Source organism: Loxodonta africana, chromosome 1 (genome assembly GCF_030014295.1).
Source record: "Loxodonta africana isolate mLoxAfr1 chromosome 1, mLoxAfr1.hap2, whole genome shotgun sequence".
In the NCBI taxonomy this organism is placed as follows: Eukaryota; Metazoa; Chordata; class Mammalia; order Proboscidea; family Elephantidae; genus Loxodonta; species Loxodonta africana.
The window spans coordinates 1,576,028-1,864,385 of NC_087342.1; the positions used below are offsets into that span (position 1 = coordinate 1,576,028).

The 288,358-nt window shown below is 42.0% G+C and overlaps 4 protein-coding genes and 1 long non-coding RNA gene across 30 annotated transcripts; 2 read left to right on the top strand and 3 right to left on the bottom strand.

Moving 5' to 3' along the window:
- Window positions 1-27,410: 27,410 nt before the first annotated feature.
- Window positions 27,411-47,016, bottom strand: LOC100666835 (cell surface glycoprotein CD200 receptor 1-like). Of its 2 annotated transcripts, XM_064279517.1 has the most exons (6): window positions 46,450-47,016; window positions 45,373-45,683; window positions 33,773-33,962; window positions 32,588-32,652; window positions 27,679-27,996; window positions 27,411-27,554 (listed from the first exon to the last, which is right to left on the bottom strand). In XM_064279517.1, the coding sequence occupies exons 2-6, from the start codon at window positions 45,437-45,439 to the stop codon at window positions 27,523-27,525; spliced, it is 672 nt and encodes a 223-aa protein (XP_064135587.1). In that variant the 5' UTR covers window positions 45,440-45,683; window positions 46,450-47,016; the 3' UTR covers window positions 27,411-27,522. The 2 variants fall into 2 exon arrangements, with proteins under 2 accessions (XP_064135587.1, XP_023407583.2); XM_023551815.2 differs by lacking the exon at window positions 33,773-33,962 and having other exon boundaries at window positions 32,588-32,662; window positions 46,450-47,004.
- On the top strand, window positions 39,242-62,361 carry LOC135230406 (uncharacterized). Of its 6 annotated transcripts, none has more exons than XR_010321100.1 (4): window positions 39,242-47,014; window positions 48,767-48,914; window positions 49,592-55,814; window positions 61,451-62,361. It is a non-coding gene; the product is annotated as an uncharacterized LOC135230406 (long non-coding RNA). The 6 variants fall into 6 exon arrangements; XR_010321108.1 differs by having other exon boundaries at window positions 39,248-47,014; window positions 48,767-49,758; window positions 51,819-55,814; XR_010321096.1 differs by having other exon boundaries at window positions 39,307-47,014; window positions 48,767-49,758; window positions 55,676-55,814.
- Window positions 60,514-123,913, bottom strand: LOC100666547 (cell surface glycoprotein CD200 receptor 1). Of its 8 annotated transcripts, XM_064279303.1 has the most exons (13): window positions 123,802-123,905; window positions 122,507-122,813; window positions 119,824-119,941; window positions 99,797-99,880; window positions 96,302-96,379; window positions 90,516-90,584; window positions 89,829-89,879; window positions 88,309-88,626; window positions 87,935-88,183; window positions 81,019-81,124; window positions 80,269-80,314; window positions 79,339-79,404; window positions 60,514-64,652 (listed from the first exon to the last, which is right to left on the bottom strand). In XM_064279303.1, exons 5-13 carry the CDS (start codon window positions 96,327-96,329, stop codon window positions 64,434-64,436), a joined length of 1,152 nt encoding a protein of 383 aa, XP_064135373.1. In that variant the 5' UTR covers window positions 96,330-96,379; window positions 99,797-99,880; window positions 119,824-119,941; window positions 122,507-122,813; window positions 123,802-123,905; the 3' UTR covers window positions 60,514-64,433. The 8 variants fall into 8 exon arrangements, with proteins under 8 accessions (XP_064135373.1, XP_064135319.1, XP_023407575.1 ...); XM_064279249.1 differs by lacking the exon at window positions 119,824-119,941; XM_023551812.2 differs by lacking the exons at window positions 99,797-99,880; window positions 119,824-119,941 and adding an exon at window positions 73,469-73,514 and having other exon boundaries at window positions 64,537-64,652; window positions 123,802-123,896.
- A 27,893-nt stretch (window positions 123,914-151,806) lies between these two features.
- GTPBP8 (GTP binding protein 8 (putative)) lies at window positions 151,807-182,751 on the top strand. Of its 10 annotated transcripts, none has more exons than XM_023551806.2 (6): window positions 151,810-152,478; window positions 162,869-162,967; window positions 165,760-165,890; window positions 166,270-166,297; window positions 166,912-167,011; window positions 181,468-182,017. In XM_023551806.2, the coding sequence occupies exons 1-5, from the start codon at window positions 152,227-152,229 to the stop codon at window positions 166,987-166,989; spliced, it is 588 nt and encodes a 195-aa protein (XP_023407574.1). In that variant the 5' UTR covers window positions 151,810-152,226; the 3' UTR covers window positions 166,990-167,011; window positions 181,468-182,017. The 10 variants fall into 10 exon arrangements, with proteins under 10 accessions (XP_064136132.1, XP_064136251.1, XP_064136076.1 ...); XM_023551805.2 differs by lacking the exon at window positions 181,468-182,017 and adding an exon at window positions 177,774-177,886 and having other exon boundaries at window positions 151,818-152,478; XM_064279811.1 differs by lacking the exons at window positions 166,270-166,297; window positions 181,468-182,017 and adding exons at window positions 177,774-177,887; window positions 182,527-182,751 and having other exon boundaries at window positions 151,828-152,478.
- NEPRO (nucleolus and neural progenitor protein) lies at window positions 182,497-211,598 on the bottom strand. 4 transcript variants are annotated; one of them, XM_064279753.1, is made up of 9 exons: window positions 211,338-211,507; window positions 207,491-207,645; window positions 206,758-206,837; window positions 206,215-206,346; window positions 205,689-205,766; window positions 203,982-204,343; window positions 203,598-203,659; window positions 200,204-200,463; window positions 182,497-187,058 (listed from the first exon to the last, which is right to left on the bottom strand). In XM_064279753.1, the coding sequence occupies exons 1-9, from the start codon at window positions 211,438-211,440 to the stop codon at window positions 186,587-186,589; spliced, it is 1,704 nt and encodes a 567-aa protein (XP_064135823.1). In that variant the 5' UTR covers window positions 211,441-211,507; the 3' UTR covers window positions 182,497-186,586. The 4 variants fall into 4 exon arrangements, with proteins under 4 accessions (XP_064135823.1, XP_010591254.1, XP_064135857.1 ...); XM_010592952.3 differs by lacking the exon at window positions 211,338-211,507 and adding an exon at window positions 210,422-210,975; XM_064279787.1 differs by lacking the exon at window positions 200,204-200,463 and having other exon boundaries at window positions 186,946-187,058; window positions 211,338-211,598.
- Between the last annotated feature and the right edge of the window lie 76,760 nt (window positions 211,599-288,358).

The window sequence follows — 288,358 nt, forward strand, 5'->3', positions numbered from 1 at the left end:
TGTGTCTTTGTTGTTCTTCATTCTCTTTTACTCCAGGTGGGTTGAGACCAATTGATGCATCTTAGATGGCTGCTTGCTAGCTTTTAAGACCCCAGATGCCACTCACCAAAGTGGGATGAAGAATATTTTCTTAATACACTTTGTTATGCCAATTGACCTAGATGTCTAGTGAAGTTTAGGTCAATTGGCATAACAGACCCCTGCCCCTGCTACTTTGTCCTTCAAAGTTTTTGGTTGTGTTCAGGAAACTTCTTAGCTTTTGGTTTAGTCCAGTTATGCTGACTTCCCCTGTACTGTGTGTTGTCCTTGCCTTCACTTAAAATAATTCTTGTCTATTGTCTAGTTAGTGAATACCCCTCTCCCTCCCTCCCCACCTTCATAACCATCAAAAAATGTTTTCTTCTGTGTTTAAACCTTTTCTTGATTTCTTATAATAATGGTCTCATACAACATTTGTCCTTTTACAACTGAATAATTTCACTCAGCATAATGCCTTCCAGAATCATCCATGTTATGAAATGTTTCACGTTATTCATAGTTACTCTTTATCATTGCATAGTATTCCATTGTATGAATATACCATAATTTTCTTATCCATTCATCCATTGATGGGCACCTTGGTTTTTTCTGTCTTTTTGCTATTGTGAGCAGTGCTGCAATGACCATGAGTGTGTATAAATCTATTTGTGTGAGGACTCTTATTTCTCTACAATATATTCCAAGGAGTGGGATTGCTAAATGACATGGTAGCTCTATTTCTAGCTTATTAAGGAAGCACCAAATCGATTTCCAAAGTGGTTGTACCACCAGCAGTGTATAAGTGTTCCAGTCTCTCCACAACCTCTCCAACGTTTATTATGTTGTGGTTTTTGCATTAATGCTAGCAACGGTGGGGTGAGATGGTATCTCATTGTAGTTTTCATCTGTTTTTTTCCAACGACAGTGAGCATTTCCTCGTGTATCTCTTAGCTGCCCAAATGTCTTTTTTGGTGAAGTGCCTGTTCATATCCTTTGCCCATTTTTTAATTGAGTTATTTGACTTTTTGTTGTTGAGGTTTTGCAGTTTCTTGTAGATTTTAGGGATTAGACTCTGATCGGATTTGCTGTAGCCAAAATTTTTTTCCCAGTCTATGACTGTCTTTTTACTCTTTTGGTGAAGTTTTTGGATGAGCATAGGTGTTTGATTTTCAGGAGCTCCCAGTTATCTAGTTTCTCTTCTGGTGTTTGTATATTGTTAGTAATGTTTTGTATACTGTTTATGCCATGTTTTAGGGTTCCTAGTATTGTCCCCATTTTTTCTTCCAAGGTCTTTATCATTTCCGACTTTATAGTTAGGCCTTTGATCTATTTTGAGTTAGTTTTTGTAAATGGTGTGAGGTATGGGTCTTGTTTCATTTTTTTGCAGATGGATATCCCATTATGTCAGCACCATTTGTTAAAGAGACTGTCTTTTCCCCAAAATGGACTTGGGACCTTTGTTAATTATCAGCTGCTAATATGTGGATAAATTTATGTCTGGATTCTCATTTCTGTTCCATTGGACTATGTATCTGTTGTTGTACCAGTACCAGGCTATTTTGACTACTGTGGCGGTATATAGGTTCTAAAATCAATTAGTGTGAGGTCTCCCACCTTCTTCTTCTTCAGTAATGGGTTGCTTATCCAGGGCCTCTTTCCCTTCCATATGAAGTTGGTGATTTGCTTCTCCATCTCATTAAAAAATGCCATTGGAATTTGGATAGGAATTGCATTGTATCTAAAGATAGCTTTAGGTAGAATAGACATTTTTATAATGTTAAGTCTTCCTATCCATGAGCAAGGTATGTTTCTCCATTTATGTAGGTCTCTTCTGGTTTCCTGCAGTAGTGTCTTGTAGCTTACTTTGCATAGATAGGTCTTTTGCTTCTCTAGTTAGATTTATTCCTAAGTATTTTACCTTCTTGGGGGCTACCGTAAATGGTATTGATTTGGTGATTTCCTCCTCAACGTTCTCTTTGTTAGTGTAGAGAAATCCATCTGATTTTTGTATGTTTATCCTGTATCCAGATATTTTGGTGAACTCTTCTATTATTTCCAGTAGTTTTCTTGTGGATTCTTTAGGGTTTCCTGTGTATAAGAGCATATCATTTGCGAACAGAGGTACTGTTATTTCTTCCTTACCAACTTCGATGCTCTTTCTTTCTTTTTCTAGCCTAATTGGTCTGGCTAGGACCTCCAGCATAATGCTGAATAAAAGTGGTGATAAAGGGCTTCCTTGTCTGGTTCCAGTTCTCAAGGAAAATGCTTTTAGACTCTCTCCATTTAGGATGATGTTAGCTGTTGATTTTGTATAAATGTCCTTTATTATGTTGACAAATTTCCCTTCTATTCCTATTTTGCTGAGAGTTTTTTATTATGAATGGGTGTTAGACTTTGTCAAATGCCTTTTTTGCATCGATTGGTAAGATTGTGTGGTTCTTGCCTTTTGTTTTATTTATGTGATGGATTACATTAATTGTTTTTCTAATGTTAAACTATCCTTGCACACCTGGTATGAATCCCACTTGGTCATAGTGAATTATTTTTTTGATATGTTGTTGAATTCTATGGGCTGGAGTTTTGTTGAGGAGTTTTTGTGTCTAAGCTCATGACAGATATTGGTCTGTAATTTTCTTTTTTTTTGTGGTGTCTTTATCTGGTTTTGGTATCAGGGTTATGCCAGCTTCATAGAATGAGTTGGGGAGTATTTCATCGTTTTCTATGCTCCGAAATACCTTCAGTAGTAGTGGTGTTAACTCGTCTCTGAAAGTTTGGTAGAATTCTCCAGTGAAGCCATCAGGGCCAGGGCTTTTTTTGGGGGGGGCAGTTTTTGAATTACCTTTTCCATATCTTCTTTTGTTATAGGTTTATTTAGTTGTTCTACCCCTATTTGTGTTAGTTTAGGTAGGTAGTGTGTTTCTAGAAACTCATCCATTTCTTCTAGGTTTTCAAATTTGTTAGAGTACAGTTTTTCATAGTAATCTGTTATGATTCTTTTAATTTCAGTTGTGTCTGTCTTGATATCACCCATCTTATTTCTTCTTTGGGTTATTTGCTTCCTCTTCCATTTTTCTTTTTTCAGCTTGACCAATGGTTTATCAATTTTGTTGATTTTTCCAAAGAACCAGCTTTTGGTCTTCTTAACTCTTTCAATTGTTTTTCTGTTTTCTATTTCATTTATTGCTGCTCTAATTTTTATTATTTGCTTTTTCTAGTGCCCAAGGGCTTCTTTCGCTGTTCTCTTTCTATTTGTTTGAGTTGTAGGGATAATTCTTTGATTTTGGCCCTTTCTTCTTTTTGGATGTGTGCATTTATTGCTATAAATTGACCTCCGAGCACTGCTTTTGCTGTGTCCCAAAGGTTCTGGTAGGAAGTGTTTTCATTCGCATTGGTTTCTATGAATGTCTTTATTTCATCCTTAATTTCTTTTATAACCCAGTAGTTTTCGAGTGAGGTGTTGCCCAGTTTCCATGTGTTTGATTTTTTCTCCTTGCTTTTTCTGTTGTTGATTTCTACTTTTACGGCTTTATGTTCAGAAAAAATGTTTTGTAATATTTTGATGTTTTGGATTTTGTTAAGTTTGCTTTATGGCCTAACATGTGGTCTATTCTGGAGAATGTTCCATGAAAGAACATTGGGAAAAAAAGTGTACTTGGCTGCTGTTGGATGGAGTGTTCTGTATATATCTATGAGGTCAAATTGGTTGATTGTGGCATTTAGATCTTCCACGTCTTTATTGAGCTTCTTTCTGGGTGTTCTGTTCTTCACTGAAAGTGGTGTGTTGAAGTCTCCTACTATTATGTTGGAGCTCTCTGTCTCATTTTTCAATGCTGTTAGAGTTTGTGTTATGTATTTGGAGGCCTGTCATTGGGTGTGTGGATATTCATTATGGCTACATCCTCCAGGTGTATTGGCCCTTTTATCATTATATTGTGTCTTTCCTTATCCTTTGTGGTGGATTTTATTTTAAAGTCTATTTCTGTCAGAGGTTAATATTGGCAGTCCTGCTCTTTTTTGATTGTTTTTTGCTTGATTTTTTTCATCCTTTGAATTTTAGTTTGTTTTTGTGTTTAAGTCTAAGTTGTGTCTCTGGTAGTCAGCATATAGATGGATCATGCTTTTTTATCCATTCTGCCACTCTCTATCTCTTCATTGGTGCATTTAGTCCATTTACATTCAACGTAATTATTGATAGGTATGAGTTAAAAAAAAATTTTTTTATGAGTTAGTTTGATGTCTTTTGTGTGTGTGTGTTGTTGACGGTTTCTTTTTTCCACTTAATTTTCTGTGCTGAGTCATATTCCTCTATCTATTGTCTTTTCCTCTTTTTCATTGTTGTTGTTTTTGTATTTGCTCAGACTTTCTGTTTTTCTTGTTTTTTACTTTGATGTGTAGTACTGTTAGTTTCCTTTATGGTTACCTTAATGTTTACCCCTATCTTTCTAAGTTTAAACTAAACTTTTATTTCTTTATATTGTCTTGACTTCCTCTCCATAGGAAAGATCTCTGAATGCATTTTTAGTTCCTCTTTATTGATTTGATGTTGCCATCTTTTACATCATGACTTCTCTGTTTCCCTGTTTTGAGTGTTTTAGCTTTTATTTATTTTTGTGATTTCCCCATCTGGGTTGATATTGGGTTGCTCTGTCCTGTATTCTAGTCTTGGATTGTTACCTGATGTTATTGATTTTCTAACCAGAGGACTACCTTTAGTATTACTTGTAATTTTAGCTTGTTTTTTTGAAACTTCCTTAAACTTCTGTTTATTTGGAAATTTCCTAATTTTGCCTTTATATTTGAGAGAGAGTTTTGCTGGATATATAATTCTTGGCTAGCAAATTTTTTCTTTCAAGGCTTAATATATGTCATCCCATTGCCTTCTTGCCTACATGGTTTCTGCTGAATAGTCTGAGCTTAGTCTTATTGACTCTCCTTTGCAGGTGTCTTTTCCTTTATCCCTACCCTATCTTAAAAGTCTGTGTTTATCTTTGGTTTTCACAAGTTTGATTATAATAAGTCTTCATGACTTTCTTTTGGGACCTACCTTGTGTGGGGTTCGGTAAGCATCCTGGGTAGATATCATCTCATCTTTCATGATATCAGGGAAGTTTTCTCCCAACAAATCTTCAACAACTCTCTCTGTATTTTCTGTTATCCCCTTCTGTTCTGGTACTCCAATCACTCATAGGTTATTCCTCTTGATAGAGTCCCACATCATTCTTAGGGTTTCTTCATTTTTTTTTAATTCTTTTATGTGGTTTTTCCTTAAATTTGTTGGTCTCAAGTACTTTATCTTCGATTTCACTAATTTTGACTTCCATTGCCTCAGTTCTGCTCCTATGACTTTCTATTGGGTTTTATAATTCTGAATTTTATTGTTAACTTCTGGATTTCTGTTTGCTATTTCTCTATGGCTTCTTAAAAAAAAAAACTTGCAGCCTATTAAATTTGTTATTATGCTTTTCTCTAATCTTCTTAATTTCCTTTAATGTTTTTTTTTTCTGTGTGTTGCTTGGCTTGTTCTGCTTTTTTCCATATATTAATCTTTTGTATTCTACCTCTGGTAATTCCAGGAAGTTCTCTTCATCTGGAAGATTTCTCGATTCTTTGTTCTGGGAACTTGCTGAAGCCATCATAGTCTGCCTCTTTATGTGACTCAATATTGACTGTTGTCTCGAGCCATCAATATGTTATTGTATTTATTTATTTTATGTTTGCTTACTGTGTCTAGGTTCTTGATTTGTTGTGTTTTGATATGCCCACATAGGCTGCTTGAGTGAGCTAGTTTGATTCTTTGCACCGTTGAAGTTCTAACATCCTGTCACCATGTGGTTATAGCTGTTACTCAGTATATGAGTCCAGGAGTGTGCTTAATTTTCTTGTATGGATTCAGCTCAGGTGTCCAGGTAGTCAGCCACCAGGTGTGTGGTGCAGACTCTCACCTACAGTCTTAGATGAGCAGGGGTGATTGGTGTAGGTACAGATATCTGGCTGCAGTAGGGTGTCACATGCTGAGCAAGGCAGGTGGCTGACAAGTGCCCTTAAGTGTCTGTGAGGAAAGCATGTCCCTGTTCCCTAGAGCAACCAGGTTGGTGGATTTTGCAGCCAGACTATGGGCACCCAATGCTTTTGGCTGTAAATACTGGGAGGTACCACTTATCCTTGGACCCCTGTCATGGGTGGCTAGGTGTCATGGGTCCTTGAGTCCCTGATGTGGGTATGAAAGTACCCTGCTTAATAGGCAGAGCAGTGTCAAAAGTCATGAACCTGTCTCTCCACCATACAGCTGAAACAGTTGAAATTAGACTTAGGTATATACCCTGTTTTACTATGCTAATGAGGGCCTCCACTGTTGAAATGGGCCCCCATGGGCCTATGCAGCAGTGAAAGGCATTTAAAGTCCTCGGACCCCTTATCCCTGTGCCTAGGCAGAGGAGCTGTTTCTGTCCTGAGTCACCAGCTTAGGGGGTCTGGCAGATTATTTTTTCCCTGTTTTTAATTTCTTCCTTCTCCAAGGCTAGGAGAATGGCTCAGGGTGAGAGACAGGTCCTACATCTGCCCCAGGCAAAGCGGTTATCACTTGAAGCCGGCTCAGGACCTGGTGCAGAGTGGGGAAGGGTCAGGAAAATGGGAGAGGGCTGCTTTTTGATCCATGGGGTAGATTAGACGCATGTACTTATCTTCTGCCAAGAGTACTGCTTTTCACTGATTCTGGAAGCATGAGTGGGCTTTCCACTGCTCAGTCTGTCCCGATATGTAAAACATGTCCTAAATGCCACTGCTTGCCTCACTGCACTCGAGCAAGCGGATCCAGCTCCATATCAGCAATGAGCTCAAGCATAACAGCGATTGTAAGGACGATGCAGGATGGGACAGTGTTTTGTTCTGTTGTGCCTAGGGTTGCTATAAGTCAGAACTGACTTGACAGCACCTAACAACAACAACATACATAAGAACCAAATATTTGAAATGACTCACATGTACTCTACAGCAAGCCTTTTACCCTACAATATATATTACAGATAGTTTCATATCAGTATGCAGGTATTCACCTCATTCTTTTTAAATGTTACATAGTATTCCATAGTATGAATGTGCTATATTTTGTTTAACCATTCACCTATTGATTTACATGTGAGTCATTTCAAATATTTTATTCTTATGTACATTGTTGTTTCAGCCACTGTGTCAATCCACTTCATTGAGGGTCTTCCTCTTTTCTTCTGACCCTGTACTTTGTCAAACATGATGTCCTTCTCCAGGGACTGATCCCTCCTGACATGTCCAAAGTATGTAAGAAGCAGTCTCGCCATCCTTGCTTCTAAGGAGCATTCTGGTTGTTCTTATGTATACTACTGCAAATATATTGAATATATTTGTCCATGCCTCTTTGTACATAAGTGCAGATACAAAAAAGTAAAGGTATCTGTACCTGTTTATACCCTCACCTACTTTCCCACGTTCCCACCAACACTCGATATCAAATATTTCAATTTTTGTGTTTACTGAGAGGAAAATAGTATCTAACCGCTGTTTTAATTTGTATTTTTTTGATTAAGTAGTGATACTGAGCAACTTCTCATAAGTGTATTGGTTATTTGTATTTTCTCTTTAATCAGCTACCTGCTGATATACATAAGTAAACCCTTGCTGGGCTCTATGCAGTTTTTTCAATCAAGTTGTATCTTCCTACATAGATGTCATAATTGTTTAATTACTCTAGCTTTTAAATATGCTTTAGTATCTTGTAGGAGATCTCTTCCCATTTGTATAGACCTTTTTACTTGCAAATTGTTTACACAAGGAAATATCTAATCTTGCATCACACCTGTGACCAAATGACAGATCTTACTCACCATTTCTTAGAGGTGAGGAAATGAAACCACACAATTGTACAAAGTCAGATAAACCTAGATCTTTGGGGTGTTTTTCTTGTAGACTAAAGTTCTGTAATTCTACCCAGGTGCCACAGAAGCCTAGGAGCTTAAAGGGGAGGTAACTTAGGAAAGAGGCCACCAGAGTCATGAGCCACAAAGCCTGACTGAAAAATTTCTGACTATTCCTGGGTCCCCAAGCTTGGCCATCTCACAGCCTGTATGTGTTCCACTTGTAGTCATCAAGCAAATTCTTCAACCTTTTTGGTTATGTTTTCTGTTTCAACTTGCTACAAATAATAGGTCAGACACAGGTCCCAAATAGTGCAAGATCTAAAACATATGTCTGTGCAAGGAGGCCACAGAGGTAGAACTACAAAGCCTAAAGTCAATTTCATTTTTTAGCAGAGTTTTTAAATGTCTGTTGAACACATTTATTTGAAAAGTAAGTTTTGTTCACCCAAAATGCCATGCTGTCAACAAGCATATCAAAGAAGTTGTTCAAGTCCCTGCCTTCAGGAGCATATAATCTTGTTGGACGGCAAATGCTTCTCTTTCCTTAATGCCCCTTCTGTATGTGCAGAGAACACCAGTGTGAACTGGTTCAGAAAAGGTAATGGAAGTAAAGTCAAGTTGAAGGAGACTACAATTCCCCAGTACAATTCAGTCAGTTCCAAGCCGAATAGGAATCCTTACCAATTACCTTGGAGCCCTTCAATACAGGCTGTAGAATAGCTTGATTGACCTGCCAGCTTTATGCAGTGGGCCTGGTCTAACTTAGAAGACATTCCTTGGACCCCTGTGAGACTGTAGAGTTCTACCATGCTTTCCTGGTTCTGCAGCAGAACCTTAGATATGAAGCATTTTCTCAGGTCAGCTGATCTTCCTCCCATGGTGAGGAAGTTTTCTTCTGCTCAGATAGTCCTCCCCTGAACTTCGTGTCTTTCTTCACTAACTTTTCAGACACTTTCATGCTCCTTCTGGAAATTTCTGGTTCTAGAACAATTGCACTTTTTATTCCCCTCCCTTTCCCCATCCCAACTTTCTAGAAGAAGGCCTAAGAGTAAGAAGGTAATAGTATTATGGGAAAACCCTGAGTTAGGATCCTGGCTCTACCACATAATAATTGGAGCTTCAACTTTCTTGATTAAAATAATAATACCTACCTGCCTCATCAGATTGATTAAGATATATAAAGCAGGTGTCTCTGTAAGTGTTGGTCCCTGTTCGCTTTTCCTAAACAAACTCTAAATTCTCCTCTAGACTGTGGACCATCCAACTCTGACATGTGGTCACCTTTATTACTTTTCTAAAAGTCTCTTTGGCTCTAGCACCTGAATTCTCCTTGGACCAGTTCTCTCTGTCCTGTGTGCATTGCCTTCAGTTGACCCACCCAGCTTTACTTCCAGATGAACCTCAGCTTTTCACACAGCTCCCCACCCCACCATTGTTGTAAACTCTATATCATAGTATCATTTCTGAGGTGGACTTCACTGTGAACCTTCTATAGGTCAAGTTGTATGTTGGCAAACTAGTTCTCTAGTGAGGGAGGTAGAATGGGGCACTCTGATTTATAATGTGGTCCGAGAACTCCCACCATGGCCTCTTTCAAGCTCCCAGTGGTTCAACAACCAGCTCTCAAATTTCCTGAATACTTAACATTCAAGCTTGAAAACTGGTAAGAGCTGGCTCCAGCACATGGCTGGTAAAGGTCCAGCTACACGCTCCTTCTATTGGTTCCAGGGGGCCTCTTTGAACTCCGTAACCATCAAAGCTTCACAGGCCTGCTTCCAGCCTGGGGGACACCTCTAGTTTATAGTCCCTTTTTAGTGCTGAAATGACTGACATACCCTCATTAAATTTCCAGCCTTCCCAGGATTAGATTATAACTCAACTTGCCTCCTCAAGATGGTAACCCAGCCCCTTTGCGCCTGAGACTTTGGTTATTGGGAAGTGTTTCTTTCTTATCTTAAAAGCTTACATCAGCATCTACTGTGTGTACATACTCATTATGGTCAGTGCAATGGAAGTTTCTAGGGAAGAAGTATCAGATATGTCAAAAGGCTGCTGTCAAAAGAAACTACCTGAGAGGACTGAATCACTCTGGCCGATTGAATCGGGCTGCAAATGACAAGGAGAAGCTGAGTCGTGATATGGAAAGATACAAGTCGAAGGGGAGAGTTTTTATAATAAAAGCCACTATAGGTATGCAAACCAGGAATTTAGGATCTTCAAACACAATTGTTAGCTGCAGCCAAGTCAGCTCCCAACTCACGGTGACCTCATGTACAACAGGATTAGATGACTGTGATCCATAGGGTTGTGATCCATAGGGTCTTCACTGGCTGGTTTTCAGAAGTAAATTGCTAGGCCTTTGTTTCTAGTCCATCTTAGTCTGGAAACTCAGCTGGAACCTGTTCAGCATCATAGCAACTCGCGCTTGAGGTTTGTGGCCAGGAATCAAACCTGGGTCTTCCACATGGAAGGCAAGAATTCTACCATGGAACCACCGCTGCCCTTCCTTAAATGCCAGGGATATATAAATGAAATCCTTTTCAAACTCTAAGTTCTTCTCTTCAGTAGCTTTACATTTAAATGTTTATTAACTTACTAAAAATAATGTCAAAACTTTCATGAATTTCAAGAAACAAAAGGGATCAAGAAGTGAAAAATAAAATTAACTTTATAACCATACTGGTTATATCTGGAACACTCAGAAAATGGAATCTAATTTACACACAATCTAAGGTGCTTGGAACTAAAACCAGCTATGAAAGTTTGAGACAGTTATAAATATCAGATTTTTGTACCGTTTTCCCAAATAATTAAAAATACATATTCATGACAGGTCTTGGATTTAATGTTTGATCTTTGCCTTCATATACCTTTAATTAATTCTTAAGTTACAAATTCTCATAAATTCTGGTATTTTTAGATTGCTAGGCAGATCTGTAGGGAGGGAAGAGAAACTGCTATATGAGGAATAAGCAAAAATGCAGAATTGTAGCTTCCTGTAGGTCACTTCTGGCCAGCTCCATCCCACCTGCCTCATTGGGATCTGCCCTCAGTCAGGGCCAGCTCTACACCCAGCCCCCACGTCCCCCCATATCCTCACCAAATTCTCTATCTCTCCCCCTACCTTTGGCAAAATTAAAAGAAAGTGCACTTCACCTCAAGAAATTACATTGGATTATTTCATATTTTTAATTCTTAATTTTTAATTAAAAAAAATTAAATGGAAACCTAGATGCATTTTCAGTACAAAAATCGAAGCACTACAGATCAAGCTTAAGCCTTTCTTCCCCACCACCTACAATCTCACCCCTCTGTCAGTGCTTGCACCCTTCCAGGCATTTTTCTCTGTACATGTTGTTGTTAGCAGCTGACAAGTAAGGCCCCAACTCATGGTAGCCCCATGGGTTACAGAGTAGAATTGCTCCATAGGGTTTTCTTGGCAGAGATCTTTATGGAAGCAGATGGCCAGGCCTTTCTTCCATGGAGCTGCTGGGTAGGATTGAACCCCTAACCTTTCTGTTAGCAGCCTTTTGCAAACCACTTGGTCCACCCAGGCTCCTTCTATATACATAAAACATATGTATGTATACATATGTACTATATGAATATACATGTGTATATATGTGTGCACGTGTATGTCATATGCATATATGTGTGAATATGTGTACATATATGTGTGTGGACATAACATATATAGGAAAAGGCGTAAGCCCAGTCTATACTCTAGTGTGCAAGGAAAAGCATTAATATTCAGAGAACACATTCTACTAGCATGAAAAAAATTACTTCCAGTCCACCAGACCCTTCCCTCCTCCCTTTCTCAGTTGCACAGAAATTTGGTTTTTTTATGGAAGCATCTAGTCCTCCAAGTCATCTGACCAATAGGCGTTTGTGTAGAAAGTCCTTGTTCTCATCTGCCCAACCCTTTGAAACTGGGGGCTGCCTTTGCCACATCGAACTTGGAAGAATAAGAATCAGTCTTCTGCCAGTAGTGCCTGTTAAAGCAAGAGAATTCTTGTAATACTATCCAAATTTCTTTCTGCCAAACTCCCTCTAGGGCCTTTTACCTCCTGGGCTCTTCCTGGAAGAGATACCAGTACAAGTTGCCATATGATCAGCTCCAACTCACAGAAATGTCGTGTGTATCAGGGTAGAGCCGTGCTCCATAGGGTTTTCAATGGCTGGTTTTCAGGTAGATTGCTGGGCCTTTCTTCCAAAGTGCTTCTGGGTGGACTTGAACCTCCAACTTTTCGGTTAGCAGCCATGTGCATTAACTCTTTGCACCATCCAGGGACTCCTGTATAAAGCCGTGTGCCTTAATAATCCTCAAAGTACTATAAAAAGAAGTACTACAGTGGGGGATGCCTAGCTCAGAGACAGGCATCTGGAAAGGCTTCACAGAATTGGTAGCATTGAAGAGAGGGCAACCTTTTGATCAGGAGAGGTGAGAGTAAGGGCCTTTGTTGTATGAGAAACTGCACGGGCCAAACACGCCAAGGAAGAGCTGGATAGAAATTTCTAGAAAGGGCAGAGAATGGGTATGTGGGTAGGAATAAAAGCAGTAGGCAAAATGGGAGGCCCGTTTGAAAAGGTTGGGTAAAACTGTCTTCATATTTAGTCCATAAACAAGAAATATGGTGGAAAATCCAACATTTCCTAGTCTACGTGAAAAGGAGTCATTAACGACAGTAAAGGTACCACTGATTATGAGACGTTCATGGCAGCCTGAAGGTGGATCAGAGTGCAGGTGTGGGTGCTAGTGTGTTGCCTGAGTATCTATCTCTCTGTTGGTTTCAGCCTGCGCAGAGTCCTTACCCAAGAACAGCTGTGATTTGCAAGTCCTAAGCTGGTTTTACCATCCTGCAGAGGTAAGAGTTGGCTAGTGTGTGTGCTATGACTTCACCGTCCTCTGGGGAGGCTGCCAAGAAAAGCATGTTTTGGATAGAAATCTGAAAAAAGAAAAAATTTAAAAACCTGAGCCAAGTTTGGCATTGGGATAAGGTTTCACATCCAGCTCCTCCCCAGGCCCCGCTGTTTAATCGCCCTCCAGGGCACAGGGGACGGATCAGCAAACACCCTCCCCTGATAGGCAGCTGGACACTAATGGGATTTGGGTTTTAGTTGTAAAGGAATGGTGGAAAATGTTACTTACCAACAGCCGACCAGCTTCACCCCCGCTGAAATGGCTGCCTTCCTCTGCACATTTTATTTTGCTTTGGGGAGAATGATAAAAGACAGATGCTTCTTGCTGGAATGCTAGTTGTTTAATCATCCCTTCTATTCCCAAGACAGTTACTGTAGCTTCTTGGAGCTGACATCTTGGACAGTTCCTTGATTTTCAAACGTTTTGTAAATGGTGTTGTAATCTTCCACTACCCAGAATATGGGAAAGTTCACGGGAGAGTTTCTTTAAAGGTATTTTGTCACAGATGGAGTCCTCTGGCCAAAAGCTTTAAAATCAGGAGCCTATGAATTATAAATAACCTGTAAGCTTTCGTAGTCAGAGGCAAAAGGCATAATCTGGTTTAGCTCCTTATCACCCACACAGCCTCACTCAGATCTCCCGAAGTGTTTGTGTTCATTCCAAGGGCCACCAGCAACATACCAGATTAGTCTTTGCAGTAGTCTGGCCTGCCCACACAGAGGAGACCCACTTCCTCTCCAGGTTCTGCGACCCCACGGGACCCTGGGAAGCCGCATGGTAGACACAACACCCTTCAGAAGCATAGTAAACTCTCGTCTTAGCCACAAACCACTCTCCTCAATAGGTCTCTTGCTCTCCACTTTCACAAAGACAACATAAAAGAGAAACTAAAGAGTTGTTATACACCCGGGCATTTTCACCCTTTTAAGGAGCAAGAATAGCTGATTAGTCTCTTAATGATAGGCCACCTTGTTTCCCCAGAAATATCCCAATGTTACTAACAGGCAAATCAACAGTGTTTCAGAAAGCGATTCATTTTCTCTTTCCCTGAGAGTATAATATCTGCTTCGGCTTCATGGTTCTTCTTGTATTCATGTATCTTGTTTAAATTTACTTTTCTGAATCTGGGGCCTGTGATTTATTATTTTTTTCTCTCTCATCTCTCGTGAAATTTGCAAATATTCTTGATTCACCCATGATGTTCCTCTACCAATGCAGAGACCCTCATTTCTTTCCTCTTGAGTGATTGTTGTGCCTCTGGAGAGTTCTTCCTGAAGATGTTTGCGTCTTAGAGTGTGGAAGACCCAACAGGGAATGGAAACTGTGGGCCTGGGGTTTGCAGGGCTCAGCATCGCTGTGTCTTATGGAGGAAAGAAGTTTTGGGGAAGGGTTCGCGGCCAGATTTTTCCTGTATACCAACGTGCGCGTGAAAGGCATTTAGAAAGCAGGCAGGACAACTAACAAGACTGTGTTCTATAGCACTTTTCACAGGGAAATTTATAAACATTATCCTCAAAGCTCTCTCTTTAACTGAATTAAGAAATTGTTTTTATATTATAAGGGGAAACCAGGGTAAGAAAAAGTGGCTCAACTCAGCCAGCTTCACCCAGTCAGAGCCAGAATCCCGCATCTATGAAATAGGTAACGCCGTCAGTCAGCCACACTGCTTCTCTAGACTGAGCTCCCCAGGCCTCTCTTCTGATCCTCCTCTGTGTAGAAACCAATGTTCTTGGCTCCTTTTGCATCTTAAAATCAGCGATGGGTGAATCAGTCAGAAAACTTGGACATTCTGTTCAGAAAACATTATAAATTCATCAAGATTTGCTGGATCTGCAAAACTATCCTGGCAATCTTAGCAGGATAGCAGTCAGTTTCTCTTCTGCCTGTCTTCTGTCCCCAAATGACTTCATGAAACGCAGGGTTGGTGTGAAGAGATGATACAGGCAGTTTCCCCACTTCCCTGAAAGAAGCTCACCTGCCACACCACCTGTCTTCTCTTCCTAGCATGCCTTTCTTCCCTGTCCTGGTCCCACCTGTGGTGTCCTTATGCATCTTTTAAGACTCAGTTTGACTGTTATCTCCTTCGTCAAGGCTTCCACAAGCATTCCTTACTTCTGCCTTCTTACTAAAGCCCCAGTTTTTCCACTCCTTTTCCACAAGGCTATGTGCCTCAGGCCAGCTGACCTTAGCCCCTGCTCCATAGAATCCCAGTCAATGTAAGCATCATCTCAGTCCCTTTGCCAGAGATTGGTTGCAGAGCTTTCATGTGCCATTGGCCAATTAGACAACAGGGGAAGCCTGCAGTGGCTGTTGGTCCTCACTAGTAAACCTCACTAGTAAGATGGGGTCCTAGGAGGAGATGGTCAGTCGTCTGCCTCTGGACATGATGGGTCTGGGTGTGATCTGCCATCCTCTTACTTTCAACCTGATAGTAATGGGAGAGTAGACAGATAGAATAGAATCCAAGTCCTCTAAGGCTTTGCAGAGCCATTGAGACAACCAAACTTGAAGTTGACCCTACTTCTGGACTTTTTTTTTTTTATGTCTGATAAAAAACATACTTATTAAGTCAGAGTTCAACTCTGTTTCTTGCAACTGAAAGCCTCCTAATCATCCGATCCTTTCTGAAACTACAAATCACAAGTCACACCTTCTCTCTGAATCAGGTATTCCTTCCTTTGATTGCTTTTCTTGTTAGCTGCAGTTGAATCAATGCCCAATTCATGGTAACCCCAGACTTTTGTGATCCCTAGGGTTAGCTTTTAAAAAATGATTGTTTGAATCTCACTTCAGAACCCTTTTTCCAATCTAGAAAGAAGGGGCAGAGGAGAAAATCTGTTTGTTTAGGAAAATACATCAAAATTTAGACAGAAAAAGTAATGTCCAGCTTGTAGAATGGTCTGGGGATACCGAAGTGAAGGAAGCTAGAATGCTCAGCATAGAAAAACTCAAAAAGTGCTTCCATAGACAGCTGATGGCCCTTGGGAAGTCAGGGAAAGGAGGAAATACAATAAGCCCTAGTGGCAAGGAGAGAGTTGGCTATCATAAATTCTTCATGATTGGCTAGCGAAACAATTCTAGAATTAAGGATGCCTCTCTGTGAACCTTCAGTTAAAGTCCATTATATTTAACAATCTTCACGTGATTAATGGTGCTTTCGCAGGGACGGATTATCCTATAGACTTACTTACTGTGCTTACCTTGATCACCTGATCATCTGTAGTGAACAATTTCACATGGTTTTCATTTTGATGTGGTGAAAAAATGTGAAATTTTTCACTACAGTGATTTAGTAAGCAAAGTAAGCACCATGCTTACTTTGCCTATTGGATAATCTGCCATTGTGCTTTAGGAATGAAGCAAGAAGGAGCTCTGCCCTTGTTGTTATTGTTGTTAGGTTCTATCTAGTGGGTTCTGACTTGTAGTGACCCTATGCACAACAGAACAAAACACTGCCTGGTCCTGTGCAGTCCTCACAATCATTGTTATGCTTGAGTCCATTGTTGAAGCCACCTTGTCAGTCCATCTTGTTGAGGGTCTTCCTCTTTTTCTCTGGCCCTCTACTTTACCAAACATGATGTCCTTCTCCAGGGACTGGTCCTTCCTGATAACATGTCCGAAGTATGTGAGACAAAGTCTCACCATCTTCACTTCTAAGCAATATTCTGGCTGTACTTCTTCCAAGACACATTTGTTCATTCTTTTGGCAGTCCATGGTATATTTAATATTCTTTGCCAGCGCCACAACTCAAAGGTGTCAATTCTTTGGTCTTCCTTATTCATTGTCTAGCTTTCCTGTGCGTATGAGGTGATTGAAAATACCAGGCTTGGGTCAAAGTGACATCTTTGCTTTTGAACACTTTAAAGAGGTCTTTTGCAGCAGATTTGCCCAATGCAATGTATCCTTTGATTTCTTGACTGCTGTTTCCATGGGTGTTGATTGTGGATCCAAGTAAAACGAAGACCTTGACAAATTCAATCTTTTCTCCATTTATCATGATGTTGCTTATTGGTCCAGTTGTGAGGGTTTTTGCTTTCTTTATGTTGAGGTGTGATCCATACTGAAGGCTGTGTTTGATTTTCATCAGTAGGTGCTTCAAGTCCTCTTCACTTTCAGCAAGCAAGGTTATGTTTTCTGCATAATGCAGGGTGTTAATGAGTCTTCCTTCAATCCTGATGCCATGTTCTCCTTCATATTGTCCACCTTCTCGGATTATTTGCTCAGCATACAGATTGAATAAGTACAGTGAAAGGAAAACGCTTCCATCTTGTTTGGTAAACAAAATATTTCTACTAAAGTTAAGTGAAAGGGATGGTACAATTCATGTTTAGAGACTGAAAAGATTTTTTCTCCTTAATTTTATTGAAACCATATTCATTCCTTTCCTAACTTTAAACCAAGAAGTATCTCCTTGTTCTGTTCAAATGACTGCCTCTTGATCTACGTACAGGTTCCTCATGAAGGTTGTATCTGTTATCCCACTTTTTCATCTTGTGATCCTTTAGAAGACTCTCATAATTTCCCCTTGGTCTCCAACTCTCACCCCAGATGAAATAAACTGTAAAGCCCACTTTCTGAGTACCACCTACAGTAAGAAAAGTAGGTTCCTGTGCCAGCTGGTTTCTTATTAACACAGGAAAGTCACTTAACTCTGAGAAACTCAGTTTCCTCTTTTGTAAAATGAGGAAGTTGGCCTAATTTATCTGTAGCTTCCTTCCAGCTCTAGAATACCATGTCAGACTCTAAAAAATCATGGGGGAGGAAACCTGGGGGAAGGCCCAGGAAGTGGAGAAAGCCAGCTAATTTTATTTGTAGCTCTAACAATCTGCTAGCATTAACACTAACAAGCAGCGATTTGCTTTTAGCTGTTGGGTGATCTCAAGTCTCCAGTTTAAGAAATAAGTGAGCATTAATCTTGGCTTTACCACTAATTAAGAAATCCTTCATTTCCCCTTCCCCTGAAGTGATACTGTTAACATCCCCTTCCATCTTGTCTGGTAAACAAAATATTTCTACTAAAGTTAAGTGAAAGGGGTATTACAGTTCATGTTTGGAGACTGAAAAGATTTTTTCTCCTTAATTTTATTGAAACTGTATTCACTTCTTTCTATAATTATTCCAAAAACACCACCCATGAAGACCCTAAGACTTGGTAAATGGAAGGACAGATGTATGGAAAACTTAAAGGAAAAAAAAAAATGCAAGATAACTTTTCCTGAGGTTAACAGATTTTAGCTTGCTGCAAAAACATTGAAAGAATTAAGTTGAAGCACCATCTAGTGGCTCTCAATTGTGTTTTGCTAAAAATTTCCCCCAATTTTCTTCAATATAGGTACACAATTTATTGTACTTGTACATGTGTGCCTATGCGTGTTCAGAAAAAAATACATTTTTTTCACCTCTGTGCCAACATAGGAGATGGGGTCGCTGTTGCTTTTGATACTTCCAACCCAATATCACCCAAAAAACCTTGACAGTGAAAATATTGCCCTTTGGCAATTAGGATTAAGGGCAGAGAAGAAGAGGCATGAATTCACATAAATCTCTTCCAGGAATGATGGGGTCCTTGCTGTGGTAAAAAAGACTAACACAATTAAATCCCATAGATTTCAGTTCCTCTGCTTCTCCTTCTCACATCCTCTCCAAGTGCCTGCAAGAGCATCTTTATCTTCTTAATCCTATAATGCAGACATGTCCTCACATATCTAGGGGTTGGCTGACTATTGGATGATCTTTGCACACCCCTAAATTCCTAAGCCCTTTCCTACCACAATCCCAGAGCATCCCTTGAGTTTACATGACCAGAAATTCTTCTGAAACTTTCATGAAGATGGCTCTCATTCTTATGACCCCTATATTCTGAAGTTAAGTTCATTATCTCCAGGGAAAGAAAGAAAATAAGCCATGAAAATGTACATGAAGAGAACATAGCCTTCTGTTGCAAACCTTGAGATTAACAGACCAGGTATTTTATCAGTAAGGATTAAGTTTAGCTGCATATAGAATAAAACTCAAAATAACAGTGACTTGAACAAAATAGTTTATTCTGTCTTTCTCACACAACAGAAATCTGTAGGTCAGTGGTGTAGGGTTGGTATGGCAATTCCATGGTCATCAGTGCCCAGGATTCTTCCATCTTTCTTTTCCACCATCTTAGTGAGTGCTTCAATCCACAAGGTCACCCAGGGCCCAAGTGGCTGCTGGAGTTCCAATCGTCTCACCCATATTGCAGTCCAGAAAGAGGCAGTAAGGAGGAAAAGCAAAAGAAGGCTCCTCCCTTCTCTTTAAGGAATTATTCTGAAAATCTTACACAAGATTTATGCTTACATTTTATTTGCCAAAAGTTACACAGGTGGTTATACTCAGCTGCAAGGTGGGTGTTAAAAACAAAACAGAGGTTCTGTAAAGGAAGAGTTTTATTCTGATTCAAAGATATGCAAATTGGGAAGTCCCAAAATAAAAGTTCAAAATGGCTTTCCAAAGAGGGAGCATAAGCACACATCCTTTATATTCCATTTTGCCAATCTCTGTACAGAGCTGGGCAAGAGTACAGGGGTACATATGATTGGTCGGTACTCAACATGCTCTGTTAGACTCATGTACCAAGAATTCCTATTGTCTGGGGTACTCAATCTCAGCCTGTTTCTTGCATTCCAGAGCTGGTTCCTGCAACAGTCTGCGTTGGCCACTTCAGAATGCTTCAGAACAAGTTATCTTGGTCAAGGGTATAATCATGGGTTACATACTCCAAAACGCAGAAGCAGGGACCTAGGACAAAATGGAGTCTATCTATTCAGACCTGTGTCAGACATTTTAGTTATGTCAAGCACCTCAGTTTTAGAGTGCTCTTTCACAAGGGGAAACTGAGAAATGTCTTTTAGCTAAGTATATCCCCACACTAAATAAAGCTGGAGGTTTGTTATTAAGTAAAATATCAGTTACCTAATGCCACAATAATGCTATGTAAAAAACAACCACAAAACCTCAGTGGCAACAATTGCTCATATATCTGGGACCAACTGACATCTGGTAGGTAGCTCTGCTGATCTTGTCTGAGCTTCCTTGTATGTCTAGGGCATGGATGGTCTATTGGATTATCTAGGCTGACCTCAACAGAGAGGTAGAGGTTGGGATGGGGTGAATCAGCTCTTCTCCATGTTTTCATCCTCCAGCAGGCTAGCCCAGGTATGTTTTCAGGAAGTAGTGAGTAGAAAAACCTGTAAGACCTCTTGAGATCTAGGCTCAAGACTGGCACAGTGCCACTTCTGCCTGGTATTGGCCTAAGCAAATTACATGGGGTAGAAAAATATATACTCTCCTTATGGGAATAACTCCAAAGGTGACTGAGAAATTACACGAGTGGAGGGAAAGATGAAGATTTTGAGTCATTCACATAATCGTCTGCCACAAGGAGAAAGGGCAGGATGAGCACTGGACCAGGTAACTAGCAATCTCTGCTGCAGTATTTTTGAATGTTATAGAATTATGTTAGTAGATTTCTTTCTATTCTATGTCTGGTCTTAAGCATGAGAAAATTCTAATTTAAAAAAAGAAAGAAAAGAGTTGTTATAAATTGTACAAGACATTATTTACTAATTTATTCATTGACTCTTGTCCAATTACTGGTAAAGTAAATATTAATAGTAGAGTTAGTCCTATTCTTTACTGTGGACAGAGACTGGCTAGATGCACACCGGACCTGTTTCTCTTTCTTCCAAGGCACCAAGGCTAATTTTTCCAGCCTCCTTAGGAGTTGGTATGGCCACGTGACTGAGTACTAACCAATGGAATGTGAGCAGAAATGATTGCTACTCCTAGGCCTGGTCCATAAAAACTTCCCATATAAAATCTTCCATTATCTCCTTTTCCAGTGAACCAGCTGAATAGGGAAGACTCTGAAAAAGGCAGGACCACAGAATTAAATGTTATTATAAAGCAGAACCCTTCCTGTGCCCTGCCCTACCTAACCCCATCAACCTACTTTGGAACACGAAGTGAGCAACAATTAAACTTTTGTGGTTTGACGACTCTGAGATTTTTTAGAGTTGTTTGTTTCAACAATTAGACTGTGCTGACATATAGTGCCTTCCAGACATGCCTTCCTTTTCCCCCTTGGAGTTTTGCTAAAAATGAAAGAATAGTCCTGATCATCTGCCACTTTACACAAGAAATTTCTACCTTTAAATAAAAGGACTCTTTTTACTACAGGATTACTGCATGTATCAGTGAAGATAGGGTAGTAGTTTATGGTGGCCCTAGAAGATGGTTGGAGTTTCTCCAAACACTCCCACTTCTTACTATCATTAAACAGTTGTCATGCCACCTTCTGTACCCTGGAATGCACACAAAAAAGTGACTTGAGACAGAGGTGCTTTTAAAGCGAGGTGACATTGAGAGCTGCCTCCAATGACTCTAACAGTTCCTTGTTGTTGTTAGGTGCCATCGAGTCAGTTCCAGCTCATAGCAACACTATATACGACAGAAGGAAACACTGCCCAGTCCTACAACATCCTCACAATTGTTGTAATGCTTGAGCCCACTGTTACAGCCACTGTGTCAATCCATCTCATTGAGGGTCTTCCTATTTTCCCTGACCCTCTACTTTACTAAGCATGATGTCCTTCTCCGGGGACTGATCCCTCCTGATAACAGGTCCAAATCATGGGAGATGTGGTCTCCCCATTCTTGCTTCTGAGGAGCATTCTGGCTGTACTTCTTCCAAGAGTTCCTTAGTCAATTTATAAATTTCTACAGGAATATAAGAACTGTTAAAAATAACTCCTTCAATAATCAGTCTAAAAACGTGACACAACTGTCCTGCTAATTTTTAGCAAGCAAGAAAGGAATGAGAGATGAGCTACTGGCTGACTTGGACAGTGTTTGAAGTGGCTCCTGACAAGTGGGGAGGAGAAGGGACCAAGAGGCTAGGATGAAAACACCATCCAAAGAACCAGAGGGGTGTAGAAAAACTGTACAGCAGTGTTCGTTGCCTTTTGCAGAGCCATATTTCTCTTTCAGCAGCGTTGTTTCACTTTTGCAAATAAGAACTCGATATGGCAAAGGGGAGAGCAGAGGAGCTGCCGTAGGCATTTATGTCGGTAGGCACCAAGCTCTGCATGTGTGTATGTGTATAGTGTATGCTAAGAGTTTGAATCAGCTCTTGTCGACTATTACATCAATTCTCAAAAACATGAAGGTATCAGAGACACAGAAGCTGTGAGGCTAGTCCTTGAACCTGAAGGTTTTTTGAATTTTCGTGCTCTAGGATAAAACAAAATATGTAATTAGTCAGGAGTGAACACAAGCCCTCAGAACATGAAAATTGAAAGTAAACACTTGAGAAGTTCCCACTGCACTTCATTTTCCCAACTGAATTCTCAACAGATGGGTTAGGCTCAGTGTCTCCTAGGGTAAAACTACAATGAAGCAGTTCTTGCCCCTAGCGCTACAGGGCACCTCTGCCTGGGCTCTCTGTTTTTAGCAAGACTTTTATGGTAGAGTACAGGCAATGTGCCAAAAACACTTCAAGATTTTCCCAGGACATTGTAAACTCAAAGGCCTTACAATGATGTTTTCTTCTAAAAGAATTCTATACTTCCCAGTACAGGAAAAGTTTACTCTGTACCTGCAACCCCTTGTCCTCTTGAAGTAAAGGAATCCCGCGATGACCAGAAGGACCAAGAGGAGAGAGAATTTCACAGAGAGAATGATCAGTAAGAACCTCTCTAGAGATGCTGTGACTCTGGCATCTTTAAACACAGACAGGGATAATAAATGATTTGAAAGATTAACAAGTTATGCCATCAACAATTTAAAAGAGCATTTTAAAATATTCATAAAAGTTCACAGGCTGTAATCATCAAAATACTTCCTAAATTACAATTCTGTTTTTGCTAATGCATCACTCTTTCACAACAGTGTTGAGGAACCACGTTTGTGTTCCGCACATGATACTGCAAACAGTTAAGGCACATGCTGGCAACTAAAAGATTGGTGGTTCAAGTCCAGCTGGGGCATCTCAGAAGAAAGGCCTGGCAATCTATTTGTAAAAAAAAAAAATCAGCCACATCTGGGGTCTTAAACACTACCAAGCAGCCATTTAAGATGCATCAATTGGTCTCAACCCACCTGGATCAAAGGAGAATGAAGAACACCAAGGACACAAGGCGATTACGAGCCCAAGAGACAGAAAGGGCCACATAAACCAGAGATTACGTCAGCCTGAGACCAGAAGAACTAGACGGTGCCTGGCTACAACTGATGACTGCCCTGACAGAGAACACAACAGAGAACCCCTGATGGAGCAGGAGAGCAGTGGGATGCAGACCCCAAATTCTCATAAAAAGACCACACTTAAGGGTCTGACTGAGACTAGAAGGACCCCGGTGGTCATGGCCCCCAGACCTTCTGTTGGCCCAGGACAGGAACCATTCCCGAAGCCAACTCTTCAGACATGGATTAGACTGGACAATGGGATGGAGAGGGATGCTAGTGAGGAGTGAGCTTCTTGGATCAGGTGGACGCTTGAGACTATTTTGGCATCTCCTATCTGGAGGGGAGATGAGAGGGTAGAATGGGTTAGAAGGTGGCAAAATGGACACGAAAAGAGAGAGTGGAGGGAGGGAGAGGGCTGTCTCATTAGGGGGGAGAGCAACTGGGAGTATGTAGCAAGGTGTATATAAGTTTTTGTGTGAGAGACTGACTTGATTTGTAAACTTTCACTTAAAGCACAATAAAAATTAAAAAAAAAAAAAATCAGCCATCAAAACTCCTATGGAGCACAGTTCTACTCTGACTCACAGGGGATCACCATGCGTTGGAGTCAACTCAGCGGCAACTGGTTACGTTTTTAATAAATATGTTCTGAATAAATGAATACAGGATGAGCATTGCTCATTACTTCTCAATTTTATAAGAGAAAAGGAAATGTACTTTATAATTTCCCACATAAATATTGGTTGAAGAGAACTATTTGTAATATTTTGGGCACTATCTGATAATATTTTCCACACAGTGAAGTGATTTTGTCACTGAATTGCTGTAACCCCTTTATCAAGGCATTTTCTTCACTTGTACTTTCATCTATTCATCTGTGAAATGACTATGGGAATTATTTAAAAATATAATGGGACTAATTAGAACCATAATTCCAAATTCTTCTGTGAAAATGGGAGCTGAAAGACCACGTGAACTCTGAAATCACACCTGATTTTTGGCACCCAAGAGGTCATGTCATCACATCAAACAACTTGCTCAGTGACTGATCTAGAATAATGTCAGGTAATCTCTGAGACATTCTGAGGGAGCCTCAAAAAGCTCACAATTCAGTCAGAGATGTCATACTCATGCAAATGAAACAATAATTTACAACAGAGCAAACAGCGCTAAGTAAGCATTACAGATTATAAATTGTTTGTCATGGGTTGAATTGTTGTTATTGTTATTAGGTGCTGTCAAGTCAGTTGCAACTCATAGTGACCCTGTGTACCACAGAACGAAACACTGCCCAGCCCTGTGCCGTCCTCACAATCGTTGTTCTGCTTGAGCTCATTGTTGCAGCCACTTCATCAATCCATCTCATTGAGGGCCTTCCTTGTTGTCGCTGACTCTCTACTTTCCCATGCATGGTGTCCTTCTGCAGGGACTGGTCCCTCCTGATAACATGTGCAAAGTACGTGAGACAAGGTCTCACCAATCTCGCTTATAAGGAACTTTCTGGCTATATTTCTTCCAAGACAAATTTGTTGATTCTTTTAGCAGTCCATGGTATATTCAATATTCTTCACCAACACCTCAATTCAAAGGCATCAATTCTTCTGTCTTCTTAATTACTGCCCAGCTTTCACATGCATTTGAGACATTTGAAAACACCATGATTTGAGTCAGGCGCACCTTAGTCCTCAAAGTGACATCTTCGCTTTTTAATATTTTAAGGAGGTCTTTTGCAGCAGATTTGCCCAGTGCAATGCCTCCTTTAATTTCTTGACAAATTTGATCTTTTCTCCATTTATCATGATGTTGCTTATTGATTCAGTTGTGAGGATTTTTGCTTTCTTTATGTTGAGGTGTAATCCATATTGAAGGCTGTAGTCTTTGATTTTCATCAGTAAGTGCTTCAAGTTCTTTTCACTTTCCGCAACAAGATTGTGTCATCTATGTATCTCAGGTTGTTAACACGTCTTCTTCCAATCCTGACGCCATGTTCTTCTTCATATAGTCCAGCTTCTCAGATCATTTGCTCAGCATGCAGATTGAATAGATATGGTGAAAAGATAGAACCTGACACACACCTTTCCTGTCTTTAAACCAAATCCTCTTGTTCTGTTCAAACAACTGCCTCTTGATCTATGTACAGGTTCCTTACGAGTGCAATTAAGTGTTCTGGAATTCCCATTCTTCACAACGTTATCCATAATTTGTTATGATGATCCACACAGTCGAAAGCCTTTGCATAGTCAATAAAACACAGGTAAACAACTTTCTGGTATTCTGTGCTTTCAGCCATGATCCATTTGACATCAGCGATGATATCCCTTGTTCCACCTCCTCTTCTGAATCCAGCTTGAGTTTCTGGCAGTTCTCTGTCGATGTACTGCTGCAGCTGCTTTTGAATGATCTTCAGCAAAAAATCACTTGTGTGTGATACTAATGGCATTGTTTGATAATTTCCACATTTGGTCGGATCATCTTTCTTTGGAATAGGCATAAATTTAGATCGCTTCCAGTTGATTGGCCAGGTAGCTGTCTTCTAAATTTATTGGCATAGACAAGTGAGCACTTCAGTGCTGCATTCATTTGTTGAAACATCTCAATTGATATTCCACCAATTCCTGGAGCCTTGTTTTTCACCAATGTCTTCAGTGCAGCTTAGACTTGTTCCTTCAGTACCATCAGTTCTTGATCATATGCTACATCCTAAAATGATTGAACATCAACCAATTTGACCAAAATGAATGTCAGAAGAGACTCTGAAACTTGCTCTTGAACATCAAGCAGCTATAGTGAATGCAAGAAACGATGATGTAATTCAACAGAAGTTTTCAAAGAGTGGCTCAAGAAGACAAAGTACAGTATTATAATGAAATGTACAAAGACCTGCAGTTGGAAAACCAAAAGGGAAGAACGCACTTGACATTACTGAAGCTGAAAGAACTGAAGAAAAAATTCAAGCCTCGAGTTACAATAGTGAAGGACTCTACAGGCAAAGTATGAACAACACAGGAAGCATCAAAAGAAGATAGAAGGAATACATGGAGTAACTGTACCAAAAAAGAGTTGGTCAATGTTCAGTTGGTTTGAATTAGGGATACTGAATTAGGGAGGCCAGAGAAGAATTGACACACTCGAATTGTGGTTTTGGCAAAGAATACTGAATACACCATGGACCGCCAGAAGAACAAACAAATCTGCCTTGGAAGAAGAACAACCAGAATGCTCCTTAAAAGCGAGGATGGTGAGACTTTGTCTCACGTACTTTGGATGTGTCAACAGGAGGGCTGGAAAATAGTGAGCCAAGAAATTGGGAGAGCAATAGGTTGAGGTTTTCAAAGGGATTTAGCTTTCAGCAGGGCAAAGAGAAGCCACTGAGAGTTTTTAGGTACAAGAGTGACATTTTGTTTGTTTGTTTTAGAGGGTTTGCTCAGTAAAAGAGGGATAAATTGGAAGCAGGTAAGTTAAAAGCCAGAAGACCTGTTAGATGGACTTTGTTGTGACTGTGTAACAGCGAGAGTTAATTATAGGCTCACCTAAAGCCATAAAGAGAGGAGAAAGAGAATGGCCCATATTCTAGAAAGATTTTAAAGGTAAAACCAACAAAACATAGTGACTGGTTTTGAATATGAGGGTAGGGAAGAGGGATGATGTGGGATACCAGTAGGTTTCTGACTTGAGTTACTTATCAAAATATAGAATACAGGTGTGGAGATTATGAAGGAGACCACTAAAAAAACAAAACCTGTTGCTGTTGAGCCAATTCTAACTCATAGCGATGCTATAAGACAGAGTAGAACCACTCCATAGGGTTTTCAAGGCTGTAATCTTTACAGAAGCAGACTGCCACATCTTTCTCCAGTGGAGCGGCTGATGGATTCCAACCACCAACCTTTTGGTTAGCAGCCGAGTGCCGCTATTAAAAGTAAAAGTATTTGCTCAAAATTACACTTTATCCTTCTGTTAAAGTCATGAGTATTAGTTCGAAATTACACAGCAAAAACCAATTTATTACTGGTATAGACATGAACATAAAAATAGAATAAACTGCACTCCAAAATATGGCTTTTTACAACATATTTCTGTAATATTCTTCTAGATATTTCTCTTTATTTGGGGAGGGAAAGGGGATAAAATGGGGAGCGAGGAAAACATCCTTGAGCGAAAACTAGTTAAAGTTCTGTGCACACTCTTTTTTCCTTCTCAACACAATTTCTCTAAAAGAATGGAAAACTCTAACACAGAACAAGAGGAATTACTTACATGAATGTAGGTCTAGGGACAGATTCCTGTTTCTAGTCAAGTGGGAGACAGAGCAGGTTACAGTAGACACATTGCCCTCCTCCCAGCGGCACGTGCTCTGGACAGACACTGTACCATTTCTCTGATTTTTTTCCTCAGTGACGCAGTCCCCCTCTGGGGTCCAGGAGATCTGTGCAGCTGGCTTCCCCGCAACTGCCTTGCACACCACAGTTCCATTCTCAGTTAAACGCATGGTAGTCTCGGGGGAGCACTGCAGAGATATAAGGGAAAAACAAGAGCTTCAGGCTTAACATAAGCAATATGGAATTTAGAGAGACATTTGACTCAGTCCCAAATCTGGTTATCTGAAATACACCACACATCATGTTCCGTACCTAACACTTGGAGGTGGTAGCCATGACGGAAATTCCCATTTGATGTTGCCATTTTGCACATGTAATACCCATCATGAGTGATGGCCACTGGATCAATGTGAAGGGAAAAATTCTGGTTAGCTCTGGAGGCCCAGGTTATTCTCTTGTCAGTACAGTTGGTTTCCATGGTCGCATTTTTATCTTCCCTGTAAGCTTTGGTGCAGGAAGTGTTGTCTCTGAAGATAATTTTCCATGTTATTCCAATCAGAGTTTCCAGTGGGACGGGACGGCAGGTGAGCATGGCCTTTGTACCCACCAGTACAGACCGCCACGTGTTCACTGCACATACACAGAAAAAGAGAGTGATTTTTTAAGAAAGCTTGACAAAGAACTGCCTGTGTTAAATTTATCCATAATACCTGAAGTTATACTAGAATGTAATCTCGAAGGCAGTCTAATTCCAGAAATAGTAGACTGAGATGATAAACATTCAAAAAAACATATATTAAATAAAACGCAGAGATCAATTTTCTCCTGTGTTATATGTTATTAGAAAAATAATATGTGTTCTATACGTGGGACAAAATTTTTTTTAATTCTTTCAAAATTAATTCAAGAGTTTTGATATCAATAGAACAGAAAAAATGAGAAAACAGAATTATAAATGAAGTAATGGCAGTAGTATAGGACAGGGTAGAACTGCCCCATAGGGTTTCCAAGGCTGTAATCTTTATGGAAACAGATTGCCACATCTTTCTCCCATAGAGTGGCTGGTGGGTTCCAACCACTGACCTTTTGGTTAGCAGCAGAGCATTTAGCCACTGTGCCACCAGGACACCTTAGGAAAAGACAGCGTTTTAACTCATTCTCCTCAGGAAATAAAATGGACTAATTAATGATGTGTTTATCTCCTCCTAAATTTTGATGAGAAGAAAAAATTAGAAACATCAGAACTAGATGTCTGTCCCTAAGGATGACACTTCAGACAAAGTGGCAAGTATATGGTACCTCATTAAAAATAAGTAGGATGAGTGCTAAGGTTGACCAAGCTAGAATCTTTTTTTTTTAAGTATATTTTCTATTTGGAGAATCACAAAGTAAGTGAAGTCAATTGGTATTAAAATAATTTGTGATTTCATCAGTTAAGCCATCTCATAAAAATGAAAAATGATGACATCTAGTAGTAAGAGATGCCTAGAAATACTTACTTCTAGGATAGAGTGTAAACACAAAACAAAGAAAAGCAAGAACTGTTTTCCTTAAGAAGTTTCCTGTAAAAGGGATTTTGTTGCATATGCGGGGTGTTATCAAACATGGCCTTTGGGTGAGTCTCTTTTTCTTCCTATTCAGGCACACATAAACTCTAAGACAGTTCAGCTGTGAACTTTGCTCACAGATTTTGTTTCCATATGTCCAATCTAGTTATTAGAATTAAATATAGAAGTTGATCTATTTTGTATACCTTTTAAGGTAAAAAATCAAGCCCTGCAACCTTCAAGCATCTACCAGCATAGAATCTCATACTTTCTGTCATGGATTGAATTGTGTCCCCCCCAAAATATCTTTCAACTTGGCTGGGTCATGATTCCCAGTATTGTTTGATTGTCTACCATTTTATCATCTAATATGAGTTGTAATTCCTATCACTATAATGTGATGAGATGAATTAGTGGTAGTTAAATTGTTGAGATCTACAAGATTAGTGTCTTAAGCCAATCTCTTTTGAGATATAAAAGAGAAGCAATCGGAGAGACATGAAGACCTATTACCACCAAGAAAGTAGTGCCAGTAGCAGAGCGCATCCTTTGGACCCAGGGTTCCTGCACGGAGAAGCTCCTAGTCCAAAGGAAGATTGAGGAGAAGGATCTTCTTCCAGAGCCGACAGAGAGTGAAACTCTTCCCCTGAAGCTGATGCCTCCTAGACTGTAGAGAATAAACTTCTCTTTGTTAAAGCCATCCACTTGTGGTACTTCTGTTATAGCAACACTAGATAACCAAGGCACTTCCCCATAAACCAACATAATGTAGACCTGGACTGATATGGGTTTACTAAGAAGTGATTAGTTCAACCAAGTACAACTCGCCTGCTAACAGAGGTTTCAGCGATTTCATCCCTTTAACTTGAGAAGAACCAGCTATGTATGGCAAGACAAAATTTTTATGTGGATGAAGCTTGTTTTTGTTAAACTCTGCATTTCATATCTTTCCTGTTTTGGTGTCACCTGACTCTTCCGTGGCACCAAAGACTATGATTTTTCACTGCCACGCAAGGTCACGTAACTAAATAAAGGAAGAGGTAGGATTTTAACTCAGATCTGAGGGGCAGGTAAATCCATGCTGTTTCTACCACTTCAAGTGCATCCCCTTGCAGAGAGAACCTCCAACCTGACAAAGGCTTTAAAAACATATTAAATGACATAGGAAGCATAAAAAAAAGACGGAAAGAATACAGAGTCAATATACCAAAAAAAAAAAAATTGGTTGATGTTCAACCATTTCAGGAGGTAGCATATGATCAGGAACCAATGGTAGTGAAGGAAGAAGCCCAAGCCACACTGAAGACATTGGCGAAGAACAAGACTCCAGGAATTGATGGAATACCAATTGAGGTGTTTCAACAAATGGATGCAGGGCTGGAAGTGCCCACTTGTCTATGCAAGAAATTTAGAAGACAGCTACTGACCAATTCATTATGTGTTAACACAAACAACATATTTTAATGATGAATAGCTATGTTTTCCAAAAACTTATAGTGAGATAAATGGCATTGGTGCAAATTTTTACAAATATCTTTACTGTCTTGCTTACTGTAAGACAGCTGGATTCCCATATCTGCTTCTGCATTCAAACCATTGTAATATGTTGTTTTTATTGAAGTATCTGAAGAAAATTCACCCTCATACAGACATGTAGCTGGAAAGAGGAATATTTTAATAACCTTTTAAGATAATTGTGGGTATTCTTCTTTGATACTACACCAAAACTAGACAATTGATAATATCTTAAAAGGTAGTTTCAAAGTGGAATCTGAATCAGAATATTTCATACTATTTTAAATTAAAATCTATTCTATCTTGCATTTTGAATGAATTGTTTACTCGGGTAATTTTGTATCATCAGTCATTACTCATTTAAAAAATATTGGACCATTGAGTTACCTAAATCTTTTCAATGTTGGCACATTTTATTATATATCAATACAATCACCAATGTCATCAAAAATTATTTAAGTATCTAGGAAGCATTCTAGCTCATGGTGGTGAATACAAGTTTACTGATATTCTAATTTTTTACTTGAAAGCTCGAGTTTTATCACTGGCAATAAAAGCTGTCCATTGTTTTCTTTGAAGTGCCGAATTCACTACATTCATTTTCAAGAAAAATCTGCCATATATTTAAGTCGAAATAGCCATAATTTGTCTCCCAAACATTCTTTTGAGTGAAAATGGTGTTCTATTAAAAAAAAAAAAAAGTAGCTCATTCAGCTTACAAGTCAATCATACAATTGGCTTTTCTCAAGACAATCATCATAAATTCGTAGGCAGAACTGCTTTATACGTATTTCTCATTTTATTACATAAAATACTTTTAAAATATGTATTCGAGGGTTGATATTTAATCAAATTGATAATTTTTACTCACTCATAGGGTATTCTTAAGTGAAACTGGTATTCTGTGTGTGTATGTGTATGACAGTGAAGAATACCATGGCTATTAGTATAGGTTGGTGTCTCTGCCCTTGTTCACGCTGAGACACCATTGCACCGTGAATGAAAATCTCAGCACAATAAAAAAGGAAAATAATGTTATTGTATTGTATTACAAAAATTGTTTTGACCTTGTGGACCCCCTGAAAGAGTCCAGGCATCCGAAGACCACACTGAGAGCCACTGCAATAGTGATTCTCCTGGTCCTTCCCCAAAGGACTTACAACCATATACTTGGGTAATCATGCACTGAGGAGAGGGTAATATCAACTCTTGAGTGTTGTCTGAGTACCAATCTGAGTTGATCCTGATACACAAGGATGCAAAGCATCATGGGACCCCATTAGAGTAGGAGCATATGGGGGGTCTGGTAACAGAAGAAGCCCTGGGCTGGTCCATGTCACAGTGGGCCCTTTAAGCCTGCAGGTTTGACCAGTGGTTGATTTCCCCAGTTAGCAAAGGCTTAAATGGAATGGGCACGTACAGCTGGTAGGGTTTCTGGGTGTTGTAACTTGCTTGGGAAGCCCTTCTACCCTAAGATTATAAAAATATTCCCCAATGTTTTGTCTAATACTTTCATAGTTTTGTTTTTTATATTTTTCTACTTAATCCATCTGGAATTTATTTTTAGTTATGCTATGATAGGATATTCTTTCTTTCTCCCTCCTTCCCATTCTCTCTCTCTTTGCATCATATGTATTTTTTTAGGTATTTATTGTGGATAGTTAATTATTCCAATATCATTCATTCAATTTCAATTTTTGCTGAATTTTTCAAATGTCATATTTTATATAAACTGAAGTCCAATATGTAAATGAATCAGTTTAACTTCATTGATCTATTTGCCTATTTATTGTCATTTACAATATTGTTATTTATATATTTGAGTTTATATCTGGTAGAACAAGTTCCCTTTCACTGTTTATATGTCTGGATTCCTCCACCAAACTGAGCAAGAGCAAGATCATAGTCTTGCTTATCTTTGTATATCCCACAAAGCCTAGGACAGGGCCTGATAAAGAAAGCCCTATAAATTTTTGAATAAAATTGAACGGCTTTAGAGAGGTGGGTCACTCAGGATCCCTCACGCCAAGTACTTAGATCACCATATTCTTCAGCTGGACACAAGGCTGGGCTTCAGACAAGGCCATCAGCTAATATTTCTAAGGAAGTTCAGCACCCCACCCCCTCAGTGCCGACCTTTAGAGAAGAAAGCATATCACCTTCCTGGGGAGGTATCGAATTGCTCTGCGTCTTCTGCGTTCCATCCACGAATGAATTGTTGAAGCTGGAAAATACTCAAAGAAGAGTAAATGGAATCAATTTTATGTACTCGAATGGAGTGGGAGCAACTGTTTCTCAACAAAGACATAATAGAACATCAGTTAACCAAAACTAAAATTCCACAAACATCCTTGCAAGACAGAAACTAGAAGTTATGGCATCATTAGGGGAAAAAAATCCTGTTAACATTCTAAAAATTACATTTATAAGTTATTAATCAATGATTTCCCATTTATGAGACACACCCTTTTGTCAACTATTTTGTACTGGATAACCCTGCCTCCACCCCATCCACAGACACAATGGGTTGGTTGAGCATGGACACGTCACAAGACCAGGATCTATGCTGATTCTTTCTCCAGATGCCACTCCCTGATTAAAGCTGTTTGGTCCAGTGGTGGGCACATCATCAAGCTGGACCAAGGAAAGCCCCTTCCTAAGAACTGTGGAACCTGAACTGGGAAGAAGAGCAAATCCCTCTTCCTTCTCCATTTCTCCTACCTTGTGAGAGAAAAAGGGAAAGTTAAGCAGAAGCAGAGAGAGGAGAAGAGATTAGAGTCCTCTCCTACTTTAAATTTCTAATTCCACCGTTCCTGAGACACATAGGCATTCTTTGAATTGAGTTCTATAGAGTTTCTTGTGATTAAAATCTTCTCATTCTACTTTGCTACTTTATACTTGGTTTCTAAAAACTGCTCTTTTGTAACTAAAAACAAACGAACAAGCAAGAATGCTTCTTATGATTTAAAGACTTAATAAAGTTCTTTACTGGGTTTATAAGACCACCAATAGATAAGCATTTATGAGCTGTTTATAAAAATAGACTTCATGCTGCCTGTGATGGTTAAGGTTGTGTGTCAACCATGATTCTCAGTGGTTTGGCAGTTATGATGTTGTTTGTCAGCTATGTAATGATGTAATCACCTCGATGAGGAGATCCAACATAATACAATCACCTTCTCGATAAGACCTGCTATGAGCAGCCAATCAGTTGAAAGGGAGTTTCCTTGGGGGTATGGCCTGCATTTAATATGTGTGGACTTTTTGGCAAAGTTCACTGGCTTTTGCTCGTTCTGGATCCCGTATCTGACCTCTGGTTCTTGAGACTTGAGCTAGCAGCTTACCTGCTGATCTTGAGATTTGTCAGCCTCCTCAGCCTGTGAGCCAGTGGCCTGACATCTGACCTGCCGATCTTGGGGTTTGTCAGCCTCCTCAGCCTGTGAGCCAGTGGCCTGACATCTGACCTGCCGATCTTGGGGTTTGTCAGCCTCCACAGCCTGTGAGCTGGTGGCTGACATTGGGGTTTGTCAGCATCTACTTAGATCGACAATCAAAGCACACGGAAGCAGCAAGAAATCGAATGACATATTACATTAGAAAATGTGCTGAAAAAGACCTTTTTAAACTGTTAAAATGTAAAGCTGTCAGGAGAAGCCCCAAACCTGACCCACAGACTTGGGACTTTCTAGCCTCTTCAACCGCATGAGCCATTTCCTTGATATAAATATTTTTCTCTGTCTCTCTCTATATATACATATAAGTGTGTGTGTGTGTGTGTACACATACACTAAGTCATCTCGTGCTGCTATAACAGAAATAGCACAAGTGGATGGCTTTAACAAAGAGAAATTTATTCCCTCGCAGTCTAGTAGGCTACAAGTCCAAATTCAGGGCATCAGCTCCAGGGGAAGGCTTTCTCTCTCTGTCAGCTCTGGAGGGATGTCTTTGTCGTCAATCATCCCCTGGACTAGGAGCTTCTCAGGCACAGGGATCCCTCATCCAAAGGAAATGCCCTGCTCCTGGTGCTGCTTTCTTGTTGGTATGATGTCCTCCTGTCTCTCTGCTCACTTCTCTCTTTTATATCTTAAAAGAGATTAGTTTAAAACACAATCTAATCTTGCAGATTGAGTTTACATAACTGTTGCTAACCTCATCTCATCAGCATCATAGAGAGAGGACTTACAACACATAGGGAAATGACATCAGATGACAAAATGGTGAACAATCACACAATACTGAGAATCATGGCCTAGCCAAGTTGACAGATATTTTGGGGGGACACAATGCAATCCATGATACACCCTTCACTGGTTTTGCTTCTCTAGAGAACCCAGCCTAAGACACTCCCCATGCTAATTTTACGTCCAATTCTACCACTTTAAAATATATATAAGAAAATTCAAAAGGTCTTGGAAATGAGCAGCAAACAAGACTTCTGAGATAATTTGACTTTTCTAGGCAACGAGAATTTATTGTCTTGGGCCGCAGGGAAGGAAAAGAATGAAATTCTAACTAGTTTAGCTCAAGGCTGGGCTCAAGAATCCAGAGACAGATATGGAATCAGATTTAAGAAATAAAAAGCAAAAAAACAAACCCACTGCTGTCGAGTCAATTCCTACTCATAGTGACCCTGGTGGTATAGTGGTTAAGTGCTATGGCTGCTAACCAAAAGGTCAGCAGTTTGAATCCACCAGGTGCTCCTTGGAAATTCTGTGGGGTAGTTCTACTTCTCGATCCTGTAGAGATGCTATAAGATTTAGGAATAAGAGGTATAAATAAGGTGGGGTAGGGACACTGGACAAGATAAAACAGAGGTCAGCAAACTTCTTCCATAAAGGACCAGGTAATAAATATTTAAGGCTTTGTGGTTTATATAGTCCCCTTTATGATTACTCGTATCTGTCATTGTAGTACAAAAGCTGCCATAGACAATAAAACAAGAAGTGCTCAAGGCTCTCTTCCAATAAAACTTTATAAAATCATATGATGGTCAGATTTTGCCCATGGGCCATATTTGGCTGATCTTGACTTAAAATATAATGTTTGTTCTAAGTTCTTGTATTTACCCTAATTAAAAATAAAAGCAATAAACTTCCCTTGAGCATTCTGTTTTCTTTTTCTCATTTGTCCTCTTAAAAATAAAATAAATTTCTAATGACAACTTCAGTTTCTCCCTCAAATTAAATGTTCTAGTCTTACCATAAATATCAACTCTTTTCTTTTTTTCTGCCTTTTCTTCTCTCTCCCTCCCTTCTCTTCTTCCTTCTTTTCTTTCCCTACCTTAAGTGATGTGTGGCAAGTGTCGAGGGCATGTAATGGGATTCTAATGAGTAAGAAAACTACAATTCTACTTAGATCGACAATCAATGCCCATGGAAGCAGCAAGAAATCAAATGACATATTGCATTAGAAAATCTGCTGACAAAGATCTTTTTAAACTGTTAAAAAATAAAACTGTCACTTTGATGAACAAGATGAACCTGAACCAAGCCATGATATTTTCAATCACCTCATAGGCATGAAAAAACTGGACAATGAAGAAAAGGACAATTGAAGAAAAATTGATGCATTTGAATTGTAGTGTTGGTGAAGAATATGGAATATGCCATGAACTGCCAGAAAAACAAACAACTCAGTCTTGGATTATGTACAACCAGAATGCTCCTTAGAAGCAAGGACTTCATCTCACTTGCTTTTGAACAACGTCATCAAGAAAGACCAACTGCTAGAAAAAGACATCGTGTTTGGTAAAGTACAGAGTCAGCAAAAATGAGGGAAACCCTCCATGAGATGAACTGACACGGTAGCTGCAACAATGGGCTCAAACATACCAGTGATGGTGAGAATGGCACAGGGCCAGGCAACATTTCATTCTGTTACACACAGGGTCACCATGAGTCTGAGCAAACTTGACAGCAACTAAGAGCAACAACATGAAAAATTCTACAGCTAACATCATACTTAAATTTGAAATATTCCCCCTCTAAGATCAGGAAAGGACCCCTGATGGGGTAGTGGTTAAGCACTTGGCTGCTAACCAAAAGGCCAGCAGTTCAAACCCACCAGCTGCTCTGCAGGAGAAAGATGTGGCAATCTGTTTCTGTAAAGATTTACAACCTTGGAAATCCTATGGAGCGGTTCTACTCTGTCCTATAGGGTCGCTATAAGTAGGAACAACTTGACGGCAATAGGTTTGAAGATCAGGAACAAAACAAGAATGTCTGCTCTTAGTACTTCTATTTGACACTTTACTAAAAGTCCTAGCATTTAAAAAAAAAAAAAGGAAAAAAAGGTATAAAGATTAGAAACAGAGACATAAAACTATCTCTATTGAAGATGACATCATACCTATAGAGAAAATTCTCAGGAATCTACAAAACAACTACCAAAATAAACTGAATTTAGAAAAATCATAGGATAAAATACTAATAGTATGAAAACAATTATATATTTATATACTAGCAACAAACAATGAAGCAAAATTTTCTAAATCAATTTCATTTACAATAGTGCAAAAAGTTCTTATGAATAAATTCAGAAAAAGATATACCAGACCCGTATGCTGAAAAAAGCAAAACATTGCTGAGGCAAATAAAGTAAACCTAAGTATATGGAGATAAATACCATGTTCATGGGTGGAAAGACAACATAGTTATGATGTCAATTCTCCTCAAATCTGTCTACAGAGTCAACGAAATCTCAATCAAAAGTCAGTAGTTATTTCTATGGAAAGCAACAAGCTGATTCTAAGATTTATACGGAAATGCAAAAAAGCTAGAATAGCTACAGCAATTTAAAAAAAAGAAAAAGAATCCACCTAACTTCAAGTTAAATCTAAGCTACAGTAATAAAAATAATCAGGTATTGACTAAGGGATAGACTCACAAATCAATGGAATAGAGAGAGTCCATAAATAGGCTACACATATAAGGTCAATTGATTTTCAACAAAGGCCCTAAGTCAAATCAATGAGGAGAGGAAAGTCTTTAAAATTAGTGATAAAATGACTGTATACACACATGCAAAAAAGAACTTCAACCCTTACCTCACACCATATGCAAAAATTACCTTAAAATAGATTATTGGCCTAAAGGTAAAGGCTAAAACTATAATACCTCTGGAACAAAACCTCTGACTTCGGCATATACAAAGATTTCTTAGGTAGGATATGCCTTAGTTTAACAAACTAAAACTAAGAGTGCTGCTATAACAGAAATACCACAAGTGGGTGGTTTTAAAGAACAGAAATTTATTTTCTCACAGTTTTAGGAGACTAGAAGTCTGAATTCAGGGAATCAGCTCTACGGGAAGGTTTTCTCTTTGTCCACTCTGTGGGGAAATCCTTGTCTCAGCTTCCGTCGCCCTGGCACTCCTTGAGTCCTTAGTAGTCTCCACGTGGCACCTATCTTTCCCCAGTTTTGCCCACTTCTCTCTGTGTCTAATCTGCTCTTTTTATATGTCAGTATTTGTTAGGCTTAAGACACACCCTACACTGATATGATCTCATTAACATAACAAAGCCAACCCTATTCCCAAATGGGATTACATACACAGGTATAAGGGTAAGAGTCCAACATGTATCTTGGAGGGACGCAATTCAGTTCACATCAGGACACAAGGAGAACGAGCCATAAAAGAAAAAAATGATAAACTGGGTTTTCTCAAAATTAAAAACTTTTGCTCTTTGAAAACTATCGTTAAGAAAATCAAAAGGCAAAATGAAAAAGAAAATATTCACAATGTACGTATTTGACAAAAGACAGAACGTGTAAAGAATTCCTGTAATTCGATAATATTTTTTAAAAATCACTAAAAAAAAAAAAACTGGGCTGATTATTTGAACAGATACATCACACACAGAGGAAGATATACGAAGAGCCAATTAGCATGTGAAAAGATGTTCGTCGTTGGTAATCATCAAGGAAATCCAGATTTAACATACCATACGTAAGAACAGCTAAAATTAAAAACACAGAATCCAAAGTATTGGCAAGGATGTGGAGCAGCTGGAACTCTTACACACTGCTAGTTGGGAATGTAAAATATGACAACCATACTGGAAAATTTCTGGCAGTCTTTGCAAAAGTCAAACGTATACCTACCATACAACTGGCCATTCCGCTCCTAGGTATTTATCTATCAAGACACGTGTGTGAATGTTCACGATGGCCCGGAATTGGAAACAATGGCCGAAAAGGACTTAAATGCCCATCAGCAGATAAAGTACAAAGTATCCATTCAGTGGACTACTACTTAGCAATAAAAAAGAACACACAACATTGGTGAATCTCAAAACCATTTTGTTGATTGAAACAAGACAGACACAAAAGGGTTTATACATGATTCCATTTAAATAAAATGCAAATGAATCTCTGGTAACAAAATGCAGATCAGTAATTGCCTGCAGACCAGGATAAAGGCAGGGAGGGACGGCAAAAACACATGGGTAATATTTTTTGGAATGAGGGAAATGCTTCGTATATTGTTTATGATAGTGATTCATGGGTATATACCAACCAAAAAACCAAACCCGTTGCCGTCCAGCCAATTCCAACTCATGGCGAACTTATAGGACAGAGTGGAACTGCCCCACAGAGTTTCCAAGGAGTGCCTGGTGGAGTTGAACTGCTGACCTTTTGGTTGCAGGCATAGCACTTAACCACTATGCCACCAGGGTTTCCTCACTGGTGGATACAACTGTCAAAACTCATAACATTGTTCATTTTAAATGGGTATAGTTAATTGTACATAAATTAGCTCTGAAAGAGTTGAAAATGGTAATTAAAAATAGTATGAGAAACACCAGATTTTAACACACATAACATTAGAAAATGCAGCCACACAAATAAATACAAAACAAAATACAAACCAAAAAACCCATGAACTAAAAATAATGTTCTAGAACAAAACTGTTTCGTCTAAAGCAAAATCGAGTAAGAATAAGATTGTATTGTGATCTTACTGCTATTGAAACCTCTTACTCACTTTGAGCACCAGAATTTTCCTTCCCCAAATCCTCACTGTCATATGCCTGAGCAAGCATCCGCCACCCACACAACAGACCGGGCCCAGGCATGACTGTGCAAAGCCATACTTCATGAAGACTTCCTCCAGTGACAAAAAAGGGCTCTCAGAGACAGCCCGTCGTTTTCCTGAGATGCTGAACTCTTGTTATCTATGGTAAAATCTATGCTCTGCTGTACTCTGCTGATGAGAAAACTTACAGATAGGCATTTCTGATATTTCGCCATCCCCAGATAAGAACTTTAGCTTAGTAACTGTTCTGTAGTAAATATAGTTGCTAAGATTTAGTTATTATTTGTAATGTATCAGTATAGGAAACAAAAAAGTTACATTTTCCTGCCTTGTTATTCATTTGCAGGTCATTTCAAGAATATAAACAAAGTAGTAAGGACTCTGAACAACAACAACAAAAAAAGAAATTTAATAAAGCTCTTAATTTGGAAAAAAGATTATAGGCTAAAAAAATAAAAATATAGCTATGCTTTATTATGATGACCATATTGCTCAAACAGAAACCTTGGTGGCGTAGTGGTTAAGTGCTACGGCTGCTAACCAAAAGGTCGGCAGCTGGAATCCGCCAGGTGCTCCTTGGAAACTTTATGGGGCAGTCCTACTCTGTACGGCAGTGGGTTTATATTGCTCAAAAGGCAATAGTGTGAAATGGTTTTATTTTGAAATTTATTTTGACATTTCTCTACAGGATGTGGGGCCTCTGTGCTGGCACTGAGCTGACTGAAAGCCTTTCTTGTTGCTTATTATGACCTTTGCAACTTGTCATTTTTATTATTACTTAACATTTTGTTATTAAAAAAAAGAAACCATTGCCGTCGAGTCAATTCTGACTCATAGCAACTCTATAGGGCAGAGTAGAACTGCCCCATAGAGTTTTCAAGGAGTGCCTGGTGGTTAACCAAGGAGTACCTTTCGGTTAACAGCTGTAGTTCTTAACCGCTATGCCATCAGGGTTTTCATTTTATTATCACTTAACATTTAATGAATTCACTATTTAAAAAATAGAACACAATAAATATACATTTATTTTTATTTAATAACTTATTTAAACTGTGAAAATATCCTGAAATTTGCTAAAGATAACCAAGGAACAGATTTATTTTACTCCTCATCTAGTGTGTCAAGCTTTCCAACTTCAAAACTCTGCAACTTACTGTAAATAACTTAAGCAATGGTTTGAAAGTATGAGGGATACGAATTTTAGTATTTACTATGCTTCTTTTTTCCTGATGTTTTTGGAGAATTAAACATGTTGATGTGCTCTATTTTCCCCTCTGCAAAACACGAACTATCATTCTTGGTTACTTAACAAATACAGCATAATTCATGGAAGGTATCAGAGCACAGTACAAACCGAGGTATTAAAACGGTTAGAATCGAAGTAGATTTTTCCTAAAGATTCAAGATTTCAGTTAAAACTAATGCAACTTTGTGACTGAGACCTTAATTACCCAAAGGAAATTCAAATTATGTTGCCAGAACAACCTTTATTTAGGAACACTCAGCATATGATTTTTTTCTAATCTCCAATACATAAAGTCAGGGAGGTACAGAAATCTTTTTTTACGAATCTCCCGGCTCTAGAAAGCTTAAAATACCAACCTCGACATAGCAGTTAGTGATTGTTTGTACCACATTTTGAAAAATTGCATATTGCAAATGTAGGTTAGACATATATTTCCCAATAGTTTTTACAGTTATGAGTGATTCCAAATTAGAAATTGTGGCATTCGCAATTCACAATTGTCTCATTTTCTTCTTGTTGTTAGGTACCGTGGGGTCGACTCGGACTCATAGAGATCTTATGTATAACCGAACAAAATATTGCCTGGTCCTGAGCCATTCTCACAATTGTTGTTATGTTTGAGCCTGTTGTTGTAGCCACTGTGTCAGTCTGTCTCACTGACCCTCTTTTTCGCTGACCCTGAAACCCTGGTGGCGCAGTGGTTAAGAGTTCAGCTACTAACCGAAAGATCAGCAGTTTGAATCCACCAGGTGCTCTTGGAAACCATATGGGGCAGTTCTACTCTGTCCTATACGGTCACTATGAGTCTCAATCAACTTGACTGCAATGGGTTTGGTTTTTGTTGTTGTTGTTGTTGTTATTTTACCAAGCATGATATCCTTCTTTTCATTCCCTACCAGTTGCCACTGAGTCAATTCTAACTCAGCAACCCAGGACGGAATAGAACTTCCGCATAGGGTTTGCGAGGCTGTGCTCTTTACAGAAGCAGACTGCCACATCTTTCTCCCACGGGGCAGCTGGTGGGGTCAATCTAAGATGAACGGTCAACCAGCCAATCATAGTTCTGCCTGAAAATCTCATCTAAAGCAGTGATTCTCAAAGTGTGAAGTGGGAATTAGTGGAAATCGATGACACCTAACCAGAAAGCCCATGAACTTGGTAACTTTTAAGGGAGGGAGCCTAGATTATAACTTTATTTCTGATATATAACTGAAAAGCAGTATCACCTGTAGGTATCATTGAAAGCATAATCAGTTTGCCCCAAATTCTACTATTTCTAAATAGCAAAAAGGAATGGTTAGAATTAGGGATCTGTGGGACCTTTTCCTCTACTAAGGCTATCTGCCAACTAATGCATTAATTTTATGATAAACTTTGAAAGTAGAGGAAATGTTTTATTTTCTGCCGGTTTTTTAAGCTAATAACCAGTCTTTCATCAGTAGTTTTCGTTCAGAGGATTCCTGGGTGACCACCTCTCTGGTATATTAAAGCAAACAGCTGGTGGAGGGAGGAAAGAAGCTATATTGACATTATTTTCTTCAATTAAGATATCTAGGCACTTAATAAATATTATCTCTTTATCCTGAAGCTTTCAATCTAATGGGGATGTTAGGGATTGAATTGTGTCCCCTAAAAATACATCCTGAAATCCTAGCCCCTATCCCCGTGGACATAGTCCTGCCTGGAAATAAAGTTTTCCTTGTTATGGTAATGACTAGGGTGTGTCCTAAACCTAATCACTTCAGAGTTAGAAAAAGGGCAAATTAGACACAGAAGAAACCACACATGGGGGGTGGGTGATGGATGATAGATGCCAGGTGAAGGTCACCAAGAAACCAAGAAATGCCGGGGCTACAGAAGCTGAGACAAGGATCTTTCCCCCAGAGCTGAAACGGAGAGATTTCCCCTAGAGCCAATGACCCAAAATCAGACTTCTAGCTTCCTAAACTCTGAGAAAGTGAATTTCTGTTCTTCACCTACTTGTGGTGTTTCTGTTACAGAAGCACCAGGAAACTAAGACAGGGATGATAGATATCCACCAAAGAATGAAACAATTGCACATTTACGTGAAACGACAATAGCAATATATGAAAAGTATGGAAAATGTACTTTGAGGGATTAATCGTCGTATGGAGACCTGTAGTAGGCAGCCTCTAGGACGGTCCGCAGTGATCCCCTCCTCCTACTTTTCACGCCCTTATAAAATCCCCTGCCCCATACTCCCACACTTGCTAATTTACTTCTGACTCACAGAATGCAAGCAAAATGATGGGAAGTCACTCTGAGATTAAGTTATAAAAAGACTGTGGCTTCTGTCCTGCTGTGCTCTCAGTCAGTCACGTGTGAATCACTGTCCAATAATAAAGGTTTGTTGTTATAAGTCTGCAGTTCGAATCCACCAGGCGCTCCTTGGAAACTCTATGGGTCAGTTCTACTCTGTCCTATTGGGTCGCTGTGAGTCTCAATTAACTTGACTGCAACGGGTTTGGTTTTTGGTTTTAATGGATGAGAAGCAGATAATGGAAAAAAGGAGAAGATTTCCAAATAAAAAGCATTGTGATGTGCAGGAACATGTGGCTGCTGGAAGATAGAGAGTAGGAGGACCTGAAGAAAGACCAGGGTTATTAAAAAAAAAAAGAAGAAGAAGAAGTCTCAGCTTTTACTATTCTACTGGTCTCACATAATGATTTCAGGATTTTTTTTTTTCTGGAGACAGACGTACTTTCCTATGGAAGGAGAACAAAAAAGAAAAGTAAATGTTTGCCATTTTAGCAATATGGAATGCAATGTGGTTTTAAAATTAAATCATATTTGTTTTTTCCTACACCAGAATTTTTCCAAAACTAGCAGGGGAGAAAACTATTTGGTAAAAGTTTTAAATTTTAGGATAATGTTTATTTATATTAATGAACTACAAGTAGACACTTTAACTTGGGTGAATCTCAAACGTAATATTGAGAAAATGAAAGGAGTCATATAAGAATATTCACAGTATGATTCCACTTATGCACAGTGCCCCAAAAAAGGCAAAATGAATTTGTTTGTTCAAGGCTGCATACATAGATTGTAAGACAGAAATGATTATTTTCCCCAAGAAAATGATTATCCCCAAAAGTCATGGTACATTTAGAGAAGTTCAGAAGTATATTTGGGAGGAACTGACAATAGCCTGGAAACCCTGGTGGCCTAGTGGTTACGAGCTACGGCTGTTAATGAAAAGGTCGGCAGTTCAAATCCACCAGGTGCTGCTTGGAACCTCTACGGGGCAGTTCTACTCTGCCCTATACAGTGGCTATGAGTCGGAATCAGCTTCTTGGCAACAGGTTTTTTGGGTTTTGGCAATAGTCTGCTTCCTAACTTACTCAGGCATTCCCTGTGTTTTAAATGTACGTATATCATAAACTCTGCAATAAGCAACATATACTTTACAATAAAGAAATAGTAAGCTCAAAGAAACAAAAGTACAAATTGACACGTTATTTTAATATAGTGTTTTATTTTCAACTTAATAATTTGGAATATTTATCCTGGCCTTGGAAACCCTATGGGGCAGTTCTACTCTGTCCTATAGGGTCACTATGAGTCGGCATCGACTCCGTGGGAGTGGGTTTGTTTTTTAACCGTCAATATACTTTCCCCAAGGGCAGGCACCTTGTCTCACTCGTCCGACCATCCCATGCCTGCACGGCTCAGTGATGATGAGTAGACACTCAGAGTTTGTTAACTGAACTTCCTCTAAATGTCTGCTGTGCCTGTAATCACTCCTGCCATTTTTGCTTCTCTTGGACAGAGTACCAGAGTCTTTTTAAAAGCAAACCTCCACTTTGCTTTTGCCTCACAGGCACATGACTGTAACTGTAAGCGTATGAAACAATCACCTAATCATAGAAACAGGTTCCTAGTTTACACTATTTACAATGTTGACCTAAGTGGGTTACGGTTATTATTTAAAATAAAAGCAAGGGAGAAGATAAAGAAAATCCAGATGGCTTATTACTAAAAAAAAAAAAAAAAATTTTTTTTTTATTACTAAAAACCAAAAACCAAACCCCTTGTAGTCAACTTGATTCTGACTCATAGTGACCCTATGCCAAAAAAACCAAACCCAGTGCCATCGAGTTGATTCTGACTCATAGCGACCCTGTAGGACAGAGTAGAACTGCCCCATAGAGTTTCCAAGGAGCGCCTGGCAGATTTGAACTGCCAGCCCTTTGGTCAGCAGCCATAGCACTTAACCGCTACACCACCAGGGTTTCCTATAGGACAGAGTAAAACTGTCCCATAGAGCTTCCAAAGAGTCCCTGGTGGATTCCACCTGCTGACCTTATTACCGGTATTTATTAACTATCCTGCCTGGGCAAAAAAATGGGGGAGGGATGAGGAAGTGAACAGTGAAGTAAATTATAGAGGTGTAAAAAAAAAAAAAAAAAATAAAAATTTTTTTTTTTTTTTATATACTGTACAGGATACAAAGTGAAATAAATAAGGAAATGGTGACAAAGAAGAAGATAAAGGTAATAAAGGAAAATAAATGTCAGGGTAACTCCCGTATCTCAGAGTACAATAACCTCATACTGCTCTGTAACAAAGCTGGGGTATAGCTAAGACCAGGGTTCTCAGCAGACTTTCTCTGCCACGCTCCCAAAGAGAAGTTGAACTTACCAGCCACGAAGAAGACAGTCAAAATCAGTAGCCACCCCAGGTCAGAAGTTCCCCGAGTGCAGGGCATTTCTGTTTTCTCTCTTCCTGCCCTTCACTCAGCACTTGCCCTCCACACAGGTGGAGAAGGAGCTGTGGACATGGTGAGGCTGTCTCTGGTGACTCCTGCTTGTCTGTGCTGGGTCCTCGTGGGCCGTCAGCAGCGGCCACTCCTTCCTCCTGGCCCCTTCCTTTCACTCTCTGTGCTGTAGCCTGGTTACTAAGCTGGCTCTTCTCTGGAACTTGACAGAGCAATAGATTTCCTGTACAAAGCCCTGAAGCAAAGACCAAGGAAGTGGATTGACTGTTACATTTCGGCTCAATTTTTCCCTTCACTTCTGCCTTGCACAGATAAACTTTACAGTTAAGGCATTGAACTTGCCCAAGATAAACGGATTTGTCTAAATTTGGATTAAAAAGCAAAACAGAATATTTACCTAATTTTGGCCTATGCCTTTAAATTCCCCAATTACGACAAATTTTAGAAGCTTTCTTCACCTTGACAAGTTGTATAGCCTTAGTAATAAAGTTTAGCACAAAATGTTTTCTTCAAATTCTATGTGAAGTCACTGTCTACAGTGGGAGTCAGCACACACCTCTGCTCAGTTGTTATATTGTCCCTGATCCTGACACTCCCTCCCGGGGAGAAAAAAAAATCGCAATTTAGTGGATTCTGACTCGTGTGTGAGAACGGAGCTGTGCTCCACAGGGTTTTCAACGTGACCTTTCAGAAGTAGGTCATCAGGCCTTTCTTGCAAGGGTGCATTCAAATGGTGAAGGAAAGGTTAGAAGCGGAGCACTTAAACCATTGCACCACCCATGGACTTGGACTCTCTGACTTCCCTCTTCCGAAAACACTTGTGATTACATGTTGTTGTTAGGTGCCCTCGAGTCAGTTCCAACTCATAGTGACCCCATGTACAACAGAACGAAACACTGCCCAGTCCTGCACCATTCTCACAATCATTGCTATACTTGAGCCCATTGTTCCAGCCACTGTGTTGATCCATCTCCTTGAGGGCCTTCCTCCTTTTTGCTGACCTTCTACTTTACCAAACATGATATCCTTCTCCAGGTACTGATCCCTCTTGATACCATGTCCAAAGTAGGTGAGACAAAGTCTCACCATCTGTGATGGTGAAGGTTGCGTGTCAACTTGGCTGGGCCATGATTCTCAGTGGTTTGGCAGTTATGAGGTATTTTGGCAGTCATATGATGTTGTGATCACTTCTATGATGAGATTTAATATAATGTGATCACCTCCATGATGAAATCTGCTGTGAGTCACCAGTGACTTGAAAGGGAGTTTCCTTGGGCATGTGGCCAGCATCAAATATAAGTGGACATTCTGGCAAGGCTTGTGAGATTTTGCTCTCTCTGGATCCTGCAGCTGGCTCTTGTTCATCTGATCTCTGGTACTTGGGATGTGAGCTAGCAGCTTAGATGCAGTTCTGCCTGAATATTGGGACTCACTGATCTTCACAGCCTGTGAGCAACAGCCCTGTCTCTGACCTTCCAGAGGCCAGCCAGCCCCTGTGGCTACATGAATCAGGAGAAGTCTCTATCCTGACCCATGGATTTGGGACATTCCAGCTTCTACAACTGTGTGAGCCATTTTCTTGACATAAACTTTTATATATATATATATATATATATATATATATATATATATATACACATACGTATACATTTTACCAGCTTTGTTTCTCTAGAGAGCCCAGTCTAAGACATTTGGTACTGAAAGTGGTTTTAGAGAAACAAAATTGTAAGGATGAATTTTCTAAATTGGTTCTCAAGTCTGGTTAGTCTTAAAGAAGATGTTGAAGACTCTGCTTCCAGTAGTACAGAGGGCGCTGCTAATCCACGGTATGAGGTGGCAATACAAATACGCAAAATATCACCACTAATAGATCAGGTATTTGTGAAAGGTGAGGTTCTGGGTGACTGCATGTGTGATACCACTCTACAATTTTGTCATAATAAGATGTATAAGAAGGCTGGTCAGTTAGTCCTGCTTCACTAGACGAAGCGGTGAAAGGAAGAGGTGAGCTCAGGACTTCAGAGTCAAAGCTCAAGTGCTAGATAAATGACCTCAAAGTTTCCACCTGTGCCTTGAAAGAAAGCTTTATTTCGTGTAGCAACAGAGCTGATATTGCCAAAACCAAACCCAGAGTCTTATTGTTAAGAGTGGCTGAATTACAATGCAAACTGAATTCCCAACCTCGAGTGGTGTCTGAAGTTAAAGTGAGGGAATCGATTGGGGCTGTAAGAGTTTGTTTTACATATTTTGGAGCCCTGTTGTTGGGTGCATAGATGTTTTCTATGGTTTTACCTTTATGATGGATTGTCTCTTTAATCATTGTATAGTGCTTTTCTTTGTCTGTTATGGTGATTTTGTTTAAAAGTCTATCTGGGATTAATATTGCCACTCCTGTTCTTTTTTGGTAGCTGTTTACTTGACATATTTTTTTCCATCCTTTGATTTTTAATAAATTTACGTCTTTGTTTCTAAGGTGTGTCTCTGGTAGACAGTGTATTGATGGGTCTTGTTTTTTATATCCATTCTGCCATACTCTGTCTCTTTATTGGTGCACTTAGGCCATTTATGTTCACTGTAGTTATTGATAGGTGTGAATTTATTGCTGTCATTTTGTAGTGCTTTTTTTGTGATGCTGACATTTTCTTTGTTCCTCTTACTCTTATTTTTTTCATTTATTGATTGTAGATTTGTTTGTTTTGTCCTGCTTTTTTATTTTGTTTTGTTATGTCTGAGCAGGCAGGCTGTGCATTCTTTGCTCATCTGTGGGCATGAAATTTTTCACCTCCTTGTCCAATGGGCAGTGCCAGTCGTTCAGCTATGGTGCAGCATGGCAGGTCCAATTGAAGTGGAGAGACTGGGATGGATTGTTTATGGCATGTAGTAAGGCCGATAGGGTGGGTTGGGAGTCAGTGCAGGGTAGGTTCCAGTATGCCATGCCTATACTGCTGGGGGTGTATGTTCTGTGCATGGTGCAGATAGGTAGGAAGGAGGGGGGAGATTGTGATGTGTGGAGCTAAGATGGGTATGGTGCCATGTTGGCTCTGCCTCTTTTCTCTCTTTTTAATTACCTTTTTCTTTCTTCATATATGATATCATTCCACAGTTCATCTGGTCTTCGGTCATTAATGTTCAGTGCATCAAGTCTATTCCTGAGATGGTCTCTAAATTCAGGTGGGATATACTCAGGGTTGTACTTTGGCTGTTATGGACTTGTTCAGCTTGAAGCTGCATATGAGCAATTGATGGTCTCTTCCACAGTTGGCCCCTGGCCGTGTTCTGACTGGCGATATTGAGCTTTTCCTCCGTCTCTTTCCACAGATGTAGTCATCTCATTCCTGTGTATTCCATCCGGTGAGGTCCACGTGTATAATCACCATTCGTGTTGCAGTGAAGAAGTCATTGGTCTCGCAAAATTCTATCATGTGATCTCCAGTGTCATTTCTACCATCAAGACCACACTTTTGAGGTGCTGATCCTTCCTCTTTGCTTCCACTTTTTGCATTCCAATTGCCAGAAATTATTAATGTGTCTTAATTGCATGTTTTTTCCATTTCATACTGAAGAAGTTAGTAAAAATCTTCATCTTTGGCCTTAGCGGTTGGTGCCTAAATTTGTATAATAGTCTTATTAACTGGTCTTCCTTGTAGGCATTTGGATATTAACCTATCACTGACAACATTGTACTTCGGGATAGACCTCAAAATGTTCTTTTTGACATTAAATGTGATGCCATTCTTCACTATGCCATTCTCAGCATAGTAGACCATATGATTGTCTGGTTCAAAATGGCCAATACCAGTCCATTTCAGGTCATTAATGCATTCCATTTCATTTTTGATGACTTCCAATTTCCCTAGATTCATATTTCATACATTCCATGTTCCGAGTATTAATGGGAGTTTGCAGCTGTTTCTTCTCATTTTGAGTTATGCCACATCAGCAAATGGAGGTCCCAAAAGTTTTACTCCATCCACGTCATTGAAGCCAACTTTACTTTGAGGAGGCAACCCTTCCCCAGTTGTATTTTGAGTACCTTCCAACTTGAAGGGCTTATCATCCTGCAGTATATCAGACAATATTCCACTGCTATTCATAAATTTTTTTTTTTTTATTCATAAGGTTTTCACTGGCCTATTTTTTCAGAGGCAGATTGCCACATCCTTCTACCTAATGTGTCTTAGTCTGGAAGCTCCACTGAAACCTGTCCACCATTGGTGACCCTGCTGGTATTTGAAATACTGGTGGCAAAGCTTCCAGTATCACACAACATGCAAGCTACCACAGTACATCAAACTGACAGACACGTCGTTGTGAGTACTTGGGCCCACTCAAGTAGATCCTTAGTTGGTGGACATCTTGGGGAGGGGGGCACTGTTTTGTCTGCCACAGCAAGTATTCAGTACCTGTTGCCATTCACCTTCACCTCTGAAGACCTAGGCTGATCATTTTAACCAAATTATAAATAAACACTTTCCTTTTAATGTTCACAAATATGAAACTCAGATTAACAAGAAAAAGTAATACTTTAGAGTTGGTAGTTAATACACATTCACATCATATTTAGGAGAAAAAAATTCCTCAGTGTTCTAAGAATTTCTAATCCCCAGCCAAATCTCTTCAGGAAGTGGAAGAAAACATTGCAGAGAGGAAAAAGATCAAAAAGCATGCATTTTTATTCTTTTAAATTAGTAGCTGTAACTTTCCTGTTGCCAAACAATAATCTTTCCTTCCAGTAAATCTGACTAAAATGGTAATCCTTTTGAGAGCACAGAAAACTTAAGGTGATAAGCTGTGTGCCGATGAGTTGACTATAACAAAAATTTACTTCTAGTATTATATCTGATGTTGAAAAAATAAACTATATCAGTGAGGAAATTATCTTTAAAATATAACAACCTGGTTTCCGCCATGTAGAGATTATGATACACAGTGGTTAGACCATGGGTTTTAGCAACAGATAAACCTAGATTGGAGACTGCTGTGTAATTGCTAGTGCAATGATGCTGAGCAAGTTCCTCAACCAAGTCTGCAACCTGTTTTACCCACTTAAGATAACATGCAAATGTTGTCTCATGCCACCAAAAAATCTTGATGAAGTTTTCTTTTAATGCCTGCTCAATGGTACAGTCAAAACTGAAGCAAAGAAGAGTTAACTGGCCAAAGTGACTTGGTGAGACAGTTACAAGTAAAACCCAGGTTTCTTGTTTGCTAGCTCATGTATCATTCCAACTTAACTCCTCTGATTTGAAATTTCAGGCAACAACATTCAGACACACACCCCCATGCACTCACCTGAGGTCAGTCTCCCAATCCTCTGACCACAATTCAACAATCAGCAGCATAAGACTCAAAAACCACAGAATTTAATGGGGACTAAAACCATAAAATCCTTAGAATAAAACATAGAGGTAATGCATCAGGACCCAGTTTTTTACAACGGATTCTTAGATATGACACCAAACGTACAAGCACAAGAAGACTAAATGGATAAATGTGACCTCAAAAAAATTAAAAATTTTATTCATCAAGGGACTTTATCAACAAAGTGAAGAGACAACCTACAGACTGGGAGAAAATTTGGGGAATTATAAGAAGAGCTGGTGGCACAGTGATTAAAAGCTATGCCTGCTAACCAAAAGGTCGGCAGTTCAAATCTACCAGCTGATCCTTGGAAACTCTATGGAGCAGTTCTACTCTGTCTTATAGGGTCACTATGAGTTGGAATCAGCTTGATGACAATAGGTTTTTGTTTGATAAGGATTTAATATCCAAAATATAAAAAGAACTCCTGCAACTTAAAAAAATACAACCTATTCAAAAAATGGGCAAAGGTCATAAATAGATAGTTCAAAAAAGAGAATATACAAATGGCCAACAAGTACATGAAAAGGTGCTCACATCATTAGTCATTTGGGAGATGCAAATCAAAATCACAATGAGATACCACCCCACCTGCACTAGAATAGCTATAATATAAAAAACAGAACATAACAATTGTTAGCAAGAATGTGGAGAAATTGCAATCCTTGTCCATTGCTGGTGGGAAAGCAAAATGGTACAGCCACTGTGGGAAACCATTTTGCCTGTTCCTCAAAAAGTTAATTTAAACATATGATCCAGCAATTCCAATCCTAGATGTGTACCCAAAAGATTTGAAAGCAGGAACACAGACACATGTACACTGTGATAGTCAAATGGTTTGGCAGTTATGATGTAGTTTGGCAGTTATGTAATGATGTAATCATCTCCATGATGAGATCAGATATAATTTTCTCCATGGTGAGATCTGCTATGAGCAGCCAACCAGTTGAAAGAGAGTTTCCTTGAGGGGTATTGCCTGCATCCAATATATATGGGCTTTCTGGCACAGCTCACTGGCTTTTGCTCTGCTGTGGATCCTGCTTTCACCTCATCATCATCTGAACTCTGGTTCTTGAGACTTGAGCCAGCAGCCTGCCATCTTACGTGCCTATCTTGGATTCATCAGCCTCCACAACCTGTGAGCTAGCGGCCTGTGCCTGACCTACTGATCTTGGGTTCATCAGCCCCTGCACCTACGTGAGTCAGAAGAAGCCTCCAGCCTGATGCCTGGCCCACAGACTTGAGACTTTCTAAACTCTACAACCACATGAGCCATTTCCTTGTTTTAAATCTTTCTCTCTCTCTCTCTCTTTTTACATATATATATACACACACACATATATACATACGCTTCACTAGTTTTGCTTCTCTAGAGAACCCAGCCTAAGACATACACCAGTGTTCACTGCAGCGTTATTTACAATAGACAAAAACTGGAAACAACCTAAATGCCCATCAACCAATGAACAAATAAATTGTGATGCATACATATAATGGAATATTACTCAGCCCTAAAGAGAAATGAAGTCCTGATACATGCTATAACATGGATGAACCTTGAAAACATTACACTGGGTGAAACAAGTCAGTCACAAAAGGACAAACACTGTATGATTCCACTTACACGAAACAGACAAATGTATAGAGACCAAAGGTTATTAGTGGTTACCAGGTATGGGAGGAAGGGGGAGAAGGGAGCTCATTGCTTAGGGGATACTAAGTTTCTGTTAATGCTGGTGGAATAATTTGGAAAAGGATAATGACAATGGCCACACAACACTATGAATGTAACTAATGTCACTCAGTCGTACACATAAAAATCCTTGAATTCATGAATGTTTTCTTTTTAAGCCATAAAAGTCAATGGATTAGGAGGCAGAGCCAAGATGGTGGAATAGACAGACTGGTACCAGTGAAGTTTCCTCACGGAAAAGTAGCCAGCCACACAGCCTACTCACACCTCCAGAACCAGATAAAAACAGTGTTCCCAGCAAAAGCTAAGACCTTGTGTATATTTTACTGTGCCTCCACCTCTCAAGCCGGCTCCAGTGGCTGACTTCCCTGGGCCTGAGATAGACCCTGCTGAGCTCCTAGAGCCATCCTCCCAGCCTTGGGGAACGAATACATTTGCAATTGGGGGTAAAAATAATTTGCCATCTTGGCTAACTGGGGGAGCTCAGGACAGAAGGGGCTCCTGTCCAGGCATAAATGGTCCATGGACTTTGAGCACCTTTTCCCTTTGCTTGGACCTGTGTGGGCCTATTTCAGGAGAATAGGCCCTTGTTGGCAGACTCCAACCATTTCAGCTGTGTGGTGGAGAGGTGGGTGTTTAATGTTTGACATTGCTTTGCCTGTTAAACAGGGTCCTTACCTACCCACATCAGGGGCCTAAGGACTGGTAGCTCCACTCAGGTCACTCAGCCACTCCCAACAGAGGTCCAAGGATAACTGGTACCTCCCAGTCCTTATAGCCAAAAACATTGGGTGCCCATGGTCCATCTGCAGAACCCACCCTCCTGTATGCTCTAAGGAATAAGGACATGCATCCCAAGAGACATGTGGGGGATGGTTCTCAGCCCCCTGCCTTGTTTAGAGTGTGACCCCCTGCTGCATCCAGATACCAGTACCTACACCAATCACTGCTGCCCCTCTAAGACTGTAGAACAGAGCCTGTACCACACACTTGATGATCAGCTACCTGGACACCTGAGCTGAATTCGTACAAGAAAAGTGAATGGACTCCTATACTGACATACCTGATAACAGAGTTAGCCATTTGGGGACAGGAACGTCAGCACTCCAAATGCAAAAATAATCAAGACAGCTCTCTCTAGCAAACCATTTGGACATATCAAAACAAAACAAAGCAAGAAGCTATGACACAGTAAGCAAGCATAAAATAAACTAATACAGTAACTATAGATGGCTTGGAGACAACAGTCAATATCAAGTCACATAAAGAAACAGACCACGATCGCCTCAACAAGCTCTCAGAACAAAGAATCAAGGGATCTTCTAGATGAAAATGCCTTCCTGGAATTACCAGAGGAAGAATGCAAAAGATTAATAAACAGAACCTTTCAAGACATCAGGAAGGAAACGACACAATATGCAGAACAAGCCAAGGAACACACAGATAAAACAATTGAAGAAATTAGAAAGATTATTCAGGAACATAATGAAAAATTTAATAAGCCGGAAAAATCCATAGAAAGACAGCAATCAGAAATTCAGAAGATTAGCAATAAAATTACAGAAGTAGACACCTCAATAGTAGGTCAGAGGAGCAGAATTGAGCAATTAAAAAATGGGCAAAAGATATGAACAGACACTTCACTAAAGAGGACATTCAGGTAGCTAACAGATACATGAGGAAATGCTCATGATCATTAGCCATTAGGGAAATGCAAATCAAAACTACAATGAGATTTCATCTCACTCCAACAAGGCTGGCATTAATCCAAAAAACACAAAACAGTAAATGTTGGAGAGGCTGTGGAGAGGTTGAAACACTTATACACTGCTAGTGGGAATGTTAAATGGTACAACCACTTTGGAAATTGATTTGGCGCTTCCTTAAAAAGCTAGAAATAGAGCTACCATACAATCCAGCAATCCCACTCCTTGGAATATATCCTAGAGAAATAAGAGCCTTTACACGAACAGATACAAGCACATCCATGTTTATTGCAGCACTGTTTACAATAGCAAAAACATGGAAGCAACCAAGGTGCTCATCAGCGGATGAATGGATAAATAAATTATGGTATATTCACACAATGGAATACTATGCATCAATAAAGAACAGTGAGGAATCTGTGAAACATTTCATAACATGGAGAAATCTGGAAGGCATCATGCTGAGTGAAATTAGTTGCAAAAGGACAAATATTGTATAAGACCACTCTTATAAGAACTCCAGAAATAGTTTAAACAGAGAAGAAAATATTCTTTGATGTTTACGAGAGGGTGGAAGAGGGGTATTCACTAATTAGGTAGTAGATAAGAACTACTTAAGGTGAAGGGAAAGACAGCACACAATACAGGGGAGGTCAGCACAACTGTGCTAAACCAAAAGCAAAGAAGTTTCTGGAATAAACTGAATGATTCAAAGGCCAGTGTAGCAGGGATGGAGGTTTGGGGACCATGGTCTCAGGGGACATCTAAGTCAATTGGAATAATAAAATCTATTAAGAAAACGTTCTGCATCACACTTTGGAGAGTGGCGACTGGGGTCTTAAACACTAGCAAGCAGCCATTTAAGATGCATCAATTGGTCTCAGCCTACCTGAATCAAAGGAGAATGAAGAACACCAAGGACAAAGGTAATTACGAGCCCAAGAGACAGAAAGGGCCACATAAACTACATCAGCCTGAGACCAGAAGAACTAGATGGTGCCCGACTACAACCGATGACTGCCCTGACAGAGAACACAACAGAGAACCCCTGAGGGAGCAGGAGAGCAGTGGGATGCAGACACCAAATTCTCGTAAGAAGACCAGACTTAATGGTCTGACTGAGACTAGAAGGACCCCGGTGGTCATGGCCCCCAGACCTTCTGTTGGCTCAGGACAGGAACCATTCCCGAAGCCAACTCTTCAGACAGGGATTGGACTGGACAATGGGTTGGAAAGGGATACTGGTGAGGAGTGAGCTTCTTGGATCAGGTGGACACTTGGGACTATGTTGGCATCTCCTGTCTGGAGGGGAGATGAGAGGGTGGAGGGGGTTAGAAGCTGGCGAGATGGACACAAAAAGAGAGAGTGGGCTGTCTCATTAGGGGGAGAACAACTGGGAGTACGTAGCAAGGTATATATAAGTTTTTGTGTGAGAGACTGACTTGATTTGTAAACTTTCTCTTAAAGCACAATAAAAATTTTTAAAAAAAGGCATCTGAGAAAAAAATTGATAAATAAAAGAGGAAGACACTCTCTTGCTGGCGTTGGAGAAGCAAATCACCATGAGGTATACAGCTGCAAGGAAATTAATTCTCCTAACAACCAGGTGAGCTTGGAAGACGATCCTGGGTCTCAAATGAGATGATGACTCCAATTAACCTGTTGATTATAGTCTGGTGAGGCCCTGAGCAGAGGACCCAGGTAAACAGTGCCCAGACTCCTGACCACAGAACTGTGACTTAAGAAACGCATGCTGCTTTAAGGCATGCCAAGTTGTAATGCAGCAATTGAAAACTAACACACTAGCTGTGTGTGACTGCAGTTGAGCTATGAGACCTTCCTATGTGTCTGAAAAATGTGGATGTATTAGAATCTTTTATTCTTACATCATATGACTGTGACAAGGATTAAACGAGTTATCAATTGAAGTGCTTAGAATAATTCCTACTATATAGCCAATATTTTATACTCTTTGCCATTGAGTCTAACCTGACTCTTGGCAATCCCACATTTCAGAGTAAAAATGCACTCCATAGGATTTTCAATGGCTGTTATCTTATGGAAGTAGATCACCAGATATTCCGTGGCACCAATGGATGGATTTGAACTGCCAACCTTTCTGTTAGTAGCTGAGCGTAAACTGTTCGTGCCACCCAGTGACCTTCAAGATTATATAAGTGTTAGCTATTATTAAAAAAAAAAATAAAACTTTTTTTTTTTATTATAGAATCTTTATTTTGCAGTTGAGGAAATGAAGGCTCAAAAAAGTTAAGTATATATACCCAAAGTCAGTCACTCAATAAATGTTAGTCCCCTTCCTTTTTAGCTAGATTAGGCCAAGCTCCGCATCACCACTCCTCTATTCTTCTAAATTTATTTTGGTCTTTGTACCCCACTCATTAATTATGTGGCTTTAGACATGTATTTTCTCTCAGTTCTTCCTTTGTGAAATGAGGGGGTTAAGCTACATTCTTTCCACGTATTCCATGATCCTAGAAATCTCAGAAGTAGACTGCAGTGCAGTGAATTGCTGTGATGTGGCCTTTCTAGCCATAGTTTCTTAATTCCTACAAAATGATTGGCTGGGACTATTCAAATAAGGTGTGTAAAAACTCTTGCAGGGAGTAGACAGTGACTATGCAAATAAGGTGACTGTAGCCTACCAAGGGGATTGGTCAGTTTTGCCATCCTGCTAGGCTTAAAAGAGCCAATCCCACAGAGGATGGGGGTACTGCACTACCATCAAGAAGAAGCGTCTGGAACAAATGGGCAGCTCCTGCCCAGAGGCAGGATAAGAAGGGACAGGAACTGGTTGAATGGACCCAGGGAACCTGGAGTAGAAAGGGAGAGTGTGTTGTCACATTGTGGGGATCGCAACTAATGTCACAAAACAATATGTGCGTAAATTTTTGTATCAGAAATTAACTTGAGCTGTAAACTTTCACCTAAAGCACAATGAAAAAATAAAAACAAAAACAAACAAACAAAAAAGTCAATGGATTAAGAGGAAGATAGATTTGTCTAGTAAATGCTCCTCTCTGAAAATCTGAAGGCCCCAAATTCTCCTTAGCTGTCCTCCTTGGATACAGGGACCCAGAAAATAGAATAGAGGCATGAGAAAGGATCTGAATAAAGCCAGAAACCCAAACCATTTACCCTGCCTGTCTTCCAACTCCCCTTCAGCAATACCAATTAAGAAACAATGCATAGGAGAGATAAATAGACCAACGACATTAAATGTTGGTTAATATCTGGTAGCCCAAACAAAAAAGTTTCGTACCTATAACTCACAGCGGCTTTAAGCCATAATTAAGTAGCCCCCAAATTGTCCTGACAGTTTATTCAAAACTTGATTAATCTGCCAGTAAATGCTTGTTGAACTAAACTTCCAGTCAGATGTATTTCTTTATTTTCAGTGCCAGATTCAGACTTAGCCACAACCTGAAACCAGTTAAGGAGATGTTGCAGTCTTACTTTTAAATCCCCTTCCCATTACCAAGAAGTTATGCACGGATCTTGAGTACTTACTGCTCAGACTCTAGCCTTTTATTCTTTACCTCTTATAGCCTGGGCTCCTTGTTCCCCAGTACTAGTGCCTTCTCCTTCACCTCCAGGATTTAGGGCTTGGCTGTCTAAATCTCTAGTACCTGCCTGCCCCTCCTACTTTAGTGAATTCTTTGGAAATGTGTCCTTGCAAAAATAGCTACTTGCCTTACCATCTTTGCTTTGGATGACTTCTATGGCTTAGACATCTGCCCTGACTTTTTCTTCTTACAGACACACACACGCACACACACACACACACAAGCTAAACTTAGTCCCAGTTCCCTCAATCTACCCTGTTCTACTACTACCCAAGTACTAACGTGACAACTTCTCGGAGATGAAAGAACAATGTTCAATAGTGTGAAGAATTTCAAGGGACTCAAATGCTCCCAACCCTGTACAAAGTCCTTATTCATCTCCTACACTCTTGCAAAATGCCTCTGCTCCCTGTATTAGAGAACTGCAATTACCTCCCCAGCCTTAGCATCCACCTGCACTGTGGAGGCAAAATTAATGATCCACTATTGATCCACGGCAGTCCACACTTCATCTGACTTCCTACCTGTCCCCAAGACAAAATGGTTAGAGACTTGAATCTAATTGGTATTCCAGCAGAGGCACAAATCCAATATATGATTGCCTAAAACAGCTTCTTTCCTGGTTATATTCTCTACCTCTATTTCCCACTTGGCCTGTCGGCAATCTTCCCTGACCCAAGCTCTGATAACTTATCTGAAATCCTGGATCTTCCTCCCTGTACAATCATTAAGTGAACCGACCAGTAACTTAGAAGAGACTCACAAATATACATTTTTATTTTTCCATCCTGCCATTACATTGATTTTCTTGAAAATTACTCCCAGTATACAGTTGATACTGTCACTTACATAATAATTCTACTTAAAAAGTTAGAAAAAATATATCACATGAGAATTATTATTTTCAATATAATTTACAGAATATATATACAAAAAGGAAAATTTAGAAATAGATGTTTGAAAATAAAATATACATGCTCTGTCAGATAAACAAGCCAAATCAGAGCATAGAAATTAGTATCCATAGCTTATATTTTGATACATATAAATTCTAGACCTCGCTAGTCATATTAACAACACTTGTTAAGTCCTTAGCTCAATAGCCAGGCCCTCGTCTAAGCACTCCATGAATATTGCCTTATTTTCTGGTCTCAACGCCCCTCTGAGGCAAATGTCATTAAAAAAAATCATTATTATCCCCAAATTACAGCTGAGATAACTGAGGCCAAAGAGGTTAAATAACTTGTCCAAAGTAAAATAACTGGTAAGTGGTAGAGACAGGATTCCAGCGCAAGAAATCGCACTTCAAAGTCTCTCTCTTACCTGTGTAGCCAAAGAGCCTCTTCTTAACTACCCACGCTTTTACCCATCGTCTTCTCTCCAACACTCTCCTAACTTCTCCTGAACCTAGTCATCTGTTCAGTCATTCTTTCTTTCAGTAGGACACTCTTACAACTTATGGCACGTGTGTTTTGTATGATTCGTTAATTAATTAACTAATTTAACAAAAAGACCCTCTAACCCATCTCTAAGCATCTATTTGTATTAAGGTCATTCTCTGTAAATGCCTAGAGATAACATGGTGAAACCAATGTTAATGTTTTCATAAACTTATTTAGCAAATTCAACGAGGGAGGCACTTGATATTTTTCATCATTAAGTAAGATCCTGTACCTAAAAATTACACATTTAATATACATCTTTTGGAAAGTAGTTAAGCATAACAAATGGCTACCAGATGGATATCCCAAAGAAATATTATTTACAAGAACAATATTCTAAGATGCCAGAATTGTTTAATAAAAAGTCAGTGTAAAGAGATAGATGATGGATGGATGGATGCATGAATTGAAGGAAGGAAGGAAGGAAAAGGGAAGGGAAGGTAAAGGGAATGAAAGGACAAGAAAGAGAGAAAGAGATTCCATGCCTCTTCCAAGGAAATTTGAGGTGGATTGTAATAATCAGGTACCTCCGAAAGCAAACTCTGAGGTGGAACTGACTGTGTAGAATGGTTATTAAGGATTACCCAGATCACCCATTTCAGAAGGAAAAGGACAGAAGCAGGTGGTGGCAAAGGGAAAACTAAACTGCGAGATAGGACCACACCAGCTTCAGTCAGGCCATTTGCAACTCTTCCTTAGCCTTCACTTCATGCTTGCATGGAGCCTAAAGGTCTGACAAAGACGAAAACTTAGGGTCTTCTCAGGTATATTCCGAGAATGAGTCCACCTCTGGCCATGCACATGGCCTTCTAGATTTCTCAGTATATGTGGGAGCTTTTCAAAACCCTCATTACCCTGTTTCTCCTTCTTCAGCCTCTTCCTTTCTAGGCTTTTCATCTGTCTTCTACTTGCCACATCTCTTACCCCACGCCCCAGCAGCTGCAGCTAGTACATATGCCATTAAATGTTTTCAACAAATGCTACCTGGGAGCCTGTCCAGGCCTGAGCAAGTTCCAAGTGTGTGACACAAAAGTAGGCCCTGAGCGCATCTCTCAGGATGCCGTCAAACAGGTCAGAAAACACAACCAGAATTCTTCAAGAATAAGGTCTCTATTTCTCACTCTGGCACCAGCAAGCCACACCAGGAATGCATGTCTCTGTCCCCATGGCTGCTGCCAAGTTGGTGAGTGAGAAATGATGCACATTTAAGTTAAAATGCCACAATGATCTCTTACAAAAATTTCGCAGCCTCTTTCTTCATTAAGCATTCCTCTAGCTGTTGTAAGTTTCTGATGAAAAAAAAAAATTTTTTTTTTTTTTTTGAAATTCAAAAAAAGCTGATTCTCACGTTTTTGCCTAATCATTGCTTTGGGGAGGGATACAGCTTTGGAGTTACCTGCTATACCGCTTTTGATTATATTACTCAATATGTGCACTTTTAAATTGACCTTTGACGCTTTATATGCCACAGTCTCTAACCACTCTGCACTTTCTGAACCTTTGAACTTGTTCTCCTCAGAAGCTAGGCTCTTTAATTTGCATTGAAAGTAACCTATTCTCAAACCCCATTCTCCTTCAAAGCTATTTTTGGGTATTTTACAGCTTTTCACCAACCACAACTTCACCTGTTTACACCCGGACATCTCTAAAGCTCTGAGTGCTCCATCACCCTCCATAGCTCCATCACCCTCCATAGCTCCATTATCCTCCGTAGAGGATGCAACAAAACTCCCCACTGTTCTGTGCAGAACTTCTTCCCCTTCTGCTCTGCCTGCCTTTCTAAGGTACATATTTAACACTAAAAAGGTTGTCACATGAATTTCCTGTTTAGGTTGATTGTTATCTCAAAAACTAAAACAGATATTTATCTAATAGCATTAATTGTACAAACGCAAATAGAGCATATTTACACAAACCAGCTATTAGGTTTTCACGGTGTGGTCAATTGTGGTTGACATAAGCATCATGACCGAGAAGAAGCAATTTTCTTCTTATTTCCTATCTTAACCACAGCAAGATGGCTGGTTATTTTGAATGCAATGGCTTCTATATGTGCTCTAAGGTTTTACCAATATATCATTTAATCAGTGGTCTCCACAAAGTTTTGATAATAAATACAATTTGTTTTTCTTTGCTCCTGAGGGTCTATGTGTGTGTCTTTTTTTCTCTCAGTATGGAAACCAGCCCTGCTAATAACTCCATGACTATGTTTTCAGGTAACAGATCCCACCGCACATAAGACGACTGCCATCGCAAAGAAAGATAAGTATGTTCTGGACTAAATTGAGCTATGATGGGCCTTATTTCATCTTACCTGCAGATTTGTATCAAAGAAGACGGAAGAGAATTTAACAACAAATACAAACTCTTCTTCTTTCATCTCTACCTCTTTTTCCCCACACTTCTCTAGTTGTAAAACAAATAAACTAAGTGCTAGAGTGTGAAGTCCCAAGAGCCAAGAGATAAACCAAAATAAGAAACCGTGATTACTAATGAACAATAAATCCATTTAAATAAAAAAAGACTAACTACAAAAGAGAGCTATGCTTAAAAAACAGACTGCAAATGTTTCAAACCTTCAAAATGTAAAAATAATATATACTAACAAATGGGAAGATGAGGAATGTGTGGCTTGAAAAAGGGTAAAGTTGTTAAGATTTCTTGATCTTTCATGGTAAGGGATCAATGGAAGTATTTTACAGTTAAAATATAGCTTTAAAACCATACTGTTACATCATTCTCTTAATGATTTTCACAATCTTTTTTCTTAAACTTAGAGAATTCGTTTAGAAATTACTGTCTCCTCTGGTAAATACATTTTTCATTCAATTGTTACTTCAATTTCTCTTATCTTAAAATCAAGTAAAAAAGTAATATTTCTTATTTAAAATAAAATGTTTACATGAAAGTATTTTTTGTAAAAGAATTTCTAACTTCTTTCCTCTTAGATAAATTCGTAGGAAAGTATTCACTTAAACAGAAGGCGCCCTGGTGGTACAATGGTTAAGCACTCAGCTGCTAACCAAAATGTCAGAAGTTCAAGCCCACCAGCAGCTCAGTAGGAGAAAAGACCTGGCTATAAAAAAAAAAAAAAAAATTTTTTTATCTGCTCTGGCAAGGATTACAGTCTAGCAAATCTTATGAGACGGTTCTACTCTATCTTATAGGGTCACTATGAGTCAGAATCAACTCAACAGCACACAACAACAACAATACTTTAACAGAGGTTGTTTCTGGGTGATGAAATTTAAAATTTTTTTTTTTTTTACTTTTGACTTTGTGTTTTTCTTTATTAAATTCCTTATAATAAGCATGGTTAATTTTCACCAAAAATAAAATGTCATTATAAATTTTAAAAAACTAAAGAGAAAGATATATCCCTAAGGGGCCACTGATAAACATCCCCACAAGAAATGTTAATATGGATTTATGATATATTCTGCCAAATTGGCTCAGAAAAGCATCTTGAAAACCAGCAGGAGACTTGAAAAACCACAGAAGAATATACAGTAAACATAGAGATCTGAGAGAACAAGAACACTAAAGGGGATGAGTGGAATAACTCAAATGTTTATTTATGCTACATCAAACACGACCCAGAATTAAAGCAGGTTAATCCAAGTTTCATGGTATTTATTCAGGAAGCAGGTTGCTAAGGTTGGAGGGTGTGTAAGTTAATAATCAGCAAAAGCCAAAAGTCCTGCTTGTGCAAATTTTTTTTAAAAAAAACAACCAGAAATCACTTTATTTACATCACTAGATGTCATGGGTTGAATTATGTCCCCCTGAAAATGTGCGTATCAACTTGGTTAGGCCATGCATGATTCCCAGTATTGTGTGGTTGCCCTCTATTTTGGGATTGTAATGTTATGTTGAGAGGACGAGGGTGGGATTGTAACACCATCTTTACTCAGGTCACCTCCCTGGTCCAAGGTAAAGGGAGTTTCGCTGGGGTGTGGCCTGCAAGCGGAGAGTTGTGGACCTCATACCACCGAGAAAGCAGCACCAGGAGCAGAGTGTGTCCTTTGGACACAGGGTCCCTGCGCCTGAGAAGCTCCTTGACCAGAGGAAGATTGAGGACAAGGACCTTCCTCCAGAGCCGACAGAGAGAAAAAGCCTTCCTCTGGAGCTGATGCCCTGAATTCGGACTTGTAACCTACTAGACTATCCGAAAATAAATTTCTCTTTGTTAAAGCCATCCAATTGTGGTATTTCTGTTATAGCAGTGCTAGATGACTAAGACACAAGACAAAAACAGAAAGCGACAGCAAGCTCTGCAGGCAAGGGACAAAACCAACTTAACCACCAGACACTACACCAACTTTTTTAAAACTCTAAAAACTGAGACCTACAAGCAGGAACTTACCAGCCAATTCAGATAAACCAAATAATACAATTTATGAATTTTCGTTCATCTTTTTTTTACATTCGACAATATTTTATAATTTTATAAAAATTTAAAGCATTGTTTCCCAGACTTGAAACTAATTCAAGTGTAAGTGATCCTAACATATACCTCTTATCAGTTAAAACAATAAGTCTCTGACTTTTTAGTCTCAGAACCCCTTACACTCTTAAAAAGGATCCCTAAGAAATTGCCTTAGAAAAATCTAAAAAGCACAAAAATACACAAGTGTATACTCCATTAGCCATCAGAGCAATAATATCAATACGGATATTAATAATACCAATCTGGAAAACACCATCGTGTACTCTTAAGAGAATGTAAATGCAAAAATTAAAAAAAAAAAACCTTAGTATCATTAGAAAAATAATTTGCATTTACCAATTATAGTTAGCAAAGTAATTGCTAATAAAAGCTATTTTTAAAGGAAACTTTTAGGGAACTTTTTTTCTAAGGGAAACCTGTATCTTCTGATTTTATGTTGTTTTCCCCCAACAGAGGCCTCTGCTGTACTCTTGGCAGATCTCAAAAATATATGCATATAAGACACAAAAGTTTTCACACAAACGGTTACCTGCCAAGTTTTCATTCTATCCTTTTAAATAAGAAGAAGAAGAAAAAAAAAAAGTTTAGGTAAAATCTATCAGAATTGGTTGATGCTAAAACAAGTTAACTAAACAGAATATACTTCCAAAATGATCAATAGTTGTTATTCATGACGTGATATGCTAAGCCACACAGAGGTAACCTGAAGATAAACGAGAGCAAAGGCATCAAATAGATGGCAGTTTCTGCTATTCCAAATTTTTGAAGAAATCCGAGGTCAATGTGAATCCAAGCAGATCGGGATGAGGGTCTATCAATCCACTCTTTCGCTCGTGCTCACAAACAGGAATGTCAGCAAGAAGGATCTGCAGAACACTGAGCAGGGACTGACGTCTTCTTATCCCCACTATGGCTTGTGTTCCAATGAGATTTATTCTTCGTTTGAGTTGACATAAATCTGTTTCCCCCTAATCCAGACAAATCAAAGTCAACACCATTTAAGATAAAGACCAGGATATCAAAGCAGAAATTAAGCTACTTATCACCCGCTTCCATTCCTCTGTAGGGATGCGGGTGTGTTTACATTCATACACACACGCACACACAACACAAGACTTACTCATAAAATCTGTTTACATAGCTTTTAGGAGAAACTGGCAACTCAAAGGAGCTTAGCCCCACCTGGGTGGAACAACTAAAACTTTTGTGATTTAACAAGTTTTACATCATAATTTTGGTAGATTGCACACCACGTGTGGTCCAAATGCATGGAGCCTTGTGAGAAGAGATGACACCACAAAACTCTACACATAGTGCGTGTTTATGCTACTTAGGCACCGACTTCAATGCAAAGGCGCAAAATATAGAAATCTCATAGTGCTTAACTCTATTATAATTGGACGTGAATTATCCAATGCTTTCCCCTCAAATTACCATTTTGACATGAGTAGTAGGTTTTCAACTTTTAATTTACAATCCCTACAAATAAATTAAGTCAACTAGAAAATAACTTATAAACCATCAATCTTATTTATCTAGTGCTGCTATAACAGAAATACACAAGTGGATAGCTTTAACAAAGAAATTTATTCTCACAGTCTAGGAGGCTAGAAGTTTGATTCCAGGGTGCCAGTTCCAGGGAAGGCTTCCCCTCTCTCTCTCTCTCATTCTGGCTCTGGAGGAAGGTCCTTGTCATCAATCTTAGCTCAGGGACTCCATGTCCAAACGACACGCTGTGCTCCTGGCACCACTTTCTTGATGGTAATAGGTTCCCATGTCCCTCTGCTCACTTCTCTCTTTTATATCTCAAAGAAGATTGACTTAAAACACAACCTAATCTTGTAAATGGAGTCCTGACTCATTAGCATAACTGCCTCTAATCCTGCCTCATTAACATCATAGAGGTAGGATTTACAACACAGATGAAAATCATATCATATGACAAAATGGTGGACAGCCACACAACATTGGGAATCATGGCCTAGCCAAGTTAACACTCATTTTGGGGGGATACAATTCAATCCATGCCACCATCCCCTGAGTAATATTCTTAAAAGTATAACCAACATTTCAGATTATGTGATGCAAATTTCCAGTTCAGTTTGAAATAATTTTGAAACAAATTATCCAACAATGGAATGAACTGTTTTACAAAGTAGCATGCTCAAAAATAAAAACAAAAAGATCATCAAAGAACTATATGTTAGTGATGTAAGAGTTATGAAAAAAATAAAGCATGTTAAGACGGATTTGGGGGCAGGGATGATTTGTTGTTGTTGTTGTTGTTAGGTGCCATCGAGTTGGTTCCGACTCATAGCGACCCTATGCACAACAGAACGAAACACTGCCTGTCCTGCACCATCCTTACAATCGTTGTTATGCTTAAGCTCATTGTTGTAGCCACTGTGTCAATCCACCTCGTTGAGGGTCTTCCTCTTTTCCACTGACCCTGTACTCTGCCAAGCATGATGTTCTTCTCCAGGGACTGATCCCTCCTGACAACACGTCCAAAGTATGTAAGATGCAGTCTCGCCATCCTTGCTTCTAAGGAGCATTCTGGTTGTATTTCTTCTAAGACAAAGTTGTTCATTCTTTTGCAGTCCAATGTATATTCAATATTCTTCAGCAACACCACAATTGAAAGGCGTCAACTTTTCTTCAGTCTTCCTTATTCCTTGTCCAGCTTTCACATGCATATGATGCGATTGAACATACCACGGCTTGGGTCAGGCGCACCTTAGTCTTCAGGGTGACATCTTTGCTCTTCAACACTTTGAAGAGGTCCTTTGCAGCAGATTTGCCCAATGCAATGCGTCTTTTGGTTTCTTGCCTGCTGCTTCCATGGCTGTTGATTGTGGATCCAAGTAAAATGAAATCCTTGACAACTTTAATCTTTTCTCCGTTTATCATGATATTGCTCATTGGTCCAGTTGTGAGGATTTTTGTTTTCTTTATCTTGAGGTGCAACCCATACTAAAGGCTGTGGTCTTTGATCTTCATTAGTAAGTCTTCTTCACTTTCAGCAAGCAAGGATGTGTCTTCTGCATAACGTAGGTTGTTAATGAGTCTTCCTCCAATCTTGATGCCCTATTCTTCATATAGTCCAGCTTCTCGTATTATTTGTTCAGCATACAGATTAAATAGGTATGGTGAAAGAATACAACCCTGACGCGCACCTTTCCTGACTTTAAACCAATCAGTATCCCCTTGTTCTGTCTGAACAACTGCCTCTTGATCTATGTAAAGGTTCCTCATGAACACAATTAAGAGTTCCGGAATTCCCATTCTTCACAGCGTTATCCATAGTTTGTTATGATCCACACAGTCAAATGCCTATGCATAGTCAATAAAACACAGGTAAACATCCTTCTGGTATTCTCTGCTTTCAGCCAGGATCCATCTAACGTCAGCAATGATATCCCTGGTTCCACATCCTCTTCTGAAACCGGCCTGAATTTCTGGCAGTTCCCTGTCAATATACTGCTGCAGCCATTTTTGAATGATCTTCAGCAGAATTTTGCTTGTGTGTGATATTAATGATATTGTTCCATAATTTCCACATTCAGTTGGATCACCTTTCTTGGGAATAGGCATAAATATGGATCTCTTCCAGTCAGTTGGCCAGGAAGCTGTCTTCCATATTTCTTGGCATAGACGAGTGAGCACCTCCAGCGCTGCATCTGTTTCTTGAAACATCTCAATTGATAGTCCATCAATTCCTGGAGCCTTGTTTTTTGCCAATGCCTTCAGAGCAGCTTGGACTTCTCCCTTCAGTACCATCGGTTCCTGATCATATGCCACCTCTTAAAATGGTTGAATATCGACTAATTCTTTTTGGTATAATGATTCTGTGTATTCCTTCCATATTCTTTTGATGCTTCCTGCATTATTTAATATTTTCCCCCATGGAATCCTTCACTATTGCAACTCGAGGCTTGAATTTTTTCTTCAGTTCTTTCAGCTTGGGAAACACCGAGCATGTTCTTCCCTTTTGGTTTTGCATCTCCAGCTCTTTGCACATGTCATTATAATACTTTATTTTGTCTTCTCGAGAGGCCCTTTGAAATCTTCTCTTCAGTTCTTTTACATCATGAATTCTTCCTTTTGCTTTAGCTGCTCAAAGCTCAAGAGCAAGTTTCAGAGTCTCCTCTGACATACAGCTTGGTCTTTTCTGTCTTTCCTGTCTTTTCAGTGACCTCTTGCTTTCTTCATGGATGAAGTCCTTGACGTCATTCCACAACTCGTCTGGTCTTTGGTCACCAGTGTTCAATGTGTCAAATCTATTCTTGAGATGGTCTCTAAATTCAGGTGGGATATACTCAAGGTCATATTTTGGCTCTCATGGACTTGCTCTCATTTTCTTCAGTTTCAGCTTGAACTTGCATATGAGCAATTGATGGTCTGCTCCACAGTTGCCCCCTGGCCTTGTTCTGACTGACGATATTGAGCTTTTCCATCGTCTCTTTCCACAGATGTAGTTGATTTGATTTCTGTGTGTTCCATCTGGCGAGGTCCATGTGTGTAGTTGCCGTTTATGTTGGTGAAATAAGGTATTTGCAATGAAAAAGTCATTGCTCTTGCAAAATTCTATCATTCCATCTCCAGCATTGTTTCTATCACCAAGGCCATATTTTCCAACTACTGATCCTTCTTCTTTGTTTCCAACTTTCACATTCCAATTGCCAGTATTATCAAGGCATCTTGATTGCATGTTTGATCGATTTCAGACTGCAGCAGCTGATAAAATTCTTCTATTTCTTCATCTTTGGCACTAGTGGTTGGTGTGTAAATTTGAATAATAGTCATATTAACTGGTCTTCCTTGTAGGCATATGGATATTACCCTATCACCAACAGCATTGTGTTTCAGGGTAGATCCTGAAATGTTCTTTTTGACGATGAATGCAACACCATTCCTCTTCTAGTTGTCATTCCCAGCATAGTAGACTATATGATTGTCTGATTCAAAATGGCCAACACCAGTCCATTTCAGCTCACTAATGCCTAGGATATTGATGTTTATGCATTCCATTTCGTTTTTGACGATGATTTAGGAACAGGAATTCAAAACAATTTCAATACGGTGATCAGGTTAGACCTCTTTGAGGAGGTGATATTTGAGCAAAGGTTTGAATGAGTTGATGAAGTTAGCCCTGTGGATATCTGGGAAAGAGATGGTCATTCAAATACCCAAGGAAGGTGTGGGACTGGTGGGTCAAGCGAGAGAAAAAAGCCAGAGTAGTCAGAGCAGAGTGGCCAATGGGAGGAGTAGTAAAGCTGAAGTGAGGTCAGAGGAGTAACGGGGGAGTAAAAGGAGATCATAGGGGACCCTGGAGACCATTGTGAATTCTTGGGCTTTTACTCAGACTGAAATGAGAGCCACGGAGTGTTTGAAGAAGAGGAGTGGTGTGGTCTACCTGTGTTTTAACAGGTAATGTGGGCTACTGTATTAAGAATAGATTGAAGTGGGGGAAGCAAAACCAGTTATGAGGCTAATGCTATAAAACTTTCAAGGCCTGGTGGTGGCTTGGATTAAGGTGGTGGTAGCAAAGGGCCTAAGAAGTGGTAAAACCCATTGCCATGAGTCAATTTCAATGCACAGTGACCCTATAGGGTAAAGTAGAACTGCCCCATAGGGTTTCCAAGTCTGTAATCTTTACAGTCAGAGCCTTGGTGGTACAGTGGTTAAGTGTTCTGGGCTGCTAACCAAAAGGTTGGCCATTGGAATCCACCAGCCTCTCTGTAGGAGAAAGATATGACAGCCTGCTTCCATAAAGATTTATAGCCTTGGAATCCCCATGGGGTAGTTCCACTCTGTCCATAGGGTCACTAAGAGTTAGAATAGATTTGATGGCACCTAACAATTTTTTTTTTTTTTTTTAACAATAACAGCAACAACAACCTTTACAGATGCAGACTGCCACATCTTTCTCCCGCAGAGGAACTGATGGGGTCAAACTGCCGACCTTTCAGTAAACAGCCGAGCACTTAACCACTGCATCACCGGGATCCTTAAAAAGTGGTGGGAGCCTGGATATATTGTGAAGGTAAAGACAACATGAGTTGCTGAAAGATTGCATACAGAATGTGAGACCAAAGATTATCCTAGGGGTTTAGTCTGAGAAACTGAAAGAACAGAGTTGCCATCAACACAGAGGAGAAGATTGGGAGTGAAGCAGGTCTGGAAAGGCAAGGAAGTCCAGTCTGGAGCATGTTAAATTTGAGGTGTCTGTTAGATGCTCAAGTGAATATGCTAAGTAGGAAGAGAGATTCAGGCTGGAGATATGTGGAACAAGACACCTGCTTCTTGGCAATTAAGTGTGACCGTTGGTCATCATGAGACACAGACATCTCAGTTTTATCAGAAATGTAATTTTATCATTTAAAGTTTGTGGGATATTTACCTTGGAAAACTTTTGTCTCTTAGAAAGCTAACATTTTTTTCAAGTTCCATTTTACTGCTTATTTTTACCATTTCACAAAAGAAATCTAAAGAACAAATTACTTCTTCAAGCCAAATAATACCTGATTACTTTTTCAAATGTTTTCCTGTGTTTTATTGACTATGCAAAGGCATTTGACTGTGTGGATCATAACAAATTACATATAATATTTCAAAGAATGAGAATTTCAGAACACTTAATTATGCTCATGAAGAACCTGTACATAAACCAAGGGGTAGTTGTTTTGACAGAACAAGGGGATACTGCATGGTTTAAAGACAGGAAATGTGTGCATCAGGGTTGTATCCTTTCACCATACTTATTCAATCTCTTTGCTGAGCAAATAATCTGAGAAGGCAGACTATATGAAGAAGAACTCGGCATCAGGATTGGAGGAAGACTCATTAACAGCTTGTGATATGCAGGTGATACAACCTTACTTGCTGAAAGTGAAGCTGACTTGAAGCACTTACTGATAAAGATCAAAGACCTAAGCCTTCAGTACGGGTTATGCCTCAATATAAAGAAAACAAAAAGCCTCACAACTGGACCAATAAGCAACATTATGATAAACAGAGAAAAGAATGAGGTTGTCAAGGATTTAGTTTTACTTGGATTCACAATCAATACCCATAGAAGCAGCAATCAAGAAATCAAAAGATGCATTGCATTGGGCAAATCTGCAGCAAAGTTTCTCTTTAAAGTATTAAAAAGCAAAGATGGCACCTTGAAGAAAAGTTGCCGCTGACCCAAGCCATGGTGTTTTCAATCACCTCATATGCATGTGAAAGCTGGACGATGAATAAGGAAGACAGAAGAAGAACTGACGGCTTTGAATTGCGGTGTTGGAGAAGAATATTGAATAAACCTTGGACTGCCAGAAGAACGAACAAATCTGTCTTAGAACTACAACCAGAATGCTCCTTAGTAGCAAGGATGGCGAGACTGCATCTCACCTACTTTGGACATGTTGTCAGGAGGGATCAGTGCTTGGAGAAGGACATCATGCTCGGTAAAGTAGAGGGTCATCGAAAAAGAGGAAGACCCTCAATGAGATGGATTGACACAGTGGCTGCAACAACGGGTTCAAGTAAACAACGATTTTGAGGATGCACAGGACCGGGCAGTGTTTTGTTCTGTTGTACATAGGGTCCCTATGAGTTGGGACCGACGCTATGGCACCTAACAACAACAGTCCTTTATTCTAATACAATATCTTTTGGTAATTTACCACATCCATCAGTGTACTCTAATGCTTTAACGTAACTTTCTACTTGAGATCCAAATGATGGGATTTTGTTATCAAAGGTACTGTGCTATGCATGAAAAAAAAAAAATTTTTATGCATAGCCCTGATAATTTCAATAACTGAACTTCTCTATACAATCTCCAAAAGAGATTCAAATTACATTAACACAGCAACGTAGCTTCTCTTTTCTATATGAGGGAGATTTGGCTATTCCGATTTTAGAGATGAGGCAATTGAGATTATGAAAGAGCAGAGCAGAGATTCAAACTCAAAGGTCCCAAAGTCAGTCAAGAGGAGTACTGCACCCTTGCCTTTTCTATATCACACTGTCTCCAGAGTTTTTAAAAAAAAAAAAAACCTCCCCTAAAGTGGATTAGGAACCCCAGTGGCACAGTGGTTAAGATTCAGGCTGCTAACCAGAAGGTCGGTAGTTCGAATCCACAGTCACTCTTTGGAAACCGTATGGGACAGTTCTACTCTGTCTTAGAGGCTTGCTATGTGTCGGAATCGACTTGACGGGAACAGATTGTTTGGTTTTTAAGTGGATTAAAAAGCACATATCCACTTATAAGAAGATGTACATTTGTGTGTGAATTTGTTCTTGAACTCTTTTTTTTTCTTACAAATGTACACAGATGTACTCTACCTAAGAATTATCACAAGTTTCTACTTTCACAGAACATGACCTCATTATTCCTTAAAGCCTCACTTCTCAGTGTGATCTGCAGAGAGCAGTAGCACCATATCCTAGAAGCTCGGTAGAAATGCAGACTTTGAAGCTCCTACCCAAGGACTGTTATAAAATTCTTAGCCAAGGAAAATGGAAAGAGAATAATAAAATCGAGCATTTTAAAAGGTAAGAAAAATGAGTGGAAACACTGTAATGTATTTTCTCATCATGGTTTACTCTGTACTCTACCGTCATACCCTTCACCTTCCCCTCACCTCCCCCATAGAATCATCAGCTGCAAAAGTGAGAATAATATGTGAATAGTATCTCTAAACCTGAAGCCATCTTCCAAAGAGAGTTCCTTCCATTTTTTTCTGCCTCTCCATCTGTCTTTTTCTTCCACCATACCATGAGCCTAGCTGTGATCTTCTACTCTCCTGCTTTCCTCCATAAATAGTGGTGAGAAGCGTCCTGCTTTCTTGGTCCATTGTATTTCTGGCTCGTGAGTGAATTCAGAAAACGTATTTCCTGTTTGAAGAGTTGAGGTGATAATGGCTGAACTTCCTGGTTTGTCAGTTCTATACATTTACTTATCTCCAGAGAAGCATGTACATTCGACCCACAATTCAGATTCAATCGTAATTTTTTGGGCTTTGTCCCAGATACTGTCAGCAGAATTCTTATGGCCCTGTTACCCAGTTACCCAGTGTGGCCAGCCTAGCACTCATTATACTCACTTTTATAAATGAGGAACCGGAGAGTCAGAGAAGTGAAGTAACTTACCATAAGTCGGTTATGGTACAGCAGTAGAAGCAGGATAGAAGCCAAAGAACCAGGATAGAAGCCAAGATCTTTATGAGGGTAGTTTTCCTTCCTTTGCATTGTATTTTGTATGTGTGTATAGGTACATTTGTCCAGTAATTCATTGTGTGGTTTATGAAAGAAATTAAATGTGATTACTGCCTCTAGTATGCCATTTAACACGGAATATACAGAGACAGCAAACATTTAAAAATAAAACACTTAAAAAGACCACAACACTGCCTCCAGAGTCTACTCTTCACCCAGACGACGGCACTAGTCTCTTCCATTCCATAACTTCTGCTTAATTTCTGTTTTTCTTTTCTTAGGTCTGTTTGTTGTCAGATAAAGCAATTTAGGATATGCTGTCTCCTGCCACAAATATAGGTTTTCTGTATGGAGTGCAGAACGGGGGACTAACGCTTCTAATTATAAATCCTATTTCTGCTTGAACAGATGATAAATAATCCTGCCTTTTCTGGATTTTTTCACCCCCCTCCCTCAAAATGGTTAGCATTGGTTTCAGTTGGGTTAACCAAATGGAACGGTTAATGACAACTGTCTGTGGAAAAGGTGAGATTTGATTGTGTACATTTGTTAACTTTCCAAATGAAATACTCACCGCCAGGATCAGATTCTTATCACCAGGTAGACAATTCCTCAGTACACTGGAAAGTGAAAATTGGGGTTTTTAGAGAAAGAACAAAGTAGTTGCATCCTCCCTTCCTCCTCCAGCCTTAATGCATAGATTGTACTGACTGTCATGACTGGACCAAAGCAATATTCAGAGGTTGTCTCTTTAAATAAAACAGGTGTCGTGTGGTGGCAAACTTGGGAGGAAAGTGTCAGTTGTTACATTTGGTGAGAAGAATTGAAAAGGCAGTATCATCTCACATAGGTGTTACTGGGTGGAAACCCCAGGTACTTGCTCAGCATGACTCGTATTGGCCAATAAATGAGAGACCGAGGTGGGAGAACAGGAAAGGTACATTTATTTCATTGTGCAAGGAAATGGAGTCAGTCGGAGCTGCTGTTGCCAAGACTGCTCCCTAAGGGCGGGCAGGCAAGTTACTTTTAAGGTGTTCACAAGTAGGGAGTTCATGCAAGTTACACCAGCAGCATTCTTAATCATACTACACAGGTGCAATGGGGTTTACATAGAACCTCCAGGAAAAAGCAGGATTCCAGCACAAGGTGGGGGATGGGGGAGCCCAGCAAAGGAAACAGGGTTTTTAATACACGTCTGTGGGGAAGGAAGCCAAGCAAAGAAAACAGAACTTTTAATACAGCACTGTCTCACTGGTAATCCACAAAACCGCCGTATTACCAATAGCTGTGGTAGCACCATGGGAATAAGGTCACAGCCCTTTCTGCACCTTTGGGCAAGCCTGCTTGTTGGTCTATCTCCGCCCACGCACACAGAACCCTGTGGTCAGCCCAGCATTAAGAGAAAAAGCATGCTAATAAAACCCACACCACCTACTGATAATAATTAATTAATCTTTCACCTTTAAGATGAATGGACGCCTGAGTATAATAATAACCTGAAAAAACCAAAACCATCGCTGTCAAGTGGATTGTGACTCATAGTGACCCTATAAGGACAGCGTAGAACTGCCCCATAGGGTTTTAAAGGAGCAGCTGGTGGATTCAAACTGCCAACCTTTTGGTTAGCAGCCAGGCTCTAAACCACTGTGCCACCAGGGTTCCAAGCATAATAACAGTTAAAATGTACTGAGCACTGGTATTTTATATTTTAACTCATCTAATTTTTTTTTTTTAATTCTCAAATCTGTGCCGTGAATACTATTGAGTATACTATTAGATATTATCATCTTCTCCGAGCCAACATCTATTAAAATGACAGAGCCAAGAGTCAAACCCAGATTGTTGGGCTAGAAAGCCTGTAATATTAATTGCTACACTACACTCTCGCCAGATGCTTAAGGCAAAGAAACACCGTGGAATAAAAGCACACAATAAAAAGCAGAGCAACTGATGCCTGAGAAAATAGAGCTAATGTAAGAAAGGGAAAAAGATAAAGTAAAAAATTATATTTAGAACTTCTATTTCTGGGGGAAAATAACTATAAAGACTGAAAGATGAAATACAAACAAGATTAAGTTTTAAATGTATAACTGAGCTTACAAAAAATTCAGGAAAATTTCTGGAGATTCCAAACTAAAAGGAAGCAACAATATGGACTGAAAAGATTGAAGTAACTAACCCAAGGGCTACCCTGAAAGTGATATTAAAAACCTAGAGACTTGAGTTTTAAGAGTCCTTCAGGAGACAAGAGAAGAACTTTGATCCCACGCAAGGTGGGGGATGAAATTAAGACCCCCCAAAAAAGTCAGGGTAAGCTTTAAATAAATCCAAGTACTGGCAAAGAAAAATGATGAAGTTATTTGCCTCACCCTTACATGTGGTTGGAGAAAAGAGCAACAGAAAATGTCTCTACTATGAATTTGTTACTACAACACAAAGGTCAGCTGTAAGATATTTAATGTGACAATTGGAGAATTTTGAATATGGTCTACAAATGAAATGAGAGAACATTTTTCAGAAAGGAAAATGACATTCTTTAACTTAAAAAGGAAAGTTACAAAACAACATACAGAATATGATCTCATTTGGGTAAAAAATATAAAGATATGAGTGACAGTCTTGAAAATGACTCCTGAAAGACATCAAGTCCTAATCCTGGGGACTGATAATTGAGTTAAGGATCATGAGACGAGGAGATTATTTGGGATTATGTGGGTAAGCCCTAAATGCCATCACGAATGTCCTTACAATAGAGAGCAAAGACTTCATGGAAGAAGGCAACGTGAGCAGCTCTGTGATTGCATATTCTGCAGGATCTCCAGGGAAAACAATGGGAAGACTCAACTGTAGGAACTCAGAAAAGCAGCCAGAGGGTTGCAGCAACTGTGCCAGCACTGAATCCAGAAAAAGGCCACTTTTAACGATAGGAAAGCTGTAATTGTCTACCGCCTGTGCCCCCTCCCTCGTCAGCTTGGTGGTGTGGCCATCTTAAACAGGCAGCAGCTATGAGCCCTGCTCTCAGAGAGGGGCCTGATGACATGATTATCTATGTAGAAAATCTAATGAAGTCTACAAAAAACTACCAGGACCAATAAGGACACTTAGCAAGTTTGAGGAAAATAAGGTAACATACAAAACTCAATTCTGCTCTTATATAAAAGCAAGAAACAATTAGAAATTGAAGTTTAAAAATCAATACCATTTATAATAACAGAAACCCTGGTGGTGCCATGGTTAAGTGCTACAACTGCTAAAACCAAAAGGTCAGTAGTTCGAATCCGCCAGGTGCTCCTTGAAAACTCTATGGGGCAGTTCTACTCTGTCCTCTAGGGTCGCTATGAGTCAGAACTGACTCAATGGCTACGGATTTGGTTTTTTTATAATAGCACCAAAGAATTTGAAATATACTATCTAAGGATAAGTCTGACAAAAGATGTGCAAGAGCTTTACAAAGTAAAAGTACAAAGCCTTGTTGAGAGCACTTAAAGATGGTCTAAATAAATGGAGATGTACTACGTTCATGGATTGGCAGACTCAATATTCCTAAGATGTCAATTCTCCCCAAACTGATACACCGCTCAATGCAATCCTATCAAAATCCAAGCAGGCTGTTTTGTAGACATTAGCAAACTGATACTAAAATTTATATGGAAATACAAAATACCTAGTATAGCAAAAACAGCTCTGAAAAAGAACAAAGTCAAAGAGTGTCATGGACTGAATTGTGTCCCCCAAAAATATGTATATCAATTTGGCTAGGCCATGATTCCCAGTATTGTGTGCTTGTCCACCATTTTTTCATCTGATGTGATTTTCCCACGTGTTGTAAATCCTACTTCTATGATGTTAATGAGTTGGGGTAGGCAGCCATTATGTTAATGAGGCAGGACTCAATCTACAAGAGTGAATTGTGTCTTGAGTCAATCTCTTGTGAGAAATAAAAGAGAGAAACGAGCAAAGAGACAGGGAACATCATACCACCAAGAAAGCAGCATCAGAAGCAGAGTGCATCCTTTGGACCTGGGGTTTCTTTGCAGAGAAGCTCCTAGGTCAGGCGAAGATTGATGAGAAGGACCTTCTTCAAGAGCTGATAGAGAGAGAGAGAGAGAGCCTTCCCCTGGAGCTGACGACCTGAATTTGGACTTCTAGCCTACTAGGCAGTGAGAAAATAAATTTCTATTTGTTATAGTGATCCACTTGTGGTATTTCTGTTATAGCACACTAGATAACTAAGACAAAGAGTTAACATTACCCGATTTCAAGACTTATAAAGTGACAGCTAATCAAGAAAGTGCAGTATTGGCACAAAAAGAGGCAAACAAATAATGGAACAGAATAGAGAGTTCAGAAATAGAGCCATACATACAGGAATAAATGATTTTCAACAAAGATTAAAAGGCAATTTAGTGGCGCTAGAACAATTGGATATCCATTTGCAAAAAAAAAACTTCAATCCATACTTCACGCCATATGTAAAAATTAACTCACATGGATCATAGGCTTACGTGTAAAACCTAAAACTATAAAACTTTGAGAACACAGATGGTAAAACTATTTTGATCTTGGGTAAGGAAAAAAAATTTTTTTAGATACACTACGAAAAGCATAGTCCATAGGAGAAAAAAGATCAGTTTTTCATCAAGAAGACATTATAAAGTGAATGAAAAGAACTTGTATCCAGAATATATGAAGACTTCTCTAAAATCAATAAGGAAACAAACTAGCCAATTTAAAAAGTGGGGAGAATATTTGGACATTACCAAAGATTGTATATGGATGTCAAATAAGTATATGAAAAGGCGGTCAACATAATTAGTCTTTAGGGAAATGCATATTAAAACCACAATAAGATAGTAATACATACCTACTAGAATGTCTAAAATTAGAAAGACTGATCATACCAAGTGTCGGTGATGATATGGAGGAATTGGAACTCTCATACACTGTTGGTGGGAATGTTAAATGGCACAACCTCTCTGAAAATAGTCAGCAACTTCTTAAAAATTTAAACATCCACCTACTATGTAATTCAGCCAACCCACTCCTAGGTATTCACCCAGAAAAATGAAAGCGTACGTCAACAAAATAAATTGCACAAAAAATGTCTATAGCAGCTTTTTTTGTACTAGCCCCAAAACTGGAAACAACCCAAATGTCCACCAACAGGTGAAGAGATAAACAAATTGTGATACATCCATACAATAAAATTTATTTATCAATAAAAAGAATGTACTATTGATGGGTGAATGTACCCCAAAATAATTATTCTGAGTGAAAGAAACCATACCCCCCATCAAAAAAAAAGACAGAACAAGTTCAGGAGACGCTAACGCTCCCCACATGTGTTCATTTTCCCTCTCCTCTCCCTCTCTCACTCACACACACACACATACACTTTCATAAACATGACAGAAAAACATAAATCAAATTTGATTAAATAGTATAAGTCGTATTATAATCTTACATTATATTAGTTAACTGGCTGGTTAAAAAGGAGGAAATGGTAATGCTGCAGATATTAAAATAACAATTCAATAAAAATTCAGTTCCTCAGTATAAAGGAAAGGGACAGTCAAACATTGTTAGAGAGACTATAAATTGATACAATTTGACATATCTATGAACAATTAAAATGCACAAATCCTTTGACCTGGTGATTCTACTCAAGGGAATTACCCTACAGATATGTTCAAACAAATACAAAGACGTACATCCACAAGAAAGCTTCTATGTGGCATTGAACAAATGAACAAAACCTAAGACAATTTCAATGTCCGTCACCAGGGGTGTGGTCAGTTAAATATAATTCTAGGTAGCCATTAACAAGAATAAGGTAGCTCTGTTTGTGTTGATAGGACAAGTTCTCTAAAACATACTGTATTATCAGCTCTTTATAAGTACAGAGCAGTGTGTTAAGTACGTCTTCATTTGTGTCTTAACCAGAGTGTGCATACATACATGTAAATAGACATATAAATGCACATGTGTATCTATAGGCATATGGATATATCACATGCACATAGGAACTTTCTGGAAGGATACATAAGAAACTGTTGACGATTGTTCCTTCTGAGACTTATTTCTTGAGGAAACTAGGTTTTCATTATTTACTGTACTGTACAGTTTTAATATTTTATCATGAGCATTGCTTTCTTTGTAAAGATAACGTCAGTTCTTTAGAGAACTAGCTGATAGCAGCCTAAAGATTCTAAAGTCCCACTTGTTTAAGGACATGAACGCATGTTCATTAGAGTGTCTCTGTCTTCTAGAACCTTTGAAGAACTCTAATTTCAAAATGGGTCTTCCATTCTAGAATTATTAGAAAAGTAATGCAGTAATTGTACTGTATCTTGATTCATTTGTCCGGTGCTAGATTCCAACAACGTATAAGGTATGGTGATCCATCCCAGCACCTTCATTTTGTGACCCCTGAGATGTCGTCACCTTGTTTACAGTATCGTAGAGTGGATTGCTCTTCTCTGTGTAGCTGGCATAGGGCTGCGCTTCATCCTAAGAAAGAACTCAAAGTCAAAATCAATTTTTAAAAGCCAGAAAATCATCATAGAAACTACGTTTTTCAAACAGGTGGGCCCAGCTTTAGCATCTACTAATAATACTTTGTGTCTCTGGGCTCACATGAACATAAAAGCAAGGCTTTATGCTGAGATTTTATTTAAAAAATGTATATTTATTGATAACTTAAGTCCCAGTGTGAGATGACAAAAATGGTGCAAAAGTTGGAATGGAGAATGAAGTGATATGAGAAGTGCTTCAAAGGGGAGGGAAGCCCTGCTGGCGTAGTGGTTAAGTGCTACGGCTGCTAACCAAAAGGTCGGCAGTTCGAATCCACCAGGCGCTCCTTGGAAACCCTGTGGGGCAGTTCTGCTCTGTCCTATAGGGTCGCTATGAGTCGGAATCGACTCGAAGGTAACAGGTTTTTTGGTTTTGGTTCAAAGGGGAGAGTTGGTAAGACTCAGTGAGCAACTGGTTATAGGAGATTAATGAACAGAATAGGTTGTAAGCTTGGGTAAGAAGGAAATGGTAATGGTATCACCACTAAAAAAGGGAAGTCAAGATTAGAGGTCATTTCCGGAGGAGGAAACACCAGCTCTCCAAAGACGACAGTCCAAACTAGGTGAACAGGATGTGTTTCGTAGGATGCAATACTTCACAGGATGAAAATGTGGCCTTTGGAATGGAGCGATGGTACTTGGTAGTTAATTAGTGAAAGGAGTGCACCTGGCTGTCAGCATTATAAAGCCAGAATTTTTACTTTTCAACTGAAACACTCATAGTGACGCAAATTGCAAATTATATGACTAGTTTTCCAGGCTACGTGGCTTAAAATTTTGCAAATGTCCTTTTTCATCTTACCTCTTCAAAAACTTGAATAGTTTCTGTTTTTGTTGGTTTACATTTTCTGGAAAAAGAAATTGGAGTGAATGCATAAAACTTCATTATTTAATTAAAAATGGGAAAAAAAGATTATACTATTAACATTTGTGGTTCATTTTGGTAAAAGCGATAACAAATCAGAAAAAATTACAGAAATGAGTGAAGAATACTGCTTGGAGTTAGTACACACATGCCCCAAATAAGATGATTCCAGCTTTTAGAAAAGGAATTAAAATTATGTAACAGAAGCTTGAGGTAACACAATATATGCGACATCTCCTTGATACACGAAAGATTTGTTGTAATTCTTTTCTTAAATAGAAAATTAGCAGACCAAGACCCTGCCCCATACGGCCTAATTTATCATGTTGCATGTCTCAGGAACCTACAAAATCCCTCTTAATTCAAACTAAGTCAACTCTAACAGCTTCAGGATGCTTTTCATGATTATGGGAGAACTGATTCTAACATGGAAACACTGGTGACGTAGCGGTTAAGAGCTATGGCTGCTAACCAAAAGGTCGGCAGTTCAAATCCACCAGGTGCTTCCTTAGAAACTATATGGGGGCAGTTCTATAGGGTCGCTATGAGTTGGAATTGACTTGACAGCAGTGGGTTTTTTTATGGATGTTAATGTCTTAATTTCACCCTGTCAGTCGATTCCATATTTCTGATTCTTTTCTAGCATCAATAAAGCTAAAGAAGGAAAAAAAAAAAAATTGTCAATACCTGCAGCCAGTGGTTTTCAAAAAATAAATAGATAACACGATGATCAAGATAATAAGAATTGCAAGGGTGGTGTACAGAATTGTTGGCCTTGCTGATGTTCTGAAATCTGTAAATATAGAAACAAAATTATGTGGTACAACAATGTCTTATGATACATGAAACTCTTTTCTGTGATCTTATTTTAAACACCTCTGTTCCATTTATAGCTCTAAGAATGGTTCTAATGAAACTGTTGATCAATTTAGACTCCAGAGTTCCCAGAAAGACATCATCTTATGTCAGGATTTGGTCACTTTTAAAGACAAGGATTCATGAGCGGTGGATCTCTGAAGGAGAGACAGAGTAGCTCTCTCTGTTGTAGCAATAGCAGGTTGCTTCTCACCTCCAATATTTGGAAATACATGGGGCACTGTAAACAAGGTAGTTGGAAAAATAATCCTAATTCTGAGTCACTTTTCTGCCAGGGCATTGAAGCTAAAATAAATGTATGGTAGTGCCTTTAAAATGGATGTTAACTGCTGGCAACAGTGCACCGCTCAATATTACAAACTGCTGGTAACAGTATAGAAAGTTCCGTTTGACAAGAGGATTAGTCAACAAGGAAACCACCAGCTCTGCAGACAGTGGTTTCAAAACCGGGCTCCTTGTGTTCAGCGAATGTGGCTCAGGGCAATGGAAGGAGGTGAAGTGGATGGAGGCCCAGCAGCTGGCACCCCTACTCCCCGCCTCCTTCAGCAGTTTGTTTTTTTTATCATTTTCAGTATTGGATTTTTCAGGATTTTATTTGAAAAAGAAAGGTTGGCTTGACAGCTAAAACAACAACATGGTTTCAAACCCCACTCTTTTTAGACGCATGAGGTCTCTTTCATTAGAAGTGTACTTGGAGAGGCTCAGGATCTGCCCGGAAGGATGACATGGAGGAAACCCCTGCACTAGGTGGGGACCCTTCCGAGTCTAAGATTCTTCAAGTATGACCTCGTTATAATGCTGAATGGTCTGATTTCATATGTAACCAGGGCACAGTTATGCTTCTCAGTAAATATTGCTAACTTCTTTAATTTAAAAAAAAGTCACAATTATCTACTTTAAGAATGGGTCATTCTTAAAGTAGAAATACATGGGTTTTTCTCTTTCCCCTTCTTCCCAGGAAAATGTCAATACAGAAAATTTAAACAGATATAGATGGACCTGAAAAGGCAAAGGGAACAGGAATGAAGACAAGAGCAGATGAGAAATGTCAACTTGTTTGCAGGAAGAAGTAGAACAGACCCGAAAAAGTAGAACAGAAGAATGACAAATGGTTACTGAGTGGAATAAGTAAAAATTCCAGTGCCCACAGATCTCCAGGAAGCGTTAGGGTAGGAAGCACCAAAGACAGAGGAAGGGGGATACTGGCTGTGAAGTGTGGGACTAAAAGATGGAAGCTTGTTTGCAAGTCTGTAGAGAAAGCAGGTAGACTGCAGAGGGCCCTGGCCCACCCAGCACAGCCAAGTAACTATACCTTCCTCAACCAACAAACACCAGGAAGTTTCGTCTACAGAAGATGAACTGGAGAGAGTCCAGAGTCAAGGTTCCAGACATAATGGAGACTGGAGATAAGGTGCCAGACTGAAGACAAGTGCATTAAAGGAAAGCCTGAGTTCTGAACAGTGAGACTCACACACACATAGTCACCTCTTTGCTCCCAGAGCACTGATAGGCTTCTCGAGCTAAGCCCTCTAATACAAGAGACTGGAGAGTTTCTTTTTCCACAGAACCTGAACAGCCTCTGAGAAAAGACTTTCAGATGCATAATGAATTCTCAATTAAAAAAAAAAAATGCGTTTGCCACCTTTTCACCCTAGCTAGTTGATAAGCCACACGTACAGATAGTAAAGCTTCCAATCAGTTCTCTGGTGCTCACTCTGAACTGAATGGACAGGCAAGGGTTACCAAAGGGTTAAGGAAAAACTCACATGTGGAGGAAGGGATGAAAACAAATGTCAGGGAGGCAGAAGGAGCTCAGTTTAAATAGACAGGGGCTTACGCAGAGGAGGAAGGCAGAGCGGGTGTCCAGGACAACAGGACAACAGCTCTTTGGCAGGTCCCGTGGCCAACCAGGTCAGACTACAACAAGGACATGGGAAAACCCAAGCAGGGATGGCTTCAAGAAAAACAAAAGGAATTGCCAGATTACCTCATAAATTTGACCGTGTGGGAAATAGTATTAAGAGGGGTGTGCTAATCTTATCAATGAGTTTAGCGATAATTAACAATGTTCTTGTTGCGTGCCACCAGTTCATTCCAACTCACAGGCACCCTCTAGGTCAGAGTAGAACTGCCTCATAGGGTTTCCAAGGCTGTAAATATTTACAGGAGCAGATCCCTAGGTCTTATCTCCCACTATTGGCTCCTGTGTTTGACCTGCCGACCTTTCGGTTAGCAGTTGAGCTCTCAACCATTTCACCACCAGGGCTCCTTTAATTAACAATAGGTACATGGATTACTAAGAAAACAAAAAAGTAGAGTAATGAAGACCAAGAAAAACAAAAAAGTTACTAAAAAATATTATGAGTTTATTGCCTGATTCAACACTTAACAATATTTACGTGTTCAAAAAAATGGAAACTGGCTACTTCGTTTTACAAAAAATTGCTCCATGACTGTATATGAAGGACAAACGAAGACGATAAAGCTAAATCCTCATCTACCACTAGAGGAAGTGGGTACACAAGGTCTAAATTTGGTATATGGAGAACGAGCAGAGCCAACATATTACTGAGAAACATCTCAAGATTTGAAAGTACTTGCCTCTGCACAGCTGAGTGAGGATGGACAAGTAGGAGTCAGGGGTAGGGCTGATGTTTTTCATAATAAGCCTGATAGAAAACTTGACTTTAAACTATGGGTGCTCTGTTGATGAAAATAATATTTAACTTTTTAAAAAGTAGTTAACGGGAGTAGACGGGAGCAGAGAGGAGAGAACTTGAACAATGATGAACTAGTCAGTGTTGCTGTTATTGTTAGGTGCCGTTGAGTCGGCTTCAACTCATAGCAACCCTATGCACAACAGAATGAAACACTGCCCGGTCCTGTGCCATCCTTACAATCCTTGTTATGCTTGAGCTCATTGTTGCAGCCACTGTGTCAATCCACCTTGCTGAGGGTCTTCCTCTTTTCCGCTGACCCTGTACTTCTCCAGAGACTAATCCCTCCTGACAACATGTCCAAAGTATGTCAGACACAGTCTCACAATCCTTGATTCTAAGGAGCATTCTGGTTGTACGTCTTCCAAGATAGATTTATTCATTCTTCTGGCAGCCCATGGTATATTCAATATTCTTTGCCAACACCACAACTCAAAGGCATCAACTCTTCTTTGATCTTCCTTATTCATTGTCCAGCTTTCACATGCATATGATGCAATTGAAAATACCATGGCTTGGGTCAGGCGCACCTTAGTCTTCAAGATGACATCTTTGCTCTTCAACACTTTCAAGAGGTCCTTTGCAGCAGATTTACCCAATGCGATGCATCTCTTGATTTCTTGACTGCTGCTTCCATGGGTGTTGATTATGGATCCAAGTAAAATGAAATCCTTGACAACTTCAATCTTTTCTCTGTTTATCATGATGTTGCTCCTTGGTCCAGTTGTGAGGATTTTTGTTCTCTTTACGTAAAAAAAAAAATTTTTTTTTTTTTTTACGTTGAGGTGCAATCCATACTGAAAGCTGTGGGCTTTGATCTTCATTAGTAAGTGCTTCAAGTCCTCTTCACTTTCAGCAAGCAAGGTTGTGTCATCTGCATAATGCAGGTTGTTAACGAGTCTTCCTCCAATCCTGATGCCCCATTCTTCTTCATGTAGTCCAGCTTCTCAGATTATTTGCTCAGCATACAGATTGAATAGGTATGGTGAAAGAATACAACCCTGGGGCATGCCTTTCCTGACTTTAAACCAATCAGTATCCCCTTGTTCTGTCTGAACAACTGCCTCTTGATCTATGTAAAGGTTCCTCATGAGCACGATTAAGCATTCTGGAATTCCCATTCTTCACAACGTTATCCATAATTTGTTATGATCCACACAGTCGAATGCCTTTGCATAGTCAATAAAACACAGGTCAACATCCTTCTGGTATTCTCTGCTTTCAGCCAGGATTCATCTGACATCAGCAATGATATCCTCGGTTCCACGTCCTCTTCTGAAGCTGGCCTGAATTCTGACAGTTCCCTGTCGATACACTGCTACAGCTATTTTTGAATGATCTTGAGAAAAATTTTGCTTGGATGTGATATTAATGATATTGTTCTATAATTTCCACATTCAGTTGGATCACCTTTCTTGGGAATAGGCATAAATATGGATCTCTTCCAGTCAGTTGGCCAGGAAGCTGTCTTCCATATTTCTAGGCATAGACGAGTGAGCACCTCCAGCACTGCATCTGTTTGTTGAAATATCTCGATTGATATTCCATCAATTCCTGGAGCCTTGTTTTTCACCAATGCCTTCAGAGCAGCTTGGACTTCTCCCTTCAGTACCATCGGTTCCTAATCACATGATACCCCTTGAAATGGTTTAGTATCGACTAATTCTTTTTGGTATAATGACTCTGTGTACTCCTTCCATCTTCTTGTGATGCTTCCTGCATCACTTAATATTTTCCCCATAGAATCCTTCACTATTGGAACTCGAGGCTTGATTTTTTTCTTCAGTTCTTTCAGCTTGAGAAACACCGAGCGTGTTCTTCCCTTTTGGTTTTCCATCTCCAGCTCTTTGCACATGTCACTATAATACTTTATTTTGTCTTCTCGAGAGGCCCTTTGAAATCTTCTGTTCAGTTCTTTTACTTCATCAATTCTTCCTTTTTGCTTTAGCTGCTCGACGTTCGAGAGCAAGTTTCAGAGTCTCCTCCGACATCCATCTTGGTCTTTTCTTTCCTTCCTATCTTTTTAATGACCTCTTGCTTTCTTCATATATGATGTCCTTGTTGTCATTCCACAACTCATCCAGTCTTCGGTCACCAGTGTTCAATGCGTCAAATCTATTCTTGAGATGGTCTCTAAATTCAGGTGGGAAATACTCAAGGTCATATTTTGGCTCTCATGGACTTGCTCTCATTTTCTTCAGTTTCAGTGTGAACATGCATATGAGCAATTGACGGTCCGTTCCACAGTTGACCCCTGGCCTTGTTCTGACTGATGACATTGAGCTTTTCCATCGTCTCTTTCCACAGATGTAGTCAATTTGATTTCTGTGTGCTCCATCTGGCGAGGTCCATGTGTGTAGTCTCCATTTATGTTGGTGAAAGAAGGTATTTGCAATGAAGAAGTCATTGCTCTTGCAAAATTCTATCATTCCATCTCCAGCATTGTTTCTATCACCAAGGCCATATTTTCCAACTACTGATCCTTCTTCTTTGTTTCCAACTTTTGCATTAAAATTACCAGTAATTATTAATGCATCTTGATTGCATATTCAATCAATTTCAGACTGCAGCAGGCGACAAAAATCTTCTATTTCTTCATCTTTGGCCCTAGTGGTTGATGCATAAATTCGAATAATAGTCATATTAACTGGTCTTCCTTGTAAAAAAAAAAAATAATTTTTTTTTTTCCTTGTAGGTGTACGGATATTATCCTATCACTGACAGTACTGTACTTCAGGATAGACCTCAAAATGTTCTTTTTGATGATGAATGCAACACCACTCCTCTTCAAGTTGTCATTCCCAGCATAGTAGACTATATGAGTGCCTGATTCAAAATGGCCAATACCAATCCATTTCGATTCACTAATGCCTAGAATATCGATGTTTATGCATTCCATTTCATTTTTGACAATTTCTAATTTTCCTAGATTCATAGTTCATACATTCCAGGTTCTGATTATTAATGGCTTTTTGCAGCTGTTTCTTCTCATTTTGAGTCATGCCACATCAGCAAATGAAGGTCCCAAAAGCTTTACTCCATCCATGTCATTGAGGTCAACGCTACTTTGAGGAGGCAGCTCTTCCCCAATCATCTTTTGAGTGTCTTGCAACTTGGGGGGCTCATCTTCCAGCACTATATCAGACAATGTTCCACTGCTGTTCATAAGGTTTTCACTGGCTAATACTTTTCAGAAATAGACCGCCTGGTCCTTCTTCCTAGTCTGTCTTGGTCTGGAAGCTCAGCTGAAACCTGTCCTCCATGGGTGACCCTTCTGGTATCCGAATACCGGTGGCGTAGCTTTCAGCATCACAGCAACATGCAAGCTCCCACAGTACGACAAACTGACAGACACGTGGGGGGAACTAGTCAGAGATGTTATTATAAGACATTTAAGAAAATCCACAAGGAAGAAAATGGAGGAAAAAAAAATTCTACCAGACAAAAATTTGTGAAGGCAATTTATGGGTGACTTCATCCTTCTGGAAACCCTGGTGGCATAGTGGTTAAGAGTTACAGCTGCTAACCAAAATGTCACCAGTTCAAATCTACCAGGTGCTCCTTGGAAACTTTATGGGGCAGTTCTACTCTGTCCTATAGGGTCACTATGAGTCGGAATCCACACGACAGTAGTGGGTTTGGTGTTGGGGGTTCATTCTTCTATTGAAACTAGAAGTATTTGGTCAAAATTACACTCTATCCTTCTGTTAGTCACAGTGTTGTTTATACTTACTACCATGCAAGCCAGTTTATTACTAGTATGGACATGAACATTAAAAATAGAATGAGCTGCGCTCTAAAATGTGGCTTTTTACAACGTATTTCCGTAACATTCTTCTAGATATTTTTCTTTATTTGGGGGGGGGGGTGGAAGGGGATAAAATGGAGAGTGAGGAGAACATCCATGAATGAAAACTAGTTAAAGTTCTGTGCACACTCTTTTTTCCTTCTCAACACAATTTCTCTAAAAGAATGGAAAACTCTAACACAGAACAAGAAGAATTACTTACATGAATGTAGGTCTAGGGACTGGTTGCTGTTTCCAGTCAAGTGGGAGACAGAGCAGGTTACAGTAGACACGTTGCCCTCCTCCCAGCGGCACGTGCTCTGGACAGACACTGTACCATTTCTCTGATTTTTTTCCTCAGTGACGCAGTCCCCCTCTGGGGTCCAGGAGATCTGTGCAGCTGGCTTCCCCGCAACTGCCTTGCACACCACAGTTCCATTCTCAGTTAAATGCATGGTAGTCTTGGGGGGCACTGCAGAGATGTAAGGGAAAAACAAGAGCTTCAGGCTTAACATAAGCAATATGGAATTTAGAGAGACATTTGACTCAGTCCCGAATCTGGTTATCTGAAATACCACCACACATCATGTTCCGTACCTAACACTTGGAGGTGGTAGCCATGATGGAAATTCCCATTCGATGTTGCCATTTCACACGTGTAATTCCCATCATGAGTGATGGCCACTGGATCAATGTGAAGGGAAAAATTCTGGTTAGCTCTGGAGGCCCAGGTTATTCTCTTGTCAGTACAGTTGGTTTCCACGGTCGCGTTTTTATCTTCCCTGTAGGCTTTGGTGCAGGAAGTGTTGTCTCTGAAGATAATTTTCCATGTTACTCCAATCAGAGTTTCCAGTGGGACAGGAGGGCAGGCGAGCACGGCCTTTGTACCCACCAGTACAGACCGTCGCGTGTTCACTGCACACACACAAAGAGAGTGACTTTTTTTAAAAAAAAGCTTGACAAAGAACTCCCTGTGTTAAATTCTGGTGGCAGTCTTATTCCAGAAATAGTAGACTTAGATGATAAATTAAACATTCATAAAATGTATATATTAAATAAAATTTGAAGATCAACCAATTTTCCCCTGTATTACATCTTATTACAAAAACAATACGCATTATATACATGAAACGAAATTTTCTAAAATTCTTTCAAAATTAACTCAAGAGTTTTGATATCTTTAGAACAGACAAAATGAGAAAACAGAATTATAAATGAAGTAATGGCAGTAGTATAGGACAGAGTAGAACTGCCCCATAGGGTTTCCAAGGCTGTAATCTTTATGGAAACAGATTGCTACATCTTTCTCCCATAGAGTGGCTGGTGGGTTCCAACCACTGACCTTCCAGTTAGCAGCAGAGTGTTTAACTACTGTGCTACCAGGACTCCTTAGGAAAAGACAAAGTGTCTTAACTCTCCTCAGGAAATAAAATGGCCTAATTAATGATGTGTTTATCTCCTCCTAAATTTTGATGAGAAGAAAAAATTACAAACATCAGAACTAAAGGTCTGTCCCTAAGGATGGCACTTCAGCCAAACATAAGGTGGCAAGTAAGTGGTACCTCATTAAAAATAAGTAGGATGGAGCACTGAGGTTGAACCAGCTAGAATTTTTTTGGTATATTTTCTATTTGGAGAATCACAAAGTCGGTGAAGTCAACTGATACTAATATAATCTGTGATTTCACCAGTTGAGCCGTGCCCTGAAAATGAAAAATGATGACGTCTAGTAGTGAGAGATGCCTAGAAATACTTGTTTCTAGCAGCTTCCTTAAGAAGTTGTCTGTAAAATGGATTTAACCGCGTATGCGGGATGTTATCAAACATGGCCTTTAGGTGGGTCTCCCTCCCTTCCTATTCAGGCACACATAAACTTCAAGACAGTTCAGCTGTGAACTTTGTTCACAGACTTTATTTCCATCTGTCCATCCTAGTTATAGGAATTAAATATAGAAGTTAACCTATTTGGTCTACCTGTTAAGGTAAAAAATTAAGCCCTGTAACCTACAAGCATCTACCAGCATAGAATCTTACGCTTTCTCATAAACTGACATAAGGCAGTCCTTGACTGATACGAGTTTACTGTGAAGTGATTAGTTCAACCAAGTACAACTCGCCTGCTAACAGAGGTTTCAGCGATTTCATCCCTTTAACTTGAGCAGAACCAGCTGTAGACGGCAAGGCAAAATTTTTATGTGGATGAGACTTGTTTTTGCTAAACTCTGCATTTCACATCTTTCCTGTTTTGGTGTCACCTGCCTCTTCTGTGGCAGCCAAGACTACGAATTTCACTGCCAAACAAGGTCACATAACTAGATAAAGGAAGAGGTAAGATTTTAATTCAGATCTGGGGGGGCAGGTAAATCCATGCTGTTTCGACCACTTCAGGTGTATCCCCTTACAGAGAGAACCTCCAATTTGACAAAGGCTTAAAACAAACAAACCCATTGCTGTTGAGTCAATTCTGACTCATAGCGACCCTATAGGACATAGTAGAGCTGCCCCACAGGGCTTCCAAGGAGTGGCTGGTGGATTTGAACTGCCACCCTTTTGGTTAGCAGCTGAACATTTAACCACTGCACCACCAGGGCCCTGAGAAAAGCTTAGAGGCACGTAAAAACCTGGCTCGTTTGAACCGTTAGAGGTTGGGTCATTCAGGGTCCCTCGGACCACCACACTTAGATCATCATATTCTTCTACTAGGCACAAGGCTGGTCCGCAGACCAGGCCATCAGCTATAGTTTCTGAAGAAGTTCAGTACTCCTTGACCTCACTGCTGGCCTCTAGATAAAGAAGCACCTTACCTTCCGAGGGAGGTGTCGAGTTGCTGTTCATCGGCTGCTTTCCATACGCAGGGGAACTAACTGTTGAATCTAGAAAATATTCAGAGAAGAGTAAATGAAACCAATTTTATGTACTCAAATGAAGCGGGAGCACTTGTTTCTCCCACTTATTCAAAATGACAGTAAATCAGTTAACCATAACTAAAATGACACAAAAATTGGTACAAAACAGAAATCAGAAATTATGCCTTCGTTGGGGGAAAAAAAAGACACGTTAACATTTTTTTAACTACATTTATAAGCTACTAATCAATGATTTTCCCCTCTTTTGCACAAGGAACTCCTGCCTCAATGAACATCCCCAGCCAATGAGCTGGTCCAGCTTGGGCACCGTGCATGAGCTGGGTCAATGATAGTCCTTTTCTCAGATGCCATCCCCTGATTAAAGTTTTTTGGTGCAGTGGGGGGCACCGCACCCAGCTGGACAAATCGGAGCCCTTTCTCGAGAATTTTGGAACTGGAGTTAAGAAGAAGAGTCAATCTCTCTCCTGTCTCCATTTGTCCTACCTTGTGGGAGAAAAAGAGATGAGGATTGAAGCAGAAATGAAAAGAGGCGCAGAGATGAGAGTCTTCTTCTAATTCAAGTCTCAAATTTCACAGTTCCTAGCTTTACTTCCCTTGGGTTCTTTTTTTTTTTTTTTTTTAATTTTTAATTTTTATTGTGCTTTAAGTCAAAGTTTACAAATCAAGTCAGACTTTCGTACAAAAATTTATAAACACCTTGCTATATACTCCTAGTTGCTTTCCCACCTTGGGTTCTTAAAATCAAAGTAGTGCTAATCTATTTGAAACTTGATTTTTGAAAAACTGCTGTTTTAGAGTTTAAAAAAAAGAACTACTCTAATGACTTAAACATGTTGCTATCAAGTCAATTGCAATTTATAGCAACCCTAATTTTTTTTTTTTTTTTTTTTTTTTACAGGACAGAGGAGAACTGCCTCATAGAGTTTCCAAGTAGCAGCTGGTGGATTCTAACTGCCAACCTTTTGGTTAGCAGCTGAGCTCCTAACCACTGTGCCACAAGGGCTCCCATAAGGGCCTAACAAAGTTCTTTCTCTGGGTTTACAACACCATTTATGAACCTTAAGCTTATAAAAATATACCCCCATTCTAATTTTGTACCCATTCTATCCCAGTAAGAAATAAGTAAGAAAAATCAATAAAGGTCTTAAAGTATGAGCAGTAAACAAGGCCCCTGAAATAATCTGGCTTTTCCCAGCAGCTAAATGTTATCGTCTTGGGCTGAAAAAAAAAAAAATTTTTTTTTTTTTTTTTTTTAGGGCTAAAGGTGAGGCAAAAATGAGATTCTAACTATTAAGTTTAGCTCAAGACTGGGCTCAAGAATCCATTGCAAGGCAGCTACGAAATCACAGCTGACCCCAAAGGGTTCACTGAGATTAAGCTACATCTTAGATATTCTAGATCCCAAACCTCTAAGAGGAGTCCTTAAGTGGTGCAAACAGCGAAGTGCGCAACTGCTAGTCGAAATGTTGGCAGTTCAAATCTACCCGGAGGTGACCCCAGAGACAGGCTTGGTGGTCTTCCAAAAGGTCAATATTCTTGAAAGCCCTATGGAGTAGTTCTACTCTGTACACCTGGAGTCACCGTGAGTCAGAATCAACTTGACGCTTAAAACAACTATGCTCTATAATCACATATAATAGTCCTTAGCCATTAAAGACGACTCCGACCAGCTACACCCAGCCCTCCCTGGGTCCTAAGATCTGTCAGATATTCCAATGACAAATTCATCACCAACCAAGACTGAGCGTTTGTAACAAATATTTGGGATGCTGTCGACGATATTGTTGTTTCAATTTGGAACCATCAAGGGAAAATTTAAAGTTTTATTGAGAATAAAGTAAGGTGAAATAGGGGCGCTGGAAGAGACAGAGCAGGGGCAGGCAAACTTTTTCTGTGAATAGCCAAATAGTAGACATTTGAGCCCTCATGGCCCCTAAGGTCTCTACCACAAAAATTAATTCTCTCACTGTGACATGAAAGCAGCCGCAGGCAATACATAAACAAATGGGCGTATCTTTGTTTCAATAAAACTTCTATTTACAAAAACAGGCCGCTGGCCAGATTGTGCCCATGGGCTGTAGTTTGCTGACTCTTGATTTCAATTACAATGCTTTGTTTGTTTGAATTTCTCGCATTTATACCAATTAAAAGGAGCCCGGTGACACAGTGGCTAAGCACTCAGTTGCTGAACGAAAGGTCAGCAGTTTGAACTCACTAGCCACTCCTCAGGAGAAAGTTGTGGCAGTCTGCTTTTACAAAGATTTACAGGCTTCGGAACCCTATGGGAAAAGTTCTACCGTCCATTTAGGGTCACTGAGTCGGAATCCAGTCAATGGTGATGGGTTTGGTTGGTTTCATATCAATTAAAAATAAAAACAACAATCTTCCATTGGGTATTCTATTTTCTTCCACTTGGCTTGCCTTTTAAAAATCAAATCTCCAGTGGCAACTCCAATTTTGCCTCAATTTAAATAAATGTCCTATTCTATTCTTGCAATAAGTGTTGACTCTTTTCTCCCTCTCTGCCTCCCTCCCTCCTTCCTCTCTTCCCTTCCTCACTGCCTTTCTCTCCCTACCTTAAGGGAAGTGTGGCAAGCATTGAGGGCACCCAACGGGATTCTGATGAACAAGAAAACCACAGTGAGCCCACCCGCCCCCTCCATCCAGTGGTGCTGTCTGGTGCCCAGAAGACAGCAGCCATGATGGACAGAGATTACTCCAGCACAGGAGAGCCTTCCCTTGTGGGCATTTCTGCCTCTGTAGCCCTGAACGCCAACCCCTCACAACATGTTCTGTCTATTACCGATTAGGCTCCCTATTTCCATTGAGTTGTTCTCAATGGAAAGTTAGAAGATTCCACCTTAATGCCTTTAAAGGGATATTTAGAGGCTTTTCTCCTGTCCTTTGAGTTTTACTTCATATGTCCTATCAAAATTGCAACTTTTAGTGACAAAGTAAATGATTTTCATGATCTGTTTAGGTGTTGCCCTTTCAGTGGAAGATTTGCTATTTAAAAAAAACCAAACAACGAAACTCAGTGCCATTGAGTCAATTCTGACTCATAGCGACCCTATATAGGCCTCACTGATTCTCATCACAGGTAACTAAATCCATTTCCCAGTACTTGGGATTCTGTTAGAAGAACCTGGTCTTGATTAAGTGGTCTCTTCATAGTTGACTTGAAGGGAATCGTTAAGTATTTTGAGTATCAATAATCTCCTAGGGGCTGTAGTGAAAAAAAGACCTTCTGCTTAATGAAGGCATTCCAGTGAGTCCAGGCCATGGAGAAATGTACCTCTCCAACCAGACACCAAATTCTCCTACAATCAAGCCAGATCCAACTGCTTCCAAAGAATACTCTGAACAGGTAAGTCAGTAAAACCATCCCTGCCACATCCACACCAAAGAGGAAACCCACAAGCTAGAATGTATTCTTAAGTTTCAAAAATGATTGTTTTGGGAAGTGCAAAAAATAAATTATGCTTTCCTTCACAAATTTTACTCGGAATATTTTCATAATATTGACTAAGGTTCTTCAAGCTTAGTTAATTGCTAATACAGTGAAACCTGTGAGAGCCAGAACTCGATGGGACGGCCTTGTTTTTCCAGGTCTCGTAAGTTTTCCACCTTTGATAGGGTACGGTCTTACCACTCTTCTAAAGCTCTCTATTAGTGGAAAATATTTGAGTTTTCCTTTTCTGAAGGTTTCCGCCTTACACAGGGTCTGGCTTTCGCAGGTTTTACTGTTTGTGAGTCCTTTGCTTTTCATTACCTTATGGCATCTAGTTGCCATAGGACGCCTATTTCATATTATGTGTCGTGTCTTCAAGAGCCCCTGGGCGGTGCAAACAAGTAATGTGCTCAGAGGCTAACCAAAAGGTTGGAGGTTCGAGTCCTCCCAGAGGTACCTTGGAAGAAAGGTCTGATGGTCTATTTTTGAAAAAAAAATCGGCCATTGAAACCCCTAGAAAGCACAGGGTGAATGGAACTGATGGCAAGTAGTTTATCATGTCTTTGTGGGGAACAGGAATCATCTTTCTCTTCAAGTCTTCCTTGAGGCTTTATATACACCCAAATAGTGCAACAAACATTTAAAGCTGCTGATGAAGTGTCCTATAATTCCTTTGTACGAAACTGAATTTTCTTTTAAGTTTAGAAAGATTATAGTTTTACATTGCTAACATCAGGAGTCTCATTTAACTCTTTGACAACGTGCATATATATGATGAAACAAATGTGAATTGTGTTTTTTTAAATATACAGTAGCAAAGTAACTTAATTACTCACGAATGTCCCCCATTCCTGAGATTTACAGTTTTCGTAGTTATTTTACTTATCTTTTTCTGTTGCTGACCTGACATCTAATTACATTTCTAGATGTTCATTAATTGAGTATAATTAGAAAGAATGTTTACTGATTCAAAGAATTGCATTTTGAGATGATCGTAATTATTTTTCATTAAATGCTCAGTTAACAAGAAAAAAAATTTTAATGAAAACGCTAAATAAAAATTTGGAAGATAGGGTTATGTCTTAGTCATCTAGTGCTGCTGCTATAACAGAAAAACTACAAGTGGTGACTTTAACAAAGAGAAATTTATCCTCTCAGAGTTCAGGAGGCTTGTCGTTGTCGTTGTGCGCTGCTGAGCAGGTTCCAACTCATAGTGAACCTGTAGGACAGTGTCGAACTGCCCTATAGGGTTTCTAAGGAGCCGCCGGTGAATTCAAGCTGCTGACCTTTTGGTTAGCAGCCAGGCTGTTAACCACTGCACCACCAGGGCTCCTTTTAGGAGGCTAAAAGCCTGAATACAGTGCGCCAGCTCTGGTGGAAAGGTTTCTGTTTTTGTCGGTCCTGGAGGAAGTCCCTGTCAATCAGTCTTCCACGGGTTAGCAGTTTCTCAACTCAGGGACTCTGGTTCCAAAGGATGCATTCCACTTCTAGCTCTGCTTTCTTGGGGGTAGGAGGTCCCCCTGTCTCTCTGCTCGCTTCTCTCCTTTATATCTCCAAAGAGATTGACTCAAGATACAACCTAATCTTGTAGATTGAGTCCTGCCTCATTAACATAACTCCCTCTAACCTTGTCTTTTTTAACATCATAGAGGTGGGATTTACAAAAGCCAAACCAAATCAAAACCGTTGCTGTCTAGTCAATTCTGATTCACTGCAACCCTATAAGACAGAGCAGAACTGCCCCATAGAGTTCCCAAGGAGTGCCTGGTGGATTTGAACTGCCAGCCTTTTGGTTAGCAGCTGTAGCACTTAACCACTACGCCCCCAGGGTTTCCATGGAAAATCACATCAGATGACAAAATGGTGGACGATCACACAATACTGGGAATCATGGCCTAGCCAATTTGACACACACTTTTGGGGGACACGATTCAATCCATAATAAGTTAGGTGGGGGGGTACAAAAAATAAACTACTTAAGACCTGCTTTTAAAAATGTTATCTAGAGTAATAACATATTTTTCAAAAATTGAATGAAAAATTTTCTTTGGACATACCACAGGCTTGTTTAGTGACCATATTCTTGAAATAGGTGCCAAAGAAGCACAGAAATCATTTCAGAGTAAAAAAATGTATCAATGCTTTTAAACGCAATAAATATTATTGCAACAACCATCTACAAATACATTTTACAATCCAGAATCCTAAAATGTAAAAACAATATAAGCACAGCACTCTCCTGTTAGAATTATGATTGAAAGAGAGGCATTACCCAAAGTACTGTTGTCCTTTCGCTGCATTACTGAGTTGCTTGGTGAAACAGGATCCCCCGCTCCTAAAATTATGCATTCTGAAAAATGTATGGGTAGAGAAAAGGATACACATTAGTGGATATAACTCCTGGTGAACACTACCTTTTTTTCACCTTCTTCAGGGAATTTATGAATTGCAGTCACCAATGAAAATACAAATTACTACAGCCAGCCACAAGTCAGCAACACTTACCATCACTATGAACTTCTGACCTGCTCTTCCTGCCTGTCTTGGCATACCCCTACTGGAGGCCCAATGTGCCTCTCCCACTCTCTAGTCATCTGTTTAAGTCAGAGTATTCCTTCTCCCAGGTTTATCTGCAACCAATCAATCTCCATTCACGGTAGAAAGGATTTTACTAACTATTACGGACTTTTCAGGCATCATTGAATAGATGGAAAAAGTTTAGTGGCAAGGTGCTGATTGGATGTTGGTATGAAACAAGAAGGGATTTTCCCAAGCATTGTTGAAACCATTTCATACAGACAAGCCTAAACCAACCAAACGCATTGCTGTCAAGTCGATTCTGCCTCATAGCGACACCGCAGGACAGAGTAGAACTGTCCCATAGGGTTTCCAAGGCTGTAAACCTTTACAGATGCAGACCACCACATCTTTCTCCAGTAGAGCAGCTGATGGGTTCAAACTGCCAACCTTTCAGTCAGCAGCCAAGCACTTCAACCGCTGCACCACTAGGGGCTTCTCTGATATAGATAACTGCCTATTAAGTTCACCCCAGATAACTGCCTATTAAGTTCACCCCAAATAACTGCAAATTAAATACTTTTCTAAGTAACACTTTGGTCAAAGAAGAAATCCTTAATGAAATTAGAAACTACTTTACACTGGATGGTGATTAAAATACAACACGATCGAAATCTGTGCTATCAGCTAAAGCAGTGCTTAGACAGAAATTGATAGCTTTCAATGTTAATTACAAAGGAAATAAATGTCTGTAATCCATCTACAGTAACTAAAAAAGGGGGGGGAAGGAAATAATAAAAGTAACAGCAGAAATCAACAAAATAGAAAATAAACAATGTAAAATACTAACAAATCAAAAGCTGGATGTTTGAAAAGATCATCAAAATTTATAAACACATAACTAGGCTGATCAAGAAAAAGAGAGAGAGAATAAAAATCCCGAATATCTGGAATAGGAAACCCTGGTGGGGTAGCAGTTTAGAGCTACAGCTGCTAACTAAAAGGTCAGCAGTTTGGAACCTTTGGGGCAGTTCTACTCTGTCCTTTAGGGTAGCTATGAGTCAGAATCAACTCGATGACAACGGGTTTTTTTTAATATCAGGAATAAAAAAGGGAACATTAATATGGACACTATGTTCATGAAAGGAATAATAAGAGGATATTATTAACAATTTTATTTTTATGTCCATGAAACTGAATAGTTTAGATAAAACAAATTCCTTAAAAGACACAGCTTTTAAAGCTCATTCGATATGAAACAGATAACCCGAAAAGGCTTATACACATTAAAGAAATTGAATTTGTTGATTAAAAAAAAAAAGCTACATTGCCAAATTTAACCATTTAAAAAAGAAGTAATACCAATTCTACATAATACTCTTTCAGAAAACAGACGAGTGAACACTTTCCAATGTGTTTTATGACGGTAGAATTATCCTTACACCAAGACCATGTGAACATATTACAAATATGAAAAATGACAGATCAACAACCCTCATGAACATAAGAAACAAAATTATTAACAAAATACTTGCAAATCAAATCTAGCAATATATAAAAAGATAGTAAAACATGATCATATAAGGTTTATCTCAGAAATACAGATTTAACACTCAAAAATCATTCGGTGAATTTCACCATATTAACAGAATAAAGGAGAAAAACATGATTATTTCAGTACATGTAGAAAAAACATTTGACAAGATTTAACGTCCATTCATGATTTAAAATATATATATATATATACACACACTTGTGTGTGTGTGCGTGTGTGTGTGTGTGATAACTTTGAAAACTGTTAAAGGGCATCTGTGAAAACCCTACAGCTAAGATAATATTTAACGATGAAATATTTCCCCTCTAATGTCAGGAACCAAGCAAGAATGCCCATTCTCAGTACTTCTACCCAACTTTGTACTAGGGGTCCAAATCATTGCAATAAAGGAAAAAAAAAAAAGGTCATAAAGATGAGAAAAAAAAGACATAAAACTGCCTCTTTTTGTAGATGACATGATTGTTGGAATTCTGTAAAATGACCACGAGCACTCATTGAATTTAGCAACGTTGTAGAATAAAATGATTCAAAGATAAATATATATATATACACACATATATATTCTGTATATCTAAACAAAAAAAAATATATACACATATATATTTTGTATATCAGCAGCAAATAATTAGAAAATAAAGCTTTAAAAATCAATTCCATATATAATAGTGTTAAAAAAGAACCAAATACTTAGCAATAAATTTAACAAACTGTGCATAAGATCTATACACTGAAAAGTGCACAGCATTGCTGAGATAAGGAAAACCTACATAGATGGACAGAAATACCATGTTCTTGGGTTGAAAGCCTCAATATTACTAAGATGTCAATTTTCTCCAAATTGATCTATAAATTAAACATAATCTAATCAAAATCAGTCATCTTTTCTGTGGAAATTGGGAAGCTGATTCTAAAATTTACCTGTAAATGCAAAAAACCTAGAATAGCCAAAACAATTAAAAAAATAATAATAATCTGCCTAATTTCAACCTACACTAACCAGGACTGTCTGGTATTAGCTAAACAATAGACATATAAATCAATGGAACAGAATAGAGAATACAGAAACCCACACATATATGGGCAACTGATTTTCAACAAAGATGCTAAGGCAATTGAATGTGGGAAAAAGGTATTTTTAGTAACTGCTGATGGAAAACCTGACTATCAATATACTAAATAAATAAATAAATAAAAAGAACCTCAATCCTTACCTCACACTACATACAAAAAAAATTACCTTAAGTTGTATTATTGGCCTAAATATAAAAGCTAAAACTATAATACTCCTAGAAGAAAACTTAAAACAATCTCTGTGACTTTGACATATACAAAGATTACTTAGGACACAAAAAGAACAAACTATAAAGGAAAAATTTGATAAACTGGACATTATCAAAATCAAAAACTTCTGCTCTTTGAAAGCTATCATTTAGAAAATGAAAAGACAAACCACAGAATAGGAGAAAATATTTGCAATGCCTGTATCTGACAAAGGGATGCAGAATATATAAAGAACAGTTACAATTCAATACTTAAAACATCAACAGGAAACTAGGCAAATTATTTGAGCCGACACTGCCCACAAAAAAGATATACAGGTGGCCAATTAGCAAGTGAAAAGATATTCAACATTATCAATCATCGAGAAAATACAAATTAAAAACACAATGATATGGGCATTTAGGTTGTTTCCACCTTGTGGCTATTGTGAATAGTGCTGCAGTGAACACGGATGTACGAGTCTCTGAGTCTCTGCTTTTAAGTTTTGTGGGTATATACCTAGGATTGGAAAAAAAAACACAATGAGATAATGGTTATACCTACAAAAATGGCTGAAATTAAAAAGATTGAGAATACCAAGTACTGGCAAGGGTGTGGAGAAACTGAAACTCTCATACTTAATTCATGAGTGTATGATTTAAAAATTGCATAACTACTTTAGCTATATAACTGTATATTTGGGAGTGTTTTCCCCAAAGTCAACCATATCCTACCATACAACACAGCCATTCCACCAATAGATACTTACCTATAAGAAATGAAAATATACGTCCACACAGACTTGTACATGAATAGCAGCTTTATTCGCAATAGAAACAGATCACATGTCCATCAACTGGTAAATGCATAAATTATACACACAATGGAATACTACTCAGCAATGAAAAGAACACACAACATTGATACCAAAATCATTCCATTGACATTTAAGACCCATCAATTGGCCTCAACCCACCTGGACCAAAGTTAATGAAGAACACGAAAGATACAAGGTAATTATGAGCCCAAGAGACAGAAAGGGCCACATAAACTAGAGACCACATCACCCTGAGAGCAGAAGAACTAGAAGAGCTAGATGGTGCCCAGCTACAACCGATGACTGCCCTGAAAGGGAACACAACAGAGAAACCCTGAGGGAGCAGGAGAGCAGTGGGATGCAGACTTCAGATTCTCATAAAAAGACCAGACTTAATGGTCTGACCAAGACTAGAAGGACCCCGGTGGTCATGGCCCCCAGACCTTCTCTTAGCCCAAGACAGGAACCATTCCCAGACAGGGATTGGACTGGACTATGGGATAGGGAATGATACTTCCGAAGAGTCGGTCTCTCGGATCAAGTAGACAAATGAGACTATGTGGGCAGCTCCTGTCTGGAGGGGAGATGAGAGGACAGAGGGGGTCAGAAGCTGGCCGAATGGACACGAAAATAGAGAGTGGAAAGGAGTGTGCTGTCTCATTGGGGAAGAGCAATCAGGAGTATATAGGTGTGTATAAATTTTTGTATGAGAGGCTGACTTGATCTGTAAACTTGCACTTAAAGCACGATAAAAAAAAAAAAATCATTCCATTGAGTGAAGCAAGACTGACCCAGAAGAGTATATAGTCCATGATTCCATTTATAGGAAACGTTAACTAATCTACGGCGGCAAAAAGCCAGTCACTGGTTTCCTGCGGATGGGGATAAAGGCAGGGATGGCCTGCAAAGATTCACGAGGAATATTTTGGAAGTGATCGGACTGTTTTGTATCTTGTTTGTGGTAGTGATTCACAAGTGTATATAACTGTCAAAACTCATTAAACCGTACTTTTGAAGTGGGTGCAGTTAATTGCACTTAAATTATCCATCAACGAAGTTGAAGAAGATAATCAAACATAGTATCAGAAACATCAGATTTTAATACACATAACATTAGAAAATCCAGCCACACAAATCAATATAAAACAAAACACAAACAAAAAACCCATGACACTAAATATAACTTTTTAAAAATAATTTTTATTGTGCTTTAAGTGAAAGTTTACAAATCAAGTCAGTTTCTCACACAAAAACCCATATACACCTTGCTACACACTCCCAATTACTCCCCCCCTAATGAGACAGCCCGCTCTCTCCCTCCACTCTCTCTTTTCGTGTCCTTTTCGCCAGCTTCTAACCCCCTCCACCCTCTCATCTCCCCTCCAGGCAGGAGATGCCAACATAGTCTCAAGTGTCCACCTGATCCAAGAAGCTCACTCCTCACCAGCATCTCTCTCCAACCCACTGTCCAGTCCAATCCATGTCTGAAGCGTTGGCTTCGGGAATGGTTCCTGTCCTGGGCCAACAGAAGTTCTGGGGGCCATGACCACCGGGATCCTTCTAATCTTAGTCAGACCATTAAGTCTGGTCTTATGAGAATTTGGGGTCTGCATCCCACTGCTCTCCTGCTCCCTCAGGGGTTCTCTGTTGTGTTCCCTTTCAGGGCAGTCATCGGTTGTAGCCAGGCACCATCTAGTTCTTCTGGTCTCAGGGTGATGTAGTCTCTAGTTTATGTGGCCCTTTCTGCCTCTTGGGCTCATAATCGCCTTGTGTCCTTGATGTCCTTCATTCTCCTTTGATCCAGGTGGGTTGAGACCAATCGATGCATCTTAGATGGCTGCTTGCTAGCGTTTAAGACCCCAGACGCCACTCTTCAAAGTGGGATGCAGAAAGTTTTCTTAATAGATTTTATTATGCCAATTGACTTAGATGTCCCCTGAAACCATGGTCCCCAGCCCCCTGCCCCTGCTATGCTGGCCTTCAAAGCATTCAGTTTATTCAGGAAACTTCTTTGCTTTTGGTTTAGTCCAATTGTGCTGACCTCCCCTGTATTGTGTGCTGTCTTTCCCTTCACCTTAAGTAGTTCTTATCTACTATCTAATTACTGAATGCCCCTCTCCCACCCTGCCTCCCTCCCCACCTCGTAACCACAAAAGAATGTTTTCTTCTCAGTTGAAACTATTTCTCAAGTTCTTATAATGGTGGTCTTATACAATATTTGTCCTTTTGCAACTGACTAATTTCACTCAGCATAATGTCTTCCAGTGTCCTCCATGTTTAAATATAACTTTTTTTTTTTAAAAGCTCTTCCATCTAAGGCAAAATCATGAGTAGAAGTAAGATTGTGTTGTGATCTTACTGTTATTGAAACCTCTTACTCACTTTGAGCACCAGAATTTTCCTTCCCCAAATCCTCACTGTCATATGCCTGAGCAAGCATCCGCCACCCACACAACAGACCGGGCCCAGGCATGACTGTGCAAAGCCATACTTCACGAAGACTTCCTCCAGTGACAAAAAAGGGCTCTCAGAGACAGCCCGTCGTTTTCCTGAGATGCTGAACTCTTGTTATTTATTGTAAAATGCTACACTCTGCTAAAAAGACATAAAAACTTAGAGATAGCCATTTCCCAACAAAAACCCCTGATTCAGTAACTGTTATTAACCAAAATAGAGCATGGGTTATATCATACTTAAAAACAAGACTGGAACCATTCCCAAAGCTAACTCTTCAGACAGGGATTGCGCTGGAATATAAGATAGAAAGTGACTGCTGAGAAGTGAGCTTCTTGGCTCAAGTAGACACATGAGACTATGTGGGCAGCTCCTGTCTGGAGGGGAGATGAGAGGGCAGAGGAGGACAGGAGCTGGCTGAACGGACACGAAAATAGAAGGTGGAGAGAAGTGTGCTGTCTCATTAGGGGAGATCAACCAGGAGTATATAGCAAGGTGTATATAAATTTTTGTATGAGGGACTGACTTGAAGTATAAACATTCACTTAAAGCACAATAAAAAATTTTTTTAAATAGTGTGTATACATATAATATAGTTGCTAAGATGTATTTATTGTTTCTAATGTATAGGGATGAGAAACAAAAAAGTTAAAAATTACCTACCCTTTCCTTGATTTCCAGGTCTTTTGGGAGAATACAAAACACAGCAGTAAGGAGTCTGGTAACATGAATTTTAAACTAAAGAACCTTTAACCTGGGGCAAAACTGTAGACTAAAAAAATTGGCTATAATAAGATGACCATACAGCTGCAAAAGAGACTACGTGGAATGGTTTCCTTTGGCTTTTCTATTTACATTGCTCTACAAGATTTGCTGCAAAAGACCTCTTTAAAGTGTTAAAACGCAAAGATGTCACTTTGAGAACTAAGGTGCACCTGATCCAAGCCATGGTACTGTCAATCGCCTCATATGCATGCAAAAGCTGGAGAATGAATAAGAAGAATTGATGCATTTGAATTACAGTGTTGGCAAAGAGTATCGAATACACCACAGACTGCCAAAAGGCCAAACAAATCTGCCTTGGAAGAAGTACAGCCAGAATGCTTCTTAGAGTGAGGAGTTGAGCTTCGTCTCACGTACTTTGGTTGTGTTATCAGGAGGGAGGGACCAATTCCTGGAGAAGGACATCATACTTGGTAAAGTAGAGGGTCAGTGAAAAAGAGGATGACCGTCAATGAGATGGACTGACACAGTGGCTGCAACAACGGGCTCAAGCATAACAACAATTGTGAGGACAGTGCAGGACTAGGCAGTGTTCCGTTCTGTTGTACATAAGGTCGCTATGAGTCAGGACTGACTCCATGGCACCTAACAACAACATGCTAGTATTTAGCTAACCAGAAGTCTTATTATGATCTTTACAGCTTGTCATCTTTATTGGTATTTATTTATGTAATTTACTACTTTTTAAAAAAGGGAAAGAGCACAAAGAAATATCAGTGAAAATACCCTGACATTTTATGTCAGGAACGCCCAATACTAGATTTCACTCTTCATTTGGTGTTTCAAGAGCTCAAACTCCAAAACTCTTCAGATTGTAACAAAAGCAGAGCTGAGCCGTTACAGAATAAGCAATGGCTGGAAAATACAGGGAATGTGAGCTTCTTTATTCTTACTCTGTTTCTTCTTCCCTGAACTTTTTTAGACAATTAAATGAGTTTATGTCTCTCCTCTGGAAAGCATGGACAATCTTTCTTACTTATTTACCAAGTGAGGAATAATTCAGGAATAACGCAAGGCATATTACACACTAAGGTATTAATTCAACCCAGTTGGCATTTAAGCAGTAGATTTCTTTTTCAGATTTAAGGTTTCGTTTAAAGCAAATGTAGTTTCTCGACTAAGATCTTAATCACACAGCGTCCAGGAAATTCAAACTACGTTGCCAGAGAAACCTTAATTTCACTACGCTAAGCACAAGACTTCCTTCTAATCATCAGTATGGTAAGTAAAGTCAAGACAGTACAGAAACTTTTACTATGAATCTCCTGGCTCAAGAAAGCTTAAAATATCAACCTTAACCTTTTAGCTAGTGAAATGTTTGTACTGCATTTCATAAAATAGCATACTGTGGATGTAGGTCAGATACAAATGTATATTTCGCAACAGTTTCTATAGTTATGAATGGATTCAAGTAAGAAGTTGTAGAATTCAACTGCCTCCTTTTCTAGAGGTCCTAAAAATGAGATGAATGGTCACCCATGTGTGTTAATTATAGTTCTGCCTCGAATGCAGTAGTTTTCACAGTGTGATCTGGGACTAGTAGACCATGACGGCCAGCTAGAAAGTCCATGAAGGAGGGAACTCAAACTTAAATTTTATTTTTGATATATAATTAAAAATCAGCATCACTTGTAGGTACAATTACTACAATTGTAGGTACAATTGAAAGCATCACCAGTTTCCCTCCAAACTTCTGTTATTTCTAAAATAGCCAAAAGGAATGGGTGGAAGAAGAGACCCATGTGATCTTTTTCTCTGTTAGAGCTACCTGCAGAAAACCAAACCAAACCCATTGCTGTAGAGTTGATTCCGACTCATAGTGAACCTATACGACAGAGTAGAACTGCCCCACAGGGTTTCCAAGGAGTGGCTGGTGGATTCGAGCTGCTGGCCTTTTGGTTAGCAGCCAAATGCTGAACCACAGCACCACCAGGGCTCGGAAAACTTTCCCTGACTGGGAATCAAACTCAGGCTGCAGTGGTTAAAGTGCCAAATTCTAGCCAGTAGACCAGACTAGGAAACCCTGGTGGTGTAGTGGTTAAGTGCTACGGCTGCTGACCAAAATGTCAGCAGTTTGAATCCATCAGGTACTCCTTGGAAACTCTGTGGGGCAAGTCTACTCTATCCTACAGGGTCACTATGAGTCAGAATCAACTTGATGGCAACGGATTAGACCAGACTAATGCATTAATCTTATGATAAATATTGGGAGCAAAGACAATGTTTTCTTTGCTGCCTTCTAAGATAAGGCTCAAGTCTCTCACTAGTAGTTTTCATCCAGATGGCTCCTGGGTGACCACCTGCTGAGTAATTAAAGCAAGGGCTGGTAGAGAGGGGATGGAAGCCATATAATATTCATTTATTCAAATATAATTCCTAGTTACTCAATAATTGTTCATCTACTTATCACGGAGATTTCAATTTAATAGGGACAACAGGCATTCATCAAATAATCAAAAAATTCTGTAAAACTGCAATATCAATAAATGGAAAGTACGGAAAATGTGCCTTGAGGAACATATTCTGGTATTGCGGTCTATGGTAGGCAGCCTCTAAGACCGCCCCCAAGGATTCTTCCACCTTAGTATTCACGTCTTGTGGACTGGGTTTACTAACTCACCCCTAATGATTAGAACATGCAGAAGAAATGTTATGTCACTGAGGAGATCAAATAATAAAAAGACTGCAACTTCTGTCCTGGTGTGCTGTCTCTCGCCCTCACCTGGATCGGTGTGACAGAATAAATGTTTGTTGATGTTGTGCAAACTTAAAATGTTGTTAAGTTTTGGGGTAACTTGTTGTGCAGCACAGATGAAAGCAAATAATGGGCAAAGGAGGGAACCAAAAAAAAAAAAAAACAACCCATTTCCATCGAGTCGATTCCCACGCATACCCACCATATAGGACAGAGCAGAACTGCCCCATAGGGTTTCCAAGGAGCACCTGGTGGGTTTGAACTGCTGACCTTTTGGTTAGCAGCCGTAGCACTTAACCACTACACCACCAGGGTTTCCAAAGGAGAAAAGAGCATTCTAAATAAAAGTAATGTTATATGTAGAGGACATGGGGCTGGAGGGACAAAAAGTCTCAGCTTTTACTATTATACGAGTCCCACAAAATGACTTCAGGTTTTGTTTTCCTGAGACAATGTATTTTCCTATGTAAGTAAGACAAAAAGGAAAAATAAATGATTGTCATTTTAGCGATATGCAGTGCAACATGGTTTGAAAATTAAAATTTTCTCCTTCATATGTCTCACAGCTAAAAATTTCAATTGTTATAACCTCTGCTTCCAAGAAAGGAGGAAGCTGAAATACCAAATATGAAATTTCTTATTTTAAAACCTGTTTGTTAATTCTGTACCAGTTTTTTTTCCCAAAATTGGTAAGGAATAAAGCATTTTTTGCAAACATTTGAAATGTTAAGATGCAAAAGATATATATGAATGAACTTAAACCTAATTATAGAATAGTGATCCTATTGTTTCCTGTGATGTTTTATGCATGCTTCATGTTCTTACACTTTAATTTATGAAACCAAATTATCTACATAGTTAAAGACATAAATTTAGTAGCAGAAACAGTAAACAAAATGTTGGGTGAGAAACTAAAGTTTTAGCACAAAGATCGATAAAATACCAAAATTAGAGTAAGAAAACTGATGAATATTTTAACTCTTCCACTTATTGCCTCTGTAACTTTGCACAGGTTACTCTGTGACCTTCAGCTGTTTCTTCTACACATGTGAGAAGTGAGTATGTGATAGAGTGGTCACTAAAATTGGTACAGTAAATTATATCATTGGTAAATGGTGTTGGGAGAACTGGCTAGCCACTTGGAAAAAAATAAAATAAAAACAGCTCCTATCTTCACTTCTCTCACCAAATAGTACATCAAGAATTTAAACATAAAAAATAAAAATACTGGGAAAAGAGATGAGTAAATTTTTTTTTTCCTTTATCTTAAGTGAGAGATAGGGTGCCCAACATTTCAATTTGACAGAAACTGAAGGGGTTTCCTGGGGCAGGGATTTTCAATACCAACACAAGGAAGGTCCTAGGCAAACCAGGAGAGTTGGTCACCTCAAGTTAAGAACGCCTTTCTAACCTTGATGCAAAACATAGAAACCATAAAGAAAAATGCTGAGGAATTTAACTGTAAAGAATTTAATGCTTCTGCAGGCAAGAAAAAAATGCATAAAATAATGTCAACAAAAAACATATATCTAAGGAATATTTGCAACATTTATGATAAACAAAAGACTAATTTCCTCCAAAAAATAAACAGAAAAATACATAAATCAATTAAGAAAAAAAAGAGAGAGATGGACAACCTAATCAAAAAAGAGTCAAAAGATGAACAGGCTGAAAAAGGCAGTTTTGAAGGTGACATTGCTAGTTAACTATACACAACTGTCGTCTTCAGAGACAACAAAGAGAGAAAAATAAAACACTCAGATGGTTTATAAAAAGAAAAAGTTAGAATTGTTTTAAGAAAAAGTAACAGGTTCCAAAACACCCCAATTCAATCATGAATTCAATGGATGGATCAAATTTAGGAAGGAAAACGAATTATGGTCCATAATAAATTTGATGCTAGTTTTCAAGGCCATATAATCATGAAGTCAGTATCAGTTAGTTGGGATACAATGCTAATAAAAGCCATGCTGCTGGGCCTAATTTTTATTTATTTGTTCAGGCAGTTACTGTGACATCATCCAAAACTATTTAACAGAGACAAACAGAGAAGTTGTAGTTCAGAGAAAGGAGAAAAATCAGACTGAAAGGGGCCAAACAGAGGCAATCAAGTCAACAGTGTACTACCGTTTTGAAAATTTTAACCTTGAAAGAATGGGAGAAACAAGGCATGTCACACATGACAGAGAGAAATGGACAGTATCTAGAGCTTTGAGGACAGAGAGGATATTGAGAATAGGGGAGGTCACAGCGTGTTTGTGGTGAGAAAGAGGGAGAGAAGTTACAAGAACACAGGAGGCTGACCGGTTGAGCAGGATCCCAGAGGGACCGAAAGGAGATGAAGCAAAAATGCGAAGTGCAGGTTTGCTTTTAAAAAGACTCTGATATTTTATCTGAGAGAGAAGCAAAAAGGCCAAGCAAGAGTGGTTACAGACACAGCAGATACTTAGAGGAAGTTGAGGTTAACAAGGAGCCCTGGTGGCGCAGTGCTGAAGTGCTCCACAGCTAACCAAAATGTCAGCGGTTCGAACCCATTAGCCACTCCGAAGGAGAAAGACGTGGCCATCAGTCAGCTTCCGTAAAGACTACAGCAAAAGATTCGCTCTGAGTTGGAATCCACTCGACGCAACGGAATCTTTGGTTTCAGAAACCAAATCTTTGGTTTGTTCAGAAATGAACATTTTCTGAGTGCCTACGTCAGCAGCTGTGCAGAATCTGGAAACGGCCAGATGAGTGAAACGAGGGGACCTCAGGACCTCACCTTCGGGAATAGTTAGTCCACATTGTATAATCAGTATAATCAGTACAGAGGAAGGTGAGCGCACTGAGTGTGAAGGGCAACCTGGAAAATATGGGTGGTGAAAATTTTAGTAAGTCCTAGGACAGAGTTCTAAACCCTGGCTCCCATCAGAATCACCTGCAGAGTTTTGTCTAAGCCCATATGCCCAGAATTTATACCCTCGAAAGTCTAAGTACATGGGCTTAAGATGGCACCTGTGTTTTTTTGACTATGCAAAGGCATTCAACTGTGTGGATCATAACAAATTCTGTATAACATTGCAAAGAAACGCAATCCCAGAACACCTCACTGTGCTCAGGCAGAACCTGTAGAAGCAGTTGTTCAAACAGAACAAGGGGATACTGCATGGTTTAAAGTCAGGAAAGGTGTGTGTCAGGGTTGTATTCTTTCACCGTACTTATTCAATCTCTTTGCTGAGCAAATAACCCAAGAAGCTGGACTACGTGAAGAAGAATGCAGCACCAGGACTGGAGGAAGACTCATTAACAACCTGCAATATGTGGATGACACAACCTCACTTGCTGAAAGTGAAAAGGACTTGAAGCACTTACTGATGAAGATCAAAGACCACTGCCTTCAGTATGGATTACACCTCAACATAAAGAAAACAAAAATCCTCACAACTGGGCAATAAGCACCATCATGATAAATGGAGAAAATATTGAAGTTGTCAAGGGTTTCATTTCACTTGGATCCCGCAATCGATGCCTGTGGAAGCAGCAGTCAAGAAATCAAACAATGCATTGCAACGGGCGAATCTGCTGCAAAAGACCTCTTTAAAGCATTAGAAAGCGGAGATGTCACTTTGAGAACTAAGGTGCGGCTGACTCAGGCCACAGTGTTTTCAATTGCCTCATATGCGTGCAAAAGCTGAACAATGAATAAGGAAGACCAAAAAGTTGACGCCTTTGAATTATGGTGTTGGCAAAGAATATTTAATATACCATGGAGTTCCAGAAGAACAAACAAATCTGTCTTGGAAGAAGTACAGCCAGAATGCTCCTTAGAAGCAAGATTGGTGGGACTTTGTCTCATGTACTTTGGACATGTTATTAGGAGGAACCAGCACCTGGAGAAGGATAGCATGCTTGGTAAAGCACAGGGTCCGTGCAAAAGAGGGAAACCCTCAATGAGATGGATTGGCATAGCTGCTGCAACAATGGGCTCAAGTATAGCAACGGTTGTGAGGATGGCGCAGGACCAGGAAGTGTTACATTCTGTTGTACGTGGGGTCGCTATGAGTCAAAACCAACTTAACGGCACCTAACAACAACAACAACAAAGATGACGCTGCCTCTAAGTTGGTTCTGTCTGGCTTAAAATTACTGGTTTAGAACAACCCCTGGGGAACGTCTGGGGGGACCTGACTAAGGATAGACGGGATGCGGTTTTTGAGAATTGAAAAGAGCTAGATTTTCTTATTTGGAATCTACTAGTTTTTTACCACTGGATTTTTTTTGTAAAATTGTCAATACCACAAAATGGATGGTATAACCAGATATCCTCATATGATATAATGGATTAAACCTTTGGGAAAAAGTAGCATTTCATGGTAAAGCAAAAAAGTGCCAACAAAAAAGAAAAGATACCACTAAACTTAAAGCTACATACACACACACACACACACACAGTTTGGAGGAAAAAAAGAAAAACGTTTGTTTACTAAATCACGGAATTTTCTCACATAACGAACACCCTTTGAGCACAACCAGCTTTCTCCTATGTTGAAAGAAGAAGAAGAAGAAGAAAAACAAATCAAATACTGCTTTCCCCTTCTAGCTGTGATCCTTTCTCCTTACCTTGCCACAAACTTCTAGAATGAGTGGTCTGTGCCCAGAGCCTCACTCTCCTACCCACCCACTCTCTCCTTAAAGCCATTGCCATTGAACTGATTTCAACTCATAGCAACCACGTAGGATAGAGTAGAACTGTCCATGGGATTTCCAAGGCCGTAATCTTTACAGAAGCAGATTGCCACATCTTTCTCCCCAGTGGGTGGTGGGTTTGAACCTTGACCTTTCAGTTAGCGCCAAGTACTTACCCCCTGCGCCACCAGGGCTCCTTCCTCTCTCCTTGTTGTTATGTTGTTAGGTGCCGTTGAGTAGGCTCCAACTCATAGCGACCCAATGCACAACACAACGAAACACTGCCCTGTCTCTCTCCTTAGTAGCTGACTATCTTCCAGTTCCCACACGCTTCTCTCAGACTGCAGTTTTGAACACCACCTGCCAGATTCTAGTCAGAGGCCTTTCTCCAGGGCTCGTGCTCCTGGGTTACTCAGCATCTGATCCTATTACGGTTCTCCTTTCCTACAGCCCTTTGCTCAACCTCTACCACTACACCCTGTGCTTTTTCCTGTCTCCTTCCTTGTCTTCTTTGCCTCCTCCTCTTTCCGCAAGCCTGCTTTTCTCCTTAGGCACCTTATGGTAGGTGATCCTCAAAGGCTTATCTGATCTTGTTTCTCTTTACACTTTCTCTCTTCTTTCTCCCCTACCCTCAGAACTTCCACGGGGCTTCCAACAGTTGATTTCTCCTTTGTTTCAGCACTCCATAGGTGAGGTCCCTCTGTCCTTCATGCATGCTGTTCAACTCACCTGGAATGTTTGCCTCTTAATTGTACTTGCCTATTTATCCTTATACACTTTGCATTATTCAATTCTTCACAATAATTCATTTAATATCTATCTTCCTTGCCAGATTCTAAGCTCCAGAAGAGCTGTAGCCCTGTCTGTCTGATTCAGATACTCCCGGTATGGAGCACAGTGCCTGACACATGGCACACTCCCTTACTTATTGGTTGACAGAAAAACTGACCCACATTTCAGCTTTGACTTATTTTTCCTAAACCAGAATCTCAAACATTTAACTGCTATTTCCACTGGAGTGTTTGCTATCATTTCAAATGCAAAACATTTTTTAAAAATCATCTATTTTTACACACACACTTCCCACATCTCTTTTCCCTTCTGTTTTTGGTACTGTGGGGGGTTCCAAACTCAGCTTAGGTGCTAAAAGGTCAGGTGATACCTTCAGGGATTCCTTTAAGGATGCCTGAGTTTTATTTGTCCTGTCTATAAAATGAAGGAATTTGATTTTAAGACCTTTAGAATCCTTCCTGTTCTAAAGCTCTATACTTCTAAATAGTGTCATATGACTACTTTATTTTGTGAATGAGGACATTATAGTCTAAAGAGGTTAAGCAATTTCTTAAAGATGACACAGGTAGTGGTTAGAATTATAAACCTTTAAACACAATACAGAGATCTATTAGTATCCAGAAATTGGAGAAAAGGAGTAAGATTTTATCGAGAAAAATTAAAATATTTAATACATATAGGAGATTTAGAAAGCAAGAAGGCATTTAATAGTATAGTACACCCAATCTCAACGTCCAAGAGAAAATAACCAACAAAGTCAACATCAGTTCATAAAAACAAAATGACACCAAAGAGGCATCAATTTGAAGAAAGGTTCACTTCTATTATGGCCAAGTAAGATTCCACAGATAACAGCTACAAATTCTGGACAAAATGAATAAACAACTACCCGAAGATGAGAAGCTCCCGTGCTGGAAAGGTTAAATGCTCAGCTGATAACCAAAGGGTTGGTAGTTCAAACCCACCAGCTGCTCTGAGGGAGAAAAGACCTGGCAATCTGTTCCCATAAAGATTACAGCCCAGGAAAACCTATGGGGCAGCCCTATTTTGTCCTGTAAGGTCACTATGAGTCAGAATTAACTCCATGGCACACAACAACAACAACCTGAAGACATTGGAAAGTGGAAAAAGAAGGAAAATCCCTGAGGGGTGTCAACACGTATAAAAAGGAAACGACCTAGGGGAATGCCCCATTTTTATAGCTTTTGGTCTCAGGGAAGGCTGCAGGTGGCAATACACTTGGTAGTTAAAGCTGAAAATCTGTAGTTTTTCAGGCCTGAAGTGCCAGAGATTTGGGGCAACTTTAGCCACTGGAAAGTGAGAGTGCCATAGAGACAGAGTCCCAAGTTCTGTGTATAAACTCCACTCACACCTCTTGCTGACACTGAACCCCATGTAACAGGGCAAATTCAAAGCACACTACCAGCTACAACTTAAAAGAACTGAGGTTTGAGATGCCGTCTCAAAGACAATTTGCAGTTAGAGTCTAGCCAAGTTAAATGTTTCCTAAAACAAAACAATCAACACTCTTTGGAGCAATAGAACAGAAAGTGCTCTACTAGTAGGAGGAAGGTTGGCGATTTGAACCCTCCCCTCGGAAAAACCCTGGCGGCATAGTGGTTAAGTGCTATCGCTGCTAACCAAAGGGTCAGCAGTTCGCATCCACCAGGCGCTCCTTGGAAACTCTATGGGGCAGTTCTACTCTGTCCTATAGGGTCACTATGAGTCAGAATCGACTTGACGGCCCTGGGGTTTAGAGGCATCTCAGAACATAGGCCTGGTGATCTACTTCTGTAAAGTACAGCCTTGAAAACCCTATGGAGCAGTCCTACTCTGCACACATGGGATCACTATGAGTTGGAATCAACTCGATTGCAAATAACAAACAACAACAAAATCCAGAGTTTCTACAATGTAACATTCACAATCCAAATAAAATTATTCAATATTCAAAGAACCAGGAAAATGTGACTCATTCTTAGAGGAGAAGACAATCAAAGGAGGCCAACCTCAAGTGGCCCAACTATTGAAATTATCAAACAAAGACCTTAAGGCATGTATTAAACAATGCTCAGTGATGTACAGAAAAATATGCTCACGATGAATGAAACAATAGAAAAATCTCAGCATACAAAAGAAACTACATAAAAAACAAATGGAACTACTAAACATGAAAAAGATAATATCTGAAATAAAATAATCATAGATGGACTTAACAGAATAATGAAGATGAGAGAGGAAATGGTCAGTAAACTTGAAAGTAGATCAATAGAAATTATTCAATCTGAAAAACAGAAAGAAAAAAGATTAAAAATAAATAAAAGAGTCACAAAGGCCTGTGATGAATTAGCAGATCTTCTAACATATGTGTAGTTGAAGCTCCAGAAGAAGAAAGAGAGGGTTGGCAGATAAAAGTTCAAGAAAATAGTGATTGAAGATTTCCCAAATTTGGTGAAAAACATAAATTTACAGTTCAAGAAGCTCAGTGACCCCCAAGTAGGATAAACACATAAAAACTGCACATAAGTATATGTGCTGAAAATCAATAATAAAATGATGCAAAAAAAATGACAGATTACATTCAGTGAAACAATGATTTGAATGCCCACTGACTTCTCATCAGAAACAGTGAAATATTTCTATAAAATCACTTTATTTCTTAGAGCAGTTTTGGATGTGCATAAAAATTGCACAGAAACTACAGGGTATGGAAGAAATAACATTTTTTTTAGTGCTGAAAGAAAAAAATGCCAACCGAGAATTTCATATCTAGCAGAAATATCCTTCAAGGATAAAAGTGAAATAAAGACTTTCGCAGATAAAAGAAAACGAACAGCACTTCTCACCAGCAGACCAGCACACTAGAAATGATGAAGGGAATTCTTTACATTTATAGAAAATGATACAAGACAGAAACTTAGAAATTCAGCAAGGATTGAAGAGCATCAGAAATGGTGTCTAGGTGGACATGATATGTGCCATGCAGAATCCCCTTCAAGGAATGACTTTTTGTTCCAGCCACTAGGAGCACGGTTGGCAGACAGCCTTCAGCTCTCAGCATCTTCAGGGATCGCCTGTTACTTCACCCAAAGCCAGTCCCTTCCCAAGGCAGCTCACATCTAATGACTGATTGAGATGCAGGTATAAAGGCCCAGCCATTTTGATTCAACGCAGGAGATCTCTCAGGACCACAGCCCATGGATCAGCATTCAGGTGAGCATCTGGCCATTTCTCTTAGTAGGCAAAGTAAACAACCAGGTGCACTGCTCAAAGTTCTGGCCATTGAGAGGATTTCCCTTCACCACTGCTCTTCAGGGCGTTGCCAGAAAGGGGAGCCATGCTGCTACTGTCCACTTTTGAGTGGTGCTTGCATATCACACAGAACACTCTCTAAACCAGGCATGGGTTTTCTCTTCCTCCATCAACTGATCATAAGGAACTCCCCATGAGGCCACAGGTGCAGACTAGAAGAGGGCAGGCAATGTGACGGGAGTGGAGACCATGGGCATTTGGGCCACTTTCTCATGCAACTTGCTTGTGCCTTCAGGTCCTGCTTGAGCCTGATCTTGTATATACCACTTCCATTTAATGATGGAATGCTGCTGTCCATGTCCAACTTCATGGGTCTGTGGGTCAGACAACACCCATTTCATGGTATGCAGCTCAGGCTGCATGGTGACTTGGTGGCCCATAGTTAAGCGTTCAGTCTCTGCTAAGGCCCAGTAACGAGACAAAACCTGTTTCTCAAAAGGAGAGTAGTTATCTACAGAGGATGGTGGGGCTTTGCTCCAAAATCCTAAGGGTCTGTGCAGTTATTCACCAATAGGGGCCTGCCGAAGACTCCAAATGGCATCTCTATCTGCCATTGCCACTTCAAGCAACATTGAATCAGCCAGGTCATATGGCCCCAGTGGCAGAGTGGGGTGCACAGCAGCCTGAGCCTGTTGCAGAACTTTCTCTTTTCAGAGCCCTACTCAAAACTAGAAGCTTTTCAAGTCACTTGATAAATAGGCCAGAGTAGCACACACAAATAAGGGAGTATGCTCCCTCCAACATCCCTCCTTTTCATTTGGGGTTGGGGGACAAACGCAACAACTTATCCTTCACTTCAGAAGGAATTGTCTTGACCTGTCCCACACCACTGGACCCCTAGACATTTCACTGAGGTGGAAGGCACCTGAATTTTTGTCAGGTTAATTTCCCACCCACTAGCACACAAATGTCTTACCAATAAAGCCAAAGTTATTGATACTTCTTCCTCACTAGGTCCAATCAGCATAATGTCATCAATGTAATGGACCAGGGTGACGTCTTGTGGAAGGGAAAGGCAATCAAGGTCCCTGTGAACTAAATTTTGACATGGAGCTGAAGAGTTGATATACCCTTGAGGTAAGACAGTGAAGGTGTATTTCCTGTCTTGCCAGCTGAAGGCAAACTGCTTCTGGGGTTGCCTTGAAACCAGAATCAAGAAAAAGACATTGGACAGATCAATAGCTGTACTGATCTCCAGGTACCAGAAGTATTAATTAGCTCAAGCAAGGAAGCCACATCTGGAACAGCAGCTGCAATTGGGAGTCACCACCTGGTTGTTTTCAATAATCTACTGTCATCCTCCAAGATCCATCTGTTTTTTCCACAAGCCAAATAGGTGAGTTGAATGGGGACATGGTGGGAATCACCACCCCTGTATCCTTCAAGTCCTTGATGGTGGCAGTAGTCTCCGCAATCTCTCCAGGAATGTGGTATTGCTTTTGGTTTGCTATTTTCCTAGGTAGCGGTAGTTCTACTGGCTTCCACTTAGCTTTTTGTAACCCAATAGCCCTTATTCCACATATCAGGGATCCAATGTGGCGGTTCTGCCAATTGCTGAATATGTCTATCCCAATTATGTATCCTGGAACTGGATAAAGCACTACAGTGTGGGTTTGGGAACCCACTAGACCCCCTGTGAGACAGACTTGAGCTAAGACTCCATTAATAACATGACCTCCATATGCCCCCATTCTGACTGGTGGGTCACAGTGATATTTTGGGTCTCCAGGAATTAGTGTCAGTTCAGAGCCCGTATCCAATAATACCCAAAAAGTCTGATTATTTCCTTTTCCCCAAAGAACAGCCACTCTCATAAAATGCCATTGATCCCTTTGGGGAAAGCTGGGAGAAGGATTAACGGTATAGATTTTGGGCAGTGTAGTGGGGTCCTTCCTCAGTGGGACCTGGCCTCCCCTTCATTCAAGGGGTTGTGGGTCTGTAAGCTGGCTCAAGTCTGGGAACCGATTGACGAACCATGACTCCCTGTTCTGGCGATTCAAGTTAGACCACCACTCACCTGACCAAAAATTCTTCTGCTTGTACAGGTCAAGTAAACATTTAGTAGATTTCCCATCACTCCTAGGGACACCATAACTAAGTAGCCTATGCCATCAGTCCAAAAGAGTCAGACTATTTTGATTACTGCTTTGACTCTGCTGCCTATTATGGTACCCACGCCTACTTTGTCTTTGTCAATTAAGTGCCACCACTTGGCCCCTATCGTCATGAGGTCTGATCACCCCCACTGTAGTTAGGTGTCTAAATTCAGTTAGGGCAGTTCGCACTGTCAAACCTGACTTACATAAAATAGCAACCACAGCAGTCTTTAAGGATGCTGGGGCTCCTTTCACAAATTTTTTTTCTCATTGTTTTGGGTACTTCATGTGTGGTTCTGTGTATCTAACCTGATAAATCCACTCTAACTTTCCGATTTCCCCACACCTTTGGACACCTTCATCTATAGTATATCAAAGTAAGTCTGGCACCTCAGCTTGATTTAGTGTAGGCCACCAAGTAATCCATGCTTTAGTGAACTAACTAAATAAACTATTAGACCGTTTTCTGTTCTCTGGAGCTGAAATATCAGAGGAAGGATCTGTGCTTAGTGAGCCCATATCAATAAACTCAGGCTGATCCAACTTTATGTTCTTTGTACCATTATCCCATACCCTTAATAGCCATTCCTACACATATTCCCCAGGCATCTGTTTGTATATGTTAGAAAAGTCAAGCAGTTCTTTTGGAGGGTAGCATACCTCCTCCTGGGTCACACTTTGTACTTCACGTTTTGAGGCTCACTGGAACTTAAGTCTAATTATGGGTCTAGAAGCAAAAATGGGTGGTGGGTTGGGTTCTGGGAACATTCAGCATGGCCTCTGCCTCAGACAATGCCCTGGGCAATATCTCAGCTTCAGGTGGGCCTGGGTCAATCTCATCAAATGATGGTGGGAGGGATAATGGTTTTCCTAGGGAGGGTGGCTTAGCAGAAAAAGGTGGAATAATCTCTTCAGATGGGAGGGGTGGTGCTATTGGCAGGAGTGATTCAGTGGAGTTTAGGGGTTTGGTGTTCCCAGCTTTCTGATTATCTGCCCACATGTCCCCATCCTAAGTTTCAAGATCCCATTTCTTCCTTATCAATGCCCTCACTTTAACTTCAGACACCTTTCAAATTTGGGAATTCAATTGGTGTTGTAAATCAGCCAGTCTTACGATAAGATGCTGGGTTTGTTCCTTGGCAATATCAGTTCTGTTACCACAAGAAACAAGGCTTTCTTTAGGACACAATTGGCCACTTTCAGATCTTTTATGCAGTGCTTGAGCTGTAACTTTGAAGCCCTGAGCTCTTTCTTTCACCAGTTTGTCTAGCAAAAGTAGAACCAACCAACCAGCTTCTTTATTATTCTTATTCTGACAGAATTGTAGAAAAGTACACCATTGCGATCACCTGGAGCCTTGAGTCTCACAAATATTTGATCTTTTGGTAGTGATGTTGCTGTTGTTGTTGTTAGCTGCCATTGAGTCGGTTCCGACTCATAGCAACCCCACGCACAACAGAACGAAACACTGCCTAGTCCTGCGCCATCCCTACAATCATTGTTATGCTTGAGCTCATCGTTGCAGTCGCTGTATCAATCCACCTTGTTGAGGGTCTTCCTCTTTTCCACTGACCCTGTACTGGTGATATTTTGCTTATTTCTATTGCCGCCTCACACCATGGATTAGCAGTGCCCTCTTTACTAATGGAAGCAGAGTCATCAATGCCTTTAAGACTAGCCAGGCTTGAGGACCAATTCAGAAAACTCATCTTTACAGTTTTGTTTCTCTAGAACCACTTGCACTGCCAAGTGTCTTAGGTTGGGTTCTCTAGATAAGTAAGACCAATGAACCGTATATATAGATAGATAGATTTATCTTAAGGAAATGGTTCACATGGTTGTAGAGGCTGGCAAGTCCCAAATCCACAAGTCAGGGGCCAGGCTGGAGGCTCCTCCTGACTCAATCGGTTGCAGGAGCTGATGGACCCACAACTGGCAGGTCAGATGACAGGCTGTTGGTTCACTGGGCTGCAGAAGCTGGTGAATCCCAAAGTCACCAGGTCATATGACAGGCTTACCGGGGTGCAGGAGCAGGCAAATCCCAGAATCAGCAGGTCAGACAATAGGCTGTAAGCTCGGGTCCCAAGAACCAGAGGTGAGATGATAATGAGCCAGATGCAAGATCCAGAGTGAGAGAGAGCTTTGCCAGAGTGTCCATATATATAATTAATTCAGGCCACACCCTCAAGGAAACTCCCCTTATATCAGATAAGGCAGTGAAAAGCAGTGACTTAAGTAAGGGTGTAACTTGAGGAAGGCTGTGCTTTGAGTCATGCCCTTTAGTGCTCAAGATATACCCCACAGTAATCTTGCCTCATTAACATATAGAGATTTAAGATTTACAATATGTAAAATGGAGGATAATTATACAATACCACAAAATAGAGGACAATTATATCAGATCACAAAATGGAGGACAATTACACAACACTGGGAATCATGGCCTAGCCAAGTTGACGCAAAACATTAACCAGCACAACACTCCTCCTCTCAATCTATCCAAACCTATCTTTCAAGGTCCATCACCTCCATAAAGCCTTTGGCGACTCTAACTCACAGTAATTTCCTCCTTCTTTGAATTACTAATCTGTAAACTTCTAGGTTCATAAACAATTTTTAGCTTGATTAATTTTAAATGTCCTCCGATCATTTCACCATAGCTTTACCTCCCTCATTTAGATTGCTAAAAACATTAAGGCACTATTCTCCCACACACTACCCCTCCTTCCCTTCATACAAACTCACTGCTCTCAGTAAGTGCTTTGATTAATTTATTAATTGCTTAAGCATGGAACTCTATCCCACACTCTAGAAAAGGAAGTTAGGACTGGAATTAATGAGAACAAACCCTGCTTCCTTGCAACTGCTTTTCATCTCTTTTTCATCTTTTGCAAAGGTCATGAACCTATCGAACAGTCCTAGTCCTCTCTTGTGTTTCGTCTCTTCCTCTTGTTACTGTCTGCCCCCTAAAGGAAGATAATAATAAATGAGTTAAAACTAGCCCAAACGGAAAAAAAAAAAAAAAAGCGTAGGGTTCTTTTACTCAATATCAGTTCCTCAAGTAACTGTTACGCAAGATCATTTTAACTGGAATAACAAAATATAATTTGAACACATGAAAAAATATATATATGGAAGGCATTAGGGCTAAAAGAAGGAGGAAGGAGGAGCATAGGGAGGGGAGAGTGAGAGGAAGGGACCAGGCACAGAATGGGGGAACTTTGCCCTGAAGTAGACAGTTAAGATTGTTTTCTTCTCTTTTTTTTTTTTTTAAATAAGTCTTGCCTACCACTACCACATTGCTGGAAGTTATAAGTAAATAAGCAAACAAACTAAAAATACTATGTTTTACAATGAAGTACTATTCTTTGGGAAATTTATCTTATAAAAAGGTAGATTTCTATTTGGCAGTATTAGCAAGAAAGCCGTATTAGCAATGAAGACATTAAAATCATTGTCCCAAAAGGTTTGTTTCTTATTATTTTGAATCAATTCATGTTGAATTTACCAGGCCAAATCACTGCACATACAGAAATTTGGTTTTTATATCTTGATCCTAAATGTCTTGATAACTTAGGATGATACAAGCACATACTTCAGAGATTTATGTAGCATCTCCTAGTTGTGCTCAGAAAGAGTTTTAAAATTCAAAACCTTAAACCTTTAACATTGAAACTCGTAGATTGTTTTCATCTTGATTTTTTTTTTTTTCTTTACCCAAAAATACTAGCACACTTCACCATAGACAGCTCCTGGTATACCTGGATTCCCTGCCCGTTGGGCGCTGCACAGGTCTGTGTGAGAACTACCTTCTGGAATATCTCAACAACTGGAAGATCCAGGTAACTTGATTTTTTTTCTTAAGTGAGTAAGCAATCCATTTAAGTTTATTTCCCTTTTTTATTTCCACTTCATTTCTATTTAAGTGAGTAAATAGTCCATTTAAGTTGAGAACTGAGTATTGGCTTCACTTTAGTTGTGTGGTGTTATGAGTACTGGTGCTCTTTAGTAAAAAGAATAATGGTTAAATACTGAGGAAACCTGCCTAATTTTTTTTTACTGAGGTGTGGAAACCCTGGTGGCGAACTGGCTAAAAGTTATGGCTGCTAACTAAAAGGTTGGCTGTTAGAATCCACCAGGCACACCTTGGAAACCCTATGGGGCAGTTCTACTCTGTCCTTTAGGGTCGCCGTGAGTCGGAATCGACTTGACGGCAACAGGTTTTTTTTTTTTTTTTTGGTTACTGAGGTATACCATTGCTGGGTGTGGCTCTGCCATTTAACAGTAATGCAACATTGAACAAATCATTGTATCTCTCTAAGCCTCAGTTTCTACCTTTGTCAAACGGACAAAACTCTTCCATGCCCACTTCACTGGGCTGCTGTGCATATCAAAGTAGGAAAAGTTATACAAAAATTCTCCAGGGAAAGGTCCAGTGATAGAGTATGGTTATTTTTCCTGGGCTCACTATTAAGAATGACGTGTGGAAAACCGATTTTTGAGGCTGGAAGACAGACAGTATTTTAAACAGCCATTCGTATGAGGAAAAAAATACCTTTTCCTCATTCGATTATCAAATTACACAGTTAAAACCAAATACACAGTTCCCTCACGGCTGCTCCCATCTACTAAAAGCGAAACCTGAAATGTCCCTCCTACGTCAACTCCCACCCACCCTCTAGAGTGAAACCAGGACTCCCCCTCTCCCTGTTAGCTCCAAGTTCATGCAACTCCTATAGGCACCTAGACGTTGAGAGTATGTGCACTAATCCAGAGAGTATCTCTCACGACCCACACACCTCAAAGATAAATACAGATAGTCCACAGCCACCTCACTGTAAGTGCAGTAATGAACAATCACCTAGTCTTAGGAACGGATTCCTAATTTATACCATTAACCATGTTGACTTAAATAGGTTAGGGTTATTATTTAAGATAAAAGCAAAGGAGAAGATAAAGAGAATCCAGATGACTTGAATTGCTACTAGTATTTATTAATTTATCCTGCCTTGGCCAAACTTTGGGAAAGGGAAGAGGACGTGAGCAGTGAAATGAATCATAGAAAGGCATGTACCCCACAGGAGCCCTGTGGAACAGGGCTGCTAACCAAGAGGCCTGGGGTTCAAACCTACCAGCAGCTCTGCGGGAGAAAGATGTGGCAGTCTGCTCCTGTAAAGGTTCACAGTCTTGGAAACCCTATAGGGCAGTTCTACTCTGTCCTATAGGGTCACCGTGAGTTGGAATCAACTCGAAACGAGTGTTTTTTTTTTTGGGGAGGGGGGCGGGAGTGGTTTATATACTGTATAACCAAAAAGACTGTATAGGATACGAAGTAAAATAAATAAGGAAATGGTGGCAAAGAAGAAAGTAAAGGTGATAAAGGAAAAAATTTTTCAGAGTAACCCTCATATCTCAGATTACAATAACCTCACACTGCTCCGTAAGAAAGGTAAAGAAAGCTGGGGTATAACCAAGACCAGGTTTCCCACCAGTCTTTCTCTGTCACACTCCCAAAGAGAAGTCGAACTTACCAGCCACTAAGGAGACGGTCAAAATCCGTAGCAGCCCCAGGTCAGAAGTTCTCCGAATGCAGAGCATTTCTGCTTTCTCTCCTCCTGCCCTTCACTCAGCACTTGCCCTCCACACAGGTGAAAGAGCTGTGGACATGGTGAGGCTGTCTCTGGTGACTCCTGCTTGTCTGTGCTGGGTCCTCGTGGGCCGTCAGCAGCTGCCACTCCGTCCTCCTGGCCCCTTCCTTTCACTCTGTGTGCTGTAGCCTGATTACTAAGCTGGCACAGAAGAGGCTCTTCTCTGGAACTTGACATAGCAATAGATTTCCTGTACAAAGCATTGAAGTGAAGACAGAGGAAGCGGATTGATTGAGTTATCTTTCAGCTCATTGGTTCTCCTCTCACTTCTGCCTTGCACAGATAAACTTTACAGTAAGGCATTGAACTTGCCCAAGATAAATGGATTTGTCTAAATGTGGATTAAGGTAAATGGGATATTTATCAATTTTTTACCAATTCGTCAAATTTCCCAGTCATGATCGTTTTTAGCAGCTTTTCCCCAGCTGAAACACTACTATACAGCCTTAGTAATAAAGTTTAGAATAAAATGTTGTTCCTTGAGATTCTCTTGAGAAATGGCTGTCTGTCATGGAAGTCCACACACCCCTTCCAGAAGCATTTGTATGTTCATTAGTTTCCTGTTGCTGCTGTTAACAAATTGCCACAAACTTAGTGACTGAAAACAATGCAAATTTATTATCTTCCCGTTCTGAGGGTCAGAAATCTGAACTGAGTCTTGTGGGCTAAAATCAAAGTGTCGGCAGGACTGCATTGCTTCTGGAGGCCCTGGGGGAAAATCCATTCCTTGATGTGTCCAGCTTCTAGAGGCCAATGACATTTCGTGGCTCCTGGCTGCATCACTCCAACCTCTGCTCCATTGTCAAATCTCTGGTTGTGACTCTCCTGCCTCACAGTAGTAAGAACCCTTGTGCCTACATCTGGCCCACCAGGACAAATCCTTAACCCAGTCATACCTGCAAAGCCCCTTTTGCCACATAAGGTAATACAGTCATAGGTTTCAGGGATTAGACACGGACGCATCAGGGGCCATTATTTTGTTTCCTACAGTAAGTATTTGGGAACCCCTGGTGGTACAGTGGGTAAGAGCTACGGCTGCTAACCCAGAGGTCGGCAGTTTGAATCCACCTGGCGCTCCTTGGAAACCATATGGGGCAGTTCTACTCTGTCCTATAGGGTCACTATGAGTCGGAATCTACTCGACAGCAGTGGGTTTACAGTAAGTATTCAGTACTTACCACCATTCATTTTCACCTCTGAAGAGCTAGGCTGATCATCTTAACAAATCACAAACAGACATCCGTCCTCGAGTTGCCACACAGCTGGAATTCAAACTTACCAGAAACACTCAGTCTTAGTGTTGCTAGTTAATATGCATTTAGATACGTTTGTTTGGGAGGAAAAAAAAAATCCTCTGTGTGCTAAGAATTTCCAGCCCCAACACAAAACTCTCCAGGAAGAGGAAGAAAAAAATTGCACACAGAAAAGATTTAACAATGTCCTTTTTTTTTTTTTTTTAAGTTAGCAGTTGTATCTTCCCTCTTGCCCAACATTAAAATATTTTTCCCTTCTTCCCAAGCTTTACTTTCAATGAGGCTATTTGATTGAGACAGTGATCCTTGAGAGCACAGCATACTTGAGGTTCCAAGCTATGTGACAACGAGTTGACTATGACAAAAATGACTTCTCTTCTAGTATCATACTAGGTATTGAGAAAATCAGTAAGAAAATGGTTTTTAAAATATAACACTCTGGTTTCCACCACACAGAGGTTAAGACACATAGTGGTTAAGACCACGGGTTTTAGCAACAGGTAGACCTGGTGTGGGGTCTCAGCTACGCAATTACTGGTGCAACAATGCTGGCAAGTGTCTCATTCAAATTTGTAACCTGGTTTTCTCACTGAAGATTATAGGGAAGGGTTTTCTCATGTCATCAGAAAACTTCATGATTTTTTGTTTTTCTTAATGCCTCCTCAACGAGACAGTCAAACCTAAAGCACAGAAGTGTTAAATGGCCTGCCTAAGGTTTCAAAGTGACTTGGTGCACAGCTGGGAGTCAAACTCAGGTTTCTGGTTTGCTAGCCCTGTGTTCTTTACACTAAGCTTCTCTGATTAGACATTTTGGGTGACAGCATTCGGACACACTCCCGCAACTGCTTGCCTGGGTCTGTCTCCCGGGCAACAATCAACAGCATCAGTTAGGGGAGTGGTGTCAAGAACCAGAGGATTCAGAAAGTAGATTTGGCAGCTTGAGTTTCTTTCCCCACATTCTTATCCTCCCGCCCACAGCCCCCACTTCCTCTTACGGAGAGTGAGTATTTGGAAGAAAAGTAAAAGGACAAAAAGTTGGTAAGCGTAATCATCCACCAAACATACACCATGAAAGTCGATATAAGATAAAGATGTGTTTGTCTTGTAAAAGTTCCTCTCTGGAAAAATCTGTAGGCCCCAAATTCTCCTTAGCTGTACCCCTTGGGGACAGGAATCAGGGTAGCATAGTAGAGGAGCGAGAAAGGATCAAGAGAAAGGTGTAGTTTAAGGAAAAACCCAAGCCTTTTACTCCAGCTGTCTTCCAACTCTGCTTGAATAACACCAGTTAAGTGCATACGAGAGACAAAACACAGTATAATGCTGGTTAAAGTTGGAGTAGCCGAAAAAAAAAGTAACCTGTTGAGCCAAACCCATCATCATCAATTGTGACTCATAACAACCCTATTTGTTATTGTTAGGTGCCATCGAGTCAGTTCCAATTCATAGCGACCCCATGTGCAACAGAGAAAAACTGCCCAATTCTGTGCTATCCTCACAATCATTGCTATGTTTGAGCCCATTGTTGCAGAAACTGTGTCAATCCATCTCTTTGAGGGTCTTCCTCTTTTTCATTGACTCTTTATTAAGAATGATATCCTTCTCCAGGGACTTATCCCTCCTGATAACATGTCCAAAGTATGTAAGACGAAGTTTCGCCATCCTCGCTTCTAAGGAGCATTCTGTGCTTCTCCCAAGACAGATTTATTTAGTCTTCTGACAGTCCGTGGTATATTCAATATTCTTTATAGATACCACAATTCAAAAACATCAATTCTTCTTTGGTCTTCCTTATTCATTGTCCAGCTTTTGTACCTGTAACCCTGTAAGTTAGAGCTTCTTTAAGCCATCTTTAAATAGCCCCCAAATTGCCCTGACAATTCATTCAAAAATTCATTACTTTGCCTATACATGCTCGTTGAACTGAACTTCTTCCGGTCAGGCGCATTTCTTTGTCCCCAGTGTCAGATTCAGACTTAGCCACAACCTGAAACCAGTTCAGAAGAAGACACTGCAGTCTCTCGCTTGAGACTTCTCCCCATTACTGAGAGGCAACGCATGAATGTTGCACTTACTGTTCAAATTCTATGGACGTTGATTCCTGATCCCTTGTTGCCTGACCCTTTGTTCTTCAGTAGCAGTGCCTGCTCCTTCACCTCCTGGATGTGAACCTTGGCTGCCTAGAACTCTGGTACCTGCCTGCCCCTCCCACTTTGCTGAATTTTCTGGACATGTATCCTTGCAAAAATGAGCCAATAGCTACTTACATTATCATCTTTACTTTGAGTAGCCTCTCTAGCTTATACATCTGGCCTGACTTACTCTTCCATACAGACACACATGTGCACACGCATGCAGATACACACACACACTCACAAACACATTAGCTAAGCTCTTAGTCCCAGTTCCCTTAATCTACCACATCCTACTGCTACCCAAGTACTAATGTGACAGCTTCTCAGGGGTGGAAGAGCAAAGTTCGGTAATGTGAAGACTTTCAAGGGACTCAAGTGCACCCAAGGCTGTACAAAGTCCTTATTCAGCTCCTGCACGCCTGCAAAATGCATGTGCTCTCCATGTTAGTGAACTGCAACATCCTCAGCAGCCTTAGCATCCACCTTCACTGTGGAGGAAAATCAATGGGCCACAACAGCCTACCCTTTATCGTACTTCTACTTGCCCCCAAGAGCAATGGTTAGAAATTTGAATCTAATTAATTATAGCAGAAGCACTAATTCAATATATGATGACATAAACTGCCTGCTTATCTGGTCCTACCCTATTCTCTATTTCTCAGTTTACCTCTCTGCAATCTTCTGATGACTCACTGATATTCTGGATCTTCCTCCTTGCACAGTCATTAAATGGACTGACCAGTAACTTAGAACTGAGCCTCAGAAGACGTGTATTTTTATTTTTTACCCCTACCATGACATTGATATTTACCTTGAAATTTTTCCTTCAAAGTTTATAAAAAAACATATCACATAGAGTTAGTCACTCTTTTTCAATACACAGGCAGTCCCCAGTTTACAACCTCCTACTCACACACAACTCATACTTAAGAATGGACTGCCATGAAGCCTGTTGTATTAAAAACTTGAGTTAAGTACATACAATGGTTCTTGATAATAAATGTACGCACTGTTTTGTGACACTCATGAAAACATTGCTTGGTTTGGAAGGGTTTCTTAAGTGTTTTATATGCATAGAAAGGTAAAATATATACTATATACTAAGAGAAACATTTGACTAACACTAAATAAGAACCATACATACCTCTTCCGACTTACCTACAAATTTGACTTAAAGACAGACTTAGGAATGGATTTTGTTCATAACCCAGGGACTGCCTGTATTTACAGTTATGCAAAAATAAAAATTTAGAAATAGATATTTGAAAATAAAATATGTGTGCAACATCAAACAAGCAAAATTAGAGCAGAGGAATTAGTAACTACATTTTATATTTTATATTTTGCTAAGTATAATTCCTCAACCTCACTGACCACATCAGTAGTAAATAACATTTTTCAAGCCAGGCCCTGTTCTAAGCACTTTAAAAACTACCACCTCATTTAATACTCTCGACAACCCTATGAAGTCAATATCGTTATTGTCTGCATTTTAACAGCTGAAGTAACTGAGGCAGGAGAGCTTAAGCAAATTACCCAGTTACACAGCTAATCGGTGGTAGAGTCAGGATTCAAGCCCAAGAAATCTTACTACAAAATCTATCTCTTGGCTATGTAACGTCCCACTTTTTAACTCTTTGTCTTTTCTCCAATACATCTCTCTCACATTCCTAACCCGTCCTGAATCTATTCATCTGCTCACTAGTTAGTCGTTTGGTCTGGTTGGTCTAGTTTCCCCTGAATACCCACGTCTCTAAGCTTCTATTCACATTGACGCTACTCTCTGCTGCCCCCTGGAGGCAATTTGGTGAAACCAATGCTAATGTTTTCATACATTTATTTAACAAATTCAGCGACAGCTACACTTTGATATTTTGATCACAAAGTATGCTAATATCCCTAAAAATTTCATGTTTAATTTACATTTTTAGAAACTATTTAAACATAACACATGACTACCTCGTACAGAGTATAGATGTCACAATTTTAAGAAATACTATTGAAAAGATCAATAACGATGGCTTAAGAAAAGCAGTGTAAAAAGATAGATGGATAAATGAAAGGTAGGATAGAAGATAGAACCCATGCCTTGTCCCAGAGAAATATGAAGTGGACAGTCACAGGTTGGGTATTCTGGGAAGCAAACTCGGAGACGGAATTGACTGTGAAGGATGGTTATTAAGGAGTAATCTCGGATTATCACTTGCGGAACAGAAGGGAGAGAAACAGGTGTGAGCAGACGGAGACGTCAAGCCACCAAGTAGGCGCACATCAGCTTCAGCTAGCCCTCTGGGGAGTTCTGGAGATAGAATAGTCCTTAAGAGTTGTCCTCTATTGAGCGGAAATGGTCAAATCTGTATACTGCTGCACATATCAGTCATGGGTACAGGCAGCCCCAGGAAGGGGCATGGTGACCTTGGGTGAAGGAATTCATGAAGGTGCTGACCCCTGAATGCTGTTTGCTGGCACCACTCTCAACTCTAGAGTAACAAATCCCTCATTAAAGGGGTCAAGCACTACCACACAGTGTCTGCATATGGATAAGTCTTGGAAAAGATTCTAATCTAATCCTGGTCTTGAATATAGTGGTATTCCAGTCAACCAATTGCCTTCAAATCCCAAAGAAGCAAATAATGGGTATACATTTTATTGAAAATTTAACCTTGGAGGAGCTCTGCATTAGGCTATTTCCTACTTTGGAGGCAGTTATATTCTTTTCATCTGTGAGTGACAACAAGTAAAGTCCCTAAGACAGAGAACTGAATGGAAAAGAATGAAAAGTCCAGTCATATGCCTTGCCTAAAAACCAACATCAAGGCAGAGCATTCTGAAAATAGACAGAAGTCATCTGATTTCCAAAAAACCCTAACTACTTGAGTCAAGAAGCAAAAACCACTGCCGTCGAGTCGATTCTGACTCATAGTGACCCTATAGAACGGAGTAGAACCGCCCCACAGAGTTTCCAAGGAGCGCCTGGTGGATTTGAACTGCCAGTCTTTTGGTCAGCAGCTGTAGCACTTAACCACTACGCCACCAGAGTCAAGAAGAGACAGAGCAAAATAGAATATACCCGAGTATCTTTCTAGTAAAAGAATATGGAACATGAAAATCGTACCCATCACAGAAGTTTGTATCTGTCTACAATTTCATGCAAACTGTACTGGGCCTTTTTCTGTGGAATGACAAATGTTCTGTTGAACCATCATGATTTTATTATATCCCTGGCTTAAAAATTTTGTGCCCAAATCACATATTTAACCTGCCGCCTGTCTTTTATAAGATGATACAGTATTTTTTCAATGAATAACTGGAAGGTAGTTTACGTTGGCTGAGCTCTAACTAAATTTGTATTTTAAGAATGTGGCAAATTTTTTGTTGTTGTTTTGTTTTAAGAGTATCTGTCAAGACCGTGGCCTCTAAAACTGACTTCCTGGGTTCAAATTTCAGCTCTGCCACTTAGTTTTTGGCTACTGTCTTCCTTCTCTGCCCACCCCACACCCCCCACCCCGGCTGGTTCTAGAATATCTACTTGATGCTTTTTTCAAATCCACTATGTCATTTTTAGTATCTAGTTCTACACCAAAACTTTTGATTTTGTTTTTTGTTTCCCTAAACATAAAGAGTATTTTTTTCTTCAGTTACTAATATAATAATGTTATAACTACTATAGAAATATTTTACAAAACAATGTTTTTAGTATTGATATAATCTACAAAATATTACAGTTAAGCAATTTACAACTACATCACGTATTATTCTGTGATTAAAACTGACAATGAACGGCATTACTAAGGATTCTGTATGGTCTGGTAGGGAAGGAGGTCCATTGCAGGGTGGTGACACCAAGGGTTACCGCACTGAGTGACAGCAACCCTGGTGATACCACCGTTCTGAAGCGCACCTGCAGGCCAGTTCAGATGCCAGCCTCTTCATGTAGGGTGCTGTCCTTACATTCGGGGTGTTACTTTCCTAGTTCCACTGAGTGGACTTGCAATCGGATGGGAAAATGCCAGAAGTGACAAACACAAAACCAAATCAGCACTTGTGCTGACCGTATTAAAAGAGTATTTTAAAGGTTCTGATAATTCCAGTATTTGGAATTGCCTAGATAAATCTCTATCATCTATGTTTCTGATGGTTTATTTTGTGATGTCTTGTTTTTTTATTACCTAATGTACCAGGAATTGTGTTTTGTTTTAATGTAGAAGTAATTTGAAGCCCTGAATAATTTTATCTTTTTTCAGAGAAGATCTTGTTTTAATTGGTGATCCTGTTGGACCATTTGGTTCCGGTAATGTACATCAAATTTCCTATTGTAGAAAATAGATAAGTGGAAACTTTGGTGAAGGGTAAGACAGTACACAATACTGGGGAAGCCAGCACAACCTGTACAAGGCAAGGTGATGGTAGCTACATAGATACATCCAAAATCCCTGTGGGACCGGATTGCTGGGTTGAGGGCTGTGGGGTCCATGGTCTCAGGGAATATCTAGCTTAATTGGCACAACATAGTTTATAAAGAATATGTTCTACATTCTACTTTGATGAGTAGCATCTGTGGTCTTAAAAGCCTGTAAGCAGCCATCTAGGATGCTCCACTGGTCTCACCCCTTCGGGAGCAAGGAAGAATGAAGAAAACTAAAGATAGAAGGAAAAGTTTAGTTCAAAGAACTAATGGACTAAATCTACCACGACCTCTACCAGACTGAGTCCAGTACAATTAGATGGTACCCAGCTACCACCACTGACTGCTCTGATGGGGATCACAATAGAGGGTCCTGGACAGAGCTGCAAAAAAATGTAGAACAAAATTCTAATTCAGAAAGAAAGACCAGACTTGCTGGCCTCACAGAGACTGGAGAAACCCTAAGAGCATGGACCCTGGACACACTTTCAGATCAGTAATGAGGTCACTCCTGAGGTTCACCCTTCACCCAAAGATTGAAAAGGCCCATGGAACAAAACAATACTAAAGGGGCACGCCAATCCTGGGGCAGGGACTGGAAGTCAGGAGGGAACAGGAAAGCTAGTAATAGGGAACACAGGGTTGAGAAGGGAGAGTGTTGACATGTCATGGGGTTGTTAACCAATATCATAGAACAATGTGTGTACTAGCTGTTTGATGAGAAACTAGTTTGTTCTGTAAACCTTCATCTAAAGTACAATTTTTTGAAAAGTCTGTTGTAAAGGTATTTTTTACCTTTTGTAATTGGTAAGGTAAAAAAAGGGAGGTGGCAATACTTTGCAACTGGAAAATTTCCTGTTCCCCCAAATTTTTCACCCAATGGTTGAGCAACTATTGATGATCAGAGAGGATTTTCATTTCCTTCTGCTAGGCATCCGTGAACATTAGTATTTGGGGAACCCCTTAATCCAACTTTGATGACTGAGATATACTGGGTCTCAGGGATGACTCAAAAACTAGGTTGCAATCTGCATGAGGAGTGGTTTTATTGTTCTCATGACTAGGCTGCAGCCCTTCAATGGATGTACAAGCACTTCTGTTCTCACACTCTTTGCAGGCCCTGAATGACAGCTCTCTCTCTCCTCCCCATTCCAAGAGAATGTCAAAAGCACTGCTTAACCTTTCAGTCAGCCCTTCTAGATCAGCAAATATCTTCAGGGCAAAAGCAGCTCTAAGTGCTAGGCTCACAAATCTGTATTTTGTTTTTTCTGAATCTTGACCAGGTAATTCTTCATTGTCTTGTAAAATCTCTGATGCCATCAAGCACATTTATTATCATGTCTAGCTTTTCTACTTGTCTTCATTGGGAGGGTCGGTCTCAATTTCTTAGTTAGCCATTACCTGATGTATAAGGCCCACCCTTTGATTTTTTACTTTTCCTCATCTTTCCCATTCCATCAGCAAGTCTTTTTTTTCCTCCTTTAAAATATTTCCCTAACTTGACAATTTCACACAACCTCTACTGTACTGAGTTAGGCAAAAAAAGTGAATGAAGTTATGAATTCAAAAGCATGGTTTTTTAAAATAAATCACATCATTTTAACTTATACACAGCAGCAAAAAGACAAACAGATAGAAGCTGAAAAATTCCTGTGTTTGGTGGGGGCTGCTCCATTTTATCACAACTTCCTTCAATCACTTCTATTAAAATCTTTCTTTTGGTCATTTGTAGAATTGATGATGTTAACAAAGCATAAAAGCTTGGAAATTCCATGCATAAATTCAAGAATTTTAAAAAACTCAGAAGTCCTACGTTAGGATTTTTCTTTTCCCTTGAGATAATTTACGCTGATTTAACATCTATCTAAATTGTTTCTGTGACTATTTTCCTGTTGGTGAGCTTTCTTTCTTGTATACTTTAACTCTTTTTACCTATCTAAAACGCTACCAATAATTTTGGAGCAACATAATAGGATTTGAAAGTGTCGCTCGGGAAATTTTCTGAAGCCTACTGTTATGATTAGCTCACCTCAGGGAAAGAAGGAGTAAGGGTCATGAAAGTGCTGAAATGCTTAGATGATGAGTGATCTGTACCAAGAAAAGAAAGTAGATAATAGTTTTTTGTTTTTTTTTTTTTTGATTTAGTGTTCTTATGCACTGGGTTTACTGGGTTATACTTTACTTGGCTGAACATGGTAAAGTGACTAGACCTATAAGAAGTGATGACCTGCTTCTAACGAAATTTGTCCTATGAGTGAATGAACCAGTTATGAGTGAGCTCCTGCTGGTCATGCAGCAACCTCAGGGAGAAGCTAGCTCTACAAGTTGATCTATGAAACCTGTGTCTCCAAAGTGAGAACCCCAGAACCAATGGCAGAGGGACCGCAAACAGTCAAGCCTCAGTCTTCAAAAGGAATCACTATTACCGTATCTATTGCTGGACATATCTCTTCAGACGGAGTACCTAGACCGTGAGAAGATCTTAGGAGATAATTTTGGGAGAAGGGTGTAGGCAGCAGTGTGAAGGATAGGCTAACTCAGTCTTTGTTCCTTCAACGAACAACATTGCCGCCCAGTCGGTTCCGACTCATAGCGACCCTATAGTGCAGGGTAGAACTGCCCCATAGGGTTTCCAAGGAGTGCCTGGTGGATTCAAACTTCCAACCTTTTGGTTTGCAGCTGTAGCACTTAACCACTACACCACCAGCGTTTCCCTTTGTTCCTTATACATGTATTAAATAAGTCTCAGTTTTAAGATAATGTATTTTCTGATGGCTTGAATTTGGTTTGCTGATATGAGAGAGGGTCAGAAAAAGAGAGAAACAAACTGTTCATACTGCTAAGAGAGTTAAGTTTTCTTAGGAATATGACATCAGGACATAAGGGAAAGAGGGAAGCAGGAGAACAGAGTCAGAGACAGATTTAGAGACACTGCACCTCTGGTTTTGAAGATGCAGAAAGAGGCCATGAGCCCAGGAATTCAGGCAGCTTCCAGAAGCTGGAAAAGAGAAAGAAATGGATTTTCCTCTAGAGCCTCTTGAAGGAGCAGAGCCCTGCCGACACCTTTAGCCCAATGACAGCCATTCCAGACTTCCAACCCGCAAAACTGTGAAATAAATTTGTGTTGTTCTAAGTCACTAAGAGTGCGGTACTTTGTTGCAGCAGCAATGGGAAACTGATACACCATTTCACCACTGTTGGCACTTTTATGTTGTTGTTGTGAGGTGTCATGGAGTCGGTTCCAACTCATACCAGCCCTATATACAACAGGATGAAACACTGCCTTGTCCTGTGCCATCTTCACAATCTTTGCTATGTTTGAGCCCATCGTTGAAGCCACTGTGTTTCGTCTAGGGTCTCCCTCTTTTTTGCTGATGCTCTAGTTTACCAAGCATGATGTCCTTCTCCAGGGACTGGTCCCTCCTGATAACATGTCCAAAGTATGTGAGATGAAGTCTCGCCATCCTCACTTCCAAGGAGCACTCTGGCTGTACTTCTTCAGCAAATGAAGGTCCCAAAAGCTTGACTCCACCCATGTCATTAAGGTCACCTTCTTTGAGGAGGCAGCTCTTCCCCAGTTGTATTTTGAGCACCTTCCAACCTGAGAGGCTCATCTTCTGATACTATATCAATGTTCGGCTGCTATTCATAATGTTTTCTGTCAGCTTGGCTGTACTGTACTCTGGTGGCTTGCATGTTGTTGTGATGCTGGAAGCTACGCCACCAGTATTTCAAATACCGACAGGGTCACCCCCTGCAGGCAGATTTCAGCAGAACTTCCAGACTAAGACGGACTAGGAAGAAGGACCTGATGGCCTACTTCTGAAAAAATTGGCCAGTGAAAACCTTATGAATAAACATATGCACTTGCACAGTGTTCCACAGACTGTACAAAAGGCCACAACGGTTTTCTTTTATTATTTCTCCTCATTAACTGGGCCCACCCCTAATATTTGTGGGGCCCAGGCAAGAGTGCAGATGTAGGCCCAGATATCTGTCTAAATTTTTAAAAGTTATAAATCAAGGTAACAATTGTTATGTAAAATGTGTTCTATCCTCCTACCTTAACTGTAACTTCAAAATAAAACAAATGTAAACCTATGTTTTGTATAAGACCAAATGTTTGAATACCAAAGATGACTGAATTCAGTTATTATTATGCATGTCTTGTGTCCTCTTGATGGGTCATCTAGGTTTGGAAGACTCATAAAACACATATAATTCATAAATCATTAAATATTTATACCGTAATCTTTTTCTTGCTTTTACACAATTCTGTTTTCCCTTTTAGTAAATTAAATATTCATAGTCTTTGGTATGTTAATGAGGCAGAATTAGTGTAGGGTGTACAAGAGTTTAAGTCAATCTCTTTTGAGATATAAATGAGATTAAACAAGCATAAGAGAAGCAGAGGTGGGGGAAGGGAGATGCCAAGCCACACGAACATTGCCCAGGAGCAGAAGCTCAGAAGAGACAAGGACCTTTCTTCAGAGTCAATAGAGAGGGAAAGTCTTCTTCTAGAGTAGGCTCCCTGAATCTGGACTTCTAGCCACCAGAACTATGAGAAAATGAATTTGTTTTTTAAAGCCACTGACTTGTGGTATTTCTGTGATGGCAGCACTAGATAACCAGGACACGTGCTTTACCTAGTCTTTTCTCTTTCTACTTGGGTTAACTATATATATATTTTCTACTTGGGTTAACTATATATATATATTTTTTTTTTTTTTTTTTTTGCTGATATACTAAAGTTTCTTATATTTTACATATTAGTTTTCTCAATTGCCATCTCGCTTACCCGCACCTCATCTGGCTTTCAACAAATATTTTGGAAGAAGTTAAAAGGCTACATAGTTTTATTTTAATCTTTGTTTCAAATACAACACATATAATTATCTGATGGATTTGAACCTTGCATTTTTGTCTTGTGTTTTACCAATATGAGAGTCCTGTGGTTTTCTTGATTAGCTTTACCTACTTCCATTTATCATAATGTTGTTACATTAGGTCTTATTTCAATCACCTTATTTCTAGTTGTCTATTTACCATGGTTTCTATTTATTTATGTATTCTTTCATAAAATTTACATCATATAAATTCAATTTTCCTTTGCTATTTGAAAATATCTACATCCTATTTTTGTGGACTTCCTCTGATTTCCTTCAGTTTCAGCTTGAACTTGCATATGAGCAATTGATGGTCTGTTCCACAGTTGGCCCCTGGCCTTATTCTGACTGATGATATTGAGCTTTTCCATCGTCTCTTTCCACAGATGTAGTCAATTTGATTTCTGTGTGTTCCGTCTGGCAAGGTCCATGTGTATAGTCGCCATTTATGTTGGTGAAAGAAGGTATTTGCAATGAAGAAGTTGTAGGTCTTGCAAAATTCTATCATTCAATCTCTGGCATTGTTTCTATCATCAAGGCCATATTTTCCAACTACTGATCCTTCTTCTTTGTTTCCAACTTTGGCATTCCAATCGCCAGTAATTATCAATGCATCTTGATTGCATATTCGATCAATTTCAGACTGCAGCAGCTGATAAAAATCTTCTGTTTCTTCGTCTTTGGCCCTAGTGGTTGGTGCATAAATCTGAACAGTCGTATTAACTGGTCTTCCTTGTAGGCGTATGGATATTATCCTATCACTGACAGTATTGTACTTTAGCATAGATCTTGAAACGTTCTTTTTGACAATGAGCGCAACACGCTTCCTCTTCGAGTTGCCATTCCCAGCATAGTAGGCTATATAATTGTCCGATTCAAAATGGCCAATACCAGTCCATTTCAGCCACTAATGCCTAGGATATCGATGTTTATGCATTCCATTTCATTTTTGATGGTTTCCAATTTTCCTAGATTCATACTTCGTACATTCCAGATTCCGATTATTAATGGATGTTTGCAGCTGTTTCTTCTTATTTTGAGTCATGCCACATCAGCAAATGATGGTCCCGAAAGCTTTACTCCATCCACGTCATTAAGGTCGACTCTACTTTGAGGAGGCAGCTCTTCCCCAGTCATCTTTTGAGTGCCTTCCAACCTGGGGGGCTCATATTCCAGCACTATATGAGACAATGTTCTGCTGCTATTCACAACGTTTTCACTGGCTAATGATTTTCAGAAGTAGACTGCCGGGTCCTTTTCCTACTCTGTCTTAGTCTGGAAGTTCAGCTGAAACCTGTCCTTCATGGGTGACCCTGCTGGTATCTGAATACCAGTGGTATAGCTTCCAGCATCACAACAACACGCAAGCCCCCACAGTATGACAAACTGACAAACGTGAATTTAGAGACCATCTGAAGAATAGATTTGATGCACTGAACACTAGCGACCAAATACCAGACGAGATGTGGAATGACATCAAGGACATCATACATGAAGAAAGCAAGAGGTCATTGAAAAGACAGAAAAGACCAAGAGGGATGGCAGAGGAGACTCTGAAACTTGTTCTCAGAAGTCGAGCAGCTAAAGAAAAAGGAAGAATTGATGAAGTCAAGGAACTGAACAGAAGATTTCAAAGGGTGGCTTGAGAAGATAAAGTATTATAATGACTTGTGCAAAGAGGGAGAGATGGAAAACCAAAAGGGAAGAACACGCTCGGTGTTTCTCAAGCTGAAAGAACCAAAGAAAAAATTCAAGCCTCGGGTTGCAATAATGAAGGATTCTATGGGAGAAATATTAGATGATGCAGGAAGCATCAAAAGAAGGTGGAAGGAATACACAGACTCATTATACCAAAAAGAATTAGCCAATTTTCAACCATTTCAAGAGGTAGCATATGATCAGGAACCGATGGTACTGAAGGAAGAAGTCCAAGCTGCTCTGAAGGCATTAGTGAAAAACAAGGCTCCAGGAATTGATGGAATATCAATTGGGATGTTTCAACAAACAGATGCAGCACTGGAGGTGCTCACTTGTCTATGCCAAGAAATATGGAAGACAGCTTCCTGGCCAACTGACTGGAAGAGATCCACATTTATGCCTATTCCCAAGAAAGGTGATCCAACCAAATGTTGAAATTAGAGGACAATATCATTAATATCACATGCAAGCAAAATTTTGCTGAAGATCATTCAAAAGTGGCTGCAGCAGTATATCAACAGGGAACTGCCAGAAATTCAGGCTGGTTTCAGAAGCAGACAAGGAACCAGGGATATCATTGCTGATGTCAGATGAATCCTAGCTGAAAGCAGAGAATACCAGAAGGATGTTTACCTGTGTTTTATTGACTATGCAAAGGCATTAGACTGTGTGGATCATAACAAACTATGGACAACATTGTGAAGAATGGGAATTCCAAGAACACTTAATTGTGCTCATGACAAATCTTTACATAGATCAAGAGGCAGTTGGTCAGACAGAACAAGGGGATACTGGTTGGTTTAAAGTCAGGAAAGGTGTATGTCAGGGTTGTATCCTTTCACCATACCTATTTAATCTGTATGCTGAGCAAATAATCCGAGAAGCTGGACTATATAAAGAATGAGGCACCAGGATTGGAGGAAGGCTCATTAATTACCTGCATTATGCAGATGACACAACCTTGCTTGCTGAAAGTGAAGAGGACTTGAAGCACTTACTAATGAAGATCAAAGACCACAGCCTTCAGTATGCATTGCACCTCAACATAAAGAAAACAAAAAATCCTCACAACTGGACCAATGAGCAATATCATGATAAACGGAGAAAAGATTGAAGTTGTCAAGGATTTCATTTTACTTAGATCCACTGTCAACAGCCATGGAAGCAGCAGTCAAGAAATCAAGAGACACATTGCATTCGGTGAATCTGCTGCAAAGGACCTCTTTAAAGTGTTGAAGAGCAAAGATGTCACCCTGAAGACTAAGGTGTGCCTGACCCAAGCCATGGTATTTTCGATCGCATCATATGCATGTGAAAGCTGGACAAAGAATAAGGAAGACCGAAGAAGAATTGTTGCCTTTGAATTGTGGTGTTGGCAAAGAATATTGAATATACCATGGACTGCCAAAATAATGAACAAATCTGTCTTAGAAGAAGTACAGCCAGAATGCTCCTTAGAAGCAAGGATGGCGAGACTGCATCTTACGTACTTTGGACATGTTGTCAGAAGGGATCAGTCCCTGGAGAAGGACATCATGCTTGGCAGAGTACAGGGTCAGTGGAAAAGAGGAAGACCCTCAATGAGGTGGATTAACACTGTGGCTGCAACAATGAGCTCAACCATAACGATTGCAAAGATGGTGCAGGACCGGGCAGTGTTTCATTCTTTTGTGCATAGGGTAGCTATGAGTCGGAGCCGACTCGACAGCACCTGACAACAATAACAACACATCCTATTTTTATTTTTATGGTGGCTACCAAAATTTAATGACTCATTCTTATGTTTGTTTTTTCCTGTAAGTTTTAAAGTGGACTAGTATCTAAATCTCTCCACCACAAAACCAAGAGAAATACCTCAGCACACTGCAAGTCCCTATGGTCTTCTTCACCTCCAGCCTACATCCACCCCATAATGTCATTAACCAGAACAATGCTACTCAAAATGTAGCTGGACCACACACTGTTTGATACGTTTGTGATTTTAAAAAAAAAAAAAGAGCTTTGTTCCACAATAAATGTCACTTGGACTACAGCTTAATTTCATTTACTTTTTTTTTCTACCAAGATTTGTCAGAAATCTCCAGAAAAATCATTTATATTTAGAGCAGAACCTACATCTTCCTTACAAGTACAAAATCTCACAATTATGTGAAGATTAGAAACTTCTCATTTTTGAGGTTTTTTTCTTTTTTTTTTTTTTTAACCTTTTAATATATGTACAGGAGAGAGTTAACATAGCAGGCCTGAGACCGCCATCCTCAGAAAGGCCTGCTTACAAGTATAGCCCTTGGCTGGTGTTCTGCACTGAACCGTGTCCCCCCAAAAGATATGAAGTCCTAACCCCTGTTCCTGTGAATGTGACCTGGTTTGGAAACAGATTTTTCTTTCCTTCTTTCTTTCTTTTTTTTTTTTTTTGTTATCAGTTAAGTTCAATGAGGTCATACTGGACAAGGTGGGTCCTAACACTAATCCCTTCTGAGGAGGGTCAGACACACAAGGGGAAGACGTCAGGTGACAACAGAGGCAGATGCATCTGTAATCAGCCAAGGAATGCCCAAGACTGCCAGCAGCCGCCAGAATCTAGGAGCCAGGCAGGCAACAGTTCCTCTCTCAAGGCCCTTGGAAGAAACCAACACAGCCAACGTCCTGAAGACAGACTTCTAGCCTCCAGAACTGTGAGGAAATTAAATTCTGCTCTTTAAAGCCACCCACTTTGTGGTATTTTGTTATGGTTACTGTCATGGATGGTACTATGTCCACCCAAAAATTTGTGTATCAACTTGGCTAGGCCATGATTCCCAGTATTGTTTGGTGGTCCTCCACTTTGTGATTGTAATTTTATGTTGAGAGGATGAGGGTGGGATTGTAACACCACCCTTACTCAGGTCACCTCCCTGATCCAAGGTAAAGGGAGTTTCCCTGGGGTGTGGCCTGTACTACCTTTTATCTCTTAAAAGATAAAAGGAAAGGGAAGCAAGCAGAGAGTTGAGGGCCTCATACCACCAAGAAAGCAGCACCAGGAGCAGAGCGTGTCCTTTGGACATGGGGTCCCTGCACCTGAGAAGCTCGTCGACCATGGGAGGATTGAGGATAAGGACTTTCCTCCAGAGCCAACAGAGAGAGAAAGCCTTCCCCTGGAACGGATGCCCTGAATTTGGACTTGTAACCTACTAGACTGTGAGAAAATAAATTTCTCTTTGTTAAAGCCGTCCACTTGTGGTATTTCTGAATGGCAGCACTAAATGACTAAGACAGTTACCCTAGGGAACTAAGGCAGCTGGCATCAGGAAACCTGGCTGCTAAACGGTTCCCTACTGTGATGGATTGAATTGTGTCCCCAAAGCGGTGTATCAATTTGGCTAGGCCATGATTCCCAGTACTGTGTGATTGTTCACCATTTTGTGATCTTATGTGATTTTTCTATATGTTGTAAATTCTACTTCTGTGCTGTTAATGAGGCAAGATTAGAGGCAGTTATATTAAAGAGGCAGGACTCAATCTACAAGATTAGGTTGTATTTTGAGTCAATTTATTTTGAGATATAAAAAAAATTGAGTAGAGAGACGGGGGACCTCCTACCACCAAAAAAGTAGTGCCAGGAATAGAGCGCATCCTCTGGACCTGGGGTCCCTGTACTGAGAAGCTCCTCGACCAGGGGCAGATTAACGACAAGGACTTTCCCCCAGAGCTGACAGAGACAGAAAGCCTTCCCCTGGAGCTGGCACCCTGAATTCAGACTTCTAGCTTTCTACACTGTGAGAGAATAAATTTCTGTTTGTTAAAGCCATCTACCTGTGGCACTTTTGGTACAGCAGCACTAGATGACTAAGACACTTATACTGACCTAAAACTTTCAGTAACGGATAAAGTTAGCTCACTGTGCCTGAACTGTTTCCGCAAACTATGTGGTTTATGCAGAACACCTGCCTTCTTTCAGGGAGCCTGAAACTTCTCTGAATATATCACACTGGTAGTATGCACCTGTATGATCAACACCCAATAAAAACTCTGGACCCCCAGGCTCAGGCAAGCCTTCCCGGTAGACAACTTTTCACACATGTTGTTACAGCTCCTTGCTGGGAGAGTTAAGCACATCCCCTGGGACTCCATTGGGAGAAGACTCTTGGAAGCTTGCACCTGGTCTCCTTGAACTTCACCCCAAGGGCCTTTTCTCTTCACCGATCTTGCTTTAAATCTTGCAATAAACCATAGCCATGACTATAACTGTACGCTAAGTCTGTGAGTCCTTCAAATAAGTCTCCGAACTTGGGGGTAACCTTGGGGACCCTTGACACAATCCACCTGAGAATAAGTCAAACCATTTGAACATACTTCAACATATCTACCTGTGGGATGCCATCTCATCTATTCAGGGTACCAGAGAGCATACTATTCACTTCCAATAAAAGCAATGAAGATATACATTAGAGGCATACTATAATGTAAACTTGTCCACCAAAATAACTCTGCCCAAACCCTGGTGGCTTAGTGGTTAAGTGCTACGGCTGCTAACCAAAGGGTCGGCAGTTGGAATCCACCAGGCACTCCTTGGAAACTCTACGGGGCAGTTCTACTCTGTCATATAGGGTCGCTATGAGTCAGGATCGACTCGACGGCAGTGGGTTTGGTTTTTTGGTTTAACAAGTAATAAGAATTAAAATGTTAATAATCAGTGAGAACAACAGCAAAATCCATGTTTTGTTCCCAATAAAAAAAAAAACTGAGCTTATGATTAACATAAAAGCACAAGTTGAATACAGCAAACTTTTCTAAAATATTTTAATAACATGAATATGGCAGAGAGCTCAATTACCAAACATAAAAACTAAGATTGCTTAAAACAACTGCTTTTCTCTCTGTTGAGAAAAACAACCTTGAGGGAAGTGAATCTTTACACTCCTTCTCTACAACTCAAATCATTCTAAGAATTCACCTCCTACACATGAGTGCTGTCTGATTTTTAATCACCAGATCTCTCTAGAGAGATGTGCCAGTGCCACAGGTACGACCTTAAAAGAAAGCTAAAAAAGCTAAGCCAAGAAGAAAACTTCTGTGAAGTTATATTCTCTACCCACCATCTACCCCACTGCCATCGAGTCGATTCCAACTCGTAACAACCCTATAGGACAGGGTAGAACTGCCCAATAGAGTTTCCAAGGAGCGCCTGGCAGATTTGAACTGCTGACCTCTTGGTTAGCAGCTGTAGCACTTAACCACTACACCACCAGGGTTTCCAAATATTCTCTAAATACAAAGCAACTACGCGATATGATGAATTTCTAAAAGAAGAGAATCATGGGGAACACATCTCTGTTGCTTCTTGACTACTTGTAAAATGATAAATTTCAAGAACAATAATCTAATAACAATAATCTAATGAAGATATTGGGTGGACAAGTCATACATCATGTCGCATGTGTGTGCCATCAATTTCTGTCAATGCCATAGGTGATATTGAATGTAAATTTTGTAATGAGCTGTTGCACAGAAAACATAAGAAGAATATGATTACACTGAATTTTGAATGGAAGTACTCATTCAGACAATAATTATTACAAGTTAAATATCTATGTCTTAGAAGAAATACAACCAAGTTGCTCCTTAGAAGCGATGATGGAGAGACTTTGGCTTGCTTACTTTGGACACATCATTAGGAAAGACCAATGCTAGAAAAGGACATCTTGTTTGGTAAAGCAGAGGGTCAGGAAAAGGAAACTGTGGTCATTCAGGTTGTGTATCAACTTGACTGGACCACGATTTTCAGTGGTTTGGTATTTATGATATAGTTTGGCAGTCATATAATGATGTAATTACTTCCATGATGAGATCTGATATACTGTGATCGCCTCCATGATGGGATCTGCTCTGAATAGCCAATGAGTTGAACTGGCATTTCCTTGGGGTATGGCCTGCATCCAATATAGGTGGACTTTCTGGCAAGGCTCGTGGGCTTTCGCTCATTCTGGATCCTGCAGCTGACTCCTGTTCATCTGACCTCTGGTTCTTGGGACTTGAGCTAGCAGGTTAGATGCTGTCTTGTCTGCCAATCTTGGGATTCGTTGGTTTTTGCATCCTGTGAGCCGGAGCCCTGCTGTCTAACCTGCTGATCTTGGATTCCCCAGCCCCCAAAGCTACATGAATCAGGAGAAGCTTCCAGACTGACCCACGGACTTGGGACTTTCCAGCCTCTGCAACCGCATGAGCCATTTCCTTGATATAAACCTCTCTCTAAATATTTTTTCTATACTTCACTGGTTTTGCTTCTCTAAAGAACCCAGCCTAAGGCAGAAACCGTCAATGAGATGGATTAACACAGTAGCCACAACAATGAGAGCAATATGATTACATTGATTACGATGATAATGAAGATGACAGAGGACCAGGCAATACTTTGTTCTGTTATACACAAAGTCATGAGTTGGAGCTGACTCAACAGCAACTAACAATAGAAATAAGTTACATGTGGAAAGTTCTCCCACATCATCCTTATTCTTTCTCCTTCCTTTCTCCCCAAATTTTCTTCCTCATGCAAAAGGTTGCAGTCCTAATTAGACCGAGACCAGGTCTTTCTCATATTTTATTCCTGGTATCCAGATCAATTTCTAGTAAGCACAGACTCAATACATGTCATTACTGTTGTGAAAATAAGAACAGAAGTGAAAGCAAAAAGACCTGTGTAAATTGGAGACTGAGGATTTAATCCACCATTTCCCCCTGCACCTAGAAGGAAGTATTCTTAGAATCTCTGTCCTCATTTCTGTCAGGGCATTCAAACCATTTCTAGACTAGAGTGACAGTTTGCTGTATGTGTGAGCTGTGCTTGCTTTCACTCTGTTGTCCCTGATTCTGCCTACCTACCGGATCCATTGCCGCTGAGTTGATTCCGACTCATAGCGACCCTATAGGACAGAGTAGAACTTCCCCACAGGATTTCCAAGGAGTGGCTGGTGGATTCAAACTGCTGACCTTTTGGCTAGCTGCCAAACACTTAACCACTGTGCCACCAGAGCTCCCATACCTACCTAGACCTACAATATCTGCTTTCTTCATGTCTTAGATGGATTCCCTACACTTGATGCCTGTTCGACTTGCACATAAACTGGGATCACCCTGGACCCCATGGCCACTCATTACAGAGGCAGACATCACTAAAGGAACAATTGAGATGATCTTATCCCTGCGATAAGATGTCCACCACCGTTCTACCCATGTTCCTTCTATCATCATTAGCAGAAGATGATAGAGTGTAACTACAGCATTTAGGTCAAATAAGTTTTATCGATAAAAGCTGATTCTAAGGAACACATGTAAAGTAGATAATACTTGTCCAGATCATATTAAATAAAAAATCTTGTTAACTTTGTGGAGAACTGCCTCGCCGGCTGTCAAAACAGGAGGATTCTCTAGCCACATCCTGAGCCCTGCTCATTTTCACAATGTAACCAGAGTACCGCCCTTCGCCAAAGATTATAAAAACCCACTTGATGAGGAAATATCCTGAGTGGAAGGGAGACTCCTGAGCTTTCTGAATTCTAGTCATTACATTAAGGAAGGATGATATTTTGGTCTGCTTAACCTGCAGCCACAGCCACTCAAGCTCTGAAGCTTTATCATGACTACAACAGTCTCCAAATCATTCACCCAGCTTTGTGCTCTGCCACGACAGGGCCAAAATGTATGTAGGACACTCCAACTCTCCTGTCTGATGGCCCTTCATTTAGGATCACACAAGGAATCACACAGCATCATACCATGCTGTATTCATCAGAATCTCCCAGTTACAGATAACAGAAAATCCAGCTCTGACTAGTTTCTTAAAAACAAGGAGAGGGCCATACGGTGTGATGGAGAACAGAGGGACAGAGAATGTGGCTCTTGAGACAAGTCAGGGCAGTGGCCCCATTCCCACTCCAATCTCTCAATCCTGTTTTTCTTGGTGTGTTGGCCTTATTCTCCGTTTAGGCTCTTTTGACTTCCTCTTGATGGCAGGAATGGACATCATCATGAGGCTGGACTCACATTTCAGCATCGTGATATGAGCCCAGATGGCAGAGGCAGCTACCCCTCCAGCTGTCACAGAGATGACTGGCTTGGTTGAGGTCATCTGTACATTGCTCAAGTAGTCATTATTGTCATAACACATCCAATAAATGGCCAAATTCCACCTCCTGTGATCACAAGAGTTCTGTTACTGATAGCCCCATCAGAACCACATACAGAATGGGAGAGGAGGGTTTCCTCTACACAAAGGGTGCTTGAAAACAACATCTTCACTTCAAATGTCTATATCCAAACTAATGTTTGATCACTGCCAACATTCATTCATAAATATTTATTGAGCCAGACAACTATGCTAGATGATGAGAATATAACATGAATAAGGTCTGATCCTTACCCTGGTCTGTATTCTGTGTCCAAAACAGAATTATTGGTTCCTCTCCTAATCTGTTCCTTTGCAGCTATTCCCAACTCAATAAATAGCAACTACATCTTCTAATTGCTCCAGTGGAGAAATCTTCGGAGAAATTCATGACTCTTTCTTTGGAAAAAAAAAACATAAAACTATTTTTATAGTTTCTTTTATACCCCGCCCATCCAATCTGTTAAATCGTCTTGGCTTTTCCTCAAAATAGTTGCTGAATATGACTGTCTTAGCTCATCCACTGCTACCACCCTTGTTCAAGCCACCATTACCACCTAGATTATTACAATAGCCTCCAAATCGTTCACCCAGCTTTGCCCTTCAGTATATTCTCAACATAGCAGCAACTGTGATTCTGTTAAAATATAAGCCTAAAAACAGCTTCCCATCTCACTAAAAGCCAAAGTCCTTTTAATGACTAGAAGACCCTCATGGTCCTTTCCTTCCTCCCCAGAATCTAGCCTGTCTGACCTCATCTAATACTATTCTTCCTTTTGTTTACTCCATTCCAGCCACACTGGCCTCCTTGCTATTCTTCAAGCAAGCCATACACACTCCTGCCTCTGAGCCTTTGCACCTCTACCTGGAAAGCTTCCCCCCAGATAATCACATGACTATTCTACCACCTTCTTCAAGTCTGTGCTCAAACGTGACTTTCTCAGTGAGGACCATTATCAAATTGCAACACCCCACATGCCTACACACGCACACATATCCTATTTCCCTACCCAGCTTTAGTTTTTTCCTAAGCATTTATCATTATCTAAGACACTCTTTGGAGCCCTGGTGTTGCAGTGGTTAAGCGTTTAGCTGCTAACCAAAAGGTCAGCAGTTCGAATCACCAGCCACTCCTTGGAAATCCTATAAGGCAGTTCTACTCTGTCTTATAGGGTTGCTATAAGTCAGAATCGACTCAACGGCATGGGAAGACACTCAATGTTTTACTTATTTATTGTATGATGAGAATAACATGAGAACAGGGAGTTTTGCCTGTTTCATTCACTCATCTATCTCCAGTATCTAGCACAGTGCCTGGCATGTAGTAGCACACACATTAAATATTTGATGAATGAAAAATTATTGAATCTCAGCGAGGGGTATCTTACCAATTTTATTGTTACATAACATACACTATAGTATAACACATGGACGAGTTCAGAACTCTTCACTTACCGACCATCTCATTATCTGACACTTCACATTGACAATAGTAAAAAAATCAACTATCCAACTATTTTGCACATTAACGACGTACGTCTGGCAGTAACGAATGCCAAGGTGCAAGGCGAGAGTAACATTGGCTGCAATGGTTAAAGTTATGGGTCTACCTGGCTGGGCTATGATTCTCAGTGGTTTGGCGGTTACTTTAATGATGTAATTCGGCAGTTATGTAATGATATAGTCATCCTCCATTTTGCTATCTGGTGTGGTCATCTTCCATTTTCGCACAATTTTCACAAAATGACCTAGTCTTTGGAACCTAACCATGTCGATAAGTGAGGAGTGGGTGTACAGTGCATGAACACAGTCTTCATTTATCAATCTTCCCGGGCTAACATAGCTTGACAGAATACATTTCTGACCTCAGTGCTGTGGAACTAGAACAAGAATGGGTTTTCTGTATTTCTCTAACAAGTCCTTAGTTCAAGCCCTAATTTACATGCTTGTTATGTTTGTGCAATCCACACAACTAAATAGTTGCTTGGTTTTTTTTAATCTACAGTTCCATTCCCCACTAGGACAGAAACCCTATTCTTCGTCTCAGCTCTGACACCTTGTCTATCCAGGAGGCTAGATCCTGACTCCCCACTCAGTAGCCATTGGCTAGGATCCCAGTTCACAGAGAGTGATCCTTTAGAACCACAATGTTGCCAACAACCAGATTCAGAGTATTTCCAGAACCCAGAGAGTTCTAGTGCAACATTCCACCCACTAAGACTGGATTTTGACCTGATTTTCCTGGACTTTGGCAGTTCCCTGTGGACCCTGTGATTTCCATCGCAGCTCTACAACAGGGCTAGTTCTCTCAAGCAAATTCCTCCGGTTTCTGGCTTTCTCCCCTTTTCACAATATGCCTCATTACTGTGCATACCTCATCTTGGACCTTCAGCCTGCACTGAAAGTTAGGAAAGTATGCGACCGCATTTGCCCAGTGAAAGCATAGTGTATAATTTACTCTAAACCATCTTTCTGAAGTTTTGTGTGCCTTGTTTACAAGCATGCTTAAAAAAAGTGAAGACAATTTATTTTGTAAAAATTTGTCCTGTCAATGGATCCTGAATTCAGAGCCACATAAGGTTACAAAATGAGTACTGTGATGTCTTTTAATCCCTGACCACCTCCAAAACTCCTCTAAAAATTGGCAAAAGCCCTTTATACTCTGGTTTATTTTCAAACCTAAAACCTCCAGGTTTAGAAATGAAATGGCGTATGTGAAAGCACTTTCAAGGTTCAGAGAGCCTGGAAAGAGTGTCTGGAAATGGACTCACATATATATGGAAACTTAATGTAGGATAGAAGTAGGATTACCAATCAGTGAAGAAAAAATGAATATTTAATATTGTTGAGACAACTGACTAATCATTTGGAAAAAAAATAATGCTAACTTTTTACCTGATCCTCTACACTAAAATAAGTCCCAGATGTATTAAATATTAAAACATAAAAGAAACCATGAAAACTGCTAGAAGAAAAAACAGGTTAATTTGTTTATAATCTTGGAAGAGTTTTCTAGGCATGACACCAAGCTTAAAATACATAAAAGACTGCTAAACTTGACTACCCACAAATAAAAACCTATACAGCCAAAAATACTACTAAAAAGTCAAAAGATGAACAACAAATTGGGGAAAATATTCGTAAAGAAAATGACAGGCCAAGGGTCAATATCATTAATAATTAGTTATTATAAACCAATTCTTAGAAAGTGAATAACCTAATAGAAAACATGATGTTTATGAAAAAAAGGATACATAGCTAACCAAAATGTCAAAATATGTTTATCCTCCCTAAATAACCAGGTAAATAAGGTTTTTCATCTATTCATTGACAAGATTATACAATATGATAATATCTAGGTCTATAGGGAATGTTCAGGCACTGTGATATTTTGTTATTAGAAAGCGACTTACTCCGGGTTCTCTGTTGTTGTTGTTAGATGCCATCGAGTAGGTTCTGACTCATAGTGACCCTATGCACAATAGAATGGAACACTGCCCGGTACTGAGCCATCCTTACAATTGTTGTTATGCTTGAGCTCATTGTTGCAGCCACTGTGTCAATCCACCTCGCTGAGGGTCTTCCTCTTTTCCGTTGACCCTGTACTTTGCCAAGCTTGATGTCCTTCTTCAGGGACTGATCCCTCATGACAACATGTCCAAAGTATTTAAGACGCAGTCTCCCCATCCTTGCTTCTAAGGAGCATTTCCTCCAAGACAGATTTGTTCGTTCTTCAGGCAATCCATGATATATTCAATATTCTTCGCCAACACCACAATTCAAAGGCAACAATTCTTCTTTGATCTTCCTTATTCTTTGTCCAGCTTTCACATGCATATGATGCAATTGAAAATACCATGGCTTAGGTCAGGCACACCTTAGTCTTCAAGGTGACATCTTTGCTCTTCAACGCTTTAAAGAGGTCCTTTGCAGCGGATTTACCCAATGCAATGCATCTTTTGATTTTTTGACTGCTGCTTCCATGGGTGTTGATAGTGGATCCAAGTAAAATGAAATCCTTGACAGCTTCAATCTTTTCTCCGTTTATCATGATTTTGCTCATTGGTCCAGCTGTGAGGATTTTTGTTTTCTTTTTTTTTATGTTGAGGTGTAATCCATACTGGAGGCTGTGGGCTTTGATCTTCATTAGTAAGTGCCTCAAGTCCTCTTCACTTTCAGCAAGCAAGGTTGTGTCATCTGCATAATGCAGGTTGTTAATGAGTCTTCCTCCAATCCTGATGCCCCATTCTTCATATAGTCCAGCTTCTAGGATTATTTTCTCAGCATACAGATTGAATGGATTCTCTAGAGAAGCAAAACAGTGAGGTAGGGTTGTCTGTGTGTGTGTATGTGTGTGTGGAGAAGGAGAGAGAGAGAGAGAGAGATTTACTTCAAGGAAATGACTTACAAAACCATGGTGGCTGGAAAGTCCCAAATCTGTAGGTCAGGCGGTAGGCAGGAGGTGTCTGCAGGTTATGTTCCAGGAGCCAGAGGTGAAGCAACAAGAAGAGTGCAGGGTCTAGGGTGAGCTTTGCCAGAACATCCATTTATATTCTGGAGACAGGCCATGCTTCCAAGGAAACTCCCCTTTCGACTGACTGGCTGATCACATCATGAACGGTGTTTACATTATATTACATTATGGAAGTGCGACCAGTCCCGTACCTGCCAGACCATTGAGAATCACTGCCTATCCAAGACGACACACAGCATTAATCATCACAGTGTGTAAACTGGTACACTTTCTTTAGAGGACAATTTATCGATACCAAAAAAAAAAAAAAAGCTCATTGCTGTAGAATCGATTTCGACTCATAGCAGCCCTATACCCACTCACCCTATAGGAGAGTAGAATCACCCGTTATGTTTTCAGAAGAGCTGGTGGATTTGAATTGCCGACGTTTTGGTTAGCAGCTGAGCTCTTAACCACTGTGCCACCAGGGCTCCAACTTATCAGTAGAGATATCAAAAAATAAGTGCACATACCCTATGATCATCAATTCCTCTTCTAGGAATATAGCCTACTTCCACAAGTGTACAAAGACACCTCTTCGTGAGTGCTCACTGTTTGTAATAACAAAAACTGCTGATCAATAGGAGGCTAGAAAAATAAATGGGATAATATATTTCATTAAAAGCTATCATATAGGTGAGTATGCAGTGATAAAGATTTCCAAATATATTGATATAGGAAAAATGAGGCTGTAGAACTTAGAACAGTAGTTTGAGTTAAAATATAAACGCAACATGTTGTCTTAGTTACCTACTGCTGCTTTACCAGAAATACCACAAGTGGATGGCTTTAACAAAGAAAAATTTATTCTTTCACAGTCTAGGAGCCTAGAAGTCTGAATTCAGGGTGCCAGCTCCAGAGAAAGGCTTTCTCTCTCTAATGGCTCTAGAGGAAGGTCCTTGTCATCGATCTGCCCCTGGTGGAGGGGCTTCTCAGTGCAGGGACCCTGGGTCCAAAGGACATGCTGTGTTCCTGGCGATGCTTTCTTGGTGGTATGAGGTCCTCCCCACCCTCCTGCTTGCTTCTCTCTTTTATATCTCAAAAGAGATTGGCTCAAGACACAATCCTATCTTGTAGATTGAGTCCTGTCTTATAAACATAACTGCCACCTATCCCACCTCGTTAACATCACAGAGGTAGGATTTACAACATATAGGAAAATCACACCAGATGACAAAACGGTGGACAATCACACAATACTGGGAATTATGACCTAGCCAAGTTGACAGAGATTTTTGGGGGGAACACAGTTCAATCTATGACACATGTGTACATAGAATTTCTGAATATATACAAAAAAGTGTTCTTATGACAGGGGAATGAGACTGGGGGACAGAGGGAAGCCTCAAAGCCTGTAACAAAGAGTACTCAAAACTCAGTTCTCCAGCAGTAGGTTTAAGACTGCTGTATTGGCTACTCTTGAAGTCACGGGTCCTGTTCATTGATTTTTGTATGGAAATTCATTCAAGCTTTGCACTGATTAAAAATAAATAAATAAATAAATAAATTTTTTTTTCCTTGCTGCAAAACCTGAGGAATCACTCAAGAGGCCTCAAGTTAATATTCTTCTGCTTTTGCTGGTGCTGTTTTAGCAGATCTAGCCCTGGTGGCAAAGGCAGTGGTTGAGTGCTTGGCTGCTAACCATAAAGGTCAGCGGTTCAAAGCCACTAGTGTCCCTGTGGGAGCAAGATTTGGTAGTCTGCGTCTACAAGGATTATAGCTTTGGAAACCCTATGGGGCAGTTCACTCTGAGCCAGAATGGACTGGGCACACGACAACACATTTCAGTTACTCATTTCATCGTATGGTATCTGTATCTCCCATTCCATCAGTCACCATTTTGAACTGCTTTTGAAAATAAACTTTTGAAATAAGATGTCATTATGTAAATTCCACAAAACAGTTCTGTCACACCTCTGCAGACCTGTTTTGCTTGTGCTTCCCAACAAGTCTTCGCATTTTAATGGCATTTCCTGCAGCTCTAGAGAAGACTGAAATGTGAATACAGTCCCTCCCTTGAAAACCAGGTCCTTCTTCAACCACATTTTCCACCAGGCTTCTCCTTTTTTGCAAAAGTGCTCTTCCTCCTGATGTTTATTTACGACAAACCTCAACGATCTGTCAGACAACCAGAAACTGTGAAGATAGAACGGGCCACCAGAGCTTCACACTTCATTCTTTTACAGCTTCACGCCTTCGCTTGAGGCTCACAGCCATAGTGCCAGCTATGTCTTTTTGCCTCTAAAAGCTGTTAAGCGCCTCCCGAGAGCGACAAGCAGCCCGGTGAAAACCCGCTCCTCAGGACCCGGCGTTACGGAAATGCAGCGGGCAGTCGAAGCCACCTCCTCCACGCTGGGCACCAAGCGCTCATGAGGGAACGCGCGAGCTCCGCAAAGACTACAGTTCCCAGAAGGCGCAGCGGGGGCGGGAATCACGCACGCGCAGCCCGGGCTACGGAGAATGACGTCTCGCTGCGGGGGCTTCTGGAAGAAAAATGGCGGGACTGAGGCCGCGGGTTCGCTGAGGCGGTCTCTGAGGTGACGGCGGCACGGGAGCGAGGGAGCGGAGCCTGCAGCATGTCCCAGCCCTTTGCAGAGGTGCTGCGGCTGCCGCAGAGGCAGCTCACGAAGCTGGTGTTCCCGCTGCAGGAGCTCGAGCGGCACCTCGCCCCGGACACGAGGCCCAGCCTGCGCCTGAGGCTCTTCGAGCCGAGCCTGGAGGCCATAGCGAGGGCGGACGGCCTGTTCACGTCCACAGCCTGGCACCGCATCGAGTACGTCAGCTCCGCCGTCCGCCTGGACCACGCGCCGGGCCTGCTCCGCCCTGAGGTGAGTGCGTCTCTGCTCGCGGCGCGCGGGGCGCTGGGGGCGGGTTAGCGGGTGGGAAAGGCGGGCGCGGGCCGCTAGCGGCCTAGTGCGCGGCTGCACGTGACGTGGTGAAAAACAGGTAACGTTGTGCGCCGCAGGGAAATAAGCCAGCTCTGGTGCCGTGCGTAATGGACAGCCTGTCCCTGCCGTCAGATGTCGAACCGGAGGCGGCCTGGGCGGAGGCTTTGCTATCGTTTTTTTGTTTTTTCCACGAAAGAGAGATATTTTGAAGCGTTTTGTTGGTTAATTTTCTAGCTTTGTGTTGACACATGTAATTAACTCAATAAGCATGTTGTTGTTGTTAGGTGCCCTCGAGTCGGTTCCGACTCCTAGCGACCCAGTGTAGAGCAGAACGGAACACGGCCCAGTCCTGCGCCATCCTCACAATCCTTGTTATGTTTGAGCCCATTGTTGCAGCCACTGTGTCAGTCCACCTCGTTGAGGGTCTTCTTCTTTTCCACTGACCCTGTACTCTGCCAAGCATGATGTCCTTCTCCAGGGACTGATCCCTCCTGACAACATGTCCAAAGTATGTAAGACGCAGCCTCGCCATCCTTACCTCTAAGGAGCATTCTGGTTGTACTTCTTCTAAGACAGATTTGTTCGTTCTTTTGGCAGTCCATGGCATATTCAGTATTCTTCGCCAAGACTACAATTCAAAGGCATCAGCTCTTCTTTGGTCTAACTTATTCATTGTCCAGCTTTCACATGCATATGATGTGATTGAAAATACCATGGCTTAGGTCAGGCGCACCTTAGTCCTCAAGGTGACATCTTTGCTCTAAAGAGGTATTTTGCGGCCGATTTGCCCAATGCAATGCGTCTTTTGATTTCTTGGCTGCTGCTTCAATGGCTGTTGATTGGGGATCCAAGTAAAATGAAGTCCTTGACAGCTTCAGTCTTTTCTCGGTTTATCATGATGTTGCTCATTGGTCCACTTGTGAGGATTTTTGTTTTCTTTATGTTGAGGTGTAATCCAAACTGAAGGCTGTGGTCTTTGATCTTCATTAGTAAGTGCTTCAAGTCCTCTTCACTTTCAGCAAGCAAGGTTGTGTCATCTGCATAACGCAGGTTGTTAATGAGTCTTCCTCCAATCCTGATGCCCTGTTCTTCTTCATATAGCTCAGCTTCTCGGGTTATTTCCTCAGCATACAGATATACGTATGCTGAGAGGATACAACACTGACACACACACAAATAAGCATATGTAGTTTTAACTACTTTGGTAATGAATATAGAATAATTTAAAAGTTTTTTGGGGGGGGCGGAGCCAAGATGGCCGACTAGGCAGACGTTACCTCGGATCCCTCTTACAACAAAGACACGGAAAAACAAGTGAATCGATCACATACATAACAATCTACGAACCCTGAACAACAAACACAGATTTAGAGACGGAGAACGAACTAATACGGGGAAGCAGCGATAGTTTCCAGAGCCTGGAGCCAGAGTACCAGTCAGGTACGGCACAAGCACAGAGACCTGCTCCACCCCCCTGAACTAACCCCGGGAGGGGGACCAGCCGGTTCCACGGGCGGCGTGGGACGCAGCCGGTAGGAGAAGTCCCCGGGAGGCAGTGACTGATCTTGGAGCAGAAAGAGCAGCGTCCGAGCCGGGGAACCGTCCCGCAGGGATTTGGACTGCACGCAGGTACGCCATAAACACGGAGAGTTGCTCCACCCCCTGAACTAACCCCGGGAAGGGGACCAGCCGGGTCGCGCGGGCGGCGTGGGACGCAGCCGGTAGGAGAAGTCCCCGGGAGGCAGCGACTGGTATTGGAGTGGGGAGAACAGCGTTCCAGCCGGGACACTCGGTCGCGGCACAAGCACAGGGAGCTACTCCACCCATCTGAACTAACCCCGGGAGGGGGCCCACCTAGTTCAAGGGGGCGGCACGGCCACGCGGCTGGAGAGACGAGAAGTCCCCGGGAGGCAGCGACTGATTTTGGTGTTGAGAGTGCACCGTCCCAGTAGGGGAGCCTTGACGCTGGGCGTGGGGCTGGAAGCGGAGGATCTGACCGTGACTCCAGCGGGCCAGACCCCCTGGGGGCAATCTCCACACAGCCAGCACACATAGGCGACGCACCCGCGGGAATCTCAGATATAACAGTCATTCCAAGCAAGACAAGCAACTCTGGCTATATTCTGAGGTGCTACTCTCCTATCTCTCTGTTCCCTCCCCCACCCTCCCCAGGCGGCTTCATTAACATCTGAATAGCCTGAGCCAGAGGGAGAACTCTGATAGGGATCTGACTGCAGTTTTTTTTTAGCGGATTTTCTGGAAAAACTAGTTTCCCAGTGATGGCTCGGAGACAACAATCCATATCAAACCACTTAAAGAAGCAGACCGTGACAGCTTCTCCAACCCCCCAAACAAAAGAATCAAAATCTTTCCCAAATGAAGATACAATTTTGGAATTATCAGATACAGAATATAAAAAACTAATTTACAGAATGCTTAATGATATCACAAATGAAATTAGGATATCTGCAGAAAAAGCCAAGGAACACACTGATAAAACTGTTGAAGAACTCAAAAAGATTATTCAAGAACATACTGGAAAAATTAATAAGTTGCAAGAATCCATAGAGAGACAACATGTAGAAATCCAAAAGATTAACAATAAAATAACAGAATTAGACAACACACTAGGAAGTCAGAGGAGCAGACTCGAGCAATTAGAATGCAGACTGGGACATCTGGAGGACCAGGGAATCAACACCAACATAGCTGAAAAAAAATCAGATAAAAGAATTAAAAAAAATGAAGAAACCCTAAGAATTATGTGGGACTCTATCAAGAAGGATAACCTGCGGGTGATTGGAGTCCCAGAACAGGGAGGGGAGACAGAAAACACAGAGAAAATAGTTGAAGAACTCCTGACACAAAACTTCCCTGACATCATGAAAGACGAAAGGATATCTATCCAAGATGCTCATCGAACCCCATTTAAGATTGATCCAAAAAGAAAAACACCAAGACATATTATCATCAAACTCACCAAAACCAAAGATAAACAGAAAATTTTAAAAGCAGCCAGGGAGAAAAGAAAGGTTTCCTTCAAGGGAGAATCAATAAGAATATGTTCTGACTACTCAGCAGAAACCATGCAGGCAAGAAGGGAATGGGACGACATATACAGAACACTGAAGGAGAAAAACTGCCAGCCAAGGATCATATATCCAGCAAAACTCTCTCTGAAATATGAAGGCGAAATTAAGATATTTACAGACAAACACAAGTTTAGAGAATTTGCAAAAACCAAACCAAAGCTACAAGAAATACTAAAGGATATTGTTTGGTCAGAGAACCAATAATACCAGATATCAGCACAACACAAGGTCACAAAACAGAACGTCCTGATATCAACTCAAATAGGGAAATCACAAAAACAAACAAATTAAGATTAATTAAAAAAAAAATACACATAACAGGGAATCATGGAAGTCAATAGGTAAAAGATCACAATAATCAAAAAGAGGGACTAAATACAGGAGGCATTGAACTGCCATATGGAGAGCGATACAAGGCGATATAGAACAATACAAGTTAGGTTTTTACTTAGAAAAATAGGGGTATATAATGAGGTAACCACAAAAAGGTATAACAACTCTATAACTCAAGACAAAAACCAAGAAAAACGTAACGACTCAACTAACATAAAGTCAAACACTATGAAAATGAGGATCTCACAATTTACTAAGAAAAACGCCTCAGCACAAAAAAGTATGTGGAAAAATGAAATTGTCAACAACACACATGAGAAGGCATCAAAATGACAGCACTAAAAACTTATTTATCTATAATTACCCTGAATGTAAATGGACTAAATGCACCAATAAAGAGACAGAGAGTCACAGACTGGATAAAGAAACATGATCCATCTATATGCTGCCTACAAGAGACACACCTTAGACTTAGAGACACAAACAAACTAAAACTCAAAGGATGGAAAAAAGTATATCAAGCAAACAATAAGCAAAAAAGAAGAGGAGTAGCAATATTAATTTCTGACAAAATAGACTTTAGACTTAAATCCACCACAAAGGATAAAGAAGGACACTATATAATGATAAAAGGGACAATTGATCAGGAAGACATAACCATATTAAATATTTACGCACCCAATGACAGGGCTGCAAGATACATAAATCAAATTTTAACAGAACTGAAAAGCGAGATAGATACCTCCACAATTATAGTAGGAGACTTCAACACACCACTTTCGGAGAAGGACAGGACATCCAGTAAGAAGCTCAACAGAGACACGGAAGATCTAATTACAACAATCAACCAACTTGACCTCATTGACTTATACAGAACTCTCCACCCAACTGCTGCAAAATATACTTTTTTTTCCAGCGCACATGGAACATTCTCTAGAATAGACCACATATTAGGTCATAAAACAAACCTTTGCAGAGTCCAAAACATCGAAATATTACAAAGCATCTTCTCAGACCACAAGGCAATAAAACTAGAGATCAATAACAGAAAAACGAGGGAAAAGAAATCAAATACTTGGAAACTGAACAATACCCTCCTGAAAAAAGACTGGGTTATAGAAGACATCAAGGAGGGAATAAGGAAATTCTTAGAAAGCAACGAGAATGAAAATACTTCCTATCAAAACCTCTGGGACACAGCAAAAGCAGTGCTCAGAGGCCAATTTATATCAATAAATGCACACATACAAAAAGAAGAAAGAGCCAAAATCAGAGAACTGTCCCTACAACTTGAACAAATAGAAAGTGAGCAACAAAAGAATCCATCAGGCACCAGAAGAAAACAAATAATAAAAATTAGAGCTGAACTAAATGAATTAGAGAACAGAAAAACAATTGAAAGAATTAACAAAGCCAAAAGCTGGTTCTTTGAAAAAATTAACAAAATTGATAAACCATTGGCTAGACTGACTAAAGAAATACAGGAAAGGAAACAAATAACCCGAATAAGAAATGAGAAGGACCACATCACAACAGAACCAAATGAAATTAAAAGAATCATTTCAGATTATTATGAAAAATTGTACTCTAACAAATTTGAAAACCTAGAAGAAATGGATGAATTCCTGGAAAAACACTACCTACCTAAACTAACACATTCAGAAGTAGAACAACTAAATAGACCCATAACAAAAAAAGAGATTGAAACGGTAATCAAAAAACTCCCAACAAAAAAAAGTCCTGGCCCGGACGGCTTCACTGCAGAGTTCTACCAAATTTTCAGAGAAGAGTTAACACCACTACTACTAAAGGTATTCCAAAGCATAGAAAATGACGGAATACTACCCAACTCATTCTATGAAGCCACCATCTCCCTGATACTAAAACCAGGTAAAGAAATTACAAAAAAAGAAAATTATAGACCTATATCCCTCATGAACATTGATGCAAAAATCCTCAACAAAATTCTAGCCAATAGAATCCAACAACACATCAAAAAAATAATTCACCCTGATCAAGTGGGATTTATACCAGGTATGCAAGGCTGGTTTAATATCAGAAAAACCATTAATGTAATCCATCACATAAATAAAACAAAAGACAAAAACCACATGATCTTATCAATTGATGCAGAAAAGGCATTTGACAAAGTCCAACACCCATTCATGATAAAAACTCTTACCAAAATAGGAATTGAAGGAAAATTCCTCAACATAATAAAGGGCATCTATGCAAAGCCAACAGCCAATGTCACTCTAAATGGAGAGAACCTGAAAGCATTTCCCTTGAGAACGGGAACCAGACAAGGATGCCCTTTATCACCGCTCTTATTCAACATCGTGTTGGAAGTCTTAGCCAGGGCAATCAGGCTAGACAAAGAAATAAAAGGTATCCGGATTGGCAAGGAAGAAGTAAAGTTATCACTATTTGCAGATGACATGATTATATACACAGAAAACCCTAAGGAATCCTCCAGAAAACTACTGAAACTAATAGAAGAGTTTGGCAGAGTCTCAGGTTATAAAATAAACATACAAAAATCACTTGGATTCCTCTACATCAACAAAAAGAACACCGAAGAGGAAATAACCAAATCAATACCATTCACAATAGCCCCCAAGAAGATAAGATACTTAGGAATAAATCTTACCAAGGATGTAAAAGACCTATACAAAGAAAACTACAAAGCTCTACTACAAGAAATTCAAAAGGACATACTTAAGTGGAAAAACATACCTTGCTCATGGATAGGAAGACTTAACATAGTAAAAATGTCTATTCTACCAAAAGCCATCTATACATTTAACGCACTTCCGATCCAAATTCCAATGTCATATTTTAAGGGGATAGAGAAACAAATCACCAATTTCATATGGAATGGAAAGAAGCCCCGGATAAGCAAAGCACTACTGAAAAAGAAGAAGAAAGTGGGAGGCCTCACCTTACCTGACTTCAGAAACTATTATACAGCCACAGTAGTCAAAACAGCCTGGTATTGGTACAACAACAGACACATAGACCAATGGAACAGAATTGAGAACCCAGACATAGATCCATCCACGTATGAGCAGCTGATATTTGACAAAGGACCAGTGTCAATTAACTGGGGAAAAGATAGCCTTTTTAACAAATGGTGCTGGCATAACTGGATATCCATTTGCAAAAAAATGAAACAGGACCCATACCTCACACCATGCACAAAAACTAACTCCAAGTGGATCAAAGACCTAAACATAAAGACTAAAACGATAAAGATCATGGAAGAAAAAATTGGGACAACCCTAGGAGCCCTAATACAAGGTATAAACAGAATACAAAACATTACCAAAAATGATGAAGAGAAACCCGATAACTGGGAGCTCCTAAAAATCAAACACCTATGCCCATCTAAAGACTTCACCAAAAGAGTAAAAAGACCACCTACAGACTGGGAAAGAATTTTCAGCTATGACATCTCCGACCAGCGCCTGATCTCTAAAATCTACATGATTCTGTCAAAACTCAACCACAAAAAGACAAACAACCCAATCAAGAAGTGGGCAAAGGATATGAACACACACTTCTCTAAAGAAGATATTCAGGCAGCCAACAGATACATGAGAAAATGCCCTCGATCATTAGCCATTAGAGAAATGCAAATTAAAACTACGATGAGATTCCATCTCACACCAGCAAGGCTGGCATTAATCCAAAAAACACAAAATAATAAATGTTGGAGAGGCTGCGGAGAGATTGGAACTCTCATACACTGCTGGTGGGAATGTAAAATGGTACAACCACTTTGGAAATCTATCTGGCGTTATCTTAAACAGTTAGAAATAGAACTACCATACAACCCAGAAATCCCACTCCTAGGAATATACCCTAGAGATACAAGAGCCTTCATACAAACAGATATATGCACACCCATGTTTATTGCAGCTCTGTTTACAATAGCAAAAAGCTGGAAGCAACCAAGGTGTCCATCTATGGATGAATGGGTAAATAAATTGTGGTATATTCACACAATGGAATACTACGCATCGATAAAGAACAGTGACGAATCTCTGAAACATTTCATAACATGGAGGAACCTGGAAGGCATTATGCTGAGCGAAATTAGTCAGAGGCATAAGGACAAATGTTGTATAAGACCACTATTATAAGATCTTGAGAAATAGTAAACCTGAGAAGAACACATACTTTTGTGGTTACGGGGGGGGGGGAGGGAGGGAGGGTGGGAGAGGGTTTTTTATTGATTAATCAGTAGATAAGAACTGCTTTAGGTGAAGGGAAAGACAACACTCAATACATGGAAGGTCAGCTCAATTGGACTGGACCAAAAGCAAAGAAGTTTCCGGGATAAAATGAATGCTTCAAAGGTCAGCGGAGCAAGCGCGGGGGTCTGGGGAACATGGTTTGCGGGGACTTCTAAGTCAATTGGCAAAATAATTCTATTATGAAATCATTCTGCATCCCACTTTGAAATGTGGCGTCTGGGGTCTTAAATGCTAACAAGCAGCCATCTAAGATGCAGCAATCGGTCTCAACCCACCTGGAGCAAAGGAAAATGAAGAACACCAAGCCCACATGACAACTAAGAGCCCAAGAGACAGAAAGGGCCACATGAACCAGAGACCTACATCATCCTGAGACCAGAAGAACTAGTTGGTGCCCGGCCACAATCGATGACTGCCCTGACAGGGAGCTCAGCAGAGGACCCCTGAGGGAGCGGGAGATCAGTGGGATGCAGACCCCAAATTCTCATAAGAAGACCAAACTTAATGGTCTGACCGAGACTAGAGGAATCCCGGCGGCCATGCTCCCCAGACCTTCAGTTGACACAGGACAGGAACCATCCCCGAAGACAACTCATCAGAAATGAAAGGGACTGGTCAGCGGGTGGGAGAGAGATGCTGATGAAGAGTGAGCTAATTATATCAGGTGGACACTTGAGATTGTGTTGGCAACTCTTGTCTGGAGGGGGGATGGGAGGATAGAGAGAGAGGGAAGCCGGCAAAATTGTCAAGAAAGGAGAGACTGAAAGGGCTGACTCAAGACGGGGAGAGTAAGTGGGAGTAGGGAGTGAGATGTATGTAAACTTATATGTGACAGACTGATTGGATTTGTAAACGTTCACTTGAAGCTTAATAAAAGTTATTATAAAAAAAAAAAAAAAAAAGTTTTTTGGGGGGTTTTAAAAGGTTTTAGCTACGCGTTAACAAAATTGACTCATTTTATTATTCTTTTCCTATTTAATTGAATTTAATTGAAAACATGCCGAGACAAATTAAAGTGAAGAACATGAGGAAGTTTCATAGTCTCACAAGTGAGGTAATCCTTATAATCTGTATTTTTCGCACAATATAAATTTCTTATTGTGCAAAAATGATTACTATATATAGATGACAAAGATGTGAAAGGTTTTTAAATAACTTTTTATTAATAAAATTTCCTCAATGTTCTTTTCGTGGGTGTCCTAAAGACTAATAATATTTTGTGCTAAGTCTGTGGAAGGAAAGCTCAACCCTCCTTCCATATTTGCAGTAACTGCACTACTGCACTGAAACAGTTCTTCTAAATACATTTAGAATGGCTGCAATAAGTTGAGTAGCCAGAATTCAGGGAGTACATAAATCATTTAATAATTTTGACATTACGCCAGTTTTTCAGTTTAAGCTTCTAAATTACTGGACTTCGTGTAACTTGTTTAGAAAATGTCAGTTTTATATATCATCTATATTTTAGCATTGGGTTTAATCTGGCAGAACATTCAAAGTTCATGCGGGATTTAGTATCCCGGGCCCCTTCCTGCTAAAAGCCCCCAATTGTATTAATAATCAAAAATACCCTCACAGATTTTCAAAACACCCCCCAGGGGGTGATACTGGCCTCATTAGAATCACTGGTTTGTATTGTCCCCCTGTCAGTACTGATGTTAAACATGAGAGCCATGCGTGTTAAAGGTTAGTGTCAGGAATATTTTGTTGCTTTCCACACCACACAGATCTAAAGGAGAAAAGGCTAATTGGCACAAGAGAGGTCAAGGAAGAAGAATGACCTCTTAATTGTTACTGCTTACTCTGGGATTTGTGAGATAATGTAGTTCTAGACATGCAATGGTACTTTATAGCCAATTTGGTTGAAATGCATCTCTTTTTTACTTAAAAAGCTTTGTAAACACAAAATGATTAACAAATGTTGCAAATGTCCTTGAGTAACTGGATTCTGACTCATAGTGACCCTGTGGGACAGAGTTGAACTGCCCCGTAGAGTTTCCAAGGAGCTGCTGGTGGATTTGAACTGTCAACCGTTTGGTTAGCATCCTGAGCTCTTAACCATTGTGCCACCAGGGCTCCAGATATTCTTGAGTAGCATAGTGTAATTAAAAGCACAGATCTGAATACGTTGTAGTTAGGTGTCGTCAAGTCAGTTCAGACTCACAGCAACCCTGTAGGACAGAGTAGAACTGCCCCATAGGGTTTCCGAGGAGCGGCTGGTAGATTTGAACTGCAGACCTTTTGCTTAACAGCCAAGCTCTTGACCACTGTGCCACTGGGGGTCCAAAAAAGGTGTCCTAATTTCAAATCCCAACTCCTTTATTTTCTAGCTGTGTAATTTTGGTCCAGTTATTTAATATCTCTCTGCGTCTAGTTTTTTTCCTTTGGTAAAATGGGAATAATGGTATTACATGTCTTGTAGAAATACTGTAATAAGAAAATATATTAAGTATATAGAACAATTAATTAGTAATCATTCAGTACATATTAGCTGTGTGTTAAAATTTGAGCTTTGACCAAACATAAACCACTTTTTATGTGGGTAGGTAAGATTGGAAATAGCTTGATAGAGTTTTGTAGCTGATACAGCGTGTAATACATATATATGCTCTAATACTCAATTATCTTCTTTTTTTCTTGTATAAGGTGTGTTTTATAGGCAGAAGCAATGTTGGAAAATCCTCCCTACTAAAGGCTTTGTTTTCACTGGCCCCAGAGGTTGAAGTCAGAATCTCCAAAACACCGGTATGTTGACATTTTAAAATATACCTGTACTGTCTCTGAATTGATTGAGATGGATAATAAATGTTAAGAGGTGCAAGAAATCATAGTTGTTATCTAAGCTCCTGGAGAAGTGGTTTCTTCTAAGCAGGTAGTGAAGTAAAACATGTCATTAATGCCTGTGTATTTTTCTGGAAAAAAAAACATTGTGGCTGGATTTATTTTAGTCACTCTCATCAACAGCTTGAGGAAATTTTCCTTTGTTCAGATGTTTTCCAAAGAGTTGCCAAATAAAGTTTTCTCTTGCCATTTTATGGGAGCAGTAGTGCTTCAGTGGTAGAGTTCTCTTCTTCCGTGCAGAAGACCTAGGTTCAGTCCCTGGCCAGTGCACCTCATGTGCACCCACCACCCATCTGTCATTGGAGACGTGCATGTTGCTGTGATGCTGAACAGGCTTTAGCAGAGCTTCTAGACTAAGATGGACTAGAAGTAAAGGCCTGGTGATCTGATTGAGAAAATCAGTCAGTGGAAATTCTGTGAATCGCAACGGTCTGACCTGCAGCCAACAATGATATGGCACAGAGCCCGGCAGCTTATCGTTGGTTGCCATGAGTGAGGGGCCGGCCAACTCGACGGCAGCTAACGACAACAGTAATGTTGTCATTCTACATTTGCTTCTAGGACAGTGATCCTCTAGTTCTACACTGATTTTAGTGGGAACAGTTTTAAAGTTTTTTTTTTTTTTTTTTCCCCTCCTATAATCTTTTTGGAGCTGTGGTGGGATAGTCGTTAAGAGCCTGGCTGCTAACAAAAAGGTCGGCAGTTCAAATCTACCAGCTGCTCCTTGGAAACTCTATAGGGCAGTTCTGCTCTGTTCTATAAGGTCATTATGAGTTGGAACTGATACCTAACAACAACATAATCTTTTTATACCTTGCTACTAGAGCCCTAGTGGCCCAGTGATTAAACAGTTGGCAGCTAACCGGAAAGTCAGCAGTTCGAACTTACCAACAACTCTGTGGGAGAAAGAATGTGGCAGTCTGCTTCCGTAAAGAATTACAGCCTTGGAAACCCTTTGGGTCAGTTGTACTTTGTCCTGTAGAGTTACTGTGAGTTGAATTCTACTCAACAGCAGCAGGTTTCATTTCTGGTTTGGAGTCTATTTATGCATGTGTATAGATATAAAGGTCGGCAGTTCAAATCTGCCAGTCGCTGCTTGGAAACTCCATGGGGCAGTTCCACTCTGTCCTGTAGGGTCGCTCTGCATCAGAATTGACTAGACGGCAGTGGGTTTGGTTTTTTATTTAATAGATATATAAAGCTAGAGAGAGAGAGACACAGTCCCTGGTTTACCCAAAGCCAGGTTATTTGCTTATTATCCAATCCAGTCTGCTATAGTAGTTTCCTGTCTTTTTTTAAATTCCTTTCACTTCCTCCTCAATGACACAGACCTCTCTACCAATATCTGAGATCCCCCGCTCCTTAAAACTCACCCCCATACACCTTCGCCGTGACAGGCCTTTCCACGTGCTAATGCTCACTGCCTCCCTTTTATCATGTGGCCACCCTTCCTTGAGGCTTCACTGGTCTTCTCTTCCTCTCCACTTCATACAGTTGGTTCTGTGGTTCCATCGCCAATGACGGGCAGAAACAGAGCATTGACAAACCCAGCCTGTTGTCATTCCTTAACCCTGCCATCCTCACTTCTGTCCTGCCTCACCACATAACCTAGCTAAACTGTCACTGCCTGTGATGAGAGGACATGGAGGAACTATCTTCTCAACGTTCCCAGTTTGTAATTTGCAGGTCATTTTCACGTAGATACACAGATACACTGACCTAGGAGCCTAATCACCATTTATAAAAATCTTTCCTCTGAGAATATCTGTTCTAAGTTCCATCCGATTAGCTTTTTAAATTCTGTATCATAATCTTTCCTTTTCTGATTAATAAGTGGACACAAAACCATGAATAAACTATTTTTTATCATCTTTACATCCATTTTTGTTGCACAAATATTTTATAATTACAAAATCATGCATTTTTTTTTACAGACTGCTTAGTGAAAGCATTAAAACACGCAAACCTCTTGATTTTAGGGAAACAATAGACTAGGCTTACTAAACTACAGCGAAACCTGATGGAACTGCCTTGTTTTCCCAGATATCGGAAGTTTTCCGCTTCTGACAGGGTACAGTCTTCTGACAGGGTACAGTCTTCTGACAGGTACCTTCTGTTTCACTGTCTATTAGTGGAAAATATTTGAGTTTTCCTTCCCTGACAGGGTTCCACCTCACACAGGTTCCAGCTTTCTTAGGTTTTTCTGTATCAGGCTTTGGATCTAGGATTCATGAAAACCTGTATGCCTGAGGGTAAGAATTTTAATCTGTCTGTGTCATAATTCATTTTCTTAAAAGTTGAAATACATTATTCATTAGAAATACTGACTAACGGAGTCACACCATGTAGAATAGGTTGACTTTTTCACCAAGAGAGAAAGTTAATGAATCAGGAAAGACTCCAAAATATTTGGCCTATATGTTTCTAATATAGAATCTAAATTTCTTCTAAATCATGAAGGTTTTATGATTAAAACAGAATTAATTGGGAGGAAGTAGTATGATCTGAGCTTATACCCAGCCACTTCCCTCTGTCTTCTTTCACTGTACTGTCATCGGGATAGCTAGGATTTTACACAGAACACTTAGGGTTTTAATAAATACTTGTTGATTACCTGGGTGGAAAACATTTTGAGCCAAGAAATGTATAAAGGACATATTTTAAGACACCATTTATTTTTCTATTTACTTTATCAGGGGCACACAAAGAAAATGAATTTTTTCAAAGTTGGAAAATATTTTACAATGGTGGACATGCCAGGTTATGGCTATAGAGCACCTGAAGATTTTGTTGACATGGTAGAGACCTATCTAAAAGAACGAAGGAAGTAAGAAAAAATTTTTCTTATAATAGTTACACATGTAACCCTATAGCACCTTTCTATCATTCTGTACATGAACACTTCAGTTTTATCAAATGACTTACTTTAGAAGGCCCATTTTATTCTTCTCGTAATATTCTGGAGTACAGTGTGTAAGACCAAGTATGTACTGCTTGATCGGTTCCTGCCTGTAGTTAAACCTAATCTTAAATTCAAGTGTTTTCCTAAATTGAGGATATATAAAGTACTTCAGCAGGGTTAGTTTATTGATTTTTAGCTTAAATTTTAAAAATTAAACTCTTAGCTGGTTAATTTTGAAAATGAAAATTGTTGGTTGATGTAGCAGACTTAAATAAACTTCAGTAAATTCTGATCTTTCTTACAGGGCTTCTGATGTCACATCTTCTGTGAAGGTTACCTTTTGTCTTCACCAGTAGTCAAGTGACAGTTTTGTTTCCAGAATTGCACAATAGATAGAAAAATTAATGTTAAACTTTTGAAGTATAAACAGTTCATATATATTTTGCTCGTTGTAGCTTTGTAGGCTAATGTCAATTTTCAGAGAAACTAAGATGAAATATTTACATAAAAAACGTAAGCATAGTGTGCCTGGTTCCTGTTACATGCTGGGGTCTTTAAGGTAGTATTAAGAATGCTAAACATTTTTGTGATAATTTAATTGGATTCATGTCTCTTTCTCCTGCTAGAATCTAAACTCTTAGAGGAAGGGGCTCCTTCACAGTTATCTCCAGTGCCAGACAGAGTGTCTTACATTGAATACATGCCTATTGAAATAAATTCATATTAGTGAATTTAGTTATTGAAGATAAATAGCACTGAAACCTCTCAGACTGTATGAAGAACTTTCTGGTGAATGGAGAGTTCCTTTGGCTTAAAGAAATTTTTAAATTTTTGTTCAATTATCATTCAAAGGGAAATTTCTTAGTCTAGTATGGGTTGGGAGAAGGGGATAAATGAATGAGTATATTTTATATTGCCATTAATCTTCATTTCTCCATTCTTACAGCTTGACGAGAACATTTTTGTTAGTGGACAGTGTTGTTGGAATCCAAAAAACAGACAGTATCGCCATAGAAATGTGTGAAGAATTTGCATTACCTTATGTGGTAAGTATTTCTTTTGAGTCATGGTTGCTGTTAGAAATACCAGTTCTATGTGTGTGTTGTGTGTGTGCTTTTTAATGAATGAGCAGGTCTTGCCTCCTCAGAAGATAGAGATAAAGAAGTTAAAGAATACTTTTTGAATAATCTTTTCCATTATCAACTGTTAACATTAAAATAAGTTCTGTGGCATTTATTCTCTCTTCCTTCTCTCGACTTTTAAGTTTTTGAAATTATAGTCAAAGCAGAATAGCTTTTCAGAGCTTTCATTTAATGTTCCTAAATGCTTTCCTTTTTCATGTTTTTTTATTTTTTTAAGGCAGTATAAACATTTGCCCAAACCTATTAGTAGCTCCTCAACAGCAGCTTGGCAGATAGTACCTATCAGAATGTAAATATAACAGCGACAGATGAAAACTTCTGAACCAGCTTGGGATTTAAGACCCATTCCAAGAACAAAGCAGGCTTCAGCACACACAGTAGGATTTTTATATTCTTAAAGAAAAACAAAATTCCTCCTGGGAGTATCTTACCAGTGTTCTGTCTTTCGCTTGACCTGGAATACAATGCAGACTGGTAAATGTTATCCCCATTAATTTTGCTCTGTGAGGCTTCTAGATGAAATAGCACTCTTTTAAGTTTCTTTTTGAGGAAGAGTGAAGAACCCAGTGACTAAAATTTGGTTTCAAACAAATGTCAGAAAACACCTACAAAATATAACAGTGGAATTCAGTGCAAACCAAACCATGTTACTAGACAGCCACTTTTTTGTGTCATATGGAATTCCTGGGGTTTGCAAAGGCCGTTTGAGATATCAGAAATAACTTAAAGGAGTCCAAGGATTAATGAACATAGTCTTACGTAGTGAAGATACCTAAATATTGCTAAATTGGTTTTAGGTGATTTGGTACCAGTTTTTGAAATCATGGATTTTCTTCAGTTCTTTTTTTTTTTTTTTTTAACTTTTATTGAGCTTCAAGTGAACGTTTACAAATCAAGTCAGACTGTCACATATAAGTGTATATACACCTTACTCCGTACTCCCACTTGCTCTCCCTGTAATGAGTCAGCCCTTCCAGTCTCTCCTTTCGTGACAATTTTGCCACCTTCCAACTCTATCCTCCCATCCCCCCTCCAGACAGTAGATGCCAACACAGTCTCAAGTGTCCACCTGATATAATTAGCTCACTCTTCATCAGCATCTCTCTCCTACCCACTGTCCAGTCCCTTTCATGTCTGATGAGTTGTCTTCGGGAATGGTTCCTGTCCTGGGCCAACAGAAGGTTTGGGGACCATGACCGCCGGGATTCCTCTAGTCTCAGTCAGGCCATTAAGTATGGTCTTTTTATCAGAATTTGGGGTCTGTATCCCACTGATCTCCTGCTCCCTCAGGGGTTCTCTGTTGTGCTCCCTGTCAGGGCAGTCATCGATTGTGGCCGGGCACCAACTAGTTCTTCTGGTCTCAGGATGATGTAGGTCTCTGGTTCATGTGGCCCTTTCTGCCTCTTGGGCTCTTAGTTATTGTGTGACCTTGATGTTCTTCATTCTCCTTTGATCCAGGTGGGTTGAGACCAATTGATGCACCTTAGATGGCCGCTTGTTAGCATTTAAGACCCCAGACGCCACATTTCAAAGTGGGATGCAGAATGTTTTCGTAATAGAATTATTTTGCCAATTGACTTAGAATTCGCCTTAAACCACGGTCCCCAACCCCCCACCCTTGCTCCGCTGACCTTTGAAGCATTCAGTTTATGCCGGAAACTTCTTCGCTTTTGGTCCAGTCCAGTTGCGCTCACCTTCCATGTATTGAGTATTGTCCTTCCCTTCACCTAAAGCAGTTCTTATTTACTAATTAATCAGTAAAAAACCCTCTCCCACGCTCCCTCCCTCCCCCCCTCGTAACCACAAAAGTATGTGTTCTTCTCAGTTTATACTATTTCTCAAGATCTTATAATAGTGGTCCTATACAATATTTGTCCATTTGCCTCTAATTTTGCTCAGCATAATGCCTTCCAGGTTCCTCCATGTTATGAAATGTTTCAGAGATTCGTCACTGTTCTTTATCGATGCGTAGTATTCCATTGTGTGAATATACCACAATTTATTTAACCATTCATCTGTTGATGGACACCTTGGTTGCTTCCAGCTTTTTGCTATTGTAAACAGAGCTACAATAAACATGGGTGCGCATATATCTGTTTGTGTGAAGGCTCTTATTTCTCTAGGGTATATTCCGAGGAGTGGGATTTCTGGGTTGTATGGTAGTTCTATTTCTAACTGTTTAAGAAAACGCCAGATAGATTTCCAAAGTGGTTGTACCATTTTACATTCCCACCAGCAGTGCATAGGAGTTCCAGTCTTTCTGCAGCCACTCCAACATTTATTATTTTGTGTTTTTTGGATTAATGCCAGCCTCGTTGGAATGAGATGGAATCTCATCGTAGTTTTAATTTGCATTTCTCTAATGGCTAATGATCGAGAGCATTTTCTCATGTATCTGTTAGCTGCCTGAATATCTTCTTTAGTGAAGTGTGTGTTCATATCCTTTGCCCACTTCTTGATTGGGTTGTTTGTCTTTTTGTGGTTGAGTTTTGACAGAATCATATAGATTTTAGAGATCAGGCGCTGGTCGGAGATGTCATAGCTGAAAATTCTTTCCCAGTCTGTAGGTGGTCTTTTTACTCTTTTGGTGAAGTCTTTAGATGGGCATAGGTGTTTGATTTTTAGGAGCTCCCAGTTATCGGGTTTCTCTTCGTCATTTTTGGTAATGTTTTGTATTCTGTTTATGCCTTGTATTAGGGCTCCTAGGGTTGTCCCAATTTTTTCTTCCATGATCTTTATCGTTTTAGTCTTTATGTTTAGGTCTTTGATCCACTTGGAGTTAGTTTTTGTGCATGGTGTGAGGTATGGGTCCTGTTTCATTTTTTTTCAAGTGGATATCCAGTTATGCCAGCACCATTTGTTAAAAAGACTATCTTTTCCCCAATTAACTGACACTGGACCTTTGTCAAATATCAGCTGCTCATATGTGGATGGATTTATATCTGGGTTCTCAATTCTGTTCCACTGGTCTATGTGTTTGTTGTTGTACCAGTACCAGGCTGTTTTGACTACTGTGGCTGTATAATAGGTTCTGAAATCAGGTAGAGTGAGGCCTCCCACTTTCTTCTTCTTTTTCAGTAATGCTTTGCTTATCCGAGGCTTCTTCCCCTTCCATATGAAGTTAGTGATTTGTTTCTCTATCACATTAAAAAATGACATTGGAATTTGGATCGGAAGTGCATTGTATGTATAGATGGCTTTTGGTAGAATAGACGTTTTTACTATGTTAAGTCTTCCTATCCATGAGCAAGGTATGTTTTTCCACTTAAGTATGTCCTTTTGAATTTCTTGTAGTAGAGCTTTGTAGTTTTCTTTGTATAGGTCTTTTACATCTTTGGTAAGATTTATTCCTAAGTATTTTATCTTCTTGGGGGCTACTGTGAATGGTATTGATTTGGTTATTTCCTCTTCGATGTTCTTTTTGTTGATGTAGAGGAATCCAAGTGATTTTTGTATGTTTATGTTATAACCTGAGACTCTGCCAAACTCTTCTATTAGTTTCAGTAGTTTTCTGGAGGATTCCTTAGGGTTTTCTATGTATAAGATCATGTCATCTGCAAATAGAGATAATTTTACTTCCCCCTTGCCACTCTGGATGCCCTTTATTTCTTTGTCTAGCCTAATTGTTCTGGCTAGGACTTCTAGCACAATGTTGAATAAGAGCAGTGATAAAGGGCATCCTTGTCTGGTTCCTGTTCTCAAGGGAAATGCTTTCAGGCTCTCTCCATTTAGAGTGATGTTGGCTGTTGGCTTTGTATAGAAGAAGAGAGACTAGTGCCCTTTATTATGTTGAGGAATTTTCATTCAATTCCTATTTTGCTGAGAGTTTTTATCATAAATGGGTTTTGGACTTTGTCAAATGCCTTTTTGGCATCAATTGATAAGATCATGTGGTTTTTGTCTTTTATTTATATGGTGGATTACATTAATGGTTTTTCTGATATTAAACCAGCCTTGCATACCTGGTATAAATCCCACTTGGTCGTGATGAATTATTTTTTTGATATGTTGTTGAATTCTATTGGCTAGAATTTTGTTGAGGATTTTTGCATCTATGTTCATGAGGGATATAGGTCTGTAATTTTCTTTTTTTGTGATGTCTTTACCTGGTTTTGGTATCAGGGAGATGGTGGCTTCATAGAATGAGTTGGGTAGTATTCCGTCATTTTCTATGCTTTGAAATACCTTTAGTAGTAGTGGTGTTAACTCTGCTCTGAAAGTTTGGGAGAACTCTGCAGTACAGCCATCTGGGCCAGGGCTTTTTTTTGTTGGGAGTTTTTTCATTACTGTTTCAATCTCTTTTTTTGTTATGGGTCTATTTAGTTGTTCTACTTCTGAATGTGTTAGTTTAGGTAGGTAGTGTTTTTCCAGGAATTCATCCATTTCTTCTAGGTTTGCAAATTTGTTAGAGTACAATTTTTCGTAATAATCTGATATGATTCTTTTAATTTCAGTTGGGTCTGTTGTGATGTGGCCCTTCTCGTTTCTTATTCGGGTTATTTGTTTCCTTTCCTGTATTTCTTTAGTCAGTCTGGCCAATGGTTTATCAATTTTGTTAATTTTTTCAAAGAACCAGCTTTTGGCTTTGTTAATTCTTTCAATTGTTTTTCTGTTCTCTAATTCATTTAGTTCAGCTCTAATTTTTATTATTTGTTTTCTTCTGGTGCCTGATGGATTCTTTTGTTGCTCAGTTTCTATTTCTTCAAGTTGTAGGGACAGTTCTCTGATTTTGGCTCGCTCTTCTTTTTGTATGTATGCATTTATCGGCATAAATTGGCCTCTGAGCACTGCTTTTGCTGTGTCCCAGAGGTTTTGGTAGGAAGTATTTTCATTCTCGTTGCATTCTATGAATTTCCTTATTCCCTCCTTAATGTCTTCTATAACCCAGTCTTTTTTCAGGAGGGTATTGTTTAGTTTCCAAGTATTTGATTTCTTTTCCCTAATTTTTCTGTTATTGATTTCCACTTTTATGGCCTTGTGGTCTGAGAAGATGCCTTGTAATATTTCGATGTTTTGGATTCTGCAAAGGTTTGTTTTATGACCTAATATGTGGTCTATTCTAGAGAATGTTCCATGTGCACTAGGGAAAAAAGTATACTTTGCAGCAGTTGGGTGGAGAGTTCTGTATAAGTCAAAGAAGTCAAGCTGGTTGATTGTTGTGATTAGGTCTTCCGTGTCTCTGTTGAGCTTCTTACTGAATGTCCTGTCCTTCTCCGAAAGTGGTGTGTTGAAGTCTCCTACTATAATTGTGGAGGTGTCTATCTCACTTTTCAATTCTGTTAAAATTTGATTTATGTATCTTGCAGCCCTGTCATTGGGTGCATAAATATTTAATATGGTTATATCTTCCTGGTCAATTGTCCCTTTTATCATTATGTAGTGTCCGTCTTTATCCTTTGTGGTGGATTTAAGTTTAAAGTCTATTTTGTCAGAAATTAATATTGCTGCTCCTCTTCTTTTTTGCTTATCGTTTGCTTGATATATTTTTTTCCATCCTTTGAGTTTTAGTTTGTTTGTGTCTCTAAGTCTAAGGTGTGTCTGTTGTACGCAGCATATAGACGGATCGTGTTTCTTTATCCAGTCTGAGACTCTCGGTCTCTTTATTGGTGCATTTAGTCCATTTACATTCAGCGTAATTATAGATAAATAAGTGTTTAGTGTTGTCATTTTGATGCCTTTTTGTGTGTGTTGTTGACAGTTTCCTTTTTCCACTTACATTCTTTGTCTGAGATCCTCATTTTCATAGTATTTGACTCTATGTTTGCTGAATCGTTAGGTTTTTCTTGGTTTTTATTTTGAGTTATGGAGTTGTTATACCTCTTTGTGGTTACTTTAATATTTACCCCTGTTTTTCTAAGTAAAAACCTAACTTGTATTGTCCTATATTGCCTTGTATCCCTCTCCATATGGCAGTTCTATGCCACCTGTATTTAGTCCCTCTTTTTGATTATTGTGATCTTTTACATATTGGCTTCAATGATTCCCTGTTTCGAGCATTTTTTTTTTTAATTAATCTTAATTTGTTTTTGTGATTTCCCTATTTGAGTTGATATCAGGATGCTCTGTTCTGTGACCTTGTGTTGTGTATCTGATATTATTGGTTTCCTGACCAAACAATTTCCTTTAGTATTTCTTGTAGCTTTGGATTGGTGTTTGCAAATTCTCTAAACTTGTGTTTATCTGTAAATATCTTAATTTCGCCTTCATATTTCAGAGTTTTGCTGGATATATGATCTTTGGCTGGCAGTTTTTCTCCTTCAGTGCTCTGTATATGTCATCCCATTGCCTTCTTGCCTGCATGGTTTCTGCTGAGTAGTCTGAACTTATTTTTATTGATTCTCCCTTGAAGAAGACCTTTATCTCTGGCTGCTTTTAAAATTTTCTCTTTATCTTTGGTTTTGGCAAGTTTGATGATAATATGTCTTGGTGTTTTTGTTTTTGGATCAATCTTAAATGGCGTTTGATGAGCATCTTGGATAGATATTCTTTCGTCTTTCATGATATCAGGGAAGTTTTCTGTCAGCAGATCTTCAACTATTCTCTCTGTTTTCTGTCCTCCCTCCCTGTTCTGGGACTCCAATCACATGCAAGTTATCTTTCTTGATAGAGTCCCACATGATTCTTAGGGTTTCTTCATTTTTTGAAATTCTTTTATCTGATTTTTTTTCAGCTATGTTGGTGTTAATTCCCTGGTCCTCCAGATTTCCCACTCTGCATTCTAATTGTTCGAGTCTGCTCCTCTGACTTACTATTGCGTTGTCTAATTCTGTAATTTTATTGTTAATCTTTTGGATTTCTGCATGCTGTCTCTCTGTGGATTCTTGCAACTTACTAATTTTTCCACTATGTTCTTGAATAATCTTTTTGAGTTCTTCAACTGTTTTATCAGTGTGTTCCTTGGCTTTTTCTGCAGTTTGCCTTATTTCATTTCTGAGGTCGTCCCTGATGTCTTGAAGCATTCTGTAAATTAGTTTTTTATATTCTGTATCTGATAATTCCAGGATTATATCTTCATTTGGGAAAGATTTTGATTCTTTTGTTTGGGGGGTTGTAGAAGCTGTCATGGTCTGCTTCTTTATGTGGTTTGATATGGACTGCTGTCTCCGAGCCATCATTAAGATATTGTAGTGATTTATTCTATATTTGCTCACTGAGTCTTATCTTGTTTTGTTTTCTTTCAGTATACGTGGATGGTCTACTAGATTGTGCTGTCTTGTTTGTTGTAGCCCTTGACTTACTTACGACCTATTGCCAGCTGGTTTGGGCTTTTGCCAGATATATATGCCTGAGTCTATTCACTATTCTTGAGTAGAATCTGATTTTGGGTCATCAAGTGTGTGCTGCACCCTAACAGCTATCCACCTTGAGAAGTAGTGGTGATAGTTGTGTGCACCAGATTCTATTAGCAGCTGGGGTTCACACTCCGGGGGTGCAGGATGCTGACAGGCTTCCCCCAAGTGTCAGTGAGGTAGGTGTGTCTCTATTCCTAAAGCACCTTGGTGGGAGGGCTCTGCAGCTGTACCTTAGGCCCTCAGTGCAAGTACCTCTACAGATTGGTAGGTGTCACCCTCCTTAGACCCCTAAGGCAAGAGGCTAGGTGGTCTGGGGGCAGCTTCAGCCCTCAGTTCCCTGTTGTGGGTCAGTTAGGGCTCTGTTGAATAAGCAGAGATATCAGACCTGGGAAACTTGTTTTTCCAGTAAATCCGCTAAAAAAAAAAAAAATGCAGTCAGATCCCTATCAGAATTGCCTTTGCATTATAATAGCCACCTTGTTCCCTGTAGGGATGAAAGCTCGAGATATGGATCATATATGCTTGGCTGGAGCTGGTTTTGTGTTTTTAGTCCAATTAGGGAAGGATTTTTGGTCCCCAGGTTTTTTGTGGTTGCTTCTCTCAGGCCGGGAGAATGGGTTAGGAAAAGACCAAAAAGAAAAAAAAAGGGAAAAGAAAAGCCACGGAGCCGGAGCCGTTCTCCTTCTGGCTCAGGAAATTCCAATGTTAATGAAGCCGCCTGGGAAGGGGAGGGGAGGGTTCAGAAAAACAGGAGAGAGTAGCACCCTGGAATATTGCCAAAGTTGCTTATCTTGCTTGGGATGACTATTTTATCTTAGGTTCCCAAGGGGCGTGTCGCCTATGTGTGCTGGCTGTGTAGAGATTGCCCCCGAGGGTCAGGCCTGCAGAAGCCGTGGTCAGTTCCTCCGCTGCCAGTCCAAAGCCCAGCGTCAAGGTTCCCCGGCTGGGACGCTGCACTCCCGGCTCCAAAATCAGTCACTGCCTCCCGGGGACTTCTCCTCCCACCGCCCACACGGACTGGCTGGGCCCCCGCCTGGGGTCAGTTCAGGGGGGTAGGGCTGCGCCCCGTGTTTGTGCCTACACAGGATGTTGTGTTCAGCTCCCCTGCGCCCAGTCCTAAGCCCGGCGCCAAGGTTACCTGACTGGGATGCTGGCTCCAGGCTCCGAAAACAGTCGCTGCTTCCCCGTAGTTGTTCGTTCTCCATCTCTGTCACTCAGGTCAACTCTTTAAATCTGTGTTTGTTGTTCAGGATTCGTAGATTGTCATGTATATGATCGATTCACTTGTTTTTCCGAGTCTTTGTTGCAAGAGGATCTGAGGTAGCGTCTACCTAGTCAGCCATCTTGGCCCCCTCTCAGTTCTTTTTTTTAGTAATATTTTATTGTGTTTTCGGTTAAAGTTTACACAGCAAATTATGTTCCCCTTTAACAATTTTTATGTAGCCCTCATGGTGCAGTGGTTGAAGTGATCAACCTTTAACCAAAAGGATGGCGGTTTGAAACCACCAGCGCCTCCTTGGGAGAACGATGTGGCAGTCTGCTTCCATAGAGAGTTATAGCCTTGGAAACCCTATGGGGTCCCCGGGGGTGGGACTTGACTCAATGGCAGTGGGTTTGGTTTGGACCATTTTTATACAAATTGTTCCATACCACTGGTTGCAGTTGTCAGCATTCTCATTATTTCCATTCTGTTCTGTTTCCTTTGATCTAGCTGCCCTTCCCCTTCTTGCCTTCTCACCTTTGCTTTTGGGCAAATGTTGACTGTTTGTTCTCATATAGTTCATTGTTTAAGGGCTTACATTACTCACTGGTGATACTGTTTATTTTATAAGCCAATCTATTATTTGGCCAAAAGGTGACCTGCTGAAATAGCTTCAATTCCACATTCTAAGGTTATCTTAGGGTGGTAGTCTTACGGGTTCCTCTGGTCTCTATCAGTCTAGCCTTTTTTAGAAATTTGAATTTCATTCTAATTTTTCTTCCATTCTATCCAAGAACTTGTATTGTGTCCCTGGTTGGAACAGTCGGTAGTGGTAGCTGGGCACCATCTAGTTCTTCTGGTCTCAGGTTAGAAGAGACTGTGGTTCATGTGGGCTCTTAGTCCCATGGATTAGTTTAGTTTCTTCTTCAAGCCTTCCATTTCCTGCATTCTCTTTTGCTCCATTTGAGTAGAGACCAATAGTTGTATCTTAGGTGGCCACTTGCAAGCTTTTAAGACCCCAGACACCTCTCACCAAACTAGGACGTTGAACATTATTTTTGTGAACTGTTATGCCAGTTGACTAACTTGTCCCCCAAGACTATGGTCCCAAGCCTTTTGACCCAGTAAACCAGTCCCATGAGTTGTTTGGATCTGTCTGGGAAGCCTCTTTAACTGTGCCGTCTGTGTGGTTGTATATATGTGGATATATGTGCAGCACACACAGACGTGTATATACACATGCCTGCAGATACACCTATACGCGCACATGCATTTACTCGCATGTACATTCCTATACACATATATGCATTACTGTCTTCAGTTGTAACTAGAAAACATACAGTATTTTCTTCTTTGGAAAAGGGGTAGCGCTGGAGGAATTAATTTTTTTAAATATCAGCGTATTCACTTTTATGAGGAAAGACTTCTGTTTGGAGGGATTCATGGGTCACTTTCTGCATCTCCTCACTCTCCTTTCGCCTTTACTATTTTTATGACTGAAAAACAAGCGATTAGTCAGAAAATTTAAATTTATAGAAATTCATCTCCCAGAAATATGTGATGGATCCAGGTTTCATTTTTTAATTGATTTTGCAATCATCTTTGCCTTGATCCTCCTTCAGCAGGTCTTTGTTTTTGGACAAGTAAAATTCTAGGCTTACTTAGAACATAAGTATAGTGGATACAATTTACAAATAAGCTGATTTCTGGTTTTTCCATTAGGTCATTGGATACAAGGTTGAACCATTTCATAGATAGAAAATGATCATATGTTGGCAGTTTTGTATGGTTCAGCTTAATACTCATTTATGTCTTAGACCACAAAGTATGTAGTCATCATGTGAGACATGTGGCTTGTGGCAACTGCAGATGTGGCTCCTGAGTCCTTTTTCACTTGACCTTGAATCCAGGATCTTCCTGCCCTGTGTTGTTGAAGCATAGTTACATAACAAACACACAGTGACTACTTCACAGGCTGCGTACGTTGGCTCGTTTCATCTTCACAGCAGCCCCTTTAAGTGGGCATTGTTTTTATTTACCATAAGGAAATTGAGGCACAGGGAGATGAAGAAACTTGGATGTGTCACATAGTTGTAATTGAAAAATCATAGTTAAAATGTGTAAAACTAAGAAATACTTAATTTCCAGTGCTTAAAACTTTGTTTCCTTATAGATGGTATTAACAAAAATTGACAAATGTTCCAAGGGACATCTTTTAAAACAAGTGCTTCAGATCCAGAAATTTGTTGACACTCAGACACAAGGATGTTTTCCTCAGTTATTTCCTGTAAGGTAAGAGGTTAACTGTTTTTATAACTAAGTCCTAGCAGCCTCTGGTCTTAAATTACTCTTTCTTAAGTTAAGGTATCATTTAGAATTCGAGGAGTTTGGAAGACTGTGCACTTGGCCATGAGTTGTTGGTATAGTCCAACAGCACTTTATTTTTTTCTCCCCTATATTCTTTCTTCCTTCTGCTGGTTCTCGTTGGATTTTCTCTGCACTTTATTCTCTTCCTACCTCAGCTTAGCTCAATCCTAGACCATGGCAGAAGTGAAAGCTTTTTGCCTTTTAAAATTAACTAAACAACACCCACAATAAAGATGCTACCACCTTTCTCAATTAAAAAAAAAAGAAGCCCAATACTGGTCGTAAGGGAATTTTCTTTTAAAAGGACCGTATATAAAGAAGAAATACTTCATATATGTTAGAAAGACTGGTCATTATCTGAGCTGGTAACTTTTGAGACACTATGTAATATGGTTTAGTGAGGAAGCGTGGGCCTGTACTTTCCTTGTTTACCTTGGATACAGTTAGTAATTTGTACTGTAGCAGAGGTGTGGCAATTTTCTTACTCTGATTTCTTTGTGAAAGGCACTATGCTAGTTGCTATGAGAACACAAGGAATACAAGTAATAGTTTATTATGTATGAAAACCATCTCCTAATGTCATTTTAGGTTCTGCAATCTAGATCAGACTTCAATTGTTTGGAATCATGAACATGCTTGTCAAAATCAAATCTTCATTCATTCCTACAAAATGCTCCTTCTCCCCTCACTTACATGAAAAAAATCCACCATGTTCCTTGGCCTGCGTCCTTATAAACCAAAACCAAACCCACTGCCATCAAGTCCTTGTGTACAATGGGAAGTCTTAGGGGCAGGGATGAAATCTCAGTTCTCCTTAGAGCCCTCAACATTGTCATATGAAAACAGCTACTGCTTTGAACCTTTGCTATGAAGGAAGTGAGGCTTCAGCTAAAAATGGTAACACAGACAGGAAGGGCAGATCATGGCTTAGCTGCAACGTTTATTCAAAGAAATTGGACGTTTTACTTTACCACAAACTGAACATCAATTAATAGTGTAATGGGGCTGGGGAAAGGATGCCAGTGTTTTCTTGAGCTACATTAATAGAACTAGGGTGTTCAAAACAAGGGAATGATGAAGCAATAGTCCCAGACTGCTGTGGGCTGTGTGCCACTAGACCAGTCAGATCAGACTGTGGCCCTGCATTGAGAAGAACAGTTAGAGCTATCTGAAAACAGTGGCCTTCAGGGAGGGTACAAATACTGAATTCAAACACTTAATGATCCTCACAGTAAACATCTCTATTTCACAGAGAAGGTTACAAGTCAGAGAAGTCAAGTGAATCCCAGAGAGGTATTTGCTGAAACTGAAAGATCATGGTCCTTAGTGTCAGACAGCCATGGTTCCTGGCCTTCAGGAACTCCAGCATTCGCTGTACTGCAGTGACTGTACACAGCAGGAAGTTGGCAGGCTCTGCTCTTCAGCATAACCAAGCCCCCGTCCATCCCTCTAGAAGGGAGTCTGGCCTTTCCACAAAGTGGTTCATATAAAAAATCAAATGTTATTTCCTTCTCTTCCTGTATATTGTTGGTAGGGGAAAGATGGAGGTGTGGGGTAGATACATCTTTACGCCTGTAGGCAAAACCTAAGTGCTAGCCTTATGTCTGCAACTCTTCCCCAGCAGGACAGGGAAGTATAAATGGTATGAAAAATACATAAGTATAATTGTTTCTATGATTTTCTATGTAGTGAAATGCCAAGCAGATAAAAACTAAGAAGAAATTATCTGAGTTGCCAAAAATATAGCAGATGAGTTCAAAGTGCCATATTTAGTGGGCAGACTATCCAGCTTTTCTCTTTTGGACTGTATATGTATAACTTCAGTTTTAATTCAAGAGTCATTATGGGCTGTTTTCAAGCAGGCACTTTGGTCAAAAAGTCTAACATGCTGCACAGTCAAGAAGGGAATTAACAAATAGCAGAAAAGACTTTACCTGCATGTAAAACCATTGTGTATCTGTGCCTGAGAAACCATGTGGTTAGTCTCCATGCCGATGGATGTACGGACGGACAGACATAGTAGAATGGATAAATTATAGATAATGGTAATGGTGATTTATAAAAAACTAAAAAGAATCTAAATTATTAAGGTGATTGCATTTTTGTCACCAAAAAAAGAACAAACTTAAATATTGTATGAGACCACTATTATAAGAACTCAGGAAAAAGTTTAAACACAGAAGAAAATATTCTTTGGTGGTTGCAGGGTGGGGAGGGAGAGAGAGAGGGGTATTCACTGATTAGACAGTAGACAAGCACTATTTTAGGTGAAGGGAAAGACAACACACAATACAGGAGAGGTCAGCACAACTGGACTAAACCAAAAGCAAAGATGTTTCCTGAATACAACCAAACACTTCAAAGGCCAGAGTAGCAGGGGCAGGGGACCGTGGTTTCAGGGGACTTCTAGGTCAATTGGAATAACAAAATGTATCAAGAAAACGTTCTGCATCCCACTTTGGTGAGTGGTGTCTGGGGTCTTAAACACTAGCAAGCGGCTGTCTAAGATGCATGAATTGGTCTCAACCCACTTGGAGCAAAGGAGAATGAAGAACACCAAAGACACAAAGTAATTATGAGCCCAAGAGACAGGAACAGCCACATAAACCAGAAACTACATTAGCCTGAGACCAGAAAAACTAGATGGTGCCCGATCACCACCAATGACTGCCCTGACAAGGAACACAGCAGAGAACCCCTGAGGGAGCAGGAGAGCAGTGCGATGCAGACCTCAAATTCTTATAAAAAGACCAAACTTAATGGTCTGACTGAGACTAGAAGGACCCCAGAGGTCACGGTCCCCAGACCTTCTGTTAGCCCAAGACTGGAACCATTCCCAAATGCAACTCTTCATACAGGGATTGGACTGGACTATAAGATAGAAAATGATACTGGTAGGAGTGAGCTTCTTGGCTCAAGTGGACACATGAGACTATGTGGGCAGCTCCTGTCTGGAGGTGAGATGAGAAGGCAGGGGGGAAGAGGAGCTGGCTGAATGGACACGAAAATAGAGGGTGGAAAGGAGGAGTGTGCTGTCTCATTAGGGGGAGAGCAACTAGGAGTACATAGCAAGGTGTATGTAAATTTTTGCATGAGACTGACTTGTAAACTTTCACTTAAAGCACAATAAAAATAAATAAATTTAAAAAATAACTAAAGAAACCAAGACTTCTAGAACATAGAACACAAAATCCCCCCCATTGCCATTCAGTCAGTTCCAACTCATAGCGACCCTACAGGACAGGGCAGAACTGCCCCACTGGGTTTCCAGAAGAGAAGACAGGAAATTTTTAGACTCATGAAGGAAATGGACAAGATGATGTGTAGGGTCAGATTTTAGAATACTAGAAGAGGCTAGAGAAAGAGCAGGAAGATAGAACAAAGTAAAGGAAATTCTGCTTCATAGATGGAACTTGCATTTGTAAATATATTTTTAAATTTATATTCAGTTCTAATACCTAATACAAGGAAGAAAGTGATTTTTCCTTTTCTTTTCACAGTGCTGTAACCTATTCTGGAATCCATCTGTTGAAATGCTTTATAGCAAATATAACAGGAAACCTTAGGATTGACAACTCCCAGTCTAGCTGAAGATTGAAAAGTCTGCGTCGGCTGGAGTTGACACCTAGAAGAGCTTCAGCGTTGTTTTAAATGCCGTGTAACTTGCAGGATTGCTTCAGCCTTAAAATCTGTGTCTTCCCAAAGAAGGGCGTCTGAGGAAAAAAGTTTATAAATGATTGAATTACGCTGTTCACTAGGGCAGATATTAGCTGTTTTTCCTGTTTAACAAACGCAAAAGCAGCAGCGTACAGAAGTCCGTAAAAGGAAGACTTAACTACTGCTGTGTAGAGAAGGGCTGGCCATGTTCTTTATTGGGCTTTTGTCTTTTAAAGAACGGCTATTATGTATGTATATTTTAGATATTAAAATGGGCTAAGTAAAAGGGCTGCTTGTGTGTTGAAGTAGGGTGATGGATAAATGTTCCTTTGTATGCCTGTAGCTTCTTTCTTGAGTCTTTATTTGAATATTAAAAAAAATTATTCTTGAAAAGTTTCAGTCAGTCCATGTTAGAAATACCAGTAGTTTCTGGCTAGGATCATTCACCTCTGTGGTTAGAACATAGGATTCAGAACGAGAAGACCAGAATTCTATTTCCAGTTCTAATACTTATTAGATGCTGGATCTTGGACAAATTGTGTGATTTCTTGGAGCCTCGTTTGTTGTTGTAACCTTACAAGTGATGAAGATTAAAATGGCATTACATGAGGTAACGTACATGGTATGCCTGACCCAGGCCGTGGTTTTTTCAGTCCCCACATATGCATGCAAAAGCTGGACAATAATAAGGAAGACCAAAGAAGAGTTGAGGCCTTTGAATTATGGTGTTGGCAAAGAATGTAGTGGTTAAAAGCTATGGCTGCTAACCAAAAGGTCGGCAGTTGGAATCCACTGGGTGCCCCTTGGAAACTGGGGCAGTTCTACTGTGTCCTATAGGGTCGCTAGGAGTGGGAATTGACTTGATCACAACAGGTTTGGGGTTTGTTTTTTTTTTTTTGTAGTTATGGACTGCCAGAAGAACGAACAAATCTGTCTTGGAAGAAGTACAGCCAGAATGTTTTTTAGACGTGACAATGGCAAGATTTCATCTCATATACTTTGGACATGTTAGGAGGGACCAGTCCGTGGAGAAGGACGTCATGCTTGATAAAGTAGACAGCAAAAAAGAGGAAGATCCTCAAAGAGATGGACAGACACAGTGGCTACAACAGTGGGCTCAAACATAGCAGTGATCGTGAGGATGGCACAGGACCCGGCGGTGTTTCCTTCTGTCCTACGTAGGGGTCACTATTGGTCGGAACTGACTCTCCACAGCACCTAAGTACAGCAACAATACATATGAAGAGGACATCTGCACATTTGTAAAGCAAAGACAACCGAGGGATACAGCAGCATCCACGGGTAAATTTGTCACCAAAAAAAAAAAAATCCTGTCATGCAGGAAGTAGCATGTTCTCCAGTGAAAGGCAAGACAAAAACAGCTTTAAGTGGCAAAACTGTGATTTGCGAAAGGCAAAAGAAAGTAGTGTGACAATTTAGAACTGGTTTGTTAAAGATTCAGAATAGAAAGAGAAAGCCGTACCTTGAGCTGAAGTTAATGGACTTATCACAGAAGTGGTTTAACTTTTCAAAGTGAGGCTGAATGTTAAAGGTAATAGCTATAGAAAACCTGTTGCCATAAGTCAATGCCAACACATAGGGACCCTGTAGGACACAGTAGAACTGCCCTCTAGCTATATAAAAAAAAAAAAACTAGATTAAAAAAATTGCTGTAAAACCCCCCTATGACTTTTTTGAAAGAACTCAATTCTGAATATATTTTCAGTTGTTTAAAAGTTGATAGACCTGGTTTATTTTATTCTAACCAGCAGTGTTTTGAGCAGAAGACTTTAGACATGCCTGAAGTAAAATGTATGGTGATAAGTGAATTATGTCGATTATCTCAGAAGCATCTTAATGCCTGCCAGTGCTACGTCACTGCTTATCTTAGCCTTGGCTGCCCTAAAAGCAGAACCTGAGACCAAAGCTTGCGTACAGGTAGTTTATTTGAGAAGTGACTCCAGTGTCGGAGTGAAATGGAAGGAAAACCAATCAAGAATGCATTGAGTTGGCCCCCACTGCAGGCCACTAGTGCTTGATTTTGAGGGACCTTCTGAGGAGCCTTGTGAAGTGCCCATCTGAATTGTCAGGGCAGGGGGAGGGGAGGTGGCCTTACAGTTCTTCCAGGTTGTACACGCTTAAGTGCCAGGAAGTTCCAGCAGTTAAGTCAGAAGCCTAGGGTCAGAGGCAAGGTGTGTTCCCGTACTACTCTGGTTGCCACAGCAGTGGCTTAAGTAAGGCCAAGGGGACAAGTGACACATGGGAGGTTCCATACATCGCTCTTAGAAATTGAGTGCTCGAATGCCACCAGAAAGAGTACAATTGTATTGTTACTCGTTATGATGGTGTTGATTATGATGTGACCCTGACCAGTTATTTCTAATCTCATTTTCTGGATAAGTATATTGGTGTATTTTCAATTTTTAAGTTTTACAACAAATTTCAGTTATTTGGGAAAATTATATAGAATACCACATTCCTTATAAATATGTAAATTATTTTGTAGACATATATGAAGTTTTTACTATTTTTGCCAGAATTGTAAGGAGTAGGAGATAGAAAATGGAGGATGATGAAACTTACTCCAAAGGAGCATTAATGAAGTAGGGAAAATGCTGATAGTCCAGTCCAGGTTTTATAGTTCCACCTCCTCAGACAACTCCCTGAACCAGTTGGATATTTCAAATAAGGGTACACATTATCTCCCAAGTCCCATTCAGCTATAAAAGCTGATTCTGGAACAATGCCACTTCAGGTGAGGAAACCCAAGCCCAGGGAAACTGACGAGCTCAGTGGAGTCATGCAAATAGAAGAAAAGCAAGACTGGACCCTAAATCTAGCTCCTAACACGAAAAACCCATTGCCGTCAAGTCGATTCCAACTCCTAGCGACCCTGTAGGACAGAGCAGAACTGCCCCGTCGAGTTTCCAAGGAGTGCCTGGCGGATTTGAACTGCTGACCTTTTGGTTGGCAGCCGGAGCACTTAGCCACTACACCATCATCTCCAATCTAGCTCCTAAAAACTAGGGAACATATTTTTAACCATATCTTCTGAATCAAAAATTGGGACAGAGTCTTAAAAAATGGGGTACTTAAGGGGAGTGGGTACATGAGAATAAACAACTCCCAGGAAATAAACCAGGTCCTAGAGTCAACAACCAGTTCTCTTAACTAAGTCACCTTCATTTTCCAATGGCAGTTTCTAGGCTTAACCATGAGTAACATCTTGGTTTTCTTCACACTTCTTTAAGGTACAAATTAATTACTACCACTTGATAGGAAGCCAGGAAGAATATAAACAGTGAAAAATAGCTAGAGGTTAAAACACTGAATTAAATAGGATGTTGGACAAGGTTTCAAGAAAGTACACAGACCAGTGTTTATCTAACTGGACCGTGGGCCACAGGCATCAAAATCTCTTGGGCTCCTTGTTAAAAATGCAGACTTGGGGCCCCACCCCAACCCATCTTTATCAATCTCATGGTGGGGCAGGGATTCTGCATTTTTCAACAACACTCCAGGTGATTCTTAAGACAGCCTAAAGTTTTGAGAAACTGGTACAGCCAAGTGGGAAAATGTACAGCAGCCAGACGGGGAAAGGACCAGGCCACCCAAAAGAACAGAAAGGAAATACAGAAAATGACAGGAGGGCCAGGAAAAGACGGCTGTAGTATATACTATGGCACTTTTTTTTTCTGTAAATCTATAACAATTTATAAAACCTGAGGGTATAACAACTACTTACCAAATCGAAGGTTATTAACCTAATTCTAGTAAGCTGCAACATTTGAAAGAAACCTCAAATTTCACATCATTACAAATGATTGTAAATTTATATATTTGGCTCATTCTTGGGTCTATTTTGTGTCTGTTGGCTTTTTCATTTTACTTTCTTAGTCATCTGGTGCTGCTATCACAACACAAGTGGATGGCTTTAACAAACAAAAATTTATTTTTTCACAGTTTAGGAGGCTAGCAGTCCGAATTCAGGGCGCCAATTCCAGGGGAAGGCTTTCTCTGGCAGCTCTGGGGAGGTCCTTTTCTCTTCAGCCTCTGTCCCTGGGCTCCTTGGCGATCTTCATGTGGCGTGGCGTCCATCTTACCCAGCTCTGTGCTTTTATATCTCAAAAGAGATGCAAGACACACCCTGCACCGATGCTGTCACATTCTCAAGCATGTAACAACACCCATTCTCAAATGGGCTTCTAAGCACAGGTGTGAGCGTTGGGATTTACAACACATTTTCAGTGGACACAATTCAGTCCACAACACTGGCCTACTCCTGCGTTGTTATCCTGTTATATTTCATGTACAGCCTATAAGCACCCAAATAAAACAGTAAAAACCTTTTGGAGGACTTCAGAAGCATTATAATGTGGACCCATGAGATAACATGAACAAATGAAGTAATGGTTGTGACCAATTAGTGGCAAAACAATCCCTTTGACTATCAATTCTAACCTATACGAGCAAGACAACACAACCATCAGAAGTAAGAAACGGTATGCTGAGAGGGACCTACTCGTGACAGAGCCAGTAAGGCAACCGACCTTTCAGGGGCTTTCTAAATGCTCCCCAGTTCTACCCCAACCCCACGTCCATCAAGGAACCCAGTCAGGTTTTGCAAACCTAATTATTACAACTGTTAATTCCCTGATTAATCATAAAATTGTCTAGTTTTTCAGGCACATACCAGCCTCAGTCAAGGAATTATATCCAATTCTCAAGGGCAGGCTGAGGCAGATTTTTCATCTTAACCCCTGGCTCCTCGCTGGAGCCAAATAAATGTTTGTTAAATGACACAAAGATACTGTATGTGTTCACTGAACGGAAAACTCCTGTGCAGTGTGGCACTAAAGCAGCGATTCTTGCCGTCCAGGTGGTACTTCCAGGTAGCAGCAGCTCCACTTAGAACAGCAGAGCCCTGGACCAGCTTGTTGATCACTTAAAAGCGATGAACGTCTAAACTCCCATTAAAGCAAAAATGTCATCAATGTCATCTCTCTCCTTAAGAGTTCCTGGTGGACTCTGTTCGTTTGTTTGAGTCACTGTCCCTGAACCAGGTTCATTTTCATTGCTTCCTGTGAGATTGCCATGGTTTTGTTCCTCCTTGGTTCTTAGGACAGGGTGGGAAGCTCTGCTACTTAAGTGCTGCTTACGGCGAGGGTGGAGACGAGCTCCCCCAACTGTGAGGTGAGAGAGTTCTCCCTCAGCGCTGGTACCTGCAGCACCCTTCTGCATCCTCCCTTGAGGGAGCTGGTGAGTTTCCTTTGAAAGGGTTGACGGCAGCATTCTCTGCGGTTTCCTTTGTCTCGGTAGAAATGTATTCTGTGACCTTCTTTGTCTCAGACGAGGCTTTGAAGTTCTGTTACCTGAGCCACCAAGAATGCAGTTGCAAACAGATGTTTTTATGCACTCTAATTTCTTTGGCAAGCTTTAAAGGACAGAGACAAAGGAAAAACGTGAGCTTGTTAAGATGCAGAACAACATTCTCAATCACTTTTCTAGCTTTAGCAACTGCAACTGCCAACTAAATACAAAAGAAAGTCCACAACTTGTTTGCAAGTCCCACGCCTACGTACAGCACTCGGCCGTGTGGGTCGTAACCCGCGCCTGCGTACGGCACTCGGCCGTGTGGGTCGTAACCCGCGCCTACGTACGGCACTCGGCCGTGTGGGTCGTAACCCGCGCCTACGCACGGCACTCGGCCGTGTGGGTCGTAACCCGCGCCTACGCACGGCACTCGGCCGTGTGGGTCGTAACCCGCGCCTACGCACGGCACTCGGCCGTGTGGGTCGTAACCCGCGCCTACGCACGGCACTCGGCCGTGTGGGTCGTAACCCGCGCCTACGCACGGCACTCGGCCGTGTGGGTCGTAACCCGCGCCTACGCACGGCACTCGGCCGTGTGGGTCGTAACCCGCGCCTACGCACGGCACTCGGCCGTGTGGGTCGTAACCCGCGCCTACGCACGGCACTCGGCCGTGTGGGTCGTAACCCGCGCCTACGCACGGCACTCGGCCGTGTGGGTCGTAACCCGCGCCTACGCACGGCACTCGGCCGTGTGGGTCGTAACCCGCGCCTACGCACGGCACTCGGCCGTGTGGGTCGTAACCCGCGCCTACGCACGGCACTCGGCCGTGTGGGTCGTAACCCGCGCCTACGCACGGCACTCGGCCGTGTGGGTCGTAACCCGCGCCTACGCACGGCACTCGGCCGTGTGGGTCGTAACCCGCGCCTACGCACGGCACTCGGCCGTGTGGGTCGTAACCCGCGCCTACGCACGGCACTCGGCCGTGTGGGTCGTAACCCGCGCCTACGCACGGCACTCGGCCGTGTGGGTCGTAACCCGCGCCTACGCACGGCACTCGGCCGTGTGGGTCGTAACCCGCGCCTACGCACGGCACTCGGCCGTGTGGGTCGTAACCCGCGCCTACGCACGGCACTCGGCCGTGTGGGTCGTAACCCGCGCCTACGCACGGCACTCGGCCGTGTGGGTCGTAACCCGCGCCTACGCACGGCACTCGGCCGTGTGGGTCGTAACCCGCGCCTACGCACGGCACTCGGCCGTGTGGGTCGTAACCCGCGCCTACGCACGGCACTCGGCCGTGTGGGTCGTAACCCGCGCCTACGCACGGCACTCGGCCGTGTGGGTCGTAACCCGCGCCTACGCACGGCACTCGGCCGTGTGGGTCGTAACCCGCGCCTACGCACGGCACTCGGCCGTGTGGGTCGTAACCCGCGCCTACGCACGGCACTCGGCCGTGTGGGTCGTAACCCGCGCCTACGCACGGCACTCGGCCGTGTGGGTCGTAACCCGCGCCTACGCACGGCACTCGGCCGTGTGGGTCGTAACCCGCGCCTACGCACGGCACTCGGCCGTGTGGGTCGTAACCCGCGCCTACGCACGGCACTCGGCCGTGTGGGTCGTAACCCGCGCCTACGCACGGCACTCGGCCGTGTGGGTCGTAACCCGCGCCTACGCACGGCACTCGGCCGTGTGGGTCGTAACCCGCGCCTACGCACGGCACTCGGCCGTGTGGGTCGTAACCCGCGCCTACGCACGGCACTCGGCCGTGTGGGTCGTAACCCGCGCCTACGCACGGCACTCGGCCGTGTGGGTCGTAACCCGCGCCTACGCACGGCACTCGGCCGTGTGGGTCGTAACCCGCGCCTACGCACGGCACTCGGCCGTGTGGGTCGTAACCCGCGCCTACGCACGGCACTCGGCCGTGTGGGTCGTAACCCGCGCCTACGCACGGCACTCGGCCGTGTGGGTCGTAACCCGCGCCTACGCACGGCACTCGGCCGTGTGGGTCGTAACCCGCGCCTACGCACGGCACTCGGCCGTGTGGGTCGTAACCCGCGCCTACGCACGGCACTCGGCCGTGTGGGTCGTAACCCGCGCCTACGCACGGCACTCGGCCGTGTGGGTCGTAACCCGCGCCTACGCACGGCACTCGGCCGTGTGGGTCGTAACCCGCGCCTACGCACGGCACTCGGCCGTGTGGGTCGTAACCCGCGCCTACGCACGGCACTCGGCCGTGTGGGTCGTAACCCGCGCCTACGCACGGCACTCGGCCGTGTGGGTCGTAACCCGCGCCTACGCACGGCACTCGGCCGTGTGGGTCGTAACCCGCGCCTACGCACGGCACTCGGCCGTGTGGGTCGTAACCCGCGCCTACGCACGGCACTCGGCCGTGTGGGTCGTAACCCGCGCCTACGCACGGCACTCGGCCGTGTGGGTCGTAACCCGCGCCTACGCACGGCACTCGGCCGTGTGGGTCGTAACCCGCGCCTACGCACGGCACTCGGCCGTGTGGGTCGTAACCCGCGCCTACGCACGGCACTCGGCCGTGTGGGTCGTAACCCGCGCCTACGCACGGCACTCGGCCGTGTGGGTCGTAACCCGCGCCTACGCACGGCACTCGGCCGTGTGGGTCGTAACCCGCGCCTACGCACGGCACTCGGCCGTGTGGGTCGTAACCCGCGCCTACGCACGGCACTCGGCCGTGTGGGTCGTAACCCGCGCCTACGCACGGCACTCGGCCGTGTGGGTCGTAACCCGCGCCTACGCACGGCACTCGGCCGTGTGGGTCGTAACCCGCGCCTACGCACGGCACTCGGCCGTGTGGGTCGTAACCCGCGCCTACGCACGGCACTCGGCCGTGTGGGTCGTAACCCGCGCCTACGCACGGCACTCGGCCGTGTGGGTCGTAACCCGCGCCTACGCACGGCACTCGGCCGTGTGGGTCGTAACCCGCGCCTACGCACGGCACTCGGCCGTGTGGGTCGTAACCCGCGCCTACGCACGGCACTCGGCCGTGTGGGTCGTAACCCGCGCCTACGCACGGCACTCGGCCGTGTGGGTCGTAACCCGCGCCTACGCACGGCACTCGGCCGTGTGGGTCGTAACCCGCGCCTACGCACGGCACTCGGCCGTGTGGGTCGTAACCCGCGCCTACGCACGGCACTCGGCCGTGTGGGTCGTAACCCGCGCCTACGCACGGCACTCGGCCGTGTGGGTCGTAACCCGCGCCTACGCACGGCACTCGGCCGTGTGGGTCGTAACCCGCGCCTACGCACGGCACTCGGCCGTGTGGGTCGTAACCCGCGCCTACGCACGGCACTCGGCCGTGTGGGTCGTAACCCGCGCCTACGCACGGCACTCGGCCGTGTGGGTCGTAACCCGCGCCTACGCACGGCACTCGGCCGTGTGGGTCGTAACCCGCGCCTACGCACGGCACTCGGCCGTGTGGGTCGTAACCCGCGCCTACGCACGGCACTCGGCCGTGTGGGTCGTAACCCGCGCCTACGCACGGCACTCGGCCGTGTGGGTCGTAACCCGCGCCTACGCACGGCACTCGGCCGTGTGGGTCGTAACCCGCGCCTACGCACGGCACTCGGCCGTGTGGGTCGTAACCCGCGCCTACGCACGGCACTCGGCCGTGTGGGTCGTAACCCGCGCCTACGCACGGCACTCGGCCGTGTGGGTCGTAACCCGCGCCTACGCACGGCACTCGGCCGTGTGGGTCGTAACCCGCGCCTACGCACGGCACTCGGCCGTGTGGGTCGTAACCCGCGCCTACGCACGGCACTCGGCCGTGTGGGTCGTAACCCGCGCCTACGCACGGCACTCGGCCGTGTGGGTCGTAACCCGCGCCTACGCACGGCACTCGGCCGTGTGGGTCGTAACCCGCGCCTACGCACGGCACTCGGCCGTGTGGGTCGTAACCCGCGCCTACGCACGGCACTCGGCCGTGTGGGTCGTAACCCGCGCCTACGCACGGCACTCGGCCGTGTGGGTCGTAACCCGCGCCTACGCACGGCACTCGGCCGTGTGGGTCGTAACCCGCGCCTACGCACGGCACTCGGCCGTGTGGGTCGTAACCCGCGCCTACGCACGGCACTCGGCCGTGTGGGTCGTAACCCGCGCCTACGCACGGCACTCGGCCGTGTGGGTCGTAACCCGCGCCTACGCACGGCACTCGGCCGTGTGGGTCGTAACCCGCGCCTACGCACGGCACTCGGCCGTGTGGGTCGTAACCCGCGCCTACGCACGGCACTCGGCCGTGTGGGTCGTAACCCGCGCCTACGCACGGCACTCGGCCGTGTGGGTCGTAACCCGCGCCTACGCACGGCACTCGGCCGTGTGGGTCGTAACCCGCGCCTACGCACGGCACTCGGCCGTGTGGGTCGTAACCCGCGCCTACGCACGGCACTCGGCTGTGTGGGTCGTAACCCGCGCCTACGCACGGCACTCGGCCGTGTGGGTCGTAACCCGCGCCTACGCACGGCACTCGGCTGTGTGGGTCGTAACCCGCGCCTACGCACGGCACTCGGCTGTGTGGGTCGTAACCCGCGCCTACGCACGGCACTCGGCTGTGTGGGTCGTAACCCGCGCCTACGCACGGCACTCGGCTGTGTGGGTCGTAACCCGCGCCTACGCACGGCACTCGGCTGTGTGGGTCGTAACCCGCGCCTACGCACGGCACTCGGCTGTGTGGGTCGTAACCCGCGCCTACGCACGGCACTCGGCTGTGTGGGTCGTAACCCGCGCCTACGCACGGCACTCGGCTGTGTGGGTCGTAACCCGCGCCTACGCACGGCACTCGGCTGTGTGGGTCGTAACCCGCGCCTACGCACGGCACTCGGCTGTGTGGGTCGTAACCCGCGCCTACGCACGGCACTCGGCTGTGTGGGTCGTAACCCGCGCCTACGTACGGCACTCGGCTGTGTGGGTCGTAACCCGCGCCTACGTACGGCACTCGGCTGTGTGGGTCGTAACCCGCGCCTACGTACGGCACTCGGCTGTGTGGGTCGTAACCCGCGCCTACGTACGGCACTCGGCTGTGTGGGTCGTAACCCGCGCCTACGTACGGCACTCGGCTGTGTGGGTCGTAACCCGCGCCTACGTACGGCACTCGGCTGTGTGGGTCGTAACCCGCGCCTACGTACGGCACTCGGCTGTGTGGGTCGTAACCCGCGCCTACGTACGGCACTCGGCTGTGTGGGTCGTAACCCGCGCCTACGTACGGCACTCGGCTGTGTGGGTCGTAACCCGCGCCTACGTACGGCACTCGGCTGTGTGGGTCGTAACCCGCGCCTACGTACGGCACTCGGCTGTGTGGGTCGTAACCCGCGCCTACGCACGGCACTCGGCTGTGTGGGTCGTAACCCGCGCCTACGCACGGCACTCGGCTGTGTGGGTCGTAACCCGCGCCTACGCACGGCACTCGGCTGTGTGGGTCGTAACCCGCGCCTACGCACGGCACTCGGCTGTGTGGGTCGTAACCCGCGCCTACGCACGGCACTCGGCTGTGTGGGTCGTAACCCGCGCCTACGCACGGCACTCGGCTGTGTGGGTCGTAACCCGCGCCTACGCACGGCACTCGGCTGTGTGGGTCGTAACCCGCGCCTACGCACGGCACTCGGCTGTGTGGGTCGTAACCCGCGCCTACGCACGGCACTCGGCTGTGTGGGTCGTAACCCGCGCCTACGCACGGCACTCGGCTGTGTGGGTCGTAACCCGCGCCTACGCACGGCACTCGGCTGTGTGGGTCGTAACCCGCGCCTACGCACGGCACTCGGCTGTGTGGGTCGTAACCCGCGCCTACGCACGGCACTCGGCTGTGTGGGTCGTAACCCGCGCCTACGCACGGCACTCGGCTGTGTGGGTCGTAACCCGCGCCTACGCACGGCACTCGGCTGTGTGGGTCGTAACCCGCGCCTACGCACGGCACTCGGCTGTGTGGGTCGTAACCCGCGCCTACGCACGGCACTCGGCTGTGTGGGTCGTAACCCGCGCCTACGCACGGCACTCGGCTGTGTGGGTCGTAACCCGCGCCTACGCACGGCACTCGGCTGTGTGGGTCGTAACCCGCGCCTACGCACGGCACTCGGCTGTGTGGGTCGTAACCCGCGCCTACGCACGGCACTCGGCTGTGTGGGTCGTAACCCGCGCCTACGCACGGCACTCGGCTGTGTGGGTCGTAACCCGCGCCTACGCACGGCACTCGGCTGTGTGGGTCGTAACCCGCGCCTACGCACGGCACTCGGCTGTGTGGGTCGTAACCCGCGCCTACGCACGGCACTCGGCTGTGTGGGTCGTAACCCGCGCCTACGCACGGCACTCGGCTGTGTGGGTCGTAACCCGCGCCTACGCACGGCACTCGGCTGTGTGGGTCGTAACCCGCGCCTACGCACGGCACTCGGCTGTGTGGGTCGTAACCCGCGCCTACGCACGGCACTCGGCTGTGTGGGTCGTAACCCGCGCCTACGCACGGCACTCGGCTGTGTGGGTCGTAACCCGCGCCTACGCACGGCACTCGGCTGTGTGGGTCGTAACCCGCGCCTACGCACGGCACTCGGCTGTGTGGGTCGTAACCCGCGCCTACGCACGGCACTCGGCTGTGTGGGTCGTAACCCGCGCCTACGCACGGCACTCGGCTGTGTGGGTCGTAACCCGCGCCTACGCACGGCACTCGGCTGTGTGGGTCGTAACCCGCGCCTACGCACGGCACTCGGCTGTGTGGGTCGTAACCCGCGCCTACGCACGGCACTCGGCTGTGTGGGTCGTAACCCGCGCCTACGCACGGCACTCGGCTGTGTGGGTCGTAACCCGCGCCTACGCACGGCACTCGGCTGTGTGGGTCGTAACCCGCGCCTACGCACGGCACTCGGCTGTGTGGGTCGTAACCCGCGCCTACGCACGGCACTCGGCTGTGTGGGTCGTAACCCGCGCCTACGCACGGCACTCGGCTGTGTGGGTCGTAACCCGCGCCTACGCACGGCACTCGGCTGTGTGGGTCGTAACCCGCGCCTACGCACGGCACTCGGCTGTGTGGGTCGTAACCCGCGCCTACGCACGGCACTCGGCTGTGTGGGTCGTAACCCGCGCCTACGCACGGCACTCGGCTGTGTGGGTCGTAACCCGCGCCTACGCACGGCACTCGGCTGTGTGGGTCGTAACCCGCGCCTACGCACGGCACTCGGCTGTGTGGGTCGTAACCCGCGCCTACGCACGGCACTCGGCTGTGTGGGTCGTAACCCGCGCCTACGCACGGCACTCGGCTGTGTGGGTCGTAACCCGCGCCTACGCACGGCACTCGGCTGTGTGGGTCGTAACCCGCGCCTACGCACGGCACTCGGCTGTGTGGGTCGTAACCCGCGCCTACGCACGGCACTCGGCTGTGTGGGTCGTAACCCGCGCCTACGCACGGCACTCGGCTGTGTGGGTCGTAACCCGCGCCTACGCACGGCACTCGGCTGTGTGGGTCGTAACCCGCGCCTACGCACGGCACTCGGCTGTGTGGGTCGTAACCCGCGCCTACGCACGGCACTCGGCTGTGTGGGTCGTAACCCGCGCCTACGCACGGCACTCGGCTGTGTGGGTCGTAACCCGCGCCTACGCACGGCACTCGGCTGTGTGGGTCGTAACCCGCGCCTACGCACGGCACTCGGCTGTGTGGGTCGTAACCCGCGCCTACGCACGGCACTCGGCTGTGTGGGTCGTAACCCGCGCCTACGCACGGCACTCGGCTGTGTGGGTCGTAACCCGCGCCTACGCACGGCACTCGGCTGTGTGGGTCGTAACCCGCGCCTACGCACGGCACTCGGCTGTGTGGGTCGTAACCCGCGCCTACGCACGGCACTCGGCTGTGTGGGTCGTAACCCGCGCCTACGCACGGCACTCGGCTGTGTGGGTCGTAACCCGCGCCTACGTACGGCACTCGGCTGTGTGGGTCGTAACCCGCGCCTACGTACGGCACTCGGCTGTGTGGGTCGTAACCCGCGCCTACGTACGGCACTCGGCTGTGTGGGTCGTAACCCGTGCCTACGTACGGCACTCGGCTGTGTGGGTCGTAACCCGTGCCTACGTACGGCACTCGGCTGTGTGGGTCGTAACCCGTGCCTACGTACGGCACTCGGCTGTGTGGGTCGTAACCCGTGCCTACGTACGGCACTCGGCTGTGTGGGTCGTAACCCGTGCCTACGTACGGCACTCGGCTGTGTGGGTCGTAACCCGTGCCTACGTACGGCACTCGGCTGTGTGGGTCGTAACCCGTGCCTACGTACGGCACTCGGCTGTGTGGGTCGTAACCCGTGCCTACGTACGGCACTCGGCTGTGTGGGTCGTAACCCGTGCCTACGTACGGCACTCGGCTGTGTGGGTCGTAACCCGTGCCTACGTACGGCACTCGGCTGTGGGTCGTAACCCGTGCCTACGTACAGCACTCGGCTGTGTGGGTCGTAACCCGTGCCTACGTACAGCACTCGGCTGTGTGGGTCGTAACCCGTGCCTACGTACAGCACTCGGCTGTGTGGGTCGTAACCCGTGCCTACGTACAGCACTCGGCTGTGTGGGTCGTAACCCGTGCCTACGTACAGCACTCGGCTGTGTGGGTCGTAACCCGTGCCTACGTACAGCACTCGGCTGTGTGGGTCGTAACCCGTGCCTACGTACAGCACTCGGCTGTGTGGGTCGTAACCCGTGCCTACGTACAGCACTCGGCTGTGTGGGTCGTAACCCGTGCCTACGTACAGCACTCGGCTGTGTGGGTCGTAACCCGTGCCTACGTACAGCACTCGGCTGTGTGGGTCGTAACCCGTGCCTATGTACAGCACTCGGCTGTGTGGGTCGTAACCCGTGCCTATGTACAGCACTCGGCTGTGTGGGTCGTAACCCGTGCCTATGTACAGCACTCGGCTGTGTGGGTCGTAACCCGTGCCTATGTACAGCACTCGGCTGTGTGGGTCGTAACCCGTGCCTATGTACAGCACTCGGCTGTGTGGGTCGTAACCCGTGCCTATGTACAGCATTCGGCTGTGTGGGTCGTAACCCGTGCCTATGTACAGCATTCGGCTGTGTGGGTCGTAACCCGTGCCTATGTACAGCATTCGGCTGTGTGGGTCGTAACCCGTGCCTATGTACAGCATTCGGCTGTGTGGATCGTAACAAATTACGGATAACGCTGTGAAGAATGGGAAGTCCAGAACACTTCATTGTGCTTACGCAGAACCTGGACATAGACCAAGACGCAGTTTGAACAAAGGGGACACTGCATGGTTTAAAATCAGGAAAAGTGTGTGTCAGGGTTTTATCCTTTCACCATACTTATTCAGTCTGTATGCTGCGCAAATAATTTGATAAGCTAGACTGTATGAAGAATGTGACATCAGGGTTGGAGGAAGACTCATTAACCACCTGCATTATGCAGATGACACAACCTTGCTTGCTGAAAGTGAAGAGGACTTGAAGCACTTACTAATGAAGATCAAAGACCACAGCCTTCAGTATGGATTGCACCTCAACATAAAGAAAACAAAAATCCTCACAACTGGACCAATGAGCAACATCATGATAAACGGAGAAAAGATGGAAGTTGCCAAGGATTTCATTTTACTTGGATCCACAATCAACCCCCACAGAAGCAGGTGTCAAGAAATCAAATGACATACTGAATTGGGCAAATCCGCTGCAAAAGACCTCTTTAAAGTATTAAAAAGCAAAGATGTCACCGTGAGGACTAAGGTACTCCTGACCCAAGCCATGGCGTTTTCGGTTACCTCATATGCATAAGAAAGATGGACAATGAATGAGGAAGACCAAGGAAAAATGGATGCCTTTGAATTAAGGTGCTGGAGAAGAATACTGACTATACCATGGACGCCAGAAGAACGAACAAGTATGTCTTGGAAGATGTACAGCTGGAATGCTCCTTAGAAGCAAGGGTGGCGAGACTTCATCTCATGTACTTTGGACATGTTAACAGGAGGGACCAATCCCTGGAGAAGGACATCATGCTTGGTAAAGCAGACTGTCAGCAAAAAAGAGGACGACACTTGTGATGTAATGGATCACTTTGGTGTGGCCTTTCTAGCCAAGGTCTTGTAACTCCCACCCAAGTGATTAGGCAGGACTGTGCAAGTAAGACTCATAGATAGGGTCGCTATAGGGTTGCTATGAGTTGGAATCGACTCAGCGGCACTGGGTTTGGTTTGGTTTGGGTGCAAATAAGATAACTGTGGCCCACCAAGGGGATTGGGCAATTTTGCCTTAAAGCCAATTTCAGAGCAGAGAGGAGAGCCTACTACCCCCAAGGAAGAACAGTCAGGAGGCAGCACATCCTTTGGACCCCGGGGTCCCTGCAGTTGAAGGCTCTGGGGACCAAGAGACAGCAACCCTGAAGATGGTGAGAAGCAGTAGCAGGAGAGACCTGGCAGCAGGAGACAGCGTGGTGGGCTTCCCAGCCCATGGAGCTAGAAAGCTGAGTGCCTTTAGGCAGAGGCCTAGGGCCAGGGAGAAGGTACGCCTGCGAACAGTGCTGGGAAGAGGCTGTCCTGATGGAAGAACTATACCCTTGAGTGTTTCTGATCCTGAATTGTAACCTGTTACTTCCTTAATAAGTCCCATAACCTTGAGTATGGTCTATGAGTTCTGTGTGGCCACCACAATGAATCACTGAACCCAGCAGGAAAGTAAAGATTGCCATGGAAAGGACAGTTGGTGTCAGAATTGGTAAAGATGGCAGAGAGAGGAGGCGTGTCTAACCCCTGTCTGCACAGGAATCAGACTTGGGCTGTTGATCTTAATTCTCCTTCCCTCTTGTGGGGTGGGAGGTCAAACACCACCCCCAAGCCGTTTTTGCTACCCTCAACGTGATGGAGTGACACAGTGGCTGCAACAATGGGCTCGAATACAGCAACGATTGTGAGGCTGGCACAGGACCAGGCAGTGTTTCATTCTGTTGTACATAGGGTCGCTATGAGTGGGAACCAACCTGATAGCTCCTAACGACAACACGGCTGTTTGCAATCCCAGAATCACAATGAAAAATAAGGAAATAGGGGTTTCAACCGAAATCTGTGTTTTCAGATCCCAACTTCCAATTCAGGTTGTAGGCAGATACATTTCCATGATGCTCCTGAAGTAACGCAACTCATGCAACTGCCCAGCAAGGTAGCTGAGCAGTGAAGATACCTCCAGGCTTTAGTGCCGGAGCTCTTCCCTGCTGCCTGCGAACGTGCTCAAAATGTGACAGGAAAGGAGCTGGAGAAAGACGTATCCCAACGGGCAAAATCTGCCAGTTCAGGTCAGTCCCTATCTGGATGAGCAACTCCTGTTGGGGCAGGAAGTTGATACAGAAAAAGGAATAAAAGTGAAGAATTAGAACACAGGGCTTGCACAGACTGCAGCCTTGAGCTGCCCGCATTGTGACTGCCAGTTTGGAAATCCAGAGCTCAGACAGCTGATGATTTTAGGTGTTTTGCCTCTGGTTAGGCTGCACTGCCACAAGGCACGTGAGCACTGGGCTGCCACCTCACTATGGGGGACGACCAGAGCTGCAGAGGTCAGCATGGCCAGGACTCTCAGCCCACCGCCCACCCCTGTTATTTTTTCCAACAAGTGTAAAACTTTGAGGAAGACCATCATAACGTACTAATTCATGATCTCTTTGTTTCTAAACCATTTTCTTGTCTTACTACAAACACTGACTTTGAAATACCTGGAGTAGAAATGGGCAAAATGAAAAAAAGGAATCAAAGGACCCGAACTGAGTTCTAGATCACCAGTTCTCGCACCTTGAACCGAGTCCTCGTCTACAAAATGGGAGTCATACCGCCCGCCTCAGAGTTACTGTGAATATCAAGCCAGCTGTCAGATGTATTACAGATAAAATGTATTACTGAAACAGCAAAATAGAGCCGTATGAAAGAGCATGGTGTCTGTAAGGTGTGCATAAAAATGATTTAATCTAATAAACACCAGTTTGTTACCCTTGTTGTTAGTATTTAATCGTATCCTCTGCCTCACCCAACCCTGACTTTAAGTCCAGGGGTGAGCAGGATGCATGGGCTGAGTTTCTGCCCTAGAAGGGATCCCTTTCTGATGCCTGCAGGCCTGTCAGGGTTCCCAGTGTCAAACCTCTCTGAGCAATTCAACCCTTAGGAACATTCAACAACTTCTGCCCTGGCTTTTAATCAAAACATGGTACAAAACCCTCACTATATATTTACAGTTTCCTAAAAAGGGAGTATCTTTCCGATAATTTTTAAAAGAAAGTTGAACAGATTTTCGGCAGTTAAAGTGGTTTATCCACGGTAAAGCCCTGAAGAGCTACCATCTACACCTACAGAAATTACAGTGGCCGCACGGAGTTTTTCTGGAAGCATCCATAAAAACTGGCCGGAGCGATTGCCTCTGTGAAGGGGGAATAAGGACCTGTATACCCTTTTGTGTGTGACATTGTTCCCATGGTTATTATTTTTTCAGTAAAAAATATAAACCTCTGAAATGTCTATCTTCACATAATGCTTCAGGCCATTTGGCTCCCAATCAAAGATAACCATCCTCAAGCAGTTCTGTGAATCTGAGAATCACAGGAAAAGACGAAATCAATACACGGAGTCCTGGGCCTGTGAACGTTAATGCTGACCTTGGCCCCGGCAGTCTGGTGTGTGCTCCCAGCAGGCAGTACCTCTGCTTCTCTCTCCAGCCCTCAACCCACTGCTCTCCAGCCTTCACCCTGCTCTCCAGCCCTCACCCCACTGCTCTCCAGCCCTCACCCTGCTGCCAAGCCCCCACCCTACTCTCTCCAGCCCTTACCCCACTCTCTCCAGCCTTCACTCTACTCTCCAGCCTTCACCCCACTCTCCAGCCCTCACCCCACTGCTTAGCCTTCACCCCGCCGCACTGAAGCTGTCAGCAGATGCCGTCTCTCCCACCAGAGCAAGAGCCCTGGGAGGACTCGGTCGGCCTCAGTTATCCCCGCAGGGTCTTCCCAGGTTTAGCAAAACAGACACTCTAACGTTTTCTGAATAAACAGAACGATGAAGAATATAAATGAATAAAGCTAATAACCTGAGTTTTTTTTCTTCCTCCCTGTGATGTATGACATAGCCTTGTCCACATCACCAAAGCAAAAACAACCTTGCAGTTAGAGTAGATCCCACTCTTAGGCCCCTAGGGCTCTGGACAGACATCCTGTTTTAAAGAAAGGTGAGCAGGATGTATACATTTTTGCCTTAAACGACAGCAGAAAAAGTAAAGAAATATAATTTTTTGTGATATACCTACCTATAACCTTGGGCTTCCACATGTTTAAGCCGGTTACTTTTCAGCAGTTTGTTACCCAGAAAGGTGGCCTGAGCTTTGAGTTTTTTGCTCCTGCACCATACAATCACCATTTGGATTTCTTCAGAAAGCTGTCTAAAAGTCTCAGCCTCTCGGAATCTTTGCACAAATCTTTTGACACAGGAAGTTCCTGTTACTTTCTGAGGAGAACGTTTAGTTGCCTTTATTTTGGACTGAGAACATTTAAACTCATAGTTGGTCTCCTGAAATGTGGAAAGATGAGACAAACAATACTGAATGTTACTGACCTGTAAATATATGACAACCAGGAAAAGCTGTCAAACTAACCAACAAGAGAAAAGACGATCAAAATTTGAAAATAATCAGTCTTTTAAAAAAGACAGAAAATTTTTTTTTTTTGCTCACTAAGCTTTCTTTTTGTCTTAAAAGACTTAGTTTTTAAATTTTTATTCCACGGCTCCTAACACAAGTTTTGTGGTTTTGGTTTTTTTTTTTTTTTTTTCTTCCCTCTGTACTACGACAGGTCCCATCTGTAGATGAATTCAGTTTTACACAGGGGACTTAACATTCTAATGCTCATTTCTATTTAACATATGTACCAGAATAAAGCTCCACATGATTAAATATTGGCCAACACTTGTCGGGGATGGGCAGATCATCAACGGGGCCCTTCTCTATACCACCAGACGACCACAGCTTGTTTTCACTTCTACATCCTAAGCAACCCTCCTCAGTGATGGGTCACAAATGTTATTCAAAATGCTTCAGGACAGGAAGGTGTAAGGCCTTACAGGGCACCTAGCAGAGAAGGCCCTCAGGAAAGGACTGTCCAATGCATGTTACATATGCTTAACCAGGCAACATTTCCACTTTACCCATCTTCTTTGTTTCTTCAACCCTATCTTTCTACATCATCAAGTTTGGATTTTACCAACTTCTACTATTTCTTTATGAAAATATGCCACGTTCTATGTGTGTTTCCATCCCTCATTCATAGCCTACCTTCTTCCAAATTTCTCACCTTAAAAAAACTAGATATAAAAGTGGAGGCCTATCAAGTTAATATTTGGTGATGGGGAAGAGAAGTTTGGCCTAAAAGAAGGTGAGCACATTAATGCTAATTACTAAAAACGTGGTCACGACTGGTCATGAATAGAGGGACCTGACCCACCAGTTTCAAAACCAGCTCACCCAGGAGCAGACAGATGGGCTACAGAAGTTTCAAGGGTCATGACGGACCATAGTTCTCCCTGAGACAAAGAGTTAAGAAAACTATTCTGGGGACTGGTGTACAGAACAGAGACTATGAAACCAGACTGCCTACATTCAGATCCCAGCTCTGTTGCTTATTTGCTATGTGGCCTGGGCAAGTTTCTTGATCTTTCTATGCCTCACTTTACTCATCTGAAATATGGAAACAATGATAACAGTGCCTGCCTCACAGGAGTTTTGCGAGAATTATACACATCAACACACAGAAAGCGTTCAGAACAATGCCTGGCATAGAGTAAGTAGCATCAGCTATTATTATTATTCCTCCATCTGGAACTCATAATTGAACAGAATATGCTAGAATGAGTCCTTATAAAGGCTCCAGAAAGTACTCTGACTTATTAAAAATGATTAAGAATTCTTATATAGAATGGAAGAAATAACCCATGAAGGAAACCAGAAGAAAAAGATTTTGAGACAACAGAGGGTTATACAAGCCAAGTAGTTGTCAGGTCAAAGAGGGTGGTACTGATACACTTACCTGTTGCTAGGTCCTGGACAAACAGAAATTACAGACGCTAACGAGAGAAATCATGTGAAAGCTTGAAGCCCAACAGGAAGAAAGGAATAGAAGTCTCGTGACAATAAGGGTGATGACAAGGGTGATATCTAATACCAAGTAAGTGCTTACCGTACTCCAGACTCTGTGTTGAACACTTTACATGCATTTAAAACTGGCACAACCCTATAAAGTATATACCATTACTAGGAAATAGAGCTATGGAGAACCCTAGAAACTTACGTTAACAGTTGCAAAAGGACAAATACATGAGACCACTATTATAAGAACTCAAGAAAATGTTTAAATGCAGAAGAAAACATTCTTTGATGATTACGAGGGTGGGGAGGGAGAGAGAGGGGTATTCACTAACTAGATTGTAGACATGAATCATTTCAGGTGAATGGCAGGACAACACCCAATACCGGGGAAGTCAGCACAACTGGACTAAACCAAAAGCTAAGAAGTTACCTGAACACAACCAAACACTTGGAAGAGCAGAGTAGATGAGGCTGGGGTCTGGGAACCATGGCTTCAGGGGACATCTAGGTCAATCGCAAAGTTTATTAAGAAAATGTTCTGCATCCCACTTTGGTGAGTGGTGTCTGGGGTCTTAAAAGCTAGCAAGCGACCATCTAAGGTAAATCAACTGGTCCTGACCCACCTGGAGCAAAGCAGAATTATGAACACCAAAGACACAAGGAAAATATTAGCCCAAGAGACAAAAGGGCCACATAAACCAGAGACTCCATCAGCCTGAGACCACAAGAACTAGATGGCGCCCAGCTACCACCAATGACCACCCTGACAGGGAACACAACAGAGAGTGCCTGACAGAGCAGGAGAAAAGTAGGATGCAGAACTCAAATTCACATAAAAAGACCAGACGTAATGGTCTGAGACTGGAGGAACCCCAGAAGACATGGCCCCTGGATGCTCTGTTAGCCCAGAACTAAAACCATTCTTGACTATAACACATAAAATAATACTTGTGAAGAGTCTGATTCTTAGTTCAAGCAGATACAGGAGACTAAATGGGTGGCTCCTGTCTGAGGCAGGATGGGAAGGCAGAAAGGGATAGGAGCTGCTTGAATGAACACAAGAAACCCAGGGTAGAATGGGGGAGTGTGCTCTCACATTAGAGGGATTGCAACTAGTGACACATAACAATATGTCTATAAATTTTTGTATGAGAAATTAACTTGAGCTGTAAACTTTCACCTAAAACACACACACACACAAAAGTACATCAGGTCACACAGCTAGTACATGCCGAAGCCAGGACCCACCCCCACTGCTGCCTGACTGCAAAGCCCATACTCTGAAACCGCAGTGCGACCAACGCTTGTGACGGATCCCTAGGGTCACCTTAGAATCCTAGCGACACTCTGACTACAACGCTTCTGAGGGCATTCTAGTAACTGGATTAACTGGAGCCATTAAAATCCCATAGAAGCGCATCTGTTCACTCGGAAGCATGCACTGAGGACCAAGAAGGCACTGAGCTTAGAGCTCGGGATAAAAAGAGCAGCTCAAATCCCTACCACCGGTGAGTGACCGCCAGGATCTAAACTAAGAAGCTGTATTAAAATCAGCCAGACAAACCTGAGTGGCTCTGTGTTGCAGCCGTTTGCAGAAAGCCCTCACATCAAATTCTGACGACTCTTCTGTAAATGGAAAAGATCCCAGATAAAAAACTTAGGCGTTCTATTTTCTAATCTACAACAAACTCTTAAGTACATGAGAACATTTCTTGCCAAATAACTATAAAATAAAGAGAATTAAGCAAGCAAAGAACTATGAAGCAACAACAGAAACAAACAACTTTAAATTCTCAAGCTTAGAAAACAGGTATTATCATACTTTGCCAAAGATAATCAATGTGGGTTAAAATTAAGGGAGATGCTGAACTTCTCTCCATGAAATGCACAACTATATTAGAATTTCAACAGCTTTTATCAGAGTATGTGCTAGATCAAAGCAAATTACCTCTGCAGGCTTTCTTACTCCTTACTGGCTGGCCAAGATCCACGTTATTCTCTATATCGGTCTTCATTTGTTTAGCTTTTTTGGTAATTCTAAGTAAGGCTTCTTCACTTGACATCTGTGGTTGCTCTTTTGTTAAAAACAGTCTATTCAGCAACTTAGTTACCCCTTTAGTTGCAAAAGCTGTAGACATTTTTTTCTTAAAGATCTCAAAATAGGGCTGTCCGAGAAATGCGGCAATATCAGAGGGAAAGGTGAAATCTTTAAAGTAAGGCATTGGTTGAATCCTGGAGACCTCTTGGAGCAATCCAAACAATGGTTCATATAAAGAAATCAGCCTTTTTAAAACACCTTTATAGAGAACCCTAGAGAAAGAGACAAGAGTTCATGAATTAGCCAGTAGTTACAATTTACAAATTGCATAATAACCACAACAGATTCAAAGCTGAAAATAAATGTCTTCCAAGCTCCTCCACTGTAGGTAAGAAACGCTATAGTACAAATCTGCAAACAGCCTGATTCGTTCAGCCCAAACAGAAAAATCCAAGTACAAAAGGTTGCTCAAAACTATTTTAAAGTATGACCCAGAGAGACGGCTCAGAGGATGCACGTCAAAACCTTACGTGTTATCTCTGAGTGGAGAGGGATTTTCGGCAAATTTGAGGTTCTTCATACTATTCTGTACTGTTTGAACTTCTTTACTAAGCATGCATTATTATTATAATCAGCAAAAATTAAAGCTATTTTCATTACAGAAAAGAAAATAATAAATGTTGGACATTTTAAAATAATAGGGTCAGGTCACATTGTTAACTCTGATTAAAAACAAGCAGAATAAAAGGAAGCTGACTGGAGACAGTACTTGAGACACCCAGATTAAGTGAGACATGAAAGCAAGGTTTTCAACCTCCAAAGAGAGAACAAATTTTCTCTTATTTTTGTTTTCCCAGTTTTCTTACATTTAAATCAGGGCTTATCATCCTAATTGTTTTAAATGGCCCCAAACAGATATCCTTACAAATCAAGGCAGATTCTGAATCCAGTTATCCATCAAATTGGTTTCACGGTACGTACTGAGGCACGCAAGAGAAGGCCTGTTTAGTCTTCAAGTATTACCAGAGTTCTTTACATCAAGTAAGCATATGTCAAGAAGCAGTGCTGTTTCAGGTGGAAGAGAAGATGCTAGAGCACGTAGAGAAAGTCCAAAATTGTATTTCTCATTGCCATTAAAAATTAGAAACCTCGTGGGTGAAAGAATCAAGTGACACAGCCAGCCCCAGAACACCATAAATGTCTAGTTGCTTTATGATCACAGCTACTACGTTTTAGTATTGCAGATCCCAAATCTAGAAGCCCTGATGGCACAGTGGTTAAGACCTCAGCTGCTCATCGAAAGGTCAGCAGTTCATAGCCGCTCCTTGGAAACCCTATGGGGCAGGCAGTTCTACTCTGTCCTGTAGGGTCACTGAGAGTCAGAGCTGACCCGACAGCACCAACCACAATTTTAGGAATACGTTTGTTTAGCTGTTTAGTGCTGGGTTGATTTCAGATTCAAAGCCCAGTCCTTTGGCATAACCCCAAATAAACTCTGATCAGATGAAGAAAGGGAGCCGCTGTCCCTTGAGGATCCCACATAAAAACTACGAATGGCAAGCCTAGACGGAGGCAGAGAGGTGAAAAGGAACAAAGGATTTCAGGGCATGTACGTACCACAACCGGCTCACCAGCCCAACCATCACAAGGTTTAAAATGATGAATTCTCGCAAACCAAGGTGTTTCACGGTCAAGCTGCAGAATCAAGTCAAGGTTAGAAAACAAAACCAAAATAATTTGAGTTTTCTAAGTTATGTTTATGAAAGAATAGATGTGAAGTAAAAGAATTTTCTTGAAGGTATTAAAGCCTTAAAACACGTTGTACTTAAGGGACCGAGACTTAAAAAGTAATACATGCTCTACCAGAGGCCCCATTATTACATTCCACGTCTAAGGTTTTGTTTCTAAGATTAGGCATTATAGCTATTAACGCTCGTAGGGTACTACATGCTAGATAGAAACAGGCAGGCTCTGGCAATGGCCTGGTCAGGAATTCCTGGGAAAAGGAGGCCAAGAAGCAACATTTTAGAATTCCCCACAGGTGATAACTCCCACAGAGTCCTAGCTTTTAAAAAGAAGTATTAATAAATATATCCAAACAATTCCCTGTTGGAAGAAGATCTTGACATTGCTTCAAGGATACAGAAATGTCTTGCAACAACAGTCTAGCAGGCGGAGTAACAACTTGCAGGCTCCCAAAACCTTCAGCAACACCAATTCCACCACGGGTTCACTGGGAATCACACATTCTCTGGTAGTTACAGGCTGCTTTTCACTTGACAAAAATAGGAAAGTATTATTATTTTCATCTTTAAATATAAAGCATTTATATAAACCAACCCCGCCCCCCGCCCCCCGCGCCGTCGAGTGCATTCCAACTCAAATGCAGACTTGCTTTAAACTCAGACAGGGTCAATATGAGGTAGCTGTGCTCAGAACAACCCACTGACACTTCATTACAACTTACTGTGGCCCAGAATTCAATGTCCCTCCAGTCTCTCCCACAGGCCAGAGGAAGGGTATTTATTACCAAAAGCACCAAGTGGCCTTTATTAAAACAGGAGTTGTCCGGCAGACGTGTAATTGGTTATATTCCAAAACCAAGGCAGAGAAAGTCCAAAGGGAGATCACGACCAAGACATCAAGTTTCCAGGCCACCACCTCACAAGGCAACTGGATCACTTACCTGGAAGAAAACAACTCAGAAAGGTCTTGAATCGAACCCTCCAAATTCATGGATTTCAAGCGTTTTATACATTGTTCAACCTGAAAGAGGGAGAACAGCTCAAGTTCCTGTGTACAGAAGGCAGACAGGGCCACTAATGTGACCCAGGAGCCAAAGAGACACAGATTTTCAAAGTATGAAAACAAACTGAATGGCCTAGAATACCTTTTTTTTCCAAGAGTAAAGAAATCTAAAGCTCTGATCTGGAGGGCCTAATTTTGTCTTAAGCTCCAAATATTTCACGAAGCCACTTTACACCACATCTCGTTACACACCCGATTACTATTCTACTGATCAGATTATATAACCCGGTATAAACCAGCCACAGTTTCATCCTTTTTTATGGCTTTAGGGTTCTGATTACACTCAGCTGTTTCTTAACGTCCAACATTTTGTCTTTTGCTCAAACTACCGTATCTCTGAACTGAGGAGCAAAGGCACTATAACTTACTTCTTTACTGCCTGTAACGAAAAGAATTTTTTTCACACTAGAAACAAGACTGGCCAAGAATTGATTGGAACATATTTTCTTGCTAACAAAGAATCATTTTGTGACATGCTATCAGGAAAAAAAAAAAAGTTCACATGCAACTATGGGCTGAAGACATATAAATCACAAATAACACTGAGATTTCCCAAAATGACCCGAGAGCAAATGGCAGTGTTGGTATCAAATACAGGGCCTCCTCCTCACCTGCTTGAGGGCCAGATGGGGCTTGTGGCGGCCCATCCTGTTGTGATTGCTGTAAACGACTGCACACAACACATCTGTTTCTGCATCTAGGGCTTGGCTCTTCAGCAACCGTGTGATGAGGCTGCACTCTTTAATGACAGCTGCCACGCAGAGGCCTAAAGCGGAGATTTTAGTAGGACTCAGTATATGTTTCTACGTCAAGTATAGTGTATAAAAAGTGCACAGAAAGAGGCATCTTGCCTTCTTATTTGTTTAAAGGATGAGAACAAATGAATATAATGAGTCTTAATCGTAAGAACGTAATTATTCTAAGTAGGTGAGAGAAAAAATGGTGACAGATAATAAAAAGTCCAGAAAATCATGAACACCTGGTAAACAAGAACTTATTTCTTTATCTTGTCATGATTTGAATGATCTTTGATATGAATGGAAACCCTTGTGGCATAGTGCTTAAGAGCTACGGCTGCTAACCAAAAGGTTGGCAGTTCGAATCCGCCAGGCGCTCCTTGGAAACCCTATGAAGCAGTTTGCTCTGTCCTGTAGGGTTGCTGTGAGTCGAAATCAACTTGACGGCAGTGGGTTTGGTTTTGGGTTTTTTGATATGAATACTTTGCAGTCAGGCATTCAGTGTACAACCATATAGCAAGTACCTTGAACACGTGACTCATGTTGTAAACATCTCTAAATTCCCCATTTTGCTATGCACATAAGCAAGACAGAATAAGCTCATACTCTTAAAAATCAACACTAATTATCTGGGTACTACTTTAAGATACCTAAGAATATATTCAAAAGAGAAACCACCATAGTGACTGAAAACGATTATTTGCTCAATGCCTGATTCCATCAGTGAAGTTCATGTGTTCACTACAGCTCCAGGGGTAGCAGTAGCACCCGAGGCAGAAGTCACAAAATGGCAGGTTTCTACAGACGACGTGGAGAACGCTCTTACATTCCCAATCTTCTGAAGCTAAGACGTACTGCCTTAGGGATGGGGTACTTGCTGTTGTTGCTAGGTACCATGGAGTTGATTCTGGCTCACATGGACCCCATGAGGCAGAGTGGAACTGCTCCATAGGGTTCTGTAGGCTGTAATGTGTGTGTGTGCGTGCGCGCGCGCGCGCGCGGGACCTTTAGATGAAAGTTTACAGAGCAAATAAGTTTTGTCATTAAACAATTAACACACATTGTTTTGTGACACTGGTTGTCAACCCCACAACATGTCAACACTCTCCCCTTCTCAGCCTGGGGTTCCCCTTTACCAGCTTTCCTGTCCCCTCTTGCCTTCTCATCCTTGCTTCTGGGCTGATGTGCCCATTTAGTCTCATACACATTGTTGAAATACGTGTATTATTGTTTATGTTGTTGTTATTCTGGCTGTACTTCTTCCAAGACAGATTTGGTCTTTTGGCAGTCCGTCGTATATTCAATATTCTTCGCCAACACCACAATTCCAAGGCTTCAATTCCTCTTAGGTCTTCCCTCCTTATTCATCGTCCAGCTTTCGCATGCATATGAGGCTAATGAACATGCCATGGGCTGAGTCAGGCACACCTTAGTCTTCAAGGTGACATCTTTGCTTTTCAACACTTTAAAGAGGTCCTTTGCAGCAGATTTGCCCAATGCAATATGTCTTTTGATTTCTTGACTGCTGCTTCTATGGGTGTTGTGCATTTAAGTAAAACAAAATCCTTAACAACTTCAATCTTTTCTCCATTTATCATGATGTTGCTGACTGGTCCAGTTGTGAGGATTGAAGGTTGTGGTCTTTGGTCTTCATCAGTAAGTAACATCAAGTCCTCTTCACTTTCAGCAAGCAAGGTTGTGACATCAGCATAACGTAGGTTGTTAATGAGTCTTCCTCCACAGTACGACAAACTGACAGACACACAGGGGGTTTATTTTACAGGCCTGTTTAATCTTTGGCTGAAGGATGAACCTCAGGAGTGACTATAGTACTGAGTTAAAAGGGTGTCTGGGACGAAGCTCTTGGGGTTTCTCCAGTCTCTGTCAGACCAGTAAATCTGGTCTTTTTTGTGAATTTGATTTTTTGCTCTACCTTTTTCTCCTACTCTGTCCGGGACCCTCTGCTGTGATCCCAATCAGAGCAGTCAATAGTGGTAGCCAAGCACCATCTAGTTCTTCTGGTCTTGGGGTTGTGTAGGCTGTGGTTCATGAGGTCCATTAGTCCTTTAGACTAACCTTTCCCTTGTGTCTTTGATTTACTTCATTCTCCCTGGCTCCAGACAGGTTGAGACCAGTGGAGTATCTTGGATGGCCACTCGCAAGCATTTAAGACCCCAGGCGCTACTCACCCAAGTAGGATGTAGAACATTTTCTTTATAAACTATGTTATGCTGGTTGAGCCAGATGTTCCCCAAGACCATGGTCCCCACAGCCCTCAGCCCAATAACTCTGTCCCTCAGGGAGTTTGGATGTGTCTATTAAGCTTCCCTGACCTTGCCTTGGTCAAGTTGTGCTGACATCCCTAATATTGTGTACAGTCTTACCCTTCACCAAAGTTACCACTTATGTGTTGTCTACTTAAGTGATTTTCCCTCCCCCGCCCCCCCAACCATCAAAGATTGTTTCTATGTGTAGGTCTTTTCATGAGCTTTTATAACAAGAAGCAGATTGCCAGGCCTTTTCTCTTGCAGAGCAGCTGGTGTGTTCCAACCATGAACTCTGGACTAGCAGCCAGCCACCCAGACCTTAACCTTTGCACCACTAGCGCTCCTTGGAGGTAGTTGTTGGGCTGAAATTCCTCACGCCCAGTACAAATCTTGATAAGCAATTTCCGAAGAGAGGAAGAGGGCAGATGAGCCTGTAAACTGGTATCATTGATTGGAGGGCAAGTGGCAAGACACGAGGTTTAGGTCGGTTCCAAGTACTAAGTATTAATAACAAGTTATTATTTCAGTGTTTACATACCACGTCAGGAAACCCTGGTGGCTTAGTGGTTAAGTGCTACGGCTGCTAACCGAGAGGCCGGCAGTTCCAATCCGCCAGGCGCTCCTTGGAAACTCTGTGGGGCAGTTCTGCTCTGTCCTATAGGGTCGCTATGAGCCGGAATCCACTCGAGGGCACTGGGTTTGGTTGGGGTAAAGCACGTCAGGAGTGTTCCGAATGCTTTCCGTGCAATATTAACTCTCTTCTCAGCAGCCCTACAACATAGGCACTATTTTTATCCCCATTTGAAAACGGGCAAACGAAGACAGTTTAAGGAAGTCCCCCACGCTCCAGCAAACGAGAAAAGCCAGGATTCGAACCCAGACCACCTGGCTATGGCGCCGAGCTACTAACTACCGGGTGTTCACAGCAATAGCAACACGCGCCAGTGACCACGTCGGTTTACGGGGACGCCGCCCAACGACCGGCGACCGCTGGGGGGGACGAGCCCACCCTGGAGACCAGGAACTGCAGGGCCGCAGAGCCCGCAACCGAAGTCCATGGGACGGGTGGCTCCGCCAGGGGCGCGGGGGCGGCAGTGGGGAGCCCGCGGGGGAGCAGCGGCCCCCGGTGACCCCTCCCCCGCCCAGCGGCCTCCGGGGCGCGGGGCCGGGCCGCGACCCCTCCCCGCTCCGGCCGCGACCCCTCCCCGCTCCGGCCCCGACCCCTCCCCGCTCCGGCCCGGCCCTCCGCTAGCCCCACGGCTCAGCGAAGGACCGACCGACTAGGACCGAGCCCGTAGGGCCGCCCCGCAGACTGCAGTCCGGTCCCAGCATGCCGCGGGCGCAGGAAGTCCCGCCCCCGGCCACGTGCACCGCCCGACGGCCGCCGCCGCCGGAAACGTCTGTCTGTCCTGCTGCCGCCGCTCCCTGGCCGGCGCATCTCACTCCTCACTCACCAAGGGCCGCGCCGGGCTCCCGGACTGTCACTGTGCTGCGGCTTCCCGCTTTGGGGATCTTCACGCGGTTCCACGGCTCCAGCCCCGGCCGCATCGCCGCCATCTTGAGGGGCGGGGGAGGGACCGCGAACGGCGGAAGTGGGCGAGACCAAGTTAAGCCAGGAAGGAGGGGAGAGGGGACGAAACCTTCCGAGAGGGAGAGAGGGGACGTCACCTCCCGGGAAGGAGGGGAGAGGGGACGTCACCTCCGGGGAAGGAGGGCAGAGGGGACGTCACCTCCGGGGAAGGAGGAGAGAGGTGACGAAACCTTCCGAGAGGGAGAGAGGGGACGTCACCTCCCGGGAAGGAGGGGGGAGGGGAGAGGGGACGCCACCTCCCGGGAAGGAAGGGAGAGGGGACGCCACCTCGGGAAGGAGGAGAGAGGGGACGAATCCTTCCGAGAGGGAGAGAGGGGACGCCACCTCCCGGGAAGGAGGGGGGAGGGGAGAGGGGACGCCACCTCCCGGGAAGGAAGGGAGAGGGGACGCCACCTCGGGAAGGAGGAGAGAGGGGACGAATCCTTCCGAGAGGGAGAGAGGGGACGTCACCTCCGGGGAAGGAGGGCAGAGGGGACGTCACCTCCGGGGAAGGAGGAGAGAGGTGACGAAACCTTCCGAGAGGGAGAGAGGGGACGTCACCTCCCGGGAAGGAGGGGGGAGGGGAGAGGGGACGCCACCTCCCGGGAAGGAAGGGAGAGGGGACGCCACCTCGGGAAGGAGGAGAGAGGGGACGAATCCTTCCGAGAGGGAGAGAGGGGACGCCACCTCCCGGGAAGGAGGGGGGAGGGGAGAGGGGACGCCACCTCCCGGGAAGGAAGGGAGAGGGGACGCCACCTCGGGAAGGAGGAGAGAGGGGACGAATCCTTCCGAGAGGGAGAGAGGGGACGCCACCTCCCGGGAAGGAGGGGGGGAGGGGAGAGGGGACGCCACCTCCCGGGAAGGAAGGGAGAGGGGAGAGGGGACGTCACCTCCCGAGAAGGAGGGGAGAGGGGACGCCACCTTCCGGGAAGGAGGGTCTGTTGTTGTTAGCGACTCACAGCGACCTTATGGCACAACGAAAGGAAAGGCTGCCTGGTCCTGCGCCATCCGCATGGTTATTACTATGTTTGAGTCCGTTGTTGCAGGCACTGTGTCAATCCATCTCATTGAGGGTCCTCCTCTTTTCGCTGACCCTCTACCAAACATGATGTCCTTCTCCAGGGACTGATCCCTCCAGACAACGTGTCCAAAGTATGTGAGACTCAGTCTCGCCATCCTTGTCTCCAAGGAGCATTCTGGTTGCACTTCTTTCTAGACAGATTTGTTCCTTCTTTTAGCAGCCCGTTGTATATTCAGTGTTCTTCGTCAACACCACAACTCAGTGGTGTCAGTCCTTCTCTGGTCTTCCTTATCCATTGTCCAGCTTTTGCATGCTTATGAGGTCTTTGAAAACACCAGGGCTTGGGTCAGGCACACCTTAGTCCTCAGGATGATGTCTTGTACTTTTTAACACTTTAAAGAGATCTCTTGCAGCCGATTTGCCCAGTGCCTTGGGTCTCCTGATTTGACTGCTGCTTCCTAAGGTGTTGATGGTGGGGGCAGGGGGGGGGGTGACGAAAGGGGAGGAAACCTCCCTGGGAGGAGGCTGGTAGAAGGGGCCCTGGAAGTGCATAGAATTGTGCAACCAAAATAGGCTTGGGTTGGAAATGACCCAGCTGGTCATCTACCCTCTGGTTACCAAAATCTGACCGGTGCGTCAGAACCACTTGGGTTGTGGTGGTGGTTAGTTGCTCTCCACTCAATTCTGACACGGGGCGACCCGTGTGTGCAGAGCAGAATTGTGCTCTGTATGTAGGATTTTAAAGGCTGTGACCTTTCAGAAGCAAATCACTAGATCTTTCTTTTGAGGCCCCTCTAGGTGGGTCCACCTTTCGGCTTAACCATTTGTGCCAGCCAGGGACCCCAGTTACTTGGGAATACTTTGGAACTACTTAATGGGTTAAAAAAAAAAAAAATCCCGTCACCTTCAAGTCAGTTCCGACGCATAGGGACCTCATAGGACAGAGGAGAACAGCCCCATAGGGTTTCCAAGGAGCAACCGATGGATCTGAAATGCTAGCTTTTTAGTTAGCAGCCTGAGCTGTTATAGTTAAAAGAAAATAAAAATCATAGCATTTACCTCACAGTCGTTATATAAAGATAAAACGAGTTAATACACGTAAAGTGCTTTAGAACAGTGCCTAGCATACAATACGTATCTTACATATTAATGTTGTTATTTTGCTATTTAATGCATCTAGACTTGCCTTAAGGTGCTGGTTGGCACAAACGGTTTGCCAATCTAAAGGCTGGCAGTTTGAACTCAGCCAGTGGCACCATGAAAGAAAGGCCTGATGACCTACTTCCATAAAGATGAAAATCAAGGAAATCCTATTGGGCAGTTCTACCCTGTAATACATAGGGTCGCCATGAGTCTCAGTCGGCTCAGCAGCGAGGGGTTTGGTTTGGGGTTTTTTAGCCTTACTGTTATGAATTGAATTGTGTTCTCCCAAAATAAAAATATCTGTCAACTTGGCTAGGCCATGAGTCCCAGTATTGTGTGGTTGTCTACCATTTTGTCATTTGATGTGGTTTCCTATGTGTCGTAAATCCTACCTCTATGATGTTAATAAGGCAGGATTATTGGCAGTTATGTTAATGAGGGAGGGCTCAATCTATAAGACTAGTTTGTATTTTAAGCCAGTCTTTTTTGAGGTAGAGAAGAGAGAAGCGAGCAGAGAGACATGGGGACCTCATACCACCAAGAGAATAGTGCTGGGAGCAGAGTGTATCCTTTGGACCAGAGGTCCCTGCACGGGGAAGACTGATGAAAAGGAACCTTCTTCCAGATCCCGCAGAGAGAGAAAGCCTTCCTCTGGAGCTGGTGCCCTGAATTCAGGCTTCTAGCCTCCTAGACTGAAGAGAATAAATTTCCCTTTGTTAAAGCCGCCCACTTGTATTACTGTTGTAGCAACACCAGATAACTAAGACACTTACCTTATTGAAGCGTTTGCCATGCTTTACGTGTTTTCCACACACTGCTTTCTCTACCTAGTACACCATCCCCCTGAAACACAGTCTCCCTTCTGGGATCATTTTCTGGGTAATTATTCCTGACCATCCTATCCCCGCTATAACTTGGTATAGAGGCCCCTGCTTATGTACCACCTTAATCCCCAGTGTTGGCCTCTCACAGCATTTACCACGCTGTGTTGTATTTATTCTCCAATGGCATGTGAGCCTAAGGAAGGCAGTACTATGGGTATATGCTTAAAAAAACTAGTCAACTCCGACTCAGCAACCCTATAGGGCAGGGTAGGACTCCCCTATAGGGTTTCCAAGGCTGTAAATCTTTACGGAAGCTGACTGCCACATCATTCTTCGTCAGAGCCACTGGGTAAGTTTGAACTGCCAACCTTTCAGTTAGCAGCTGAGTATTTAACCACTGTGCCACCAGGGCTCCTTACTCATATATCTGACTGATCATTGTATATCAATGCTCAACTCAGAGCCTGGAGTATAGTAGACCGTCCACACGTGTTTACTGACTGAATGGAAGGCTAGATGATGCTTGAATAGGGTTTTTGAAGAATGAATAGGCATTTCCAAGGAGCCAAGGGAACAAGAATGTTCTTGGCAGAGTTGTTAAACTGGATTTGAAGAATTACTAGCCCTGGCTTGGTATTACTGGAGCAGTATGGGTGCTAAGGGATGAAATTGGGGATTGGGGTGAAGGGTCAAATCATGGGCAGGATTTGGATTTTATCCTGAAGACTGGCGGTCTTGCAACTTAGTTAATCATCGAAATTATTTGGGTAGCTTTTAAAAAATACAGATTTTTCAGCCCCCACTTTGGAAATTTTTATTCAGTAAATCTGACTAGGGTTCTAATCTGTTTTTAGATTCTCCATTTGATGGTAGTCTGGGTTTGGGAGTTCCATTTGATGGTAGTCTGGGTTGGGGAGCCCCATTCGATGGTAGTGTGGGTTGGGGAGCCCCATTCGATGGTAGTCTGGGTTGGGGAGCCCCATTCAATGGTAGTCTGGGTTTGGTAGTTCCATTCGATGGTAGTCTGGGTTGGGGAGCCCCATTCAATGGTAGTCTGGGTTTGGTAGTTCCATTCGATGGTAGTCTGGGTTTGGTAGTTCCATTCGATGGTAGTCTGGGTTGGGGAGCCCCATTCGATGGTAGTCTGGGTTTGGTAGTTCCATTCGATGGTAGTCTGGGTTGGGGAGCCCCATTCAATGGTAGTCTGGGTTTGGTAGTTCCATTCGATGGTAGTCTGGGTTGGGGAGCCCTATTCAATGGTGGTCTGGGTTTGGGAGTTCCATTCGATGGTAGTCTGGGTTGGGGAACCCTTGCTGTAGGTGATGAAGGAGTCACTGAGTCTTAGGCATAGCAATTTCTGATCAGCTTGCATTAGAAGAAGAGCATTCTGGGAAACAGATTTGTGGGGGATGAGTCTGGAGATACCGAGATTAGATGTGAGTCCATTAGAAACGCAGAAAAGAAATGATGGTGGCCTAAAGTCAAGCATCAGTGTTGGAGGTAGAAAGTAAATGCTGGTGTGGAGCATCTGGCGTGACTTCCAGATTTCTGCCTTGAGTATGTGATATACCAGGTGCTGTTGAGTGGACTCCGACTCCTGATGCCCCCATGTGTCAGAGTAGAACTGTGCTCTATAGGGCCTTCAAGACTGTGACCCTTTGAAAGCAGATCACCAGGCCTGTCTTCTGAGGCACCTCTGGGCAAGTTTGAGCCAATAATCTTTCGGCTAGTGGTGGAGCACTTAACCATTTGCACCACCAGGAACTCCTAAAAACAATTTTGGGATACTATCAGAGTAAAAAGTATGGCATCCCATGTTACTAGGGCTATGTGAAAGATTCAGGTGTGACCCTATCGTTAGTTGTTGTAAGCACGAAGAATGGGAAAAGACTGTTTCCGTGCAGTGAGTCAGTTCCTTTTTAACATCTTGGCAGTGGAATTTTTTTTTTCACCTCGAAATATTTTACAGAAATCAAATATGTAAGACAAACGAAAGCAGAATCACAGTGGTTAAGCAAGTCTGGTGAGCCCCTAGAAGTGGCTCCCCGACGCTTCCTGGGGCAGTTTGAAGACCACTGCTCAAAGTAAATATGTGTGGGTGTGAGCAATTTTTTATAATACCTCAAGGTGTTTTTTCAAGCAGTTTAGAAAACTATGTACAATGTGATTCCATGGGGGAAAAAAAAAACATTTGCACATTGAAAAAAAAGAGATCTAATCTAAATGAAGTGCTAACAGTGGCTATCTTCCCAGTAGTAGGATGGAGTTTTCTTCTATGAAATTATTTTTCTATTCCGACGGCAGTGAGTTTAGTGGGTATTAAATAAATGTGTTGCTACTGTAATGAGATAAAACGTATTTTTATGCCAAAATAGTGTGTACCACACAGTCTTAAGATGTGTGTGTGTGTGTGTACGTGTACGTGCGGGCTCAGCACTTGCTCGCCAACATATCCACACACAGACTTTTGGCCCATTCAGCTGTCACCTCTCAGCTCCAATTCCACCTTTCCATACTTTGTTCTCTGGTGCTGGGAGGAGGATGCTACAAGCTATATTGTCTTTGTCAGCAGGTAACCCAGAACCCAGTGCCATCGAGTCAATTCCGACTCATAGCGACCCTATAGGACAGAGTAGAACTGCCCCTCAGAGTTTCCAAGGAGCGCCTGGCGGATTCGAACTACCGACCCTTTGGTTAGCAGCTGTATCACTTAATTGTCAGCAGGTAGTTATGCAAATATGAACACCAGAGGGCTGGAGCATTTACCGTGATGAGCAGTATTGTTGTGTGCCGTGAAGTCAATTCAGATCCTTAGGGACCCCATAGGGCAGAATAGAACAGCCCTGAAGAAGGGTTTCCTGGCTGATTGACGACGAAGTCAGTGGGAATTAAATATCAGCCTGTTAAAATATCACAGGGGCCAGAAACCTGACGAGCACGAAAATGGAGACATGACTTCTTACTCAATTTGCAGACTCAAATGAGTTCAACAGCATAGTCCCTTGGTAGAAGGAAAAGTCAATGCAGGAATGTTCATCACTGACATCTACAGGTTAAAAAAAGGGCGGGGGGGAAGACACTATATGTGTCTGTGTATCATTTATTGCTGGTTAATAATACCACCTCCCCCCAATTATGGACTTAAAACAATAATCAATAATCATTTGATACATGCGATAGATGCACAACATGATTAATGTCATCAGTGTTACTGAATTATTCACGTAAAAAAGGTTGAATTGGCAAAATAATGTGTTATACATGGTTTTACCACAATTCAAAAAAAAAAACTTCTATGCTAGCTCTATGGCCAAAAAGCAATCTTTTGATTCCTTCTGCAAAATGAATAACCGTATCTAAAATATAAAAATAAATAAAATAAAAACCAACCATTTTACTGCTTATAATTCTATGGGTGAGAAATTTCACACCTCACTGAATCACCAGGCCTCAACCCACCACTGTGACCTGTCAGTGCCTACACCCGTCCACGTTCATTCCTGTATAGCTTAGATTCTCCCAACGCATCTCTTGCCAAAATCCTCAATTCCTTGCTCCTTTACGTTCCCATCACACTGTCCTGGCAAAAGTCTAGTCCTACTGTCTTCGTCATCTAGTGCGGCCATAACAGAAATACCACAAGTGGATGGTTTTAACAAACAGAAATTTATCCTCTCACAGTCCAGTAGGCTGCAAGTCCGAATTCAGGGCGCCGGCTCCAGGGGAAGGCTTTCTTTCTCTGTCGGCTCTGGAGGAAGGTCCTTGTCCTCGGTCTCCCCTTGGTCTGGGAACATCTCAGCACAGGAACCTCAGGTCCAAAGGACGTGCTCTGCTCCTGGTGCTGCTTTCTTGCTGGTATGAGGTCCCCAACTCTCTGCTTGCTTCCCTTTTCTTTTATCTCTTGAGAGATTAAAGGTGGTGCAGGCTACACCCCAAGGCAACCCCCTTTACACTGGATCAGGGAGGTGTCTTGAGTAAGGGTGGTGTTACAACCCCACCCTAATCCTCTTAGCATAAAATTACAATCACAAAATGGGGGACAACCACACAACACTCGGAATCATGGCCTAGCCAAGTTGATACACACATTTTTGAGGGGACACAATTCCATCCACGACACCTAGGCTTACCCCGTCTCCACCACTGCCACTTGCTGTCAGACTGGAAATGTGCTCCACAGGGTTTTCGATGGTGAATATTTTGGAAGTAGATCACCAGGCCTTTCTTCCAAGGCACCTCTGGGTGGACTGAAACCTTCAACCTTTCAGTTATTAGCACAAAAAAACCAAAACCAAACCTATTGCCATTGAGTCAACTCCGACTCATAGCGACCGTAGAAGACAGAGTAGAACTTGCCCCATAGAGTTTCCAAGGAGCACCTGGTGGATTCGAACTGCCAACCTTTTGGTTAGCAGCTGTAGCTCTTAACCACTACGCCACCAGGGTTTCCCTAGTGCAGTTTAATTAGTTGCATCACCCAGAGATATTAATCTTACTCTGAATTTTCTGTAATTACAGAAAAAAAGGCAAGTCTTCAGACAACAACTCTCTCAACTGCCTAATACCACACTGAAATTCACTTGTACCCCTGCTCATCCTGTCTTCCATCCCTTCGATTCGATGAGATAAGGTTACCTGCACTCTCCTATGAGGAATCCGTCCATCTGTGCTCTGTGTCCCAAATTCTGCCTTTTCATACTTTAGGCAATTGATCAATTCTACACTATTAACTATAAATCCTGCTTTATTGGCCCTTTCCCACCAGTATTTACATATAAACAAGTCTCTTGCATCTTGTTGTTCGGCTCCAACTCATAGCCACCCTATGCACAACAGAAACACTGCCCGGTCCTGCACCATCCTCACAATTATTATACTTGAGCTCACTGTTGTGGCCACGGTGTCAGTCCATCTTATTAAGGGTCTTCCTCTTTTTTGCTGACACTCTAAGCATGATGTCTTTCTCCAGGGACTGATCCCTCCTGACAACATGTCCAAAGTATGTAAGACGCAGTCTCGCCATCCTTGCTTCTAAGGAGCATTCTGGCTGTACTTCTTCCAAGAGAGAGTTGTTTGTTCTTTTGGCAGCCCGTGGTATAGTCAATTTTCTTTGCTAACATCACGATTCAAAGGCATCAATTCTTCTTTGGTCTTCCTTATTTATTACCCCGCTTTTTCCCATGCATATGAGGTGATTGAAAACACCATGGCTTGGGCCAGGTGCACCTTAGTCTTCAAGGTGACATCTTTGCTTTTTAACACGTTAAAGAGGTCTTTTGCAGCAGATTTGACCAATACATTGCATCGTTTGATTTCTTGACCACTGCTTCCACGGGTGGTGCAGCTTAGGGAGAAAAAAATGTCTTCCTGCTACTTCAGGGTTTCTCCACTTGTCCTCTCTCTCTCTCCTCCTGTTTACAACCAAAGTCCTTGAAAGTCCCTCACCGCCTACTCACTCTTAGGCAATATGGTTTCCACCTTTCTACTAAAATTACACTGTCAGTGTCCCAGCAGGAAGCAGAATCCATTCCTGATAGTTAAAACGAAGGCAGGGTTAGGAGAACGAACATGGGCCAGTGAGGCAATTAGAGAGTAGTGAGAGTGGGGAGCCATTATCATTCCTAGGGCTGAAAAGACCAACAGAGGAAATAGGGAGAAGAGGACACCGGCTGGAAGCAGACGTCATAGTGGGGCACAGCTATCGCCAGAGACAGGGCACGGAAGCAGGGAGGGAATGACGAAACAGATTCCCCCGTCTCTCTTCTTCTGCCTTCTTATCTGTCAACCCCTCCCACTGGCCAAACCCAACTGGAGGCCAGAGGGCAAGGAAGCCCAAGCGATAAAGTATACAGGGCTCAGCCCTCAGTGGCACAGAGGGAAAACGGTGGATAAACAGAATAACCTGTGTATTCAGCCACAACTCTGACATGAAACTATGAAAATAAAATTCAGTGTCTTCCTTTGACACTGTTGACCACCTCCTCCTTGAAATAATCTCTTCCCATGGCACCTGTGATGTCACATTCTGCTGGTTTTCCTTCTCTCTTGCTGCTCCAGCTCAGTCTCCTTTGTCAGTTCCTCCTCCTTCGTCAATTCCTTGTATGTTGGTCTTCTCACTCTACACACTCCCATGGCTGCCTCCATAAATTGAAAACTTACAAATCTATGCAACCTCCACAAATTGAAAACTTACGAATCTATGCAACCTCCATAAATTGAAAACTCACAAACCTAGCACAGATTTCTCTCCTGAACTTTCAGACTTCAGAGCAGGTAACTGGAGTATGTACCTGTATCTTCACCTCACGGTCCTTCTTCACCTCATGTCCAACCGGTCCCAAACTGAACTCATCTGCTCACTCAAAACTTGCTCCTCTTTGTCTCACTGAATAAATAACTATCCACCAGTTATCCAGTCAATCATCTGAACCATTCTCTTTACAGCTGACAGAATGACTTTTCTAAAACAAACAAACAAAAAAAAGATTATTTTACTCCTTTACTTTCATGGCTTATTAACTCCAGGAGAAAGCCTGAACTCCAGAACATGGCTTATAAAGCTTGTGTCGAAGATTGCTGGCTGTTCCACAAGACCCATGGTCTCCTCTTGTTCCTGGGTGCACAGATGGGCGGGCCACTTTCTTAGTCCCTCTGAATTAAGTGCGGCCACGTGGCTGAGCCCTTGCCATCAGATGCCGTGTCCAGCCACTGCTTTTCAGAAGCTCCTGTGACTCCTCCACACTCTCTTTCTCCATTAAATGTTAGGATGGATCCTAGAGCATGGCAAAGCCTCAGGATGGAATCATTGCCTGGAGGAAAGCCACTGCCAACCAGGAACTCCTGCTTGGATTTTAGGTGAGCTTAAATATATTTCTATCAAAAACAGAAGTCCAAAGGGTTCATTAATTAGCACAAGGTCCTATGACAAGTATTCAGCAGAGCTCGTATTTGAATCCAGTCTGGCTTATACCAGAGCCAAGGTTACTGATCGCTATGCTGTACTGCTTTTCTTACTCAATTCTGAGTTTTTAACTTATTGCTTAATTGTCTCCACCACTAAACTACAATCTTTTTAAGAAAAAGGATAGTGTGTGCTTGCTAATTGTTGTTTCCGGTGCCTAGCGGGGTGCCTGGAATATAGCGCGTGCATAAAAAATGTTTATAAGATGAATAACCTTGGCAACATCAGGAAAAGATATGGTTGGAAAGAATGAATAAAATAGTTATCCCCCATGTCTTTCTTTGCTGCTTTTGAGGAGGGGAGCAAGTAGTATTTTGGGGAGGAGGGAAGAAATCTCATATGTAAAGTTCAGGGATAAATTAAGAATTGACTGTATCTGAACAGCTTTTAGTTCTCACATTTCAAAACACCTACATGGGGGGAAGGCATTTCTGTGGCACTAAATAGCTGCCTACGATTTATTTTCCTAACAAAAATTATTCTTTAGGAAGGCGTTTCTTGTTTTCTGCCAGGCAGAATAATTCTTTGTCCAATCTTATGCGTCCTTTCATTCTCAATTCAGATGCCACAGCCTCCCCTACCCCAAAGTTGGGACTAACCCCTTCCCTCCCTGAACCCCCATCTCACTGTATCTCTCACTCTGTCGTGACACAGACCGTGGTCCGCTTGTTCCATCCTGTGAGCACGTCCATGCAGGTGATGTGTGTCGCCACGGTGCCGGAGCATGGATGCTCAGTAAGTACTTGCTAAATAAAATAAATGCTGAATTAATTAACTCATGGGTGAAAAAACAAACAAAACTTCCAATTTGAACCAAGTACGAGTTTTACTTTTTTTTTTATTTCATAAACCATGGTAGCTCCAGATAGAAGTCACTAGGATGCATTTGAAAGGTCAGTCACACACTTATACGTAATGTGTCAATTTCCCATGCACAAGTCTCCAAAACATGTCCTTGATTCTAAAAAATATCTTGTCACAGGATTTAATTAAAAACACATGCTTCTACCTGGCTACACTTTTCGAGAATTTTAGCATCTTTAGGGCTTTAAAAATGAGCTACATTTTCTTTTGAAATGTAATTTGCATACAAAGTTTTAAGAAGACAGCCTCACCTTGCACTGGGGGACTCTTAGAAGGTATGAGATGAAAATACATTTCATTTGAATTCCTGCAGTGAGTTTTTACTTGGATTTTGACCTAAATTTTTAAGTATTGATTTTAGTCTAAGATACGGAATATCTACAAATTATAATTTTCCTGAGTCAAATGACCAAAAAAACCAAAACGAAACCCAGTGCCACCGAGTCGATTCCGACTCATAGCGACCCTATAGGACAAAGTAGAACTGCCCCATAGAGTTTCCAAGGAGCACCTGGCGGATTCGAACTGCCGACCCTTTGGTTAGCAGCCGTAGCACTTAACCACTATGCCAATGACAGTTTCCATTTTGAGGGTAATTTCATAAGAATTTTTTATATAACTCATGATGCTTGAAATGACAGTTGAGGAAGAGATTGGAGGGAGAAAAGCCTTTGGAAAACACAGACATAAGAATTGTGTACAGAGCCAAGATGGATTCCAGGTCTGAGTTTCCTGAAGAATGATAGCCTCACATATCTTAAAAATGCTTGGCAGACGGGGTGAGTGTTCTCCTGGCACCCTTCAGTAAGGCACAGCGCACAACAACCTTCCCCATCCACAGAGCAGACAGACCGTCTACAGCTAAAAGGCAGGACAGAAGGGATCCTTAGTCACTTGTACCCCAGCTCTACTTTTCCTGTTGACCAGTCTGATGCCAGTGACCTCCACTGCTTCAAAGACCCCAAAATGGGTGACAACTAGAGCCCCGCTTGCTGTAAAATCCCCTGCTTACAGACCAGCAGTTCAAACCCCGCTGATTTAATGGCTTTTTCTAGTACAGCATTGAGATTCACATTTTAGTGTAACTTAATTAGCGTCCAAACCAAAAACAAGTTGCTGTCAAGTCACTTCTAACTGATGGCGACCCCATGTGTGTCAGAGTAGAACTGTGCTCCTTGGGGTTTTCAAGGGCTGGTTTTTCAGACGTAGATGGACAGGCTTCTCTTCCGAGGCGCCTGTGGCTGGACTCAAACCACCAACCTTTCGGTTAGCAGCTCAGCGAGTTAACCGTTCGTACCATCAGCTTTAAGTGTAATTTATTCCCCCGTGGGCCTCTGCATTGACACCTTAACAACACCTGCCCAGGCTTTTATGACAGCTCTGGCTGGTTCAATACCTTTAACAAAACTCAATACCTGAATCTTCCACCAGGTGGCAGCAAGAGGCTGTGCCCGATTCCCTCTGTAACTTGGTCCTTCAGGCTTCAGTTATAAGCCAAGCAGAGGAACCTAACCCGCACTTGGTCCCGCCAATGGGATTCAGGTCCCACAACCTCAGACGGAATGGCGCCCATCAGAGGAGATCCAGGTCATCAAAGAAACAACTTGCAGGCGGGTTACATGCTCGTGATTTCAAGATTTGGTCTCTAAGGTGGAATAAGGTCCCGTGACCTGACGCCCTAGGTTTGGGTGGTGGTGGTGTTACGTCCCTGGAGTTGATAGTAGATTCATAGTGACCCAATGTGACAGAATAGAACTGTCCCACAGGGTTGTCTAGTCTTTAGGGGAACAGGTTTGGGCAGGAGTAGCATAACCTAAATTTACTTTAAAGGAGCAGACTCACCTGACACTGGGGATGGCTAGACACAAAAACAGATACTAATCAGATAATTGGATGTGTTTACTCTACATTTAAGTTTAAATGCCAAGAATTCTGCCTTGGAAAAAATAGAATCATTATTTCTACCCTTTTACAACCTTGAGGCAGCATTTCCAAGACAAATTTATAAGGTGTATAGGGATTTGGTAGCTTGTTTTCCTTCCTTTTCTCTTGCCAGTTACCTCCTAAGAGCTGGGCATAGATCAGTAAGTTCCCTCCACTGTGGCTGCCAGCAAGCCTGTGCCTGACTTGGCGAGTTTCTGAAAAGGTAGCAGTGCCTTCTCCCACCAGGCCCTGCAATGGAACATAACACCCCAGTGCTATGCCAAGGGACAGAGCCAAGCCACCCTTCGGTGTCTGCTAAGGTAAGGAGCCAAGCCCCAAGCATCTTCAGTGCCAAAATGCTTACTGGAATCTTTCAAGCGTTTGCTTTTGAGACTAAATTGGTTAAGGAAAGGTAGAAAGAAATCGGGGTTGACTCAGACAGAAAGGAGGTAGTCTCTGTGGCCCCACATTCCCAAGACACTCACTGTGCACTCAGATACACTCACAAACACACTCGTACACACATGCACACATCAAGAAACAAACAGTTCTCAGTTAGGAGAGCTATGATTCTAAAAGCTTTCTCTTGTCTGCCGGTGTTTATTGCTATTGATTCTTATACCTGAGCCGTGCAGGCGTTGACGCATTAGGCCGTTAACCAAAAGGATGGAGGTTCGCGTCCACTCAGAGGCACCTCAGAAGAAAGGGCTAGTGATCTAGTTCTGAACAATCACCCGTGGAAAGCCCTGTGGAGCACAGTTCTGCTCTGATATACACGGGGTCACCACGAGTCAGAATCGACTCGACAGCAACTGGTTTGTTGGTTTATTCTCGTAAAATTTACTGTGGGAGGTGCCGTCATAGCATGACTTCGCCTCAGGAGTGTACGAGGGTAAGTCAGAAAGCATTGCTACGAGGGCACCAGCTCGTATACGCCGGGCTTATTCCCAAATAAACGTGTTGAAACACGTCACTGTGATCAGTGGATGGCTGCAGGCAAGTTCTCTCAGTAATACGCTTGTCTTAGTCTTGTTAGGGTGCCTTCAGAAAAAAAGAATACATTTCGTGCCATTGGAAAAGAAACAATTTTCAGGTCAGAGGTAATATCAAATTTTTAACAAAACTCAAGTGGACATCTTCCCAAATCATCGAAGCTTTGCAGCAAGTTTATGGGCATGCTGCCCCACAGAAAACAAGTTTTTAGCTGGATCAATCATTTTTGAAGACAGTCAGTCACAAAGTCCTCAAAAATGAGCCAAGAGAGGGAAGACCTCTCAGAAGGTTATGGTGACTGTTTTTTGGGGATCCCAAAGGGGTAATCTTGATAGATTTTCTGGAAGGACACAGGGCGATCACAGGGGCTTATTGTGAAGAAGTTTTAAGAAAATCGAAAACTGCATTGGTGAGAAAGAGGCCAGGAAAGTTGCACCGAGGAATTTTTTCCCGCCACGACAATGCACCTGCTCATTCTTTGAGGGTAGCAAGGGCTGTCCTACGAGGGTTCCCTTGGGAAACCTTACCCCATCCACCCTACAACCCTAATCTTCCCCTTCAGGTGTCTTTTTGTCCCCAAATCTCAAAGAACATTTAAAAGGAACACAATTTGAGTCCCTCGAAGATGCCAAAACTGTCATTCTGACGTAGCATAAATTGAAGAGCACAGAATTCTTCGGGGAAGGATTCAAGACCAAACCAAAACTGTTGCTGTCAAGTTGATTCCGACTCATAGCAACCCTAAAGGACAGAATAGAACTGCCCCATAGGATTTCCAAGGAGCGCCTGGTGGATTTGACTGCCAACCTTTTGGTTAGCAGCAGTAGCTCTTAACCGCTACACCACCAGGGTTTCCGGGGAAGGATTAGAGAGATGGAAACGCCACCTTTGGAAGTGTACAGGCCTATATGGAGGATATGTTGAGAAACAATAGCTTCACATTTTGATATTTTTTTTTTAATAAAGGTTTCTATGGTTTTTGTAGCAATACCTTTTGACTTCCCCTTGTATAAGAAAGCATGATCAGGGCAGTAAGCAGATGTATTCAAATAGCGACAAGGTGCTCAATTGTAACAAAGCCAATGATACATGGAGTTGTATATGACTCTAGTCAACCCTATGGCAAAAACTAAGGATATTAAAACCAGCCTTGGACATCTCCCCCAAGAGCACTTAGGCTCCATGAAAACAGGAATTTTTTTTTTTTAATACTTTTTATTGTGCTTTAAGTGAAAGTTTACAAATCAAGTCAGTCTGTCACATATAAGCTTATATACACCTTACTCCATACTCCCACTTACTCTCCCCCTAATGAGTCAGCCCACTCCCTCCCTCCAGTCTCTCCTTTTGTGACCGTTTTGCCAGTTTCTAACCCTCTCTACCCTCCCATCTCCCCTCCAGACAGGAGACGCCAACACAGTCTCAAGTGTCCACCTGATACAAGTAGCTCACTCTTCGTCAGCATCTCTCTCCAACCCATTGTCCAGTCCCTTCCTTGTCTGATGAGTTGTCTTCGGGAATGGTTCCTGTCCTGGGCCAACAGAAGGTTTGGGGACCATGAGCGCCGAGATTCCTCTAGTCTCAGTCAGACCAATAAGTCTGGTCTTTTTATGAGAATTTGGCGTCTGCATCCCACTGATCTCCTGCTCCCTCGGGGGTTCTCTGTTGTGTTTCCTGTCAGGGCAGTCATCGGTTATGGCCGGGCACCATCTAGTTCTTCTGGTCTCAGGATGATGTAAGTCTCTGGTTCATGTGGCCCTTTCTGTCTCTTGGGCAAAACAGGAATTTTTAACTGTTTGGTTTTGTACTCTACCCTAACTGCCTAAGTTCAGACGCTCAATTTAGTTACTTATTTATTTGCTGAATTAGTATTTGTCAAATAAAGAAAATATTGAAGACATTTACCACATCGGAGACCAGCATAGTAAGTCCAACTCAGGCAATCTTTTTCGCCTTCCAGCATTAAAACATCACAATTTCTTCTGTTGAATACTAGCTGAAGTAGCTACTTGACTTGGGTTTAGGACCATGTTGTGTGTATCCTTAACAACAGTCATCAAAAGGAAAAGATGCTCACCCTAGAGAAACACAAGGGCATAGGGTCCGACTGAATAAACAGCAGATTCTCATCTCCTCCTCCTTCTGGTAGGGTTACCAGGAGGGCAAATCAAAATACAGGAATCCCAGTTAGATATGAATTTCAGAGAAGCAAATTTTGCATGAGACATACTTAGGCTAAAAAATCTTCATTGTTGATCTGGAATTCAGAATTAAGTGAGTGTCCTGTATTTCATCTGGAAACACTACTCTGGGTCATATACTTTCTAAGCCTGGGAGAATTGTCTGCCTTTTCAAATTGTGGACACGTGGGTTGTATCCTTTTAACATCAATGTATTGGTGTCATTATAGTGTGATAACAGTGGATCCCATTTAACCCCTATAGGTGTGTCATCAAAAACTCCAGAATTTGAAAACGTTCCCTGAGTTCAAAATCTTGAGAACTACTAGTATATAGCCTTTAGTAATCAGTCTTTTTTTTTTTTTTTAAAGCTGAACAAAGGCTCTGCCCTTGTTCTTCCCTGTACTTTGGGAAATGATAACATTGCTTTGTTGTTGTTAGGTGCTATCAAGTTGGTTCTGACTCAGCGACTCTGTGTAAAACAGAAGGAAACTCTGCCCAGACCTACCCTATGCTCGCAATTTTTCTATGTTTGAGCTTATTGTTGCAGCCATTGTGTAAATCCATCTCGTTGAAGGTCCTCCTCTTTTTCACTGACCCTCTGTTTACCAAGCATGATGTCCTTCTCCAGGGTCTGCTCCCTCCTGATAACATGTCCAAAGTATGTGAAACATAGTCTTGTCATCCTCACTTATAAGGAGCATTCTTGTTGTACTTTTTCCAAGATAGATTTGATCATTCTTCTGGCAATGCATGGTATATTCGCTATTCTTCCCCAACACCGCAATTCAAACTTATCAATTCTCCTTCAGTCTTTCTTTTTCATTGTCCGGTTTCACATGCATGTGAGGCAATTGAAAATACCATGGCTTGTGTCAGGTGCACTCTTGTCATCAAAGTGGTATCTTTGCTTATTACGATATTAAAGAGGACTTTTGCAGCAGGCTTACCCAATGTAGTACATCATTTGATTCCTTCACTGTGCTTCCATGGACATTGATTGTGGGTCCAAGTAAAATGAAATCCTTGACAGCTTCAATATTTTCTGTTTATCATGATGTTGCTTATTGGCCCAGTTGTGAGGATTTTTGTTTTCTTTATCTTGAAGTCACTGATTTGGAATTGCGTTGATTGCAATGGGTTTCGGTTTGGTTTGGGTTTGTGTTGAAGTGTAATCCATATTGAAGGCTGTGGTCTTTGATTTTCATCCATAAGAGCTTCAAGTCCTCTTCACTTTGAGCAAGCATGGTTATGTCATCTGCATATCACAGGTTGTTAATGAGTCTTCTTCCAATCCTGATGCCGTATTCTTCTTCATATAGTCTTTGGATTATTTGCTCAGCATACAGATTGAATAAGTATGGTAAAAGCGTACAACCCTGAAACATAGCTTTTCCTATTTTAAACCACGCCATATCCCCTTGTTCTGTTCAAATGGCTGCCTCTTGGTCCACCTATAGGTTCCACATGAGCACAATGAAGTGTCCTGGAATTTCCATTCTTCTCAGTGTTAACCATAATTTGTTATGACTCACCCGAAGTCGAATGCCTTTGCATAGTCAATAAAACACAGGTACATCCTTCTGGTAGTCTTTGCTTTCAGCCAGGATCCATCTGACATCAACAAGGATATTCCTCACTTCACATCCTCTTCTGAATCTGGCCTGGATTTCTGGTACTTCCTTGTTGATGTATGGCTGCAGCCTTTTTTTAATTGCCTTCAGGAAAATTTTGTTTACGTGTGATATTAATGATATTGTTCAATAATTTCTGCGTTGTGTTTGATCACCTTTCTTTGGGATGGGCATAAATAGGGATCTCTTCCAGTTGGTTGGCCAGGTGGCTGTCTTCCAAATTTTTTGCCATAGACGAGTGAGTGCTTCACATCTGTTTATTGAAGCATCTCGATTGGCATTCTATCAATAATTCATGGAGCCTTGTCTTTTGCCAATACCTTCAGCGCAGCTTGGACTTCTTCCTTCGGTCCCATTGGTTCTTGATCGTATACCACCTCCTGAAATGGTTGAACATTGATCGTTTCTTTTTGGTACAGTGACTGTGTGTTTAAAGGTTCAAAATAGTCTTGTTGTTGTTGTTGTTGGTTGCCATCAAGTGAGCTCCAACTCATGACCACTTTGTATGTGGAAAAATGAAACACTATCCAGTCTGGCACCTTTTTATGATTGTTGGTATGTTTGAGTCCGTTGTTGCAGCTATTGCATAGTATCTATCAACCTAGGGGGCTCGTCTTCTTGCACTATATCAGACAATATTCTCTTGTGACCCATAAGATTTTCATTGGCTAATTTTCACAAGTAGACACCAGGCATTTCTTCCTAGTTTGTCTTAGTCTGGAAACTCTGCTGAAACCTGTGCTCCAGGGGTGAGGTGACCCTGCTGGTGTTTGAAATACCAATGGCATAGCTTCCTGCATCACAGCAACACACAAGCCGTCCCAGTACGACAAACCGACAGATAAGTGATAGAGTCCCTATGTGTCCTTAGTAACTTAATGCCAGTTATTAACCTCCTGATCATAGAGTGGATCTAATATCCGGGGGAAGGGGGAATTCATAATAGAAGGATGTGGAGAGAGCACTTCTTGTGCCTGAATTCAGTGCTTTCCCAACATTAACAGGGCTTTGAAAAAGCAATCCCCAGACTTCTGTTAACAAACGTCCAATATTAGGCTTGAACCAGAGCCAGGCTTTCCTGAGAATTCATATCCACCTCTCATCTTAGACAAGTGATCACTTCCTGGTTCCAGTGTTAGAGGGACTGAGTCTGCATTTACCCTGAGCTCAGGTCAAGTACTTGGTGGGTTAGCTCAGTGGAAGTCTCTGTGGATAACCCTTGGTGCCTAGGGCAGGGTGGCGGAAGTGGAGAGGTGGAGGGAGGCAGAGGAATCCAGCGAGTGACCAGGGAGTGGGTAAGGCTGAGTGCTTTGTCCAAATGAGCACAAAGTTTATAGAATTTTATAAAGAAAATGCTGTTTTGTCACTTCTAAGCATTTGTCACTTTTTATTGAACTCTACTATAAATGAATACTGTTGAATAACATTAGACCAATTAAATTAATAAAAATTAAGTTCTTGCCTTTCACAATTTAACACCAGTCTCCTGCCACTTCTTTTATCTTCTGCCGCTTCTTCCCAGGACTGCTGCACTCCAGCCCAGGGTTTCTCCACCCCGGCACTAGAGATGTTTTAGATGGGGTAACTCTGTTGTGGTGGACTGTCCTGTGCATTGTAGGATATTTAGCAGCATCTCTGGCCTCTACCCACTAGATACTAGCAGCATGCTACCCCCCCACCTCACCACACCCCACCCCGTCATGCCCCAGACGAAACCATTACAATCTAAAATGTTTGGAGCCATTGCCAAATGTCCCCTGGGGGAGAAAAATGACCCCTCCACAGAGAACCACTGCTCTGGCCCTTTGGGACCACTTGACCTCCTGTGAGCACATTCTCACACACCTTCTCACATACACTTCTTCTTGTTCCCTTTACCTAAACACCCTGCTCTCCCTCTTTCCATTGACTGACTCTTACTTACTCCTTAAATCTTAAATCAAAGCTACCTACCTACATGGTTTTCCTTACAATCCATGCCAATTTAATTTCCGTTCCCTCCTCGAGGCAGCCCCAGACATGCACAAATCTTTGCTTGGACTAATAGCATCTGGCATGTGAAGTTGCAGTTATTTGTCCACTCTTCCCTCTTTCTCTGAAGAGACTCCGAGCTCCTCAATAGCAAGGCGTGTGTAACCACACTAACCATGGTGTCTTACATACGTGTGTCTATGTGTGTGCACTCACACACACACACACACACACACAACAAGCACACCAACCAAAAACCAAACCTGTTGCTGTGGAGTTGATCCCGACTCAACAAGCACACAGCCCTCAAATAAATGTTTCTGTTGAAGTATGAGCCAAGTCCTGAGTTATATCGTTTACTGTACGTTTCCTAAAGAAATATGTGGATTTTAGTTTTCACAAAGGAGGGTAAACTAAGTTAAATTTCAATCCTCCATTAGGCCTCTATGCTCCAGACAAACAGAATTACTCACTATTCTTCCAAACGTGTGATACTTTTTCCATCTCTACCAAAAAAAAAATCAAAACCGTTGCCACTGAGTTGATTCCAACTTCTGGTCACCCCACGTGTGCAGAGTAGAACTGTGCTCCATAGGGTGTTCAAGGCTGTGAACTTTCAGAAGTAGATTGCCAAGCCTTTCTTTCAAGGAGTCTTTGGGTGGGTTTGAAACACCAACCTTTTGGTTAGTAGTTGAGCACTTAACTATTTGTGCCACCCAGGGACTCCTCCCATCTCTACACCATTGTTGAAATTATTTTCTTCACCTGGAAAGTTCTACTTTGATTTCTACCTGTCAGGATCCTGCTCCACACACTACCTCTACTTTTCACAACCCTAGACACACATACACACAGTGATCTCCTTCTCAAAGGGCCGTTGCTTTTTCTCTTCTTTTCTAGCTGTCCCCATTCTGATTCTCCAAGGTTCTCTCTTAAAACCGGATTCTCCTCCTTGAAAGCAAAGACTGTGTGTCTTCCTCTTTACTTCTGCAGCTCCTCATATAGTGCTTTGCACATACTAGCCTCTGAGTAAGAATTTGTTGACTTGAATAAAAAAATCAGAGGCTGTTTTAAAAAGAGTTACTATCTAGAGGCCAAACCAAACCCACTGTCATCAAGTCAATTCTGACTCATAGCGACCCTATAGGACAGAGCAGAGCTACCCCATAGGGTTTCCAAGGCTGTAAATCTTTACAGAAGCAGACTGCCGCATCTTTTTCCCACAGAGCTGCTGGTGGATTTGAACTGCCAACCTTTCGATTAGCCGCTGAGTGCTTTAACCACTGTGCCCCAAGTGCCTAAAGGAAGGGGGTTGTGACACAATCAGAGGGAAGCTTTAGAAAGATTAATTCACCTGGGGTGGAAAAGAATGGAGGTGCATTATCAGGTAACCACAGTAGTCCATGGGTAAGGTAAGAACCGTTACTTTTAAAAGAGCCAAGATGGTAGAAACCATTTCACAATGACACTGGACAGGACTTGGTACTTAATTGGCTATGGGGCTAGGGAGAGAGAAGAGTAAGGAATAACTATGTCATGCTGGGTGAGTGCTGGGATGGTGACAGCATCACTTAGGAGCAAAGGGGAGAATGAAATGAGTCCAGCCTATGAGGTATGCTGTGGATTGAATTGTGTCCCCCCAAAAGAGATGCTGAAGTCCTAAACCTCATAGTGGTGAATGTGACCTTGTTTGAGGAAACAGGGTACTCTTTGCAGATGTTATCAGTTAAGGAAACCATACCAGAGTATGGTGTGTCCTAACTCTAATCCCTTTTGAGTGCTTTTATTTTATTTTATTTTTTAATTGTGCTTGAGGTGAAAGTTTACAGAGCAAATTAATTTCTCATTCAAAAATACATACACAACTTGTTTCATGACATTGGTTGCAATCCCACATTGTGTCAGCACTCTCCCCCTTTCCCTTTTGACCCTGGGTTCCCTGGTTCCATTCATCCAGTTTTCCTGTCCGTTCCTGCCTTCTCTTGTTTGTTTTGTTGCTGGTTTGACCTCCTATACTCGATTGATCTAAGAAACATGATCCTTACATATGTTCTTGCTTGTTTTATAGGTGTGTCTAATCTTTGGCTGAAAGGTGAACTTTGGGAGCGGCTTCAATTCTGAGTTAGAAGGGTGCCTGTGGGCTATAATTACAGGAGTTCCTCCAGTCTCTGCCAGATTAGTAAATCTGGTCTTTTTTGTGAATTTGATCATTTGTTCTACATTTTTCTCTCCCTCTGTCAGGGACCCTCTGTTGTAATCCCAATCAGAACAGTCGGTAGTGGTAGCTGGGCACCATCTACTTCTTCTGGTCTCAGAGTTGTGTAGGCTCTGGTTCATGTGGTACATTAGTCCTTTGGCCTAATTGCTCCCTGAGTCTTTAGTTTTTTTCACTCTCCTTTGCTCCAGGCTAGAAGAGACCAATAGTTGTATCTTAGATGGCCGTTTGCAAGCTTTTAAGACCTCAGATGCCACTCACCAAAGCAGAATGTAGAACATTGACGTTAAGAACTATGTTGTGCCAGTCGATGTAGCTGTCCCCCAGATCAATGGTCCTTTGCCTTTGAGCCTGGGAACTTTATCCTGTGAGATGTTTAGTTATGTCTGAGAGGTTTCCCTGACTGAGGGCTGTTTTATAAAAGGAGAGAACAGACACAAGGGGAGGGTGCCGTGTGAAGACAGATAGGTCTACAAGCAGCCAAGGAATGCCAAGGATTGCCAGCAGCCACTAGAAGTTAAGAGAGAGGCAGAAACAGTTCCTCTCTGTGCCCTCAGAGGGAACCCACAAGACTGATGCCCTGATTTGGGTTTCTAGCCTCAGAACTGAAAGACAATACATTTCTGTTCTTCGAAGCCACCCACTTTGTGATATTTTTTTATGGCAGCCCTTGTAAACTAAGACAAGGTGTCAGTGAGCCACCCCAATAAAAATATCACAGAACAGTTGGAAATACGAGAGTGAGGCTTAGAGAACTGGAGAAACCAAAGGCAGGGCTTGGGAGCCAGTCACATGGCTGAGGCCAAGGGAGGGCATGGGATCACTGAGGAGTGGGCTGTGACAGGAGAAGAGGCACCGAGTCAGAACTGTGAGGGCTGAAAGGAGGCAAGCAGGAGAAAGGGGGGAGCTGGGAAGCACAATGCTGAGAGGGAATAACATTTCCAGGAGGAAACAGTCCACAGATGTAAATGATGCAGAAGTTGCTGAGAACGAGAACTGGAGACAGGCTGCTGGATTTGTTGATCTGTAGGCCTGCTGACTTTTCAGAGATGAGTTTCAGGGGGTGAAGGGGCTAAAAGCCAGACTGTTAGAATGTGAGGAGTGGCAGAGCAGGGAGAAAATAATGGCTGAGACAGAAGAAACAGATTTCCTCACGAAGCATGTTGCTAAGAGGAAGGAGAGCCACAACACAATAGCTTGAGGGGATAGCAGGGTTCAAAAAAAGGTTTTGTTTTTTGGTTGTGTGAGACTGGAACTTGTTTGTTGATGGAGGGAAAGGAACTGGAAACTAGGAGATTTTGAAGCTATGAGAGAGAACACTTCATGGGCAAAGTCTTGGGGGCAGTTGGATGGGACTGGGCTCCCTGAGGAAGGTTTTGCTTTTGAAAGAGTAAAGACCCCGTTTATCTGAGAAAGAAGGAGAGAAGGGGAAGGAGTGAAAACCACATAACTAAGATAAAGGAGGAGGGGAGTGGAGGAGCCACACCTCTAGAATTATCATTCTGCTTAAGTAGGAGTGTAGATGGGGTGCCAAGCAAAGGCCTCAAGGGTGTGTGAAGCTGGGAGTTCACTGCATATGAAAATGTTTCCAGTAATTGACAAGAGAGGATTTAAAGCATTGCAAAGCAGCAGTGAGGTCTCAGGATTAATCTCAGCTGGACATATCTTTTTCTAGAAAACCCCTACTCGTCCTTCAAGACCCAGCTCAAATATCCTGATCTCTGACTCACCCAGGAAGAAACTGAACTCATGAGAGTCCTTCCCTCTTATCCCCCCAATCTTTGTAACAATAATTACTTTGTTGTGCTTTTTTCTGTTTACTCATTTGCCACTCCCCCTAGGTGGTGAGCTTCTTAAAGGTCGTAATTCATCTCTGTGTTCCCAGTGTCTGGTAACATGTCTAACACAATAAGTAATGAGACGGTGAATGAATATATGAATGAGTGGTGTTTCCTACACCGTGGAAGCTGACTTCTCCTTACAGAGCATTAACTAGAGCAGAGAAGTGCCCCCAAGAAGGACTGGTCATCCTCTCTGGCTAAACAAGATCAGAAGAAAAGGCAAGTATGGATACACATGAAGTAAAAGCCAATGAAAACAATAATACCCATTAAATGGATGTGAAACACAAAGTTTTCCCAAAACCCATCTGCAGTCCTGAACGCCTGGAGACAGCGGTGGGAGGATGGGGAACTGTGTGAAAAAACTAACAAGCCTAAAATATAATCTACAATTGAGAATGGAACGACTTCCTAAACCGTAGAGTGTGTGGTCCAGAAAGCAGAGTGCTGCAGATACAGTTACTGTAAAAAACCACTCATGACTTTTTCTGGCAAAAAAAGAAAGTCTGTTTTGAATCTGAGTATCCCTCTAGCAGCACACAACCTTGCTTTAAAAAGCAACAGCTCTGTAAAATCCTGCCTCAGATGGAATTCAGTTGAATGTGAATCCGTGGCACCTTCCAACCCTGGCGATTGATGTTTACTGAACCCTACAACATGCTCTGCTTGGCTTTCTTTTGTCCTTGAAATGTTCCTACTAAACCAGAAAACCCCAAACCTGTTGCCATGAAGTCAATGTCGACTCATAGCGACCCTATAGGACAGAGTAGAACTGCTCCATAGGGTTTCCAAGGTGAGGCTGGTGGATTCAAACTGCTGACGTTATGGTTAGCAGCCAAAGTCTTAACCAATGCGCCACCGGGCTCCCATTAGATACATGTTATTATCCCTATTTTTCACGTGAGGAAACTGAGGCAAAGAGCAGTCGGGTGAGTAACCCAGGATTACACACTAGTAAACAACAAGGCCAAGACTCTCCATCAGATGTAATCAGAAAAGAGCTGTGACTGGGACATGCGGAGAATCAAGCCTGGGTTCATGGACATAATGCTGAGTTTCACAGGACCCATGCTTAGAAGGGCTGTACTTAGTTAAATGCTCCATTGGCTGTCACTGTCTGGAAATTCTTAACGAATTTCAAACAAGGGACCCTGCGTTTTCATTTTGCACTGGGCCCCATACATTTACGTAGTCAGTCTTGCATAGACTCACAGAATGCTTAGGCTGGAAGGGGTCTTGCGGCCATCCATTCCACTCCCGCCATTTTAGACCGAGGCGCGGGGAGAACTGGCCTGCCTTACTTTACAGGGCTTGTTAGTGGCCAAGCAGCACTGGAACCCAAGTTCCCACTGTCCTTCCTCCCTGACCACACTTCCCCTCAGTACCCTTTAAAGTTAGAAAAAGGAGATTTCCTCCATCTCCACAGGAACTTTATCTCTAGCCAGAATATCATTTGTGGCTGAGCTGGGTCGACTCATTTCACTCCTGGGCAAATGGCCCTGGATTTTTCATGAAATCAAATGCACATGAACCTGAATGTGATTTTGGCAAAACCACAATGTCTACACTGTGGTAAAACAAACCCTTAGCTGAGTTTCTCATCAAACATCCCTCTGCCCCGGCCCCCACCTCATCCTGGCCTGCACCTCCCCAACGTGCATTTCTCACATCCGGGGCGGCCTTAGTCAGGCTGGGGTCATTGCAGGGGCCACCCTGGGGAAGTCAGGCCAGGCTCCAGGCCAAGCCAGGGCTCCTATCCAAGCTGACCCAGAGGAGAGGGGCCATTTCAACCTTCAGGCTGCCAATCTCCCTCCAGGCCCGAGGCGTCAACATTCCACCTCTCCTGAATTGACACTGTGTTAAGCCCAGCAAAACCTTGGGCTCTTCAGCCGGCCTCTGTCAGCCAGCCCCAGGGTCTTTAGGGCTGAAGAGGTAAGACAGCCTGTGTAGGGTTTGTGCTCACCCCTTCTGAGGCCACGTATTTGGAAGTTACGATAATGAAGAGGTAGTGCTCTATTTCTAACTCGGAAAACATGTATTTACCTCAGACACACCAGGCTATGTGGGCCTACTCAGTGGCCAGCCAGTGCTAAGAAGTGTTGGATTGCTTCTGAAGACCACAAGTGTCCACCACAGCCTGAAGGAGAAGGGGTGTGGGTCATAGGAATTACCAAGGAGCTTCTTGAAGTTTCAAAAGAGCTTCTTGAAGCTTCCTGGTATTGTGGGAGGGAGTTGCTTATGGGAACAGTATGAGTAGTTCCTATCTTCAGACAAAATGAACACAGTATGTCTTACACAACTGTGTGAGATGGGACAGGCTGGCCTTCAGTCATCCTATGTACAATACACTTAAATCACCACCTAACAGAGAAGGCCTACAAGGGCAGGGAATGTTCCTCCTTTTGTTCATTGATGTGTCATAGGTACCCGACCAGGGTGTGCACATAGCAGGTGCTCAATGAACATTTGTGTGAATGAGTGCTGCTTGTAATTTTAAGATTGTTATCAGTGTAAATGAATGAATGATATAGGGTCATAGATTTTAACTCTAACAGGACAATCAGAAGGGATATTTCAGAGATTCTGATGAGGTAGAACAGGGCCATCATGTCTTGTGTGCATTTGATCCAAATGAAAACAAGTGACTGTGAGAAAAATCGCAGAAGTCATCATTCTGTTTCTTGCACTTACTCCCCTTGGGGCCTGTCTTAGTGTCCTGGGGCTGCTGTAGCAAAGCACCACAAATGGGGTGGTTTATAAGAACAGAGATGTATTCTACTTTTTGAAATAGTTTTAGACCAACAGAAAAGTTGCAAGAAGGGTACATCATTGCTAAATCCTCCAGTGTGTACCTGGCAAACACAGGAGCACTCTTCTACAGTGCCATCATACAATGTTCCCAGTCTGCAAATCAAAGTTAGCACAGCACTACCTTCCAATAATATAACACAGACCTTGGACTATTCTGGACATGGTGATTCCTTTGGGTGGGAGGGGTTAGGTTGAAGCACTGATTGCCCCAGTTAATTTGCCTGTGTCCTCCAAATAACAAACATATGACATTTGACCTACCTGGGGCTAGAATCAAGGACTGGAGGTGGGGAGAGGTCCTGGGTGCTCTGGACTGTCCCTAACAGGGCATTCAACAGGAACTGCAGCAGTATATTGACAAGGAACTGCCAGAAATTCAAGCCGGATTCAGAAGAAAAAAAAAACTAAACCCATTGCCGTTGAGTCAATTCCAACTCATAGCGACCCTATAGGACAGAGTAGAACTGCCTCATAGGGTTTCCAAGGAGTGCCTGTTGGATTTCAACTGCCAACCTTTTGGTTAGCAGCTGTTGCTCCTAAGTGCTATACTACCAGGGATTCAGAAGAGGGTATAAAATGAAGGATATCATTGCTGAAGTCAGGTGGATCCTGGCTGAAAGCACGGAATACCTCAAAGATGTTTACCTGTGTTTTATTGACTATGCTAAGGCATTGGACTGTGTGAATCATAACAAATTATGGATAACACTGGAGAAAATGGGAATTCTGGAACAGTTAATTGTGCTCATGCAGGATCTGTATATGGATCAAGAGGCAGCCATTCAAACAGAACAAGGAGGTACTGCATGGTTTAAAGTCAGGAAAGGTGTGCATCAGGGTTGTATCCTTTCACCATGTCTATTCAATCTGTTTGCTGAGCAAATAACCCAAGAAGCTGAAATATACGAAGAAGAATGGGGCATCAGAATTGGAGGACGGCTCATTAACAACCTACGTTACGCATGGCACAACCTTGCTTGCTGAAAGTAAAGAGGACTTGAAGCACTTAGTGATGAAGATCAAGGACCACAGCCTTTAGTACGGATTACACCTCAACATAAAGAAAACAAAAATCCTCTCAACTGGACCAATAAGCAATATCATAATAAATGGAGAAGAGATTGAAATTGTCAAGGATTTAATTTTACTTGGATCCACAATCAACAGCCATGGAAGCAGCAGTCAAGAAATCAAAAGACGCGTTACGTTGGGCAAATCTGCTGCAAAAGACCTTTTTAAAGTGTTGAAAAGCAAAGACATCACCTTGAAGACTAAGGTACGGCTAACCCAAGCTGTGGTATTTTCAATCGCCTCATATGCATATGAAAGCTGGACAATGAATAAGGAAGACCAAGGAACTGATGCCTTTAAATTGTGGTGTTGGCAAAGAATATTGAATATACCATGGACTGCCAAAAGAATGAACAAATCTGTCTTGGAAGAAGTACAGCCAGAATGCTCCTCAGAATAAAGGATGGCAAGAATAATTCTCACATACTTTGGATATATTATCAGGAGGGACCAATCCCTGTAGAAGGACATCATGCTTGGTAAAGAAGGTCAGCAAAAGAGAGGAAGACCCTCAATGAGATAGATGGGCACAGTGGCTACAATTATAGGCTCAAGCATAACAATGATTGTGAGGATGGTACATGTCTGGGCAGTGTTTCGTTCTGTTGTACACTGGGTCACTGTGAGTCTGAACCAACTTGACAGCACCTAACAACACCACCTTCCATTCCACTGACCCCTGAAACATGAATTGTTTTCCTTTAGTATGGGAAAGTTCCTTCCTTTCCCTGCTCTTAACAGTCCTAAAGAGTACAGACCTTTCACTCGGCAGGATGACCCCCAACTTGGATTAGTCAATATTTTCTCAGACTCGAGCCTTTTATTCTTGGCAGAAATACCACTGAATGCTGCTGTGCTTTTTTCAGGAGGCTATACTCGGTCAGCCTGTCCCAGTGATGTTAACCTTGAACACCTAGTCAAATTTGTGTCTGCCAAGTTTTCCACTGTGAACTCACCATATCCCCTAGCACTTGATTAGTATCTTGTGAGGGAGATATTCTAATATTATACTAATATATACTAATATACTATTCCTCATCAAACATATGATCACTTTACAATCCATTAATGAGTCCTGCCTTTGCCAACCACTACAGTAATGATTGCCAAATAGTGCTTATCTATTTCCACCATGCTTCTACCTTTTTAGTTGGCATTCTACTGTAGGGAAGTGCTTTTCTACTCCCTCATTTGTTTATTCATTCATTTATTTGTAACATATTGACTCAGGGATTCTTGTATTATTCACTGAGTTTCAACCCAAAGTTTTTCATTATTTATTTTGATGTTTTATTTGTCCTAGATTTGGACAGTGGGAGCCCTTTCAAGCACACTCGTATGTCCTATTGACAGTTTCCTATCATTCTCTGAGCTTTATTTTTCTGGCATAACAAGATGTTGCAGGCTCTGGGTTGGTGAGTAGTGTCTGGGGTCTTAAAAACTTGCAAGCAGCCATCTATGTTACAGCTATTGGTTTCTTCCAATCCGGAGCAAAGGAGAGTTAAAAAAAAAACAAAAACTAAAGACTCAAGGGAACAATGAGTCTGAAGTAATAATGGACCACATGAACCACAGTCTACATGACCCCAAGACCAGAAGAACTAGATGGTGCCTGGCTACCGCTACTGATCGCTCTGACTGGGATCATAATAGAGGGTCCTGGACAGAGTGGGAGAAAAATGTAAAACAAAAAATCAAATTCACAAAAAAAGCCAGAGTTACTAGTCTGACAGAGCCTGGAGGACTCCTCAAGACTATTGTCCTAAGACACCCTTCTGACCTGGAACTGAGGCCATTCCTGGAGACAACCTTCCAGTCCATAAAAAGAAAATAACACCCGAGGGTAACGTGCTCCTTAGAACAATCAATTATACGAGCTCAAGAAGGCAATATTTGCCCAAAAGCAAAGATGAAGAGGGAGGAAGTGGTAGAAGATCAGGACAAAAGGAAATGAGGAATCCAGGATGGAAATGAGGAGAGTGCTGACACATTGTGGGGAATGAAGCCAAGGCCATGAAATACTTTATTAGAACAGGAATCTAATTTGCACTGTAAACTTTCACCTAATGCACAGTAATTTAAAAAAAGAAGAAAAATGGAAGTCACAGACTGGGGAAAAAAAAAAATGCAACCACCTCACAACACATATCTGACAAAGGACTCACATCCAGAATATATTAAGGACTCATTTCAACAATACGAAGACAAACAATCCAACTTAAAAATTGGGTGAAACAGTTAATTGGTCTAAGAAAGCGTTTAGTGCTTCTGCTCTACCTCCTAGTCATTCACTAGTACCTGGAGTGTTAAAAGATTACAAGTGGCTATCCAAACCATAACAATTGGCCTCTATTCTCCTGGAGCGACAGAGGAAGAAGGAGGGTCAGGAATAGGAGGAGGGTATGGAAATGGTGGCTAATTGCCTCCATAAATGTCTGCTTCCTTTGCCAGGAGACCAGAAAACTGGATGGTGCCCAGCTACCATTACTGAACTTTCCCTCCCACCCCCCTTTTTCTTCTTGTTATTTTTTATCACTCTTTAGGTAAAAGTTTACAGAGCAAATTAGTTTCTCATTAAATAATTAATACACATGGTGTTTTATGACAACCCCAAGACATGTCAACACTCTCCCCCTCTCCCCTTCTCAACCTTGGGCTCCCCATTTCTGTTTATCTGGCTTTTCTATCCCTTCCTGCCTTCTTGGAAACCCTGGTGGCGTAGTGGTTAAGAGCTATGGCTGCTAACCAAAAGGTCTGCAGTTCGAACCCACCAGGCACTCCTTGGAAACTCTATGGGGCAATTCTACATTGTTCTATAGAGTCGCTATGAGTCGGAATCGACTCCACGGCAGTTGGCTTGGGCCTGGGCCTGCCTCTTATCCTTGCCGCTGGGCTGGTGTGCCCATTTAGTCTCATATACATGATTGAACTACGTGTGTTATTGTTTGTTTTATAAGACTGTCTAATCTTTGGCTGAAGGATGAACCTCAGGAATGACTTCAGTACTGAGTTAAAAGGATGTCTGGGGGCCGTACTTTCGGGGTTTCTCCAGTCTCTGTCAGAGCAGTAAGTCTGGTTTTTGTTTTTGTTTTTTTTCGTGAGTTAGAATTTTATTCTACATTTTTCTCCAGCTCTGCCCAGGACCCTCTATTGTGATCCCTGTCAGTGGAAGTAGCTGGGCACCATCTAGTTGTGCTGGACTCGGACTGGTTGAGGCTGTGGTAGTTGTGGTTCACTAGTCCTTTGGACTAATCTTTCCCTTGTGCCCACAGTTTTGCTCATTCTCCCTTGCTCCAGATGGGTTGGGTCTAGTAGATGTACCTTAGATGGGCGCTTAAAAGCTTTTAAGACCTCAGAAGCTGCTCACCAAAGTAGAATGTAGAATACTTTCTTTATAAACTATGTTATGCCAGTTGAGGTACATGTCCCCTGAGACCATGGTCCTCGGCCTTCAGCCCAGTAATCCATTGTTCTTTATAGTTGTGTAGTATTCCACTGTGTGTATGTACCGTAGTTTGTTTATCCATTCATCTGTTGATGGACACTTAGGTTGTTTCCATCTTTTTGCTATCAATGAACATGGGTGTGCACATATCTATTCATATGATGGCTCTTATTTCTCTAGGGTATATTCCTTGGAGAGGGATTGCAGGATCATATGGTATTTCTATTTTTGGCTTTTCAAGGAAGCAGCATTATCACTTTACAAAACGGTTGTACCATTTTGCATTTCCACCAATAGTGCATAAGATTTCCAATCTCTCTGCAGCCTCTCCCAAATTTGTTGTTTTCTGTTTTTTTGATTTGTGCCAGTAATGTCAGGGTGAGATGGTATCTAATTGTAGTTCTGATTTGCATTTCTCTAATGACTAGTGATCATGAGCTTTTCCTCAAGTGTCTGTTAGCCACCCGAATGTCTTCTTTGGTGATGTGTCTGTTCATATCCTTTGCTCATTTTTTAATTGAATTATTTGTCTTTTTGTTGTAGAGGTGTTGGATTTTCCTACAGATTTTAGAGATTAAACTTTTGTCAGATATATCATAGCCAAAATTTTTTCCCTAGTTTGTGGGTTGTCTTTTTACTGTTTTGGTGAAGTCTTTCGATGAGCCTAAGTGTTTAATTTTTGTAAGATCCCAGTTATTTAGCTTATGTTCTGGTGTTTGTGTATTGTTACTTATGGTTTGTATCCTATTTCTGCCATATATTAGGGATCCTAGCATTGATCCTATTTTTTCTTTCATGATCTTTATAGTTTTTGGTTTTATATTTAGGTCTTTGATTAATTTTGAGTTTGTTTTTGTGTATGGTGTAATATATGGGTTGTGTTTCTTTTTTTTATAGGTGAACATCCAGTTTGGCCAGCATCATTGGTTAAAAAGGCTAACTTTTTCTCATTTAGTGGACTTTGGGCCTTTGTCAAAGATCAGGTGACCGTAGGTGCGTGAATTTACATCTGGGTTCTCAATTCTGTTCCATTGCTCAATGCATCTGTCACTGTACCAGTACCAGGCTGTTTTGAGTACTGTAGCTGCATCGTACGTTCTGAGATCAGGTAGTGTGAGGCTTCCTGCTTTGTTCTTTACATACCTGGGGCCTCTTTCCTTTCCATATAAAGTTAATGATTACTTTTTCCGTCTCATTAAAGAATGCTGTTGGTATTTGGATCAGGGTTGCATTGTATTTGTAGGTTGCTTTTGGTAGAATTGACATTTTCACAATGTTGAGTCTACCTGTCCATGAGCATGGTATGCTTTTCCATTCATGTAGCTCTCTTTTGGTTTATTGTAGTAGTGTTTTGTAGTTTTCTTTGTATAGATCTTTTATGTCCCTGGTTGGATTTCTTGTTAAGTATTTTATTTTGGGGGGACCCTTGGGTCAGGCACACCTTAGTCTTCAAGGTGACATTGAGACAGAGCCTCCACTGTGCTGTTTCTTTACCTAGCTTCCTCCCCTACAGCATTGCACTAAAAAATCGTTTCCTTTGCTTGGCTCCCTCCCTTGCCCCCTCCCTCAGCTTTGCATTTGAATCCTGTTCTTGCTTGGAGGTTATATGTAAACCCCATTGTGCCTGTATAGTGTGATTAAGAATGTTGCTGATGTAACTTATATGAACTCCCTTCTTATAAACCCCTTTAAAAGTAACTTGCCTGCCTGCCTTTGTCCAGCAGTCTTGGCAGCAGCAGCTCTGACTCCTTTTCTTGTACAATGAAATAAAGGTGCCTTTCCTGTTCTCTCACCTCAGTCTCTTGTTATTGGCCAGTACAAGTCATGCTGACCAAACGCCTGGGGTTTCCACCCGGTAGCAACATCTTTGCTTTCCAATACTTTAAAGAGGTCTTTTGCAGCAGATTTGCCCAGTGTGGTACTTTTTTTTTAATTTTTATTGTGCTTTAAGTGAAAGTTTACAAATCCAATCAGTCTATCACACAAAAACTTATATACACCTTGCTACATACTCCCAATTGCTCTGCCCCTAATGAGACAGCCCACTCCCTCCCTTCACTCTCTCTTTTTGTATCCATTTTGCCACCTTCTAAACCCCCCTACCCTCTCACCTCCCCTCCAGGCAGGAGATGCCAACATACCCTCAAGTGTCCACCTGATCCGAGAAGCTCACTCCTCATCAGCATCCCTCTGCAACCCATTGTCCAGTCCAATCTCTGTCTGAAGAGTTGGCTTTGGGAATGATTCCTGTCCTGGGAAAACAGAAAGTTTGAGGGCCATGAGCACCGGGGTCCTTCTAGTCTCAGTCAAACCATTAAGTCTGATCTTTTTATGAGAATGTGGGGTCTGCATCCTACTGCTCTCCTGCTCCCTCAGGGCTTCTCTGTTGTGTTCCCTGTCAGGGCAGTCATTGGTTGTAGCTGGGCACCATCTAGCTCTTCTGGTCTCTAGCCGATGTAGTCTCTGGTCTATGTGTCCCTTTCTATCTCTTGGGCTTGTAATTACCTTGTGTCCTTGGTGTTCTCCATTATTCTTTGTTCTAGGTGGGTTGAGACCAATTGATGCATCTTAGATGGCTGCTTGCTAGCATTTAAGACCCCAGATCCCTCTCTCCAAAGTGGGATGCAGAATGTTTTCTTAAGAGATTTTATTATGCCAATTGACTTAGGTGTCCCCTGAAACCATGGTCCCCAAACCTCCACCCCTGCTACTCTGGCCTTTGAAGCATTCAGTTTATTCAGGAAGCTTCTTTGTTTTTGGTTTAGTCCGGTTGTGCTGACCTTGCCTGTTTTGTGTGCTGTCTTTCCCATCACCTAAAGTAGTTCTTATCTACTATCTAATTGGTGAATACCCCTCTCCCGCCCCCCCCTTGCCCCCTCTCGTAACCATCAAAGAATATTTTCTTCTCTGTTTAAACTATTTCTTGAGTTCTTATAATAGTGGTCTTATACAATATTTGTCGTTTTGCAACTGACTCATTTCACTCAGCATAATGCCTTCCAGATTCCTCCATGTTATGAAATGTTTCACAGATTCATCACTGTTCTTTATCGATGTGTAGTATTCCATTGTGTGAATATACCATAATTTATTCATTCATCCATTGATGGGCACCTTGGTTGCTTCCATCTTTTTGCTATTGTAAACAGTGCTGCAGTGAACATGGGTGTGTATGTATCTGTTCGTGTAAAGGCTCTTATTTCTCTAGGATATATTCCAAGGAGTGGGATTGCTGGATCGTACGGTAGTTCCATTTTTAGCTTTTTAAGGAAGCGCCAAATCGATTTCCAAAGTGGTTGTACCATTTTACATTCCCACCAGCAGTGTACAAATGTTCCAATCTCTCCACAGCCTCTCCAACATTTATTATTTTGTGTTTTTTAGATAAATGCCAGCCTTGTTGGAATGAGATGAAATTTCATTGTAGCTTTGATTTGCATTTCTCTAATGGCTAATGATCGTGAGCATTTCCTCATGTATCTGTTAGCTACCTGAATGTCTTCTTTAGTGAAGTGTCTGTTCATATCTTTTGCCCGTTTTTTAATTGGGTTGTCTTTTTGTAGTTGAGTTTTTGGAGTATCATGTAGATTTCAGAGATCAGGTGCTGATTGGAAATGTCATAGCTAAAACTTTTTCCTAGTCTGTAGGTAGTCTTTTTACTGTTTTGGTGAAGTCTTTGGATGAGCATAGGTGTTTGATATTTAGGAGCTCCCAGTTATCTAGTTTTTCTTCTGCATTGTTAGTAATGTTTTGTATACTGTTTATGCCATGTATTAAAGAGGGCTCCATTATTTAATTTCTTGACTGTTGCTCCCATGGGTGTTGATTGTGGATCCAAGTAAAATGAAATCCTTGACAACTTCAGTCTTTTCTCCGTTTATCATGATATTGCTTATTGGTTTGGCTGTGAGGATTTTTTTTTTTTTTTTTATGTTGTGGTATAATCCATACCAAAGACTGTGGTCTTTGATCTTCCTCACTAAATGCTTCAAGTCCTCTTCACTTTCAGCAAGCAAGGTTGTGTCACCTGCATATTGCAGGTTGTTAGCGAGTCTTCCTTCAATGCTGATGCTAAGCTCTTCTTCATATAGTCCAGTTTCTTGGATTATTTGCTCAGCATACAGACTGAATAAGTATGGTAAATGGATACAACCCTGACACACACCTCTCCTGACTTTAAACCAAGCAGTATCTCCTTGTTCTGTTCAAATGACTGCCTCTTAATCTATTTACAGGCTCCTCATGAGCACGATTAAGTGTCCTGGAATTCCCATTCTTCGCAATATTATCCATAATTTTGTTATGATCCACATAGTCGAATGCCTTTGCATAGTCAATAAAACATGGGTAAACATCTTTCTGTTATTCCCTGCTTTCAGCCAGGATCCATCTGAGTTCAGCAATGATATCCCTCATTCCACATCCTCTTCTGAATCTGGCTTGAATTTCTGGCGGTTCCCTGTCAATATATTCCTTCAGCTGCTTTTGAATGATCTTCAGCAAAATTTTACTTGAGTGTGATATTAATGACATTGTTTGATAATTTCTGCATATTTGGATCATCTTTCTTGGGCATAGGCATAAATATGGATCTCTTCCTATCAGTTGGCTAGATAGCTGTCTTCCTAATTTCTTGGCATAGAAGACTGAGAACTTCCAGCACTGCATCTGTTTATTGAAACATCTCAATTCGTATCCCATCAATTCCTGGAGCCTTGTTTTTTGTCAATGCATTCAGTGCAGCTTGGATTTCTTCCTTCAGTACCATCAATTCCTGATCATGTACTACCTCTTGAAATGCTTGAATGTCGAGCAATTCTTTTAGGTACAGTGACAGTGTTCCTTCCATCTTCTTTTGATGCTTCCTGCATCCTTTAATATTTTCCCCCAGAATCATTCAATATTGCAACTCGAGGCTTGAATTTTTTCTTCAGTTCTTTCAGCTTAAGAAATACTGAGTGTGTTTTTCCCTTTTGGTTTTCTATCTCCAGGTCTTTGCACATGTCATTATAATACTCATTTGTGTATAGGAATCCAACTTATTTTTGTATGTTTATCTTCTATCCTGCTACTCTGCTGAATCTTTCTATTAGTTCCAGTAGTTTTCCTGTGGGGTCTTAAGGGTTCTCTATGCATAGTATCGCATCATCTGCAAATAGGGATAGTTTTATTTCTCCCTTATCAATTTTGGTGCCCTTTATTTCTTTTCATTTCCTTATTGCTCTAAACAAAAACCAAACCCAGTGCCGTTGAGTCAATTCTGGTTCATAGCGACCCTATAGGACAGGGTCGAACTTCCCCATAGAGTTTCCAAGGAGCGCCTGGCAGATTCGAACTGCCAACCCTTTGGTTAGCAGCCATAGGACTTAACCACTATGCCACCAGGGTTTCCCCTTATTGCTCTAGCTAGGACTTATCACTGAACATTTTGGTTAAAGATTCTATAGAATAATCCTGATCAAAAGGGATAAAATGCAGACAATTTCAAATTCTCATTGGCTTCACCCTTTCTGGAGCTATAGGGGCTGGATGAAGCCCTGAAACTATTGCCCTCAGATAATCTCTAAAGCTTAAACCAAAAATATCTCCTTAAGTCTTCTTAAATCCAAATAATAGTTTAGTTCAACTAGTAAAAAAAAAAAAAAAAAAGTCTGCCTTGAGCATTATGCTCTTTTACGAGCTGTCTATATGGGATCAAACTGCCAACAGCAACTTGAAAGAGTAGATAGGAACCTTACGGGGCAGTGAGTTTATGTTAATAGGGGAGGAGCAACTCAGAAATGGAAGGCGAGAATGGTTGCACAGCTTGAAGAATGTGGTCAGTGTCACTGAGTTACACATGTAGAAACAGTTGAATTGATGTATGTTTTGCTGTATATATTTTCAACAGCAACAACAAAATAAAATTTAAAAAAAGCGATATCAATATCCCAGGAAATATGGATGGAGCCCAGTAGATTAGGGTTGCTATTGTTATGCTGTTTTAGTAAAAACAAACAAATAAATAAACCCTGTGTAATGATAATAAATAAAGAAAAGTTGGGTGAAACACTTGACAATCGACACATGGCCAATAAACACATCAAACAGTTTTCAATACCTTTAGTTCTCACAAAAATGCAAATAAAATTCACAATGAGATACCATTAAACACTCACTAATCAAGAAGATTAACAATACAAAATGTTAGCAAGAATATGATGCAGCTGAAATTATCACACATTGCACATGGGAGTGTTAATTGTACAACCACTTTGAAAAACTGCTTGGCAGTTTCTTACAAAAGTAAACATATATCTACTCTGTAACTTTAGTGAAATAAAGATTCTGATTCAAAAAAAGGCAGGGCGGGGAGGGAGAAGGAAACAAACTCGAAGAGGAAACTAGCCTGCAGGATTAATAGCTTACAGGAACCACAGCCTTATCTATCCTGATACCGGAAGAACTAGATGGTGCCTGGCTACCAATACCGACCGTTCTGACCAGGGACACGATAGATGGTCCCAGATAGAATGGGAGAAAAATGTGGAACAAAACTCAAATTCTCAGAAAAGGCCAGGTTTACTGGATCGGTGGAGACTAGAGGAACCCCCAGACTATCACCCTGAGATACCCTTTAAATTTGGACCTGAAGCCACTCCCAAAGGTTACCTTTCAGCTAAATAACAGATTGGCTCATAAAATAAACACTATCCCCCATGAGTACTGTGTTCCTTTAAAAAATCATCTATTTGAGACTAAACAGTCAACACTTACCTTAAAGCAAAGAGGAAAAGCTAAGAGAGGGCAAGGAAGCTAGATTAATGGAAACAGAACAACCAGAACAGAAATAATTCAAATGTTGACACAATGTGAAAAATGTAATGAATGTCACCCAACAATATTTATAGAAATTAAATAGAAACCTAAATTTGTTGTGTAAACTTTGACCAAGCACACACACACTCGCAAACATGTTTTAGGCTCGTCTTGTTCTTTCCTTGTTCATACCCTTAGAATTGGCCATTTATCCAAAGATCATGGCTCTTTTTAGTGGAGGATAGTATTTTAAAAACCACGATCAGGACACTCAGTGTGTTCATTGCTACATACAGCTATAACTATTTTTACATTTATCTGTGTATTTATGTGTTTATATCAATACTTCCAAGTTTAACCCAACATCTCAGGATCTTTCTAACTTTACCTGTTTCCATGTTTGTAAATCTCTCTTCAGATGGTGAGAAACTGGATCTGACTATTCTCAGTATATTTAGCTACTTGCTCTATCAATTAACTTATTTGCTGAATGTAACCAATCCTCAACCCTCCAGCTTCCTCTTCTTCTTGCCTCTTCGCATCTTTCCCACTTTCTTTTTCTACCACCAGAGTGCCTCCAACCACCAAATCATCACAGCACTCCCTCTCCTTCACTGCCCTGTTTTCCTGGATGAAGATGAGAAGGGAAGATAGAAAGGGAAAGGATTAGCATTTTTAAAGACTTCCCAAGAGATTCTAAGTATGCAGGCAGAGGTGAACATCAATGGGCTGGAAGCAATACAAAGAAAATATTTACATCAATACTGGGTACTAAATTAACAAACCCACCATATGACGTTCTTTTGGAAGCCTCCCTGTTTAGCAGGTATTCAGTGTCTCACACACAGTTAAGGATGGAGTTGGGAGGGTGCTGGAAATGGTGGGGAGTCATAAGACTTGAAAAGGAAGACAAGATGATAGAATAGCCCAAGTAAAGGATGCCAAGATAAATCTTGTAATTTTGCTTCAGGCTGGCTCTGACTATGCCCACTCAAAATTACCTCAAATGCCCCCTTAAAAATGTGCACGACTATTATAAGAACTCGAAAAATAGTTTAAACAGAGAAGAAAATATCCTTTGATGGTTACAAGAAGGGAGAGGGAGGAAGGGAGGAGGCTTTCGCTAATTAGATAGTAGATAAGAACTATTTTAGGTGAAGGGAAAGACAACACACAATACAGGAGAGGTCAGCACAACTGCACTAAACCAAAAGCAAAGAAATTTCGAAGGCCAGCGTAGCAGGGGCGGGGGTTTGGGGACCATGGTCTCAGGGGACATGTAAGTCAATTGACATTATAAAATCTATTAAGAAAACATTCTGCATCCCACTTTGGAGAGTGGTGTCTGGGCCTTAAACGCTAGCGAGGGACCACCTAAGACGCATCAGTTGGTCTCAACCCACCTGGAGCAAAGGAGAATGAAGAACACCAAAGACGCAAAGTAATTAAGAGCCCAAGAGACAGAAAGGGTCACATAAACCAGAGACTACATCAGCCTGAGACCAGAAGAACTACATAGTGCCTGGCTACAACTGATGACTGCCCTGATAGGGAACACAACAGAGAACCCCTGAGGGAGCAGGACAGCAGTGGGATGCAGACCTCAGATTCTCATAAAAAGGCCAAACTTAATGATCTGACTGAGACTAGAAGGACCCTGGCAGTGGTCATGGTCCGCAGACCTTCTGTTAGCCCCAGACAGGAACCGTGCCCAAACCCAACTCTTCAGACAGGGATTGGACTGGACAATGGGATAGAAAATGACACGGGCGAAGAAGGAACTTTTTGCATCAAGTAGAAACATGAGACTATGTTGGAATCTCCTGTCTGGAGGAGAGATGAGAGGGCAGAGGCCATCAGAAGCTGGCTGAATGGACATGAAAAAAGAGAATGGAGGGAAGGAGTGTGCTGTCTCATTAGGAGTATATAGCAAGGTATAATTTTTTTATATATATATCAAATTTTTGTATGAGAGACTGACTTGATTCATAAACTTTCACTTAAGGCACAATAAAAAATTTTTAAAAATGTGCACGAGTCGCTGCTCCCTAATCTAACTTGAAATTGACCTCCTAATGCTTTGACTCCTGAAGTCTGTGAAGAACATTGACTACTTTTAATGTTGAAGGCTTTACTCTATTTCTAGAGGACTTCTTGTATTTTCCCACTTTAGACGGTGGACCGTACTCCTGGGAATGAGTATAAGCAGGCAACGCAGTTTGTCGTGGGCACATTTCTGCCAGCGCCCTGAGCCTTGATGTATGATGTCTGTCCGTGTTTATCCCAACCTTGAATCCCCACTAGGCAACATCATTGTCTTCTTTAGTCTTTGCCATGTGGCCTGGTAGAAATCTTAAGCCCAACACTAAACTCCACAGACCAAGACTTCCAGGGTAGAGTAGCATTAACCCACCTGAGTCAAAGTTGTTGCATTTTTTCCAACTTCTCACTAATGAGGAAATTTGTCAGATATTTATCCTGGAAGAGAAATTGAAAGCAAATTAATGGAAAAGGAGGGTGAACCATTGAATTCTGCTCTTGCCTTTCCTGGCTCCCTGTGTTGCTGGAGAAAGCCAAAACCTTATTTGTGCTATTCATTTTCATATTTTCATGCTTACATTATGGTCAAAAGAAAAGTCAAGACTGGCTTCAAAGGAAACATCTCAGCCTAGAAAAAGGACACTTTGTCCCTGAGCCACCAGTGGCACAGCCCTGCTGAGCAAGCTTGCACAACAAAGTTAGGGCAAAAGTTAAACAAGAGAAGAGGTAAAAGGAGAAAGAGCCCAACCGATGGCGGCTTTTTCACTTAGTACGGCTTGGAGAAAGGCCTACAATGTGTAGTCCCATCTGATTTGCTAGTAATGGGAAGTTGGTCTCTAAAATCCTCCCCCTACCTGACCCTCCATTCTCAGAGATCTCCATGTATGGAGTTTCAAGAAGAAATCCTTCGGTAAATCACAAACTGACAAGACCACAGGAGAACTCCAGTGTGTGGTGGAATTCACGCTGCTTTAAGCTTAGTTCTGGAAGCACCTTCTCTCTTCTAATATACAAACAAGGAAGCTTAGCAGTTATTTTGTTTTCATGGGTGTGTGTATGTGTTAAAAATCAAAGGACCAGGAGAGGAAAGAAAAAGAAATAAACCAAATGAATTTGTAACCTGACAAAAATGCCACAATAAGTAGAATAAATTAGGGTCTAGGATTATTACAATTATTACAGTTAATGCCCAAAGAGATCATGTAGTCAAGGAAGATTGTACTGGTCAAGGCACAAAAAGGCTCACTCAGCCAAGGACTTCACTTGGGCTCCCAGCTGTGTACACTGCATTGTGTTGACAGCATGGACTGAGGAAAGAAGTAGAGGCTCTACTTAGACTCTCTTTAGATCTATGTCTGGCCAGCGGCATGCTGGAACTGCTTCATACCTGCTTGTGAGAGCAGATTGTTGAATATTTAGAAATTTCTTGAGCTGGTTGTTAAACTATTGATAGCTTGAAATTGGCCGTGAAAGGACTGTTTACACCATGAAAATGGACAAACACTACAAACCAGGGCTTTGTTTTCAGAGAGCCAGTTTATTAGCACACCACTGCCAGGAATATACAGAGGCACCCGCAAGGTTGAGGATGGTAGAGTTAGTTGGAAGGAACATGAGGAGTGTCCAAGAAAGCACAGTGGGGCTTCTGTGGAGCCAGTCTCCAGAAGAGGGCAAGGACATCTGGTGTCATGAGACAGCTCCTCTTGAAAGCAGGGGAGGAGAGGAACATAAGATAAGAGTTTTTTCCTAGCCAGCCTTAGTTGCCATCTCCTCCTCATCCCCAGCCAGGGCCGTCCATCAGCCAGTTTGGTTTCCAGGGAAAGAGGCAGAGAAGAATACAAACAAAGAAGAAAAGGTAGAGAAGCTACTGAAGCATAGAATTCATTGGCTCTTAGAGATGGAAGGGACCTTGAAGATTACCCAACCTGACACCCTCACTTTGCACTTACGGAAACAGAGCAAAGAGGTGAAATGGCACCAGGGTCACACAGCTAGTTAATGACACAGCCAGGGCTGAGAACCAAGTCTCATCCATTATCCTTACTATGTGCCAGGTATCGTGTTGATTCCTGATCTTTGCTCTTCCTTACTGTGACCTCCAGTATGACTCCCTCACAAGTTGGGTAGGGGAGGATTAAAGGAAGGACTGAAGCTCATGGATTCCCTCTTTCCAACTTGCACAAGGGTATGTATTGTCTCAGAAGAATTAGGTTTATTAATTCTGACATCCCTTTAGAAAAGGGATGCATGGTGAAAGACCTGATAACCGAGGTGCTAAGTATGTTCCGTCTGGTGTAATTAGAAAACAGTGTCTTTTGTCCTAAACTGAAGTCCAAGCCATAATTTCTTAAATCACAACCTTTGTTTCCAAAGACTACCCAAAAAAGAGCTGGCTATTTCAATTCCTTCCAGATGGCAAAGGTGGGTGTCGTCCCAAACCTTACCTCTGCAAGAGTCATTTATTTTGCCCAGCACAATGGGCAGCGGAGGCAGGGGTGTCAGAGTTAGAAAGAGTCCCTGAGGTTAAAGGGTCCCCTCTATAGCTATTTGCCACCAGTCAGGCTTGCACCTCTCAGATTCGGGGAGAGAAACATGCTCAATGACCACACCAGCTAGACCTTCTCCAGGAATGGAAGATTTGGCTCTGCACTTACCATCCAGCCCCTTTCATCAGCATTAAAATCATGTTATATTTTAAGGAGAGAGATTCTCATTAAGCCAGGCTAAATAAAGTCCTTGTGAAGGAACAACTCCATACTGGTCCCCAGAGGGATGGTCAGGATGCGCAGCTCCATCGTTCTGCCTCAGTGATGGCAGCGGTCATTCCAACAAAAGTGAAAAAACAAATAAAAGCCCTGCTTTGGTGGTGTGGACTTGTCTTGGTAAGAGCAGCGCAGGGGTTTTCTTTAGTGGCTCATTTTGGGGCCTAGACTGGAGAAAAAAAGATTAACTGAGCTCAATTTTCAAAGTTCCTACTTTGTACCTAATAGTTAATTGCATTACTGAAATGACTGAAGGGACCAGCTCATCATCATCCATACGTATGTCCACTGAAGAGATGGTGACCCCCAAACAGTTGGGAGTGAAGTAGGGCTGCAAAGATGGGGAGGAAAGCAAAAGGAAACCACTTGCTGTGCAGTTGTCCTCTGGCTGCCCACTCGCCCTACCCTGACGCAGTAGCACCATCCAGGTGAGACGCACTAGCACCATCCAGGTGAGACGCACTAGCACCATCCAGGTGAGACGCACTGTTACCCCAACCACTTGCCATTGAGTCAGTTCCACCTCATGGCGGCCCCATGTGTGTCAGAGTAAAACTGTGCTCCATAGGGTTTTCAGTGACTGATTTTTTGGAAGTAGATTGCCAGGCTTCTGAGGAGACTCTGGGTGGACTCAAACATTGACATCTTGGTTAAAAGCCAAGCTCGTTAACTGTTTGTGCCACCCAGGGACACAAGATAGATCATTTTCATAACAACTCCGCTTAATTGTAGAGTGACCAATCGTCCCAGTGTGCCTGGGACTGAGGGGTTCCTGGAACACTAAGTTTTAGTTTTAAAACGAGGATGATCCCCAACAAACCGAGATGCACTGGTTACCCTACAGGGCTGTCCCACTCCTTGCTGCCTGGTTCTCTACATTAAACTCCAGTTCCCCAGTTCACTTACTAAGAAACTGAGACTCCAAGAAGTTAAGGAGCTTACCAAGGTCACATACTATTTGATGGCAGACCTGACTTTGTATCCTACCCTGACTTCAACAGGACTTTCCTTTCAATGGCCTGTAAGGAGAATTAGGTTTATTGACAGAGAAAGATGTGCAAATGTGAAACTGGAGGTTGCTTCCTTGTAGCCCTCCACATTGAAGCCTATTTAACAAGACAACAGGCTTGAAAATCAGATTTCTTAAGTTTCTTTAGGAAGGAATCATGGAGACCACAGATCATAAAGTATGTCCTATATTTTATAGAAGGTACAATGTCTGGTTGTAAGATTAGGTGATGGGTAGGGTAACCATACGTTCCAGCTTCCTGGTACAGCCCTTGTCTATTCTTGTTGTCCCAGTGAATAATGCATAGTGCCCCTTTCCTGCTCAGAAAACTCCTGGTTTGGGTGATTAATTGTATGGTTAAACCAAGACACTTAACTCTCCATAATAGAAGAAAGATGTGGTATATTGGAAAGAAAGAAAGCCCATCTTTTCTGACTAAGGAGGAGGAGTGGAGAGAAGAGTAAGATGATAAATGATAGAGAAATGAAGGTAAAAGAGGGAAGGTTCCGGGCAGTGACCTGCTGGAGTCAGCTTATACCAGCCAGCAAGGCCAATTTGTAAATATTCAGGAATTTTGTGAAGAAATAGTTTAACCATTGGATACTTCTTATTATGCTGGAGGACTTGAGAGAAAAAAAATAATGAGCTCAGGGCTTGAAATTTCCAACTCAAATTTGAATGGGGACATGTGGCCAAATCCGGATAAAACTGGGGACCTTAAGTTCCTAAATTTTGCTGGGTCTTCTTTGCTAGTAAAGCAGTCCTTCCTCTGTGTCTGAGGAGGTTAGTCTCCCCTTGCCCGAAGAAGAATCTTGTTCTGGGTTAAATAGTGTCCCCCCCAAATATGTGTTGGAATTCTAACCTGTATACCTATGGATGTAACGTAATGTAATGACCTTACTTCTAATATTGCTGTTGTTAGCTGCTGTCGAGTTGATTCAGGTTCATGGCGATCCCGTGTGTGAAGACTAGAACTGCTCCACATGGTTTTCAAAACTGTGACTTTTCAGAAAAAGATCCCCAGGCCTTACTTCTGAGCAGTTTCTGGATGGGTTTGAACCACCAATCTTTCAGTTAATAGTCCAGTGTTTAACCATTTGCATCACCCAGGGACTTCTACATTTAATGTAAGGTAATGTAATCATCTTCCATAATGTAATGAAACGCAGTGTAATGACCTACCAAAATGCAATCTAATGTAATGTAAGCAATTAATCAGTTGAAGTCGGACCAGTGTAGGGTGAATCCTAAACCTACTCACTTCTGAGTTATAAGAAGAGCAAAATAGGCACAGAGCCCCACACAGGGAGTGGGGCAAGAAATGCTGTGTGAGGATCATCCACAGGCTTAGGAACCAAGGAACGTCTGGGACTACCTACAAGGAAGAATTGACACGGCCAAGACCCTGACTTGGACTTGTTTTACAGAATCACGAGAAAATAAGTTTGTGTTCATTAAAGCCACCCACTTGTAGTATTTCTGTTACACCAGCACTAGGAGACTAAGCACTAAGAAGCATCTACCATATGCAGATGACACAACCTTGCTTGCTAAAAGTGAAGAGGACTTGAAGCACTTAGTGAAGAAGATCACAGCCTTCAGGATGGATTACACCTCAACATAAAGAAAACAAAAATCCTCACAACTGGACCAATAAGCAACATCATGATAAACGGAGAAAAGATTGAAGTTGTCAAGATTTTCATTTTGCTTGGATCCACAATCAACATCCAAGCAGAAGTCAAGAAGTCAAACTATGCATTGCACTGGGCAAATCTGCTGCAAAAGACCTCTTTAAAATCTTTAAAAAGCAAAGGTATCACTTGGATGATTAAGATTCGCCTGACCCAAGCCATGGTATTTTCAATTGCTTTATATGCATGCAAAAACTGACCAATGAAAAAGAAAGACTGAAAAAGATTTGATGCCTTTGAATTACGATGTTGGGAAAGGATGCTGAATATACCATGGACTGCCAGAAAAATGAACAAGTCTTGAGAGAAGTACAGCCAGGGTTCTTCTTGGAAACAACAATGGTGAGACTTTGTCTCACATACTTTGGACATGTTATCAGGAGGGACCAGTCCCTGGACAAGGACATCATGCTTGGTAAAGTAGAGGGACAGTGAAAAAGAGGAACGCCCTCAATGAGATGGATTGACACAGTGGCTGCAGCAATGGGCTCAAGCTCTGCAACAACTGTGAGATTGGCACAGGACCAGGCAGTGTTTCTATTGGACATAATATCGCTACAAGTTGGAACTGACTCGACGACACCTAACAACAGGAAGCTAAGACAAAACTGTCATGGACAGCCTTGCTGATCTTTCCAAAACCTACCCTCACATACTCTTCTTGCTTTTAGACCTACAACCAATCTCAAGTCCCAACAGGCCCATAGGGTAATGCACAAAGTTGAAGACCCATGAAGAGTTTCAATATTCATCAAGTTTTACCCATTTTTTTCTGACAGGAACCTGGAGAAATGACAGGATCCAATGGATCTAGGTGGAAAAAATATAATGCTAGACCGGTCTAATTCATTGATGTGGGTGCACTAAACAGAGATTCTGGATCCAAAGTATTAACCAGAATGGCTAGGAGTAGCTCTAATAGTGGATCTAACTTAGCTCTGATTGATTGAAACCTGGATGCAATCAGGAAAATAAAGTGCCAGGACTTCCTTGGTACACTATAGAGCAGGGGTTATTAAAATGTAGTCCTCAGGCCCCTGGGGATCCCCAACACTCTTTCACAGGGTCCATAAGGTCAAACCATTTTCACAATAATATGAAGATGTCATTTTCCATTTTTGACTGTGTTGATATTTGCACTAATAGTACAAAAGTAACAATGGGTAGAGATGCTGGTGCGTTCCCAAGAAACAACACCATCACCCAACTGTCCTGGCAGTCACGGTAGCCTTCACAGCCACACATTCACAGTAGAAAGAAAAACGCCAGTTTCAATTAAGAATGTCCTTGATGAAGCAGTAAAAATATTAATTGTATTGCAATTTCAACCCTTGAAAGCACATCTTTTCAGCATTCTGTGTAATGAAATGGAAAGTACACGTGAACTACTTCTGCTACCTACTAAAATATGACGCTCCTCTGGGAGAAAGAACTTCTTTGACTATTTGAGTCGAGAGCTCAACCAGGCTTTTTTTTTTTTTTTAATGTAATACTGTTTTTTTTTTTTTTTTTCATGAAAGAATGGGTATTTGGCAGATACTCTCTTGAAAATGGATGAAGTGAGCCTGCCACTTCAGGGAAAACAACTGGCAGCAATTTTCAAGTGAAAAGTTGTGGAAAACTTGTATCTGCCACTCTGAGCTTGACAGCCTTTCAATTTCTGATATGAACAGATATCCTTTTTAACATTGTCGAATGAAATACGTTGGCATCCAGAAGGTCTGCATAACTCAATGAATCAAGATTTTGCAAATGGTCCATATATGATGTTTCAAAATCATGAGTGGGTAGAAGATCCATTCAAAATTCATGACAGACCAATGTGTTTTGATGTAACCAAACCAAAAACCAAATCCACTGCCATTGAGTTGATTCCAACTCATAGCGACCCTATAGGACAGAGTAGAACTGCCCCATAGAATTTCCAAGGAGCGCCTGGTGGATTCAAACTGCTAACTTTTGGTTAGCAGCCGTAGCACTTAATCACTACACCACCCAACAGATTGTTAAAATATTCATGATGTAATTTTAGATTTCATATGGTAACTAACCTTTACAGAAAGTACCACTTACAAGTTTTGGTGTAGTATCAAAGGAGAATATCCACAGTTACCTGAAAAAGGTATTAAAATGTTCTTCCTTTTTCCAAGTACGTATCTGTATGAGGCTGCAGTGTTGACTTCAAACAAAACAACAGATTGCAACAGGTTGAATGCAAAGCAAATTGGAACACTCAGCTATCTTACACTAAGCGGACGTGAAGGAGATCTGAAAACAAGTAGTAATGTCACGCTTCTCACTACAAGTTTTTGTTGTTGTTTTGGAGAATATAGTTATTTTTCATAAAACGGTATTTATGTTAACATGTAATGGATTCGTTATTGTTATTTAACGAATTATTAAGTGAATTTTTTAAACTTCTCAGTTTTAATTCCTAACATGGTCTACATCAATCGGTAGAACCTAAATAAACAAAAGCTCTTTGGGGGCCTCAGTAATTTTGAAGAATGCAAAGGGATTTGGGACCACCCCAAACTACATCCCTAGGAGAGCTCAGAGGACCCTCCTTCTACCAAGGCTGTGAGGAATGTATTCATGAGGGAAACTCCAGCATCCTTGACCTACTTTGTGTTGCCACCTAAATGTTCTACCTGAATTCAGTGGGAATGATGGGATCCAGGGGTGTGTGTCTGTGTAGACAGATAGATGATAGACAGACAGACAGATAGATAGATAGATAGATAGGTACATGCCTACATAGGTAGATAGATACATAGAGAGAGAGGGGAATAGGTACATGGGTGTATACATGGAAATGCCTTTAAGAGACAGATGATGAGAAACCTGGGAGCCTTCCTCTCTAGAGTCAGTTTGTCCTCTTCCCTCATCCAAACTGAACTGTGACCAAGTATCTTTTCCAAGGTTTTTTCATTGCTCTGGTTTTCTTGGAGACAAAGTTCTTGTGTCAGCAGCAGCAGCTCTCTCGATGTGTTGAGTACTAACACTAATCAGTAATCTGGCACCCGTTTACTGATTCTTTGGCCTGATTATTTATTATTTATAGAGTGTGGTAAGTACAGATGGCATTTGGCAAAGCATGGAACTCTGAGAATGAAACCCCAGCCTTAAGGCGTTGACTGTCTGATTTAGATATAAACAAAACACTGAATAAACAGTGAGACATCCAGTCAAGTTGATGTGGCTGGGAAGGAGGAAAAAACTGGGAAATCAGGAGAAAGAAAGGAGTTTTATGGAGGAATGTAAAGAAGACAAAAGGCATGAAAAATGCAAGCTATTTTAAAAGGCATACAAGATAGGTTACCAAACCCAGGGGTTAAAAAGAAAACAAAGGCAGCATTGAGGAGAAAGTCCCAGGAGGAAGAAAGAACTTGATGAGATGCCCTACTTTTTGCCTTTCGGTTGGAGGATTGAGAGGGAGGGATGCTGGAGTGAAGAAAAACTTAATGATCTTGGTAGAAGGGGACAAGGTCATGGACTAGTGTTTATTTTCTGGAAAGGAAGAGAAAAGATGGCAATCAGAAGTGTGAGAAGGCTTGGGGAAAGTCTGAATGAGAAGAAGGAGAAAAGAAATGGAGAACTCAGATGATGAGGTTAACACGGGTGTCATGGATTGAATTATGTGCCCCCCAAAATGTATCCACTTGGTTAGGCCATGATCCCCAGTATTGTGTGGTGGTCCTCCATTTTGTAATTGTAGTTTTATGTTGAGGGGATTAGGGTGGGATTGTAGCACCACCCTTACTCAGGTCACCTCCCTGATCCAAGGTAAAGGGAGTTTCCCTGGGGTGTGGCCTGTACCACCTTTTATTTCTCAAGAGATAAAAGGAAAGGGAGGCAAGCAGAGAGTTGGGGACCTCATACCACCAAGAAAGCAGCACCAGGAGCAAAGTGTGTCCTTTGGACAGAGTCCCTGTGCCTGAGAAGTTACTCGACCAGGGGAAGATTGAGGACAAAGGCCTTCCTCCAGAGCTGACAGAGAGAGAAAGCCTTCACCTAGAGCTGACACCCTGAATTTGGACTTGTCACCTACTAGACTGTGAGAAAATAGAAAATAAATTTCTCTTTGTTAAAGCCATCCACTTGTGGTATTTCTGTTACATCAGCACTAGATGACTAAGACGATGGGTCAAAGGAGCAGCCATTTTGGTCAGCTGGGCCATCTGCACCTTGTTGGGGTGCTGATCTTGACTTTTTTTTGGTTCAGAAACTTTGTCTTATTGAATGATGTAGAGATCACCATACTTTCAACATCCTACTCTAGTTAAGCTCACAAAAGGCTGTTACATAAACAGGAATTTAGATGTAGTGATTCAGAGTGGATGATATATAGGTTGAAAGTAACTGGATAGAAAAGGGAAACCAGGCAAGCCGTAAGCATAAGAGGGACAAACGGCATAGTGCCAAATGGCAGTATTAATATCAGATAAAATAGACTTTAAGACAAATAGTATTTCCAGAGATCAAGAGGGATAGTTCACAACGTCATAATGACACAGGAATCGATTCATTAGGAAGACAGAACAATCATAAGTGAGTTTGTACCTCATAACAGAGCTTCAAAATGCATGAAGCACACGGACAGAATTAAAGAGGAAGAAAACGGAAGAAACAGACAAAATCTAGTCACAGTTGGAGATTTTAACACTCTTCTTTCAGCAATTGATAGAAGAACTAGACCAAAACATTCCAAAAAAAAAAAAAAAAGTAGACATAGATGATGTCCTTGAACTAAGTGACATTTATAGAACACTTCATTCAACGTCTACAGAACACATATTCTTTTCTGAAATTGGTGATAGTTTTGACCCCAGAACATGTATAGGTTGTCTGAATAACATAGGTCCACAAAGTGGCAGAGCATTTCAACATTTTCAATGTCACCAAAATCTCATGTCCCCACATCAAGATTAGATTACAGCTTATTTTATGTTTGTGGCAGTCTTTCTACAGCCCTGGTGGCACAAAGGTTAATTTTAAGCACTCCGCTGCAAACCAAATGTCAGCAGTTCAAACCCACCAACCACTCCTTGGGGAGAAAGATGAGGCAGTCTGCTTCTGTAAAGATTACAGCCTCGGAAACCCTATGGGGCAGTTCTACTTTGTCCTTTAGGGTTGCTATGAGTCAGAATCTACTCCACGGCCACAGGTTTGGTTTTGGTTATTGTAGTCTTTCTGATTTTTAAGTAGCTATCCTAGGTTCCTTTTTTTTTTTTTTTTAATCCTAGGTTCCTTAGCAAGACTGGTTTTTTTATGGAACCTACAAATATTCTTTGAGGCTGAGTGATTTTCAGAGGCTATATTACTGAGGTTAACTTCATCAGTAGAAACAGGAAGAATTCATTCCCTAGCCACTCTCTCCAGCAGTAGCATGAAGCATTCTGATGGGAAGTCCTAGGAGACCTGGGTGCTTGTTCCTCCATGCAGCTTCCTAGTTGTGTGACCTCAGACATGCAACCTCTTTAAGCCTGACTCAGCTTCCTCATCTGTAAAACTCAGGGTTTTAGTGATGTTCAACTGAAGGGCACTTTATGGATTTTTTAATAAACTGTGAAGCTCTATACAAATATCACGGAACAATTTTTTTTTTTTTTTTGCTAATGCCAATTGGAGTATCTATACTTCTGAGAATGGGAAATTGGGCCAGGCAGCCTGTTTCTGCCTCCAAATACAAGTAAGTCAAGCATAGCGTGAGTTCAGATTGTGTGTTGGAGAACAAAGTAAAGACTGAAGGGCTTTTTTTTTTTTTTTTGAATTTTAGATGGTTTACAGAACAAACTAGCCTCTCATCAAACAGTGCACACATTGTCGTCTGACATTGGTTAACAACCCCGTGACATGTCAACACTCCCCCTTCTCAACCCTGGGTTCCCTATTACCAGCTGTCCTGTTCCCTCCTACTTTCCAGTCCCTGCCCCAGGGCTGGTGCACCCCTTTAATCTTGTTTTGTTCCATGGGACTGTTCAATCTTTGGCTGAAGGTTGAACCTCAGGAGTGACCTCATTACTGAGCTGAAAGGGTGTCCGGGGGCCATACTCTCAGGGTTTCTCTAGTCTCTGTCAGGCCAGCAAGTCTGGTCTTTCTTTTGGAGTGAAGGGCTTATTCTGAAGTAAACCTGTGAGAATCTTAGATTTCATATTGCAGTAGAGATTTTAAAATGTATAATGGGCATCTTTATTTAGTCATCAGCCTGTTAATACACTATTTTTGAGCAGTTTTAGATATACAGAAGAGTTGAGTAGAAAGTAGAGTCCTCACATGCCCCTTCTACCCCCTGCACACAGTTTCCCCAGTTAGTAACATCTCACGTTTGGTACAGTTGATTAACCAATATTGATACATTAGGACTAACTAAAGTCCACAGTTTACCTTAGAGTTCACTCTTTGTGATATCCAGTTTTATGGGTTTTGAGAGATGCATAACATTGTGTCCACCATTACAGTACCCTACAGGATACTGTCATTGATGGGCACTCTATAAGCTTGTCCAGAAGGAGACAAGAGGGAGGCTTGGACATAAAATTACGAATTGCTATTGTTGCTGTGCGCTGAACTATAGGCTATGGGAATTATTGAAGGATGTGTTGGAAGCCATTGCTCTTACAGAAAGGTGGGTGGGTTTCACAGAAGGAATTACGGATCCCAGGCCTAATTCTACCAGGGTGCTTCTGGGTAACCTTGCATCAAGATTTAATTTCTCTAAATCTGTTTCTCCATCTGTAAAATGAGGGTAACAATAATTGCAACCTACCACTGTTGTCAGACCTAATTTATGTTTGTGAATGCTTTGAGCAATTTGGAAGGGCAGGTTTTATGAATACAACGTACCATTTGGAAAAATGAAAGAACATGATCAGAGAAGACAGACCTGGAGCGTCTCCCTCTGCCTCACCTTTGAATGAGGCTCCTCATTTTGTCTCATAAGGGAAGAAAACCGAGTCAGGGGGTGACTAATCCCACAGGCTGACCTCTCCCCTTAGCGTTCTCCTAACATACAGAGGAGTGTGTTGGAATTTTGTCTTTCAGAGTTCCTCATCAGAATGAATACATTCTTTCCTAGAAATAAGATCATGAAAGACGAAGGCTGTGGTCCAGGGAGGAGCTGGCTGTGGGCCCTGCCTTCAGCAGCTCTCCAGCCCAGCTCTATCTCGGCCTCGTGCGAATCCGCGCTGGCTTCAGCTTCCTTTCGCCTTGTGCAGTTGGTATCCAAATGCTGCTCTCTGGGAGGTCAAGTGAAAATTAATCAGCCGAGTTTCCTTTATGTTCCTCTCCATGGATATTTCAGCACTCTCTGCAGTCCTTAATTGAAACAACACTCTTAGGCATTATTTCTGTCCCATGACCACGAAATTCCTACTGGAAATGAATATGGAAGAATCCGGAAAGGTTGGTAATCACTAAAGTCTGGGGTTCTGGTAACATTCCCTGTGTTTTATATCTAAAAAGACACAAGAGACCTTGCCAAATTTATTAGCCACAGTAACTGTGTGTTATATTAAGAACACCAAAAATACATTTTATTTCTCTCTCCCTTTTTCTCTCTTTGCCAAGATTTCTCTCTGAATCCTGTGAGCTTCTGCCTCTGTTTCTCTCCCTCATTTGCTCGAGATTTAGCAAACTTGAGAAATGAAGCTTAGCTGAGTGAGGTGTGATAACAAAGCTCACCACTTGGCCACCTGGCTGGGAAATAAAATTCTTTGAAATACGACGGTCATCCAAAGCATCAGCGCCCCCCTTCCCTTGCCTCTTTCCCATTGGGTCACTAACAAGTGACGATGGTTTCCTCTTTCCTCTCCAGTCCCCCTTGTTTGGGGTTTTGTTCTAGTCTTCCTCATTTCCGCGTTGCTTGCTGGACTCTGAAGCACCAGGTCGCCATTGTGGCCAGTGCTGTCATCACCCCCCCAGGAGGCAGGAGGCTAAAATGTCAAAAGATCCTCCATTGCCACTGACAAAAGTGCAGATCAGCTCTGAAAGGGAATAAATATGATGGGGGGCAGGATAATAGCAGTGCGCACTTGTTAACCAGGGAGATCCAGCGGGCGTGGGGGCAGGGAGGGGGGACTCCTGGGGAATGGGCTCCCCCTCAGTAGGAGTCCCCGGGCAAGAGTGGAGGTCCTCCAGCAGCGACCATCAATTATAGGGCTGGTTTTGTTTTGTTTTGTGAGGTCTGAACCAGGCCTCAACTGAGGGGGCAGGGGGTGGGGAGGGGGAGAATAAGGGATTTTACCCAAACCAGTGACTTTGAATGGAGGTCTTGGGCTCCGTTGAGGGGCCATGGCAGTGAGAGCTTGAAAAGAGAGTCTTTGGGCTGTTGGAGGGAAAGGGGTCTGGGGGGCTGGGTGGGGGCTGGGAGAACATTTTGAGGTGGGAGGGGTGGGAGGAAGGAAAGAATAGCCCAATAATGAGAAAAAGGAGGCCAGCTTCTGAGCTCTCATTTCTCACAATGAGTTCCATGTGGTTCTCTTTATCTCAGCCATTCAGGAGTCAATAGAGGGAGCTTTTTTATTTTCAACTCTAAGTATACAGCCACCCCACCTCTGCACCACACACACACACACACACCCCTAAAAGTGTGGGGCACTGAGCAAGACATTAGAAACATCTGAAAAGTTATTCACTCAGCATAGGTTTGCTGAATTTTCCATCAGCTGGCTAGACCTGTACTTCGGGGAACCCCACTTCCTGGCCATGGGCCACCCTGGCTCTCTCCCCTCTTCCCCAGGCATCCCACACTTAGCCGCTAATCCCTCCTGCATCTATTACGCACCCTTCCTCCCACCTAGGAAAGTCAAGAGAGGTTGAACAGGGAGGAGGTCCTTGACTCTTTACAAAGAGAGTCACCTGAGGACAGGTAAAGTGGAGATCCATGATGGAGTAATGGGGATTTTCAACCAAAAAAACAGCAAAAATAAAAGATTGGCTCGAACACAAGCCTGAACTCTATTTAGCTTAGAGGAAAGAACGAATAAAAAAGACGCAAAAAATTTTTTATTGATAGACTTCTCTGAAATGTGGAGTCCCCGGTTAGATAAATCCCATTTGATTTGTTACTGAGCCTGTCACTGAGGCAACACAAGCCTCTGTGCTTACATCGCTTAATAGGGAATAATTCTATTATTTAAGTAATATTGGTATGTATTCTCACAGGTACAATGTTCTTAACCGGGGGTGGAAGATTTTTAAAAACACAGATTCCAGGGTTCACCTCTTCAAGATTCTGATTCAGTAGGTCTGGGTGGGGCTCAGTGTGTGTGTGTGCGTGTGTGTGCATGTGCGTGCGTGCGTGTGTGTGTGTGTGGTTTTCCAGGTGATGTTGAGGCACACAGTCATTTGAAATTCTCAGGACTGGTTCAGGTGTTCACCTTCACTTGGGCACAGAGGCATTAGTCAAATAACAGTTACAAGCTTAGCGTTGGAAACCCTGGTGGCATAGTGGTTAAGAGCTACAGCTGCTAACCAAAATGTTGGCAGTTCAAATCCACCAAGCCCTCCTTGGAAACTCTATGGGGCAGTTCTACTCTGTCCTTTAGGGTGGCTCTGAGTCGGAATCGACTCCACGGTAATGGGTTTGGTTTTTTGTTTGTTTTACTCTAGCATTAAGGAGCCCTGGTAGTGCAGTGATTAAGCACTCAGCTGCTAAGCTGCTAGCCAAAAGGTTGGCAATTTTAACCCATCAGGCACTCTGTGGGAGAAAGATGTGAAGTGAGCTTCTGTAAAGATTACAGCCTTGGGAACCCTATGGGGCAGTGCTACTCTGTCCTATAGGGTCACTAGGAGGCAGAATCGACTCGACAACAGTGGGTTAGTTCAGTGCTGGGCTGCTTGAACCAGATCAATTGAGTGGAATAAAGCTCTGCTACTGAGCCATGTGGCTGGATGAAAATAATCATTTTCATTAGTCATAAATGAAGATGATGGGAAGGAAAGTGAAATTGAAAAATGACAATAATATAGAGCACTTGCTTAGTGCCAGGCATTTGTTACGCAAAAATTGGTCAGTCTCGTTAAGCAACTTGCCCAAGGCCACACAGCTAGGAAGTGGCAGAGCCAGGATTCCTCCCCTGGCTTGAAGGATCACAATAGCAGGCTCTGAGCTGGAGGGGGAGCAGAGAGGCAGCAGTGGGAGTGGGTGGGGGTGGGAGTGAGAGAGTAACTGCAAAGCTGGCTGGCCCGCACAGCCCATAGGGATGCTTGGAGGGTTGTTCACTCACTTAGTCGGTGAGCAGTGGGGTTGCTCAGGGCTGTTGCCTTCTCACCAAAGCCGCCAAGCCTCTCCTAACCTCCAGCAAACCTGTTGCTTCCTCCTAATCCAGATTGCTCTCCTGAGCAAAGCACCCTAAGCCAGCCCAGAGGGAAGGTGGTGCTGTTTTCTAATCTTTCTCTGGGCAGGAAGGTAAGTGTAGGTTTCAGGTCCCCCCTCTCATATGATAAGGAAAAAAAAAAAAAAACACAGTTACATTTTTCTCAGCTCCATGTCCAATCTGAAAGCCACAGCTGGGTGGCTTGGTTGTAGAGAGCTGGGGAGAATGTGAAGAAGGTGGCCAAAGAAATGACTCTGTTCTGCCCCTTTGGCCGCTTCACTCAGCTCCAGCAGACTCTTCCTCATCTAAAGTCCTATCTCTACTGCAAGGGAAGTGGTGGCTCAGTGGTTGGATTCTCACCTTCCAAGTGGGAGAACCAAGTTGGATTCTGGCCAACGCACCTTGTGTGCAGCCACCACCCATCCGTCAGTGTAGGCTGTGTGTTGTTGTGATGCGCGACAGGTTTCTGCAGAGCTTCTGGCGTAAGAGGGAGCAGGAAGACAGGCCTGGCAGTCTTAACTCTGAAAATCCTGTGGATCACAATGGTTCGATTCTCCAGCTGATCATTCGGGTTGGCACAAGGCTGGGAAGCTTTCTGTTCCATTGTGCATGGGGTCACTATGAGTTGGGGGCCAACTGGACAGCAGCTGAAAACAACATCTCTACTGCAAAATGTGAAAGTTCTCCAGGGTCCAGTTGTGCTTAGCTCCTCTCCCTAATGACACTGCAGGCTCTTAAGGTGGAGACTGCTTCATACTTCTCAATCCCCAACACGCCTACACCCAGTGCAAGTACGTGGTGCTCAGTAAACAGCGTCCTTCAGTTGACGTGCTGCAAGTGCCTTTTAAATTGCAATGCTCAGGGCTGGAACGGTCTCTCAGTGGCTCTTGCTCACCATCCTCAGTCAGCCTCCTCTTGTTGATATGTGGTAGTTTCTGGATTCTCTTAAACGAGGTGTGGTAACCCCATGTGGACTCTGACAGCACCTCGCATTTGATTGCCCACGTCTTCTCGTCCAGGCTGCTGTGCCGGTTCTCATCCCTGAGTCATGCTCACTGTCTACCATCTTTAGGTCTGGGTTCATGCAGAGACTTTGCAAATTTACACTCAACTGTTGCTTAGCAATACTTTCATTCACTTTTTGCCAATTTCCTAGCACAATGGCCAGGCCAAGCACCTCCATTCCTTCCCTCCACCTGAAGACCCAGAACTTCAAAACAATCTCACATGTTCCTTTATTGAGGTGATGGGTGACTCCATCGCTGCACCCTCCTTCCAGAGGGTCTGACTCCTTTGGGATTTTACCACCTCGTCATGGATTGAATTATGTTCCCCCACAATGTGTATATCAACTTGGTTAGGCCATGATTCCCAGTATTCTGTGGTTGTCCTCCATTTTGTGATTGTAATTTTATGTTGGGAGGATTAGGGTGGGATTGTAACACCACCCTTATTCAGGTCACCTCAATGATCCAAGGTAAAGGGTGTTTCCCTGTGATGTGGCCTGCAACATCTTTTATCTCTCTAGAGATAAAAGGAGAGGGAAGCAAGCAGAGAGTTGGGGACCTCATACCACCAAGAAAGCAGCACTGGGAGCAGAGCACGTCCTTCGGACACAGGGTCCACGCACCTGAGAAGCTCCTTGACCAGGGGAAGATTGAGGACAAGGACCTTCCTCCAGAGCCAACAGAGAGAGAAAGCCTTCCCCTGGAGCCGACACACTGAATTTGGACTTGTAACCTACTAGACTGTGAGAAAATAAATTTCTCTTTGTTAAAGCCATCCACTTGTGATATTTCTGTTACGGCAACTAGATGACTAAGACACACCTCGAAGTCTTTTTTTTTTTTTTCATCTTTAAAAAAAATTTTATTGTGTTTTGGGTGAAAGTTTACACAGCAAATTAGATTTCCATTCAACAATTCATACACAAATTGTTCCATGACATTGGTTACCGTCCTGCAGCATGTCAGCACTCTCCCCATTTCCACCGTGCCTGCCCCGTTCCCATCCCTCCAGTTTCCTGCCCCTCCTTGCCTTCTCATCTTTGCTTTTATGTAAATGTTGACCTGACTGTTTGGTTCGTATAGCTGGGTGTTTAAAGGAGCACATTCCTCAGGAGTGTTAATTGTTTATTTTGTAGGCCAATCCATTATTTGGCTGAAAGGTGACCTCCGGGTGTGGCTTCACTTCCAGGTTAAAATACTACCTCAAGGCCTTGTCCCTCTGCAGTTTTTATTTACCATCAGTTTTTCTCTCCTCTTTCTTTCTTCTCCTTAATCAATAAACTAATACATCTATGTTACCGCTATAATAAATTAAAAAAACAAAAGCACTTGACTTCACTGTACTTTTTAATTTCCATCCTATTATTTCCTTTTTTAATAGAAAGTTCAAAGTTCTGTCCCACTTTGCTATGACTTGCTCAGTTCTTCATCTCTTGTCGTCTGACTCGCACCCTTATCACACTGTGGTGGCCACACTAGGAAAGGCACGAGTTGCCTTCAAGAGCCTTTCCTCAGATTGAGGTTCTGTAGTTCTTCTGTAGTATTGGATGCTGTGATCTGCTGCCTCTGCCTTGACACTCCCCCTTTCTTTGACTTCTTTGACTACTCTGTGTGTGTCTGTTTCTTCTACGGCTGCTGTTTCTCCAGACAGGCATTTCCCAAGATCCAGTCTCTGCACACTTTTCCTTGGTAATGCCTTCCACTGCCGTGACTTCAGTTACAAACCACCTCTCAGCACGGTCACACTGTCACACCTAATCATTTGCTAGATTTTTCCACTCGTCTGTCTTACTATTACGTAAAACTTAAAATATCTCAAACTGAATTTATCCCCCCCACCCAATCATTCCTTTACCACTCTATTAACTTCAAGCCTCAAGCTCGTTTTGGACTCTGCCCCCATTCACTATAATGTCCCAAAAGTCATTAAAGTCTAGGATTCCTTTAGATGAGCCCTCTATTCCATCCACTCAGATTCCTTTGCCACCATCTAATTCTGGTCTTTATCCCTCATATTTGGACTATGGACAAAGAACCTGTTAAAACACCTTTGTAACAATGTGCTCTTCTGTTCAAAATACCCAAGAATTCACCATTACCTGGAGAATCAAATCCAACTGTCCTGGTGTAGCATTTAAGACCTTCCTTAATCTGATCCTAACTCTGTCATTCCTACCATTTTTTTCCTCTACCGTATTTCCCCTAAATAAATAAATCACACTAGAAAAACTGCCCTGCTCATAAATTCCCAAACAATTCACATACTCTTGTAGCCACACAATTACTCACATCCTTACACAAGGCTGGCCTTTCTTTCCCTCTTATTTCCATTTTTCCTGGTATAACCTTCCTTTAAATTCCAACTCAAATCCTACCTTTTGGAAAACCTTCCTTGGCTATTTCAGTCGAAATGAATCTCTTCGTCCTATAAATTCTCAAAACATTGCTATTCTGCACTTTATGAAATTATGTAAATTAGTCTTAGTCATCTAGTGCTGTTGTAACGGAAACACCACAAATGGGTGGCTTTAACGAAGAGAAATTTATTTTCTTACAGTAAAGTAGGCTAAAAGTCCAAATTCAGGGTGTCAGCTCTAGGTGAAGTCTTTCTCTCTCTGTGGACTCTGGAGGAAGGTCCTTGTCCCCAGTCTTTCCGTGGCCGAGGAGCTTCCCAGGCTCAGGGACCCCATTTCCAAAGGATGCGCTCTGCTCCGGGCACTACTTTCTTGGTGGTATGAGTTCCCCAGCTAACTGCCTGCTTCCCTTTCCTGGCCACACCCCAGGGAAACTCCCTTTACATTGGATCGCTGATCTGACCTGAGTAGGGTGGTGTTACAATCCCACCCTAACCCTTTTTAATGTAAAATTACAAACACAAATGAAGGACAACCACTGAATACTGGGAATCACGGTCTAGCCAATTGACACACATTTTGGGGGGGCACAATTTAATCCATTACAATTAGTTTACATTTTTTAATCATTTACACTTTAAATTATTGATTAATTTTTCCTACTTTATCATCCTAACTAGATGGTCAGCTCCTTTTGTATCCAGACCCCCCTCCTCATGGTGCCTAGCTCAGACTTAGTAAATGCTAGCTGTCCTCTTCTGCGATTCCATGGATTTATGAATACAAGTTGTCTCTGTGGCTTGAGCCCTAAGCCTGTCTGTTTATAAGAGCAAACACCTTGGGCAGGATTAACTGTGTGCAGGTATGAATGTTCTTTTGTATTTCTTTCCTAACAAAATCTTATTTATTAGCTGCCAGTGGAACTATATGTGTGGTACTTCATCACAGTCTTTAGCAGAAGACCAAGAAAGGAGAAACTAGGCAGATGGTTATTTTTCTTTTCCATGTAACGTCACTTGTCACAGAATGGCAGTTTTTTTTTTTTTTTTTTTTTTAATGTCATGTCAAATAACTCTACTGTTTAGGGCTCACTCCCCCACCCCCCCCCAAATTTTTTTTTTCTAATAGGATCTGATTCAGGTAGGTAGAAAAAAACAAAAATCATAGTGGAAAAAACAACTTCAGTATTTCTAGGTCATGAGATAATACTATCTCCAAGCACCTCCTATGCTTATTTACCAAAAGAGACACAAGAATCAGAGATACAACATACATCTTTTTTTCTCCTCTGAGGTGTCAAAGTCTTTATTAATGAAACTGTAGCTTCTCTAATTCAGATTAAAACCAATCCATTCTTCACAAAGCTCCCTTCATTGCTTCCCATGGTGGTGAAGTCATGCCTTTCTGAAGACCACCACCAACAGCATCGTCTGAGACCTTGTCAGACATGCAGACTCTCAGGCCCTACTTAGAACTGACCAGGTGAGTCACAGACACATTAAACTTTGAAAAGCACTGAAGTCACACAGAATTTGTTAAGAAGACATCACTGGAAGTTCACTGATGTGAAGCTTGATGATTCTGCAGGCATCATAAAGCAAAACGTGGGTGGTGATGGGTTCTCAATACAAAATAGCTATATTTTGCAAACCAGAGTCCTGCTCTAGGTATTGTCTTCCTAATAACGACCAAGATTTCAAGAGCCCTGAAATAAATTAATGGATTACTTTGGGACCCGGGAATCCTTCCAAGGCTCACATCCCCCTCTGGGTCCTCATTTGTTTCTACCACATTGTCCTCTTGGTCCTTGCCTCTCTGCATGCACATAGATGCCTGGATTAGACAGGATGAGTGTGTCTCCCTGCTACTGTGCTTGGGTGGCTCCTCTCAACACCTGTGCGAAGCCAGGCACCAGGGGAGGAAGGGACCAGCACTGCTCAGAACCCAGCCATGAAATGACCCAGGGAACGTCTCTTCCCTAGTGTGTCATCTTCTATAATTTTTATTCTGTCATCTTTCTCGAATCCATCTGGAGAAATATAATCATTCTAAGCATTACGTTATTGTTAGTTGCTGTCAAGTCAGTCCCTGACTCTTGGGAACCCCATGCACAACAGAATGAAATGCTGCCTGGTCCTGCACCATCCCCATGAGCAGATGTGGAACAGACCATTGTAATCCATAGGGTTTTCACTGGCTGATTTCTGGAAGTAGACCGCCAAGCATTTCTTCCTAGTTTATCTTAGTCAGAAAGCTTCACCGAAACCCCTTCAGCATCACAGCAACATGAAGGGCTCCACTGACAGACGGGCGGTGGCTACACATGAGCTGCATTGGCCAGGAATCAAGCCCAGGTCTCCCGCATAAAAGGAAGGATCCTACCACACTGAGCCACCGCCTCTTAAGCATTATAGAATTTGTTATTTTCCTGTTAGCCTTTTCGTAGGGGTATCTTTGTTTTAGATAGTAAAAAAAAGCCTTGTACTCATATAAAAGAGTAAAGACAAGAGGCCAGGAATAGGTAAGCCATTTTGATGTGATGCTGGGTTCTCCTTAACCCTAAAAACCACCAATGACATTAAATGTTCATTCATTCGTTCATTCATTCATTCATTCAGTCAGTCAGTCAGTCATTTTCAACAAATATTATTGAGCTCCTACTTGTGCCAGGTGCTATTCTAGAGAGTGGAGTTACGATGGTGAACAAAGCGAACTCTTGTTCTCGTGAAGACTTATTCTAAAGAGGGAGGCAAACAATAAGCATATAACCATATCATCAAATGGAGCCCTGGTGGCATAGTGGTTAAGAGGTCGGCTGCTAACCAAAAGGTCAGCAGTTCAAATCCACCAGTGGCTCCTTGGAAACCCTATAGGGCAGTTCTACTTTGTTCTGTAGGGTTCCTATGAGTCAGAATAGACTCAAAGGCAACAGGTTTGGTTTCTTAATTTATATCATTAAATAATACAATATCAGATCATGTATAGGGCTATGAGTAGAATAAAATAATAGGAAAGAGCAATTGGGAATGAGTTGTTGCTACTTTCGCTTAGGAAGTCAGGGAAGACCTTCGTGTTTTCTGAGCTAAGATATAAATGAAGAGAAGGAGGCAGTATTTGTACCTGGGGAAGGTGTTCCAGGCACAGGGACAGAAAATGCAAAGGTCATGAGGAAGGTGCTGTGATGGTAAGTACTGGGGATGGCTAAGGATGGGAGAGAAAGAACAAGGATGAATAAAACAAAATCCTTTTCTCAAGAACCTTGTGTCTCCAGAGTAAGTGGTGTGACCTAGGCCTGGAAGGAGGAGGAGGGGGAGGGAGGAGAGGAGAGAAAGGCAAGAAGAGAAAGAAGTCAGGAAGACCTGGGCGTGGTAGCGGATCACCAACCACAACCCACTGCCCAAGCCACAGGTGCCATGGGCCCCCAACTCGGGGTCTGTGGCCAAGCAGCCCTAGTTTCTGCTTTTCAAGTAGCAAAGCTGTAGAAGAGAGGAAGCTAGGTGTCAGGTTCTAGCACAGACATAAATGGGAATTTTTAAGCTCTGTCATTTTCAGAGGTTACCACATTTCTGAGCCCCTGCTCAGAAAGTTCTCACAGTGCTGCGGGGTTTTCACGCAAAACACGTCGGTGTATGAATATATGAGCATATGGACATGGTGTGTGTTGGGCTCGTAGGGGGCGCTTGGACAGAGGGCAAGAAAGAAGGGAAGGCTGTTAAAAAGCCTTGCTGAGAAAGGTATTTCTTGTGGACAAAAAAGAATCAGGCCCCTCGCTCCCTACTGAGCCCATTTCTCCTGCCTTTACCGAGCTGTCAGGCATGAATCCCTATAGCATTCCGTAACTAATTGACAGTAATGGGGGCCTTTGGGAGCCTGAGAATACATGGCATTACCCGGCATGCACTGGGAGGGAGGGGGCTGCCTGGGGGCAGCTGCGGGGGAAAATAAAGCCTGTCTTTTCAACTTTTTTTTTTTAATTGAAGCCACGATGTAGAAAGTAGGGAAGAGCAAATTTAGGCAAACTTCTACTTTAGCCTACAAACAAAAAATTGTAACTGTCCTATCTTATCCTGAGCTAATATCCCAGGATACTGGGTCTGCCATAGAGAAGAAACAGATGGAATTTCAATTAACCCCAGAGCCTCCTGTGAAATCTATATTGTACCCTCTGGATTTACAACATATTGTAATATATGATGGCAGGCTCCAAGGATTCCACCGCAAATCAGCCCTCTCTTCCAGGGGTTCAGAAAACAGCTACAGACTCCCATTTCGGCATCAAAAACGGCCAGCTTCTTAAAACTTCATTCTCAGAATTGAAATCAAAATTTGTTCTAAAGACTTTATTTATTGAGCAGTTTCATGTGTTTATAAGATGGGACTTTTTTTTCTTTCTGTTAACGATTATACTTATGCACTAAAACTGTTTATTCCAAATTACAAATTGGAAGAGCGACACCATTACCCCACCTTGAAGAACGATCCTGCAGACTCACAGTAAACCTTCTTTCAAAGGATTTTTATGTTTTGAAAATTCATGCCTTTAAGGAATATAGCCTTTAATATAAAGATGTTCAACATAAAAGTAAAAGCGGTTACCTCCACTATGAACATCATGTAAAGTTGTAAATGTTGAAACAATTTTAAGAATCTCAAGGTGTTTTTCAAAACCAGAATTATTTATAAGGCGCCTATAAACTTAGGACTTCAACTTTTATTTCTAGTTACATTTTCTTTTCTGCATTTGTTCTTCATTTCAAAAAGAATATTTACATAAACATTCAATTTCTCACACACAAAAAATTTAACCATAAATTTTGGCTTATTGACATCAGGGGTGAATTTTCTGTACATTTTTCTTACAGGACTAGTTTTTCCTAAAACAGCTCGAATTCTTCACCAACTTCTGCAAAGACGAGTTTTCCCCCATGAAGTGGGACTGACTCCTTGCTCTACACGTTGGGGCTGCATTAGCCAACCTCATTTCATGGTAGATTTGCCTCTGGTCTCCTGGGAAATGTCTCTAGGAAATCAGATGAAGCAAAGTTCCTGAACTTTGAGAAAAAGCAATTTTGGAGGACTGAAATGTGACTTTTTGAAAGATTAGGGGTTGAAATACGAATTGAGGGCTCTCCCTCTTTCTGAGGTAGCCGTGAGGAACTGAGGACCAGAGGGCTGTCCTTGGAGGTGCAATCTATTAGACTCATAGATCTTGAAAGCTGGAAGGAATGGGAAGAACCATCATCCAGGCAGCTAAGATGTTGTTATCCCCACTTTGCAATTCCATGAAAGTAAGTAAGCAAAGTTCAGTCAGGCAGTTGCTGTGATGTTGCTCTCCAAATTGTCAGACGAGCGGTGCTTTCCAGCCACATGTTGTTTTCCTCCACCAAAGGCGCAACTGTGGAGTCAGCACCATCGGGGAACTCTTTCTTCTCCTTGCATTTACCAGGATGAGGCTAGACCCGCAGGGGCCATTCCAAGGTGAGGAAACCCTCCCAAACCAAGGAGAAACCCTTGGTGCGGTACAAGGACTTGAGGGCCACCAGGGAAATTCAAGGACGTGGTCAACTCATTCTTCTGGCAGATTTGAAGCATTGGCTCAAAGGCTAGAAGAGGATTCTACTAATGGAAACTAAACCCTAAACAAACCTGTTGCCATTGATTTAGACTCATAGTAACCCTATAGGACAGTGTAGAACTGCCTCATAAGGTTTTCAAGGAGTGGTTAGTAGTTTTGAGCTGCTGACCTTTTGGTTAGCAGCCATAGCTTTTTTTTTTTATTATTATTGTGCTTTAAGTGAAAGTTTACAAATCAAGTCAGTTTCTCACACAAAAACTTATATACACCTTGCTGCATACTCCAAATTGTTCTCCCCCTAATGAGACAGCCCGCTCTCTCCCTCCATTCTCTCTACTCGTGTCCATTTCGCCAGCTTCTAACCCCCTCTACCCTCTCATCTCCCCCCCAGGCAGGAGATGCCAAACTAGTCTCAAGTGTCCACCTGATCCAAGAAGCTCACTCCTCACCAGCATCCCTCTCCGACAAATTGTCCAGTTCAATCCATGTCTGAAGAGTTGGCTTTGGGAATGGTTCCTGTCCTGGGCCAACAGAGGGTCTGGGGGCCATGACCACCAGGGTCCTTCTAGTCTCAGTCAGACCATTAAGTCTGGTCTTATGAGGATTTGGGGTCTGCATCCCACTGCTTTCCTGCTCCCTCAGGGGTTCTCTGTTGTGTTCCCTGTCAGGGCAGTCATCAGTTGTAGCCGGGCACCATCTAGTTCTTCTGGTCTCAGGATGATGTAGTCTCTGGTTCATGTGGCCCTTTCTGTCTCTTGGGCTTGTAATTACCTTGTGTCCTTGGTGTTCTTCATTCTCCTTTGATCCAGGTGGGTTGAGACCAATTGATGCATTTTAGATGGCTGCTTGCTAGCGTATAAGACCCCAGACGCCACTCTTCAAAGTGGGATGCAGAACGTTTTCTTAATAAATTTTATTATGCCAGTTGACTTACATGTCCTCTGAAACCATAGTCCCCAAACTCCTGCCTCTGCTACACTGGCCTTCGAAGCATTCAGTTCATTTAGGAAACTTCTTTGCTTTTGGTTTAGTCCAGTTGTGCTGACCTCCCCTGTACTGTGTGTTGTCTTTCTCTTCACCTAAAGTAGTTCTTATCTACTATCTAATTAGTGAATACCCCTCTCCCACTTCCCCTCCCTCCCCCTCTTGTAACCACAAAAGAATATTTTCTTCTCAGTTTAAACTATTTCTCAAGATCTTATAATAGTGGTCTTAAACAATATTTGTCCTTTAACGACTGACTAATTTCATTCAGCATAATGCCTTCCAGGTTCCTCCATGTTATGAAATGTTTTACAGATTCCTCACTGTTCTTCATCGATGCATAGTATTCCATTGTGTGAATATACCATAATTTATCCATTCATCTCTTAATGGGCACCTTGGTTGCTTCCATCTTTTTGCTATAGTAAACAGTGCTGCAATAAACATGGGTGTGCATATATCTGTTTGTGTAAAGGCTCTTATTTCTCTAAGAATAGGAAAAATGGTAAAAATGTCTTTTTACTCTTTTGGTGAAGTCTTTGGAAGAGCATAGGTATTTGATTTTTAGGAACTCCCAGTTATCTAGTTTTTCTTCTGCATTGTTAATAATGTTTTGTATACTGTTTATGCCATGTGTTAGGGCTCCTAACTTTGTCCCTATTTTTTCTTCTGTGATCTTTATCACTTTAGATTTTATATTTAGGTCTTTGATTCATTTTGAGCTCGTTTTTGTGCATGGAGTGAGCTATGGGTCTTGTTTCATTTTTTTGCAGACGGATATCCAGTTATGCCAGCACCATATTTTAAAAAGACCATCTTTTCCCCATTTCACTGTGTTGGGGCCTTTGTTCATATGTGGATGCATGTATGTCTAGATTCTCAATCCTGTTCCATTGGTCCATGTATCTGTTGTTGTACCAGTACCAGGCTGTTTTGACTACTGTGGGGTATAAAAAAAAAATCAGGTAAAGTAAGGCCTCCCACTATGCTCTTCTTTTTCAGTAATGCCTTATTTATCCTGGGCCTCTTTCCCTTCCATATGAAGTTGGAGATTTTTTTCTCCATCTCATTAAAGAATGCCATTGGGATTTGGATTGGAATTGCCTTAAATGTATAGATCGCTTTTGGCAGAAGAGACATTTTTATAAGGTTAAGTCTTCCTATCCATGAGCAAGGTATGTTTTTCCACTTACATAGGTCTCTTTTGCTTTCTTGCAGAAGTGTCCTGTAGTTTCCTTTGTATGAGTCTTTTACATCTCTGGTAAGATATGTTCCTAAGTATTTTATCTTCTCGGGGGCTACTGTAAATTGCATCGATTTGGTAATTTCCTCTTCGATGTTCTTTTTGTTAGTGTAGGGGAATCCAACTGATTTTTGTATGTTTATCTTGTGTCCTGATACTCTGCTGAACTCTTCTATTAGTTTCAGTAGTTTTCTTGAGGATTCATTAGGGTTTTCTGTGTATAAGATCATGTCATCTGCAAATAGAGATACTTTTACTTCTTCCTTGCCAATGTGAATGCCCTTTATTTCTTTTTCTAGCCTAATTGCTCTGGCTAGGACTTCCAGCACAATGTTGAATAAGAGCGGTGATAAAGGGCATCCTTGTCTGGTTCCTGATCTCAGTGGGAATGTTTTCAGGCTCTCTCCATTTAGGGTGATGTTGGCTGTTGTCTTTGTATAAATGCCCTTTATTATGTTGAGGAATTTTCCTTCTATTCCTATTTTGCTGAGAGCTTTTATCATGAATGGGTGTTGAACTTTGTCAAATGTCTTTTCTGCATCAATTGATAAAATCATGTGATTCTTATCTTTTGTTTTATTTATGTGATGGATTACATTAATTGTTTTTCTAATGTTGAACCATCCCTGCATACCTGGCATGAATCCCACTTGGTTATGATGAATTATTGTTTTGATACATTGTTGAATTCTATTGGCTAGAATTTTGTTGAGGATTTTTGCATCTACGTTCATGAGGGATATAGGTCTATAATTTTCTTTTCTTGTGGTGTCCTTACCTGGTTTTGGTATCAGGGATATGGTGGCTTCATAGAATGAGTTTGGTAGTATTCCATTCTTTTCTATGCTCTGAAATACCTTTATTAGCGGTGGTGTTAACTCTTTGAACTTTGGTAGAACTCTGCAGTGAAGCCATCCGCACCAGGGTTTTTTTGGGGGGGGATGTTTTTGATTATCTTTACACTCTCTTCTTTTGTTATGGGTCTATTTAGTTTTTCTACCTCCGTCAGTGTTAATTTAGGTAGGTAGTGTGTTTCTAGGAACTCATCTATTTCTTCTACGTTTTAAAATTTGTTAGAGTACAATTTCTCATAGTAATCTGGTATGATTCTTTTAATTTCTGTTGGGTCTGTTGTAATATCCCCCATCTCATTTCTTATTTGGGTTATTTGCTTCCTCTCTTGTTTTTCTTTTGTCTGTTTGGCCAGTGGTTTTTCAATTTTGTTGATTTTTTCAAAAAACCAGCTTTAGGTCTTGTTAATTCTTTCAATTGTTTTCCTGTTTTATATTTCAGTTAGTTCAGCTGTGATTTTTATTGCTTGTTTTCTTCTGGTGCCTGTGGGTTTCTTCTGTTGTTCTCTTTCTATTTGTTCAAGTTGTAGGGATAATTCTTTGATTTTGACCCTTTCTTCTTTTTGGATGTGTGCATTTATTGATACAAATTGGCCTCTGAGCACCACTTTTGCTATGTCCCAAAGGTTCTGATAGGAAGTGTTTTCATTCTCACTGGCTTCTATGAATTTCTTTATTCCATCCTTAATGTCTTCTATAATCCAGTCTTTTTTTTGTTCAGTTTCCACATGTTTGATTTATTTTCCCTGCTTTTTCTGTCATTGATTTCCACTTTTATGGCCTTATGGTCAGAGAAGATGCTTAGCAATATTTCAGTGTTTTGGATTGTGCTAAGGCTTGCTTTATGACCTAATATGTGGTGTATTCCAGAGAATGTTCCATGTGCACTAGAAAAGAAAGTATACTTGGTTGCTGTTGGGTGGTGTTCTGTATATGTCTGTGAGGTCAAGTTGGTTGATTGTGGCGTTTAGATCTTCCATGTCTTTATTGAGCTTCTTTCTGGATGCCCTGTCCGTCACTGAAAGTGATGTGTTGAAGTCTCCTACTTTCATGGTGGAGCTGTCTATCACACTTTTCGATGCTGATTGAGTTTGTTTTCTGTATATTGCAGCCCTGTCACTGGGCACATAAATATTTAATATGGTTTTATCTTCTTGCTGTATTGTCCCTTTGATCATTATATAGTGTCCTTCCTTATCCTTTATGATGGATTTAACTTTAAAGTCTATTTTGTCAGAAATTAATATTGCCTACTCCTGCTCTTTTTTGATTGTTCTTTGCTTGATATATTTTTTTTCCATACTTTGAGTTTTAGTTTGTTTGTGTCTTTAAGTCTAAGGTGTCTCTCTTGCAGGCAGCATGTAGGCGGATCTTGTTTTTTAATCCATTCTGCCACTCTCTGTCTCTTTATTGGTGCATTTAGTCCATTTACATTCAGGGTAATTATGGATAGGTATGAATTTAGCGCTATCATTTTGATGTCTTTTTTCGTGTGTTGTTGAGTTTCTTTTTCCCACTTAATTTTATGTGCCAAGTAGATTATCTTTATATATTGTCCTTTCTGCATATTTGTTGTCGTTGATTTTGTTTCTGCTGAGTCTCTGTTTTTTTTCTTTTATTTCATTTTGATGAGTAGGATAGTTTGTCTCCTTTGTGGTTACCTTATTATTTACCCCTATTTTTCTAAATTTAAACCTAACTTTTATTTCTCTCTATTGCTGTATCTTCCTCTCCATGTGGAAGGTGTATGATTACATTTCTTAGTCCCTTTTTATTACTTTAATTTTGTCTTTTTTATGTAATAACATCACTGTTACCCTGTTTTGAGGTTTTTTTTTTTTTTTTTTATAATCTTGCTTTGTTGTTTTTTTGATTTCCCTGTCTGGGTTGACTTCCGGTTGCTCTGCCCAGTGTTCTAGTCTTAGGTCAATACCTGATATTGTTGATTTTCTAACCAAATAACTCCCTTTAGTATTTCCTGTAGTTTTGGTTTGGTTTTTATGAATTCCCTAAACTTGTGTTTATGTGAAAATGTCTTAATTTCACCTCCATATTTAAGAGACAGTTTTTCTGGATATATGATTCTTGGCAGGCAATTTTTTTCCTTTAATTTTTTTAAAATTTGTCATCCCATTGCCTTCTTACTTGCATGGTTTCTGCCGAGCAGTCCAAGCTTATTCTTATTGGCTTTCCTTTGTAGGTGACTTTTCATTTATCCCTTGCTGCTTTTATAATTTTCTCTTTATCTTTGGTTTGGCAAGTTTGGTTATAATATGTCTTGGTGACTTTCTTTTTAGATCTACTTTGTGTGGAGTTTGATGAGTATCTTGGATAGATATCTTCTCCTCTGTCATGATATCAGGGAAGTTTTCTGCCAACAAATCTTCAATAATTCTCTGTGTATTTTCTGTTATCCCTCCCTGTTCTGGTACTCCAGTCACTCGTAGGTTATTTCTCTTGATAGAGTCCCACATGATTCTTAAGGTTTCTTCATTTTTTAAAAATTCTTTTATCTGATTTTTCTTCAAATATATTAGTGCCAACTGGTTTTTCTTTGAGTTCAGAAATCCTAGCTTCTACTTGATCAGTTCTGCTCCTCTGACTTTCTATTAAGTTGTCTAATTTTGTAATTTTATTATTAGTCTTCTGAATTTCTGATTGCTGTCTGTCTATGGATTTTTCCAGCTTATTAAACTTTTTATTATGTTCCTGAATACTCTTTCTAATTTCTTCAATTGCTTTATCTGTGTGTTCCTTGGCTTGTTCTGCATATTGCCTCATTTCCTTCCTGATGTCCTGAAGGGTTCTGTATATTAAACTTTTGTATTCTGCCTCTGGTAATTAGAGGAATGCACTTTCATCTAGAAGATTCTTTGTTTTGAGAGCCTGTTGAGGTGATCATGGTCTGTTTCTTTATGTGACTTGATATTGATTGTTGTCTCCGAGCCATCTACAAGTTATTGTATTAGTTTATGCTTGCTTACTGTGTCATAGCTGCTTGCTTTGTTTTGTTTTGGTATACCCCTGTGGGTTGCTTGAGTGAGCTAGCTTGATTATTTTTGCTTTTGGAGCTCTGATGTCCTCTCCCCAGATGGCTAGAGCTGTTATCATTCAGTCTAGGAGTCCATTCAGTTTTCTTGTATGAATTCAGCTCAGGTTTCCAGGTAGCTGATCATCAAGTGTGTGGTACAGACTCTGTCCTACAGTCTTAGAGGGGCAGGGGTGATTGGCGAATATACCGGTGTCTGATTGCAGCAGGGGGTCATGCTCTGAACAAGGCAGGGGGCTGAGAACCCACCCCTGAGTGTCTCTGAGGAAAACGCATCTCTGTTCCCTAGAGTGTGCAGGTGGGTGGGTTCTGCAGAGGGACCTTGGGCACCCAAAGTTTTTGGTTGAAAGGACTGGGAGGTACCAGTTATCCTTGGACCCCTGTCACGGGTGGCTGGGTGACCTGAGTGGAGCTACCAGTCCTTAGGTCCCTGATGTGGGTAGGTGAGAACCTTGTTTCATAGGCAAAGCAATGTCAAACATCAAACACCCACCTTCCCCACGCACAGCTGAAATGGTTGGAGTTTGCCAACAGGGGCCTACTCTCCCGAAATAGGCCCACACAGGTCCATGCAGAAGGGAAAGGTGCTCAAAGTCCACGGATGGTTTATGCCTGGACAGGAGCCACATCTGTCCTGAACTCCCCCAGTTAGCGGAGCTAGCAAATTATCTTTTCCCCCAGTTGCAAATTTTTTCCTTCCCCAAGTCTGGGAGAATGGCTCTAGGTGCTCAACAGGGCCTATCTCATGCCCAGGGAATTCAGCTGCTGAAGCTGGCTTGGGGGCAGGGGGCGCAGTAAAATATATGGAAGTACTTAGCTTTTGCCGAGAGTGCCGTTATTCTCAGGTTCTGGAGGTGTGAGTAGCCTGTATGGCTGGCTGCTTCTCCCTGAGGAAACTGCGGCCGAACACTAGTACCAGCCCACCGCCGCCACCTCTCTGGGAATGGTACCTGAGGGCTCCCTGTGATTCAGGTCTGGTAACTCCTTTCCACTGCAGAACGGTCTCTTCCTCCCCCGCCCCTCGGTTCGTTTTCTAAGCTTGCCTTTGATGCTCAGGGCTCCCAGCTTGTCACAAATATAGTCGTTTCACTTGTTTTTTTGGGTCTTTGTTGTAAACAGGGCTCACCGGAAGCGTCTGTCTAGTCCACCATCTTGGCTCCACCTCTCCAGCCATAGCTTTTAACCACTGTTCCACCAGAGCTCCACTAATAGAACAAATAGAACAACAAAAAAAAATAGAACAAGCCCCTCTTAATTCTCGTCAAAGCTGTTTTATCCATAACCACTCTTTAATCCAAAAAACTAGAGTGTTTTTAAATAGGCTGAGCACTCACATGGTTTGGACCTCTTAATATCAGGCAATCAAAAGTCATTTTGATATAATTGTGAAGATTTATTTCTTCATCTGAACGAAGACATGGATTTGTATTAAGCTTTCTAACCCACGTAGACATACATAGATCCTGTCTCATTCCCATCCTCGATATTATTTATTTGGGAAAGAGCAAATATGTGGTTACTTGAAATAATACACCAACAAAATGTCAAGAGTATCTGGATTTTGTGATTGCTTTTTTTTCTTTTGTGTTTATTTCTTACATATGAATGATAAAAGCCCATACTTCTGCAGTACTTACTCTGTGCCAGTCATTGTTATAACTGCTTTCTATGCATTGGTTATCATCACAACTCCTATGAGGTATTTTTACCCTCTTGTTTCAAAGACAGAATATTAATTGCGTAAACTGTGTTGTGAGAACATCTGTTTTCAGCCCTTGGAGGTTATGCCAAGCACCAGGTTTTCCAACAGCCTGTTCCTTTGCAGAGTTGCAAGTAATTTGTCTTCCAAAACATAATCAATATTGTTCTTCACCTTCTTGCTTTCCCTACCCCTCACCTCTCCTCTCAGTCTGCTCTCAACCATTTGTGACTTGCTATTTGGGTCTCCCTTGGTATGACGGGCAACTTCACTTTTGGATCTACTGGTTTTCTTTTTACCCTTTTAATTTTTATTCCAGTACCACTCTGAGTTAAGGCAAGATGAAAGCACAAGGACAGAATAACATAGGAGGCGTTCTGAAATCACCTGGAAAACGTCAGCATCAGATAAAGCGTGGAAAGTGTTCTGAAGAACTCAAAGTGAAAAAAATATACAGTTGGTGACTTTTTTTTGTTATTATTTCACCTCACTTCTTTTCTTCTGGGCTGGTTTTACTCTTATACCATATCTTTGTCCCTGAGACTCAAACTGTGATTGTTTTTAATCACTTTTGTTGGCCAAAGGAAACTAGGTACGTTAGACCAAGCAAGTTTTCTATTAGATCTTTCTCAGGGATCTGTTTACGCATCAGTTTTCTTCCTAACGTTTTCACTGAAAGCCTTTCCCATGGGTATTTATTCCTTTCTTGGATTCTCTTAGCACTTAAATGTGCATAGTCAATGTCTCACCAACAAGTCCGTGTTTATTATCTGGCTTGGAACTGTTCTCTAGTCATTTAATGCATGCACATGTTAGCTTCACAACTAGGTTCCTAGCAAAAGGGCTCTTTTTTTTCCTCTGCAGAGTCTACAAAGCTTGATTCTGTCAGTTAGACAGATTTGTTGAGCCAAGTTAGGGTGAGGCTATATATAAATGACACATTTCCCTGAAGTATGACTGCTGAGAACAAGAGCAAAGACAAAATATTACAGCTGGGATAGGAGAAAAGTTGGTCTGGGCTGGGCCATATTTTGGCATCTGGGAAGATAACCTGAGGTGGGAAAGAAGTCTACACAGCAGCAGAGATGGCAGCTGGAGAAGAGCTTGGACTCCTCTGTAGTAGTGGGACTGTATGATGAAGACTGTCTAGAATTTTGGAACACGGTGAAGTTACAGCTCAGAAGTAAGATGGAGTTTCCTCTAAACAAAAGAAGAGGCAGTCTCTGTAACATTTATGGAGGAGATAGACCAGGAGAAATATCTTCACTGGGCCTGGAAAGCAAACCGCCCTGGAAACTGATCCACGGGACACCAGAGATGGAGGTGTTCAAAGAAACCATCCACGTGGCTGAGTGACCCACCAGGAATGTCTGATTGGCCTATTATGACAGAACTGATTCTGGAACCTCATTTTTGTGGTTTTAACAACTCTTCATTCGTTCTGTGCAGATTGCACTCCTCACCGTAAGTATGGGTTTCGCCGTTTCATCCTCTTTGTCCCTGAAATCTCCAAGGAAGTCGCTGTTTAAGAGGATCAGATTCTGCTTGTGAGAGCAGAATCCACATCTTGTGGCCCGTCCTGAGCTCGGTTGCAGAGATGCCACTCAGACCAACCCTTGCGACGACTTTATGCCCTTTCTGTACGTGTTAGCAAGCTGTTTCCACGTCTTTAGAAATCATTTCTGTCCTCATTAAAGATCATAAAAAAATTTTAGCATGTATGCAGGATCTCTCAAACAAGCAGATCAAAAGTCAATAATGGCAAAATGGCTGTCATTTTGAAGGTGAACAGCAGAAGCCAGCCTCTCAGGATTTTAATCCCCACAGTTTCCCGTCTGTGGGCTGGTTCCAAGGTTCTGATGACTGTTTTCTCATGATTATTCTTGGTCCTCCTCCAAACTCCACACATCGCAGAGATTAAAGTCATAATTATGTCCAACTGCCTGATGGCTGATCTAGACCAGAGCGTGATGAGCTCCAAGGGGCTGCCATTGTGGAGAACATTCTAGAATGTTCTAGAAACCATTTGGAAATGCCATTTCCAGAAATGTGCTGCAGACAGCTCTTTCATCTTCTGAAGCCAATCCCCAGCTAGCTAGATGCTGTACTTAAACCCTACTTTTAACACCTTTCCAAAAAAAAAAAAAAAAAAACCAAACCAATTCCCATTGAGTTGATCCTGACTCACGGCGAGCCCCTGTGTATCAGAGTAGAGCCATGCTCCCCAGGGTTTTCAGTGACTATAACCTTTCAGAAATAGATCGCCAAACCTTTCTTTTGAGGTGCCTTCTACTGGAAACCCTGGTGGCGTAGTGGTTAAGTGCTACGGCTGCTAACCAAGAGGTCGGCAGTTTGAATCCACCAGACGCTCCTTGGGAACTCTGTGGGGCAGTTCTACTCTGTTCTATAGGATCGCTATGTATGAGTCGGAATCGACTCGACGGCAGTGGGTTTTAGGTGGACTCAAACCACAGTTAGTAGCTTAGTGCTTAAAGGTTCGTGCCATCTAGGAGGCCACATGTATGTTTTTTAACCCTGGTTCTGTGTCAAGGAAACAGTCATCGAGTTCTTTGTTCCACCTGGAAAAGGGAGGTTCTTATTAATTAGAGCTATCCACTTTAGATTTCTTTCATCAATTCCTCCTTTCTGCTAATTTGTTGTCATCTTGAATTCCATGTGTATTAAAAAAAAATTTTTTTTTGCTCATTTCTATGAATGTAGGTCTTCCACCAGCAAAACTGTGGAGGTGCCCTGTTGTTGGCCGGTCCCTGCCCACCTACGCCATGGTGCTTCTGAACTCACCACAGGTTTTGCCCTCAATGCTCATCTGCTCTCAGATTTTCTAGCCACTCTAACCATCCCAAGCAGTAAAGGGCTGAAAAGAGCTCCAAGCGTTTTCCTCCCCTTATTGCATTTCAGTAAGGAATTGTGAGGACCAGCCAGGTGATAGATGCCTGGCCCAGAATCAAGGAGATAGCAGGTTGGCTGTCCTGAGGCTGTAAGGAGACAGCCTCCCCCCCAGGTTAGCTCCTCTTTTGGAGCTGCCTACACATGCACCTGAAGCATTCCCATCACAAAGCTCACCTCTTGAACATTCCCCAAAGAGGGTTCAGTTTCCAGTTTTCTCGTGGTGGCTCTTCCAAGTTCACACTTGACATTCTTGTTCAGAGATCTGTTCTGAAACGACTCCTGGCTGAGGAATGACAGCATCGTGTCAGGTGTCAACAAAGTGGGCTTCTTCTGGCCAGGCCCAATCAGTATCTCCTTAACCAGTTGTCTTTGAGTTGGTTCCAACGCATGGGGACTCCAACTCATGTCAGAGTAGAACTGTGTACTGTATGGTTTTCAAAGTTGATTTTTCAGAAGTAGGTCCCCAGGACTTTCTCCCAAGGTGCCTCTGGGTGGACTCAAGCCTCCAATCTTTTGGTTAGGAGCCAGGCATGTTAACTGCTTGCACTACCTGGGGACTCCAAACTCCCCCTACCTTGGTTTAACTTTTTGTGAAATATGGCCAACAAACAGCACCTAATATGGGATTACCCATAAAACTTCCCATTAAAACGTTAGAGGAAAGGAGTCAACACTGCACCCGTCAGAATACAGTAAAAGGAGTGGAGTAGGAAGTGGGCTTTTAAAGGCAGCAGTTGAGGCAGGAAAAGAAGTAGTAGAAACTTGAGATAAAATCTTGGCAATTCTGAGGTAGAAGGGAGAAAAGAAAAGGACAAGAAGCAGCTATGATGCATTGAGTGAGATGCTTTAACTATGATGTATTTTATGTACCTAGGACCCTGGATGGAATAAATGGTTTGCACTTGACTACTAAACCAAAGGTTGGGAGTTTGAACCCACCAAGCGGTGCCTTGGAACATAGGCCTTGCAATCTGCTTCCGTAAAGATTACAGCCAAGAAAACTCTATGGGGCAGTTCTACACTGTAACATACGGGGTTGCCATGAGTCAGAATAGACTCGACAGCAACGGGTTTTGTATGTGTGTCTGTGTGTGTGTGTGAGCACACACACATGCACATGTGTGTACCAGGAACTCTGAGGATACAGAGGCATAGAAGACCATCTAGGCCTCAAGATCTTTTTTGGCAATGAAAACTAGTTCTCCCATTTGTCGCTTAAATAACAACACTGGGTTTGGATTCAGGGAGAGCCATTGTTCACTCTACTACCAGCAAACTCTTGGGTCAGCTCTGACTTGTTTCATAAGCAGAATAAGCAAGGAAGTAGGCTGTAATGTTTGCAGAGCACCTGTGATATTTGCTGAGCCACAATTCAAGGGGCTTTACATACACTACCTCAGCTCAGCAGGTGCATCACCTTACCTCACAGCAGCTTTGTTAGGCAGTTATCTCTGTTTCAAATAGAAGTTAGTGAAGGCAAGAAAGGCTCATTGACTTGCACAAAGACATACAGCTAGTCATTTTCAGAGCCTCTGTCCCAGAAGTTCCCAAACCTCTTCTCATGCTATCTAAACCAAATCCACTGCCGTCGAGCCGATTCCGACTCATAGCGACCCTACAGGACAGGGTAGAACTGCCCCGTAGAGTTTCCAAGTAGCACCTGGTGGATTCGAACTGCTGACATTTTGGTTAGCAGCCATAGCACTTAACCATT

What these genes read in the sequence shown, in the direction of transcription:
- NEPRO (XM_064279753.1), bottom strand. Translation starts at nt 211,440, where the DNA reads ATGGCGGCGATGCGGCCGGGGCTGGAGCCGTGGAACCGCGTGAAGATC. An exon ending in GGGCTGGTGAGCCGGTTGTG is followed by an intron (nt 204,344 to 205,688) that starts GTACGTACATGC and finishes CTCTTTCTCTAG; the next exon opens with GGTTCTCTATAAAGGTGTTT. An exon ending in TGCAACACAGAGCCACTCAG is followed by an intron (nt 200,464 to 203,597) that starts GTTTGTCTGGCT and finishes TCCACATTTCAG; the next exon opens with GAGACCAACTATGAGTTTAA.
- LOC100666835 (XM_064279517.1), bottom strand. Translation starts at nt 45,439, where the DNA reads ATGCCCTGCACTCGGGGAACTTCTGACCTGGGGTGGCTACTGATTTTG. An exon ending in GACTGTCTTCTTCGTGGCTG is followed by an intron (nt 33,963 to 45,372) that starts GTAAGTTCAACT and finishes CGATCTAAGTAG; the next exon opens with ATGCTGACAAACCCCAATGT. An exon ending in ACAAATCTCAAGATCAGCAG is followed by an intron (nt 32,653 to 33,772) that starts GTAAGCTGCTAG and finishes AGTATTTTCCAG; the next exon opens with CTTCAACAATTCATTCGTGG.
- GTPBP8 (XM_064279811.1), top strand. Translation starts at nt 152,227, where the DNA reads ATGTCCCAGCCCTTTGCAGAGGTGCTGCGGCTGCCGCAGAGGCAGCTC. An exon ending in AATTTGCATTACCTTATGTG is followed by an intron (nt 167,012 to 177,773) that starts GTAAGTATTTCT and finishes GTTTCCTTATAG; the next exon opens with ATGGTATTAACAAAAATTGA. An exon ending in GTTTTCCTCAGTTATTTCCT is followed by an intron (nt 177,888 to 182,526) that starts GTAAGGTAAGAG and finishes TTTTTTTTGTAG; the next exon opens with TTATGGACTGCCAGAAGAAC.
- LOC100666547 (XM_023551807.2), bottom strand. Translation starts at nt 122,573, where the DNA reads ATGCTCTGCATTCGGAGAACTTCTGACCTGGGGCTGCTACGGATTTTG. An exon ending in CTCGACACCTCCCTCGGAAG is followed by an intron (nt 89,880 to 90,515) that starts GTAAGGTGCTTC and finishes TGCCGTCTACAG; the next exon opens with CTGGTTCTGCTCAAGTTAAA. An exon ending in TCTACGATACTGTAAACAAG is followed by an intron (nt 64,653 to 79,338) that starts GTGACGACATCT and finishes TGTCTGGATTAG; the next exon opens with GGGGAAACAGATTTATGTCA.